The sequence below is a fragment of the Phyllobates terribilis genome, unplaced genomic scaffold (genome assembly GCF_046119375.1).
Source record: "Phyllobates terribilis strain yellow unplaced genomic scaffold, ASM4611937v1 Scaffold_2__4_contigs__length_985480577, whole genome shotgun sequence".
Taxonomy (NCBI): domain Eukaryota; kingdom Metazoa; phylum Chordata; class Amphibia; order Anura; family Dendrobatidae; genus Phyllobates; species Phyllobates terribilis.
This window is the reverse complement of record NW_027362762.1, coordinates 139,920,441-140,208,798: the sequence shown is the minus strand read 5'-3', so window position 1 is coordinate 140,208,798 and position 288,358 is coordinate 139,920,441. Positions and strand designations below refer to the sequence as shown.

General features: G+C 45.1%; 1 protein-coding gene and 1 long non-coding RNA gene across 2 annotated transcripts; both read left to right on the top strand.

The window, feature by feature from the left end:
- The first annotated feature begins 52,926 nt into the window (after nt 1-52,926).
- Nucleotides 52,927-244,034, top strand: LOC141250210 (uncharacterized). The gene is made up of 3 exons (XR_012312552.1): nt 52,927-54,304; nt 150,596-150,781; nt 243,819-244,034. It is a non-coding gene; the product is annotated as an uncharacterized lncRNA (long non-coding RNA).
- Nucleotides 244,035-254,203: 10,169 nt separating this feature from the next.
- On the top strand, nt 254,204-259,132 carry LOC141250194 (aquaporin-2-like). The gene is made up of 4 exons (XM_073669885.1): nt 254,204-254,608; nt 254,989-255,153; nt 256,988-257,068; nt 257,891-259,132. Exons 1-4 carry the CDS (start codon nt 254,240-254,242, stop codon nt 258,110-258,112), a joined length of 837 nt encoding a protein of 278 aa, XP_073525986.1. The 5' UTR covers nt 254,204-254,239; the 3' UTR covers nt 258,113-259,132.
- Nucleotides 259,133-288,358: the final 29,226 nt, after the last annotated feature.

The following is a 288,358-nucleotide window of genomic DNA, read 5'->3' as shown; positions in this document are numbered from 1 at the left end:
GTATAGTCATTTCAGCACTGTATCCTGAACTGGAGGGTGAGGTTTTGGAGGCTCAGGGGGACGCCCCTGCCTCCTGCCCTTCAGGAAGGTTATTTGTACCATCTAATCTGCGCTGCAAAGTAATTAAGGAACATCATAACTTTGTGCTTGCTGGGCATCCAGGTGTTAAGGCTACCGCGGACCTCCTCTCTCGTTGTTTTTGGTGGCTGGGGTTGCATTGGGATGTGATTGAACACGTAGCTGCTTGTAGTATTTGCGCGCATTCTAAGGTTTTGCATACCCGTCCATCTGGTACTTTTCTTCTGCCAACTATCCATGGACACACTTGTCCATGGATTTTATTACTCACCTACCAGTTTCTGCAGGCAAAACGGTGGTTTTGATGGTTGTAGATAGGTTCATTAAAATGGTTCACTTCATTGCATTGCCTGCACTTCCAAATGCCAAGACACTTGCTCAGGTGTTCATAAATAAGATCTTGAAGCTTCACCGGGTTCCCTGCGATGTGGTGGCAGATCGGGGGACCCAGTTCATTTCCAAGTTCTGGAAGGCATGCTGTTCTTGACTGGGGGTACAGCTGTCCTTTTCCTCAGCCTTCCACCCTCAGTCGAATGGACAGACCGAGCGAGTCAATCAGAATTTGGAGACCTACCTCAGGTGTATCGTCTCCGAAAATCAGGAGAATTGAGGATTGGGCATCCTACTTACTGCTGGCAGATTTTGCCATTAATAGTCATCGTCTAGAATCCACTGGCAGGTCACCGTTCTTAGGTGCATACGGTTATCACCCACAGTGTGGTTCCTTTAGTGTGAGAGGAGCTTCAGGCGTTCCTGAGGAGGAACGGTTTGCTTCGTCGCTCTCCTCGGTATGGCAGGGTGTTCTGAGTAATTTAAAGATCATGGGAGACAGGTATAAATGTATGGCTGACAGAAAACGCTTGCCAGGTCCGGACCTGAATGTGAATGACTTTGTGTGGTTGTCTACCAGGAATATAAGATTGAAAGTTCCTTCTTGGAAGCTGGGACCTAGGTTTATTGGTCCCTATAAAATAACCGCCGTCATTAACCCAGCAGGGTTTTGTCTTGAACTTCCTCAGGCCCTTAAGGTTCACAACATGTTCCACAGGTCCTTACTCAAGAAGTATATCGAACCTCTTGAGCCCTCACCTGTACCACCACCCTCAGTAATGGTTGATTGTAATCTGGAGTTCCAGATTTCAAGGATTGCAGATTTTCGTCTCCAACGTCGTTCTCTACAATACTTGGTGCACTGGAAGGGCTATGGTCCAGAGGAGAGGATGTGGGTTTCAGCATCAGAAGTGAACGCTTCCAGGTTGGTTTGTTCATTTCACACCTCTTATCCTGAGAAACCCAGTCCTGAGGCCACTCGTAGAGGGGGGGAGGGTACGGTCACTGGTGTGTCACAAGTGACAGACAGTCACCCTGCAGTTGGTTAAAGGAGATCTCTTTGTTTGGCATTACAGACAACTTGTTAGAAGCTGTATCTCTAGGACGCAGCGGCTACCTTCCTCTGGCTAATTAACACCCTGGCCTGGGTGTATAAATACCTGCTGTGTGCCAGAGGAAGGTGCCGGCGATATTAATTACCCCTTTTGAAGGCTTGAGAAAGAGCAGTACTTCTTCCTCTCTGGTGCTAGAGGACGTGTGCACCTTTGTCTGGAGTCGACTAAAGCTAAGCAATTTTCCCTTGTTTGTCCCCCCTTGTTGTCTTTAGTGTTCATTGGGGATAGATTAGTGCTCATCCCGTCACTTTCTTAGCCTGAGCCTAACACCAGGGAAAGACAGGGCGAGGTACAGAACCAATATAGGGACGTTAGTGGAGACAAGGTGACACTAGATCAGCCTAGGAGGTCTCCACTCCCCTTTCTCTAGAGTCTGGGCTCCCTTTTCCTCTTCCCTTTGTGTTGCACTTAGTCTTTCCTACACCTTGCGTGACACCTACCTAGATAACTCTCCTATTCCTCTCACTGACCACAACATTCTCTTCATGCTCACAAATCCACGCCAACCCCAGCAAACTCCTACCTATCACACATTCAGAAATCTACAAGCTATTAACCCTCATACACTTACAGACTCCCTACACTCATCACTGTACCTAATTTCTTTTTTCTGTCCTGATCTGGCTGTATATCACTACAATGACACTCTCAGAAGCACCCTGGACCAAGTAGCGCCCCTCACCCTCAGAACCTCCAAACACAGAGTTAAACAGCCCTGGCTCACATCACAAATCTGATTTCTCCAGTGATTCTCTAGGAGTGACGAACGCCTATGGAGGAAAACTCACACATCAGAAAACTTCATCCACTATATATTTATGTTAAGAACCTAAATCTCTGCCCTTCACCTCACCAAACAGGCCTAATTCACGACCCTGATCTCCTCACTATCCAACAACAAAAAAAACCTCTTCGACACCTTTCATTCCCTCCTCAGCCCTAAAGAGCAGGGCCCTATCACAGACATTTGTGCTGAAGATCTGGCCTCCTACTTTACAGAGAAAATAGAAAATATCCCTCGGGAAATCAGCTCCCAGCCACCAAGTGCCATCACCCCCATCCCTCCCCACATCTCCTCTGGCTAACTCTCCACATTTGACGTAGTCACAGAAGAAGAAATCTTCAGGCTTCTCTTTTTTTTTTCTCGTCCAACTACATGCGCCACTGACCCCATTCCCTCACACCTATTCCAGTCTCTCTCTCCAGTCGCTAATACTCACCTAACTAAAGTCTTTCCCTCTCTTCTGGTATCTTCCCCTTCTCTTTCAAACACTCTATCAGTACTCCATTATTAAAAAAACCTCTTTTCGCCTATACTTCACAAGTAACTACAGGCCAGTCTCCAATCTCCCCTTCATCTCTAAACTCTTGGAGCGCCTGGTCTACTCTCGCCATACCTGTTACCTCTACACTCACTCTTCTTGATCCATCACAGTCTGGCTTCTGCCCCCTACATTCTACAGAAACTGTATTAATCAAAGTGACCAATGACCTTTTGACAGCAAAACGTAATGGTGACTACTCTTTGCTCATTCTTCTTGACCTCTCTGAAGCTTTCGACACTGTTGACCACCATCTCCTACTCTCCATTCTCCACTCAATCGGCATAAAGGACACTGCTCTCTCCTGGTTCTCTTCCTATCTTTCTGACCCCTCCTTCAGTATATCGTTCACTGGCTCCACTTCTCCTCTTCGTCTCACTATTGGGGTCCCTCAGGGTTCAGTCCTTGGCCCTTTTCTCTCTCTATACTGTCCCAATTGGACAGACCATCAGCAAATTAGGCTTTCAGCTCCATTTTTATGCTGATGACACCCAACTATACATGTCATCCCCTGACCTTACCCCCTCTGTACTACAGAGCACCAGTGGCTGTCTGTCCGCAGTTTCCAACATCATGTCCGCTCGCTATCTGAAACTCAACCTTTCTAAAACCGAACTTCTTCTGCTCCCACCGTCTACTTATCTCCCTAAATCTAACATCTCCCTCTCCGTGTGTGGCACCACAATAACACCTAGGCAGCACCTTTGCTGTCTGGATGTTATGTTTGACACAAATCTTTCCTTCACCTCCAATATACAATCTCTAGCCCGCTCTTGTAGCTTACACCTGAAGAAGATCTCTAGAGTCCTCCCCTTCCTTACCAGGGAAACAACGAAAACCCTCACTGTTGCCCTCATCCACTCCCACCTTAACTACTGTAATTCTCTATTAATTGGCCTCCCCCTCAGTCAACTTTCCTCTCTCCAGTCCATCCTTAATGCAGCAGTCAGGGTCATCTATCTGGCTAATCATTATTCGGGCACTTCTGCTCTGTGCCAGTTATTGCACTTGCTGCCCATAAATTATAGGATCCAATTTAAATAGCTTGTTCTCACCCATAAAGCTCTCAACAGTGCGGCACCCCCCAACATCTCCTCCCTCATTTTTGTTTATTGGCCTACCCGTTCTCTACTCTCTGCAAGTGACTTTCGACTAACATCCACACTAATCCGTACCTCCCACCCCCGGCTCCAAGACTTCTCCCGAGTTTCACCAATTCTCTGGAATGCTCTACCCCAAGAAATTAGGACTAACTACAATTTACACAGTTTTAGGCGCTCCCTAAAAACACATCTGGCCTATCATGTTCCCTAATCGAAGTCCTTTTATATACAGCCCATTCACTATTTCTCTGAACATAATTCTCCATCAAACTCCACCACACCCAAATGCACTACAAATATTGGCTGGTGACTAGCTCATGCAGCCTTTATTTATCCCCCACTTCCTCAAGATGGCTGAACCATCCTTGTAAATAAGCACCTGTACTTTGAGTCACCCCCACTTCATTGTAGATTGTAAGCTCAGGGTCGTCATTATTTTTGCTTTAATTATTGTATTATCTTTAACTATGTTACTTATGACTGTTGTATATGAAAATCTGAATTGTAAAGCCCTTGGGAATATGTTGGTGCTATATAAATAAAGATTATTATTATTATTAGGCAGGATTAAACACAGACAGAAGTGGCCCCCTGTGCAATAACTTTATACTGTACGTGTCCTTTGCCGACCAATAACTTATCATAATGCATAATTTCACCTGCTTTGAAGGAGGTAGTGGCCCCCTTTATGTGACATGCAGAAGTAGTGCTGTTGCTTCAAAAGCATCCAGCAGCTATAAGAGCTAACACAGTCTCAAGAGACAGGGAGTGGTTAGCAGAGCCAGGGGGATTGTGGGGAACTTGTTTACTATTCTGGCTGCAGCCAAAGGGAGAAGTGGGGTGTGTGATCTGTATCTCACAGAAGTGCAGGAAAGAGAACAGGATTCAGGGTGAAGCTCAAGACAGGTCAGATACCTTGCACTGTTAGTTCAGGAAGTCTATCATCGGGCAGGAAGATAAGAACTGGAAGGAATTGTGTCACAGAGATCTTCTCCCTCATCACACCCTTCCCCCTTCCATCTCCATGCAGGATAAAGAATGTTGTGTACAATTGAGTCCTTGTGAAGGAAAAGCCTGTGGTTGTGTGTGCATTAAAACTGTGCTACAGAATAATAGACTGAGTACTGCTGTGCTGCAAAGGAGATTGTACTGTTCCTACTGGAGTCTGTTGCTCAAAGAGACATTTACATTGCACTGGCCGTGCCTCATTAAATGTTACTGTTCTACCGTTTATGAAGACTCTTGTCAAATGTGTCTGGTCAGCAATTGAATCTGTCCTGTGCCTGAGAGAAGCTGCAGCCTATGGTCGCCCGGAATAACAGTTCCCTCAGGATTCCAACGAATTCATGTAACCGGTCTTGCCCCTATCTGAACTTAAGCGACATGTGTGTGACATTTACTGTTTGGTCCGGGGTGTGCAGCTGCACAGGTTGCACCAATGTTATGTCCACCCCTAGATTGAGGTCTCTAGGACTTTATTAAGGCTGTTTTGGGGTGTTCAGTACAGTCCTAGGATACCTTAGAACGTTGTACATATTTTTTCCAGGCATTTAGAGGCTTTGCAATAATGAGCATCACATTTTGGGGGAAAATTCGGTGAAGCTGGAGAATTCAAATGTCAAAATACCCACTCCTCTGTACTGCCAGACTTTAAAGAAAACCTGTCATGTCTGATAACGCTATTAACCTGCAGATATTTGGTCACTCTGCAGGTTAATAGCATTATGATGGTGCCTGGCCACTGTACTGAAAGTGTGGCACCCGGGGTAAAATTAACTTTCAGTCATGCCGGCGTGCCCGGAGCAAGTACAGGCACCGTTTACAGCACTGAGATAGGTGGCTGTAAGCACGGGCCAGCATTGACTGATCAGGGAGTGGTTCCAGCTGCTGCTCTCAGTACTGAGACTGGTGACGGTAATTGCTCCAGGCCCGTCTGCATGACTGAAAACCGGCGGCTTTGGGGAGAAATAAAGTTAATTTTCTCCGCACTTTCAGTACAGTGGCCGGGCAGGTCACAAAATGGTGCCTTGGACTATAACTTCCAGCCACGATTTTGGCTCATAGCATGAAGTAGGCTTCTAGTCTACTGCTATCACTAGAATACAAAAAAGTAATGCAAAACGGCTTAATACACATATAAGCATCATTATCTGAGCATAACATGACCCACTCTCTCATACTGTATGGACCTTACTCAGAAATTGGAAATAAACGGCCTTCACTCATAGATTCTAACTTAAACAAGTTGTCCACTACTTTTTACGATTCCTCCAATGTATTAACCCTGTGATTATAAGACTTTTTGTAATTACCTTTGGTAATCTTTATTGCCTGTGAGCCGTGCTATCCTTGGCCGCTCACAGGCATCACGTGACCCCCCCGCTGCAGCCGGCTCTGACATCCGCAGATGTCACGTCAAGTTCCGGCTGCAGCCATGCATGACATCAGTGCTGCGTTCCCCGGTGGATGCTGGGCTGTGGGCTTGATTACCCCGCGCATCACACCCAGCATCCACCGCCCGCTTTCCCTCCCATTCATTGCGTGCAGCGAATGATGGGTGTGACACGCGGGGACCACATCACTGATGTCACGCCTCACTTGACATGACATCAGCGGGGGGTCACGTGACAAGGATAGCGCCGCTCACAGACCATAAAGACTACCAAAGGTAATTACAAAAAGTCTTATAATCACAGGGTTAATGCATTGGGGCAATCTTAAAAAGTAGTGGACAACTTCTTTCACTTACTCTTATATTAACCCCTTAAAGGGAATCTGTCTGCAGATTTGTATTCCTCTATCTAAGAGAAGCATGATATAGAGGCTGAGACTCTCATTCCAGTGATGTGTCACTTACTGGGCTTCTGTTGCAGTTTTGATTAAATAATGGTTTTATCTGCTGCAGATCTAGCAGTTCTCTGAATGCTGAGCTCTGTATAACCCCGCCCACACCACTGAGTGGCAGCTTTCTGTGTACACTGTGCATAGGCAGAAAAAAGCCCATCAGTGGTGGGGACGAGGTTAAGCAGAGCTCATGAATATGGAAGATTACATGGTGGCAGGTTTACTAGTCCTCTAGTGATAATCTCCTGCTGATAAAACATTGATTTTATCAAAACTACAGGAAGCAGCCCAGTAAGTGACACATCACTAAACAGATTGAATTTGAAAAAAACAATCACATTCTGCCATTAGATTTGGTGTTTTATTGTTACTACATTCAATGTATAGTAAAAATGACAAAGTAACATGATTCTAAAGATCAGTTTGAATAAGATGATGCTAAACTTGTAGATTTTTTTAATTATTTTAGTAGTGAAAAAAAATCCTGGGATTTAAAATGTTGTGTGAGGTTTTTGGTATCTGTGCACTGAGATGAGCTTTTTTTACCATTTTGTCGTAACTATTGTATTTTGATTTTCTTTTATTGCATTTTATAAGGAAGTTTTGCAGCCGAAAAATGGCAATGCTAGCGCTCCAATTATTTTTTCTTTTCGGCATTTAACATACCTTTTAAATATTTTTATATTTTGAGAAATCAGACTTTTTTTGGACAAGAGGATGCCAAATGTTTTTTTTTTATTTTTTAATCTCTTTATTTTTGAAGGAGGAACATGGGGATGAGTTAAACTTTTAAATATTTTAAAAAAAAAAAATTAAATTAAATTTTTAAGTCCTATTAGGAAACTTGAACCTGTGATTGTTAGTGGTAGTATTTGGAGACTGTATAATTATTATTTGTTGGCTAACTATAATCTGTAAGGCCAGATTCACACAAGTGTACTTCACGGTCCGTACATGAACCACAGTGTCCAGACTGACGAGGGTCTCCCTACACGAATTTACAGCCTCATAGACACATATGAATACGTTCGGGTTGGGAGGTCCACGTCAGTCCAGGTATTGCGGGCTGTATACAGATTGTAACATTCACTCTTGCGAACCTGGCCTTAATGTGATAAAGGCCTTAATTAAACATAACCTACAAGTACATGAACATATGTCACATTCAATGCACAGCAAATAGGCTTGTGTGCTTTTAAATGCCAGGGCTGGATTTCACTCTTACTCCAGCAAGGATCATCAGTCAATGGAAACCAAAATTATTAACCAATTGATGTCTGAATTTCAATTCACGCCAAAAATCAATGTGAACATTTTAAATAATAGGCAAACCAAGTTTGTGTGACGCAGTAGTGTTTATGACCCCCATCCCCAAGTGTCTATATGCACTCCCAACAGCTTCTGGGCATGCTCCTGATTTGACCGTGGACGGTATCCTAGGGGCTGTCCTCAGAGGGCAGGAATAGGGCGATTTTGAGTTTTTGGAAAGTCTGATGGACGACTTGGCAACATTGGTTACACTGATACTGTACATAATGTCCTATATGTTCTAAACAGGATTTAGGTCTGGGGAATGTGAGGGACAGTCAAAGACATGGATGGCTTCATTATCCAGTAACTACTTACATACTGTAGATACTTTAGGTCGCGCATTGTCCTGCATTGTCCTGCGCATTGGTCGCGACTAATCAGCGATTTTGGTGCAAAATTTAAACACGCTCTCCAGTCCTCACTAACACGGTTCGCTGATTGGTCGCGACCGCCGCCCGCGACCAATCATCGATATTGCCGCCAAATTTAAACACCGCTTTACTGATTGGTCGCGGTTGCCGAACGCGTCCAATCAGCGATTTTGGCGCCAAATTTAAACACAGCTCTGCTGACTGCACCCGGTCGGCCACATACCTATTCTAGAATACCCGATGCATTAGAATCGGGCCACCATCTAGTATATATATATATATATATAAGTTAAAATTACCCCCCTTTTGCCCCATTCAAAATAAAACAATAAAAAAAAAAACACATACACATATTTGGTATCGCCGGGTTCAGAGTCGCCCGATCTATCAATATAAAATAAAGAATTAATCCGATCGGTAAACGGCGTAACGAGAAAAGAATTCTAAACGCCAGAATTATGTTTTTTTTAGTTGCCGCAACATTGCAATAAAATGCAATAACAGGCAATCAGAACATTGGATCTACCCCAAAATGGTATTAATAAAAACTTCATCTCGGCTCACAAAAAATAAGCCCTCACCTGGCCCCAGATCCCGAAAAATGGAGGCGCTAAGGGTCTCGGAAAATGGCGACTGTTTTTTTTTTTAGCAAACTTTGACTTTTTTTATCACCACTTAAATAAAAAAGAACCTATACATGTTTGGTGTCTACAAACTCAAAATGACCTGGTGAATAATAATAGCAGGTCATTTTTAGCATTCAGTGAACGTGGTAAAATAAAACCCAAAAAACAACTGTGGCATTGCACTGCTTTTTCAATTTCACCGCACTTGGAATTTTTTTCCCGTTTTCCAGTACATGATATGGTAAAACCAGTGATGGCGTTCAAAAGTACAACTCGTCCCGCAAAAAAAAAGCCCCCACATGGCCATATTGACAGAAAAATATAAAAGTTCTGGCTCTGGGAACAAGGGGAGCAAAAAACTAAAACACAAAAACAGACAATGCTCCGGTCATTAAGGGGTTAAAAATGTTAAAGCGTCAAAAACATAAAAATTCAAATCTCCCCAATTTAAAATAAAAAAATGTAAAAAATAAAAGCATATAAACATATTTGGTTTTGCAGCATCTGTAAACGTGCGATCTATCAAAACATAGTACAGAAAGTGAAATAAGTATTGAACACGTCACCAATTTTCTAAGTAAATATGTTTCTAAAGGTGCTATTGACCTGAAATTCTCACCAGATGTCGGTAACAACCCATCTAATCCACACAGGCAAAGAAATCAAACCATAGATGTCCATAAGTTAAGTTATGTATAATAATGAGAAATTAGACAGGGAAAAAGTATTAAACACATGAAGAAAGAGGTGAAAAAAGACATGGAAAGTCATGACACCAGCTGAAATCTATCAGCAATTAGAAAGCAATCCCGCCACTTAGTGAAGAATAATATCAGCTGGCTCAACTGATTGGCAATAAAAAGGTGTCTCATTCGCACGGTGCCACACAAAAAACATCTCATTATAGGTAAAACTAGTGGGCTGTCTCAAGACCTCCACAACCTTATTGTTGCAAAACATACCGAAGTCATTGGTTACAGAAGAATTTCTAAACTACTGAAGCTTCCAGTGATCACTGTTGGGGCCATGATCCGGAAGTGGAAAGAACATCATTTCACAATAAACTGGCCACGACCAGGTGCTCTCCACAAAATTTCAGACAGAGGAGTGAAAATAATTATCAGAAGAGTTGTCTAAGGCTATATGCCCACGATGCAGAAATGCTCCGGATTTTTCCTGAGCGTTTCTGCATCTCCCTGGTAGAAAAAAAACGCATGCGGATTGTACATGCGTTTTTCCTGCCAGGGACAAGCGGATGTGAAGCGATCTTCACATGCATTTCCGCATGCGGGTTGACAAGCGCTTTCCAAGCTATTTTAGCATCACTTGGAAAGTGCTTGTCAACTTGGTCACACTATATAAATCCATGCAAACGGCATGGATTTATATACTGTGACCTTAAAGAATGGTTAAAAATAAAAAAATAAATCTATACTTACCTTCCGATGGCCCCCGGAGTCTTGCTTCGCTCCGTCCTGGCTGCCGGCAGATAGCGGTACACTACCCTGAAGGACCTGCCGTCACATGACTATGACGTCAGCGCAGGTCCTCCAGTCCACCGTGATCTGCCGGCAAGGGAGGACGAGCGCACCAGGGGCCGTCAGAAGGTAAATATAACATTTATTTTTTATTTTATTCTTTTTTTCACAGATTCTATGGTACCTGGGTCCGGAGGAGAGTCTCCTGTCCTCTAGACCCGGGTACCATCCGCACATTGAAATGTGATGCGTAATCCATGCGTTTCAATGCAAGTCAATGGTGGCGAAAAAGAAGCACTTCCGCAAAATAATTGGTAGTGCTGCGTTTTTTTCCGCAATGATAACCCGCAGCGGAAATTTCCGCAGCATGTGCACAGCACATGCGGATTATCATTGGGAAACATGGCAGACCTTCTACCATGCGTTTTTTAAGCGTTTCTGCAGCGTTTTTGCAGCTGCGGAAACGCTTAAAAAACGCATCGTGGGCACACAGCCTAAGAGCCAAGGACCACCGGTGTAGAGCTCTAGAAGGGCTTGAAATCAGCATGTACAATTGTTTCAAAGAAAACAATAATTAAAGGACTCAACCTCCATGGTCTGTATGCACGCTCACCACGCTAGACTCCATTGCTGAACAACAAAAAACATGTTCAAGCAAATGTAAAAGCAGGAGTTGTGCTGGTGTTTTCAAAAGCATCCAGCAACTAGAGGGGTTAGCACAGCTGCAGGGGGATTCTGGGGAAGTTGTTATTGTCTGGGAGCAGCAGGAAGAAACTATTGTGTGCTGCAGTCTCAGGGAAACTAAGGCAAGTGAAGCTAACAAGAGCAGATTGTAGAGAGAAGTTGTGGTGGGAATCAGAGATCCAGTAGGGACAGCTAGGAGTCAGATCTGTGCATGAAGATAAGAAAGTGAGAGAATCCCTGCACAGGACCCATTCCCGTCACCTCCTTCCTCCACCTCACTGCAGGATAAAGGAATAGAGATATACTGTTAGGCTATGTGCCCACGTTGCGGACCTGAAGCATATTTTTTACGCTTCTCCCTGGCGGGAAAATCGCATGCGGATATTACATGCGGTTTTCCCGCCAGGTAGAAGCGTTTGTGAGGCGTCTTTGCATGCATTTCCGCATGCGGGTTATCAAGCACTTCTCCAAGCATCACTTGGAAAAGTGCTTAACAACTTGTTCAGAATGGTAAAAAATAAAAAAATAAACTTTATACTCACCTTCTGATGCATTCTCTGCCCCGTCCGGAGGCTTGAGCGGCTCACGCTGTTGTGTGCAGGACCTGCGGTGACGTCATTGAGTCATGTGATGGGTCACATGACTCAATGACGTGGCAGGTCCTTCAGACAACAGCGCGACGGAGGGAAAACATCAGAAGATAAGTATAAACTTTATTTTTTCTTTTTTTTACAGGTTCTTTGGTAGCCAGGTCTGGAGGAGAGTCTCCTCTCATCCAGACTTGGGTACCATCCGCACATTGATTCCGCTGCGCTTCCGCAAAATTAATGAACATGCTGCGGATTTTTGACCGCAGCATATACGCTGCGGAAAAATCCGCAGCATGGGCATTGACATTGCGGAATGCCATTGGGGACCATGGGGTGCGGATATACATGCGTTTTTCAAGCGTTTACGCTGCGGAAATTCCGCAGCATATACGCTTGAAAAACGCTACGTGGGCACACAGCCTCAAACACTGTGCCTCTGTGAAGAGAACTGATTGATAAAGAGATTATCATAATTGTTGTACTGGAAGCATTGTACTGACAGTACTGACTATGTTTGATGAAAATAAGCCTGAATAAAACCCCTGTGATTAACAAAAAACCTGGAACTCTGTCATCGCTATGTGTGCATTGAGGCCGATATACCTCAAGACTGTGGAAGCACTGATTAATGGTCGCCCTGAGTAACATTTCCCCCAGGATGTCAAAGAATTCATGTTAATTTGTATCGCCCATATATACCTATCAGCATACATGCAACATTTGCTCAACAACATTTAGACAAGCCTGTGAAATACTGGGAGTATATAGTGTGGTCAGATGAGACCAAAATTGAACTCTTTGGATGCCATAATACACTACATGTTTGAAGACCAAATGCACTGCATATCACCCCAAAACACCATACTAACAGTGAAGTTTGGAGGTGGCACTTCACATAATTGAAGGAAGGAGGAATGGACAAATGTACCTAGACATTCTTGATAAAAATCTGCAGCCATCTACCAGGATGATGAAGATGAAATGAGGATGGGCATTTTAGGAAGACATTGATTCCAAACACACAGCTAAATTGGTTTCAGAGAAAGAAAATAAAGCTGCTAGAATGGCCCAGTCAATCACCTGAATCCAATAAAAAATTATGTTAGGAACTAAGCTTCGAGTTCATAGAAGGAGCCCAGGGGACCTTCAGGATTTGATGAGTGTTTCTGTGAAAGAATGGGCCAAAAAAAAACAAGAATCCAAAATTTTTGGGGTCATAACAGACCCCAAAGAAAATGCAATAAAAAGAGATCAAACCATCTTGTTCAACCAATAATAGTATCAATAAAAACGTCATCTCACCATTCAAAATATGAGTCCTTACACAGCTCCATCAATAGAAAAATAAAACTATTAGGGGTCTCAGAATAAAGGGACACAAATCAAAATTTTCTTTTACAAATTTCCCATTTCTTTCATCAATTAAATGGAACCTGACACCAGCATTTAACACGAAAAGGAGGGCTTTATCAGCCTCCTCATCTATAATGATACTATATTATCCCTAAACACTATACGTATGTGTCTAAAAACTATGTTGTCCCTAGTCTGCTCCACCCAGCATAAGTTGGGGTGTCAGTCACACTACTGTAGGCGTGCTCCTGCAACACAATAGCATTGATTGACAGCAGTCCTAGACTAGTTTGCTGACTGCAGGAAGGGACGATTAAACATCATTTTTAAATACATATATTTAGCGTTTGGGGCAAGGGCGGACATATCACATTTGCAGCAGGTTCAGCTGCACATGGGCCAAGTAGTGTAGGGAGGCTGCGGGGGCTATGGTGGTCCATTTGCACTACAGCTTGCTCAGATACTGTGATCGTTCCATTTTTTATCTTTGTAGACTTTCCTTCTCAAACATTCGAAGGACTCCCCTGTGTGTCTCTCTCTGATCAGTATATGATTTAATGCATAGTTAATTATTATTTTTTTAAGTGGTGTCTACATAGTAACATAGTAACATAGTTTTTAAGGTTTAAGGAAGACTAAGTCCATCTAGTTCAACCCATAGCCTAACATGTTGATCCAGAGGAAGGCAAAAAAAAAACCCATGTGGCAAACACTAAGCTCCACATTGGGGAAAAAAATTCCTTCCCGACTCCATACGACAATCAGACTAGTTCCCTGGATCAACGCCCTATCAAGGAATCTAGTATTTATAACCTGTAATATTATACTTTTCAAGAAAGGCATCCATGCCCTTCTTAAATTTTAACAGTGAATCACTCATTACAACATCATGCGGCAGAGAGTTCCATAGTCTCACTGCTCTTACAGTAAAGAATCCCCATCTGTGATTATGATTAAACCTTCTTTCCTCCAGACGTAGAAGATGCCCCCTTGTCCCCGTCTCAGGCCTCAGAGTAAAAAGATCAGTAGCAAGGTCTTTGTACTGTCCCCTCATATACTTGTACATAGTAATAAGATCACCCCTAAGCCTTCTTTTTTCCACAGTAAATAACCCCAAGTGTAATAACCTGTCTTGGTATTGCAGACCCCCCAGTCCTCTAATAACCTTGGTCGCTCTTCTCTGCACCCGCTCTAGTTCAGCTATGTCTTTCTTATACACCGGAGACCAGAACTGTACACAGTATTCTAAGTGTGGTTGCACTAATGACTTGTATAGAGGTAAAATTATGTTCTCCTCATGAGCATCTATGCCTCTTTTAATGCATCCCATTATTTTATTTGCCTTTGTAGCAGCAGCCTGACACTGGCCACTAAACGTGAGCTTGTCGTCCACCAATACACCCAGGTCTTTTTCAGTTACAGTTTTGCCCAGTGTTTTACAATTAAGCATATAATTATGCATTTTATTTCCTCTGCCCAAGTGCATTACCTTACATTTATCCCCATTAAAGCTCATTTGCCATTTATCAGCCCAAGCTTCTAGTTTACATAGATCCTCCTGTAATATAAAATTGTCCTCCTCTGTACTGATTACCCTGCAGAGTTTAGTGTCATCTGCAAATATTGAAATATTACTCTGTATGCCCCCTACAAGGTCATTAATAAATATGTTGAAAAGAAGGGGGCCCAATACTGACCCCTGTGGTACCCCACTGTTAACTGAGACCCAGTCTGAGTATTTTCCATTAATAACCACCCTTTGTTTCCTATCACTGAGCCAATTCTTAACCCACATACATATATTTTCCCCTATCCCCATTGTTCTCATTTTATGTATTAACCTTTTGTGTGGACCCGTATCAAAAGCTTTTGAAAAGTCCATATACACAATATCCACTGCATTTCCTTGGTCCAGTCCAGAACTTGCCTCCTCATAAAAACTGATCAGATTAGTTTGACAGGAATGGTCCCTCGTAAACCCATGTTGATATTGGGTCATGAGGTTATTCTTCTTCAGATACTCTATTATAGCATCTCTTAGGAAACCCTCCAGGATTTTACCCACAGTAGAGGTTAAGCTTACCGGCCTATAATTTCCAAGTTCAGTTTTTGTCCCCTTTTTGAATATTGGCACCACATTTGCTATAAGCCAGTCCTGTGGTACAGACCCTGTTATTATGGAGTCTTTAAAGATTAAAAATAATGGTCTATCTATGACATTACTTAATTCCTGCAGTACTCGCGGGTGTATCCCATCCGGGCCCGGGGATTTGTCAACTTTAGTGATTTTTAGACGCTGTCGTACTTCCTGCTGGGTTAAGCAAGTGACATTTAATGGAGAATTTTTGTTATCACTAATCATGTTTTCTGTCATGCGATTTTCTTGTGTAAATACGGTTGAAAAAAATCATTTAGCATATTGGCTTTTTCCTCATCCTCATCCACCATTTCACCCAGACTATTTTAAGGGGGCCAACACTATCATTTTTTAGTTTTTTACTATTTATGTAGTTAAAGAATATTTTGGGGTTATTTTTACTTTCTCTGGCAATGATTCTCTCTGCCTCAATCTTTGCTGCCTTGATTCGGTTTTTACAGAATTTATTTAATTTTCTATATTTATTTAATGCCTCATCACTACCTACTTGCTTTAGTTCTCTAAATGCTTTCTTTTTGTCACTTATTGCGCCCCTTACAGCTCTATTTAGCCATAGTGGTTTCCTCCTATTTCTAGCATGTTTATTCCCAAAGGGTATATATTGTGCACAGGTCCTATTCAGGATGTTAATAAATGTCTCCCATTTGCTTTGTGTAGCTTTTTGTCTCAGGATATCGTCCCCATTTATTGCACTAAGATCATCTCTTAACCGTTGGAAATTTGCCTTCCTGAAGTTTATTGTCCTTGTAACCCCTCTACTACACATCTTATTAAAGGTTACATGAAAACGTATTATATTGTGATCACTATTACCCAAGTGACCCCCAATTCGTATATTTGATATGCGGTCTGGCCTATTGGTTAATATTAGGTCTAGCAGTGCCCCCCTTCTTGTTGGGTCCTGAACCAGTTGTGAAAGGTAATTGTCTCTCATAGTTGTCAAAAACCTATTACCTTTGCTTGAACTACATGTTTCTGTCCCCCAATGTATTTCAGGGTAGTTGAAGTCTCCCATAATAATGACTTCTCCTTGAGTCGCTGCATCATCTATTTGCTTTACGAGGATATTCTCCGCTACTTCCATTATTTTTGGAGACTTATAACAAACCCCTATCAGTAATTTATTATTTTTTCCCCCTCCCCTTATCTTCACCCACAGGGACTCTACATTTTCATTAGATTCACATATATCCTCCTGCAAGACAGGTTTTAAGGATGATTTTACATATAAACACCCCCCCCCTCTCTTGTTTGTACGGTCATTTCTGAACAGACTATAGCCCTGTAAATTAACTGCCCAGTCATGGGTCTCGTCCAGCCACGTCTCAGATATCCCTACCATGTCATAATTATTTTCCAGCAAAATTAATTCTAATTCCTCCATTTTGTTGGTGAGGCTTCTGGCATTAGTGTGCATGCATTTTATGTATCTCTCTGTACCTCTATTCCTTCTTACTTTATTGACTGTTCTAACCCCACCCCCAATTTCTTTATTTGTGCCCAGGTCACTATCTGCACTATCTTCCCCACCTATAAAAGAATACCCCCCCCACCAATCCCTAGTTTAAACACTCCTCCAACCTTCTAGCTATTTTCTCCCCCAGCACAGCTGCACCCTCCCCATTAAGGTGCAGCCGGTCCCTAGCGTAGAGTCTGTAGCCAACTGAGAAGTCTGCCCAGTTCTCCAGGAACCCAAATCCCTCCTTCCTACACCAGTTCTTGAGCCACTTATTTATCTCCCTAATCTCCCATTGCCTCTCTGGCGTGGCACGTAGTACCGGTAGTATTTCAGAGAATACCACCTTGGAGGTCCTTGCTTTCAGCTTGCAGCCTAATTCCCTGAAATCATCTTTAAGGACCTTCCACCTACCTCTAACTTTGTCATTTGTGCCAATGTACACCATGACCGCTGGGTCCTCACCAGCCCCTCCCAGTAATCTGTCAACCCGATCAGCGATGTGCCGGACTCGAGCGCCAGGTAGGCAGCACACTGTTCGACGATCCCTGTCTTTGTGACAGATTGCCCTATCTGTTCCCCTAATAATTGAGTCCCCCACTACCAGCACCTGCCTGGCCTGCCCTACTCTCCTATTTCCCTCTTTACTGGAGCTGGCACTTCTCCGGCTTTCAGGGGACATGCCTTGCTGCAGTAATGCTACCCCTTTACCGTCACTCCCCTCATCTGCCAACTTTGCAAACTTATTGGGGTGTGCCAGATCAGGATTAGCCTCCCTGGCACTCTTCCCTCTACCACCCCTTCTAATTGTCACCCAACTAGCGACCTCACTGTCCTGCAGCTCCCGACTACCACCCTCCCCCAAATCTACCCCAATGAGCTGCTGCTCAGTGAGCAGCAGACTCCTTTCCATGTTGTCAATGGATCTCAGTGTTGCCAGCTGCTCATTTAGATCCAGTCTGGGCTTCCAAACGCACAATGTGCACACATCTTGCGCAGCAGTAAGCAACCCCGACCGACTGTTCAAGGAATACAGTACAGACCAAAAGTTTGGACACACCTTCTCATTTAAAGATTTTTCTGTATTTTCATGACTATGAAAATTGTACATTCACACTGAAGGCATCAGAACTATGAATTAACACATGTTAACAAAAAAGTGTGAATCAACTGAAAATATGTCTTATATTCTAGGTTCTTCAAAGTAGCCACCTTTTGCTTTGATGACTGCTTTGCACACTCTTGGCATTCTCTTGATGAGCTTCAAGAGGTAGTCACCGGAAATGGTCTTCCAGCAATCTTGAAGGAGTTCCCAGAGATGCTTAGCACTTGTTGGCCCTTTTGCCTTCACTCTGCGGTCCAGCTCACCCCAAACCATCTTGATTGGGTACAGGTCTGGTGACTCTGCAGGCCAGGTCATCTGGTGTTACACCCCATCACTCTCCTGCTTGGTCAAATAGCCCTTACACAGCCTGGAGGAGTGTTTGGGGTCATTGTCCTGTTAAAAAATAAATGATGGTCCAACTAAACGCAATCCGGATGGAATAGCATGCTGCTGCAAGATGCTGTGGTAGCCATGCTGGTTCAGTATGCCTTCAATTTTGCATAAATCCCCAACAGTGTCACCAGCAAAGCACCCCCACACCATCACACCTCCTACTCCATGCTTCACGGTGGGAACCAGGCATGCGTCGCACAAAGACACAGTGGTTGGGACCAAAGATCTCAAATTTGGACTCATCAGACCAAAGCACAGATTTCCACTGGTCTAATGTCCATTCCTTGTGTTCTTTAGCCCAAACAAGTCTCTTCTGCTTGTTGTCTGTGACTCGCCCCCTGGGCCGTGGGGCACTCGGATCCGGGCAATAGGGAGACGATGGGGGTAGTAGTGGCGACCCGGTTCCGTGGCTCAGGGTGGTCAGGCCAATGGTAGTCTGCTACGTTCTGCTGATAATGTCCGACTACGCCACCCGTGGATTGCAGTTATTAGGAACCGCCGCTGCATGCAGACCGCTGGGGCTGATGAGGTGTGCAGCTAGGGTAGTGTGACTCCCCACGGGAAGAGTGCGGCCCCAGGGCAGTATAATGGATGGTGGGAGTGATGGTGGTGAGAGTCCCAGTGCTGATAGTGCTGGAGGAGCAAGGAGCACGCAGACAACAGGTTGCAGTCCAGGGTCTTTACTAGAACAGGTAAATTGACCCACAAACAGTCCCGGCTAGGAGGGGACCTGGATGTCTGAGAGCAACGGGGAAATTGGCCCTGGTCAGGGTGAGGGTGTAGGCCTACCGTGCTTTCTGCGCTCCTTCTGGCTATCTCCTCCTTATAGGATAACAGCCCACGTTTCCGAGCTCTCCGTGTATTCTCGCCTGTATGGCCTGCGACGTGGGTTCCTTTCTGCTCCCAGCCTTGTACGGCTTTGCTGGTCCCTTCTGTTGTGGCAGGGCCTCCAGGCTTCTTAGGCCAAGGAATATACAGTCCCCTGCGAACTGGTTATCTGCTGGAGGATGTAGAATCCTCCCAGCCTCAGACACCAAAGTCTGGTAAAGTAAGTCTTTTATCTGCCAAGACAGACTCTCTTCGCCTCTTGTCTCTGGCTTGTGGCTCTCCTCCTGCCACACTTCCTCTTAGGTGCAATACAACTGTCTGTCCCTGCTCTGCTCTGGGACAAGTCTCAGTCCTGAGACAGGCCTTCAAGTTCTCCCTAACCCTGCCCCCAGTACCAGCTTTTATAGGGGCAGCCTGCTCCCCCTACTGGCCTGAGACAGGAGGCATTGCATGCTAATGTTCCCCTGACTAGAGAACCTCCCCCTTGCTCTCAGACACAGCTTTAATATATTTTGTGGCATCCAGGCCAGGGTGACACATCTGTCCTTAGCAGTGGTTTCCTAGCAGCTCTTTTACCATGAAGGCCTGCTGCACAAAGTCTCCTCTTAACAGTTGTTGTAGAGATGTGTCTGCTGCTAGAACTCTGTGTGGCATTGACCTGGTCTCTAATCTGAGCTGCTGTTAACCGGCGATTTCTGAGGCTGGTGACTCGGATAAATTTATCCTCAGAAGCAGAGGTGACTCTTGGTCTTCCTTTCCTGGGGCGGTCCTCATGTGAGCCAGTTTTTTTGTAGCGCTTGATGGTTTTTGCAACTGCACTTGGGGACACTTTCAAAGTTTGCCTAATTTTTCGGACTGACTGACCTTCATTTCTTAAAGTAATGATGGCCACTCGCTTTTCTTTACTTAGCTGCTTTTTTCTTGCCATAATACAAATTCTAACAGTCTATTCAGTAGGACTATCAGCTGTGTATCCACCAGACTTCTGCACAACACAACTGATGGTCCTAACCCCATTTATAAGGCAAGAAATCCTACTTATTAAACCTGACAGGGCACACCTGTGAAGTGAAAACCATTTCCGGTGACTACCTCTTGAAGCTCATCAAGAGAATGTCAAGAGTGTGCAAAGCAGTCATAAAAGCAAAAGGTGGCTACTTTGAAGAACCTAGAATATAAGACATATTTTCAGTTGTTGCACACATTTTTGTTAAGTATATAATTCCATATGTGTTAATTCATAGTTTTGATGCCTTCAGTGTGAATGTACAATTTTCAAAGTCATGAAAATATAGAAAAATCTTTACATGAGAAGGTGTGTCCAAACTTTTGGTCTGTACTGTACATACATGTGGCAAGATGTACACTGGATAGCATTGTCAATAATGGAGCTCATTTCCTAATGGGGATTGCAATATACAGAATGTTAAGTAAAAAGAAAAGTAAAGAATTAATGAAATACAGACAGCAATTCAGTCCAAAGTCCTCCCTTCCAAACTCCCTGAATCCAAAGTCACTGAAAAACAAGTCACACACTTACTTTCGTTCGCACTTACGCTCCGGACACACTCAGGTCATTCACACTCGCAAACTAAGAGATTTAAAGAGGTTTTTTTTTTTTTTTCCCCCCTTTTCCAGCAATGCACCCTTCACCTTAATGCACTTCCAAAGGGAAACTAAAACTCACAGCTTGATGAAGGGGGTTTGACCATACCATGAAGCACCGAGTGTCTGTACATGGTTTGAATAGTTATTCTGTGCTGACAGAGTCCTTTTAAAGGATTAATTTACTTGATATTAGGTTATGCTCACATTTATATAAAAAATTCCCAAAATCGTGTTAAGCTAGGGCACATCAGCACACATAAGCGAGAGTGTGCCCATGCAACTCCAAAAAGCACGTAAAAGACTAGAGAAACTAGGAGTTTTTATGCAAAAATATACGAAAATCTTTATTAAATACATATACATACATGGACAAAACTGACAGATGTATAAAACCAATGTGCATGAAAGCCAGTGCCAGAAAAAAAACCTATAAACTAACCAGCCAAAGGTATTGGAGTAACCTGTGCGGTATGTGGACTGGAAAATCAGAATACATTCAGCTAGTTAACAGGAAGTTGACCCAAAAGTGTTATATAGACCCTGTGGTCATAATTAGTGATGGGCAAGCACTAAAATGCTCGGGTGCTCGATGCTCGTGTCGACCACATTGGAATACTCGGGTGCTCGAACCGAGCAACGAGCCCAATGTAAGTCTATGGGAAACTCGAGCATTTCTCATGCGGTCCCCCCCGGCGGTCCGCAGAGCGCCTAAAAATTGCCCAAATCGATGGGAACAGTGCTCAAATGAAATGGGAACAGCATGGGGAATACTCCTGGAAGCATTTCTGACTCCCAGGTCACTTTTGTCAACAACGTTGTCACAGGTATTACGCCACTTTTACGGACTCACAATAAACATACAAAACCAAAATGGATTTTCCAGGGAAATATGTTAAGGAACATCCTTTCCAGGGTAATGACTTGTATATAAAGCAAAATAAATAACCAAAAACAAAAATGGTCCTCCGCACCTTGGGCTATGTTCACACGTAGCGCTTTTAATGCGTTTTTGCACTTTTGCATTGCTTTCAACCGTGACAAATGCATTCACCAGGAAATGTCATTTTAACATTTTACAACCTTATCTGGCCATGTGGTGTGTGACATACCATCAGACACATCTTGTTTCATTTATGAAGGAAGTACTCTGAAAGTCACAAAGCCTATTTTTGTAGGGCCAGCAGTCGGCCCTCACTATTCTTAGAGAGCCATCAGCCGGAAAATGTTTTATTGATCCCATTGCTAAAGAGGGGGTCTCCTATACTGTTGTTGCGTATGCAGTGAGTGGCAGGGCTGCAGAAAATTTGGACGCACCCCAATACCCCTTTGAAGAGACTTAGAGAAGGGCCTCCTGAAAACAATGTTCCCATTATTAGGAAGTAGGTCTCCCATTGTGTTTGCCTATGCAGTGAATGCAAGGGTTGCCAAAAATTTGGAGGCACTCCAATGCCCCTTGCAAGAGACGTGGAGGTCAGAGGACCTCCTGAAATTTTTTTTCACATTTAAAGGAAGTGGGTCTCTATTTGTCTTTGCCTATGCAGTGAATGCAAGGGCTGTCAAAAATTGAGAGGCACTCCAATGCCCCTTGGAAGAGACGTGGAGGAGGGCCTCATAAATAATGTTCCCAATAGAAAGAAGCGGACCTCCTATACTTGTAATGCCCATGCACTAAGTGTATGGGCTGACAAACATTTACCGCTGGGGGGAATACATGAACATACTGTATAAAAATTTTTTTTTACGGGCATCATAAACACCCTTTAAAAATATCATGTGGGTGTTGCATCATGGACCACGATCACCCTGGTGATATGGTGATGGAGGATGAGGATGAGGAGAAGGAGGAGGACAAGAGCAAATAGCCAAAATCAGGAAGCATATACTCATTTGTGGGTGTGAAGAGGTACATAGGAATACACCTCCCAAAAAAAGACACTGGATATGAGTTTATGTTACGCTGCTATCATTCGGTGGTGTTGAGAAGTCTGGCCCAATCCAGCCCTTGTTCATTTTTATAAGAATCAGCCTGTCAGCATTTCAGTTGACAGGCGGATGAGCTTATCAGTTATAATTCCACCAGCGGCACTAAAAACCCGCTCTGATAAAACACTGGCGGCAGGGCAGGCCAGGACCTCCAAGGCGTAGAGAGACAGTTTATTTTATGTATCCAGCTTGGATACCCAATAATTATAAGGCACAGAGCAATCACGGAGGACGTTGGCACGGTCGGCAAGGTACTCCCTCAGCATCTTCCCAAACTTTGCACTCCTTGTGAGAGTACCCCGCGCCTCAGGGCTTGTGTGATGGGAGGGGCTGAGAAAATTCTCCCAGAACTTTGACGGTGTTCCCATGCCTCTGCTGGATTGAAGTTGTGTCTCTCTTGCCTGTATTCCTTGGTTGTCCAACGAACTGTGACCTCTGCCGCCAGCGTTTTCAGATGGGAACTTTTTTAATAGTTCCGCAACAAGGGCTTTCTGGTACTGCCCCATTTTTGTAGACCTGTCCGCCTCAGGAATAAGAGATATAAAATTCTCCTTGTAGCGTGGGTCTAGAAGTGTCACCAACCAGTAATGACTGTCACCCAAAATTTTCAGAATGCGAGGGTCATGGGAAAGGCAGCGTAACATAAACTCAGCCATGCGTGCCAGACTGCTAACAGGCAAGACTTCCGTGTCCTCACCAAGAGGATAACTGACCATGCTCTCCTCCTCATCCTCTCTGTCCTAAGGCCATCCACGCTGAACAGATGGTATGACAGTTGTGCAGGTAGTACCGTCTATAGCACATGAAACTAGCTCCTGTTCTTCCTCCTCCTCCTCCTCATTGTCACCCAATCCACGTTGGGATAAGATGAGGCTGGGCTGTGTGTAATCACCCTGTATGGTTCCTTGCTGCATCTCATCGTGCTCTGTCTGAGAGCATTTCAGAAGACAGAGAAGCGGGATGGTGACGCTAATTATGGTGTCATCGCAGCTCACCATCTTGGTGGAGTCCTCAAAGTTTTTGAGGATGGTACATATGTCTGACATCCATGTCCACTCCTGAGGTCTTATGTGTGGAGTCGGAACTAAATACTGACGGCCTTGTTGATGCTGGTACTCAACAACTTCCCTCTTCTGCTCACAAATCCTTCCCAACATCTGCAGTGTAGATTTCCAACGCGTGGGGACATCACACACTAGTCTGTGAGCCGGAAGCTCCAAACGCTGCTGAAACACGGCAAGGGCGGCGGGAGCTGTAGGTGACTTTCTAAAATGGGCACCCAGGCGGCGTACTTTAACAAGCAGATGCCACAGCTCCGGGTAGTATTTGAGAAACCGCTGAACCATGAGGTTAAGCACATGGGCCAGGCAAAGTATGTGTGTGAGCTCGCCTATCCTCAGAGCTGCCACCAGTTTCTGGCCATTGTCACACACGACCATGCCTGGCTGTAGGTGCTGCTGTGTGAGCCACAGATCTGCCTGCTCTTTAGAGCTGTCCACAACTCTTCAGCATTGTGCGGTTTGTCACCTAAGCATATTAGCTTCAGCACAGCCTGTTGCCGCTTGGCCGAGGCAGTGCTTCCAGCTTGTGACTGATGTGGTCATTTCGGAGATGGAGGCTGAAGAGGTGGAGAAGGCTGAGGAGGATGAGGTGCAGGAGCTGTAGACTGTGGGGGCAACCCTTATTGACCTAGGGCCCACAATCCTTGGCGTCGGGAGGACGTGTTCCGTCCCAAGGTCCGACTGGGTCCCAGCTTCCACTATGTTAACTCAGTGTGCCGTCAGCGAGATGTACCGTCCCTGCCCACAAGCACTTGTCCACGCGTCAGTGGTTAGGTGGACTTTTCCGGTTACTGCGTTGTTGAGGGCACAGCTAATGTTTTGGGACACATGCTTGTGTAATGCGGAGACGGCAACACCGGGAGTAATAGTGGCGGCTGGGGACCGAGTACCGAGGGACGGCCGCCACCATCAGGTTGCAGAATGCTTCCATCTCCACGAGCCTAAAAGGCAACATTTCGAACGCAAGCAGTCATGAAATGTGGGAATTTAGTAGTGTAGCCTGTGGGGCGTTTGCTGCGTATTTGCGCTTGCGTTCCAAGGGCTGGGGTATGAACAACTGATCGCTGTGCTGGGACAAGGACATGGACGTGCTTCCTGATGCTGTTTCTTAAGATTGTGCAACGACAGGTGCAGGGCAGGAGGCATCTTCGCATGCACCATGGACAGGGGATTGGCTTGCATGCAAAACAGTGGAAGAAGCAATGGTGCCACCCGCAGACCCTGTTACTGGACCTTGGGGTTCACCCCACAAAGTTGGGTGCTTTGCTGCCATGTGCCTGATCATGCTTGTGTTGGTCAGGCTGCTAGTTTTGCCACCCCTGCTGATGCTGGCCTGGCAGGTGGTGCAAATGGCCTTTTTGGGGTTATTGGCAGAGTCTTTAAAAAACAACCAGACTCGGGAAGACCTAACAGTTGTACTGGCAACTTCCTTTGTGTTGGTGTTACGGGGAATGGTTGCCTGCCTTCTGTCTGTGGCCACCACATTGCTTCTTCCTGCCTGTTGGGGTTCTCTGCCTCCCTCCCCTTGTGTGCTGCTGTTCTCGCTCTGCATGTCCTCCTGCCAGGTTGGGTCAGTTACTATATCATCCACAACCTCATCTTCCACTTCCGCACCCTGGTCCTCCTCCTGACTTACTGCCAATTGTGTCTCATCATCGTCCACCTCTTGTGACACTTTCCCACCGTCGCCTTCGTGTGACGGTGGCTGCTCAAATATTTTTGCATTGCTACATGCGATCTCCTCTTGCCCCGCTTCAAGTGGACCGGGCGAGAGGCCCGAATCTATAAATGGAAAATTGAACAGCTCTTCAGAGTGTCCAAGTGTGGGATCAGTTGTTTCCGGGCACTCGGCATGGTGAGAGGAAGGAGGATCAGGGTGAGGAATATGCAGTCCAGACTCACGGCTAGAGATGAGCGGTGTTCGACTCGAACTGTAAGCCAATCTCAAATTCGAGCTGTTTTGGGCGGTGTTCGAGCCGTTCGGCGAACACGAACAATTTGAAAAAAATTTGGCTGTTCGAGGTTATGTTCGATAACTGTTCGTGCACCTAAATCATAACTGGATTTTTTCTCAGTAAAGCTGAAAATGAATGTTAATACGCAGTTTGAGTGTACAGTGGGGCGGGGGGAGGGGCAGGGGATGGATCTCTGCAGAAATAATGAAGATCTTCATTTTTTTTTCTCTTTCCCGCATTTACAGTGGGGAAGTGCAATCTGTCAGCCTATCAGCAGCGCACACACGGAGCGAACTGCTTTTTTTCACACAAGCAAGGGCATGTGTCATTGGCAGTGTATGTCACATATCCTTGCCCTATAAGACCCAGCCATTTTCCCCGTCGCCACCATTTTCTCACTGCTGCAGCTGCGTGTTAGACGGCACCGCTGTTGCTGTGTGCGCTATACTTTGTTAATTTCAAGCCAATTTTCGCACAAATCTACAGATAGCTTGGGAGTAAGGAATAGTTGTGATTGCAGTCCTTTTCAGGGCTAGGTTACATCAGTTCCTATCACTTTTATCAGGCAGGTCTGTGCTCTTAAATAGATAGGTTGGGAGTAAAGACTAATTGTAATTGCAGTCCTTTTCAGGGCTAGGTTACATCAGTTCCTATCACTTTTTGCCAGCCAGGTCTGTGCCATTGCTGTGCAAGTTTTTTTCACAGCATTTGGCTAAATCTAGCAAAGCAAATCCTTTTTGTCCTCTTGCAGTGTGTGTTAGTCAGTGGAGAAGCCTATCTGTGTTGCAAGCTACATCACCTGTGTATAGAATACAATTTTTTTTACTGCACCTAGTGAAGTAAAACCTTTTGGGCATAGCATCATTCTATTAGTCCATCTATACTAACCTCCACCAGGTTGCAAATTCAATATACTTTTTTTCTGCATCTAGCTCTGAAAAAATATTTCGGCTTGTAGCAGTGTGTGGGACTTGTTCTATTATTTCATCTATACTAACCTCCACCAGGTTGCAAATTCAATATAATTTTTATCTGCATCTAGCTCTGCAAAAATATTTCGGCTTGTAGCAGTGTGTGGGACTTGTTCTATTAGTCCATCTATACTAACCTCCACCAGTTTGCAAATTCAATATAATTTTTATCTGCATCTAGCTCTGAGAAATATTTCGGCTTGTAGCAGTGTGTGGGACTTGTTCTATTAGTCCATCTATACTAACCTCCACCAGGTTGCAAATTCAATATAATTTTTATCTGCATCTAGCTCTGAAAAATATTTGGACTTCGGCTTGTAGCAGTGTGTGGGACTTGTTCTATTAGTCCATCTATACTAACCTCCACCAGGTTGCAAATTCAATATAATTTTTATCTGCATCTAGCTCTGAAAAAATATTTCGGCTTGTAGCAGTGTGTGAGACTTGTTCTATTAGTCCATCTATACTAACCTCCACCAGGTTGCAAATTCAATATAATTTTTAACTGCATCTAGTTTTGAAAAAATAATTGGGCTTCGGCTTGTAGTAGTGTGTGGGACTTGTTCTATTAGTCCATCTATACTAACCTCCACCAGGTTGCAAATTCAATATAACTTTTTTCTGCATCTAGCTCTGAAAAAATATTTCGGCTTGTAGCAGTGTGTGAGACTTGTTCTATTAGTCCATCTATACTAACCTCCACCAGGTTGCAAATTCAATATAATTTTTATCTGCATCTAGCTCTGAAAAAATATTTGGGCTTCGGCTTGTAGCAGTGTGTGAGACTTGTTCTATTCGTCCATCTATACTAACCTCCACCAGGTTGCAAATTCAATATAATTTTTTTCTGCATCTAGCTCTGAAAAAATATTTCAGCTTGTAGCAGTGTGTGAGACTTGTTCTATTCGTCCATCTATACTAACCTCCACCAGGTTGCAAATTCAATATAATTTTTATCTGCATCTAGCTCTGAAAAAATATTTGGGCTTCGGCTTGTAGCAGTGTGTGGGACTTGTTCTATTAGTCCATCTATACTAACCTCCACCAGGTTGCAAATTCAATATAATTTTTATCTGCATCTAGCTCTGAAAAAATATTTGGGCTTCGGCTTGTAGTTGTGTGTGGGACTTGTTCTATTAGTCCATCTATACTAACCTCCACCAGGTTGCAAATTCAATATAATTTTTATCTGCATCTAGCTCTGAAAAAATATTTCGGCTTGCAGCAGTGTGTGGTACTCATTGTATTAGGCCATCTATACCAAGCTCTACCAGTATTGAAATTAGTAATAATTTTTAGCTGCATCTAGCCCTGAAAATAATTTTTCTTCCCAATAGAGGTAGCAATAGAAATATGGGGCGCGCGCCTGGCTAGCAAAAATATACGCTTCATAACAAAAAACACCAGCCTAGCGCACTGCATTAATAAGATGGCATCATCATCTCTCCCAGTGCTAGGCCTAGTACGCTGGCTAGCATTCCTGTGCCTAAAACACAATGTATGGGTCCGCGCTAGCCACGATGCTGAGGGATCTAAAGCTGCTGCTAACGCTTTATCACAATTCAATTGGCAGATTTTCACAGAGCTCCTCCCCAACGCCCACCCATCGGGCAACAGTTGCCCACCCTCCCTATGGGATCTAGTGGCGAAGAGTTGATGCCATTAATCAGAGCGTCAGTTGCCCCGTCGACGTGGGAAGCATACGGTAAGGCATGGGAAGAGTGGACACGACTAGTAGCAGGCAGACGGGTTGACCAATGAGAACAAGCCAGATCACAAATCACCATAGAATTTCTCCACCAGCTAATGATGAGGGGCATATCAGGGGCGTCAGCGCAGCGGTGTCTGACCGGAGTAGCATTTCACTTCCAACTACTGAATTGGGGAGATGTTACAAAGAGATTCATCATCAGACAATCCATAAAAGGGTGGAAAAGGGGTCAGCCAAGTCAGGAGTGTAGACGTCCCGTCCCGTGTCACTAAAACTGATTTCTCACATCATATCCCTAACACCATTAACATGACACTCACAATTTGAAGCAACACTACTGTCTACTGCATTTGCGATCGCCTTCTTCGGGGCGCTATGCATAAGCAAATTAGTCCCTCAATCCAAAATTACCACCAGTGGAGGCTTATTACACAAGGACGTAGTCATAGCCAATAATGCAATACGTCTACGCATACGCAAATCGAAAATCGGTTCCAGCGGGCAGGGGCACTTGGGTACTTCTACAACCGGCAAACGGTACACTGAGTCGGGTAACAATAGTAAAAACATGTATAGCCATCAGATCACAAAGTAATTTCTTCCTATCACACATTGATGGAACGCCATTATGAAGATACCAGTTCCAAGCTATATTTAATAAATGCATAACATCGGCAGGGAACCACCCCAAAGATTACGGGACACACTCATTCCGCATAGGCACGGCCACGGAAGCAGCAAGAGCAGGACTGTCAGAAACGGAAGTTCAGAGGATAGGGAGATGGCGATCCACGTGTTTGGCAAGATACATAAGACCGGACTTGTTATCCTAACGTGGTTTGTTTCTTTTACAGGTGACGCTAAGCCAACAGTGTGGGTGATAGGACACTCGTATATATATTGGGCAGAAAAAAGGGCGAAAGTCCGCCCGGGCGGGAGGAAATTAGAGTTTCATAACACATATTTCAGCTGGAGAGGTATTAGAGGCCTGCTATGGCCACAGGTACTAATGGAGGTAATCAAGGTAGGGAGAGAGGCAAGAGGTCGGTCATCTTAGTTATACAGGCAGGGGGAAACAACCTAGGTCATCACAAGAGCGCATAACTAATGGCAATAATGAAACTAGACACTGAACGCTTCAGAGAATTTTTCACAAAACTAACTATAGTATGGTCAGAGATTGTGCCGATAGCGGTATGGCAAGGTGCGCGAGACATCACGGCCATCGAACGGACAAGGCGGGTAATAAATATTCGGATGGCAAAATTTAGAAGAGACAGAGGCGGTGTAGTGATACGACCCCGACAACTGGAAGGAGATAAAGCAGGCCTCATACGGCCCGACGGTGTTCACTTAATGGATATTGGACTGGACATATTCCTGTCAGGACTCCAGGACGGAGTGGAACAAGCGTTAAGAGTGATGGATGGGGGTTAGAGTCCTGCATACGAGTACGCAGGATCCTCCGTGGCCTGGAAATAGAAAGGACATGTTGGAGAGTTAGACTTGTTGGCCAACTTGCTGGAGTGGAGACCCAGGGCATGCTGCAACAAGCTGAATTATTTTAGAAATAAAATGCCTTTCTAATGGAATGAGTATAAAGAGTTAATAAACCTGTGACCGATCCTCACCCATCCAGTTGTAAGAGTTACATTATTGTATTGTCAAGGAAAGGGGGGCGGTAGGGGGGCTGAGCATCTGGGTTTGGTTGGGGGTCCCCACAGCCTGCCTAGGCTAGATGCATTTAAAAATTCTTATTAGATACACAGGCGGTGCAGCTTGCTTCGCAGCTGGGCTACTACGCCCAAAGTATTGCCTAGGCTAGATGCAGTTGAAAATTCTACGCTGACTAGCAGACACTGAAGCTTTGGAGCTGACCTCTGAGTAAACAGCTCTTCAGACTCAAACAACTGTGTTACCCCAAGCCATAGTGTATGTAGTTTCTTACAGTTAAAAGGGGGGGGGGGGACCCAACCCACCTGAAATTGACGATGCCAACGTCACGTAAGAGACAGCAAGGGGACTCCAAAAAGAGTCTCCATTTTTTCCCAAAATTGTGGCACAGACACCACTTAACCCTAGAACGCATACCTGGGGCCTCGCAGTCCCGCCCTGTTAATTGTTTTCTATTTTCTGCAAGATTACTTTAGTTACAATTTTGAAACTCTAGGTATTCTTCATGTATATAGTTGTTTGTCATTTGAGTTTGAGTTATTCCATGTTATTTGTACACGGGCCTAAAAGGCCCCAGGTATGTGAAAGTGTAGATTTTTATGGTCATGCTTTCTAGGGTTAAGTGGCATCAATTGCCCCACAGTTGCTTAAAACGGTTGGTGAGGTGATTTTACCAAATCCTCAAGCTTTTAGTCTCCCCAGGATGACACAGGGGTAGAAAAGTTCTTGCGAATCCATGATTTGTTCATCTCTATGAACGTGAGTCTGTCTATATTCTCAGTGGACAGCTGCGTGCGCTTATCTGTCAGCACACCACCAGCAGCGCTGAACACACGTTCAGAGAGAACGCTGGCTGCAGGGCATAACAAGATCTCCAAGGCGTGAGTGGCGAGCTCCGGCCATTTTTCCAGATTGGAAGCCCAAAATGAGCAAGGGTCCAGTGATACAGTCATGGCTTCGATGTTCACTTGGAGATACTCCTGTACCATCCTCTCCAGGCGTTGACTGTGTGTCAGACTTCTTGTCTCCTGTGGCCTTGCAAAGAATGGGCTAAAAAAGTGGTGAAACGATTCCACAAAATTGCTGTTACCAGCAGATACTGTGTTACTGTTACGGTTTGAGTGATGAAGACTCGACAGTCCCACGGTTGGCAAGTTAGAACTGTGAGATTCACTACGTGCACCACTTGTGTTTTGTGGAAAAGCACATGTAAGATTCTGCAACAGCGTCTGCAGATACTCCTGCATGCGTGAATCCCTTTCTATGACAGGAATTATTTCGGCAAATTTACTTTTGTACCGGGGATCTAAGAGTGTGGCAACCCAGTAGTCGGGATTACTTCGAATTCTGACAATCCGAGGGTCATGTTGCAGGTAGTGCAGCAAGAAGGCACTCATGTGTCTTGCGCATCCAGGAGGACCAAGTCCTTGTTGTGTTGGTAGCGAGGTAAGAATCATGCTTCCTTCCTCTGCCCTCTCCCCCCAACCTCGCACAACAGAAATGTGATCATGGTCTCCCTCATCTGATGAGTCTTACATGCCCATCGCCAGTTCGTCCTCCACTTCTTCCTCGGCTCCTGCACCTTCCTTGACAGTTTGGCTGCTACCATGCGCCCTGGTTAATCCCTCTCCCCCACCCTCCCATGCCTGCCGCCTTGGTGCTGCCGACCGTCTGGACCTTGGAGATTTTATCCCTTCCGCATACGACTCCTCTACTTCCTCCACCTCCTCTTGTCCCACCACCTGACTCTAAATTCTGTTTAATGTGTGCTCCAGCATGTAAATCACCAGAATAGTCATGCTGATAATGGCATCGTCGTCAGCACTAAACATCTTTGTCGCCATTTCAAAACTGTGTGTGGCGCTCCTGAGGGTTCAGTCGCCACAGAGTTACTGCATCTCACCCAGAGGTGTGGTATCTCACCCTCAGGTAAGGAAGGAGTATGGCTCGGGACCCTAACACCTGCATCCAACACATACCCGCAATTGGGGTAGGGCGAGATTGCTCCTAAAGGAGAGCGCAGTCCCAGGTCCCTAGCTGGCGGGAGGGTCCTATATAGTGGGTGCTTAGGGGAGCAGCTTAGGGGAACACATGACAGGGAGAGTATAAATAGGAAGCCATCTTAGAAAGAGCAAGCCAGTCAGAGGAGGAGAAGTGACAGGAGCAGAGGCTCTGCATGAGCTCTGCTCCGGAGGCGGGCCTAGCCTGGGAGGCCCAGGACTGAAGGAGAGAAGAGAGGAGTGGGAGCAGGAAGGCTCCAGGAACCGAAGGGAACCTAGGGGTACGGGCCGTGCAGAAGGCCACCCGTACGCCCGCTGCTACCAGGAGGTAGAGGGGTCAGGCCAGATAAGGGGAACCGGTCCCTCAACTAGCAGAGAAACAGCAAGGCTCAACTAGAAACCGGAGGCTGCAGCATTTCATGTACTGCAGGCCAAAATCCACACCAGTCTCACTAAGAAGGTAGCCACATAGGACCCAGGGGACGGAACACACGTCGCCCGCCAAGGCCCCAGGATACCGGATAGAAGTGTCACTGGGTGTGAGGTGCAGGGAGAAGGCCAGAGAAAGGACACACAGAAGGGGGTCCTGCTAAGAACTCCGGAGCTAACTGGGGGTGGACTGAGCCCCTCACTGAGTACGCACAGCACGACGGGGGAGATTGCTCTGGTACCTGTAATCTGGACTGCAACAACTGTGAGTAAAGATCTTGGGACTGCATCACACGGACTCTGTGTTCATTACTGACTCCCTGCACTACAACCACCATCATCCACCCACACTGCCCTGGCGCTACACTCTTCCTGTGGGGAGTAATAATACCATTGCTGCAAAACCACCAGCTTCAGAGGACTGTTCCGCAGCGGCGGCCCCTTTGGCCGCACTCCACAGGTGGCGTAGTCGGACATTATAAAACCCATATATACAAATTACCCTTGGATTGACCGCCCTGGGTCACGGACCGGGTCACCGCCACAGTGACTACAACCCCCAGCGTCTACCGGTACCCCACGGCCCAGGGGGCGCGTCAACTTCATAGGTCCCTGATCTGAGACCACTCCTGCATCGTGATTTGCCCCACCTCTGGATCTTGTTGGCCCAGGCTATACGTCAGAACGTATTGCACCAGGGCTTGTCGGTGCTGCCACAGTCGCTGCAACATGTGCAGATTTGAATTCCACCGTGTCGGCACATCGCATTTCAGCCGGTGAAATGGCAGGCCCAACGACTTCTGTAGAGATGTAAGTCGTTGAGCTGCGGGATGCGAACGGCGGAAGTGAGCACACAGCGACCGTGCCCTCTGCAGAAGGCCATCTAGTCCGGGATAGTGGGCTAAAAATTGCTGGACAACCAGGTTCAACACGTGAGCCATACAAGGCACGTGTGTGACTTTGCCCCGGCGAAGGGCCGCACCCAGGTTTGCAGCATTGTCGCACACGGCCTTCCCTGGTTGCAGGTCCAGTGGAGACAACCATTCATGAAACTGGGTCTCCAGAGCTGACCACAACTCCTCAGCTGTTTGACTCACATTTCCCAGACATTTCAAAGTAAACACTGATGCCGTTGAGCCCTGCTGCCAGCATAGTAAGGAGGTGTGCAGGATTCCTTCTGCGCAGTTAGAAAGCAGGTGGCATTACCAGACAGGCTTTGGGTGCAGGTGGAGGACCGAGAGGAGGTTGAGGAGGCAGAAGCAGTGGAGGAACTTCGAGATAAAGAGGATTGACGCACAACTCGTGGGGACGGCAAGACTTGGACAGCAGCCCCTTGTACTGCTGTCACCATAGTTACCCAGTGCCCAGTCAGCATCATGTAACGCCCCTGTCCATGCCTACTCCTCCAAGTGTCTGTGGTGAAATGCACCCTGTCACACGCAGAGTTTCTCAAAGAAGCGGTGATGTTGTGTGCGACATGCTGGTGGAGCGCAGGCACACCTTTCTTTGAGAAGTAGTGCCGACTGGGCATCTGGTACTGGGGCACTGCAACGGACATAAGGTCTCGAAAATCCTCTGTGTCCACCAGGTGGAAAGGCAGCATTTCTGTAGCCAAGAGCTTGCAGATGGTGAAATTCAACCTCTTAGCTTTGTCATGGCTAGGAGGAAATGGTCTTTTACTTGTCCACATCTGAGAGACCGAGGGCTGGCTGTTGTGCTTAGACGGAGTTGAGTAGGGTGTCCCCAGCAAACTGCCGGTCTATGAGGAAGATGCAGGCGAACATGTTAGGTTGCCTTGATCCAAAGGTGGTGCTCTTGATGTCGGAGAGCGCTCAACACCAGCAGGTGTTTCCACTTCCAAATGAACTGATGACCTGCCAATCAAACTGGCTGTTGCGGGTAAAGAGGTGGCAGGTCTGCGTCCAAAAACATGTATGACTGTTGTCCCCCCAGTCACAGAGGATGAAGAGGCCGCGGATGCACAAAATGGGGCAGATGGTGGTTGGCCCGGCCCGCTAGGCCGCATTGTAGCACAGTGAGCTTCCCACTGCAACTTATGCTTCATATCCATGTGACGGTTCATGCATGTAGTACTCAAACTATGGATTTTTTGGCCTCTACTTAGCTTTTGGTGACAAATATTACAGATAACACGAGTTGGGTCATCCTTATTGATCTGAAAAAATTCCCCCAGGCTATGCAAGGCTTAGAGCCCATGCGAGGTGAAGAGCCACTACGACTTGTGGTCAGAGGCAGAGTTGTGTTTGAGGATGCAGTTGTTGACGTGCTTCCAGTACTCCGTCTCTGTCCAGGAAGGCGCAACCTAACCTCGTCGTCAATAGCATCTGTGATGCTCCGGTGCGCTTGGTATCACAGATCCTAGAAGAGTGCATTGATGGAATCCTCCACAAGAGGCCCCCATAAACATTCACACATCTCCACCTTCCACCTCAGACCAGCAGAGGGAGCCCGTTAGGGATATAAATAGGGAAGGTGGAGCTAGGCAGTTCAGTTCATCTGAAGAGTTCCTGCAGTAGAGAAGCCTAAGAGAGGTCAGTCTGCAGTGGAGCTCAGTCTAGTCTAGAGAACTCAGTTAATAGTTCAGCAGTGGAGCACGAGGCTCCTGCTAGCTAGATTCAGGGAGCCCAGTTAGAGCTTAAGGTGTGCCGGCGCCATAAGATCGGTGAAGCACGGCAAGCTGCCGTTAGTGTGTATAGCCTAGTGAGGGCCCGAGTAGGCTGAAGGCGAGTGGCGAGTTAGTACATAAGGGGCAGAGGAGCTTAACCAGCTCATCCCGAAGCATTTACCGGACACTGGATCCGAGCTTACCGGGATCTCTATGACCCAGTAATGCATAACCAGAATCCCTGAGAACTACAAGTCCCAGGATCGCTAAGGTGCTGATACGTAACAGAGCCAGGAGACGCTTAGGCCCCGCATACTGGGAGCGTGAACTCCAAGACAAGGCCCTACCATAAGGTCAGCCAGCGCAGGACAGAGACAAAGTTAGGCCTAGCTCCAGGCAGGTCAGAAACTTACTACGCAGAGGCAAGAAACAGGAGGCCCTACACCCGCTCATTGGGGAGGATCCTGATATGCACCCTTCACCCTACAATGCTCTGGATGTGCCTGAATTTCCACCAGTAAAAGGTACTGAAGTGACCACCGTGTCCGTTCCCGTTCTTGCTCTGACCCAGCTGGGTCTCGCCTGTCCTGCATTCCCCCTGCATACGCTTTTCTGAGGCCTAGCTCCACCTGTGGGGAGCTCTACCATCGAGCTGCCTCATCACCGGCCTCAGTGGACTGCTGCAGCGCTGGTGCTTCTCACCAGTTACCACAGGTGGCGTCACAAACTCTTATAAAATTAACAACTATCCACCTTTTTAAAGAGTGACCCCAGGGTACGGGCCCGGGAGCCGACCACCGCGACATCCCCAAGGCCAGGCAAAGGCCCGGGTACCGAGTCATCCCCATCCCCTGGGCTAGTCACATCCTCCTCCACCTCCTCTGCTGACCTCATCGACTGGCTGACTGTGGGTTGACAGTAAGTGGGATCTCCAACCTCGTCATCATCACCCTGTGTGTTCTCACACCCGTCGTCCTCAGAGCCAACCTCTTCCTGCCCTGACCGAAAAGTCAAGTTGTCGCTCCAATCAGGTATTTGAGTCTCATCATCATCTTCATCATTGTCTCCACCAACACGAGTTACAGTTTGGGAATGAGGGTCTACATTATGCTCAGAACCTTCTTCATCTGGTCCTGGATCCGACTTATAAAGATTCTGGGCATCAGTGCAGATCATTTCCTCGTCTGGATTAACAGAAGTTCTGGAGCAGACCTCCGTTTCCCAGGCTATAGTATGAGTAACAGCTGTGCAGACTCAACCATCTGTGTTACCCCATACTCAGACGGGCAGCTGGAGACTTGGGAGCTGTGAGGAAGCAAGTGCGATTGGGGTGACACCTCTGAGGACTGCAGTATTTGTGATGTTGAAGTTGAGGTGGAGGAGAGCCCACTTGAAGGAGCACTTGATATCCGTTGAAGCACCTGCTGTTTTTGTGCCTCATCTGGAATTTGTAGCGATGGGCGTGTCCGTAAGAAAGGGATCGTATCACATTGCCCACGAAAAGAAGTAGACATCTTAGTTTGGCTGGAAGATGGTCTTTCTTCTGCAGATGTTACCCCCCCACCGCGGGGGGGCTCAACCCACCAGCGGACAGGCCCCAGTATTGGGAGAGGGGGACTGGCCGTCAGGGTCCACCGCGGCTCTGGCACGAACCCGGGGACACGGAGGTGGCACGGGCAGGAACAGACTGGCCATGTCAGCTTCGCACTTTTTTGGTTTTAGAAGGGCAGGACATGGCTATATCTGTGTCTCCCGCTCCTTTTACTCCTCCACCTCTTTTCTTTTCGCATGACTATATGTACTTGTCACTTTTCCATGTGTTAGTTGTGTCTTCTGAGCAGTTTGTCAGCTTTTGGACACCTTTGAAGGTGTTTTCTATGTGTTTCTATGTGTTTTTGTTTGCCTTCCATTGGTTTTAATGGTGTTCGAAGGTGTTCGACGAACAATTCGGCGAACATACGGGTGTTCGACGAACCGAACCGAACTCTAACACTACGGGGGTGGCTCAACACTACTCACGGCTACTGAGACTTGACCGTGTGGAAGACAGGGTGGTGGTGGTTGTGGCAAAGTGACTGGAAGCATTATCCGCTATCCAACCAACAACCTTTTGACACTGCTCTGGGTTCAATAGTGGTGAGCTGCAGTCCCCTAGGAATTGGGACAGAAGGTTGGGCGAGAAGATGTGGGTGTTTGTTGTGGCACAATTTCAGCTTGCCCACGGCCTCAGCCTCTGCATGCACCATCACCATCAGTTCCCCGACCCTTGCCACGCTCCTTGCTCTTTTTAAATGGAGGACACTATCTTCCACGCTCACTACAAATGACTGAATTCGGAGCGAAGTTGTATGTAATCCGTGTGATGGAGAAACCACAGTTTTAAATCCCTGGCCTGTAGTTAACTATTTTGAACAGCAAACCAGTGTCGAAAACTTTGCTGACACTGAAAAAAAATTTGAATGGAGGCCAGAAATGGCAGAATTTTCAGCGCAATTATATGTGATCTCTGTGACAGACAAACCACGGTTTTAAATAGCTGGATTTTTAGCGCTGTAATATGGAAAGGACCTGGCTGTATTCTGCAGTGCCAACAAGCAAATGGCGCAGAAAAACGGTGTTCTCTGGATTGCTTTTTAAGCAAATAATGAGGATTAAGATCCCAAAAAATTATTTCTGGCCCCTGAGACCTGGGCCTTTGTCTAGAAATATCTAACAGCAGCAGAAGGCAGAACTGAAATGGAGCCCCTTGTGCTATATGCACTGCAGTCTGCTATATACACTTACTGCCTATACACCCTGCCTGCCTGATATCTCTGGAGATGTATTAGTCCTCAGAAGGACTGTTTGTTGAGATGGATATGTGTAATGTACTTGTTTTGTCCCTACACTACTTAATATACAACCAAATCTCTCCCTAACTCAGCAGCAGCTCTCCCTCCACTGCCTGATTGCGGAGTAGACTGACGAGCACAGCGGCGCCAGGTCTGATATAGATCTGATGATGCTGTGTGGCCAGCCAATCACTGTAATGCCACAACCAACATGGCTGTTGTGTCTCTAAAGAGCGCCAAACATGCAGGGAGGGGACCCGAGCATCCACCCGAGCATCTCACAAGTACTCGGCGAGCTCTGAGCATCTCGAGTACTGAGATGCTCGGGCAAGTACCGAGTACTTGCGAGTATGCTTGCTCATCACTAGTCGTAATGTGAGCACAAAAAGTGCAACCATAGTGCAAAATAACAGGGCCAGCAACCAGAAACCGATCCATGCCAAACTGAAAGTCCAGAAGCACTTACCCTCAGGTAGATGTCCCGCAAACCCCACCGGTATATAGGGCTGTTTTGTTTCTTCCCATAGCGCGTTTCGCTTTGCCTGTGCGCTGCTTTCTCAAGGGAAGTTCCTGTTACTAGATGAATGTATTCGGATTTTCCAGTCCACATACTGCAGAGGTTTCTCCATTACCTTTGGCTGGTTAGTAGGGTTGAGTGAGTATGTTCTGTCCTAGTGTGCTCGCGCCAACCTCCGAGTATTTATAGCTGCTCGGTGATAAGGTTAAATAGCTCCCGTGTGCATGATTTGCAACTGTTTGACAGCTTTATTACATGTGAGGAATGTGTAAGAAATAGACATTCCTCACATGTAATAAAACTGTCAAACAGTTGCAAATCATGCACACGGGAGAGATTCAAACATATCACCGAGCAGCTGTAAATACTCGGAGCTCGGCCCGAGCATACTCGGCGAAAGGGTTAATAGAACATACTCGCTGAACACTACTGGTTAGTTTATAGAGGTTTTTTCTGGCACTGGCTCTTTTGCACGTTTGTTTTATACATCTGTCTGTTTTGTCCATGTATGTATATGTATTTGATAAAGATTTTGTTACATTTTTGCATAAAAACTCCTAGTTTCTCTAGTCTTGTTTATGTTCACATTTATATAGTGCTTTCCGCTGAATGCATACGACAACGCAAAAAACTGTATTTAAACATGTATGTCAGCGTATCCATAGACTAAAATGGGCAAGACGTAGTAAAAAAAATATATATATTATTTTGACCACATTTTATCAGCTTTATGTCACCTTGGAATTCTTTTCCTGTTTTCCATTATGCCAAAATGAATGGTTTGATTCAAAATTTGTCCTGAAAAAAATAAGCCCTATCATTACTATATTGTCAGAAAAATTGATCCATTAGATCAAGAACAATATTACCAATAGTACCGCTATACAAGAGACAAATAATACCACCATATCATGACCATATATTACCATCACATAGTGATTGACCCTCCTAAGCTGTCTATATGGGCACGCAGGTCATATGAATCTGAATAAATGCTACCTTGATATCTGCGATCCATGTTTTCTAGTTCATACTTGCTTCCTTTTTATTCCTGTTGTTATACTCTCCAGTCACTAGGTGGCAGTGTTTGTTTATTTAGGCTCCACCATGCATTCAGCCATGTAAGTCCTTCACCTCCTTACAGCTTGCAGCAGATGTGTTCGTGATGAGACAAAGTTCATTTCTCCTGTTCTGTGTTAGTTACATGTCTCACACTGGTAACTCCCCCTTTCATTTACAATAATCTCTGGAGACAGATTCTCAGGGAAATCTATGTCCTGCCCATAGATCTTAAGAGCTCATTCACATATAGAAAAAACGTGGATTTCTCTGGAATAAGACATCGGATCGCTGATATTAAGGTATTATTTTATTCAACTTCCTATGACCTACCTGCCCTATTGATGGATTAGGAGGGTTGATCCTACTGACAGATTCCCTTTAACAAAAATCACTGTACCTAGACTAATGTTATCATGAGTACTGCAATATAAGGAAGTCAAATGTTGTGATCTCTGCAGAATAGTCATGGATGGAAGAAGTTGTCATGTTGGTCTGGGCCAGATTGAAAAGACGGGAAAAGTGAACGACTCCATCAGAAAAAATGTCAGCTGTAAGTCACTATGTGTAACTGTACTGTAATCTCTTATATATTCTGCAGCACTGGTATCTACCACTATATGTCATCATATGGCGGTAATATCGATGTTTGTCTTTGGGTAGATTTATTTTCAGTAACAATGCGGTCATCTGCTGTTCCCTTAAACCCCCAATTAGAGTGCACCACCATAGTTGTAATCGGCTGTCGCAGAGACCATGACCACGACCGGGCACATGCAGGTGAGGGGTCACCGGTGTCAGTGCAAACTTCAACTGGATCAGCTGAAGTGTATTGCCACTGGATCTGTGCGCTGCAATACACGCTACCGGCCAATCGGAGACCAGCAGCTGACGTTATTCCCAATATTGCAAATTATCACATATTCACAGGATAAGTGATAACATTTTGATCGGTAGGGTTCTGACCACTCGATCCTCAACTAATCCTGAGAACATGGCTCTTAAATAACCGTCAAAAATGGTGACCATGCTTGCACCTCCTTACTTCCGGAAATACGTGATAATTAGTGTTGAGAGAGCACTAAAATGCTCGGGTGCTCGAAGCTCGGGCCGAGCTCGCCGTGATACTCTGGTGCTCGACCCGAGCAACGAGCCCAATGTTAGTCTATGGGGGACCCGAGCATTTTTGCGGCGGCACCCCCGGCAGTCTTTTAAAAGCCTAACAAGTGCCCAAAACGATAGTGACAGTGCTCAAATGACATGGGGACAGCATGGGGATCGCCCCAGGAAGCATTTCTGACCCCCAGGTCACTGCTGTCAACAACGTGGTCAGAGGTATTAAGCCACATTTAAGGGCTCACAATAAAACGTTCAAAAACTAAACTGAAACTGCTTTCCTGTGAAATATGTTAAGGAACTTCCTTTCCAGGGTAAAGACTTGTGTATAAGGTAAAATAAATAACCACAAACAAAAATACTCCTCCACACCATGTTCACAAGTAGCATTTTTTATGCGTTTTTGCACTTTTGTATTGCTTTCAACCGTGACAAATGCATTCACCGGGAAATGTAATTTTAACATTTTACAACCTTATCTGGCCATGTGCTGTGTGACACAAGCCACAAGCACTTGTCCACGTGTCCGTTGTCAGGTGGACTCTCCCAGTAACTGCGTTGTTGAGGGTACGGCAGATGTTTTGGAACACGTGCTTGTGTAGTGCGGGGATGGCACACTGGGCAAAATAGTGTCGGCTGGGGACCGAGTACCGAGGGACGGCCACCGCCATAAGGTTGCGGAAGGATTCCGTCTCCACCAGCCTAAAAGGCAGCATTTCCAACGCAAGCAGTCGTGAAATGTGCGAATTTAGGACTGTGGCCTGTGGGGCGTTAGCTGCGAATTTCCACTTTCGTTCAAAGGTCTGGGATATGGACAATTGAACGCTGCAGTGGGACGTGGACGAGGACGTTGATGCTGTTTCTTGAGAAACTGCCATAACAAGTGAAGACTGAGAGGAGGGGGCACACACAACAGGGGGTTCTATTGCACGCACAAGAAGCAGTGGTGACACCCGCTGACACTGGTCGTGGACCCTGGGGTTTGCCCCACAAAGTCGGGTGCTTTGTTGCCATGTGCCTGATCATGCTGGTGGTGGTCAGGCTGGTAGTTTTGTCACTCCTGCTGATGCTGGCATGGCAGGTGGTACAAATGACCTTTTTGGGGTTATCAGCAGAGTCTTTAAAAAAATTCCAGACTCTGGAAGACCTACAGGTTGTACTGGCAACGTCCCTCGTGTTGGTGTTACTAGGAACTGTTACCCGCCTTCTGTGTCCGGCCACCACACTGCTTCTTCCTGCCTGTTGGGGTACTCTGCCTCCCTCACCCTGTGTGCTGCTGGCCTCACTCTGCGTGTCCTCCTGCCACGTTGGGTCAGTTACTAGATCATCCACCACCTCCTCCTCTTCCACTTGCGCACCACGATCCTCCGCCTCACTTCCTGGCAATTGTGTCTCGTCATCGTCCACCTCTTGTGACAAATTGCCAGCGTCGACTTCCTGTGGCCATGGCTGTTCAAATATTTGGTCATCGCTACATGGGACCTCCTCTTCCACAACTTCAAGTGGAGCAGACGAGGGGCACAAATCAGGAAATGGACCAGTGAACAGCTCTTCAGAGTGTCCAAGTGTGGGATCAGTTGCTGTCTGACGACACTCGGCATGGTGGGAGAAAGGAGCATCAGGGTGAGGAGGGTGAGACTCACGGCTACTAAGAGTTGACCGTGTGGAAGACAGACCGGAGGTGGTGGTGCCCAGGTAACTGGAAGTATTATCTGCTATCCAATTAATAACCTGTTCACACTGATCAGTTTGCAATACTGGTGTTGTTCTGTGCTTCCCTAGTAATTCGGTTAAGAAGTGGGAGCGAGAAGATGTGGCTGTTGGTTGTGGCACATTTTCACCTTGGCCATGGCCCCGTCCTCTGCACGCACCATCACCAGAACGTCCAGTTCCACGTCCCTTGCCACGCGCCTTGCCCATTGTAAAGGAAGTAAAATAGCTTACACTCACACTATCAATGGAAAAAGGGTAATAAAAAGTAGATTAGAACCGTGGAAGAGGAAAACCACAGTTCTATTTCTCTGGCCTACACCTGACTCTTTTAAACAATCTGAACAATCAGTGAGAAACTATTACTCTTTTTCTTTACGGAAAAAATACCAAAAGCTGAATAATAGAGATTTTTTACCGTGGAATGGCAAAACCACAGTTATTGTTTACTGGGGTATACCAGAAAATTTTAAATACATATATTTGCGGCTGAACAGTGAGCGACACACTCAAACTGTTTTTTTTAGGTAAAAATGGCCCAAAAGTGGATAATACAAAGATTTGACCCGTGGAACTGCAAAACCACACTTGTATTTCTCGGGCCTACACCAGACTATTTTCAACAGATATATTTGTGTCTGAACAATCAGGAGACGCTACTGTTTTTCTTTACAGCAAAAAATGCAAAAAAGCAGGATAATACAGAGATTTGACCCGTGGAACTGCAAAACCACACTTGTATTTCTCGGGCCTACACCAGACTATTTTCAACAGATATATTTGTGTCTGAACAATCAGGAGACACTACTGTTTTTCTTTACAGCAAAAAATGCAAAAAAGCAGGATAATACAGAGATTTGACCCGTGGAACTGCAAAACCACACTTGTATTTCTCGGGCCTACACCAGACTATTTTCAACAGATATATTTGTGTCTGAACAATCAGGAGACACTACTGTTTTTCTTTACAGCAAAAAATGCAAAAAAGCAGGATAATACAGAGATTTGACCCTTGGAACTGCAAAACCACACTTGTATTTCTCAGGCCTACACCAGACTATTTTCAACAGATATATTTGTGTCTGAAAAATCAGGGAGACACTATTATTTTTTTTTTACGGCAAAAAATGCCAAAAGCAGGATAATAGAGATTTTTTACCGTGGAACAGCAAAACCACAGTTATAATTTTCTGGTGTATACCAGACTATTTTCAACAGATATATTTGTGTCTGAACAATCAGGAGACACTATTATTTTTTTTTTACAGCAATAAATGCCAAAAGCAGGATAATAGAGATTTTTTACCGTGGAACAGCAAAACCACAGTTATAATTTACTGGTGTATACCAGACTATCTTCAACAGATATATTTGTGTCTGAAAAATCAGGGAGACACTATTATTTTTTTTTTACAGCAATAAATGCCAAAAGCAGGATAATAGAGATTTTTTACCGTGGAACAGCAAAACCACAGTTATAATTTACTGGTGTATACCAGACTATCTTCAACAGATATATTTGTGTCTGAAAAATCAGGGAGACACTATTATTTTTTTTATACAGCAAAATATGCCAAAAGCAGGATAATAGAGATTTTTTACCGTGGAACAGCAAAACCACAGTTATAATTTACTGGTGTATACCAGACTATTTTCAACAGATATATTTGTGTCTGAAAAATCAGAGACACACTATTTTTTTGGGGGGGTGGTGGGGACACCAAAAGGTTAATAAGACGGTATTTGTACAGTGTGAAGAAGGAAAAAAAAAAGCGCATTTAGATGAAAAAAAAAAGTATTTTTTCTGGCCCCCGAGACCTGGAGCTAAGTCCACCAATTTCAGCAACAGGAGCACACAGGACTGTAATGCAGCGTTTGCTGGTATAACCACTGTGTCTCCTATACAGCCTGCCTGCTTGCCTGCCTGATATCTGGGATGGATATTAGTCATGAGAAGGACTGTTTGTTTGATCTGGCAGCCTTTACAGACCCTACACTAACTATTTTGCAGGATATATCTCTCCCTAAATCAGCAGCGCTGTCCCTACACTGTCTGATCCAGAGTGACTGTGTCCAAGATGGCGGCGCCCGGTTTTAAATACTCGAGGTGACGCTGTGCGGCCAGCCAATCACTGTAATGCCCACAAACAACATGGCTGCGGCATTACAGTGACTGGCTGGCAATCCCTGCATGTTCATTGGCTCTGTAAGGAGCGCCAAACATGCAGGGCGGAGACCCGAGCTCCCGCCCGCGTAACCTGGAAATGCTCGGTGCTCGCCGAACATCCCGAGTAGCGTGATGCTTGGGCGAGTACCGAGCAGTCTCTAGCATGCTCGCTCAACACTAGTGATAATCATTGGCACTTCTGGAAATAGATGACGACCGCTGGGACTACGAACAATTAGCACTTTATCACCTATCTTGTGCAGTATTGGGAATAACTCCTTGAGGAGTAACCATAATTTGAATCTTTTTTTTTTATGAATCAAAACTGCACATGAAAATAAGATACTTTGTAATATACAGTGGTGGCCAAAGGTATTGGCACCCCTGCAATTCTGTCAGATAATACTCAGTTTCTTCCTGAAAATGATTGCAATCACAAATTCTTTGGTATTATTATCTTCATTTAATTTGTCTTCAATGAAAAAACACAAAAAGAATTGTCCTAAAGCCAAATTGGATATAATTCCACACCAAACCTAAAAAAGGGGGTGGACAAAAGTATTGGCACTGTTTGAAAAATCATGTGATGCTTCTCTAAGTCGTGTAATTAACAGCACCTGTAACTTACCTGTGGCACCTAACAGGTGTTGGCAATAACTAAATCACACTTGCAGCCAGTTAACATGGATTAAAGTTGACTCAACCTCTGTCCTGTGTCCTTGTGTGTACCACATTGAGCATGGAGAAAAGAAAGAAGACCAAAGAACTGTCTGAGGACTTGAGAAACCAAATTGTGAGGAAGCATGAGCAATCTCAAGGCTACAAGTCCATCTCCAAAGACCTGAATCTTCCTGTGTCTTCCGTGTGCAGTGTCATCAAGAAGTTTAAAGCCCATGGCACTGTGGCTAACCTCCCTAGATGTGTACGGAAAAGAAAAATTGACGAGAGATTTCAACGCAAGATTGTGCGGATGGTGGATAAAGAACCTCGACTAACATCCAAACAAGTTCAAGCTGCCCTGCAGTCCGAGGGTACAACAGTGTCAACCCGTACTATCCGTCGGCGTCTGAATGAAAAGGGACTGTATGGTAGGATACCCAGGAAGACCCCACTTCTTACCCCGAGACATAAAAAAGCCAGGCTGGAGTTTGCCAAAACTTACCTGAGAAAGCCTAAAACGTTTTGGAAGAATGTTCTCTGGTCAGATGAGACAAAAGTAGAGCTTTTTGGGAAAAAGCATCAACATAGAGTGTACAGGAAAAAAAAAAGAGGCATTCAAAGAAAAGAACACGGTCCCTACAGTCAAACATGGCGGAGGTTCCCTGATGTTTTGGGGTTGCTTTGCTGCATCTGGCATTGGACTGCTTGACCGTGTGTATGGCATTATGAGTCTAAAGACTACCAACAAATTTTGCAGCATAATGTAGGGCCCAGTGTGAGAAAGCTGGGTCTCCCTCACAGGTCATGGGTCTTCCAGCAGGACAATGACCCAAAACACGCTTCCAAAAACACAATAAAATGGTTTGAGAGAAAGCACTGGAGACTTCTAAAGTGGCCAGCAATGAGTCCAGACCTGAATCCCATAGAACACCTGTGGAGAGATCTCAAAATGGCAGTTTGGAGAAGGCACCCTTCAAATATCAGGGACCTGGAGCAGTTTGCCAAAGAAGAATGGTCTACAATTCCAGCAGAGCATTGTAAGAAACTCATTGATGGTTACCGGAAGCGGTTGTTCGCAGTTATTTTGGCTAAAGGTTGTGCAACCAAGTATTAGGCTGAGGGTGCCAATACTTTTGTCTGGCCCATTTTTGGAGTTTTGTGTGAAATGATCAATGATTTGATTTTTGCTTCATTCCCTTTTGTGTTTTTTCCTTGCAAGCAAATTAAATGAAGATAATAATACCAAAGAATTTGTGATTGCAATCATTTTCAGGGAGAAACTGAGTATTATCTGACAGAATTGCAGGGGTGCCAATACTTTTGGCCACCACTGTATCTTACTAGAGAAATCTGCTTCTTTCTATTCCAGGACTGATCTCTCACTCTGTAAACTCTTTATTCAGTGGTAAAATCTGTATTCAGTGAAGAAAGACTTTCCCATTACTGAGATAGGAGATGACAGTTAGTACTGATAAGATTCTATTGAAAGAGAAGAGAGGGGAGGAACTAGAGGCAGACACAGACATTCTGATGCAAGTTCTCCTGAAATGATAGTTGTAGTTTAAACTTTTTTTAAAGCAGCAGCTGGGAAAATCTGTATGTACTGAAGACAGATTACACCACTGAATACAAAGTATATAGAGTGAAAAATCAGTCCAGGACAAGAAAGAAGCAGATCTCTCTGATAAGATATATTACAAAGTTGCTTATTTTTATGTGAACTATTGATTTATGAAATAAAAATTAAAACAATAGTTACTTTAAGAATCTGCTTTTCAGATTGTTACCTTTCAGTTTATTGATCATTGTGCTTGACTCGTTCATTAATGCTGAGTCTGTACTGTGCAGAGATGTGGAAAATGACACCGAACATAATGTGATTATGATCCAGCAGAGGGGAAAGAAATAGTAACCATTTATTTAAAAAAAGATGCAAGTAATCTAGAAAATGTGCCATTAAATTGTCTTAATTTATTGTTAAATACAGAAATCCTTCACACTCCAATCTTCTCGAGAAAATAACACATAATAGCTGACTGCAAGAGAATCTGCCATTGACACCTGACTCCCAGGAAATAATGGTACCCCTGTAGTTTTTTGGGGGGCAATCAAAACATTGCTATTCGCTTCATTTCTTTAAGTAGATTACAATGGTTATTACTATTAGCATTAAATTACTTAATTTGTAGATGACACAATCTATACTACGTGTCAGTCCCTGATCTCAATAAAGAACATAGCTATAGGGGGTGCAGAGGGAAGTGTTGCATGCAGGCTCCTCTGTCTGACGGCACAAAATGTCCCACTGCCACATAAAAAGAAAGTATAAAGTCACGTTCACACGTTCAGTATATGGTCAGTTTTTTACATCAGTATGTGTAAGCCAAAATCAGGAGTGGAACAATCAGAGGAAAAGTATAATAGAAACACATCACCACTTCTGTATTTATCACTCACTCCTGGTTTTGCCTTAAAAATACTGATGTGAATGTGTGAACATGGACTAATAGATAGAAAAGGATGAAGGTGGTGCGGATGCCGACCCTTCATTGGAGGAAACGCTCGTTTTCCAATAATCTTTCAGTGTAAATGAGCTGGCAATCATCCAACAAATAAGCAAAATGCTTGTTCATCAGGTGAAATTATTTCAACAGCACATCATCCTGTGTAAACAGGACATTAGGCCGTATGGTGTGTTTACATGTCATCTCAATGGATATAGCCCCTATAGATTTAAATGCAAACAAATCAAAAATGTGAAAAATCAAAAAGCCTTCACAGAGGAACGTCACAACGGTCCTTCTCCTGGGATAATAGTTTGGGGTGTGACAATATACAATAGCTGGACCCCTCTAGTCTTCATTCCTGGTACACTAACAGCTAAGACAGACAAGTTATGGCACTAGGTAATAATGAGACAGCGTTATACATAACCAGAGAGGACACTATGTAAGAGGGGCCGGTGCCATATATAACTAGAGAGGATGCAACATAAAAAACGATGGTGCTATGCATAATAAGAGAGGAAAATATATAATAATTAATCAGTCATTGTGACTCTCTCCCCAATTTATTCTAAGTCCCTGTTTTGTGTTATCTCTTCCCCAAATTCATAATTAATACCTGTTCCGTTCATAGCATGCTCTCCCACTCCTCAATTCATTAAAAGTCCCTGCATAGCATCATCTCCTACTCTCCAAATCATTATAAGTCCCTGACAGTGTCCTCCTCTACCCCTCAATAGATTATTATTTCCTAATAGCGTTCTCTTCCACCCCTCAAATCATTATAAATCCTTCTATAGCCTCCTCCCTACCGCCCCAATTCATTATATGTCCTTTAATCGCGTACCATCCCAATCCCAATTCATTGCAAAGTGTTCTGTATGTCCTTCTCCCCCATCACGATCTACCCACTAATTTATAATAAAAAGAATCACTCACCACTTCAGATGATCCCCCTTGACATCGCTTCCTTCTTCCGGCTGGGTACTTTCTAAATGCTTTGCATATCTGTGTCATAGAGAAAACGCTGATCATCATCTGAGAATGGTTTCCTGCAGCTCTGCCGCCATCATCTACTGTAGGATCCCTCTCTGACCATGTGCCATTAATAATGAGGGTAAGCTTACTTTGGGTTTCCTGGAGCTTTGGGCTCTAAGCGACAGGTCAGACTGCCCACATTTTAAGCCACCCTGCATAGGCCACCATGAATCTCTGCTCCCCGGTGCAGCTAGACCAAAAGTATGTCTAAAACGATATTGGCAAAATCGTCAGCTTGGCTTGCAAAAAACAAGCACTCACAAAGTCCCATCAATGATAAAATGAAAAGGTTAGTTGTTTAAAAGATATCCCATCTTTTAAACACCAGGGAAGGATTTGTATTGTGGCACGTACGCAGTAATTTTGTTCCAACTTGAAACCCCCTATGTATGGTATCCCCAGAGTTTCACACCACATGTACAGTATGTTGACTCCACAATGCTTCCAGCAAAGTTTGATGTCCTCACAGTGCCACTAACACAGTATAATACCCCCAGAAAATTAAGCCCTTAAAGTGCCCTCCCATAGTATGATATCCCCATTGTCCCCCTACACACACAGCACCATTGCCCCCACAGAGTATCATGACCCTGACACAGTATGATGGCACCCAAGGCCCCCTACTCAGTTTGCGGGCCCCCACAGACTTCCACTTAGTAAGGTCCGCCACAGCCCCTCACACAGTATAATTGCCCCTAAAATTTCCAACTCAGTATGATGGCTCCCACAGCCCACCACTCAGCATAAAGGTACCCACAGTCTGTCACACAGTGTGAGGGCCACCACAGCCCACTAAACAGAATGAAAACTACCACAGCACACTACTGAGTATGGTGGTCCTTATAGTCCCCCAAAAGACCCTTACTCAGTATAATGGCCCTACCAACACCACACTCAATATTATGCCCCCCCTGCAGTGCACAGAGTCTCATAGTCACAACACAAGCTGAATGGTGGATCAAGGAGCATTCGGCTCTGTGATCCGCCATTACCATTCTATTCAATGGTATCCAAGTCCTGGGGATGCAGATACTGCTGAAATTGTGATGACAGGGGGAGAGGAAGAGGTCCAGTGTCAGTGCCGAGACACACTGGGCTCCCCAGACTCACGGGACCCATAGCGGCTATGTGGGCTGCTGCTATGGATGGTACACCCCTGCACAGACCTTAGGCAAAAAATACTAGTACAGTGCCTGAATCCATGTGAGTGACCACTGATCATTGCACTGCGGTTTAGGCTCTGTTCACACGGCATTTTTGTGGATTGTGTATCTCTGTTTTATTCTAGGAATAGAGTAACAGAATTCATTTGGAAAATATTCCTTTTACATAACTAATGCAAATGGAACCAGAAGGTTTCTACTGACTATAATGGGGTCATGTTTTTGTTATGTGTCGTTTTTTTAACAGAACAAAAAGAGTACTATGATGCAGATACCGGGATTCTACATTTTTGTAATTATTTGTACTTTTATGAGGTGCCGTGTGGACATCATTAAACAATCCAGACATTCAGTGCAGTCAACATCATGGATGCTTTCGACTTTTTAACATTACTTCAAACATTTTGAAACGTTTGTGTCATCAGATGTAGACTGTAGTGGTTCACATGTTGTTTTATACACAATCCACACTGCATCCAAACATAGAACAATTGCTGTTTCCAAGACGTCCACTAGATGGGGCAACAGCATAGAAAATGACATGAAATTACAATCTGAACCACAAAAATTTTTCAACACTTTGATGATTTATCTGAAAGATTAAATTTGCACTTGTTGCAAATCCTATCCATTGTGGAAAATGCTTATGCTCAATCTGCAATATTCAGAATGACGTGAAGTGGTTTTTCTTTACCAGGGAAAGAATGCTGTGATCATCCAATTTAGTTGTCAGTCGTGCGCTTCTGTGACACCCCAGGGGTCTGGTTGCCACAGTAATAGAGATATTATGTCTGAGAGCAAGTGGGAGGTTTCTCTGGTCAGGAGCCCTAAACATGCAACACGGCCCACCCAGACCTGGGAGGGGAGGAATCTGCCCTTATAAACTGGGTCTGGGGCAGGATTAGTGAGTGAAGCTGCAGACAGAGTCAGAGTCTGGAGAGGGAAAGTGAGATCAGGAGCTCTGGAGGAGCAGTAGCTGAAGTCCAGGGGCTGGAGCTGAGCAGAGCTCGCCCTGGACGAAGACACTAAAACCGGACACAAGAGTCCGAGGCTGTGAGGACTGATATAAACCCAGCAGCAGAAATCAGCCGGCAGGGGATTCCAGGTCCTCTGGCCATAGAAGCCCGGAGGCTCAGTCACAAAGAAGGGACCAGCGCCGCCATCCAGGAGCGGAGGCTAACAGAAGGCCCCAAGTCAGCAGCCATACGGGTGAGCACCACACGGTATACTAAGGGACATGGGCTACTTGTAACCGCTGACAGCAAGGTAGCCAGGAAGAGTGCAGATAAACGGGGAGGCCTACAACTCCACCTGGCCAGGGGAACTCCTGCTTGCTCGCAGACTGACCAGGCCCCTTATACTAGCCAGTACTCCCGGGAGGGTCTGCCTTGTACCATCAGTAAAGACCCTGAACTGCACCTCACGTCTCTGTGATTCCTTGCTGCACCAGCACCATTAGCACTGGGATGCTCGCGCCATCACTCCCATCATCTCTCACATTAGCTGCCCTGAGGCAATACTCCTCCCGTGGGGAGTTATCCCATACTCGGCTGCGCAAACAACATCAGCCTCAGCGGTCGGCAGCGCAGCGGCGGTCCCCAGTGACCGCAATCCACGGGTGGCGTAGTCGGACACTTATTACAACATTTAGACTGCCACTGGTTTGACCACCCTGGGCACGGACCGGGTCACCGCCACACGGAGACTACAACCCCCAGCATTCTACAACAGGCCCGGTTCCGGGTTCCCCTGCACAACACAGGCCCAGGGGGCGCGTCACTTCCAATTCTTTTTATGTGGCAGAACTCACAAGTGCTTTTCTTCTTTTTAACAAATGTACCAAATTGTTGATTTGGCTGCTCCTAAAATTTCTGTTAACTCTGATAGTTTTCTTATGTTATTTTACAGCCTAATTATGACCTCCTTCACTTACATTGACACCTCCTTGGAGCACATACTGAGAGTTCCTATTATCTGCTGCCAAATAAAGAAAATTCAACACTAGTAATCCATTCTGTCCATTTAGTATCTTAACGGGGGTCTATCAGCCGGATTTCACCCCCCCCCAAACTATTTCCATGTGCATGTAGATCTTTCAATGAGAAGTCCAGCAATACCTTTACATGGCCAGTCCTTTCCCCTGTTACTGAGAAATCAACATTTGAATTGATATGCACATGAGACTGAAGGACAACAGTAAATTGAAGCCTCTGTCACTCCAGCTCTATTCCCGACCCAGTGTCACCTCCTCCTGTTTTACTGACAGCCGCTTTGCTGTGTGAATTTAGGCAAAAGAGCTGTCCCATCTGACAAGAAGGAGGAGGTGGTGCTGGGTGGAGAATAGAGCTGGAGTGACAGAGGCTTCAGATGTACAGCCTGCATATAAATTCAAATGCTGATTATTCAGGAACAGAGGAATTGACTGGCCATGTAGAGGTATTGCTGGACTTACCACATATACAGTAAATAGTGTGGAGGATGACATCCAGCTGAAAGATTCCCTTTAAAGGATTATTCTGAGAATCTTTCTTCTAGATTGCAGGCTCTCCTGATTGATTGACAGTTGAGACATGCAGTATTGTCAAGCTGATGGCCTGAACTGTGTGCTATACAACATTAATTTATGAGGCAGCTTTTCCTCTGCAGTGATCCTGGCTGACCTCAGTGTTGTGCTTACAAGCTCTATAGAGGTTGTAACTAGCGATGAGCGAGTATGTTTTGTTAACCCTTTCGCCGAGTATGCTCGGGCGAGCACCGAGTATTTATAGCATGCTCGGTGATATGTTTGAATCACTCCCGTGTGCATGATTTGTGACTTTTTGACAGCTTTGATACATGTGAGGAATGTCTATTTCTTACACATTCCTCACATGTATTAAAGCTGTCAAACCGTCGCAAATCATGCACACGGGAGCGATTCAACCATATCACCGAGCATGCTATAAATACTCGGTGCTCGGCCCGAGCATACTCGCCGAAAGGGTTAGCAAAACATACTCGCTCATCACTAGTTGTAACCACTGTGTACATTCAGTCACCCCGGCTAGCCAACAAAGTTAGAAGATCTCACAAAATCTCCTTCTCTACTCCCCTCTTATCTCCTCCTCCCACAATCGCATACAAGATTTCTCCCGTGCATCCCCCCTACTCTGGAACTCTCTACCCCAACACATCAGACTCTCGCCTACCATGGAAACCTTCAAAAAGAACCTGAAGACCCACCTCTTCTGACAAGCCTACAATCTGCAGTAACCACCACTCCACCATACCGCGCCACGACCAGCCCTACCCCCACCTACTGTATCCTCACCCATCCCTTGTAGATTGTGAGCCCTCGTGGGCAGGGTCCTCACTCCTCCTGTACCAGTCGCTGACTTGTATTGTTCTTGATTATTGTACTTGTTTTTATTATGTATACCCCTTTTCACATGTAAAGTGCCATAGGATAAATGGTTCTATAATAAATAATAATAATAATATTAATCTCCTTTGCAATTAGCAGTAAACAAATAAGAGAGACGCAGGGATAGGAGGAGACAGGTGGAAATAGTTAACTTCAAACTTGATTAATTCCTCACTGTCTGCCATTCTATACCTATTCTTTACATGAGAATAAACCTTTAATGTGTGTTGAAATGACAAGAGAACGCTGGAATGGTTTCTCCTGCAATTGTCTAATGACTTCATGTGAGACGGTGGTAGCACATAGTACAGCACACGTGTAGCGCATGTCCGAGGCGCGGCTGCTCAGAAGTTACTTCCCATTAGTCGCAGTGGCGTTCTGCTGAAATTATTTTCAAATGGCTGGCTTTTTTTGCAGAAACACCGCGGCCATCGACAAGAAACAGTTAGAGCTGAAAACCTGCACTTCAATCACATCTTGACGGCTTTCTTTTAAATGCATTGTACTGATTTACAGCTGCTGATTAATGCACATTCTGTCACTGTCCAAATACTTCCAGACTTGACTGTATTTCCAGTTTAGATGCTCTAGGGGGCAGTGTGAGATTGCTTTGGAATGTAGAATTTTTGGAGACCTAATCTGCTGCTGATTAGAGTTGCCTCATTGAGCGGAGTTGCGTGATCATAAGTGCACCATGTGATATATTGAATACATTAGTGAAACTTGTGTAACCAGATTGATAACTGTTATACAAGACTTCATCTAAATGCCTGTGATTTCATAACCATGTCACGTATTAAGCCTTGTAAGGAGAGTATCTCCCAAAACGTATTTTATGAAAAGTAATCAAAAAACTTTATTATGGCATATGAATGGTAATCTCTGTTAGATAAGTGTGAAATTTAGCTTTACTGTGTTTGATGAATTTGGACAACACGTGAATGGTCTGAGCTGCAGACGGTGGACGTTAATGGTGAGATTAATGGTTTTATTTATTTTTAGCACACATTTTTTTTGCATCTAAGGTAATAGCCCCTATTGTCGTTTTCTTGTTTTGCAGTAATTTCTGAAAATTGTACTAAGATAGCACCTTGTTTCATGTGGTTGCTCCAAAATCAGAATAAATTTAGAATAAAATTATCTTAGAACATCTTTGTGTAGCCTCACTCTTAGTCAGTGTCGGACTGGGGTGCCAAGGGCCCACCAGTAACCAACTCCAGGGCCCCACTTTTAAGCCAAATTTATATAACAATTAACTGGGTAGATTATAAATGAATAAGATGCTGCCTTTGTCTGTACATAGTGATTCAAGTATATAGTGCCAGGTACTGGTCATATAACAGGGTGGTGGCCCACCAGAGGATTCTCCTGTTCTCCTGTGGGCCAGTCCAAGCCTGCTCTTAGGGTTCGTGCACACAATTGATTGTATCAGACTAGTTCTATACATGCTTTTCATGGATAGAACTCGTACCCATGTCAATCCAAAAATTCATTATCGACCCTTTAACGAGCCTTGTCACATGACTTAGGATAAACGCCAAAACCAAAGTCTCAATTTGCAGACACTGTGTTTCGGGGTACTGCCCTTCATCAGTGCAGAGTGTGAGATATGGTTTGGCTGGGTGAGAGGAGTCTGACCAAAATCAGCAATGCAAGTCTATTGGTTCGTGGAAAACATTGGATCACACTCAGATGGCATCTGAGTGCAGTCCAATGCTCATGGACTGCCATAATGAAGAAGCTTTTTTTTCTCTCCACCTCCTAGAAGAACTCATGCCACTCTGATCAAACTCTGATCAGCATAATCGGAGCATTTTTCTCAAATGGAGAGAAAACGGTCGCGTGCACCTACCCTTAAGATCAAAACTCTTGCCTTATTGTAAAGGCTGCCATATATATTAGAGACAAGTCTGCTTTACAGGCATGCTGATTTCAATTGGACAAGCTTAACATCTAATGTCAGTGGGGGTCTTCCAACCGTTTGCCAACAGATGGTAATGGGGGTGAGGAGTAGGGCGAATCAGGAACGTAGAGTTTCAACTTCAAATAATTGTATTCTTCTGAAGATACAGTAAGGGGTGAGGAGTAGGGCGAATCAGGAACGTAGAGTTTTAACTCCAAATAATTGTATTCTTCTGAAGATACAGTAAGGGGTGAGGAGTAGGGCGAATCAGGAACGTAGAGTTTCAACTCCAAATAATTGTATTCTTCTGAAGATACAGTAAGGGGTGAGGAGTAGGGCGAATCAGGAACGTAGAGTTTCAACTCCAAATAATTGTATTCTTCTGAAGATACAGTAAGGGGTGAGGAGTAGGGCGAATCAGGAACGTAGAGTTTCAACTCCAAATAATTGTATTCTTCTGAAGATACAGTAAGTTGCTGCCTGAGGTATCTGACAGTGGCTTAATCCCCACATGCACTCCTAGCCAAATTGAGTATGCATATGTATGGGGTACTAGGAAGAGATAGCTGCCAACCAATCAAGTGTTGGTAAAAATGTGTCACTGTACTGGCATGACATTGTGCAGACTCGAAGTCTGACCTACTGAGTGCTTCCCCGTGTGATCTCACAGCAGACGTGCTGCGTTCCTTTGTATAGTGCTGGGGCTGCCAGTAGTGGTACATGTACAGTGAACTATAACACAGCAGAGCATCTCATCTGCTGTCAGATCACAGAATGAAGCTCTTAGTGGGTCTGACTGCGAATCAGCACAGTGTCACTCCAGTGTGATGGCACATAGGCAGGAGATCGCTGTGCATGCCTGAAATCATGGCAACCGCCGGGCAGTTCTGTGATTTAGGAAGCAAGGAGAAGATGGAGGGGTACTGCTGAGACTATAACCACATCTCTGTGGGCGTAATATCGGCGGGCTGTGCTGGATTGCTCAGCACTATGTGCTCACCTGTCTGATTAGTCATACTGATTAGTATATGCAGCACCCCAAGAATAAAACACTGATTTTTCAATTATGCTAGCAAATTTCCCATAACACCTGAGTTATTAGAAAACTGCATTTCCCAACGTGCAGAGCTGTAATTAGTTAAAGGGAATCTGGCAGCAGTTTTTTGCTATGCAATCTGATAGCAGCATGAGATAGGGGCTGAGACACTGATTTCAGTGATATCTCATTTATTAGGCTGTGTTCTGTTGGTGATGTTGCTCCATTGCATATTCTTTCCTGGATCATCCACATGCAGCTGGCCACGTAGAGATAGGCGAGGATAGCGAGTAACCTCTTCCATTGATTGTACAGAGCTTTGTGGTCACATCCTTCAGACACATCTCACTTACATACATCGGTGGCAGAATAGCCCAGAAAAATATAGGATCCAGATATATAGCATCGTACAGTGCCCAGATAACTATAGCATCAAGGTAAATAATGTCATACAGTGTCCAGATAACTATATCATCCAGATATATAGTATCATACAGTGTTCAGATAAAGATGATAGGTTGCCTAGATAGTGCCATTCAGTTTTCCAACAAATAGTTCCCTGTAGAACTCAACAAATAATGCCACACTCTCCCTAAATATTAGAAGATTTTGCTTAACTTGTCTAATATACTGCCACAATTAAATGAAATTATGGCATCATATCATGTACTTAAGAAAGAGATATAGCCTTATATAGCCTTAAACCAGGGGAGGAGTCCTGAGGAGATAATTTGCATATTCCCACTGCATTTTGGGGTAAGTGAAGAGTCTCCGCAAGCTCAAAGAACACTGGATTTTGGCTGTTGGAGCTGAAAAGAGGACATCGGTAAACCAGGGGAGGCTTTGAGGCTTTTTTTTTTAAACTTTTTTCACTGTTTTCAGAACATTAACAATAAGAACATGGAAGAGTCCAGGAGCCATTTGGTGAGCTGCATATCCTGCTACATGTTCACAGACTTGCCAGTGGAAAAGCCAAACTTCACATGCCAGAAATGCAAGCTTGTGTCCCTGTTGGAGGAAAAGTTGCGAAATCTAGAAGAGAGGTTAACTACCTTGAAAATCATTAAGGAAGGTGAAGAGTTCTTAGACAGAGCAGAATTATCTCTTCATGATTCAGAAAGAGAAGAAATTCGAACTGCACCTGACGAAACAGAGGAATAGAAGCATGTGACCCACAGAAGCAGGAGGATCGAGAGGCAGTCAGCACCCATACTGCTCAGGAACCAGTACCAGGCTCTCACGCAGGAGAACCATGAAGAAATACAGCAAAATAAGACTTTGCCAGCAATGAATAACCTTGTAAGCCCTCAGAATCCTCCTGGATGGAGAAAGAAGAATGTTGTGAAGAAAAAACGGAGAGTGGTGGTCATGGGGGATTCCCTGTTAAGAGGAACAGAGGCCGCTATCTGCAGACCAGACATAACCTCAAGAGAAATGTGCTGTCTTCCAGGAGCAAAAATTAAAGATGTGTCTGACAGGATATCAAGACTCTTCAGACCTACAGATCACTACCCATTCCTGCTAATACATGTGGGGACAAATGACACCACAAGAAAGGACCTGGAAACCATCTGCAGTGACTTTGAAGACTTAGGCAAGAAAGTGAAAGAATTGGGAGTGCAGGTGGTCTTCTCATCCATCCTCCCAGTGGATGGCCATGGAACAATGAGGTGGAATAAGATTCTACAGGTGAACAACTGGCTACGTCGATGGTGCCGTCAACAAGGATTTGGATTTCTGGATCACGGAATGAATTACCTATACGATGGACTACTTGCTAGAGATGGGGTGCACCTTACGAAGACTGGAAAACATGTATTTGGAAGTCGTCTTGCTACACTCATCAGAAGAGCTTTAAACTAGAACAATGTGGGAAGGGAAGCAAAAGGCCAGAAAAAGCCATACAGCTGACAAATACTATTGAGATCTCTGCTACTGGAAGTGGAAAGGAAGAACAAAGACAAAACAATTTAAATAATAAAAATATGGGAGGAAGAGAAACCAATCACAAACTAAAATGTTTTTATACAAATGCACAAAGCATGGGCAACAAACAAGGAGAATTGGAACTACTAATGCAGGAAAAGGAATATGATGTCATTGGAATCACTGAAACTTGGTGGGACGATACACATGATTGGAATAAAAGGCTAAAAGGATACAACTTATTTGCAAGAAACAGACTTGATAAACGAGGAGGAGGTGTCGCATTGTATGTTAGAAAAGCGTATATCTGCACAGAGATTGAAGCTTCAGAGACTGGGAGTTCTGTGGAAACTGTTTGGGTAAGAATACAAGGAGAGAACAACGGAAAGGACACCATTGTAGGCATTTACTACAGGCCACCTGGGCAAGCTGAAGATATGGATGAACTCTTTATGTATCAAATGACCAAGTTCTCCAAAAAATATGACGTAGTGGTCATGGGAGATTTCAACTATCCAGACATTTGTTGGGAATCTCTCTCAAGTAAAACTAACAGGTCAAGCAAATTCTTATCCTCTCTTGCTGACAACTTTATCTTCCAAAAGGTAGGGGAGAAAACAAGGGGATCTGCTACTTTGGATCTAATCCTTATAAACAGGGAGGAAATGGTTGAGGAGGTAAAGGTGGCTGGGACCCTAGGAGGCAGCGATCATGCTATTATAGAATTTTGGATAACTAGAGGAGGAAGACATGTGAAGATTCAAACTTCAAGGTTAGATTTTAGAAAGGCAGATTTTAAGAGACTCAGAAAGAGAATAGGAGGGATCCAATGGCTGAATGTCCTTAAGGACAAAAATGTCCAGGAAGGATGGGAAATTTTTAAAAATGAGATTCTCAAAGCACAATCGTTAACAATCCCGAAAAGTAGGAAGAATGGGAAGCATTTAAGGAAACCAGGATGGATGAACACAGAACTTAAACACATGCTAAAAAGAAAGAAAGAAATGTTTATTAAATGGAAAGAGGGAGGCATATCTAAAGAAGATTATAATGCAGTCTGCAGATCCTGTAGGGCACTTATCAGGATAGCTAAAGCTGACAATTAATTAAGGCTTGCAAGAGATGTCAAAAGCAATAAAAAAGGATTTTGGGGGTATGTCAAAAGTAAAAGAAAAGTCAAAGATGCTATAGGATTTTTACAGGATGAAAATGGAGAAATGGTAAGAGAGGATGTTGAGAAGGCCGAACTTTTTAATTCCTATTTTGCATCTGTTTTCTCTCAGAAAAAAAATGTAACATCAACTGATCTTCACTGTCCTTTTAAAGGAATAGAGGAATCCAAGTTATCTGTAAACAGAAAGATTGTGAGGGAATATTTAGCTAACATAAATGAGTTCAAGTCTCCAGGTCCAGATGAATTACACCCCAGAGTACTGAAGGAGATCGTAGAAGAAATTTTAGAACCACTCTCCATAATCTTTGAAAATTCTTGGAGAACAGGAGAAGTCCCAGAAGACTGGAGAAGAGCAAATGTTGTTCCTATCTTCAAAAAGGGGAAGAAGGTGGACCCAGGGAACTATAGGCCGGTGAGTCTGACTTCTATACCAGGAAAGATCTTTGAACAAATTATTAAACAACATGTATGTAAGTACATGGATAAGAATGATGTGATTAACCAGAGTCAGCATGGGTTTGTAACTAACAAGTCATGTCAGACTAACTTAATTTCCTTCTATGACAGAATCACTGACTGGGTGGATCAGGGAAATGCTGTAGATATAGTATATCTTGACTTCAGCAAAGCATTTGACAAAGTATCTCACATCATCCTTATTGAAAAAATGACCAAGTATGCAATGGACCAGGCAACTGTTAGGTGGATTCATAACTGGCTTAGTGATCAGACTCAAAGGGTGGTTGTAAATGGTTTCACATCCAGCTGGATGAATGTCTCAAGTGGGGTACCGCAGGGCTCCGTCCTGGGACCTGTATTGTTCAACATCTTTATCAATGATTTAAATGAAGGAATTGAGGGTAAACTGATTAAATTTGCTGATGACACAAAGCTAAGAGGGATAGCTAATACTAGAGAAGAGAGAGAGAGGATTCAAAAAGACCTAAATAAACTGGAGCAGTGGGCAGCAACCAACAGAATGGTTTTTAACAGGGAAAAATGCAAAGTACTACATCTGGGCAAAAAAAATGAAAAAAGCATATACAGAATGGGAGGAATAGAGCTAAGCAACAGTACATGTGAAAAAGACTTAGGTATACTAATAGATCATAGACTGAACATGAGTCAACAGTGTGATGCAGCAGCAAAAAAGGCAAATACAATTCTGCGATGTATTAACAGAAGCATACAGTCTAGATCACGTGAAGTCATTATCGGTCTTTACTCCTCTTTGGTCAGACCTCATCTGGAATACTGTGTACAGTTTTGGGCACCACATTTTAAAAAAGACATAGACAAACTGGAGCAAGTTCAGAGAAGAGCGACCAGAATGGTGACTGGTCTGCAAACCATGTCCTATGAGGAACGGTTGCAGGATTTGGGAATGTTTAGCTTGCAAAAAAGAAGACTGAGAGGAGACTTAATAGCTGTCTACAAATATGTCAAGGGCTGTCACATTGTAGAAGGATCATCTTTATTCTCATTTGCACAAGGAAAGACTAGAAGCAATGGGATGAAACTAAATGGGAGGAGACACAGATTAGATATTAGAAAAAACTTTTTGACAGTTAGGGTGATTAATGAGTGGAACAGGCTGCCACGAGAGGTGGTGAGTTCCCCTTCAATGGACGTCTTCAAACAGAGGCTGGACAGACATCTGTCTGAGATGATTTAGTGAATCCTGCTTTGAGCAGGGGGTTGGACCAGATGACCCAGGAGGTCCCTTCCAACTCTACCATTCTATGATTCTATGGTTAAATCATTTTTGGTTCATTTTATTGCTCTCAATAATATGGCAGGGCTGCCAGATCGAGATCTAATGGTTCCATGTTCTAGTTGTGATTTTACCAGCTTGATCAGGGGATTGGTTTGGACTGACGGGATTTTATCAATGTCATGTACCAGTGTTCATGTCACTAAAAGTAATTAATGAAAGTATTTCTGGAGCAAAGTACATCTGGGTGTGCTGTGTATGGTGACTCCAGAAATCTTCATCTAGTTTAGTTTAGAAGAAATTTCCACAGGAAAGGCTAAAAGGTGGAGCTTTTTAAATAAATTCACATGGATAGGTCATTAGTTGACTGCAATTTCTGAGTGATTTCATTATGCCTCCTAGATAATCTTATTTGTTCTGTGAAGAGAGCCAGTCCTACGATTACTCAATGATGTGAAATACACAGATGTATGAAGGTTATTCAACTGGATAACTAGCATTTTGCTCATGGCATTTTATGTGTAACACTCAAAGTTTTCTATATATATATATATATATATATATATATATATATATATGTATATATATATATATATATATATATATTCAGCTTTGTCTAATACAAAGAGTGATTGCCTGAAAGAACTTATATTTTACTGCGTTTATAGTTATTGCAGAGCTTAGACAGATAAATTGTTGTGGTCTTGCTACACATTCTGCTTTAGGGTCCTAGAGTTTTAGGGTACATCTTTGAACTTGAGAAGCCCATATACCTTAAATAGCTATCAGCTAATCTAACAATCAGCCAACAACTTTCTCTCCTGACTCCTCTATACACATGCTCGCTCAGTTTAAAGAAGCACTCCTCCCATCAAAGTTTTTATCCTCTTAATATATTGTAATCATATTATTATATAGCACTGTGTACTTACAATTGCTCATTTTGCCTTTCTACCAGCTAATTCTTCTCTTTTCCATTAGATATATGATATCACATGATTAAAAACTGACTTGCTGAATCCTTCTAAGCTCTATGTAGAAACAGAAGTCTCTTTTCCCTGTATGAGTCATCACTGGAAAAGACCCTGGCAGGGGGGAGGAGGAAGTAGCTGTGTTAAGAGTTGAATAGGGGGATGATAAATGCAGGGAAGGAAGATTTCCTGTTTCTACATAGAGCAGTGAAAAGAGAATAATTAGCTGGGTAGAAAAGCCAATTGAGCAGTTGTAAGTACACAGTGCCATATACTATGATGATTGCAATATATTAAGAGAATAAAACCTTTAATGGGTGGAGTGCTTCTTTAATTGAGCATGCATGTATTTTCAATAGAGAGAGCACTATACTGTTTCTGCATATGCCTTCGATTTCAGAAGGAAGCATACAGAGTTTTTCTCATGTTGTGAAAAATTCCATTTCATACTGTAGTACCAAAGTATTCTGCTGTAGAAGGATTTATTCTAAAGAAAAATACAAAGCTGTACAAAGGCGCCACCATACAGAATAAAGAAGTTCTCCTATTAGGATTTTTTATACAGTATATATAAATCTGTGTATATGTGCATGTGGTGTAGTGTGTATTTGTTTTTATACTCACCTACTGCCAACATCTCCTGGATCGAGCGCTGCTCTGCTCCTCTTCTTGATGGTCATCACTGTACAAACTCTCTGGGTCATGCTGCGCTCTACATGACCCGACAGTGGCTTTAGCAGTGTAAGTCTATCGAACATCTGGACATGGCTCCATAGACTTACATTGTAAAAGAGACTTCTGGCTCACGCATAAAATCTGCAGAGCACTGACATCACTGAGAAGAAGAGCAGAATGGCATTGGATCTAGGAGAGGATGGAGGTAGGTGACTTTATTAACACACACACACTACATACACATATTTATGAAAAAAATAATCTTCATGGGAGTGCTTCTTTAACACGTGGGCCTACAGCTCTATACTAGGGACGCTCTGTGTTCTTGTGCAGGCTTTGTGCACACTAGCTTTGCTGTTTGATATTCATGAAGTAATAGGAAACTAAAATGTAAAACTTTTTTCAAATATGTATAATTAGGAAACGTTAAAGAGGTTGTACACTACGTTAGCATTGATGACCTATCCTTAGGATAGGTCATCAATGTCTGACTGGTCAGTGTCCGACACCTGGCAACCTTGCCGATTAGCTGTTATCTTTGTCGGCGGCGGTGGCCACCGGCCGGACGTACGTACTTGTGGAGCTGGCCATCTTCTGATAGTGGCCTCAAATTAATAGGAGAGGGATGTGTAGTATCCTGCAGTGGCCACTATCAGAAGATGGCCTGCTCCACAAGTAAGTACTTCCGGCCAGTGGGGAGCCGAGTGGCCGATCAGACATTGATGACCTATCCTAAGGTCATCGATGCTAAAGTAGTGGACAACCTCTTTAAATTCTGTTTATCTAATTTAGTGAGAAAAAGCTCTTTAAGAAAAGGGAGACTGGAATTGCCTTAAGTCAGGCTCTCCACTGTTTTACTAATCTGACAGCTTTGTGAGACTTCCAGCTTCTCAGCTGGGAGACATATTGGGTAGCAGGAGGCTGTGAGTGTGCCACCTGTAAGCACAGGGGAGATCTGTACTGATATATAACATCATGCTGAAAGTTATTATACTAAAGAAATGTAAGATAGATTCCTGTTTGTCATGGAAAATCAGGAGGAAATGGAGGAGGTTAAAATGAGCAATACCGGGCATGAGCTGTCAGTCCTCTCTTCACTGTGGCTGTTGCTGGCTCTGTGTAGATTTAGTGAGTGGCACAGATTAACCTAGGAAGCTGTTTCCTTCCTTTGCAGATTAACCCTTTAGGGCACGGTCAGGCAGACGTATAACACGGATGACGATCGCATCATAGTGCACGGACTGGCTGGCGGCTCTCCTGAACCGAGAGTGACAGTTGCATAAAAATACATGCGGATATGCTCGGGTCAGGAGACCCGCCGACCAGTCCGAGCATTGCGATGCGATAGTCATCTGTGTTATACGGCCATCTGACTGCATCCTTAGCATAGATATTCTCCTTCATCTGGCCTGCATAATACGCAGGGACATCTTATTACATAACTGATAAATAATAATACTCTGTATGAATGCTGGTTTGCTTACTTGCTACCCATTGAAATGCATTAGTATTTGTACTTCAATTTAGGCAAATTTACAAGAAAAAAGTGATGAATTGATTCTCCCATTATATTCTTTGGACCAGTAACTTGACAGAACAGCAAAACAGGCAAATTCATTTGTTCAAGCTGAATCCAGTCAGATCTCTTCACAAGACTCCCTGAAGGTGTCCATACCCTGTAAATTCAATTAAGTTCAAGCCATAATTTGCTGCTTTAAAGAATGTGACAAGAAATTAATATTTATGCGGTGATAAACTATTATATGTGGGGTATATCCATAAAGAATTTTTTTACTTTGTATCTGTGCCAAAATCTCCAAAAAAAACGTTTCCAATCCACTTGCAATAAGCTTCCTATTTATTTCAGTGAAAACTACATCTATAATGTATATGGCACAAGTTTTTCTGCAAAAAAAAAAAGCTTCATGTCAAATCTTGGTGAGTTTTCCATCAGGAAAATTTACCACTAAAGTAAAATTTAGGTGAGAAAAACACAGAATGTGCATAGAATGAATTGAAACAATCTCATAATATTTAGGGACCGAATCTTCAAGTAGTTTGTGCCAGTTTCTGCTTTTGGCATTTTTATGCCAGTGTGTACACCTCTTAATGAATTGGCACATATACTGTAACTCCAGCGCACACTTCATTACAATTGGTGTAGAAAATAAAAAACACCGACAACAAAAAAACAACAAATAAGGAATGTTTTCTGAAATAACATTTCATCAATTTTTCTCTGGTGTCCACGTCTAGGGAGATTAGCTACAGTGCCATTGTTTATAAACTTCTTGATTATGTTGCTTACCATGGACAAAGGATCATCAAGATCTCTGGAGATGGACTTGTTGAAAACTTGAGTGTTGATATTTTTCAACAATTTTGGTTCTCAAGTCCTCAGACAGTTCTCTTCTCCTCTTTCTGTTGTCCGCGCTTAGTGTGGCCCCTTTTTATTTGGTTTCAAGTGTGATTTTCATATTTCCCACACCTGTTACTTGCAACAGGTGAGTGTAAACGAGCATCACATGCTTGAAACAAACTTGTTTACCCACAATTTTGGAAAGGTTCCAACAATTTTGCTCGGCCCTTTTTTGGAGTTTTATGTGAAATTATGTCCAATTTGCCTTTTTATCTTTGTTTTTTGTGTTGTTCCAATACACACAAATGAAATAAACATGTATAACAAACAAAACACGTGTAATTGAAATAATTTTGTGGGAGAAATACTTCATTTTCTGGAACAATTTCAAGGGTGCCAACACTTTCGTCCATGGCTGTATATATGAAGCGACAGATAGATTTGCACAAACCTACATCCACAGATATGTGGTTAGTAGAGATGAGCGTATCAATCCACAGAGGTTCGAGTTGTGCTTTGAATTTCCTGAAATTCACGGTTTCACGTGAATTCGAACATGTTAAGATTAGAGATGAGCGTTGTTCTACTCGAACTGTTCGCCAATCTCAAATTCGAGCTGTTTTGGGCGGTGTTCGAGCCGTTCGGCGAACACGAACAATTTGAGAAAAATTCGGCTGTTCGAGGTTATGTTCGATAACTGTTCGTGCACCAAAATCATAACTGGATTTTTTCTCAGTAATGATGAAAATTAATGTTAATACGCAGTTTGAGTGTACAGCGGGGTGGGGGGAGGGGCAGGGGATGGATCTCTGCAGGAACAATGAAGATCTCCATTTTTTTTTTCTCTTTCCCGCATTTACAGTGGGGAGGTGCAATCTGTCAGCCTATCAGCAGCGCACACACGGAGCGAAGTGCTTTTTTTCACACAAGCAAGGGCATGTGTGATTGGCAGTGTATGTCACATGTCCTTGCCCTATAAGACCAAGCCATTTTCCCCGTCGCCACCATTTTCTCACTGCTGCAGCTGCGTGTTAGACGGCACCGCTGTTGCTGTGTGCGCTATACCTTGTTAATTTCAAGCCAATTTTCGCACAAATCTACAGATAGCTTGGGAGTAGGGAATAGTTGTGATTGCAGTCCTTTTAAGGACTAGGTTACAGCATTTCCTACGACTTTTATCAGGCAGGTCTGTGCTCTTAAATAGATAGATTGTGGGAGTAAAGACTAATTGTAATTGGAGTCCTTTTCAGGACTAGGTTACATCAGTTCCTATCAGTTTTTGCCAGGCAGGTCTGTGCCAGTGCTGTGCAAGTTTTTTTCACAGCATTTGGCTGAATCTAGCAAAGCTAATCCTTTTTGGCCTATTGCAGAGTGTGTTAGTCAGTGGAGTAGCCTATCTGTGTTGCAAGATATACCACCTGTGTATAGAATACCAATTTTTTTACTGCACCTAGTGAAGTAAAATCTTTTGGGCATAGCATCATTCTATTAGTCCATCTATACTGACCTCCATCAGGTTGCAAATTGAATATAATTTTTTTCTGCATCTAGCTCTGAAAATATATTGGGCTTCTAGCTGTGTGTGGGACTTGTTGTATTAGTCCATCTATACTGACCTCCATCAGGTTGCAAACTGCATATATTTTTTTCTTCATCTACCTCTGAAAAAATATTTGGGCTTCTAGCTGTGTGTGGGACTTGTTCTATTAATCCATCTATACAGACCTCCATCAGGTTGCAAACTGAATATATTTTTTTCTGCATCTACCTCTGAAAAAATATTGGGCTTCTAGCTGTGTGTGGGACTTGTTGTATTAGTCCATCTATACTGACCTCCATCAGGTTGCAAACTGAATATATTTTTTTCTGCATCTACCTCAGAAAAAAAAATTGGGCTTCTAGCTGTGTGTGGGACTTGTTGTATTAGTCCATCTATACAGACCTCCATCAGGTTGCAAACTGAATATATTTTTTTCTGCATCTAACTCTGAAAAAATATTGGGCTTCTAGCTGTGTGTGGGACTTGTTGTATTAGTCCATCTATACCGACCTCCATCAGATTGCAAACTGAATATATTTTTTTCTACATCTACCTCTGAAAAAATATTGGGCTTCTAGCTGTGTGTGGGACTTGTTCTATTAATCCATCTATACAGACCTCCATCAGGTTGCAAACTGAATATATTTTTTTCTGCATCTACCTCTGAAAAAATATTGGGCTTCTAGCTGTGTGTGGGACTTGTTGTATTAGTCCATCTATACTGACCTCCATCAGGTTGCAAACTGAATATATTTTTTTCTGCATCTACCTCTGAAAAAATATTGGGCTTCTAGCTGTGTGTAGGACTTGTTCTATTAATCCATCTATACAGACCTCCATCAGGTTGCAAACTGAATATATTTTTTTCTGCATCTACCTCTGAAAAAATATTGGGCTTCTAGCTGTGTGTGGGACTTGTTGTATTAGTCCATCTATACTGACCTCCATCAGGTTGCAAACTGAATATATTTTTTTCTGCATCTACCTCTGAAAAAATATTGGGCTTCTAGCTGTGTGTGGGACTTGTTGTATTAGTCCATCTATACTGACCTCCATCAGATTGCAAACTGAATATATTTTTTTCTGCATCTACCTCTGAAAAAATATTGGGCTTCTAGCTGTGTGTGGGACTTGTTCTATTAATCCATCTATACAGACCTCCATCAGGTTGCAAACTGAATATATTTTTTTCTGCATCTACCTCTGAAAAAATATTTGGCCTTCTAGCAGTGTGTGGGACTTTCTCTATTAGTCCATCTATACTGACCTCCATCAGGTTGCAAATTAAAAATAATTTTTATCTGCATCTAGCTCTGAAAAAATATTTGGCCTTCTAGCAGTGTGTGGGACTGTCTCTATTAGTCCATCTATACTGACCTCCATCAGGTTGCAAATTGAATATAATTTTTTTCTGCATCTAATCCAGCCAATAGTTTTGGCCTAATACCACAGTTTGGCCACTCAGCTCTGCTCGGTTCCCATCCATTGTTTTTTTGTGCAAACAACTCCAGAGTTGTTAATTAGTTAACCACCAAAATGAGTGGAAAAAGGCCTGCTGCTGGTGGAAAGGGGAATAGGCGTGTTGGGAAGGGGAAAAAAGGTTGTGTCCGTGGGGTAGGTGTTAAAGCAACAGTAACATCTGCAGAAGAAAGACCATCTTCCAGCCAAACTAAAATGTCTACTTCTTTTAGCGGACAATGTGATAAGATCCCTTTCTTACGGCCACGCCAATCGCTACAAATTCCAGATGAGGCACAAAAACAGCAGGTGCTTCAACGGATATCAAGTGCTCCTTTAAGTGGGCTCTCCTCCACATCAACTTCAACATCACAAATACTCCAGTCCTCAAAGGTGTCACCCCAATCGCACTTGCTTCCTCACAGCTCCCAAATCTCCAGCTGCCCGTCTGAGTATGAGGTAGAACAGATGGTTGAGTCTGCAGAGCTGTTTACTCATACTATAGCCTGGGAATCAGAGGTCGACTCCAGTGCTTCTGTGAATCCAGACGAGGAAATGATCTGCACTGATGCCCAGAATCTTTATGAGTCGGATCCAGGACCAGACGCAGAAGGTTCTGACCATAATGTAGACCCTCATTCCCAAACTGTAACTCCTGTTGGTGGAGACAATGAGGAAGACGATGATAAGACTCAAATACCTGATTGGAGCGACAACTTTAGTTTTTTGTCAGGGCAGGAACAGGTTGGCTCTGAGGACGACGGGTGTGATAACGCACAGGGTGATGATGATGAGGTTGGAGATCCCACTTACTGTCAACCCACAGTCAGCCAAGAGATGAGGTCAGCAGAGGAGGTGGAGGAAGATGCTAGTGACGACGAGGTCAGGTTGCGCCTTCCTGGACAGAGACGTAGTACTGGAAGCACGTCAACAACTGCATCCTCAAACACAACTCTGCCTCTCACCACAAGTCGTGGTGGCTCTTCAGGTCGCATGGGTGCTAAGCCTTGCATAGCCTGGGCATTTTTTCAGATCGATAAAGATGACCTAACTCGTGTTATCTGTAACATTTGTCAGCAAAAGCTAAGTAGAGGCCAAAAAATACATAGTTTGAGTACTTCATGCATGAACCGGCACATGGACATGAAGCATAAGTTGCAGTGGGAAGCTCAGTGTGCTACAATGTGGCCTAGCCGGCCGGGCCAACCACCGTCTGCCATATCTTGTGCATCCGCAGCCTCTTCATCCTCTGTGACTGGGGGGACAGCAGTCACACCTGTTTTGGGGCACAGACCTGCCACCTCTTTACCCGCAACAGCCAGCGTGATTGGCAGGTCATCATTTTCTTTGGAGGTGGTAACACCAGCTGGTGTTGAGCGCTGTCCGACATCGATAGCACCACCTTTGGATCAAGGCAACCTAACATGTCCGCCTGCATCTTCCTCACAGACCGGCAGTTTGCCGGGGACACCCTTATCAACCCCGTCTAAGCACAATAGCCAGCCCTCGGTCCCTCAGATGTGGACAAGTAAAAGACCATTTCCTCCTAGCCATGAGAAAGCTAAGAGGTTGAATTTCACCATCTGCAAGTTCTTGGCTACAGAAATGCTGCCTTTCCGCCTGGTGGACACAGAGGATTTTCGAGACCTTATGTCCGTCGCAGTGCCCCAGTACCAGATGCCCAGTCGGCACTACTTCTCAAAGAAAGGTGTGCCTGCGCTCCACCAGCATGTCGCACACAACATCACCGCTTCTTTGAGAAACTCTGTGTGTGACAGGGTGCATTTCACCACAGACACTTGGACGAGTAGGCATGGACAGGGGCGTTACATGTCGCTGACTGGGCACTGGGTAACTATGGTGACAGCAGGACAAGGGGCTGCTGTCCAAGTCTTGCCGTCCCCACGAGTTGTGCGTCAATCCTCTTTATGTCAAAGTTCCTCCACTGCTTCTGCCTCCTCAACCTCCTCTCGGTCTTCCACCTGCATCCAAAGCCTGTCTGGTCATGCCACAAGCTTTCTAACTGCGCAGAAGGGATCCTGCACACCTCCTTACTATGCTGGCAGTAGGGCTCAACGTCATCAGGCGGTTTTTACATTGAAATGTCTGGGAAATGTGAGTCACACAGCTGAGGAGTTGTGGTCAGCTCTGGAGAACCAATTTCATGAATGGTTGTCTCCACTGGACCTGAAACCAGGGAAGGCCGTGTGCGACAATGCTGCAAACCTGGGTGCGGCCCTTCGCCGGGGCAATGTCACACACGTGCCTTGTATGGCTCACGTGTTGAACCTGGTTGTCCAGAAATTTTTAGCCCACTATCCCAGTCTAGATGGCCTTCTGCAGAGGGCACGGTCGCTGTGTGCTCACTTACGCCGTTCGCATCCCGCAGCTCAGCGACTTACATCTCTACAGAAGTCGTTGGGCCTGCCACTTCACCGGCTAAAATGCGATGTGCCTACCCGGTGGAATTCAACTCTGCACATGTTGCAGCGACTGTGGCAGCACCGACAAGCCCTGGTGCAATACGATCTGACGTATAGCCTGGGCCAACGAGATCCAGAGGTGGGGCAAATCACGCTGGAGGAGTGGTCTCAGATCAGGGACCTATGCACCCTTCTGCACAGTTTTGAAATGGCGACGAAGATGTTTAGTGCTGACGATGCCATTATCAGCATGACTATTCCGGTGATTTACATGCTGGAGCACATGTTAAACAGAATTCGGAGTCAGGTGGTGGCACAAGAGGAGGTGGAGGAAGTAGAGGAGGAGGAGTTGTATGCGGAAGGGCTAACATCTGCAAGGTCCAGACGGTCGGCAGCACCAAGGCGGCAGGCATGTGAGGGTGGGGGAGATGGTTTTACCAGGGCGCATGGTAGCAGCCAAACTAGTGAGGAAGGTGCAGGAGCCCAGGAAGAAGTGGAGGACGAACTGATGGAAGACTCATCAGATGAGGGAGACCTTGATCACATTTCTGTTGTGCGAGGTTGGGGGGAGAGGACAGAGGAAGGAAGCATGATTGTTACCTCGCCACCAACACAACAGGGACTTGGTGCTCCTGGATGCGCAACACACATGAGTGCCTTCTTGCTGCACTACCTGCAACATGACCCTCGAATTGTGAGAATTAGAAATAATCCTGACTACTGGGTTGCCACACTGTTAGATCCCCGGTACAAAAGTAAATTTGCAGAAATTATTCCTGCCATAGAAAGGGATGCACGCATGCAGGAGTATCAGCAGAGACTGTTGCAGAATCTTACATGTGCTTTTCCACAAAATACCAGTGGTGCACGTAGTGAATCTCACAGTTCCAACTTGCCAACCGTGGGACCGTCAAGTGTTCAGCACTCAAACCGTAACAGAACCACAGTATCTGCTGGTAACATCAATTTTGCGGAATCATTTCACCACTTTTTTAGCCCATCCTTTGCAAGGCCACAGGAGACAAGAAGTCTGACACATAGTCAGCGCCTAGAGACGATGGTACAGGAGTATCTCCAAGTAAACATTGAAGCCACGACTGTGTCACTGGACCCTTGCTCTTTTTGGGCTTCCAATCTGGATAAATGGCCGGAGCTAGCCACTTACGCCTTGGAGATCTTGTCATGCCCCGCAGCCAGCGTTCTGTCTGAACGTGTGTTCAGCGCTGCTGGTGGTGTGCTGACAGATAAGCGCACGCGGCTCTCCACTGATAATGTAGACAGACTCACGTTCATAAAGATGAACAAATCATGGATCCGAAACGACTTTTCTACCCCTGTGTCATCCTGGGGAGAGTAAAAGCTTGTTGATTGGTTAAAATCACCCTACCAACCATTTTAAGCTTTCAAATTACTAATCATGTTTATCTGTATCTTGGCTGGAAAATAATTTGGGCTTTGTAGCAGTGTGCAGCACTGATTCTATTAGGCCATCTATAATAAGCTCCACCAGATTTAAAATTACTAATCATGTTTATCTGTATCTTGACTGGAAAATAATTTGGGCTTTGTAGCAGTGTGCAGCACTGATCCTATTAGGCCATCTATACTAAAGCTTCACCAGATTTAAAATTAATAATAATTTTTAGCTGCATCTAGCCCAGAAAATAATTTTTGGGCTCCAAGATGCGCAAGACACATAAGTGCCTTCTTGCTGCACTACCTGCAGCATGACCCTCATATTGTCAGAATTCGAAGTAATCATGACTACTGGGTTGCCATACTCTTAGATCCCCCAAACTTTTCGATCAACCTTTTCATTTTAATAAAGACCAAAAAAATGGTCATTTTTGAAATTATAAGCATTAGCAGGTTGTTAGAAACTGAAATCAAACAGTTTTCAACTCAAAACTTTATTCTAGGCGATGTTACATTTTCACATAGGACCCCTTGTTCGAAAGGAGCTTCTGAACTCTCTCGTCCATTGAATTTGTCAGGTTTTGGATGGTTTCTGCTTCAATTGTTTTGCATGAGGACAGAATACCCTCCCAGAGCTGTTGCTTAGATGTGAACTGCCTCCCGCCATCATAGACACTCCTTTTAATGATGCTCCAAAGGTTCTGAATGGGGTAGAGGTCAGGGGAGCATGGGGATCACACCATAAGTTTGTCCCCTTTTATGCCCATATCAGCCAGAGATGCAGATGTTTTATGTGCAGCATGAGATGGTGCATTATCATGTAGAAAAATGATCTTGCTGTGAAATACACGGTTCTTCTTCTTGAACCATGGCAGGAAGTGCTGTTTGAGAAAATCCACATACATTATGGAGTTCATCTTTAGCGCCTTCAGGGATCCTAAAGGGGCCGACAATCTCTCTCCCCATGATACCAGCCCAAAACATTACTCCACCTCCTCCTTGTTGGCGCTGTAGCCGTGTTTGCGTGGGGTGTCCATCAACCAGCCATCCTCCACTCCATCCATCTGGACCATCGAGCGCTGCACGGCACTCATCCGTGAACAAAACAGTTTTGAAATCAGTCTTCATGTAATGTTTGGCCCACTGGAGCCGTTTCTGCTTGTGTGAAGTGGATAGAGGAGGTCGACAAGATGGCGTATGCACAGCTGCAAACCTCTGAAGGACCCTGCATCTTGTTGTTCGGGTGACGTTGGAGGCACAAGCAGCTTCAAAAACTTGTCTGCTGCTATGACAAGGCTTTTTTGCCGCTGCTCTTTCAACCTGACGTAATTGCCTGTAGGAAAGAGTCCTCAATTTGCCCTTATCAGCACGCACACGTGTGTACTGTGAATCAGCTACATACTTCTTGATTGCCAAGACACTTCATCCTGATCATCGCACAATGTTGATTGTAGTCATGCCTTGACCTAAACACTCCACAATTTGTTGCTTCTCAGCAGCCGACACATCCTTTTTCTTTCCCATTTTGGCAGAAAATGTAGGCTGCTTAATAATGTGAGACAGCCTTCTTAAGTAGTCTTGCCTTTCATTGGACACACCTGCCAAACTAATTAGCACAGGTGTCTGCAATTGCTTACAGTGATATAAAGAGCCCTGACACACATCACAATCAATGAGTTTAACTGACAAACAAACAAATTCTTCCCTTATCACTCCTAAACACTTTTTGCATAATAATTTGGAACACAGTGTACATGTGCTTTTCCACTAAACACCAGTGGTTCACGTAGTGAATCTTACAGTTCTAACTTGCCAACCGTGGTCTGTATGGAGTTGTTCAATAAAGGGCCCAAAATTAAGATAACATAAATGGGAGAGGTCTCTATGAATAGGAATTCCTAAGTATTTGATACCCTGTGAGGGCCAGGCAAAGGGAAAGTTGGACTGGATGGAATCCTATATGGATTTGGGGAGGGAGACATCGAGGGCCTCAGACTTCGCTGCATTGATTTTAAAATTTGACCATGTAACAAAGTGATCTATTTCAGCCATAACAGCATGGATGGATATATGTGATTGAGCGATATATACTAGGACATCATCAGCAAATAGAGAGCACTTGTACTCGGTGCCTCCCACCTCAATCCACCTAATATTGGGTTATGGCGAATTGATGAGAGCAGGTGCTCCGTCACTAGGATGTATAAGAGAGGGGACAGAGAACATCCCTGCCTTGTCCCATTGGTGATTGTGAAAGGTGATGAAAATGTTCTGACGCGCCCCCTGGGCCTTGGGACACCCGGAGCCGGACCCTTTTTGGTGGATGCTGGTGGTTGTAGTCTCCGTGGCGGCAACCCAGTTCCGTGGCTCAGGGCGGTCAAACCAGTGGCGGAACTATTTATGTGGTTTTGATGTTTAAATGTCCGACTACGCCACCCGTGGATTGCGGTCAGAGTGAACCGCCGCTCCAGTGCAGACCGCTGAGGCTGGTGTTGTGGGTGCAGCAGAGCGTAGCATAACTCCCCACGGGAGGAGTATAGCCTCAGGGCAGTGTATGCGGAGGATGGGGGTGATGGTGCAGGGCAGCAGCAGTAACGACACGGAGTCAGTGATGCAGTCCAGGGCCTTTACTCACAGTTCTTATTATCCAGACCACGTCTGCAGGTAACGGCTGCCCACGTCGTACTGTGCTCACCAGGAGAGGGGCTCAGACAACTCCCAGATAACTTTGGAGTGCTTCACAGGACCCCCTTTGTGTGTCCTTTGTCTGGCCTTTCTTACCAACCCTTCTGTCCGGCTGCCTCGGGCCTCCTCTTGGTAAACTTGGCGCCAGTTTCCCTGACCCTATGTGGTGCCTTCCTAGCGGGTGTAGCGAGGGGCTGCGCCACATAAAATGTCACAGCCTCCTGTTTCTAGCTGAGGGTCGTTTCCTGCCTCCACTAGTTTCGGGGACCGGTCTCCCCCTTTGGCCTGACCCCTCCACGCAGGTGGATTCGGGCGTGCGGTGGCGACTCGCCCGTCCGCACCCCTGAGATCCCTTCGTTCCTCGTTCCTGGAGCCTTCTCCGCTCCTCTTCCTTCCTTCTCCCTCTTCCAGGCCTGGGCCTCTGTTACTAGGCCCGCCTCCGGAGCAGAGCTCATGCAGAGCCCCTGCTCCCTGCCACTTCTGCTCAGACTTCTCTGCACTGAACTAAGATGGTGCCCACCTTTTATACTCCCTTCTCAATGCACCCAGGAACTGCTTCCTCCCTGCTCCTGCACTACAGGGTTCCCCTTCCTCAGTGTTCCCTCCCCCCACTCCAGCCAGGGACAGGGACTGTCGTGCCCATCTCAGGGGCATATTGGTCGCCCTGCCCCACGGCAACGTGGTGTAATGCATGCAGGTGTCGGGTCCTGATCCACACTACATCCTTACCTGAGAGTGAGATATCACACCTCTGGGTGAGGTGCAATACCTCTGTAGCAACCGAGCCCTCAGGGTGCTACAGTTCCATTTATCTTCAGCCTAGGTGATGTATTGCGATACAGGGCCGTGATTTTGGCTATAAAAGGGTCCCCTAGACCCCTACCCCAAGCTTTTTAAGAGAATCACATATGGCGTGCCAGGAGACTCTATGGAATGCTTTCTCAGCATCCAACGAGAGTATCTAATTACAAATTTTTAACTGCATCTAGCCCAGGAAATACTTTGTGCCTAGTAGCAGGGTCTGCTAGTCAACGGATTATCCCGGCTGTTAAGCAAGCTACACCACCTGTAGTTTGGACACTTCATTTTTTCAAAGGAAATGCTTCGGGACCACGGGATACTCAGTGAAGAGCATCAGGAGGCACCCCAAGGCATAGGGGCTCGGACTGGCAGTAGGATGCCTTGCGGTGGACAGCCGAGCTCGATCCTTATAAAAGCTTTTTAACTGCAGCTGCTTTAGTGGACGCTACTGGAGCTGGAATTACGCGGCTGCTGGCATGAGACTTGCCCTCCAATAGATCCATGTAAATGGATTTAAAGTGTATTTATTCAAATTAGAGAGACAATTTAAATTAAAAAGCTTAGAGCTGCCTACACCACAGGGGGGCTCGCTCGACCCACCAGCGGACAGGCACCAGTATTGGGAGAGGGGGGCTGGCCGTCAGGGTTCACCGCGGCTCTGGCACAAACCCGGCGACACGGAGGTGGCACGGGCAGGAGCGGACTGAACGTGTCGGCTTCTCACTTTTTGGATTTTAGAAGGGCATGACATGCCTATATCTGTGTCTCCCCCTCCTTTTACTCCTCCAGCTCTTTTCTTTTCGCATGACTATATGTACTTGTCACTTTTCCATGTGTTAGTTGTGTCTTCTGAGCAGTTTGTCAGCTTTTGGACACCTTTGAAGATGTTTTCTATGTGTTTCTATGTGTTTTTGTTTGCCTGCCATTGGTTTTAACGGTGTTCGAAGGTGTTCGACGAACAGTTCGGCGAACACACGGGTGTTCGACGAACCGAACCGAACTCGAACAGCGCCAACAAGGTGGAGGTGGAGTAATGTTTTGGGCTGGAATCATGGGGAGAGAGATTGTCGGCCCCTTTAGGATCCCTGAAGGCGCTAAAGATGAACTCCATAATGTATGTGGATTTTCTCAAACAGCACTTCCTGCCATCGTTCAAGAAGAAGAACCGTGTATTTCACAGCAAGATCATCTCATGCTGCACATAAAACATCTGCATCTCTGGCTGATATGGGCATAAAAGGGGACAAACTTATGGTGTGACCCTCATGCTCCCCTGACCTCTACCCCATTCAGAACCTCTGGAGCATCATCAAAAGGAGTGTCTATGATGGCGGGAGGCAGTTCACATCTAAGCAACAGCTCTGGGAGGGTATTCTGTCCTCATGCAAAACAATTGAAGCAGAAACCATCCAAAACCTGACAAATTTAATGGACGAGAGAGTTCAGAAGCTCCTTTCGAACAAGGGGTCCTATGTGAAAATGTAACATCACCTAGAATAAAGTTTTGAGTTGAAAACTGTTTGATTTCAGTTTCTAATAACCTGCTAATGCTTATATTTTCAAAAATGACCATTTTTTTGGTCTTTATTAAAATGAAAAGGTTGATCGAAAAGTTTGGGGGATCTAAGAGTGTGGCAACCCAGTAGTCATGATTACTTCGAATTCTGACAATATGAGGGTCATGTTGCAGGTAGTGCAGCAAGAAGGCACTTATGTGTCTTGCGCATCTCGGAGCCCCAAAATTATTTTCCGGGCTAGATGCAGCTAAAAATTATTATTAATTTTAAATCTGGTGGAGCTTAGTATAGATGGCCTAATAGGATCAGTGCTGCACACTGCTACAAAGCCCAAATTATTTTCCAGTCAAGATACAGATGAACATGATTAGTAATTTTAAATCTGGTGGAGCTTATTATAGATGGCCTAATAGAATCAGTGCTGCACACTGCTACAAAGCCCAAATTATTTTCCAGCCAAGATACAGATAAACATGATTAGTAATTTGAAAGCTTAAAACGGTTGGTAGGGTGATTTTAACCAATCATCAAGCTTTTACTCTCCCCAGGATGACACAGGGGTAGAAAAGTTGTTTCGGATCCATGATTTGTTCATCTTTATGAACGTGAGTCTGTCTTCATTATCAGTGGAGAGCCGCGTGCGCTTATCTGTCAGCACACCACCAACAGCGCTGAACACACATTCAGACAGAACGCTGGCTGCGGGGCATGACAAGATCTCCAAGGCGTAAGTGGCTAGCTCCGGCCATTTATCCAGATTGGAAGCCCAAAAAGAGCAAGGGTCCAGTGACACAGTCATGGCTTCAATATTTACCTGGAGATACTCCTGTACCATCGTCTCTAGGCGTTGACTATGTGTCAGACTTCTTGTCTCCTGTGGCCTTGCAAAGGATGGGCTAAAAAAGTGGTGAAATGATTCCGCAAAATTGATGTTACCAGCAGATACTGTGGTTCTGTTACGGTTTGAGTGCTGAACACTCGACGGTCCCACGGTTGACAAGTTGGAACTGTGAGATTCACTATGTGCACCACTGGTGTTTTGTGGAAAAGCACATGTAAGATTCTGCAACAGTCTCTGCTGATACTCCTGCATGCGTGCATCCCTTTCTATGGCAGGAATAATTTCTGCAAATTTACTTTTGTATCGGGGATCTAACAGTGTGGCAACCCAGTAGTCAGGATTATTTCTAATTCTCACAATTCGAGGGTCATGTTGCAGGCAGTGCAGCAAGAAGGCACTCATGTGTGTTGCGCATCCAGGAGCACCAAGTCCCTGTTGTGTTGGTGGCGAGGTAACAATCATGCTTCCTTCCTCTGTCCTCTCCCCCCAACCTCGCACAACAGAAATGTGATCAAGGTCTCCCTCATCTGATGAGTCTTCCATCAGTTCGTCCTCCACTTCTTCCTGGGCTCCTGCACCTTCCTCACTAGTTTGGCTGCTACCATGCGCCCTGGTAAAACCATCTCCCCCACCCTCACATGCCTGCCGACTTGGTGCTGCCGACCGTCTGGACCTTGCAGATGTTAGCCCTTCCGCATACAACTCCTCCTCCTCTACTTCCTCCACCTCCTCTTGTGCCACCACCTGACTCCGAATTCTGTTTAACATGTGCTCCAGCATGTAAATCACCGGAATAGTCATGCTGATAATGGCATCGTCAGCACTAAACATCTTCGTCGCCATTTCAAAACTGTGCAGAAGGGTGCATAGGTCCCTGATCTGAGACCACTCCTCCAGCGTGATTTGCCCCACCTCTGGATCTCGTTGGCCCAGGCTATACATCAGAACGTATTGCACCAGGGCTTGTTGGTGCTGCCACAGTCGCTGCAACATGTGCAGAGTTGAATTCCACCGGTAGGCACATCGCATTTTAGCCGGTGAAGTGGCAGGCCCAACGACTTCTGTAGAGATGTAAGTCGCTGAGCTGCGGGATGCGAACGGCGGAAGTGAGCACACAGCGACCGTGCCCTCTGCAGAAGGCCATCTAGTCTGGGATAGTGGGCTAAAAATTGCTGGACAACCAGGTTCAACACGTGAGCCATACAAGGCACGTGTGTGACATTGCCCCGGCGAAGGGCCGCACCCAGGTTTGCAGCATTGTCGCACACGGCCTTCCCTGGTTTCAGGTCCAGTGGAGACAACCATTCATGAAATTGGTTCTCCAGAGCTGACCACAACTCCTCAGCTGTGTGACTCACATTTCCCAGACATTTCAAAGTAAAATCCGCCTGATGACGTTGAGCCCTACTGCCAGCATAGTAAGGAGGTGTGCAGGATCCCTTCTGCGCAGTTAGAAAGCTTGTGGCATGACCAGACAGGCTTTGGGTGCAGGTGGAAGACCGAGAGGAGGTTGAGGAGGCAGAAGCAGTGGAGGAACTTTGACATAAAGAGGATTGACGCACAACTCGTGGGGACGGCAAGACTTGGACAGCAGCCCCTTGTCCTGCTGTCACCATAGTTACCCAGTGCCCAGTCAGCGACATGTAACGCCCCTGTCCATGCCTACTCGTCCAAGTGTCTGTGGTGAAATGCACCCTGTCACACACAGAGTTTCTCAAAGAAGCGGTGATGTTGTGTGCGACATGCTGGTGGAGCGCAGGCACACCTTTATTTGAGAAGTAGTGCCGACTGGGCATCTGGTACTGGGGCACTGCGACAGACATAAGGTCTCGAAAATCCTCTGTGTCCACCAGGCGGAAAGGCAGCATTTCTGTAGCCAAGAGCTTGCAGATGGTGAAATTCAACCTCTTAGCTTTCTCATGGCTAGGAGGAAATGGTCTTTTACTTGTCCACATCTGAGGGACCGAGGGCTGGCTATTGTGCTTAGACGGGGTTGATAAGGGTGTCCCCGGCAAACTGCCGGTCTGTGAGGAAGATGCAGGCGGACATGTTAGGTTGCCTTGATCCAAAGGTGGTGCTATCGATGTCGGACAGCGCTCAACACCAGCTGGTGTTACCACCTCCAAAGAAAATGATGACCTGCCAATCACGCTGGCTGTTGCGGGTAAAGAGGTGGCAGGTCTGCGCCCCAAAACAGGTGTGACTGCTGTCCCCCCAGTCACAGAGGATGAAGAGGCTGCGGATGCACAAGATATGGCAGACGGTGGTTGTCCCGGCCGGCTAGGCCGCATTGTAGCACACTGAGCTTCCCACTGCAACTTATGCTTCATGTCCATGTGCAGTTCATGCAAGAAGTACTCAAACTATGTATTTTTTGGCCTCTACTTAGCTTTTGCTGACAAATGTTACAGATAACACGAGTTGGGTCATCTTTATCGATCTGAATAAATGCCCAGGCTATGGAAGGCTTAGCACCCATGCGACCTGAAGAGCCACCACGACTTGTGGTGAGAGGCAGAGTTGTGTTTGAGGATGCAGTTGTTGACGTGCTTCCAGTACTACGTCTCTGTCCAGGAAGGCGCAACCTGACCTCGTCGTCACTAGCATCTTCCTCCACCTCCTCTGCTGACCTCATCTCTTGGCTGACTGTGGGTTGACAGTAAGTGGGATCTCCAACCTCATCATCATCACCCTGTGCGTTATCACACCCGTCGTCCTCAGAGCCAACCTGTTCCTGCCCTGACAAAAAACTAAAGTTGTCGCTCCAATCAGGTATTTGAGTCTCATCATCGTCTTCCTCATTGTCTCCACCAACAGGAGTTACAGTTTGGGAATGAGGGTCTACATTATGGTCAGAATCTTCTGCGTCTGGTCCTGGATCCGACTCATAAAGATTCTGGGCATCAGTGCAGATCATTTCCTCGTCTGGATTCACAGAAGCGCTGGAGTCGACCTCTGATTCCCAGGCTATAGTATGAGTAAACAGCTCTGCAGACTCAACCATCTGTTCTACCTCATACTCAGACAGGCAGCTGGAGATTTGGGAGCTGTGAGGAAGCAAGTGCGATTGGGGTGACACCTTTGAGGACTACAGTATTTGTGATGTTGAAGTTGATGTGGAGGAGAGCCCACTTAAAGGAGCACTTGATATCCGTTGAAGCACCTGCTGTTTTTGTGCCTCATCTGGAATTTGTAGCGATTGGCGTGGCCGTAAGAAAGGGATCTCATCACATTGTCCGCTAAAAGAAGTAGACATTTTAGTTTGGCTGGAAGATGGTCTTTCTTCTGCAGATGTTACTGTTGCTTTAACACCTACCCCACGGACACAACCTTTTTTCCCCTTCCCAACACGCCTATTCCCCTTTCCACCAGCAGCAGGCCTTTTTCCACTCATTTTGGTGGTTAACTAATTCACAACTCTGGAGTTGTTTGCACAAAACAACAATGGATGGGAACCGAGCAGAGCTGAGTGGCCAAACTGTGGTATGAGGCCAAAACTATTGGCTGGGTTAGATGCAGTAAAAAATTATATTCAATTTGCAACCTGATGGAGGTCAGTATAGATGGACTAATAGAACAAGTCCCACACACAGCTAGAAGCCCAAATATTTTTTCAGAGGTAGATGCAGAAAAAAATTGTATTCAGTTTGCAACCTGATGGAGGTCAGTATAGATGGACTAATAGAACAAGTCCTACACACAGCTAGAAGCCCAAATATTTTTTCAGAGGTAGATGCAGAAAAAAAATATATTCAGTTTGCAACCTGATGGAGGTCAGTATAGATGGACTAATAGAGAAAGTCCCACACACTGCTAGAAGGCCAAATATTTTTTCAGAGCTAGATGCAGACAAAAAATTATTTTTAATTTGCAACCTGATGGAGGTCAGTATAGATGGACTAATAGAGAAAGTCCCACACACTGCTAGAAGGCCAAATATTTTTTCAGAGCTAGATGCAGAAAAAAATTATATTCAGTTTGCAACCTGATGGAGGTCAGTATAGATGGACTAATAGAACAAGTCCCACACACAGCTAGAAGGCCAAATATTTTTTCAGAGGTAGATGCAGATAAAAATTATTTTTAATTTGCAGCCTGATGGAGGTCAGTATAGATGGACTAATAGAGAAAGTCCCACACACTGCTAGAAGGCCAAATATTTTTTCAGAGATAGATGCAGACAAAAAATTATTTTGAATTTGCAACCTGATGGAGGTCAGTATAGATGGACTAATAGAGAAAGTCCCACACACTGCTAGAAGGCCAAATATTTTTTCAGAGCTAGATGCAGACAAACAATTATTTTTAGTTTGCAACCTGATGGAGGTCAGTATAGATGAACTAATAGAGAAAGTCCCACACACTGCTAGAAGGCCAAATATTTTTCAGAGCTAGATGCAGATAAAAATTATTTTTAATTTGCAACCTGATGGAGGTCAGTATAGATGGACTAATAGAGAAAGTCCCACACACTGCTAGAAGGCCAAATATTTTTTCAGAGCTAGATGCAGAAAAAAATTATATTCAGTTTGCAACCTGATGGAGGTCAGTATAGATGGACTAATAGAACAAGTCCCACACACAGCTAGAAGCCCAAATATTTTTTCAGAGGTAGATGCAGAAAAAAATTATATTCAGTTTGCAACCTGATGGAGGTCTGTATAGATGGATTAATAGAACAAGTCCCACACACAGCTAGAAGCCCAATATTTTTTCAGAGGTAGATGCAGAAAAAAATATATTCAGTTTGCAACCTGATGGAGGTCTGTATAGATGGACTAATAGAGAAAGTCCCACACACTGCTAGAAGGCCAAATATTTTTTCAGAGCTAGATGCAGACAAAAAATTATTTTTAATTTGCAACCTGATGGAGGTCAGTATAGATGGACTAATAGAGAAAGTCCCACACACTGCTAGAAGGCCAAATATTTTTTCAGAGCTAGATGCAGATATAAATTATTTTTAATTTGCAACCTGATGGAGGTCAGTATAGATGGACTAATAGAGAAAGTCCCACACACTGCTAGAAGGCCAAATATTTTTTCAGAGCTAGATGCAGAAAAAAATCATACTCAGTTTGCAACCTGATGGAGGTCAGTATAGATGGACTAATAGAACAAGTCCCACACACAGCTAGAAGGCCAAATATTTTTTCAGAGCTAGATGCAGACAAAAAATTATTTTGAATTTGCAACCTGATGGAAGTCAGTATAGATGGACTAATAGAGAAAGTCCCACACACTGCTAGAAGGCCAAATATTTTTTCAGAGCTAGATGCAGATAAAAATTATTTTTAATTTGCAACCTCATGGAGGTCAGTATAGATGGACTAATAGAGAAAGTCCCACACACTGCTAGAAGGCCAAATATTTTTTCAGAGCTAGATGCAGAAAAAAATTATATTCAGTTTGCAGCCTGATGGAGGTCAGTATAGATGGACTAATAGAATGATGCTATGCCCAAAAGATTTTACTTCACTAGGTGCAGTAAAAAAATTGGTATTCTATACACAGGTGGTATATCTTGCAACACAGATAGGCTACTCCACTGACTAACACACTCTGCAATAGGCCAAAAAGGATTAGCTTTGCTAGATTCAGCCAAATGCTGTGAAAAAAACTTGCACAGCACTGGCACAGACCTGCCTGGCAAAAACTGATAGGAACTGATGTAACCTAGTCCTGAAAAGGACTGCAATTACAATTAGTCTTTACTCCCACAATCTATCTATTTAAGAGCACAGACCTGCCTGATAAAAGTCGTAGGAAATGCTGTAACCTAGTCCTTAAAAGGGCTGCAATCACAACTATTCCCTACTCCCAAGCTATCTGTAGATTTGTGCGAAAATTGGCTTGAAATTAACAAGGTATAGCGCACACAGCAACAACGGTGCCGTCTAACACGCAGCTGCAGCAGTGAGAAAATGGTGGCGACGGGGAAAATGGCTTGGTCTTATAGGGCAAGGACATGTGACATACACTGCCAATGACACATGCCCTTGCTTGTGTGAAAAAAAGCACTTCGCTCCGTGTGTGCGCTGCTGATAGGCTGACAGATTGCACCTCCCCACTGTAAATGCGGGAAAGAGAAAAAAAAATGGAGATCTTCATTATTCCTGCAGAAATCCATCCCCTGCCCCTCCCCCCACCCCTCTGTACACTCAAACTGCGTATTAACATTAATTTTCATCATTACTGAGAAAAAATCCAGTTATGATTTTGGTGCACGAACAGTTATCGAACATAACCTCGAACAGCCAAATTTTTCTCAAATCGTTCGTGTTCACCGAACGGCTCGAACACCGCCCAAAACAGCTCGAATTTGAGATTGGCGAACAGTTCGAGTCGAACAACGCTCATCTCTATTCTCTAGTGGTTAGTTCACCAAGATGTCTTCAAAAATGTGTTTAAATGTAACTAGAAGAATTGATGCTTCGATGCTGTTTTGAAGGCAACGGACTGTCACCAAATTTTGATTTGATTTAGATTTGTATTTTGTTCTTTCACTTTCCATTCTGATTATTGATAAAGATAACCTCCACATTTCTATTTTTGAAAGCATTTTTAGTTGGCAGCATTTTTTCCACATCTGCCTAAAACGTTTGCACAGCACAAAAAATAAATAAATATAGATATAATTATATATAGATATAAATATAAATGTGTGTTTAAATTTGCATGTGTTGATTTACTTCAAAATTAACGATTACTGCTTTACAAGAACATATCTCCCCTCTTCCAGAAATAGACTTAAATTATAATTATAGGCTTCCAACAGAAAAGGACACCATGTTATAATAGGAATAGAGATCTTGTAATAGAAAGGAGGTTGTTTGAAGCCTAGATGTTGTGCTAATAATACCATATGTATACTATATGGTAGTTTCATGCACACAATGTGCCTGTCCAACTAGTCTGCTATATATATTGCTCTTATGTATGGAATGTTGTTTGGGTGGATGACGTTTCATACATTCCTGGTAAATATGCTATTTAAAATTAAAACCATAAAATTGTCTCATGGTGTATTTCTAATTAGAGATGAGCGGTGTTCGACTCAAACTGTTCGCCAATCTCAAATTCGAGCTGTTTTGGGCGGTGTTCGAGACGTTTGGCGAACCCGAACGATTTGAAAAAAATTTGGCTGTTCGAGGTTATGTTCGATAACTGTTCGTGCACCAAAATCATAACTGGAGTTTTTCTCAGTAATGCTGAAAATTAATGTTAATACGCAGTTTGAGTGTACAGCGGTGCGGGGGGAGGGGCAGGGGATGGATCTCTGCAGAAATAATGAAGATCTCCATTTTTTTTTCTCTTTCCCGCATTTACAGTGGGGAGGTGCAATCTGTCAGCCTATCAGCAGCACACACACGGAGCGAACTGCTTTTTTTCACACAAGCAAGGGCATGTGTCATTGGCAGTGTATGTCACATGTCTTTGCCCTATAAGACCCAGCCATTTTCCCCGTCGCCACCATTTTCTCACTGCTGCAGCTGCGTCTTAGACGGCACCGCTGTTGCTGTGTGCGCTATACTTTGTTAATTTGAAGTCAATTTTTGCACAAATCTACAGATAGCTTGGGAGTAGGGAATAGTTGTGATTGCAGTCCTTTTAAGGACTAGGTTACATCATTTCCTACGACTTTTATCAGACAGGTCTGTGCTCTTAAATAGATAGGTTGGGAGTAAAGACAAATTGTAATTGCAGTCCTTTTCAGGGCTAGGTTACATCAGTTCCTATCACTTTTATCAGGCAGGTCTGTGCTCTTAAATAGATAGGTTGGGAGTAAAGACTAATTGTAATTGCAGTCCTTTTCAGGGCTAGGTTACATCAGTTCCTATCACTTTTTGCCAGGCAGGTCTGTGCCAGTGCTGTGCAAGTTTTTTTCACAGCATTTGGCTAAATCTTGCAAAGCAAATCCTTTTTGTCCTCTTGCAGTGTGTGTTAGTCAGTGGAGAAGCCTATCTGTGTTGCAAGCTACACCACCTGTGTATAGAATACAATTTTTTTAACTGCACCTAGTGAAGTAAAACCTTTTGGCCATAGCATCATTCTATTAGTCCATCTATACTAACCTCCACCAGGTTGCAAATTCAAAATAATTTTTATCTGCATCTAGCTCTGAAAAAATATTTGGGCTTCGGATTGTAGCAGTGTGTGGGACTTGTTCTATTAGTCCATCTATACTAACCTCCAGCAGGTTGCAAATTCAGTAACATTTTTTTCTGCATCTAACTCTGAAAAAATATTTCGGCTTGTAGCAGTGTGTGGGACTTGTACTATTAGTCCATCTATACTAACCTCCAGCAGGTTGCAAATTCAAAATAATTTTTACCTGCATCTAGCTCTGAAAAAATATTTGGGCTTCGGCTTGTAGCAGTGTGTGGGACTTGTTCTATTAGTCCATCTATACTAACCGCCACCAGGTTGCAAATTCAATATAATTTTTTTCTGCATCTAGCTCTGAAAAAATATTTCAGCTTGTAGCAGTGTGTGGGACTTGTTCTATTAGTCCATCTATACTAACCTCCAGCAGGTTGCAAATTCAAAATAATTTTTATCTGCATCTAGCTCTGTAAAAATATTTGGGCTTCGGCTTGTAGCAGTGTGTGGGACTTGTTCTGTTAGTCCATCTATACTAACCTCCAGCAGGTTGCAAATTCAATATAATTTTTTTCTGCATCTAGCTCTGAAAAAATATTTCGACTTGTAGCTGTATGTGGGACTTGTACTATTGGTCCATCTATACTAACCTCCAGCAGGTTGCAAATTCAAAATAATTTTTATCTGCATCTAGCTCTGAAAAAATATTTGGGCTTCGGCTTGTAGCAGTGTGTGGGACTTGATCTATTAGTCCATCTATACTAACCGCAACCAGGTTGCAAATTTAATATAATTTTTTTCTGCATCTAGCTCTGAAAAAATATTTCGGCTTGTAGCAGTGTGTGGGACTTGTTCTTTTAGTCCATCTATACTTACCTCCATCAGGTTGCAAATTCAATATAATTTTTTTCTGCATCTAGCTCTGAAAAAATATTTCAGCTTGTAGCAGTGTGTGGGACTTGTTCTATTAGTCCATCTATACTAACCTCCAGCAGGTTGCAAATTCAAAATAATTTTTATCTGCATCTAGCTCTGTAAAAATATTTGGGCTTCGGCTTGTAGCAGTGTGTGGGACTTGTTCTGTTAGTCCATCTATACTAACCTCCATCAGGTTGCAAATTCAATATAATTTTTTTCTGCATCTAGCTCTGAAAAAATATTTCGGCTTGTAGCAGTGTGTGGGACTTGTTCTATTAGTCCATATATACTAACCTCCAGCAGGTTGCAAATTCAAAATAATTTTTATCTGCATCTAGCTCTGAAAAAATATTTGGGCTTGTAGCAGTGTGTGGGACTTGTTCTATTAGTCCATCTATACTAACCTCCATCAGGTTGCAAATTCAATATAATTTTTTTCTGCATCTAGCTCTGAAAAAATATTTCGGTTTGTAGCAGTGTGTGGGACTTGTTCTATTAGTCCATCTATACTAACCTCCACCATGTTGCAAATTCAATATCATTTTTTTCTGCATCTAGCTCTGAAAAAATATTTTGGCTTGTAGCAGTGTGTGCGACTTGTTCTATTAGTCCATCTATACTGACCTCTATCAGGTTGCAAATTCAATATAATTTTTTTCTGCATCTAGCTCTGAAAAAATATTTTTTTTTTTTGGCCACTCAGCTCTGCTCGGTTCCCATCCATTGTTTTTTTGTGCAAACAACTCCAGAGTTGTGAATTAGTTAACCACCAAAATGAGTGGAAAAAGGCCTGCTGCTGGTGGAAAGGGGAATAGGCGTTTTGGGAAGGGGAAAAAAGGTTGTGTCCGTGGGGTAGGTGTTAAAGCAACAGTAACATCTGCAGAAGAAAGACCATCTTCCAGCCAAACTAAAATGTCTACTTCTTTTAGCGGACAATGTGATAAGATCCCTTTCTTACGGCCACGCCAATTGCTACAAATTCCAGATGAGGCACAAAAACAGCAGGTGCTTCAACGGATATCAAGTGCTCCATTAAGTGGGCTCTCCTCCACCTCAACTTCAACATCACAAATACTCCAGTCCTCAGAGGTGTCACCTCAATCGCACTTGCTTCCTCACAGCTCCCAAGTCTCCCGCTGCCCGTCTGAGTATGGGGTAGAACAGATGGTTGAGTCTGCAGAGCTGTTTACTCATACTATAGCCTGGGAATCAGAGATCGGCTCCAGAACTTCTGTGAATCCAGACGAGGAAATGATCTGCACTGATGCCCAGAATCTTTATGAGTCGGATCCAGGACCAGACGCAGAAGGTTCTGACCATAATGTAGACCCTCATTCCCAAACTGTAACTCCTGTTGGTGGAGACAATGAGGAAGACGATGATGAGACTCAAATACCTGATTGGAGCAACAACTTTATTTTTTTGTCAGGGCAGGAACAGGTTGGCTCTGAGGACGACAGGTGTGATAACACACAGGGTGATGATGATGAGGTTGGAGATCCTACTTACTGTCAACCCACAGTCAGCCAGTCGATGAGGTCAGCAGAGGAGGTGGAGGAGGATGCTAGTGACGACGAGGTCAGGTTGCGCCTTCCTGGACAGAGACGTAGTACTGGAAGCACGTCAACAACTGCATCCTCAAACACAACTCTGCCTCTGACCACAAGTCGTGGTGGCTCTTCAGGTCGCATGGGTGCTAAGCCTTGCATAGCCTGGGCATTTTTTCAGATCGATAAAGATGACCCAACTCGTGTTATCTGTAACATTTGTCAGCAAAAGCTAAGTAGAGGCCAAAAAATACATAGTTTGAGTACTTCATGCATGAACCGACACATGGACATGAAGCATAAGTTGCAGTGGGAAGCTCACTGTGCTACAATGCGACCTAGCCGGCCGGGCCAACCGCCGTCTGCCACATCTTGGCATCCGCGGCCTCTTCATCCTCTGTGACTGGGGGGACAGCAGTCACACCTGTTTTGGGACGCAGACCTGCCACCTCTTTACCCGCAACAGCCAGCGTGATTGGCAGGTGATCATTTTCTTTGGAAGTGGTAACACCAGCTGGTGTTGAGCGCTGTCCGACATCGATAGCACCACCTTTGGATCAAGGCAACCTAACATGTCCGCCTGCATCTTCCTCACAGACCGGCAGTTTGCCGGGGACACCCTTCTCAACCCCGTCTAAGCACAACAGCCAGCCCTCGGTCCCTCAGATGTGGACAAGTAAAAGACCATTTCCTCCTAGCCATGAGAAAGCTAAGAGGTTGAATTTCACCATCTGCAAGCTTTTGGCTATAGAAATGCTTCCTTTCCGCCTGGTGGACACAGAGGATTTTCGAGACCTTATGTCCGTCGCAGTGCCCCAGTACCAGATGCCCAGTCGGCACTACTTCTCAAAGAAAGGTGTGCCTGCGCTCCACCAGCATGTCGCACACAACATCACCGCTTCTTTGAGAAACTCTGTGTGTGACGGGGTGCATTTCACCACAGACACTTGGACGAGTAGGCATGGATAGGGGCGTTACATGTCACTGACTGGGCACTGGGTAACTATGGTGACAGCATGACAAGGGGCTGCTGTCCAAGTCTTGCCGTCCCCACGAGTTGTGCGTCAATCCTCTTTATCTCAAAGTTCCTCCACTGCTTCTGCCTCCTCAACCTCCTCTCGGTCCTCCACCTGCACCAAAAGCCTGTCTGGTCATGCCACAAGCTTTCTAACTGCGCAGAAGGGATCCTGCACACCTCCTTACTATGCTGGCAGCAGGGCTCAACGTCATCAGGCAGTGTTTACTTTGAAATGTCTGGGAAATGTGAGTCACACAGCTGAGGAGTTGTGGTCAGCTTTGGAGAACCAGTTTCATGAATGGTTGTCTCCACTGGACCTGAAACCAGGGAAGGCTGTGTGCGACAATGCTGCAAACCTGGGTGCGGCCCTATGCCGGGGCAATGTCACACACGTGCCTTGTATGACTCACGTGTTGAACCTGGTTGTCCAGGAATTTTTAGCCCACTATCCCGGACTAGATGGCCTTCTGCAGAGGGCACGGTCGATGTGTGCTCACTTCCGCCGTTCGCATCCCGCAGCTCAGCGACTTACATCTCTACAGAAGTCGTTGGGCCTGCCACTTCACCGGCTAAAATGCGATGTGCCTACCCAGTGGAATTCAACTCTGCACATGTTGCAGCGACTGTGGCAGCACCGACAAACCCTGGTGCAATACGTTGTGACGTATAGCCTGGGCCAACGAGATCCAGAGGTGGGGCAAATCACGCTGGAGGAGGAGTGGTCTCAGATCAGGGACCTATGCACCCTTCTGCACAGTTTTGAAATGGCGACGAAGATGTTTAGTGCTGACGATGCCATTATCAGCATGACTATTCCGGTGATTTACATGCTGGAGCACATGTTAAACAGAATTCGGAGTCAGGTGGTGGCACAAGAGGAGGTGGAGGAAGTAGAGGAGGAGGAGTTGTATGTGGAAGGGCTAACATCTGCAAGGTCCAGACGGTCGGCAGCACCAAGGCGGCAGGCATGTGAGGGCGGGGGAGATGATTTTACCAGGGCGCATGGTAGCAGCCAAACAAGTGAGGAAGGTGCAGGAGCCCAGGAAGAAGTGGAGGACGAACTGATGGAAGACTCATCAGATGAGGGAGACCTTGATCACATTTCTGTTGTGCGAGGTTGGGGGGAGAGGACAGAGGAAGGATGCATGATTGTTACCTCACCACCAACACAACAGGGACTTGGTGCTCCTGGATGCTCAAGACACATGAGTGCCTTCTTGCTGCACTACCTGCAACATGACCCTCGAATTGTGAGAATTAGAAATAATCCTGACTACTGGGTTGCCACACTGTTAGATCCCCGGTACAAAAGTAAATTTGCAGAAATTATTCCTGCCATAGAAAGGGATGCACGCATGCAGGAGTATCAGCAGAGACTGTTGCAGAATCTTACATGTGCTTTTCCACAAAACACCAGTGGTGCACGTAGTGAATCTCACAGTTCCAACTTGTCAACCGTGGGACCGTCGAGTGTTCAGCACTCAAACCGTAACAGAAACACAGTATCTGCTGGTAACATCAATTTTTGAGGAATCATTTCACCGCTTTTTTAGCCCATCCTTTACAAGGCCACAGGAGACAAGAAGTCTGACACATAGTCAACGCCTAAAGACGAATGTACAGGAGTATCTCCAAGTAAACATTGAAGCCATGACTGTGTCACTGGACCCTTTCTCTTTTTGGGCTTCCAATCTGGATAAATGGCCGGAGCTCGCCACTTACGCCTTGGAGATCTTGTCATGCCTTGCAGCCAGCGTTCTGTCTGAACGTGTGTTCAGCGCTGCTGATGGTGTGCTGACAGATAAGCGAACGTGGCTCTCCATAATGTAGACAGACTCACGTTCATAAAGATGAACAAGTCATGGATCCGAAATGACTTTTCTACCCCTGTGTCATTCTGGGGAGAGTAAAAGCTTGATGATTTGTTAAAGTCACCTCACCAACCGTTTTAAGCTTTAAAATTACTAATCATGTTTATCTGTATCTTGGCTGGAAAATAATTTGGGCTTGTAGCAGTGTGCAGTACTGATTCTATTAGGCCATCTATGCTAAGCTCCACCAGATTTAAAATTACTAATCATGTTTATCTGTATCTTGGCTGGAAAATAATTTGGGCTTTGTAGCAGTGTGCAGTACTGATTCTATTAGGCTATCTATACTAAGCTCCACCAGATTTAAAATTACTAATCATGTTTATCTGTATCTTGGCTGGAAAATATTTTGGGCTTTGTAGCAGTGTGTAGTACTGATTCTATTAGGCCATCTATACTAAGCTCCACCAGATTTAAAATTACTAATCATGTTTATCTGTATCTTGGCTGGAAAATAATTTGGGCTTTGTAGCAGTTTGCAGTACTGATTCTATTAGGTCATCTATACTAATCTCCACCAGCTTTCAAATTAATAATAATTTTTAGCTGCATCTAGCCCGGAAAATAATTTTGGGTCTCCTAGATGCGCAAGACACATGAGTGCCTTCTTGCTGCACTACCTGCAACATGACCCCCAGATTGTCAGAATCCGAAGTAATCCTGACTACTGGGTTGCCACACTCTTAGATCCCCCACACTCTTCGATCAACCTTTTCATTTTAATAAAGACCAAAAAGATGGTCATTTTTGAAATTATAAGCATTGGCAGGTTATTAGAAACTGAAATCAAACAATTCTCAACTTAAAACTTTATTCTAGGTGATGCTACATTTGCACATAGGACCCCTTGTTCGAAAGGAGCTTCTGAACTGTCTCGTCCATTGAATTTGTCAGGTTTTGGATGGTTTCTGCTTCAATTGTTTTGCATGAGGACAGAATACCCTCCCAGAGCTGTTGCTTAGATGTGAACTGCCTCCCGCCATCATAGACACTCCTTTTGATGATGCGCCAGAGGTTCTGAATGGGGTTGAGGTCAGGGGAGCATGGGGGTCACACCATAAGTTTGTCCCCTTTTATGCCCATATCAGCCAGAGATGCAGATGTGTTATGTGCAGCATGAGACGGTGCATTATCATGCATGAAAATGATCTTTCTGCGGAATACACGGTTCTTTTTCTTGAACCATGACAGGAAGTGCTGTTTGAGAAACTCCACATACATTATGGAGTTCATCTTTACCCCTTCAGGGATCCTAAAGGGGCCGACAATCTCTCTCCCCATGATTCCAGCCCAAAACATTACTCCACCTCCTCCTTGTTGGCGCTGTAGCCGTGTTTGCGTGGGGTGTCCATCAACCAGCCATCCTCCACTCCATCCATCTGGACCATCGAGCGTTGCACGGCACTCATCCATGAACAAAACAGTTTTGAAGTCAGTCTTCATGTATTGTTTGGCCCACTGGAGCCGTTTCTGCTTGTGCAGTGGATAGAGGAGGTCGACAGGATGGCTTACGCACAGCTGCAAACCTCTGAAGGACTCTGCATCTTGTTGTTTGGGGGACGTTGGAGGCACCAGCAGCTTCAAAAACTTGTCTGCTGCTATGACAAGGCTTTTTTGCCGCTGCTCTTTTAACCTGACGTAATTGCCTGTAAGAAAGAGTCCTCAATTTTACCTTATCAGCACGCACACGTGTGTATTGTGAATCAGCTACATACTTCTTGATTGTGCATTGATCAGGATGAAGTGTCTTGGCAATGTTGATTTTAGTCATGCCTTGACCTAAACACTCCACAATTTGTTGCTTCTCAGGAGCCGACACATCCTTTTTCTTTCCCATTTTGGCAGAAAATGTAGGCGGCTTAATAATGCGGGATAGCCTTCTTAAGTAGTCTTGCCTTTCATTGGACACACCTGCCAAACTAATTAGCACAGGTGTCTGCAATTGCTTACAGTGATATAAAGAGCCCTGACACACATCACCATCAATGAGTTTAACTGACAAACAAACAAATTCTTCCCTTATCACTCCTAAACACTTTTTGCATAATAATTTGGAACACAGTGTACATGTGCTTTTCCACAAAACACCAGTGGTTCACGTAGTGAATCTTACAGTTCTAACTTGCCAACCGTGGTCTGTATGGAGTTGTTCAATAAAGGGCCCAAAATTAAGATAATATAGACGGGAGAGGTCTCTATGAATAGGAATTCCTAAGTATTTGATACCCTGTGAGGGCCAGGCAAAGGGAAAGTTGGACTGGATGGAATCCTGTATGGATTTGGGGAGGGAGACATCGAGGGCCTCAGACTTCGCTGCATTGATTTTAAAATTTGACCATGTAACAAAGTGATCTATTTCAACCATAACAGCAGGGATGGATATATGTGAGTGAGTGATATGTACTAGGACATCATCAGCAAATGCAGAGCAATTGTACTCGGTGCCTCCCACCTCAATCCACCTAATATTGGGGTTATGGCGAATTGATGAGAGCAGGTGCTCCGTCACTAGGATGTATAAGAGAGGGGACAGAGGACATCCCTGCCTTGTCCCATTGGTGATTATGAAAGGTGATGAAAATGTTCTGACGTCCCCTGGGTCTTGGGACACCCGGAGCCGGACCCTTTTGGTGAATGCTGGTGGTTGTAGTCTCCGTGGCGGCAACCCGGTTCCGTGGCTCAGGGCGGTCAAACCAGTGGCGGAACTATTTATGTGGTTTTGATGTTTAAATGTCCGACTACGCCACCCGTGGATTGCTCTCAGAGTGAACCGCCGCTGCAGGGCAGACCGCTGAGGCTGGTGTTGTGGGTGCAGCAGAGCGTAGTATAACTCCCCACGCGAGGAGTATAGGCTTAGGGCAGTGTATGCGGAGGATGGGGGTGATGGTGCAGGGCAGCAGCAGTAACGACACAGAGTCAGTGATGCAGTCCAGGGCCTTTACTCACAGTTCTTATTATCCAGACCACTTCTGCAGGTAACGGCTGCCCACATCGTACTGTGCTCACCTGGTGAGGGGCTCAGACAACTCCAAGATAACTTTGGAGCACTTCACAGGACCCCCTTTGGGTGTCCTTTGTCTGGCCTTTCTTACCAACGCTTCTGTCCGGCTGCCTCGGGCCTCCTCTTGGTAAACTTGGCGCCAGTTTCCCTGACCCTATGTGGTGCCTTCCTAGCAAGTGTAGCGAGGGGCTGCGCCACATAAAATGTCACAGCCTCCGGTTTCTAGCTGAGGGTCGTTTCCCGCCTCCACTAGTTTCGGGGACCGGTCTCCCCCTTTGGCCTGACCCCTCCACACTGGTGGATTCGGGCGTGCGGTGGCGACTCGCCCGTCCGCACCCCTGGGATCCCTTCGTTCCTCGTTCCTGGAGCATTCTCCGTTCCTCTTCCTTCCTTCTCCCTCTTCCAGGCCAGGGCCTCTGTTACTAGGCCCGCCTCCGGAGCAGAGCTCATGCAGAGCCCCTGCTCCCTGTCACTACTGCTCAAACTTCTCTGCACTGAACTAAGATGGTGCTCACCTTTTATACTCCCTTCTCAATGCACCCAGGAACTGCTTCCTCCCTGCTCCTGCACTACAGGGTTCCCCTTCCTCGGTGTTCCCTCCCCCCACTCCAGCCAGGGACAGGGACTGTCGTGCCCATCTCAGGGGCAAATTGGTCGCCCTGCCCCACTGCAATGTGGTGTAATGCATGCAGGTGTCGGGGTCCTGATCCACACTCCATCCTTACTGAGAGTGAGATATCACACCTCTGTAGCAACCGAGCCCTCGGGGTGCTACAGTTCCATTTATCTTCAGCCTAGGTGACCTATTGCGATACAGGGCCGTGATTTTGGCTATAAAAGGGTCCCCTAGACCCCTACCCCAAACTTTTTAAGAGAATAATATATGGCGTGCCAGGAGACTCTATGGAATGCTTTCTCAGCATCCAACGAGAGTATCTAATTACAAATTTTTAACTGCATCTAGCCCAGGAAATACCTTGTGCCTAGTAGCAGTGTCTGCTAGTCAGCGGATTATCCCAGCTGTTAAGCAAGCTACACCACCTGTAGTTTGGACACTTCATTTTTTCAAAGGAAATGCTTCGAGACCCCGGGATACTCAGTGAAGAGCATCAGGAGGCACCCCAAGGCATAGGGGCTGGGACTGGCGGTAGGACGCCTTGCAGTGGACCGCCGAGCTCGATCCTTATAAAAGCTTTTTAACTGCAGCAGCTTTAGTGGACGCTACTGGAGCTGGAATTACGCGGCTGCTGGCATGAGACTTGCCCTCCAATAGATCCTTGTAAAAAGATTTAAAGTGTATTCATTCAAATTAGAGAGACAATTTAAATTAAAAAGCTTAGACCTGCCTCCACCACAGGGGGGCTCGCTCGGCCCACCAGCGGACAGGCACCAGTATTGGGAGAGGGGGGCTGGCCGTCAGGGTCCACCGCGGCTCTGGCACAAAGCCGGCGACACGGAGGTCGCACGGGCAGGAACGGACTGGCCGTGTCGGCTTCGCACTTTTTTGGTTTTAGAAGGGCATGACAAGCCTATATCTGTCTCTCCCCCTCCTTTTACTCCTCCACCTCTTTTCTTTTCGCATGACTATATGTACTTGTCACTTTTCCATGTGTTAGTTGTGTCTTCTGAGCAGTTTGTCAGCTTTTGGACACCTTGGAAGGTGTTTTCTATGTGTTTCTATGTGTTTTTGTTTGCCTGCCATTGGTTTTAACGGTGTTCAAAGGTGTTCGACGAACAGTTCGACGAACAGTTCGGCGAACATACGGGTGTTCGACGAACCGAACCGAACTCGAACACTACGGGGGTGGCTCAACACTATTTCTAATGCACATTAGATTTTCTTTTACAGTGGAATCTAAAAGTCTGCACACCCTTGTTAAAATGCCAGGTTTTTATCATGTAAAGAATCATACACAGAAGAATAAGTCTAGAATTTTTGCACCTTTAATGTCACCGATAATCTGTATAAATCCAAACTGAAATCATTTTGACGATAAAAAAAAATCAAAACTAAAATAACATGGTTGCATAAGTGTGAATACCCTGTTTTAATTGGGGAAGTGGCTGTGTTCAGAATTAGCCAAACACATTTATATTCATGGTAAATAGTAGTTAGTACACAGCTGACATTTACAGTGATTCTGATTAAACCCCCTATAAAGTTTATATGTTCTAGTAGGATTTTCCTGACATTTATATAGGCCAATATAGATCAAGGAACATGCTTTCCAAATGGTGACTGCGTTGTGTGCCCAAATATTGTGAGATACACTACATTCTCATTGGATGGGAATAAAGAGTACACGATTCGTGACTTTATTTCTTGCAACACCGCATACTATATGTAGTGTATTATGCCACTTGTCCATGTTCCTTGATCTATATTGGTCTCAAATCCTGTGAGCTAAAAACTAGGACTCGTGAACATGTACGAGATATTGTGGCAGCTATAGAAGTCTCAGATTTATTAATTTTGAAAACTTAGACACTTTAGGGTCTTTCACGAGTCTGATCCACGTGGCCTTAAATTACGGATATAAATAGGATTCATGGTGGCATCAGGGGGGTGACATGAAATGAATTCTGGTTCAACACAAGTGTCGTTGGATTGTTACCTTGGACACAATGTCACCTATGGGCTTGAATGAAAAGCTAAGTTTCATTTGGTTCCTATTATCCAATTCTGTTCAGTTCAGGGATACTCTCTCAACAATTCAGTTTTTATCCTATGTCTTGTTTTTAGTTTTTTCCATTTTGGTCAGACTGGTTTCGGTGTAATCCGGATGCATACTTGGATCATCGTAAACCTCTGAAATTCTTCCTGGAACCTCTATAACATAACTACTTGTTGGGAATCATGTGACCAAGATTTGATATGGACTGACATCACGGATGGGAAATACATCTATGCAGGGATGGTTGGGTTATTTCTCTAATTGGATATTTTTCTAATTAGATATTTTGTTGTAGAACTATTTCTATATGTGTCCTCTGGTACCGCCCTATTGCACTTCATCCTCTTTCTTTCTATTTTTGTTTTTTTATCTCCAGTGATGGAACCAATGTATATTATATACATATGGATGGAAAAATAATACCCATTTATATATTTATTTATATAATTCTGATATCATCTATATGGGTATACATACCTACACTTTGGCCCAATTTTTCTTAATATTTCTTTATTTTCTATTTATTGTTATTTCAGATTTTATATTTTATTCATCTTTCTTCCCATTCTTCCTCCCTTTCTCTTCTTTCTCCACTTGGGGTCAAGGGGAGTGTTCATTTATTATGCATTTTTTTCATTTTCATTTTGATTTTTTATTTTATTTTTTATTTTGCTCTTTTCTAACCTTCACCTTATTGGTATTTCTCGCTTTTTCACACATTTTTTCTTTTACCTCTTTATTTGCTTTTTGTTATTGGTACTGTTTACATAGGTCATTTATTTATTACATTATTCCTTCATATTGGCACTGTCACTTTAAAATATGCAGTTTCATTCATCTGTATAATCACAATATGCTCTAGCTGTGACTTTACACATTCGGCACTGTCACTTTACAAGCACTTTTGCAGCTTATTCAATACACATTCAACACCTTTTTCCCTCTTAATTGTGGGAAAAATCCCACAATATAGTTTTGATTCTGGTGACATATAGTACAGACCAAAAGTTTGGACACACCATCTCATTTAAAGATTTTTCTGTATTTTCATGACTATGAAAATTGTACATTCACACTGAAGGCATCAAAACTATGAATTAACACAAGTGGAATTATATACTTCAAAAAAAGTGTGAAACAACTGAAAATATGTCTTATATTCTAGGTTCTTCAAAGTAGCCACCTTTTGCTTTGATGACTGCTTTGCACACTCTTCGCATTCTCTTGATGAGCTTCAAGAGGTAGTCACCAGAAATGGTTTTCACTTCACAGATGTCCCCTGTCAGGTTTAATAAGTGGGATTTCTTGCCTTATAAATGGGGTTGGGACCATAAGTTGTGTTGTGCAGAAGTCTGGTGGATACACAGCTCATAGTCCTACTGAATAGACTGTCAGAATTTGTATTATGGCAAGAAAAAAGCAGCTAAGTAAAGAAAAACAAGTGGCCATCATTACTTTAAGAAATGAAGGTCAGTCAGTCCGAAAAATTGGGAAAACTTTGAAAGTGTCCCCAAGTGCAGTTGCAAAAACCATCAAGAGCTACAAAGAAACTGGCTCACATGAGGACCGCCCCAGGAAAGGAAGACCAAGAGTCACCTCTGCTTCTGAGGATAAGTTTATCCGAGTCACCAGCCTCAGAAATCGCAGGTTAGCAGCAGCTCAGATTAGAGACCAGGTCAATGCCACACAGAGTTCTAGCAGCAGACACATATCTACAACAACTGTTAAAAGGAGACTTTGTGCAGCAGGTCTTCACGGTAAAATAGCTGCTAGGAAACCACTGCTAAGGACAGGCAACAAGCAGAAGAGACTTGTTTGGGCTAAAGAACACAAGGAATGGACATTAGACCAGTGGAAATCTGTGCTTTGGTCTGATGAGTCCAAATTTGAGATCTTTGGTTCCAACCACCGTGTCTTTGTGCGACGCAGAAAAGGTGAACGGATGGACTCTACATGCCTGTTTCCCACTGTGAAGCATGGAGGAGGAGGTGTGATGGTGTGGGGGTGCTTTGCTGGTGACACTGATGGGGATTTATTCAAAATTGAAGGCATACTGAACCAGCATGGCTACCACAGCATCTTGCAGCGGCATGCTATTCCATCCGGTTTGCATTTAGTTGGACCATCATTTTTTTTTCAACAGGACAATGACCCCAAACACACCTCCAGGCTGTGTAAGGGCTATTTGACCAAGGAGGAGAGTGATGGGGTGCTACGCCAGATGACCTGGCCTCCACAGTCACCAGACCTGAACCCAATTGAGATGGTTTGGGGTGAGCCGGACCGCAGAGTGAAGGCAAAAGAGCCAACAAGTGCTAAGCATCTCTGGGAACTCCTTCAAGATTGTTGGAAGACCATTTTCTGTGACAACCTCTTGAAGTTCATCAAGACAATGCCAAGATTGTGCAAAGCAGTCATCAAAGCTAAAGGTGGCTACTTTGAAGAACCTAGAATATAAGACATATTTTCAGTTGTTTCACACTTTTTTGTTAAGTATATAATTCCACATGTGTTAATTCATAGTTTTGATGCCTTCAGTGTGAATGTACAATTTTCATAGTCATGAAAATACAGAAAAATCTTTAAATGAGATCGTGTGTCCAAACTTTTGGTCTGTACTGTACATAATTGTTGGGGCTCCCATTTGTTGCACCCAAATCCCACACCTGACCTTGCCTATTTTTGCATTTTTTCATGTTTCCGCCTTATGAGACCTTGATACCGTTTAGGTCTATATATACACTGCTAAAAAAAATAAAGGGAACACTGAAATAACATATCCTAGATCTGAATGAATAAAACATTCTCATTGAATACTTTGTTCTGTACAAAGTTGAATGTGCTGACAACAACATCATAGAAAAATCATCAATGGAAATCAAATTTATTAACCAATAGAGGCCTGGATTTGGAGTCACCCCCAAAATTAAAGTGGAAAAACACACTACAGGCTGATCCAACTTTGATGTAATGTCCTTAAAACAAGTCAAAATGAGGCTCAGTATTGTGTGTGGCCTCCACATGCCTGTATGACCTCCCTACAACACCTGGGCATGCTCCTGATGAGGTTGCGGATGGTCTACTGTGGGATCTCCTCCCAGACCTGGACTAAAGCATCCGCCAACTCCTGGACAGTCTGTGGTGCAACATGACTTTGGTGGATGGAGCGAGACATGATGTCCCAGATGTGCTCAATTGGATTCAGGTCTGGGGAATGGGCGGGCTAGTCCATAGCTTCAGTGCCTTCATCTCGCAGGAACTGCTGACACACTCCAGCCACAAGAGGTCTGGCATTGTCCTGCATTAGGAGGAACCCAGGGCCAACCGCACCAGCATATGGTCTCACAAGGGGTCTGAGGATCTCATCTCGGTACCTAATGGCAGTCAGGATACTTCTGGAGAGCACATGGAGGGCTGTGCGGCCCTCCAAAGAAATGCCACCCCACACCATTACTGACCCACTGCCAAACCGGTCATGCTGAAGGATGTTGCAGGCAGCAAATCGCTCTCCACGGCATCTCCAGACTCTGTCATGTCTGTCACATGTGCTCAGTATGAACCTGCTTTCATCTGTGAAGAGCACAGGTCACCAGTTGCGACTTTGCCAATCCTGGTATTCTGTGGCAAATGCAAAGCGTCCTGCACGGTGTTGGGCTGTGAGCACAACCACCATCTGTGGACGTCGGGCCCTCATACCACCCTAATGGAGTCGGTTTCTAACCGTTTGTGCAGACACATGCACATTTGTGGCCTGCTGGAGGTCATTTTGTAGGGCTCTGGCTGTGCTCCTCCTGTTCCTCCTTGCACAAAGGAGGAGGTAACGGTCCTGCTGCTGGGTTGTTGCCTTCCTATGGCTCCCTCCACATCTCCTGGTATCTGCTCCATGCTCTGGACACTGTGCTGACAGACACAGGTACCCTTCTTGCCACAGCTCGCACTGATGTGCCATCCTGGATGAACTGCACTACCTGAGCAACTTCTGTGGGTTGTACTGTAGACACCGCCTCATGCTACTGTACCTCTAGGGGTAAGAGCAATGGCAAAATGAAAAAGTGACTAAAACAACAGCCAAAAAGGATGAGAACAGAGAAATGGTCTGTGGTCACCACCTGCAGAACCGCTACTTTATAGGGGGTATCTTGCTAATTTCCTATCATTTCTACCAGTTGTCTGTTCCATTTGCACAACAGCAGGAGAAATTGATTCACAATCAGTGTTGCTTCATAACTGGACAGGTAGATTTTACAGAAGTGTTATTGACTTGGAGTTACATTGTGTTGTTTAAGTGTTCCCTTTATTTTTTTGAGCAGTGTATAAAAGATATATATATATATATACTGTATATATATTTTATCTTTAATTGTTGTTTGGTGGTTTATGGTTACTCCACCCCCTTGGGTTTGTCAGAAATGACACTGGGGGGATCATACAATATTCCACCGCTGCCTCTAATTTGTCAGGTATGTTAGAGATTCACGCATGCACGATCCCGATTACTCACTATACACTGTGTTCCAAATTATTATGCAAATAATATTTTCTCAGATTTTCCCAAATTACCTATATGAATTGCAGTCATTGTAATTTTCCAGTCAAATAACTATTAGAGTACAATTGAAAGGTTTTTGTACAAACTGCCTATGATAACAGTATATTTTAAAAAAAATAAAAAACTCAAACTGCACTCAAAATGCATGTTCCAAATTATTATGCACAGCAGAGTTTTCAAACTTTTCATTTTAATAAAGAACAAAAAAATGGTCATTTTTGAAATTATAAGCATTAGCAGGTTATTACAAACTGAAATCAAACAGTTTCCAACTCAAAACTTTATTCTAGGTGATGTTACATTTGCACATAGGACCGCTTGTTCGAAAGGAGCTTCTGAACTCTCTCGTCCATTGAATTTGTCAGGTTTTGGATGGTTTCTGCTGCAATTGTTTTGCATGAGGACAGAATACCCTCCCAGAGCTGTTGCTTAGATGTGAACTGCCTCCCGCCATCATAGACACTCCTTTTGATGATGCTCCAGAGGTTCTCAATGGGGTTGAGGTCAGGGGAGCATGGGGGTCACACCATAAGTTTGTCCCCTTTTATGCCCATATCAGCCAGAGATGCAGATGTGTTATGTGCAGCATGAGACGGGGCATTATCATGCATGAAATGATCTCGATGGTCCAGATGAATGGAGTGGAGGATGGCTGGTTGATGGACACCCCATGCAAACACGGCTACGGCGCCAACAAGGAGGAGGTGGAGTAATGTTTTGGGCTGGAATCATGGGGAGAGAGATTGTGGGCCCTTTTAGGATCCCTGAAGGGGTAAAGATGAACTCCATAATGTATGTTGAGTTTCTCAAACAGCACTTCCTGCCATGGTTCAAGAAGAAGAACCGTGTATTCCGCAGCAAGATCATTTTCATGCATGATAATGCCCCGTCTCATGCTGTCTATGATGGTGGGAGGCAGTTCACATCTAAGCAACAGCTCTGGGAGGGTATTCTGTCCTCATGCTAAACAATTAAAGCAGAAACCATCCAAAACCTGACAAATTCAATGGACGAGAGAGTTCAGAAGCTCCTTTCGAACAAGCGGTCCTATGTGCAAATGTAACATCACCTAGAATAAAGTTTTGAGTTGGAAACTGTTTGATTTCAGTTTGTAATAACCTGCTAATGCTTATAATTTCAAAAATGACCATTTTTTTGTTCTTTATTAAAATGAAAAGTTTGAAAACTCTGCTGTGCATAATAATTTGGAACATGCATTTTGAGTGCAGTTTGAGTTTTTTATTTTTTTTTAAATATACTGTTATCATAGGCAGTTTGTACAGAAACCTTTCAATTGTACTCTAATAGTTATTTGACTGGAAAATTACAATGACTGCAATTCATATAGGTAATTTGGGAAAATCTGAGAAAATATTATTTACATAATAATTTGGAACACAGTGTATAGCAAGCGAGCAGTGAGCTTATGGCGTACACACCTCCGGATTCCAACGCATGGAATATGTGTATATGCCCCGGTACAATCACTGCCAGCTTTACGATAGCCCAATTAAGATTATTCACTGCCACCACTGATCAGTGTTAAGGTATAATACAGGCCTGATCGGACGCCTGCTTTCTAGTAGTGTACAGCTTTGGGGAAGGAACGATTACAGAGCAAAATAAAGAGGACTATTAAATTTAATATTTAATCCAAAAGGGAGGCAGTGTTTATGAAAAATATACAAAGATTTTACAAAGGGGGACAAAATAGTACAGAATATACAGTTACACAAAATAAATGGGATTAAAGAAGAACTTACTATACAGATCACAAAAATGATTCAGTTTAGCTGGAGGGGAGGCACTCCAATTCTGGCAGGTGACACCATATTTTTTATTGCGAATTTACCTTTCTATAGAGACCAGACGTGACATGGCTGCGTTATTTTGGTACTTTTGCACCACCACTCACGGGAAGGGCTCACAAATCCGGAAAAATATGCGTATTGTTCCTTAGTTGACCCTGCCGCTAAATATATGTGTCCCATTATTATCAGAAGTATAGAACTTCCAATATTCCATATTTCGTGTCGGTGCCTGCAAGACTAATGAGCCAAAGGAGTTTACAAATGACAATGACCCGGCTATTGTACGGAGTGTGATAGAATTTCTTTGAAGCTTAACGAGCCGTTTCCTCTTTCTTTCAATCTCTGGCCCATATGCTGAAATTTCTATTTATCACAGGTCTATGCTACTACTAGCTCCATTCGTATGCTAATTAGCCTGGACAATTGAGATAGTGGCTCCTTTTGTACTGCTTTTTGCATATAAGCCACTTCTCTAGAGCGTAAGCCCTTGCTCAGGTGACAGATAGTATAGGGGAGGGGGAAGAGGGGTTTGGGGAGAGAGAAATTCTTAATATTAACTGACCTTGCCTCTCTTTGCATGTTTTCCATGTTTCCGACTTATGGGACTTTGATACCATTTATGTATATATCTGTAAATAATTTTCAATAAACTTGTTATCTTTTATCTTTAATTGTTGTTCAGTGGTTTATGGCAACACCATTTTTTCAATGATTCTTATTGGTATGATTTTTTTACATGACAAAACCTGCCATTTTAATAAGGGTATTTGCACTTGCAGTTTACCTTGTTTCAGGGGAGTTCTATATGCATTTTTCATTCACGGATTAATTGGCAACAGCACTTTATAATAGGGTTAGTGCAATATTGGATCTATGAATCAAAATTGCCATGGATGGGCTAATTTTCATGTACTAATATAGCTATGTTGGAGGTTTGGTTGTTGTAATATTTGAAGGCACCTGTTTTTTATATAAAAAATATATTTTAAAACTATTGAAATAAACTATATTGATTTTATATGTGTCTATTTATCTTCCTTTAAACTTGGCCTATACAGCTTGAGTTTTTTTGTTTGTTTAAAATTACTCTGGGAGTGATAACCTTGACCTTGTTGAGCTATTTTAATAAGGGTGTGTAGACTTTTTTAAATCCACTGTATATGGGGAGTAATATGGAACCAATTACAGAATAATCTATAACAGGGATGAACAACATCAGTCCTCAAGGGCCACCAACAGTGCATGTGTTCAGGATTTCCATAGCATTGCACAAGGTGTTGGAATCATCATCTGTGCAGGTGATTAAATTATCATGTGTGCAATACTAAGGACATCATGAAAACATAAACTGTTAGTGGCCCTTAGGACTGGAGTTGTGCACCCCGGATCTATAACAGTCTTATATGTCTGCAGGCCTCCTGACCAGCCTTCAATTCCAGATATTGGAAAAGGATTATTTTGTTGTATTCCAGGAGTCATAATATTTTTAATTTTTTGTCGTGGTAACTGTATGTTGGCTTGTTTTTGCGGATGAGTTGTATTTTCCAGTGACACCATGTTGAGGTACATATAACTTATTACCTTAGTTTTATGAACTCTTCATGGAGAAATATTAAAATGGTAATCGGCAATTGTTCATTGACCTTTTAAGAAAGGCTGACCAGAATTCAATACGATCGTTCTGTTTGCATAGAATATTATTGTTCTCGTCAGCATATCAACTGTTTACACAGGCCAATGTGCTGTTGAGTATGATAACTTTTAAGCTGGCTACTAGTGTTGAGCGATACCTTCCGATATCAGGAAATATCGTATCGGATTGGATCGGGCCGATACCCAAAAAGTATCGGATATCGCCGATTCCGATACCGGAAACCAATGCAAGTCAATGGGACACAAATATCGGAATGAAAATAAACCCTTTCTTTCCTTGTAGGTTAATTCTACATGAAGTAAAACAACTAAGAATAATGTAGAATGACATGAAAAGCCGGCAATTCATCAGCGGCATTCACCGGTACCCGACAATTTACAACAGAAAGAATAGAGCTTCACACATAGATTAGGTAGATAGAACCATGTCAGTCACATATATATGAAGTACAGGGACAGTGTTGCTTACTGTACTTGTCATTTAGTGTAAAGGATTTATTTTAAAAAATATTAGTGTTTTCGTGCACCGTCTCTTTAAAAAAGCCGGCCGGCAATTCAGCAGCGGTACCCGACAATTTATAACAGACAGAATAGAGAATCACACATAGATTAGATAGATAGAAACATGTCAGTCACATATATATGAAGTACAGTGACAGTGTTGATTACTGTACTTGTCATTTAGTGTTAAAATAAAGGATTTATTTAAAAAAAAATTGTCGTGGGGTTCCCCTTAATTTTAGGCTCTAGCGGAGGTTAAGCAGACAGCTGGGGCAGATGTTTGAAGCCTGGGAAGGGGGTAATACCCACGGAGCTTCCCAGGCAACTAATATCAGCCCCCAGCTGAATACCTAGCCTTTACTAGCTATTAAAATGGGGGAACCCCCCCAAAAAAATAACGTGGGGTCCCCCCTAATTTAATAGCTAGCAAAGGCTAGGCAGACAGCTGGGGGCTGATTTTAATAGCCCAGGAAGGGTGCCATGAATATTGGCCCCCTCCCAGGCTAGAAACACCAGCCGTCAGCCGCCCCAGAAATGGCGCATCCATAGGATGCGCCAATTCTGGCACTTAGCCTCGCTCTTCCCACTGCCCTGTAGCGGTGGCAGTGGGGTAATAGGGCTGGGGTTGATGTCAGCTTATAATGCCAGATGACATCAAGCCCAGGTTAGTAATGGAGAGGCGTCTATAAGACACCCCCATTACTAACCCCATAGTCAAAGTTAAAGAAAAACACAAACACCCAGAATAAAGTCCTTTAATTGAAATAAACACACAATTCTTTTTTGTTCTAAATTAAACCATACTTACCATCACGCCCATTCCAGCTGAAGCCAACGATCTCCTGCATTAAAAGAAAAATAATAAAGCAACATCATCCTTACCTTTCGATGGTTCCCAGGACAGCTCCAGCTCTGCTACATCGAGATGATAGGCTGGACCGCAGCAGAACGCTGCCATCCAGCCTGTCATCCCGCAGACACTGAGAAGCGCAGGCTTGCTTGCGCTCCTCAGTGTCTCTCTGTGACGTCATCCAGATGAGCCGAGTTCATGTCCAATGAACTCAGCTCACCTCATGCACGTCACTGACAGCGTGGGAAAATTCTCACGCTGAAGTGCTGAGTGCAGGAGAATTTTCCCACGCTGTCAGTGACGTGCATGAGGTGAGCTGAGTTCATTGGACATGACCTCGGCTCATCTTTATGCCGTCACAGCCAGACACTGAGGAGTGGAAGTATGCCTGCGCTTCTCAGTGTCTGCGGGATGACAGGCTGAATGGCAGCGTTCTGCTGCAGTCCAGCCTGTCATCTCGATGTAGCAGAGCTGAAGCTGTCGTGGGAACCATGGAAAGGTAAGGATGATGTTGCTTTATTATTTTACTTTTATTGCAGGAGATCGTTGGCTTCAGCTGGAATGGGCGTGACGGTAAGTATGGTTTAATTTAGAACAATAAAGAATTGTGTCTTTATTTCAATTAAAGGACTTTATTCTGGGTGTTTGTGTTTTTTTAAATACTTTACTAGAAATTCATGGTGGTCATGTCTAATATTGGCGTGACCCCATGAATTTCGGGCTTAGGGCCAGCTGATAATGCCAAGCTGGCCTTAACCCCTTTATTACCCAGTGAGCCTCCGCACCAGGGCCCTGGATGAGTTGGGTACAGCGCCAGAAGATGGCGCTTCTATGAACGCGCCATTTTCTGGGGCGGCTGCGGACTGCAATTTGCAGCGGGGGTGGCCCAGAAAGCTTGGGTCTCCCTGCGCTGCGGATTCCAGCCCCCAGCTGCCTAGTTGTACCTGGCTGGGCACAAAAATAGGGCGAAGCCCCACGCATTTTTTTTTTTAAGTATTTCATGAAATTCATGGAATAATTAAGAAAAAAAGGGCTTCCCTATATTGTTGTGTCCAACCAGGTACAAATAGGCAGCTGGTGGTTGGGGGCAGCCCATTCCTGCCTGCTGTACCTGGCTGGACACAAATATAGTGCGAAGCCCCACGTCAATTTTTTTTTAAGTATTTCATGAAATTCATGGAATAATTAAGAAAAAAAGGGCTTCCCTATATTGTTGTGTCCGGCCAGGTACAAATAGGCAGCTGGTGGTTGGGGGCAGCCTGTTCCTGCCTGCTGTACCTGGCTGGACACAAATATAGGGCGAAGCCCCACATCAATTTTTTTTTAAATAAATCCTTTATTTTAACACTAAATGACATTTGAGGAGTTAATAAAGATGCAGTCCCTAAATTATTATTTATTTTTTAATTAATTTTTCCCAAAACTTTTGACGTGGGCTTCGCCATATTTTTGTATGCCAGCCAGGTACAGCATCCAGCTTCTATGAACGCGTCATTTTCCGGGGTGGCTGTGGACTGCAATTTTCAGCGGGGGGGGGGGGGGGGCAGAAAGCTTGGGCCTCCCTGCGCTGCAGATTCCATCCCCCAGCTGCCTAGTTGTACCTGGCTGGACACAAAAATAGGGAGAAGCTTCACGTATTTTTTTTTTTTAATTATTTCATGAAATTCATGAAATAATTAAGAAAAAAAGGGCTTCCCTATATTGTTGTGTCCAACCAGGTACAAATAGGCAGCTGGTGGTTGGGGGCAGCCCGTTCCTGCCTGCTGTACCTGGCTGGACACAAATATAGTGCGAAGCCCCACGTCAATTTTTTTTAAATCATTTCAGGAAATTCATGAAATAATTAAAAAAAATTGATGTGGGGCTTCGCCCTATATTTGTGTCCAGTCAGGTACAGCAGGCAGGAACGGGCTGCCCCCAACCACCAGCTGCCTATTTGTACCTAGCCGGACACAACAATATAGGGAAGCCCTTTTTTTCTTAATTATTCCATGAATTTCATGAATTTAAAAAAAAAATACGTGGAGCTTCACCCTATTTTTGTGTCCAGCCAGGTACAACTAGGCAGCTGGGGGATGGAATCTGCAGCGCAGGGAGGCCCAAGCTTTCTGCCCCCCCCGCTGAAAATTGCAGTCCGCAGCTGCCCCGGAAAATGGCGCGTTCATAGAAGCTGGATGCTGTACCTGGCTGGCATACAAAAATATGGCGAAGCCCACGTCAAAAGTTTTGGGAAAAATTAATTAAATATAAATAATAATTTAGGGACTGCATCTTTATTAACTCCTCAAATGTCATTTAGTGTTAAAATAAAGGATTTATTTAAAAAAAAAATGGCGTGGGATCCCCCATAATTTTAGTCTCTAGCGGAGATTAAGCAGACGGCTGGGGAAGATGTTTGAAGCCTGGGAAGGGGGTAAAACCCACGGAGCTTCCCAGGCTACTAATATCAGCCCCCAGCTGAATACCTAGCCTTTACTAGCTATTAAAATGGGGGACCCCCCCCCAAAAAATGACGTGGGGTCCCCCCTATTTTAATAGCTAGCAAAGGCTAGGCAGACAGCTGGGGGCTGATATTAATAGCCCAGGAAGGGTGCCATGAATAATGGCCCCCTCCCAGGCTAGAAACACCAGCCGTCAGCCGCCCCAGAAATGGCGCATCCATAGGATGCGCCAATTCTGGCACTTAGCCTCGCTCTTCCACGCTGCCCTGGTGCGGTGGCAGGGGGTAATAGTGGTGGGGTTCATGTCAGCGCCAGCTGCCATGAAGCCCAGGTTAGTAATGATGGGCGTCTATAAGACAACCCCATTACTAACCTACAAAGTGTTAAAAAGAAAAAACACACTACACCCAGAAAAAAATAATTTATTTGAAATAAAACACACCATTTTATTTAATTCTTAGTTTACTAAAAATAATAGTTACCTGTCCACGTTCCTGCGCTGATCTCCCATGCACAGCTGTCACATCTGGAGATGGTGACAGCTGTGCATGGCTGCTGTAAGCTCACGCTGCCGGGAACACGTCCGCTCCCGGCAGCGGGAGCCACTGACTGAGGTCACCGGAGTGCATTCAGGCAGCGCAGCTCCGGAGACCTCCTTTACCGCACTGCTGTACCGTGGGAATTTCTCACGATACAGCAGGGCCGTAAAGCAGCTAACCGGAGCAGCGCTGCCTGAACTCCGGTGAACCCTTACGGCCCCGTCATTCTAGCGGCGGCAGCGGTTCAGAGCGGTCACATTCTATGTGGCTGCTCTAAACTGGAGATCATCGTGGGACACTCGTGGACTACTACGGAGGGGTAAGGATAAGGTTGTGGTTTATTATTTTATATTTTATTACAGGAGATCGATGGCTTCGGGGAATTAGGTGTCTAGGTGAGTATAGGTGTAGTTTTTTATTTTTTACTTTATTTTAGGTGGCGATCGGCGGGGACAGGTAATGTATGAACTAATTTCTTTTAGGTAACCACTGGCCACCAATGACATGTATTTACAATTTATTGGGGACACAGTAGGGCAATTTATATAGCAGGATCAGGCTGATGGGAACTACTGCTCCCATCGAGCTGATCCTGCTGGCACGAGTGGACCGGGGACAGACATAGGCCGATGGGAGTAGTAGTGTCACATCGGCCTATGTCTGCCTGCACGCGCACACCCGCACAAACATCGCACAGACACCCGCACAAACATCGCACACACACCCCGCACAAACATCGCACACACACCCCGCATACACACCCCGCACAAACATCGCACACACACCCCGCACACACACCCCGCACAAACATCGCACACACACCCCGCACACACACACCCCGCACACACACACCCCGCACACACACACACCCCGCACACACACCCCGCACACAAACCTCGCACACAAACATCGCACACAAACATCGCACACACACCCCGCACAAACATCGCACACACACCCCGCACAAACATCGCACACACACCCCGTACACACACCCCGCACACACACCCCGCACACACACCCCACACAAACATCGCACAGACACCCCGCACAGACACCCCGTACACACACCCCGTGCACACACCCCGCACACACACCCCGCACACACACCCCGCACACACACCCCGCACAAACATCGCACACACACCCCGCACAAACATCGCACAGACACCCCGCACACACACACCCCGCACACACACACCCCGCACACACACACCCCGCACACACACACCCCGCACACACACCCCGCACACACACCCCGCACAAACATCGCACACACACCCCGCACACACACACCCCGCACACACACACCCCGCACACACACACCCCGCACACACACCCCGCACACACACCCCGCACAAACATCGCACACACACCCCGCACACAAACATCGCACACACACCCCGCACACACACCCGCACACACACCCCGCACACACACCCCGCACACACACCCCGCACACACACCCCGCACACACACCCCGCACACACACCCGCACACACACTAATCATGACGGGTCTGATGGTCTGGGAGGTGAGGCTGACCTGTGCGGCCGTGGGAAAGTTCATGTGAGTTCATGCAGTCAAGCATGAACTCACATGAACCCTCTGAGGGCACTGCGGCTACTTCAAATGAACAGCTGATTGGCATCACCTGATACCTCAGCTGTTCATTTGAAATAACCGGCGGGAAAGCGCTGCACAGAACGGGAAAGCCGGCAGTGAAGTCTTTTCACTGCCGGCTTCCCCGCCCGGGTCCTTCGCTCCTTGGTGCTGCGCTCCCCGTCCGGTCCTAATTTACGATTGGGATTGGAGGTGGCGAGGGGAGCGGAGGATCGGGGTGGAAGGCTGCGGGGAAGCCGTATGGGGCTATGTGATTGTTTAAAAGCCGGCGGCTTTTTACCGCGCGCCGGCTTTTAAACAATCAGGAGAATTCTCCCCCGCTGGGATGGCATTCTGATGACAGGCTGGATCTCATCCTTCAGAGACACTGCAGAGCGCAGGCATTATGGGAACTTCCGATTCCGGTATTCGATATTGTAAAAGTATCGGAATTAAGTATCGGAATTCCGATACCGCGAATATCGGCCGATACACGATATTTCAGTATCGGAATGCTCAACACTACTGGCTACATAAATTGCCTTACGAATGGACATTATGCTCTTTATATTATTGTTGGCTTGTTTAGATGACTGATAGTCAGGAATGAACCTTACTAGGAATGCTTGAGCCCTAATTATTGGTTTACAGAGGATGATGTGCTGCTGAGAATGATGAATTTTATGAAAACTTAAAAATCATTTCAACCAATGAACGAGCATATTGATTATTTGTCTGTTGATTGGCAGCCTGTTTACACTGCAAGATTATTGGGAAACCAACATTCCTAGGAACTTTCGTTCATGATTATTGGCCATTATAAGTGCACCATTACTCAAATCCTCAGATAGCTTCTATAACTTCAGTTGCACGAGAAATTATCACATTGTTACAAGACCTGAAAACAGATTATATTACTAAACTGTGACGTTATTACCAGGGACAAAGTTATGATGGAACAATAGAATAACTGAAGAGCCAATCACAAGAAATATCTTCTTATCTAATGGCCCGAATCCATATCTCTAATGACGTTAAAAAGTTTTTATTCTATTGACACATAAAAGTAAACACAAAATGCAATTACAAAGTTGTTAAGCGCTTTATGGAGGTGGTATACCATCAAACTCATTCGCTAAAGGAAGCACTCCCATCAAAGTTTGTATCCTCTTAATATATTGCAATCAGGGTCGGACTGGGGTGTCTGAGGCCCACAGAGGGAATTGACCCTCGGGGCCCACGCTACAGCTATATGCAAATACCTGTTAGCCGTTATCTCTGTTAAAGTGGAGCGTCGACTGTAAATCACAGGCGGCTCCTGCACATCTACTGTGCGCCACCATAACTGGGATGTACAATTACGGTAGTTTGCCTTAAAGGGCTTCTTTGACGAAAATAAGTTATCACCGATCCACAGGTTAGGTAGGTGATAATAACTTATTGATTGGTGGATTCCGACCATTGGAAACCGCACTGATCAGAAGAATGGGGAACTTTTATCCCTGACAGGGCACTTTAATCCCTAGATGGGATGTCTGACTACATCTCCATTCATCCTCTTTGGGGGTTTCCAGAAAAAGCCAAGTGCCGCCCCTTAGGGAATGAATGGATCAGTGGTCGAGTCGTACATGACGCTCCATACTAATGAGGATAAAAGTTGCACGTTCTGCAGATTGGTGTAGGCCCCAGCAGTCGGACCCCCACCAATCAATAACTTATCACTTATCCTTTGGTCACGGTCACACGTTCAGTATTTTACATAAGAATTTGTAAACCAAAACCAGGAATAGAACAATCAGGTGAAAAGAATAAATGACACACGTGCAACACTTCTGCATTTATCACCCACTGCTGGTTTTGGCTTACAAATAAACATACAAGTATTTAATCTCTATTGGAAATCAATAATCTTCCCCTTATTATCAGAGAGAACAAGTGACCGTCATACACAACATAAACTATACCAAGACCAATAATACCACATGCAAGGAACAAATACTGCCACACTGTGACCAAACAATACCACAATCAAGGGATAAATGTTGTCACACCATGACCAGATCACATATTACCACCATATAGTGACTGAATAATACCACTTACAGGGAATAAATGCTGCCACACCGTGACCAGACCTCATAGTGACTGAATAATATCACATACAAGAGAGAAATACCACCACACCATGACCAGATTACATATTACCACCACATAGTGACCGAATAATACAATACTGATCATTAATAAAACCCATAATACTAATAACACTAATATTACCACTGGTGACATTATACACAGGAGTTCTGTACAGAATATACAGTGTATAGCGTCAGTGTACAGGTATTGTAGTGATCATCCGTGACATTATACACAGGAGCTCTGTGAATAGTATGCTGCATATGGCGTCAGTGTACAGGTAATGCAGTGATCACCAGTGACATTATACACAGGAGCTCTGTATATAGTGTCAGTGTACAGATAATACAGTGATCACCAGTGACATTATACACAAGAGCCCTGTATATAGTGTCAGTGTACAGGTGATGCAGTGATCACCAGTGACATTATACACAGGAGTTCTGTATATAGTGTCAGTGTACTGATCAGCAGTGACATTATACACAGGAACTCTGTATAGAGTGTCAGTGTACAGATAATACAGTGATCACCAGTGACATTATACACAAGAGCCCTGTATATACAGTAGTGTCGGTGTACAGGTAATGCAGTGATCACCAGTGACATTATACACAGGAGCTCTGTGTATAGTGTCAGTGGTAAGATAATACAGTAATCACCAGTGACATTACAGCATATACAGAGCTCCTATGTATATAGTATGCAGGTAATACAGTGATCACCAGTGCCATTATACACAGGATCTCTGTGTATAGTGTCAGTGTAGAGGTAATACAGTGATCACCAGTGCCATTATACACAGGAGCTCTGTATATAGTATACAGGAAATACAGTTATTACCGGTGACATTATACACAGTGACATAGAGCCGCCCTGCACAGTAACAGGGCCACCTTTTGTTACCCTCAATGGAAGACAGTATCTTGAAAAGTAACTTAAATTACAGCAGTAACAATGCCCCCTGAATGGCCTCTACAGTAATTATGTCCCCGCTTGCCACCATAAACCAATAATGTTTTTTCCTCATCCTGACCCCCATAAAGTAATTATGTCAACCCTTTATTTAATAAGGTCCTAGATCTTGGGCCCCTTTATTTAGTGTCCCCATTCTAGGCCTCCATGTTTCCCCGATCTATGTTCACTTTAATAAGGTCCCCATCCTGGGCCCCTTTATTTAATAATGTCCCCATCCTGGGTCCCTTCCAGTAATAATATCCTCATCCTGGGCTCCTTCCAGTAATAATGTCCCCATCCTAGGCCCCTATGTCAGCCTGTATGTCCACTACCCTGCCCAATCACTGAGGGGGAAAAAAAAAAGATTATTCCCACCTTCCTGTACTCCCCCCAGCATCCTCTTGTGGCTTCATATTTGACGTAGTTGTTAAAATGGCCACCGACTGCAGCTGTGACAGGGCGCTCTGCTCTGTGACAGACCGCGTGCTGACGTCATATAGCAGTAACACTGAAAGGCCGCCGGCCATCAAAGGCTGCAGGCGTCAGCGTGTGGCCTTTGATAGGCCAGCGGCCATTTAACATAACTGCTCTCTGATATCAGCAGCACACAGCCTGTCACAGAGCAGAGTGCCCTGGCCCAGCTGCAGCTAGCTTTCATCTCCAGGTTTTCGTGGGCCCCGGAGAAAGGGTCTCGGTGGGCCCCTTTAACACATACCACGATTCATGATGCACAGATAAGAAATATAGGAATAGTACAATGCCAAAGATTTCACTTACTTCTTCCACACAGTGCTCCATTGTAGTGCTAATAAAAATATGGATATCTTATAGCCTACGTATTGTAACATATTGTTTATATGCTTTGATAAAGTGTGTTCATTAGACCAAGTGTGGAATATATTGCAATATACTGCAGTGTAATATCATTGATATACTCTGATACTGATAAAGTAGTTCTTTCACATGAACTGTTCTTGATGCATGCTATCCACAAAGTGTTTGCTAGGTGTCAATGCAGTAAGACAATGTTAATTGTTCTATGGTCTATGAAGTTGTGTGTTTCAAAGATTCATTATCCTGATTTGTACACAAGTGACCAGTGTTATATTTGCTTTGACAAATAGTGTTATTGTAACCAAAATACTGATTCAAATAATGTGTGTACACTTACCATTATGTTCCATGAGAAATACACAGATCTATTGTCTAAAACAATGTTTATAGGTAAACTTCTTGAGATTACAGAACCTGGCCAATTCTGTATTATCGACGACTCATACTTATAAACATTAACCAGTTTTATGCTTCCATTGTCTAAGCCTTATAAAAGTCACTGGAATCATGATACAGACAGAAGCCATAAGTTATACCTGCACTGATGTGTAGTGTTGTATGTACCTGCCCATGCAGTGTTGTGAAGACTTCCAGGGGTCTCTCTGTCTTGGTGAAATTGCTTCTCTGATGTTCCAGACGGATGATGTTTAAAAGCTCCTTGGTGACGAAGTGAGTATATATATATATATATATATATATATATATATATATATATGTACTTAACCTTTGTATTATAACATATACAAAAGTGTATGCAATATCATCATATTATACTATTCCTTTAATTATGTATTTTACCTTTTAAATCAACTATTATAAATAAAATTGCGTTATATCGCAAAGGGTTGCCTTCTTTAAAGCCGTATCCGAACCTTATTGCTAAAAACTTGGCAAAACATCCATACAGTATTATGGGCCCCACATATTTCTCCATACAGAATAATGGCCACATATATTGCTCCATACATTATAATGGGCCCCATATAATGCCCCATACAGCATAATGGCCCCATATATTGCTCCATACAGAATAATGGCCTCATATATTGCTCCATACAGTATAATGGGCCCATATATTTTTCCATACAGCATAATGGCCCAATATATTACTCCATGCAGTATAATGGGCCCCATATACTCCATACAGTATAATGGGCCCAACACAGTGCTCCATACAGTACGGTGGCCCCATATATTGCTCCATACAGAATAATGGGCCCCATATATTTCTCGATACAGTATAATGGGCCCCATATATTGCTCTATGCAATATAATGACTCCATATAATGCTCCATACAGAATAATGGCCCCGTATATTGCTCTATACAGCATAATGGACCCATATATTGCTCCATGCAGTATAATGGCCCCATATATTGCTCTATACAGTATAATAGCCCCATATATTGCTCTATACAGTATAATAGCCCCATATATTGCTCCATACAGTATATAATGGCCCCATATATGTCTCCATACAGTATATAATGGTCCCATATATTGCTCCATACAGTATAATGGCCTCCCAGTGCTCCATACAGTATAATGAACCCCATATATTGCCCCATACAGTATAATATACCCCATATATTGCTCCATATAGTATACTATACCCCATATATTGCTCCATATAGTATAATGAACCCCACATATTGCCCCATACAGTATAATGGTCCCATATATTGCTTCATACAGTATAATGGCCCCATATATTGCTCCATACAGTATAGTGGCCCCATATATTGCTCCATACAGAATAATGGGCTTCATATATTGCTCCATACAGTATAATGGGCCCCATATATTGCTCCATACAGAATAATGGGCCCCATATATTGCTCCATGCAGTATAATGGGTCCCAAATATTCCTCCATGCAGTATAATGGGTCCCATATATTGCTTTATACAGTATAATAGCCCCATATATTGCTCCATACAGTATATAATGGCCCCCATATATTGCTCCATACAGTATATGATGGGACCAATATATTGCTCCAAACTGTATAATGGGCCCCATATATTGCTCGATACAGTATATAATAGGCCCCATATATTGCTCTATACAGTATATAATGGGCCCCATATATTGCTCTATACAGTATATAATGGGCCCCATATATTGCTCTCTACAGTATATAATGGGCCCCATATATTGCTCAATACAGTATATAATAGGTCCCATATATTGCTCCATACAGTATATAATGGCCCCCATATATTTCTCCATACAGTATATAATGGGACCAATATATTGCTCCAAACTATATAATGGGCCCCATATATTGCTCTATACAGTATATAATGGGCCACATTTATTGCTCCATACAGTATAATGGCCCCATATATTGCTCTATACAGTATAATGGCCCCATATATTTGTCCATACAGTATAACGGCCCCATATATTGCTCAACACAGTATAATGTGCCCATATATTGCTCCATACAGTATAAAAGCCCCATATATTGCCCCATACAATATAATGGTCCCATATATTGCTCTATACAGTATATAGGGCCCCATACTTTGCTCCATACAGTATAATGGGCCTCATATATTGTTCCATACTGTATAGTGGCCCCATATATTGCTCTATACAGTATAATGGCCCCATATATTGCTCCATACAGTATAATGGCCCCATATATTGCTCCATACAGTATAATGGCCCCGTATATTGATCCATACAATATAATGGCCCCATATAGCATACAATGAGACTCATATATTGCTCCAAACTGTATAATGGGCCCATATATTGCTTTATACAGTATAATGGCCCCATATATTGCTCCATACAGTATAGCGGCCCCATATATTGTTCTACACAGTATAATGGCCCAATATATTGCTTCATACAGTATAATGAGCCCATATATGCTCCATACAGTATATAATGGCCCCATATATTGCTCCATACAGTATAATATACCCTATATATTGCTCCAGATAGTTTAATGAACCCCAAATATTGCCCCATACAGTATAATGGTCCCATATATTACCCCATACAGTATAGTGGCCCCATGTATTGATCCATACAGAATAATGGGCTCCATATATTGCTTCATACAGTATAATGGGCCCCATATATTGTTCCATACAGTATAATGGCCCCAGATATTGCTCTATTCAGTATAATGGCCCCATATACTGCTCTATACCGTATAATGGCCCCATATATTGCTCTATACAGTATAATGGCCCCATATATTGCTTCATACAGTATATAATGGCCCCCATATATTGCTCTATACAGTATATAATGGGCCCCATATATTGCTCCATGCAGTATAATGGCCCCATATAGTATATAATGGGCCCCATATATTGCTCTATGCAGTATAATGGCCCCATACAGTATATACTGGGCCCCATAAATTGCTCCATACAGTATAATGGCCTCATATAGTATATAATGGGGCCCATATATTGCTCCATACAGTATAATGGCCCCATATAGTTTATAATGGGACCCATAACTTGCTTCGTGCAATATAATGGCCCGATATAATGCTGCATACATGCTGCTCAAGTTTCAATTTACGCCACTGGCCATCATATTTGTATTTTATATCAACTTTGCTATATATAGGCTTGTTTTTTGTGGGATAAGCAATATTTGTCAGTAGCACCATTTTGTGGTACATATAAATTTTTACCTAACTTTAATTTATTCTTTTTAGAGAGAATAAAAAAAACAGCAGCCTCAAGTCTTGGGAAAAATATATTTTCCAATTCCAAGTATGAAAATAAGATTAATTCCCTGGATCAATGTCACCTAAACTTGTTTCTATAATGCCTTGAAATACTTCTGTATACTCCTGTAACGTATATATATGTGACGCGCCCCTGGGCCTGCTGTGTCGCGCAGCGTCTCGCGCACGGGGGCTTACCCGGAACCGGATCAGATGAGGGTTGTAGTCTCCGAGTGGCGGGGACCCGGTCCGTGCCCAGGGGGTCAGACTCAGTGTGTGGCAGTCTTGATAGATGTTATTTGAGTGTCGACTACGCCACCCGTTGATTTGCAGCTATGGAGCTGCTGCTGCAGACCGCTGAGGCCGGTGTAGAATTGTGCAGCGTGATAGTATAACCCCCAACGGGAGGGGTATGGCCTCAGGGCAGCCGACGTGGAAGATGGGGGTAGCAGGAACCACTCAGAGACGGTACGGTGTAATTCAGGGTCTTTACTGGTAACAACGATAGACCCTCCCGGAGTACTTGCTAGCGAACGGGGCCTGGTCAGTCCTTGAGCAGATGGGATCTCCCCTGGCCAGGCGGAGTTGTAGGCCTCCCAAACTGACTGTACTCTTCTGGCTACCTTGCTAGAGGCGGATATAAGTAGCCCACGTCCCTGAGTGTACCGTGTGGTGCTCACCCGTATGGCCGGTGACTCGGGGCCTTCTATTGGCTTCCGCTCCACGATGGCGGTGCTGGTCCCACACGTGTGACCGTGCCTTCGGGTTTCTGGGCCTGAGGACCTGAAATCCCCTGCCGGTCGGCTTCTGCTGCTGGGTAAGAGTTAGTCCCCACAGCCTCGGACGCCGGGTCCGGTAAGAAAGCTTCTCAGTCAGGGCGAGCTCTGCAGCTGCCAGCCCCTGACTCGTAGTAGTATTGCTCCCACTGAGCTCCAGCTGTTTCTTCCTATGACTGTCTCTTGTCTCTACTCTCCTAGACTCCTAACCCTGCTTCAGCCCCGGGTTTATATAGGGGAAGTTCTTCCCCTCCCAAGACTGGGCAGGAGGTGTCGCATGTACAGGATCCCTGACCAAAGGACCTCCCACCTGCTCTCAGACATAACATCTCTGTCACTGTGGCAACCAGACCCCTGGGGTGTCACATTCCCCCCTAGTGAAATGTAGTACTCCGGGACTAAACATATTTTAGAAAAACATAACAAGATAAAAACAATAATAATACAATAAGAAAAACATATAAAGATGGTTACGGCATGTCCGTAACCGGGTGCAGTCTTTGAAGAAAAGCAAGGTGTCCATTTCACCAAAACAGGGAGACGTAACCAGGTAGGGGTTTGTCCTACCCCGAGTCCTTAACAGTCTTTAGTCCGTCCTGGGTTACGCTCCAACTATGTACAAGGATTCCCGGTAAATCCACCAAGGACTCCTACAAATAACTAGAAACACAAAATTATGCACAAGCAACAATACACAGGTAAACATAAATAAAACAATTTATACACTTCAAATCCTCCACCGTGCGGGTAACTGGCCTCTAGTGGCCCTAGTGGACCTACGGAGCTGACTGCCTAGCCCTGAACTACAGGGTGTAGGAGCTGTCAAGGGTAAACTGGGCAGCTGTCTACCGGCTCTTTGGCTCACTAGGGATATGGCAGGCTCACTGCAAGCAGAGGGTTGATCCTCCTGGTCTGCGGGTGTGGGGTCTTCTGCCTCCTGGACCGGCTGTGCTTCCAGCTCTACCTGTTGCTCCGTAGGTGCTTGGGATGCTGGTTGGAGGAAGGTGAGTACGGGTACCACAACTGCACCATTGACTTGAGTCCAAGACCGAGGGAAGTCCCCGAGCACAGTACTAACCATATCTTCCCTTTCCTCTACGGGTCGATGGTCTTCTTGTTCCTCTTCAGGGTTCCTCAGTTGTTCGGGACACTTCTTCAGGTGGTCCCGGGATACAATAGCTGTGGTTTCCCCTCCGTCTTTACTGATGGTACAAACCTTCGGGTTTTCGTGGCTTGAGGGCAGTACGGTGTACGGGTCCTTTTCCCACTGGTCGTCCAACTTGTGGAGCCGTCTCTTCCTCTTCAAGACCTGCTCTCCGGGTACCAGGGGAACAGCGGGAGCATACTGGTTGTAAGTTTTCTCTTGTCTTTCCCTAGCCTGACAGAGACTTCGCTCCACGCTCTCCTGTACTCTCCTGTACTGCTGCTGCCTCTCCGTGTCCCAGTCTGTTTCTGGTGAAGTGTCCTCGGGTGTCAGGACTCCCATTTCCAGGTCAACAGGTAACTTACCAGGTCTTGCCCTCATTAGGTAAGCCGGGGTACAGTTGGTGGAACCTACCGGGATGTGGTTGTATAGGTCCACCAGATCGGGCAACTTCTCAGGCCACAGACTGCGTTCTTCCAGGGGCAACGTTTTTAAAAGATCCATTACCACCTGGTTCATTTTCTCACAAAGTCCATTAGTTTGCGGATGGTAGGGTGTCGTCCTTATCTTCCGGCAGCCATACAGATTGCAGAATTCCTGGAAGACCTCCGCTTCAAAGGCAGGTCCCTGGTCCGTCAGCACTTGGTCCGGGTACCCGTGTGGACGGCAAAAGTGCTGCTGGAAGGCTCTAGCTGCTGTTTGAGCCGTTAAGTCCTTGACGGGGACGACAACCAAGAACCGGGAATAATGATCCACGATGGTTAACACGTAGACGTAGCCACTTCTGCTTGGGGTCAGTTTTACATGATCCAAGGCTACCAGTTCCAACGGTTGCCGGGTGACGATGGACTGCAGGGGAGTCTTCTGGCTGGCACGGTCCTTCCTTCTCAGGTTGCACGGGCCACAGTCTCTGCACCACTTCTCAATGGTTCCCCTCATGCCTACCCAGTGGAATCGCTCGCGCAGCAGGAACTCCAGCTTCTTCCACCCGAAGTGTCCAGCTCCGTCGTGGTATGCCTCCATCACCATGGCTGCGTCTCTTCGTGGCACCACTACTTGCCAGAGTAGTTCATGCGTCCGGGAATTAACCATTCTGCGGCACAACTTCCCCTTGTAAAGGAACAGTCGACTCTTCTCTGCCCATAGTTGTTTGGCTTCCTCCGGAGCGTCTGGTTCAAGGCAAGCCTCCGGGCGAGTCAGCATCTCCTTCACCAGTCGGACGGCAGGGTCGCTGTCTTGCGTTTCCGCCCAGTTGTAGTGAGGTAAGGGGTTCAACGTAGCAGCCTGCTTACTCCTTACCCGGTGGGAATACTGGATAGTCCCATGACGGTGGAACGCAGGGAGTTCAACTTCTTCCAGTCCCTCCGGATCTTCTCCTTCGTCCGGCAGGTTGGGCATCCTGGACAGGGCATCCGCGTTGGTATTGGAGCGTCCGGCCCGGTATTTGATTGTGAACTCGTAGTTGGACAGACGGGCCATCCACCTCTGCTCCAGGGCACCGAGTCTTGCTGTGTCCAGGTGTGTCAACGGGTTGTTATCCGTGTACACGGTGAACCGGGAAGAAGCGAGGTAATGCTTAAAGCGCTCAGTGACTGCCCATACTACGGCCAGGAACTCTAGCTTAAATGAGCTGTAATTCTCGGGGTTCCTTTCGGTGGGTCGCAGTTTTCGGCTGGCATAGGCGATTACTCGTTCCTTCCCCTGCTGGATCTGGGACAGTACGGCTCCTAGCCCGATGTTACTGGCGTCGGTGTAGAGGATAAAGGGCTGGCTATAATCCGGGTACGCCAGGATTTCGTCCCCCGTGAGGGCCATCTTCAGCTGGCGGAAGGACTCTTCTTCCAACTCCTCCCATTTGAAGGGCGGCTTCTGGTTCTTGGCCTTCCGGGACTGGCCTATCAGGAGGTCCTGCATAGGTGCTGCCTTTTTGGTGAAACCGGGAATAAACCTTTGGTAGTAGCCTACCAACCCGAGGAACTGCCGCACTTCTTTTACTCTGGAGGGGCTTGGCCATTCCTTAATTGCGGTGATCTTATCAGGGTCGGGAGCCACACCGTCAGCGCTCACCACGTGTCCCAGGTACTGCACCTTTGGTTTCAGGAGGTGACACTTGGAGGGTTTCACCTTTAGGCCGTAACTCGCCAGAGCTTCAAACATTTCCGCCAGGTGTTTCAGGTGGTCCTCATACGTCTTGGAATATACGATGACATCGTTCAGGTACAACAAGACCGTCTCGAAGTTTCTGTGGCCCAGACAACACTCCATTAGTCGTTGGAAGGTTCCTGGTGCGTTGCAGAGTCCGAACGGCATGCAGGTGAAGTCGCTAAGTCCCATCGGGGTGGTGAATGCGGTCTTCTCCCGGTCCGCCTCTGCTACAGGAACCTGCCAGTACCCGCTAGTGAGATCCAAGGTAGAGAAGAAGTTAGCAGATCTTAAAGCAGCCAATGACTCATCTATCCTTGGTAAGGGGTACGCATCCTTGTGTGTGATACGGTTGATTTTCCGGTAATCTACACACATCCTCATGGTGTTGTCTTTTTTTCTAACTAAGACTAGTGGAGCTGCCCAGGGGCTACAGCTATCCCTGATCACCCCAGCCTCCTTCATGTCTCTAAGCATCCCCTTGGCGTGTTGGTAGTGGGCAGGGGGTACGGGTCGATACCTCTCTTTTATAGGAGGATGGTCTCCCGTGGGGATGTGGTGTTCTACCCCCTTGACTCGCCCGAAGTCTAACGGGTGTTTACTGAACACTCTCTGAACACTCTCTCGTACTCCTGAACCACCCGATAGACTCCTTGTTTCTGGTGTGAGGGAGTGGAGTCAGTACCCAGATGTAGTTGCTGACACCAGTCCTCCATGTTTTTCTTAGAGCCGTTACCTTCCTCCGGGTGAGATGGAGGCAAGGGTTCCACAGATTGTATAGAATTTTGGTTAATGGTATATAATTTGGCTAGCGTGGCATACCGGGGCAGGTACACTTCCCTCTCCCCGATATTTATTATGCGAACGGGCACCCTCCCATGGCGTACATCAACCACCCCCCGTGCTGTCAAAATGGTGGGCCTACTGTCTGAGTAAACTGGTTCCACCATTGCCTGGTAATCCCTACCTCTCAGACCAATAGCTGCCCGGCACCAAATCATCATTTCACTTTTTGGGGGCATGGCAATAGGAAAAGGGTCACACATTCTTGCTACCAATCTCACCGCCGGAGAGTTCCACCTGTTGCCGTCGCATCAGTGCCCGGATCTCTTTCTGGAGCACCCGCTGCTCACCGGAGCTGGCGTTCTTGGCAACCTGCTGTAAAAGGAAAATCACCTCTGCAAGACAATTTTCAATTACATTAGTTCCTAGAGTTATTTTTGGGTGACTCTCATGTTTGTCAATATCTACAATGATCAGTCCCTGTGCCGCCAGTTCGACTCTACCGATTTTGATGGTCACCTCTTTAAATCCAATCTGTGGCACGGGCTGACCATTGCTGGCGATGATACTCAAGTCGTCGTCAGGGTAGCGGGTGATATCCGAGTCATTCCAGTACTGCTTGAAGAGCACGTACGGGATGGTGGTGACCTGTGACCCGGTGTCCAGTAGGGCACTCATAGAAATGCCATCCAGTACCACGGGTAAGACTGGACGTCCTCCCACATATTTGTTGCGCCAGTTCGATGGGCCTGGTGATCTTTTTCCTGGGGGTTGGCCCTCTACCCCAGGTTGTGCCAGTTTAAAGGACAGTACCTTGCCATATGTCCGGGTTGATTGCAGCGGCGGCAGATGGGTCGTCCGTCCTCGTTGTATCGGTCGCTGGGTCTCCCTCTGGCCGGTGGGGTCCTCCTTGGTCGACGCCACGGGATGTCCTCCGGTCCGGATGCCAGCTGGATCTTCCCTGGAGTGGAAACCTGTAAAGACTGCACAGTTCGGGTTAGCGCAGCAACGCTTTTAGCTAGCTCTTGGACCTGATGGTGCAGGTCTGGAGCCGGGTCATTGTCCAAAGCCTGCGCATCAGCTCCCACAGGCCCTGCCGACAAGGGCGCCGCCTCCTGGTGGTAAGTAATAGCTGGGCGCCTGTGGGTCATAACGCCACCCGGTGCCGGTTCTCGGAGCTCCCGGATGGCTCTGTCCTTGAACTGTGCAAAGCCCAGATGGGGATCCTGTAAGGCCATCGCCCGCAACTGGGTTCGGTGGGCATTACAATACAGTCCCTCTATAAATTGTTCAGTCAACAGCCTGTCCTCGTTTCCCACTCCATCAGGGTCGGTCTGCTTAATGGCCCTCAGGGCCTCTTGTAGGTTTAGTGCATAGTCCCTTATACTCTCATGCGCTCGCTGCTTGCACCCGTAGAATCTAAGCTTAATCTCGGCTGAGGTGCGGGTATCAAAGGTATCCTTCAGCCGCGTTAGTATCCCTGCGACAGTCTTCCTCCCAGGTGGCCAGGATTTTACTTCCCTTTTAGCTGCCCCGGTTAGTTGGGCCACCAGGATGCTCACTTTTTGCTCTTCTGTGAGGGGGTACACCTGGAAGAGGCTATCCAGCTTTTCTCTAAAGTCATGCAGGGTATGTGACTCCCCTGAGTACTGGGGTAGCCAAGCTGCTCCCAGGATATAGGGCATGGTGAAGGGCATAACTGCAGCAGCGGTGGCGCTGGCGGGGGTTGAGGCAGTGAAGCTCTCCTCCGTATCCGACATCTTCCTCCCCCCTAGTGGACCGTGGCCTACCTTGCGATGATCCTGTTCCGTAGGCCGCGGCTCCGCAGTAGATCGTCAGGGTTGAGGACCTTCCGTCGCGCTCCGGTGACGTCGGCGTCTGCTGGGCTCCTTCCAGGACCTTACGCAACGTCCGGACGTGAGGCGGGGCTTCAGTTCTCGCGCGCTTTCGAAGTCCACGCCCCTCTTCTTCCCGCGCGGCGTCCTCAAGATGGCGTCCAACGGCGGGAAAACTCCACGGATGGCGGGAAGAAGGCCGAAGATGGCGCCGGATGTCGGGAAAACCTCGCGGATGGCGGGAAGAAGGCAGAAGATGGCGCCGGATGGCGGGAAACCTCACCACTGGTAAGTTTGAACAGTCTTTGCTTTTCAGGCACGCAGTACCCGGTGGTTGCGGGCACGAAATCCTGCCGACTACGCCAAAGTTGACGCGCCCCTGGGCCTGCTGTGTCGCGCAGTGTCTCGCGCACGGGGGCTTACCCGGAACCGGATCAGATGAGGGTTGTAGTCTCCGAGTGGCGGGGACCCGGTCCGTGCCCAGGGGGTCAGACTCAGTGTGTGGCAGTCTTGATAGATGTTATTTGAGTGTCGACTACGCCACCCGTTGATTTGCAGCTATGGAGCTGCTGCTGCAGACCGCTGAGGCCGGTGTAGAATTGTGCAGCGTGATAGTATAACCCCCAACGGGAGGGGTATGGCCTCAGGGCAGCCGACGTGGAAGATGGGGGTAGCAGGAACCACTCAGAGACGGTGCGGTGTAATTCAGGGTCTTTACTGGTAACAACGATAGACCCTCCCGGAGTACTTGCTAGCGAACGGGGCCTGGTCAGTCCTTGAGCAGATGGGATCTCCCCTGGCCAGGCGGAGTTGTAGGCCTCCCAAACTGACTGTACTCTTCTGGCTACCTTGCTAGAGGCGGATATAAGTAGCCCACGTCCCTGAGTGTACCGTGTGGTGCTCACCCGTATGGCCGGTGACTCGGGGCCTTCTATTGGCTTCCGCTCCACGATGGCGGTGCTGGTCCCACACGTGTGACCGTGCCTTCGGGTTTCTGGGCCTGAGGACCTGAAATCCCCTGCCGGTCGGCTTCTGCTGCTGGGTAAGAGTTAGTCCCCACAGCCTCGGACGCCGGGTCCGGTAAGAATGCTTCTCAGTCAGGGCGAGCTCTGCAGCTGCCAGCCCCTGACTCGTAGTAGTATTGCTCCCACTGAGCTCCAGCTGTTTCTTCCTATGACTGTCTCTTGTCTCTACTCTCCTAGACTCCTAACCCTGCTTCAGCCCCGGGTTTATATAGGGGAAGTTCTTCCCCTCCCAAGACTGGGCAGGAGGTGTCGCATGCACAGGATCCCTGACCAAAGGACCTCCCACCTGCTCTCAGACATAACATCTCTGTCACTGTGGCAACCAGACCCCTGGGGTGTCACATATGCTTTCATAGAGTTCTATATTTTCCAGTAGAATTTCCTTCAGGTTTCTATTGCAGACCTCTATATGGCACTGTATCCTCCCACTGAAACAACAGAACACGGTAATGTTTTTTTCACATTATTTCTTATGTATTCAATATGAATCTATGAGAAATGTATTAGTTTTGTTCATCTTTCCTGCAAAAAAAATGGAAAATTTGCTGTGCCTTTAACTAAAAAAGAAGGCCCTTAAAGGTACAGAATGGACATAAAGGAATCAGGGCACCATGTTGTACAGAGCTGTGATATAACTGTGTGCACAGGTTAAAAGAAACCTTTCATATGAGCCAGGTACTGCTATGTATTCATTGTGATATCCTAATAATACCCATGAAAACATGAAACAGCTTGTTTACACTCCACATTTTGGGCATATTGCACATGGCATCCTGTTAGGATGGGAAATCCACTTGGCTCTTAAAGAGTACAGCAAAAGACTGGCATTAGTTCACGATGTGGAAATCTTATTCTAGATATGATTGATGTAAGGAGCCTTACCTAGTGATTAATCCCTGGGTATTTAGTTATTGTTCAACTAATCTTCTTTTAAAGAAGCAGGGCATACAAACAGTGTTAACGCTATAATATGTGATGGAATTATACAAATCTTGCATATACATCAGAGGACAATAGCTGACAACAATCTAACTTATTGATAGCCTACGTCTATATTCCTATAATGATGCATGCCATTATATTATTATAGCTAAGCTTGCCATTGGTATTCTTTTTTAACGGCCTTCGGCTCAATCTCGAGCCATAGTGACTTGATGGATGAACAATCTGTAGGAAGATCGATCTTGTGTAAGGCTACATACAGTTTGTACGGAAAGTATTCAGACCCCTTTAAATTTTCACTCTTTGTTTCATTGCAGCCATTTGGTAAATTCTAAAAAGTTATTTTTTTTTCTCATTAAAGTACACTCTGCACCCCATCTTGACCAAAAAAACAGAAATGTAGAAATTTTTGCAAATTTATTACGAGGGTCAGTCAATAAGTAATGCCTCCTATTTTTTTTTTCTCCTTTTAATTGGCAAGAAATTCAAATGCAATTACATAGGTTGAAAACCACAACATTAACGATTAATTTGTCACTTTTCAATATAATCTCCATCCATCCCCACAGTCTTGGTCCACCGTTTAACAAGGGCATGTATTCCAGCATGGTAAAAAGCATTCTTGGGACCCACCGTGCACAAACTTTTCTGTATCCCAGCTGTCCAATAATTTTCATCACACTGCCTTTACTGAGGCAGATAATGTCACACAATTCATCTGCAGTCACCCGGCGGTCACCACGAATGATGTCATCGACTCGCTGAATGTTGCTTGCAGTCACTGCGGTTACTGGCCTGCCACTCCGCATTTTGTCAGCTGACTAGCCCAGGGTGATGGGGACGACTCGGTACCCGGGCCTTTTGCCTGACCTTGGGGATGTCGCGGTGGTCTCCTCCCGGGCCCGTACTCTGGGGTCAGCTTTTAAAAAGGGATTGTTTGTTAATTATATGAAAGTTCGTGACGCCACCTGTGGTTTTTGGTGAGAATTGCCAGCGCTGCGGCAGTCCACTGAGGCCGGTGATAAGGCAGCTCGATGGTATAGCTACACCACAGGTGGAGCTAGGCCTCAGGGCAGTGTATGGAGAGGGGGATGCAGGACAGGCGAGACCCAGCCGGGTCAGAGCAAGAACAGGGACAGACTCGATAGTCACTTCAGTACCTTTTACTGGTGGTAATTCAGGCACATCCCGGAGCACTGTAGGGTGAAGGGTTGATATCAGGATCCTCCCCAATGAGCGGGTGTAGGGCCTCCTGTTTCTTGCCTCTGCATAGTAAGTTTCTGACCTGCCTGGAGCTAGGCCTAACTTGGTTTCTGTTCTGCACCTGCTGACGTTGTGGTGGGGCCTTCTCTTGGAGTGCACGCTCCCAGCTTACAGGGCCTATGTGTCTCCTGGCACTGTTACGTATCAGCTTTCTGGTGATCCTGGGACCTGTAGTTCTCCAGGGATTCCGGTTATGCATTACTGGGTCGTAGAGATCCCGGTAAGCTTGGACCCGGTGTCCTGTATATGTTTCGGGGTGAGCTGGGTAAGCTCCTCTACCCCCACTGCTACTCACTTTCCACTACTTGCCTTCTGCCTACTCAGGCCCTCACTAGGCTACTCACACTAACGGCAGCTTGCCGCACTTCACCGATCTTATGGCGCCGGCACACCTTAAGCTCTAACTGAGCTCCCTGAATCTAGCTAGCAGGAGCCTCGTGCTCCACTGCTGAACTATTAACTGAGTTCCCTAGACTAGACTGAGCTCCACTGCAGACTGACCTCTCATAGGCTTCTTTACTGCAGGAACTCTTCAGAGGAACTGCTCTGCCTAGCTCCACCTTCCCTATTTATATCCCTAACGGGCTCCCTCTGCTGGTCTGAGGTGGAAGGTGGAGATGAGTGAATGTTTATGGGGGCCTCTTGTGGAGGATTCCATCAATGCACTCTTCTAGGATCTGTGGTACCAAACGCAGCTGGGCGCCACACCGCCAACGGTGATGGCCCTTCAGCTGTGTTACAGCGACGAACCCATCGTCTAACAGTACTGACATCCACTGTTGCATCACCGTACACATTTTTCAGTCTCTCATGAATTCGAATGGGCGTTTCACCTTCTGCATGCAAGAATTCAATCACAGAACGTTGTCTAATACGAACATCGATGTCAGCCATTTTGCAAACGGATACAGTCCTGCCACCTGTTGGTGCAGGAAGTTGCAATTGCTGTGGATTGTAGAAGAAGGTTTGAGGAATTGTGCCAAATTCGAATATTTAACATAACTACCTTATTTAAGGAGAAAAAAAATAGGAGGCATTACTTATTGACTGACCCTCGTAAAAAAGAAAAACTGAAATATCACATGGTCATAAGTATTCAGACCCTTTGCTCAGACACTCATATTTAAGTCATGCTGTCCATTTCCTTGTGATCCTCCTTGAGATGGTTCTTCTCCTTCATTGGAGTCCAGCTGTGTTTAATTAAACTGATAGGACTTGATTTGGAAAGGCACACACCTGTCTATATAAGACTTCACAGCTCACATTGCATGTCAGACCAAATGAGAATCATGAGCTCAAATGAACTGCCCAAGGAGCTCAGAGACAGAATTGTGGCAAGGCACAGATCTGGCCAAGGTTACAAAAGAATTTCTGCATTACTCAAGGTTCCTAAGAGCACAGTGGCCTCCATAATCCTTAAATGGAAGAAGTTTGGGACCACCAGAAGTCTTCCTAGACCTGGCCGTCCAGCCAAACTGAGCAATTGTGGGAGAAGAGCCTTGGCGAGAGAGGTAAAGAAGAACCCCAAGATCACTGTGGCTGAGCTCCAGAGATGCAGTAGGGAGTAGAGATGAGCGTTGTTCTACTCGAACTGTTCGCCAATCTCAAATTCGAGCTGTTTTGGGCGGTGTTCGAGCCGTTCGGCGAACACGAACAATTTGAGAAAAATTCGGCTGTTCGAGGTTATGTTCGATAACTGTTCGTGCACCAAAATCATAACTGGATTTTTTCTCAGTAATGATGAAAATTAATGTTAATACGCAGGTTGAGTGTACAGCGGGGTGGGGGGAGGGGCAGGGGATGGATCTCTGCAGGAACAATGAAGATCTCCATTTTTTTTTTCTCTTTCCCGCATTTACAGTGGGGAGGTGCAATCTGTCAGCCTATCAGCAGCGCACACACGGAGCGAAGTGCTTTTTTTCACACAAGCAAGGGCATGTGTCATTGGCAGTGTATGTCACATGTCCTTGCCCTATAAGACCAAGCCATTTTCCCCGTCGCCACCACTTTCTCACTGCTGCAGCTGCGTGTTAGACGGCACCGCTGTTGCTGTGTGCGCTATACCTTGTTAATTTCAAGCCAATTTTCGCACAAATCTACAGATAGCTTGGGAGTAGGGAATAGTTGTGATTGCAGTCCTTTTAAGGACTAGGTTACAGCATTTCCTACGACTTTTATCAGGCAGGTCTGTGCTCTTAAATAGATAGATTGTGGGAGTAAAGACTAATTGTAATTGGAGTCCTTTTCAGGACTAGGTTACATCAGTTCCTATCAGTTTTTGCCAGGCAGGTCTGTGCCAGTGCTGTGCAAGTTTTTTTCACAGCATTTGGCTGAATCTAGCAAAGCTAATCCTTTTTGGCCTATTGCAGAGTGTGTTAGTCAGTGGAGTAGCCTATCTGTGTTGCAAGATATACCACCTGTGTATAGAATACCAATTTTTTTACTGCACCTAGTGAAGTAAAATCTTTTGGGCATAGCATCATTCTATTAGTCCATCTATACTGACCTCCATCAGGTTGCAAATTGAATATAATTTTTTTCTGCATCTAGCTCTGAAAAAATATTGGGCTTCTAGCTGTGTGTGGGACTTGTTGTATTAGTCCATCTATACTGACCTCCATCAGGTTGCAAACTGAATATATTTTTTTCTGCATCTACCTCTGAAAAAATATTGGGCTTCTAGCTGTGTGTGGGACTTGTTCTATTAATCCATCTATACAGACCTCCATCAGGTTGCAAACTGAATATATTTTTTTCTGCATCTACCTCTGAAAAAATATTGGGCTTCTAGCTGTGTGTGGGACTTGTTGTATTAGTCCATCTATACTGACCTCCAGGTTGCAAACTGAATATATTTTTTTCTGCATCTACCTCTGAAAAAATATTGGGCTTCTAGCTGTGTGTGGGACATGTTCTATTAATCCATCTATACAGACCTCCATCAGGTTGCAAACTGAATATATTTTTTTCTGCATCTACCTCTGAAAAAATATTGGGCTTCTAGCTGTGTGTGGGACTTGTTGTATTAGTCCATCTATACTGACCTCCATCAGGTTGCAAACTGAATATATTTTTTTCTGCATCTACCTCTGAAAAAATATTGGGCTTCTAGCTGTGTGTGGGACTTGTTCTATTAATCCATCTATACAGACCTCCATCAGGTTGCAAACTGAATATATTTTTTTCTGCATCTACCTCTGAAAAAATATTGGGCTTCTAGCTGTGTGTGGGACTTGTTGTATTAGTCCATCTATACTGACCTCCATCAGGTTGCAAACTGAATATATTTTTTTCTGCATCTACCTCTGAAAAAATATTGGGCTTCTAGCTGTGTGTGGGACTTGTTCTATTAATCCATCTATACAGACCTCCATCAGGTTGCAAACTGAATATATTTTTTTCTGCATCTACCTCTGAAAAAATATGTGGCCTTCTAGCAGTGTGTGGGACTTTCTCTATTAGTCCATCTATACTGACCTCCATCAGGTTGCAAACTGAATATAATTTTTTTCTGCATCTAGCTCTGAAAAAATATTTGGCCTTCTAGCAGTGTGTGGGACTTTCTCTATTAGTCCATCTATACTGACCTCCATCAGGTTGCAAATTAAAAATAATTTTTATCTGCATCTACAGTACCTCTGAAAAAATATTTGGGCTTCTAGCTGTGTGTGGGACTTGTTCTATTAGTACATCTATACTGACCTCCATCAGGTTGCAAATTGAATATAATTTTTATCTGCATCTAGCTCTGAAAAAATACTTGGCCTTCTAGCAGTGTGTGGGACTTTCTCTATTAGTCCATCTATACTGACCTCCATCAGGTTGCAAATTGAATATAATTTTTATCTGCGTCTAGCTCTGAAAAAATATTTGGCCTTCTAGCAGTGTGTGGGACTTTCTCTATTAGTCCATCTATACTGACCTCCATCAGGTTGCAAATTAAAAATAATTTTTATCTGCATCTACCTCTGAAAAAATATTTGGGCTTCTAGCTGTGTGTGGGACTTGTTCTATTGCTCCATCTATACTGACCTCCATCAGGTTGCAAACTGAATATATTTTTTTCTGCATCTACCTCTGAAAAATATTGGGCTTCTAGCTGTGTGTGGGACTTGTTGTATTAGTCCATCTATACTGACCTCCATCAGGTTGCAAATTAAAAATAATTTTTATCTGCATCTACAGTACCTCTGAAAAAATATTTGGGCTTCTAGCTGTGTGTGGGACTTGTTCTATTAGTCCATCTATACTGACCTCAATCAGGTTGCAAATTGAATATAATTTTTATCTGCATCTAGCTCTGAAAAAATATTTGGCCTTCTAGGAGTGTGTGGGACTTTCTCTATTAGTCCATCTATACTGACCTCCATCAGGTTGCAAATTAAAAATAATTTTTATCTGCATCTAGCTCTGAAAAAATATTTGGCCTTCTAGCAGTGTGTGGGACTTTCTCTATTAGTCCATCTATACTGACCTCCATCAGGTTGCAAATTAAAAATAATTTTTATCTGCATCTACAGTACCTCTGAAAAAATATTTGGGCTTCTAGCTGTGTGTGGGACTTGTTCTATTAGTCCATCTATACTGACCTCCATCAGGTTGCAAATTGAATATAATTTTTATCTGCATCTAGCTCTGAAAAAATATTTGGCCTTCTAGCAGTGTGTGGGACTTTCTCTATTAGTCCATCTATACTGACCTCCATCAGGTTGCAAATTGAATATAATTTTTATCTGCATCTAGCTCTGAAAAAATATTTGGCCTTCTAGCAGTGTGTGTGACTTTCTCTATTAGTCCATCTATACTGACCTCCATCAGGTTGCAAATTAAAAATAATTTTTATCTGCATCTACCTCTGAAAAAATATTTGGGCTTCTAGCTGTGTGTGGGACTTGTTCTATTACTCCATCTATACTGACCTCCATCAGGTTGCAAACTGAATATATTTTTTTCTGCATCTACCTCTGAAAAAATATTGGGCTTCTAGCTGTGTGTGGGACTTGTTGTATTAGTCCATCTATACTGACCTCCATCAGGTTGCAAATTAAAAATAATTTTTATCTGCATCTACAGTACCTCTGAAAAAATATTTGGGCTTCTAGCTGTGTGTGGGACTTGTTCTATTAGTCCATCTATACTGACCTCCATCAGGTTGCAAATTGAATATAATTTTTATCTGCATCTAGCTCTGAAAAAATATTTGGCCTTCTAGCAGTGTGTGGGACTTTCTCTATTAGTCCATCTATACTGACCTCCATCAGGTTGCAAATTAAAAATAATTTTTATCTGCATCTAGCTCTGAAAAAATATTTGGCCTTCTAGCAGTGTGTGGGACTTTCTCTATTAGTCCATCTATACTGACCTCCATCAGGTTGCAAACTGAATATATTTTTTTTCTGCATCTACCTCTGAAAAAATATTGGGCTTGTAGCTGTGTGTGGGACTTGTTCTATTAATCCATCTATACAGACCTCCATCAGGTTGCAAACTGAATAAAAAAAATTTCTGCATCTACCTCTGAAAAAATATTTGGGCTTCTAGCTGTGTGTGGGACTTTTTCTATTAGTCCATCTATACTGACCTCCATCAGGTTGCAAATTGAATATAATTTTTTTCTGCATCTAACCCAGCCAATAGTTTTGGCCTAATACCACAGATTGGCCACTCAGCTCTGCTCGGTTCCCATCCATTGTTTTTTTGTGCAAACAACTCCAGAGTTGTGAATTAGTTAACCACCAAAATGAGTGGAAAAAGGCCTGCTGCTGGTGGAAAGGGGAATAGGCGTGTTGGGAAGGGGAAAAAAGGTTGTGTCCGTGGGGTAGGTGTTAATGCAACAGTAATATCTGCAGAAGAAAGACCATCTTCCAGCCAAACTAAAATGTCTACTTCTTTTAGCGGACAATGTGATAAGATCCCTTTCTTACGGCCACGCCAATCGCTACAAATTCCAGATGAGGCACAAAAACAGCAGGTGCTTCAACGGATATCAAGTGCTCCTTTAAGTGGGCTCTCCTCCACATCAACTTCAACATCACAAATACTCCAGTCCTCAAAGGTGTCACCCCAATCGCACTTGCTTCCTCACAGCTCTCAAATCTCCAGCTGCCCGTCTGAGTATGAGGTAGAACAGATGGTTGAGTCTGCAGAGCTGTTTACTCATACTATAGCCTGGGAATCAGAGGTCGACTCCAGTGCTTCTGTGAATCCAGACGAGGAAATGATCTGCACTGATGCCCAGAATCTTTATGAGTCGGATCCAGGACCAGACGCAGAAGGTTCTGACCATAATGTAGACCCTCATTCCCAAACTGTAACTCCTGTTGGTGGAGACAATGAGGAAGACGATGATGAGACTCAAATACCTGATTGGAGCGACAACTTTAGTTTTTTGTCAGGGCAGGAACAGGTTGGCTCTGAGGACGACGGGTGTTATAACGCACAGGGTGATGATGATGAGGTTGGAGATCCCACTTACTGTCAACCCACAGTCAGCCAAGAGATGAGGTCAGCAGAGGAGGTGGAGGAAGATGTTAGTGACGACGAGGTCAGGTTTCGCCTTCCTGGACAGAGACGTAGTACTGGAAGCACGTCAACAACTGCATCCTCAAACACAACTCTGCCTCTCACCACAAGTCGTGGTGGCTCTTCAGGTCGCATGGGTGCTAAGCCTTGCATAGCCTGGGCATTTTTTCAGATCGATAAAGATGACCCAACTCGTGTTATCTGTAACATTTGTCAGCAAAAGCTAAGTAGAGGCCAAAAAATACATAGTTTGAGTACTTCATGCATGAACCGGCACATGGACATGAAGCATAAGTTGCAGTGGGAAGCTCAGTGTGCTACAATGCGGCCTAGCCGGCCGGGCCAACCACCGTCTGCCATATCTTGTGCATCCGCGGCCTCTTCATCCTCTGTGACTGGGGGGACAGCAGTCACACCTGTTTTGGGGCGCAGACCTGCCACCTCTTTACCCGCAACAGCCAGCGTGATTGGCAGGTCATCATTTTCTTTGGAGGTGGTAACACCAGCTGGTGTTGAGCGCAGTCCGACATCGATAGCACCACCTTTGGATCAAGGCAACCTAACATGTCCGCCTGCATCTTCCTCACAGACCGGCAGTTTGCCGGGGACACCCTTATCAACCCCGTCTAAGCACAATAGCCAGCCCTCGGTCCCTCAGATGTGGACAAGTAAAAGACCATTTCCTCCTAGCCATGAGAAAGCTAAGAGGTTGAATTTCACCATCTGCAAGCTCTTGGCTACAGAAATGCTGCCTTTCCGCCTTGTGGACACAGAGGATTTTCGAGACCTTATGTCCGTCGCAGTGCCCCAGTACCAGATGCCCAGTCGGCACTACTTCTCAAAGAAAGGTGTGCTTGCGCTCCACCAGCATGTCGCACACAACATCACCGCTTCTTTGAGAAACTCTGTGTGTGACAGGGTGCATTTCACCACAGACACTTGGACGAGTAGGCATGGACAGGGGCGTTAAATGTCGCTGACTGGGCGCTGGGTAACTATGGTGACAGCAGGACGAGGGGCTGCTGTCCAAGTCTTGCCGTCCCCACGAGTTGTGCGTCAATCCTCTTTATGTCAAAGTTCCTCCACTGCTTCTGCCTCCTCAACCTCCTCTCGGTCTTCCACCTGCACCCAAAGCCTGTCTGGTCATGCCACAAGCTTTCTAACTGCGCAGAAGGGATCCTGCACACCTCCTTACTATGCTGGCAGTAGGGCTCAACGTCATCAGGCAGTTTTTACATTGAAATGTCTGGGAAATGTGAGTCACACAGCTGAGGAGTTGTGGTCAGCTCTGGAGAACCAATTTCATGAATGGTTGTCTCCACTGGACCTGAAACCAGGGAAGGCCGCGTGCGACAATGCTGCAAACCTGGGTGCGGCCCTTCGCCGGGGCAATGTCACACACGTGCCTTGTATGGCTCACGTGTTGAACCTGGTTGTCCAGCAATTTTTAGCCCACTATCCCAGACTAGATGGCCTTCTGCAGAGGGCACGGTCGCTGTGTGCTCACTTCCGCCGTTCGCATCCCGCAGCTCAGCGACTTACATCTCTACAGAAGTCGTTGGGCCTGCCACTTCACCGGCTAAAATGCGATGTGCCTACCCAGTGGAATTCAACTCTGCACATGTTGCAGCGACTGTGGCAGCACCGACAAGCCCTGGTGCAATACGTTCTGACGTATAGCCTGGGCCAACGAGATCCAGAGGTGGGGCAAATCACGCTGGAGGAGTGGTCTCAGATCAGGGACCTATGCACCCTTCTGCACAGTTTTGAAATGGCGACGAAGATGTTTAGTGCTGACGATGCCATTATCAGCATGACTATTCCGGTGATTTACATGCTGGAGCACATGTTAAACAGAATTCGGAGTCAGGTGGTGGCACAAGAGGAGGTGGAGGAAGTAGAGGAGGAGGAGTTGTATGCGGAAGGGCTAACATCTGCAAGGTCCAGACGGTCGGCATCACCAAGGCGGCAGGCATGTGAGGGTGGGGGAGATGGTTTTACCAGGGCACATGGTAGCAGCCAAACTAGTGAGGAAGGTGCAGGAGCCCTGGAAGAAGTGGAGGACGAACTGATGGAAGACTCATCAGATGAGGGAGACCTTGATCACATTTCTGTTGTGCGAGGTTGGGGGGAGAGGACAGAGGAAGGAAGCATGATTGTTACCTCGCCACCAACACAACAGGGACTTGGTGCTCCTGGATGCGCAACACACATGAGTGCCTTCTTGCTGCACTACCTGCAACATGACCCTCGAATTGTGAGAATTAGAAATAATCCTGACTACTGGGTTGCCACACTGTTAGATCCCCGGTACAAAAGTAAATTTGCAGAAATTATTCCTGCCATAGAAAGGGATGCACGCATGCAGGAGTATCAGCAGAGACTGTTGCAGAATCTTACATGTGCTTTTCCACAAAATACCAGTGGTGCACGTAGTGAATCTCACAGTTCCAACTTGCCAACCGTGGGACCGTCAAGTGTTCAGCACTCAAACCGTAACAGAACCACAGTATCTGCTGGTAACATCAATTTTGCGGAATCATTTCACCACTTTTTTAGCCCATCCTTTGCAAGGCCACAGGAGACAAGAAGTCTGACACATAGTCAACGCCTAGAGACGATGGTACAGGAGTATCTCCAAGTAAACATTGAAGCCATGACTGTGTCACTGGACCCTTGCTCTTTTTGGGCTTCCAATCTGGATAAATGGCCGGAGCTAGCCACTTACGCCTTGGAGATCTTGTCATGCCCCGCAGCCAGCGTTCTGTCTGAACGTGTGTTCAGCGCTGCTGGTGGTGTGCTGACAGATAAGCGCACGCGGCTCTCCACTGATAATGTAGACAGACTCACGTTCATAAAGATGAACAAATCATGGATCCGAAACGACTTTTCTACCCCTGTGTCATCCTGGGGAGAGTAAAAGCTTGATGATTGGTTAAAATCACCCTACCAACCGTTTTAAGCTTTCAAATTACTAATCATGTTTATCTGTATCTTGACTGGAAAATAATTTGGGCTTTGTAGCAGTGTGCAGCACTGATCCTATTAGGCCATCTATAATAAGCTCCACCAGATTTAAAATTAAAAATAATTTTTAGCTGCATCTAGCCCGGAAAATAATTTTGGGGCTCCGAGATGCGCAAGACACATAAGTGCCTTCTTGCTGCACTACCTGCAGCATGACCCTCATATTGTCAGAATTAGAAGTAATCATGACTACTGGGTTGCCACACTCTTAGATCCCCCAAACTTTTCGATCAACCTTTTCATTTTAATAAAGACCAAAAAAATGGTCATTTTTGAAATTATAAGCATTAGCAGGTTGTTAGAAACTGAAATCAAACAGTTTTCAACTCAAAACTTTATTCTAGGTGATGTTACATTTTCACATAGGACCCCTTGTTCGAAAGGAGCTTCTGAACTCTCTCGTCCATTGAATTTGTCAGGTTTTGGATGGTTTCTGCTTCAATTGTTTTGCATGAGGACAGAATACCCTCCCAGAGCTGTTGCTTAGATGTGAACTGCCTCCCGCCATCATAGACACTCCTTTTAATGATGCTCCAAAGGTTCTGAATGGGGTAGAGGTCAGGGGAATATGGGGGTCACACCATAAGTTTGTCCCCTTTTATGCCCATATCAGCCAGAGATGCAGATGTTTTATGTGCAGCATGAGATGGTGCATTATCATGCAGAAAAATGATCTTGCTGTGAAATACACGGTTCTTCTTCTTGAACCATGGCAGGAAGTGCTGTTTGAGAAAATCCACATACATTATGGAGTTCATCTTTAGCGCCTTCAGGGATCCTAAAGGGGCCGACAATCTCTCTCCCCATGATTCCAGCCCAAAACATTACTCCACCTCCTCCTTGTTGGCGCTGTAGCCGTGTTTGCGTTGGGTGTCCATCAACCAGCCATCCTCCACTCCATCCATCTGGACCATCGAGCGCTACACGGCACTCATCCGTGAACAAAACAGTTTTGAAATCAGTCTTCATGTAATGTTTGGCCCACTGGAGCCGTTTCTGCTTGTGTGAAGTGGATAGAGGAGGTCGACAGGATGGCGTATGCACAGCTGCAAACCTCTGAAGGACCCTGCATCTTGTTGTTTGGGGGACGTTGGAGGCACAAGCAGCTTCAAAAACTTGTCTGCTGCTATGACAAGGCTTTTTGGCCGCTCCTCTTTCAACCTGACGTAATTGCCTGTAGGATAGAGTCCTCAATTTGCCCTTATCAGCACGCACACGTGTGTACTGTGAATCAGCTACATACTTCTTGATTGCCAAGACACTTCATCCTGATCATCGCACAATGTTGATTGTAGTCATGCCTTGACCTAAACACTCCACAATTTGTTGCTTCTCAGCAGCCGACACATCCTTTTTCTTTCCCATTTTGGCAGAAAATGTAGGCTGCTTAATAATGTGAGAGAGCCTTCTTAAGTAGTCTTGCCTTTCATTGGACACACCTGCCAAACTAATTAGCACAGGTGTCTGCAATTGCTTACAGTGATATAAAGAGCCCTGACACACATCACCATCAATGAGTTTAACTGACAAACAAACAAATTCTTCCCTTATCACTCCTAAACACTTTTTGCATAATAATTTGGAACGCAGTGTACATGTGCTTTTCCACAAAACACCAGTGGTTCACGTTGTGAATCTTACAGTTCTAACTTGCCAACCGTGGTCTGTATGGAATTGTTCAATAAAGGGCCCAAAATTAAGATAACATAGATGGGAGAGGTCTCTTTAAGTAGGAATTCCTAAGTATTTGATACCCTGTGAGGGCCAGGCAAAGGGAAAGTTGGACTGGATGGAATCCTATATGGATTTGGGGAGGGAGACAACGAGGGCCTCAGACTTCGCTGCATTGATTTTAAAATTTGACCATGTAACAAAGTGATCTATTTCAGCCATAACAGCATGGATGGATATATGTGATTGAGTGATATATACTAGGACATCATCAGCAAATAGAGAGCACTTGTACTCGGTGCCTCCCACCTCAATCCACCTAATATTGGGGTTATGGCGAATTGATGAGAGCAGGTGCTCCGTCACTAGGATGTATAAGAGAGGGGACAGAGGACATCCCTGCCTTGTCCCATTGGTGATTGTGAAAGGTGATGAAAATGTTCTGACGCACCCCCTGGGCCTTGGGACACCCGGAGCCGGACCCTTTTTGGTGGATGCTGGTGGTTGTAGTCTTCGTGGCGGCGACCCGGTTCCGTGGCTCAGGGCGGTCAAACCAGTGGCGGAACTATTTATGTGGTTTTGATGTTTAAATGTCCGACTACGCCACCCGTGGATTGCGGTCAGAGTGAACCGCCGCTACAGGGCAGACCGCTGAGGCTGGTGTTGTGGGTGCAGCAGAGCGTAGCATAACTCCCCACGGGAGGAGTATAGCCTCAGGGCAGTGTATGCGGAGGATGGGGGTGATGGTGCAGGGCAGCAGCAGTAACGACACGGAGTCAGTGATGCAGTCCAGGGCCTTTACTCACAGTTCTTATTATCCAGACCACGTCGTACTGGGTACTGCAGGTAACGGCTGCCCACGTCGTACTGTGCTCACCAGGTGAGGGGCTCAGACAACTCCCAGATAACTTTGGAGCACTTCACAGGACCCCCTTTGTGTGTCCTTTGTCTGGCCTTTCTTACCAACACTTCTGTCCGGCTGCCTCGGGCCTCCTCTTGGTAAACTTGGCGCCAGTTTCCCTGACCCTATGTGGTGCCTTCCTAGCGGGTGTAGCGAGGGGCTGCGCCACATAAAATGTCAGAGCCTCCGGTTTCTAGCTGAGGGTCGTTTCCTGCCTCCACTAGTTCGGGGACCGGTCTCCCCCTTTGGCCTGACCCCTCCACGCAGATGAATTCGGGCGTGCGGTGGCGACTCGCCCGTCTGCACCCCTGGGATCCCTTCATTCCTCGTTCCTGGAGCCTTCTCCGCTCCTCTTCCTTCCTTCTCCCTCTTCCAGGCCTGGGCCTCTGTTACTAGGCCCGCCTCCGGAGCAGAGCTCATGCAGAGCCCCTGCTCCCTGCCACTTCTGCTCAGACTTCTCTGCACTGAACTAAGATGGTGCCCACCTTTTATACTCCCTTCTCAATGCACCCAGGAACTGCTTCCTCCCTGCTCCTGCACTACAGGGTTCCCCTTCCTCAGTGTTCCCTCCCCCCACTCCAGCCAGGGACAGGGACTGTCGTGCCCATCTCAGGGGCATATTGGTCGCCCTGCCCCACGGCAATGTGGTGTAATGCATGCAGGTGTCGGGTCCTGATCCACACTCCATCCTTACCTGAGAGTGAGATATCACACCTCTGGGTGAGGTGCAATACGTCTGTAGCAACCGAGCCCTCAGGGTGCTACAGTTCCATTTATCTTCAGCCTAGGTGACGTATTGCGATACAGGGCCGTGATTTTGGCTATAAAAGGGTTCCCTAGACCCCTACCCCAAGCTTTTTAAGAGAATCATATATGGCGTGCCAGGAGACTCTATGGAATGCTTTCTCAGCATCCAACGAGAGTATCTAATTACAAATTTTTACTGCATCTAGCCCAGGAAATACTTTGTGCCTAGTAGCAGTGTCTGCTAGTCAGCGGATTATCCCGGCTGTTAAGCAAGCTACAGCACCTGTAGTTTAGACACTTAATTTTTTCAAAGGAAATGCTTCGGGACCATGGGATACTTAGTGAAGAGCATCAGGAGGCACCCCAAGGCATAGGGGCTGGGACTGGCAGTAGGATGCCTTGCAGTGGACAGCCGAGCTCGATCCTTATAAAAGCTTTTTAACTGCAGCAGCTTTAGTGGACGCTACTGGAGCTGGAATTACCGCGGCTGCTGGCATGAGACTTGCCCTCCAATAGATCCTTGTAAATGGATTTAAAGTGTATTCATTCAAATTAGAGAGACAATTTAAATTAAAAAGCTTAGAGCTGCCTCCACCACAGGGGGGCTCGCTCGACCCACCAGCGGACAGGCACCAGTATTGGGAGAGGGGGGCTGGCCGTCAGGGTTCACCGCGGCTCTGGCACAAACCCGGCGACACGGAGGTGGCACGGGCAGGAGCGGACTGGCCGTGTCGGCTTCTCACTTTTTGGATTTTAGAAGGGCATGACATGCCTATATCTGTGTCTCCCCCTCCTTTTACTCCTCCACCTCTTTTATTTTCGCATGACTATATGTACTTGTCACTTTTCCATGTGTTAGTTATGTCTTCTGAGCAGTTTGTCAGCTTTTGGACACCTTTAAAGGTGTTTTCTATGTGTTTCTATGTGTTTTTGTTTGCCTGCCATTGGTTTTAACGGTGTTCGAAGGTGTTCGACGAACAGTTCGACGAACAGTTCAGCGAACACACGGGTGTTCGACGAACCGAACCGAACTCGAACACTACGGGGGTGGCTCAACACTAGTCAAGAAGTACTGTGGTTAAGACAATTGTTGACAGAATTAGGACAACCACAGTTAGAACCAACAAAACTGAAAGAGGACAATCAAGGATGTCTTGTTCTTGCTCAGATGGAAAGAGTCAATCCAAGAACCAAGCATATTGATGTGAAATATCATTTCTTGAGAGATCATCAGGAACAAGGAGTGTTGAAGTTAGAGTATTGTCCTACTGAAGAAATGACAGCAGACATCTTCACGAAGGCGTTGAATGCTGATAAACACCAGAGACTAATAAAAAAGTTGGGTTTGATTGAATAAGTCCTTACTGATGAGAAAGGGTGTTGGCATATGCAACAGATCAGGACTTATTATAAGTGAAAGGAGGACCTTATACTAACCAGACAGCAGATGGCGATAGTGTGTAAAGTTATATGCTTGCTGTAATGGGGGAGGAAAGCTCTCAATTGTTGGTTGTTTTTACTTCCTGTGTTTTTCTTTCTTTCCTGAATGTGTTATGTAAGAGCACATGGACTGTGTGACACTGAATTGTATCTCATGTTTAACCAGTATGAAGTAAATACTGTTTACTCAAGATATCTTGCTGATTGAAGCTCTCATAAGTACAGTGGTGACTGTAAGAAGATGCACTCTGCGATACATTACAAGTATAGGAGGCCCGCTTTTTTCTAATGGGAACATTCTTTATGAGGCCCTCCTCCACGTCTCTTCCAAGGGGCATTGAAGTGCCTCCAAATTTTTGGCAGCCCTTGCATTCACTGCATAGGCCAACACTATGGGAGACTCTCTCCTTTCTAATGGGAATTTGTCATTACTGTGGCCCTGCTCTGTGTGTCTTTAAATTCTTAGTGGGGTTTTTCCTAAATTTGGTCAGCCGTTGGACTCACTGCATACCATATAACTGTATAGCAGACCCTCTCCTTTCTAATGGGAACATGTCGTACCTTGTTACTGTGGCCCTGCTCCGTGTGTCTTTAAATTCTTAGTGGGGTTTTTCCTAAAATTGGTTAGCCGTTGGACTCACTGCATACCCTATAACTGTATAGCAGACCCTCTCCTTTCTAATGGGAACATGTCGTACTTGTTACTGTGGCCCTGCTTTGTGGGTCTTTAAATTCTTAATGGTGTTTTTCCTAAAATTGGTCAGCCGTTGGACTCCCTGTGACGCGCCCCCTGGGCCATGTTCAGGGGAAACCCGGAGCCGGATCTGGGTAGGGGTAGTAGTCCTTGTGGCGGTGACCCGGTCCGTGCCCAGGGTGTCAAACTAAGTGGCAGTCTATGGCAGTAGATGTTAACTTGATCGACTACGCCACCCGTTGAGTGCGGCTTTGAAGCCGCCGCTGCAGAACAGTCCACTGAGGCCAGGTGTATAAGGATGTGCAGCGTGGTGGTATAACCCCCAACGGGAGGGGTATGGCCTCAGGGCAGCAGGTGAAGATGAGGGGGTTTGTGACGGTGCAGTAAGAAGAGTCAGAGTCAGGAGATGCAGTTTCAGGGGTTTTACTCACAAGTGTTCTCTCAGTCACTCTGGCCTTGAGTGACCACCCGAGCCGTGCTGCGTCCACCAGGTCCTGGACTCGGCTAACCCCCAGGCAGTTCTGGAGCGTGGTCCTGAGCTCCCTTCTCCCTCTCTGTCTCTGGCCATTCCCACCAGGGATCCACCTTTGGCCGGCTCCCTCGGGTCTCTTAGTGGTCAAACCTCCTCTGGGTTCCCTGACCCTATGCTTGGTGTGCCTTTCTGGTGGATTTGGTGAGGGTCGTGGCAAATCTTGACCACGACCTCCGGTTCCTGGCTGAGGATAAGTGGCCTCCACCAGTTCGGGTTCCGGTACCCGTGTCCGCCAACCCTTCACCCTTTTTGGTCTGATTCTGGGTTCTTAGGGTTCCCTCTGGTCTTCCACTCTGGGCCTTTCTTTCTCCTCTCTCCTCTGCAGGCTTGGCTCTGGAGCTGGGCCCAGCCGGAGCCACAGCTCCCTGTCAGCCCTCCTGGCTGAGCTCCTCTGCTCTGCTCCTCCTCAGACTGACCTCGACCCTGTCCTAAGATGGTGCCCACCTTATATACTCCCTCTATGTGTGAGCCCAGGTGACTAGCACCCAATGAGCTCCTAGCTTTACCCAGAGTACTCCCCCTATCTGCCCCTACACTACTGGGATGTTCCACCCCCCTCCCACTCCAGCCAGGGACAGACGCTGTCGTACCTGCACATTTACTTGGTGGGAGTACCGTTGTTCTGTCCCCCGGAAATGGGATGTATGTAGTGCATGCAGCCTACTGAGCTCAGTCCCACACTCCATCCTTACCCGGGAGTGGAATACCACACCTCTGGGTCGAGGTGCAATACCCCTGTAGCAGCCGAGTCCTCAGGGTGCTACATTCCCCCCTGGTAAATCACAGCACGTCCTCGGGCTGTAAAAGAATAAAATATCCAAAAACATACAATTTTTTTCAAAACATACAAGAACATATAAAACATTAAACATTATCAGATTTAAACAAGATAAACTTTTTCTTTCATATAAAACTCTTTCATAATAATGTTCTTTGAGTTACTGGCCACTGTGCGCTTGTGACCAGGTAAAAGTGCAACAGTCAGTTTAAGAAAAAAAACAGTTTTCCTATAAAACCAGTAGGGGGCGCCTTAGAAAGCGCAACTATATACAAGGGGAGGTGGCCGCTCTCAGTCCTCGGCCAGTGGGGAAAAGGAATGGCTGTTCACAGTCCTCAGCCTGTTAAGGGATAGGGACACACGGGTAACAGTTCGCTGGTCCCAACGGGGACTATATTTTAACTAGCAGCAGTACTTATAACAGTTCTCATACCCCGACGGGTAACTATATACAGTTCTTTTTTACCGTACTCTAATAACGGCGTCCTCCTGATGTTTCCTCCCTGTATCCTTCAGACCCGTCCGGGTCCTCTTGCTCCTCCTGACACCTCAGCTCTTCCTCTGTCAACCGGTGTACATGAAGGGCATAGGGTCCTTTGGCACATTGGTGCCGGGTAAAGGTGACCTCGTCACCCAGGTATAGGTCACGACCTCTGTGTCCCTCCGGCAGGTGGGACTCGACATCTCTGCGGGTCACGAAGACGTCGCCTGGCGTGTGGTGATCCCGGATGAAGCCCCAACCGTGCTGCAGTTGGAATTTGATTACAGTCCCGGTGGCACGGGGACCGTGAGCTGCACGGGGGTTCCGTCGGGTCCGGCTCTTCTGCTCTGCACTCTTCACTTGCAGCCGCTCCTCGCGGACCCGCCTCTCTCGCCGTTCCCGGTCGAAAACCTCTAACTGCTGCCGGCAGCACTCTGCACGCTCCGCTGCAGCCGCCCGGGTCTCTTGAGTGAACCCGATGAGGTCTCCTCCAGTGGGGTCCCACGCAAACTGCGCTTCCTCCAGCGAGAGTGGGGTGATCTTGGCAGGCGCCGGAGCCGGGATCAGGGGCTCATCCAGGGGCCTTTCCTTCCGGAGTCGGGGATGGTAGTACTCCGGTGGCCACTCAAAAGGCTGCCCATCCGGGCAAATATGCTGGGTTACCAAGTCTTCACCCAGGTGCGGCACTGTGGAGGTTGAGGGCGCGGTGGTGGCAGCGGCACCTGGGATCACTAGGCCTTGCGACCAGGCTTGGGGTACCCTGAAGGTAAAGGGCACCGTGAAGACGGCGGCGCCCGGGGGTACTTGACTTTGCAACCAGGCCGGTGGCTCAGTAGAGGGCGCTGTTGGTACTGCGGCGCCCGGGGGCACTCGGCCCTGCGACCAGGCCGGTGGCGTCTCCTGCTTGGCCGCGCTCAGGGTTGAGGCGCGTGACGTCACAAGGGGCGTGGTCGCGGCTCCTGCTTTTGGCCTAGTCTGGAGCGGTAGCGGTGCGGCAACGGGCACGATCAGTGGGATTTCGGGCTCTGCGACGGGGAGCGGGGGTAGGCTTACGGTGGCTGGGCTTGGGGTAGTGACGTCCCCTTTACTTGCCTCCGTCTCTTCAGCTCCCTCTGCGGCATCGTCTCCGGCCTCCGTCCCTTCTGCATCCTCTTCAGGGGCAGGCGTGCTCCTCGTTGCGGGTGGTGTGCTCCGCTGGCGGGTTCCAGCCTGCTGGGCCATCTCCCTGCTCCATTCCGTCAGCGTTTCTCGCTGCACCTGGGCCATCCTCCGTGCGAGGCCCTCCAGCGCGGTCTGTGCACGCTCCCGGTCTCGGGGGAGCTGTGCCAGGATCTCCACCAGGTCTTGTGGGGTGGTGGCTTGCATCAGGCTCCTGACCACAGGGTCGGTGCTGCCTGCCTCTCCCTCCATCTCCGGGTACGGCTCCTCCAGACTCCTCCAGGCTGCACCCATCTTCGCTCTTTTGTTCTGTATCCGCCCCCATTGAGGGCGGTCCTGGGGCAACTTGGTGATTGTCAGTTCCAGGGGCAGACCCCCCACGCTGATGGACATCTCAATCATTGCAGTCTCTGCGGGTGGGGGCGGTCTTCGTTTTTGGCGCCATTCTTGGTCCTGGCCCACGATGGGAGGTGGCCTCTTGCCACCCTCTGGCACGCCCATAATGGCGTCCGCTCTGCCAGGGCGGGAAATCTTCCCAGATGGCGGGAAAAAGCTGCAGATGGCGGGCATCCGGCGGGAAACGACCCGTGATGGCGTCCGATGGCGGGGACCCTCCGGAATTGGCGGGAGACTTCTTTTTACGGTACAGATAAACTTTTCTTCAGGCACGCAGTACCCGTTGGTTGCGGGCACGTTATCCTGCCGACTACGCCAAAGTTGACGCGCCCCCTGGGCCATGTTCAGGGGAAACCCGGAGCCGGATCTGGGTAGGGGTAGTAGTCCTTGTGGCGGTGACCCAGTCCGTGCCCAGGGTGTCAAACTAAGTGGCAGTATATGGCAGTAGATGTTAACTTGATCGACTACGCCACCCGTTGAGTGCGGCTTTGAAGCCGCCGCTGCAGAACAGTCCACTGAGGCCAGGTGTATAAGGATGTGCAGCGTGGTGGTATAACCCCCAACGGGAGGGGTATGGCCTCAGGGCAGCAGGTGAAGATGAGGGGGTTTGTGACGGTGCAGTAAGAAGAGTCAGAGTCAGGAGATGCAGTTTCAGGGGTTTTACTCACAAGTGTTCTCTCAGTCACTCTGGCCTTGAGTGACCACCCGAGCCGTTCTGCGTCCACCAGGTCCTGGACTCGGCTAACCCCCAGGCAGTTCTGGAGCGTGGTCCTGAGCTCCCTTCTCCCTCTCTGTCTCTGGCCATTCCCACCAGGGATCCACCTTTGGCCGGCTCCCTCGGGTCTCTTAGTGGTCAAACCTCCTCTGGGTTCCCTGACCCTATGCTTGGTGTGCCTTTCTGGTGGATTTGGTGAGGGTCATGACAAATCTTGACCACGACCTCCGGTTCCTGGCTGAGGATAAGTGGCCTCCACCAGTGCGGGTTCCGGTACCCGTGTGCGCCAATCCTTCACCCTTTTTGGTCTGATTCTGGGTTCTTAGGGTTCCCTCTGGTCTTCCACTCTGGGCCTTTCTTTCTCCTCTCTCCTCTGCAGGCTTGGCTCTGGAGCTGGGCCCAGCCGGAGCCACAGCTCCCTGTCAGCCCTCCTGGCTGAGCTCCTCTGCTCTGCTCCTCCTCAGACTGACCTCGACCCTGTCCTAAGATGGTGCCCACCTTATATACTCCCTCTATGTGTGAGCCCAGGTGACTAGCACCCAATGAGCTCCTAGCTTTACCCAGAGTACTCCCCCTATCTGCCCCTACACTACTGGGATGTTCCACCCCCCTCCCACTCCAGCCAGGGACAGACGCTGTCGTACCTGCACATTTACTTGGTGGGAGTACCGTAGTTCTGTCCCCCGGAAATGGGATGTATGTAGTGCATGCAGCCTACTGAGCTCAGTCCCACACTCCATCCTTACCCGGGAGTGGAATACCACACCTCTGGGTCGAGGTACAATACCCCTGTAGCAGCCGAGTCCTCAGGGTGCTACACCTGCATACCCTATAACTGTATAGCAGACCCTCTCCTTTCTAATGGGAACATGTTGTACCTTGTTACTGTAGCCCTGTTCTTTGTGTCTTTAAATTTTTAGTGGTGTGTTTCCCAAATTTTGGCAGCCTTTGCAGTCACAGCATGGGCATTACCACTATAGGAGACCCGCTCCTTTATAATCGGAAATTTTTTTTTATTGAGACCCTCCTCTATGTCTCTTCAAAGGGATATTGGGTTGCGTCCAAATTTCTGGCAGCCCTTGCAGTCACTGGATACGCAATAACAGTATAGGAGACCCACTTGTTAATAATGAGAACAACAAAGCATAGCCGGCTGATGACAGTTGATGTTGGATGGGCTGCCATTGCTTCTGCAACAAGCTCAATTACAGGACTTCCTGGGAGAAATGACACACAGGGTAGATACAGTTTCCCACTATGCAAGGCCTTTCACCGAGCTAAATACAACTCTCAGCAAAAAATTTGTGGACTGGCTCCGTACTGTCCGTGGCCACATTCACCTGTCCACGTGTTTGTGGTTAGGCGGTCCTTCCCAGTAAGTGCACTGGGGAGGGCACAGGTAATGTTGTGGGACCCATGCTTGTGGAAGGCGGAGGCGAAACCGGGAAATATAGTGGCGGCTGGGGACCGAGTATGGACATGAGGTTGTGAAAAGCTTCCGCCTCCACAAGCTTAAAAGGCCATTTTTCAAGTGCAAAGAGCTGCCCAGAAATCTGGCAGTATAGTATTGCAGCCTGTGGGTGGGTAGGGATAACTGAGCGCTGCAGTGTGACAAGGACGTGGACGGTGATTGTTGCAAGTCTGCAATGACAGGTGCATGGCGGGAGGCATCTTCGCTTGCGCCAAGGATCACTTATGATGGGCACACTTTTAGGCAGTGACCTGGAAGTCAGAGATGCTTCCAGAGGTCTTCCCCATGCTGTTCCCATGTCTTTTCAGCACTGTATGCATGTGTCTGATGATGTGTCACATACCACATGGCCAGATAAGGTTGTAAAATGTTAAAATGTCATTTCCTGGTGAATGCATTTGTCTTGGTTGAAAGCAATTCAAAAGTGCAAAAACGCATAAAAAATGCTACGTGTGAACATAGTCCAAGTTGTGGAGGAGTATTTTTGTTTTTGGTTATTTATTTTGCCTTATATACAAGTCATTACTCTGGAAAGGATGTTCCTTAACATATTTCCCAGGAAAATTCATTTTGGTTTTGTTTTTGTATGTTTTACTGTGAGTCCGTAAAAGTGGCGTAATACTCTGACCACTTTGCTGACAGCAGTGATCTGGGAGTCAGAGATGCTTCCAGGGGTCTTCCCCATGCTGTTTCCATGTAATTTGAGCACTGTTCCCATCGATTTGTGCAATTTTTAGGCCCTCTGCAGACCACTGGGGGGGGGCCGCCTGAAAAATGCTCGAGTTTCTCATAGACTTACATTGGGCTCGTTGCTCGTGACGTGTCGACAGTCCTACTGTACAGTGGAGTGTATAAAGGATGTCAGTCTCACCATGCTTGGTAGCATGGGCAAGCTGCGAGCATGGGCATGATTTTCAGTGGTCCAGGAATGAAGTGACTATAGGATCCAAGTAAGGACAATTTTGGGAGAAGCTATACCCTGGCTCATTTGACATATGGCAAGCTGCAAAATAAAAGTGCCTTTACAAAAGACAAAAAATTAGTCTGGAACTTCAAAGACTTTATTACAATGCTACTCTCGGCATATACAGTATATGTATATATACGAGGGAGTATTGATATACTGTATAGTTGGATGAGCATAGAAAAAGCAACATGTTTTCTAAGTAATACTATTTTATTCATCAAAATCACATTTCCACTCCATACATTTAATCCCTCAATCAAAAAGTCATTTCTAATCTTTTAGAAAAAAAACTTGTTATCCTGTTCTGCAAACCGCGATTGCACAGAATCAATTATCATCTTGTAAATTTTGGTAATTTCAAGGATTCTTTGAGTTTTGGAATGGGATAATAATTAATCAGATGGGGTCAAATCATTAGAATATGGTGAATAAACAATTTCAAATATTCAAGGCCAACAATTTATCTGTACCGCCTCGCATCATGGCAGTTTCAAACAGTGAGGTGACCTGACAGGTTCCCTATAACCTAAATCATCGTAGTATATTTATTAAAGTTGCAACGCTTGTATTCTCCACCATCTACTGAACCAATCCATAATGTAAAGTTTTTGGGTATAACGACTCATAAAAATGACAATAAATGTTGCTATATTCTAGTAGTATGAAATGGCTGTAAAATTGCACCTAATCTTGGTGTCTCCATTTAGGTCTTCTCTTTTAGGCATTGATGCATGCTCATCACTTCGGGCCAGATTTATACTCTCAAGTACTGAATGTCGCTGCCACTATGCAGACAAGTAACAGTGCCAACGTAAATGATGCTTAGAAAGAAGATCATCTGAATCGCTTCTGCTTCTCATTTACTTCTTTACTTTTTGGGGAGTCAAGACCAGGTAAACAGCATTAATCTCCACATACAGAACTCTTTTCTTCTTTTTCTTCTTTTTTCTATTTATATAGTGCAAACATATTCCCCAGCACTTTACAATCCAGACAATTTACAGACATTATCGGCACTTTCCCCATTGGGGCTCACAATCTAAATTCCCTATCAGTATGTTTTTGGAGTGTGGGAGGAAACCAGAGAACCTGGAGGAAACCCACGCAAACTCGGGGAGAACATACAAACTCCTTGCAGATGTTGTCCTTAGTGGGATTTGAATCCAGGACCCCAGTGCTGCAAGGTGGCTAACCAGTGAGCCACCGTGCTGCCCATACAAATGATTGCAGAGCAGTGCATGTAGTAAAAAGGAGATTAATGAGGGTGTGAAACCACTCTTGTCACATGAAAGAATATTTAGCCAGTGTAAAACACTAATGATGGAACAATTCACACAGTATATTTAATTGAATTTATGTTTACATGTCAATCAGCTAAATTACATTCATTTTCGGCATTCAGCATTATAAAACATCGCAATGAGGCCTCAGTGATATATTCGTTGTTCACATACGACTTCTATCTGTATTTCACCCCATTATAGTCTAGGTGCATTTTCTCATGTCTATTTTTAATTTGCAAATTACAAAAAAATTAGGTGTATTTTATCTAATTGTGGAAATTAAAGGGGTTGTCCACTACTTTATATGATCCCCCAATGTATTCCTCCAGGGCCCGTAAGTGTTTCTCTAAATACCTTGTGGTGCCTTTTCTGCCTGTGAGCGGCGCTATAGGTGGCCTCTCACAGGCAGCACGTGACCCCCGGCTGCAGCCGGCTCTGACATCCGCTGACATCATGACAAGTCCAGGCTGCAGCCGAGGGTCCCTATTCCGCATTCTACCAGTGTCTGCTGGGTTGTGGGCGGGGTTACCCCTCGCGTCACACCCGGCATCCACCGCGCGCTCTCTCTCTCCTAATTCACTGGGAAAGCACGCGGTGGATGCTGGGTGTGACGCGGGGAATAACGCCGCCCACAGCCCTGCGTCCACCGCGGGGAGCGTGTCACTGATGTCACGCCTCACTTGACGTGCCATCAGTGACAGGTCACGTGATGCCTCTGAACGGCCAGCGATAGCGCCACTCAGAGGCGGAAAAGGTACTGCAAAGTATTTACAAAAACACTTCTGGGCCCCGTGGGGATACATTGGGGGGTTCATATAAAGTAGTAGACAACTTATTTAAGCATACAAGGGAAGGAATCCATTAGAAAAAAAAATAGGCAGAGAATGGATGCCATCTGTGTGTCATACGAGTGCTGTCCATTTCTTTACAGTTTAATAGGTAGGAAAAGGGTTTTTTAACGAGAGAGAAACAAATATTAAACTGATGGTAAAAATAGACATAGACTAAAACTGGATGAAATCTGGATCTGCCATATGGTCCATTTATTTTTCTCGTAGGCCGAAAAAAAAAAAAGTCTGAATGAGGCCTAATTACTGTAATAGAAACAATGCACATACATAAAATGGAAGGAATGTAATAACTTTGGGGCAATAGGGCAAGAACTTTTGTAATATAATCACCGATAACTAGAGTACATTCAGTATGCTCCATATAGTGCATAGTAGAGCTCTGTATGTTAGGTATATGTAGCACCCCAGGGGTTCGGTTGCCACAGTGACATTGCTTCCCTCACAAGGAGTGATGCCATGCCTGGAAGCAAGGAGGGGTCCCCTAATCAGGTTTACCAGCATACAACACTTTCCTGGATCCAGACCAGAAAGGGGATCTCCTCCCCTTAGAAACTGGAATCTGGAGGCGGGGTTAGTAAGAGTGAGGGAGTTGAAGACAGGACAACGACGAGGAAGGACCTGAGGAATGGAGCTGTGGAAAAGCTCGCCTCAGGAGAGAAGTGCAAAGGAGCTGGACACCAGAGTCCGTGGCTGTGGGGCACTGAAGGCCCAGCAGGTAAATCCGGAGGGCAGGAGACTGCAGGTCTCCTGGCCCCACCAGACGCCCGGCAGCTCAGCAGCATCATAGGGCTCAGCACCGCCACAAGGGAGCGACACTTGAAGAAGGCCCGAGTTGCCAACCATATGGGTGAGGAAAAAGACGTTTTACTAAGGGACCAGGGCCACAGCATAGCTGCAAGCAGCAGGGCTAAAGAGAGTAGCACAGAGGGAAGGCCTACAACTCCACCTGGCGAGGTGGATTCTCAACTTGCTTCCAGGCCGCCCGGACCTTCACTACCAGCTAGTACCCCTGCCCCAGTCTGCTTTGACAAACAGCAAGTAAAGCTAGAGGAAACCGCTATTAATGTGTTGTCTGTTCATTACCTGCGCCCTCAGCCCTGCAAGACACTGTCCCAGCTGACAACATGTACTCTTCAAATCATCTACACTGCCCTGGAGCCTAGCTCTGCCTGTGGAGAGCTGAACCAACTCTGCTGCGTCACTGCCACCGTGACATCCCCCAGCATTGAATGGCCCGGCTACCGAGTATTCCTCGGCCCAGGGGGTGCGTCAGCTTGGTAGTCCTGAAGCGGGATGTGCCAATGGTCTTAGAGGCGTACCACGATGGAGCAGGACACTTTGGGTGGAAGAAGTTGGAAGTCCTGCTACGTGAGCGATTCTACTGGGTTGGCATGAGGAATGCAATCGAGAGATGATGTTGAGAATGTGGCCCATGCAAACTGAGACGGAAAGACTGTTATAGCCAGAGGGCTCCCCTGCAGCCCATAATCATCAAACAACCACTTGAACTTGTAGCCTTGGACCACGTGAAGCTAGCCCCAAGCCGGTCAGGCTGTGTCTACGCTCTCACCATAGTAGACCACTACTCCCGATTCCTGGTAGTAGTGCCAGTGAAAGATCAGATGGCTAAGACAGCAGCCAAAGCGTTTCAACAACACTTTTGTCGCCCGCACGGTTACCTAAAGTGTTTCAAGAATTCTGTAACCTGTACGGCTGCAATAAAATAAGGTCGATGCCGTATCCTCCCCAGACCAATGGGTTATGCTTGAAAATAAACCAGGTAGTAATAGACCTGTTGAAGATGCTGCCCCTTGAAGAGCGTAGCCTGTGGCCAGAGAAGTTACCGGATTTGGTAGACCTATATAACCACATCCGGGTGAACTCCAGCAACTGCACACCCGCCTACCTGATGAGAACAAGACCTGGCAAGTTACCCATTAACCTAGACATGGGAGTTTTAACACCTGAGGTGACATCACCACATGCAGACTGGGATACGGAGCGGCAACAACAATACCGCAAGGTGCAAGAATGTGTAGAGAGAAGATTGTCCCAGGCGAGACAGAGGCAGGAAAGAACTTATAATCAGCATGCACCTGCAGTTCCCTTGTCACCGGGAGAACAGGTACTCAAAAGGTAGAGACGAGTTCACAAATTAGATGATCAGTGGGAGGTTGAGCCATACACCATCTTACCTTCAAATTTTGACAACACCAAGATATGCCTCATCAGTAAAGATGGAGGAGAGACTTCAGCAGCAGTCTCAATAGACCATCTGAAGATATGCCCTGATCAATTGAGACACCAAGGGGAAGATCAAAACAGCCCCCAACCCACAGAAAAGGCGGAAGAGACTGTACAAACCATCCTTGGAGAATTTCCCCGGTCTTGGACGCAGGTGAACCAAGCAATCGTGGTACCTGTCCTGACCTTTCCCCAAGTAGCCTCACCGGAAGCCGGAGAGACTCTAGAACAGCAGAGAGACCAGTGGGCCCCAGCAACAGATGCCACAACAGCAGTGGAACAAGTGAATCTACCCCCTGCTAGCGGTGAATATGTCAGTCCCACGGTGAGTATAGGAGTTCGCAGAAGGCAATCTGGTATACCAGTACTACATAGGTCCACAAGAAGCGTAGTGAATAGTGCACCCACCACACCAGCGGTAGACACTAGAGACCCGGGTAGGTCACTGGCAACAAATGTACTGCGTAGATCAACCCGTAGTACCATAGGTCAACTCCCTGCTCGTTATAAGGACTAAAGTGTAATAAAATAAAAGGGTATAGTATATAGTTGCAACCGTTAAGATATAGTTATTAAATTCATGGACACTTGGACCACAGGACTGACTAGGTGTGGTCAGGACAATGTTGAATAAAGTTAAGTGTTGGCCTTGAAAATAAACCGCAGGCATGGCCGAAAACCAGGCCCACCGACAGAGTGCACTGAAGCCACGCCCAGGGACGATACACGAAGTGGGTTGAGGCGGTTCCCACCAGCCAACCTTCAAGTGCCTGGAAAAAGACAATTCCCGGATAGTGGCTAAAGACTAAGCGCCGCAATGACTGCTACAAATTTTGGTTGGGTTTTTGTGATCTTTGCTTTTTGAGACTTTGTAAATTGTTGGTAATGAGAATTGTTATTGTTGTTAATTGTTAATTCTAAAAGGTATCCTCAGTCCGGGAGTACTGAATTTATCTAGGGGGGAATGTGGCACCCCAGGGGTCCGGTTGCCACAGTGGCATTGCTTCCCTCACAAGGAGTGATGACTTGCCTGGAAGCAAGGAGGGGACCCCTAATCAGGTTTACCAGCATACAACACTTTCCTGGCTCCAGACCAGAAAGGGGAGCTCCTCCTCTTAGAAACTGGAATCTGGAGGTGGGGTTAGTAAGAGTGAGGGAGTTGAAGACAGGACAGCGACGAGGAAGGACCTGAGGAAGGGAGCTGTGGAAAAGCTCGCCTCAGGAGAGAAGTGCTAAGGAACCGGACACCGGAGTTCGTGGCTGTGGGGCACTGAAGGCCCAGCAGGTAAATCTGGAGGGCAGGAGACTGCAGGTCTCCTGGCCCCACCAGACGCCCGGCAGCTCAGCAGCATCATAGGGCCCAGCACCGAAACGTGGGAGCGACACTTGAAGAAGGCCCGAGCTGCCTGCCATACGGGTGAGGAAAAAGATGTTTTACTCAGGGATGAGGGCCGCAGCATAGCTTCAAGCAGCAGGGCCAAAGAGAATAGAGCAGAGGGAAGGCCTACAGCTTCACCTGGCGAGGTGGATCCCCAACTTGCTTCCAGCCCGCCCAGACCTTCACTACCAGCTAGTACCCGTGCCCCGGTCTGCTCTGACAAACCGCAAGTAAAGCTAGAGGAAACCGCTATTAATGTGTTGTCTGTTCATTACCTGCGCCCTCAGCCCTGCACGACACTGTCCCAGCCGACAACATGTACTCTTCAAATCATCTACACTGCCCTGGAGCCTAACTCTGCCTGTGGAGAGCTGAACCAACTCTGCTGCATCACCATCCGCTCCAGTGGATCTGCACCGCAGCGGCGGCCCCATATAGCCGCATACCACAGGTGGTGTCACGAACATTATCTCTAAAAACTTTATTCCCCTTTTACTTTCCCTTTAACTGACCACCCTGGGTCACGGACCGGGTCACTGCCACCGTGACATCCCCCAGCATCGACCGGCCTGGCTACCGAGTACCCCACGGCCCAGGGGGCGCGTCATATACACCTCTCATGGTGACTCTCTACTGTGTTTACTGGAGGTTCTTGAAGTTGAAATAAAGCATAAGCTTCAATCTTCTTTGTAGTCGCATGTGTTGGCATATACAACAGATTAGAACTTATTATAAGTGAAAGGAGGACTTTATATTAACCAGACAGCAGATGGCGATAGTGTGTAAAGTTATATGCTTGCTGTATTGTGGGAGAAAAGCTCTCAATTATTGGTTGTTCTTACTTCCTGTGTTTTTTCTTTCCTTTCCTGAATGTGTTATGTAAGCAGCACATAGACTGTGTGATACTGAATTGTATCTCATGTTTAACCAGTATGAAGTAAATACTGTTTACTCAAGATATCTTGCTGATTGAAGCTCTCGTAAGTACAGTGGTGACTGTAAGAAGATGCACTCTGTGACAGATTATGGGCCCAGGCAACCCAGGCAACCCAGGCCAGAACCCAGACACTAAAGCCCAGACACTACAGGCACGCACTACAAGAGGATCCTGGTTTATAACCCCAGATAACGGAGCACACTGATAAGCTCTGTAAACAGAAGGAAATAAATCCAGATACAGAGTGACAAAGGAATTCATGATCCCAGGAGCTGGATATAATTACAGAGAATTCAACACAGGCAGGACATATAGGAACTATCAGCAAGAAGAAGAAACACAGGAGAATATCTTCAGTACAACTCTCTAAACAAGTAAGACTATATAAAGATGATGAGTAACACAGAACTGAAATTCACAGTAGCTAAACTGAATAGTAAAAATTATCAGCTATGGAAATTCAAAGTAGAGATGTTGTTATCTAAGGATGATTTATGGGAAGTAATTGTTACAGAAAGACCAGATCAAGATAATCAGACATGGGATAAGAAGAATAGACAAGCGAGAGCCACCATTAGCTTATTAGTGTATGATGCTCAATTAATACATATAAGAAATGAAGAAACAGCTAAAGGAATGTGGGAAGAATTAAGAAAACTGTATGAAAGACCTAGCTTGAATCACAAGTTATTTTTATTAAGAAAGCTTTACAGTATGAGATTGAGTGCAAATGACGACATGCAGAAGCACATATTCTCAATGATGGAAGTGATATCACAGCTAAGATCTATTGGTGAAGACATTAAAGATAGTCATGTAACAGCCATATTTTTGTGCAGTTTACCAGATTCGTATACAGCCTTGATAAATGCCCTTGAGACGAGACCAGAAACTGACATTACATTAGATTTTGTGAAAACAAGACTAATAGATGAATATCAGAGAAGAAAAGAACAAAGAAATGATTCTTCTACTGAAAAGGAAAGTGAAAACGCTCTTAAAGCTACAGAATTTAAAAAACCCTATAATAAAGAGACAAGAGAATGCTTCAGATGTAAGAAAAAATGTCATTTAAAGAAAGACTGTACCATATGGAAAGATGAACAACAAAAATTACAACATAAAAAGCATACACAGAAAGTAAAAAACACAATTTCCGATTCATGTGAGAATAATTGGAATGGCCCATTTAAAGTAACAGACAAGAAATCATCACTTGGTTGGTTTATTGATTCAGCAGCAACGAGTCATATGACAAGTAACAAGAATTTCTTTACTGATCTTGATTTAGATAAGAAAGAAGCCATTTATCTTGCAGATGGAAGCAAAATAACCGCAGAAGGTATCGGACAAGGTATGCTAAATTGTTCAAACAAGTTCGGACAAGATTCAAAGATACTTGTACAGGATGTGTTGTATGTTCCAAAATTGGAAGGCGGATTATTATTATCTGTGAAACGTTTAAAGCAAAAGGACTTACAGTAAAATTCAAAGACAATGAGTGTGCAATTATTGCAGGAAACAAGGTGATAACCAAAGTCAAGGCAGATGAACAATTATATCATGTTGACACACAAAAGGAACAGATGAAGGTATGTACACATGATCACAAAAACTGTTTTCACATGTGGAATAGACGTCTAGGCCATAGACACCCTGACAGTATAAGGGAACTACAGAGAAAAGAATTGACAAAAGATTTAAAGATATCAGATTGCTCAATTACCATAAGATGTGAATGTTGTATAAAATCCAAAGCCACAAGGATATCTACTCCAAAAGAAAGTGAGATGAAAAGCGAAAGACCACTTGTTTTGGTGCATACTGACGTATGTGGACCCATGAAAGTGACTACATCAGGAGGCAATAGATACATGTTGACTTTTATAGACGACTACTCAAGATACACAGTCACATACTTAATTAAGAACAAAAGTGAAGTTTTTGATAAACTTGTAGACTATGTAACAAGATCAAGTAACAAATTTCAAAGGAAGCCAATTGTCATCAGAAGTGATAATGGAGGTGAATTTACAGGTCACAGAATAGAAGACTACTTAAGACAAAATGGAATAGAACACCAGAAAACTGTTCCATACGCACCTGAACAAAATGGAGTAGCAGAAAGGAAAAACAAAACTCTAACAGAAATGATAAGATGTATGCTGACGGATTCCAAACTACCAGAGAAATATCGGGGTGAGGCAGCAATGACAGCTACATATCTACAGAACCAACTTTTTTCCAGAAAACTGACGAAAACTCCATATGAACCGTGGCAAGGTATGAAACCAAGTGTTAATCATTTAAAAGTTTTTGGATGTAAAGTTTTTATATTCATTTCAACAGAAAAACTTTCCAAACTTCAAAACAGATCCATGGAAGGAATATTCGTTGGATATAGTGAAAATTGCAAAGGATATAGAATCCTAGATCCTAAAACAGACAGAGTTACGGTGAGTAACTATGTGACATTCATTGAAGATTTAAATGAAGACATTATGATTTCAGTTGAAACAAAAGATGAGAAAAACAATAGTGACATAACTGAAGAAATATCTGATGAGAAAGAAGTAGAAATTAATGAAGAACAAAATACTGAAAGTGAAGAATCACAACTACAAACAGACACAGAACCAAGACGTTCAATGAGAGAGAACAAAGGAAAACCACCAAAACGTCTCTCATACAAGACAAGCATAAGAAAAAACTATGAGCCTAGCTCTTGAGAAGACATATCTAAACTTCATGAAGAAGTAGCTAATAAATGGATAGAAGCAACAGAAACAGAAATTAAATCCATGCATGATTCAAATACATGGACACTAACAGATTTGCCAGAAGGAAGAAGAGCCATAGAATGTAAATGGATTTTTAAAGTAAAATACCAAACAGATGGCACAGCTGAAAGATACCGAGCAAGACTCGTAGCTAAAGGGTATTCTCAAAAATATGGAGAAGACTATGATGAGACATTTGCTCCAGTTGTCAAACACACTACAATAAGAACTTTACTTACAGTTGCAGCAATGAAACAGATGGAACTGAGACATCTGGATGTAAAGACAGCTTTTCTGAATGGAGATTTAACAGAAGACATTTACATGGAACCACCTCCAGGATTCAAAGATGAAAGAAATCCAAACAAAGTTTGCAAACTACAGAAAAGCATATATGGTTTAAAGCAAGCAGCTAAAGCGTGGAATGACAAAATCACGGAAGTACTTACAAATGAAAAATTTCAAAGAAGCAAAGCTGATCCATGCTTGTACACAAAAAGGCTGATTAATAGATGGATTTATGTACTCATATATGTAGACGACATTTTGATTTGTTTTAAACAAGAAAGGGATAAAGAAAACATTCTAAAACTCCTGAAGCAACATTTCGAAATCAAAGACTTGGGAAATGTAAAACAGTACCTAGGAATACAGGTAGAAAGAGAAGAAGACGGAAGTTTCCTATTGACTCAAAATCACATGATTCAAGACATAACAGAAAAATTTGGATTAAAGGATGCAAAACAGTAAAGTCTCCAATGGAAACTAATTATCTCAAAGAGATGAACAGTGAAAAAAATATTCTACCAAATAATGAAGAATACAGAACAGCAATAGGAAAACTACTGTATCTAGCGACCGTTACAAGACCAGACATCGCAGCAGCAGTAGGAATCCTGAGTAGAAAGGTATCAAAACCAAATAAAGCTGATTGGAATGCCGTGAAGAGAGTAATGCGTTATTTGAAAGGAACTAGCAATGTTAAGCTGAAATTACCCACAAGTGATAATTGCATTTTAACAGGATATGTTGATGCAGATTGGGCTGGAGATCCAACTGACAGAAGATCTACCAGTGGACATATTTTTTTTCTCTCAGGTGGACCAATAAGTTGGACAAGTAAGAAACAGTCAATTGTGACGCTGTCTTCAACAGAAGCAGAATATGTTGCCGCAGCACATGCGAGTCAAGAAGTACTGTGGTTAAGACAATTGTTGACAGAATTAGGACAACCACAGTTGGAACCAACAAAACTGAAAGAGGACAATCAAGGATGTCTTGTTCTTGCTCAGATGGAAAGAGTCAATCCAAGAACCAAGCATATTGATGTGAAATATCATTTCTTGAGAGATCATCAGGAACAAGGAGTCTTTAAGTTAGAGTATTGTCCTACTGAAGAAATGACAGCAGACATCTTCACGAAGGCGTTGAATGCTGATAAACACCAGAGACTAATAAAAAAGTTGGGTTTGATTGAATAAGTCCTTACTGTTGAGAAAGGGTGTTGGCATATACAACAGATTAGGACTTATTATAAGTGAAAGGAGGACTTTATACTAACCAGACAGCAGATGGCGATAGTGTGTAAAGTTATATGCTTGCTGTATTGTGGGAGAAAAGCTCTCAATTGTTGGTTGTTCTTACTTCCTGTATTTTTTCTTTCCTTTCCTGAATGTGTTATGTAAGCAGCACACAGACTGTGTGATACTGAATTGTATCTCATGTTTAACCAGTATCAAGTAAATACTGTTTACTTAAGATATCTTGCTGATTGAAGCTCTCGTAAGTACAGTGGTGACTGTAAGAAGATGCACTCTGCGACAGCATGGACAGATACTCCAGTCTCTGCTTGGGAACTCTGCAGCTCCTTAAGCTGCCACCGATCAGAGGCAGTGTTTGCCGCTCTGTCATGCACATGGCAGGGTGGCAAACATCCGATGTTAAGGCCCTTATTCCCACACTGTCAGCTGACAGATGACAGCGTGGGAGCCGCAGTGCTCTAACCGGTGATATTAATCTTACCTCCGATCAGAGCTGCTGGGGTTTCTTGTGCTGTCATGCAGATGACAGCGTGAGGAACACCCGATATTCGGTGTTGGGGTCGGCGAACCCAAACAGAAACACGGACTTCCTGGTGAAGTCCGTGTTTGGGATCCGTGCCTGAACAGTAGGTGTTCGGTATGGACCTCGAACTTCACTGTTCGGGTTCGCCCATCTCTAGTCAGGAGACCTGTGGCCAGTCCATACATTGCAGTCCGAGCTCGCACCATGACACCCGGATGTGTGTAACTGACTTAAGATGTTTTCTATGATTATCCAACGTAAATCATTTTGGGGACAAGTTTTTTTGATTTTTTTTTTTCTATACCCTTAGGCCTCATTCACACGTCAGTATTTTTGCATGAGTGTTAGTATACCAAAACCAGGAGTGGAACTTACAGAGGAAAACTATAATTGAAAGATTGACACCTGTTCTGGTTTTGGTATACAAAATACTGATGCAAAAATACTGATGTGTGAATGAGGCCTTGAATGCAGAAATGCTGCAGAAAATCGTCAATATCAAAAACTCACCAAATACTCATCATGGGAATGTAGTCTTAAGCTACACAATGAGCGTTTGGTGAGTTTTTGATGTTGCAGATTTTATGCACCCATTAAGTAAAATAGGTTTCTTGCATTTTTTTTAAAAAAAGCAGCGTAAAGAAACTCACCAAAAACTCATTATGGGAACATAGCCTTACAGCCGGATTATATATATTAATTATTGTTTTGTTCTGACATATTGGCAGATTTTGTGGAATTTTTATTTACTTAATTTGCAGTTATAACCAAAATGGAAAGAATTACGTAATCCACACATTCATGGTGATTTAGCCACGTGAAGGTGGTGAATGGTGTTTTTCCTTTATCTCAATGACTCAAATAACTGAACAACTACATTGTGGAGGCATACATTTACTGTCACTGGATCTTTGTACAAATAAAATCCTTTAATCCTGGATACAAAGGGACAGAATTCCTCCTAATCTATCATGTAACAGAAATATGTTAATGCTGGGGATTAGTGAGACTTGACTGATTGTCTGGCATTTCCAGTTTCAAAACTATAATGTGAAAGTATAAAGAATCAGTCACATCACAAGCGAAAATAAAGCCCTCCATATGCATTAGACCAGGGTTCCCCAACTCCAGTCCTCAAGGCCCACCAACAGGTCATGTTTTCAGGATTTCCTTAGTATTGCACAGGTGATAATTCCAGCATCAGCACAGGCAATAGTTACATCACCTGTGCAATACTAAGGATATCCTGAAAACATGACCTGTTGGTGGGCCTTGAGGACTGGAGTTGGGGAACCCTGCATTAGACTAATATCGATGGCTGAAAGTCTAATGTGTATAATTGTCGGGGGAGTTAATGATCGATTTTGACTGCCGATCATTTTGTTTTCCAGCAGATAAGCCACCATTGGACACTTCTGGCACCAGCTGTCTCATAAAAAAACACAGTAGTGCTTGGAAGAGCAAGAGCTTGTGTATTGTAGAGACAGCCGAGCTATCTGATGGCCGAACCATCGTTTGGCCAGCAGCCATCTAATGTGAATGACCAGTTTAAGGATTATAACATCCAAACTTAATTCCCATATTCAACAAAAAACTCCAGAAGGAAAAATTGTGCAGCACATTACACTCTTATTTGATGTGTTTCAGATGCTAAAACAGGAAGCCAAAATACCAGAGAACAAGTATCAATTGGCATGATGAAGGCAGGATTTAGAGGCAAGGTCAAAGTTTGGAATTCATCAATACTGGTATTATGTATGACAGTCCTGACCCAGAATACAAAATAAAATTAAAATAATGAATAAAAGACAAAAGAACATAAAAAAAACACTGATCAAGAGTCTGAAGTAGTAAGATGCACCAAAGTTATTACGCGGCATGAACCTTTTAACAAACTTGATGCATCTTCCCTCTGCTTGTTCACTAGTGTCAGAAAATATTCTCCTGTCTTAGGGCTCATTCACATGTCTTACCTTCCACATATGAGGAAAATGGACTAATTATCCTGATCTGACTCTGTGTGGCTCGATTGTCATCCGTTTTTCTCATACATGAAGAAATAAAAAAAAACATTTTCTCCACCTTCTCCATTCTGACAGTCCATCAAAATCCAAGTGTGGTTTGATTTTTTCAAGGACCCATTGACTTGCATTGATTATTTTGATTGGTCCCTTGGATCAAAATCGGACATGTCTCCACGATTTTCCATTGATTTTTTTTGTTTGCAAAAAATCACAGACATGCAATGGCTCCATAGACTATTCCAGGTACGAGTGAAAAACACAGATAGCACTTGTAAGTGGAAATTAGATGTCTGAATGAGCACTTAGACTGGATTACATTTCTGCTTTAATTTACCCCACATTGTGCCATAAATTATAAGAGCTCCGTCAGGCTCTTCAAAGTTTTTCCAACTTCCTGCTAATTTTACCCCTTCCAACTTTCAAAAAGGTGGAACTGGCATAAAAATACAAAAAGTCAGTAAATCAGCTGCAAAAAAAATTGCAAGTTTCTAACACCGGAAATTGCCTCATAAATTGTCCCCAAGATGTTTTATTAAAGGGGTTGTCCACTACTTATTATCCCCTCCCCAATGTATCCCCCCAGGGCCCATAAGTGTTTTTGTAAATACCTTCAGTTGCAGTTACTGCCTGTGAGCGGCGCTATTGGTGACCGCTCACAGGCATCACGTGACCCTCAGCTGCAGCCGACTCTGACATCTGCTGACGTCACGAAAAGTCTAGGCTGCAGCCGAGGGTCCCTCTTCCGCGTTCCACAGTGGCTGCCGGGTTGTGGGTGGGGTTAACCCCCACACGTCACACCCGGCATCCACCACGTGTGACGCGCCCCCTGGGCCATGGGGTACCCAGAGCCGGGCCGGTTGATGCTGGGGGTTGTAGTCACAGTGGCGGTGACCCGGTTCGTGACCCAGGGCGGTCAATCCAAGGGGAATTGTATATGGGTTTTATTAAAGAGTCCGACTACGCCACCTGTGGAGTGCGGCTAAAGGGGGCCGCTGCTGCGGAACAATCCTCTGAAGCTGGTGGTTTTGCAGCAACGACGGTATAACTCCCCACAGGAAGAGTTAGCTTCAGGGCAGTGCGTGGATGATGGTGGTTGTGCAGGTTGTGCTGGGCGTTGTAGTGCAGCGAGGGATGGCGCAGAAAGGAACACAGAGACAAGATAGTGCAGTCCCAGGTTCTTTACTCACAGTTATTGCAGTCCAGATTACAGAGCTCAATGTAATTGCCCACGTTGTTCTGTGCTTACTCAGTGAGGGGCTCAGTCCACCCCCAGATAGCTCCGGAGTACTTATCAGGACCCCCTTCTGTGTCCTTTCTCTGGCCTCTTCCCTGCACCTCACACCTAGTGACTAGTGTTGAGCCACCCCCGTAGTGTTCGAGTTCGGTTCGGTTCGTCGAACACCCGTGTGTTCGCCGAACTGTTCGTTGAACTGTTCGTCGAACACCTTCGAACACCGTTAAAACCAATGGCAGGCAAACAAAAACACATAGAAACACATAGAAAACACCTTCAAAGGTGTCCAAAAGCTGACAAACTGCTCAGAAGACACAACTAACACATGGAAAAGTGACAAGTACATATAGTCATGCGAAAAGAAAAGAGGTGGAGGAGTAAAAGGAGGGAGAGACACAGATATAGGCATGTCATGCCCTTCTAAAATCCAAAAAGTGAGAAGCCGAGACGGCCAGTCCGCACCTGCCCGTGCCACCTCCGTGTCGCCGGGTTTGTGCCAGAGCCGCGGTGAACCCTGACGGCCAGCCCCCCTCTCCCAATACTGGTGCCTGTCCGCTGGTGGGTCGAGAGAGCCCCCCTGTGGTGGAGGCAGCTCTAAGCTTTTTAATTTAAATTGTCCCTCTAATTTGAATGAATACACTTTAAATCCATTTACAAGGATCTATTGGAGGGCAAGTCTCATGCCAGCAGCCGCGTAATTCCAGCTCCAGTAGCGTCCACTAAAGCTGCTGCAGTTAAAAAGCTTTTATAAGGATCGAGCTCGGCTGTCCACCGCAAGGCATCCTAGTGCCAGTCCCAGCCCCTATGCCTTGGGGTGCCTCCTGATGCTCTTCACTGAGTATCCCGTGGTCCCGAAGCATTTCCTTTGAAAAAATTAAGTGTCCAAACTACAGGTGGTGTAGCTTGCTTAACAGCCGTGATAATCCGCTGACTAGCAGACACTGCTACTAGGCACAAAGTATTTCCTGGGCTAGATGCAGTTAAAAATTTGTAAGTAGATACTCTCGTTGGATGCTGAGAAAGCATTCCATAAGGTCTCCTGGCACGCCATATATGATTCTCTTAAAAAGCTTGGGGTAGGGGTCTAGGGGACCCTTTTATAGCCAAAATCACGGCCCTGTATCACAATACGTCACCTAGGCTGAAGATAAATGGAACTGTAGCACCGAGGGCTCGGTTGCTACAGACGTATTGCACCTCACCCAGAGGTGTGATATCTCACTCTCAGATAAGGATGGAGTGTGGATCAGGACCCGACACCTGCATGCATTACACCACATTGCCGTGGGGCAGGGCGACCAATATGCCCCTGAGATGGGCACGACAGTCCCTGTCCCTGGCTGGAGTGGGGGGAGGGAACACTGAGGAAGGGGAACCCTGCAGTGCAGGAGCAGGGAGGAAGCAGTTCCTGGGTGCATTGAGAAGGGAGTATAAAAGGTGGGCACCATCTTAGTTCAGTGCAGAGAAGTCTGAGCAGAAGTGGCAGGGAGCAGGGGCTCTGCATGAGCTCTGCTCCGGAGGCGGGCCTAGTAACAGAGGCCCAGGCCTGCAAGAGGGAGAAGGAAGGAAGAGGAGCGGAGAAGGCTCCAGGAACGAGGAATGAAGGGATCCCAGGGGTGTGGACGGGCGAGTCGCCACCGCACGCCCGAATCCACCTGCGTGGAGGGGTCAGGCCAAAGGGGGAGACCGGTCCCCGAACTAGTGGAGGCAGGAAACGACCCTCAGCTAGAAACCGGAGGCTCTGACATTTTATGTGGCGCAGCCCCTTGCTCCACCCGCTAGGAAGGCACCACATAGGGTCAGGGAAACTGGCGCCAAGTTTACCAAGAGGAGGCCCGAGGCAGCCGGACAGAAGTGTTGGTAAGAAAGGCCAGACAAAGGACACACAAAGGGGGTCCTGTGAAGCGCTCCAAAGTTATCTGGGAGTTGTCTGAGCCCCTCACCTGGTGAGCACAGTACGACGTGGGCAGCCGTTACCTGCAGACGTGGTCTGGATAATAAGAACTGTGAGTAAAGGCCCTGAACTGCATCACTGACTCCGTGTCGTTACTGCTGCTGCCCTGCACCATCACCCCCATCCTCCGCATACACTGCCCTGAGGCTATACTCCTCCCGTGGGGAGTTATGCTACGCTCTGCTGCACCCACAACACCAGCCTTAGCGGTCTGCCCTGTAGCGGCGGTTCACTCTGACCGCAATCCACGGGTGGCGTAGTCGGACATTTAAACATCAAAACCACATAAATAGTTCCGCCACTGGTTTGACCGCCCTGAGCCACGGAACCGGATCGCCGCCACGAAGACTACAACCACCAGCATCCACCAAAAAGGGTCCGGCTCCGGGTGTCCCAAGGCCCAGGGGGTGCGTCAGAACATTTTCATCACCTTTCACAATCACCAATGGGACAAGGCAGGGATGTCCTCTGTCCCCTCTCTTATACATCCTAGTGACGGAGCACCTGCTCTCATCAATTCGCCATAACCCCAATATTAGGTGGATTGAGGTGGGAGGCACCGAGTACAAGTGCTCTCTATTTGCTGATGATGTCCTAGTATATATCACTCAATCACATATATCCATCCCTGCTGTTATGGCTGAAATAGATCACTTTGTTACATGGTAAAATTTTAAAATCAATGCAGCGAAGTCTGAGGCCCTCGATGTCTCCCTCCCTAAATCCATATAGGATTCCATCCAGTCCAACTTTCCCTTTGCCTGGCCCTCACAGGGTATCAAATACTTAGGAATTCCTATTCATAGAGACCTCTCCCATCTATGTTATCTTAATTTTGGGCCCTTTATTGAACAATTCCATACAGACCACGGTTGGCAAGTTAGAACTGTAAGATTCACTACGTGAACCACTCGTGTTTTGTGGAAAAGCACATGTACACCGCGTTCCAAATTATTATGCAAAAAGTGTTTAGGAGTGATAAGGGAAGAATTTGTTTGTTTGTCAGTTAAACTCATTGATGGTGATGTGTGTCAGGGCTCTTTATATCACTGTAAGCAATTGCAGACACCTGTGCTAATTAGTTTGGCAGGTGTGTCCAATGAAAGGCAAGACTACTTAAGAAGGCTCTCTCACATTATTAAGCAGCCTACATTTTCTGCCAAAATGGGAAAGAAAAAGGATGTGTCGGCTGCTGAGAAGCAACAAATTGTGGAGTGTTTAGGTCAAGGCATGACTACAATCAACATTGTGCGATGATCAGGATGAAGTGTCTTGGCAATCAAGAAGTATGTAGCTGATTCACAGTACACACGTGTGCGTGCTGATAAGGGCAAATTGAGGACTCTTTCCTACAGGCAATTACGTCAGGTTGAAAGAGCAGCGGCAAAAAAGCCTTGTCATAGCAGCAGACAAGTTTTTGAAGCTGCTTGTGCCTCCAACGTCCCCCGAACAACAAGATGCAGGGTCCTTCAGAGGTTTGCAGCTGTGCATACGCCATCCTGTCGACCTCCTCTATCCACTTCACACAAGCAGAAACGGCTCCAGTGGGCCAAACATTACATGAAGACTGATTTCAAAACTGTTTTGTTCACGGATGAGTGCCGTGCAGCGCTCGATGGTCCAGATGAATGGAGTGGAGGATGGCTGGTTGATGGACACCCCACGCAAACACGGCTACAGCGCCAACAAGGAGGAGGTGGAGTAATGTTTTGGGCTGGAATCATGGGGAGAGAGATTGTCGGCCCCTTTAGGATCCCTGAAGGCGCTAAAGATGAACTCCATAATGTATGTGGATTTTCTCAAACAGCACTTCCTGCCATGGTTCAAGAAGAAGAACCGTGTATTTCACAGCAAGATCATTTTTCTGCATGATAATGCACCATCTCATGCTGCACATAAAACATCTGCATCTCTGGCTGATATGGGCATAAAAGGGGACAAACTTATGGTGTGACCCCCATGCTCCCCTGACCTCTACCCCATTCAGAACCTTTGGAGCATCATTAAAAGGAGTGTCTATGATGGCGGGAGGCAGTTCACATCTAAGCAACAGCTCTGGGAGGGTATTCTGTCCTCATGCAAAACAATTGAAGCAGAAACCATCCAAAACCTGACAAATTCAATGGACGAGAGAGTTCAGAAGCTCCTTTCGAACAAGGGGTCCTATGTGAAAATGTAACATCACCTAGAATAAAGTTTTGAGTTGAAAACTGTTTGATTTCAGTTTCTAACAACCTGCTAATGCTTATAATTTCAAAAATGACCATTTTTGTGGTCTTTATTAAAATGAAAAGGTTGATCGAAAAGTTTGGGGGATCTAAGAGTGTGGCAACCCAGTAGTCATGATTACTTCGAATTCTGACAATATGAGGGTCATGCTGCAGGTAGTGCAGCAAGAAGGCACTTATGTGTCTTGCGCATCTCGGAGCCCCAAAATTATTTTCCGGGCTAGATGCAGCTAAAAATTATTTTTAATTTTAAATCTGGTGAAGCTTATTATAGATGGCCTAATAGGATCAGTGCTGCACACTGCTACAAAGCCCAAATTATTTTCCAGTCAAGATACAGATAAACATGATTAGTAATTTGAAAGCTTTAAACGGTTGGTAGGGTGATTTTAACCAATCATCAAGCTTTTACTCTCCCCAGGATGACACAGGGGTAGAAAAGTCGTTTCGGATCCATGATTTGTTCATCTTTATGAACGTGAGTCTGTCTACATTATCAGTGGAGAGCCGCGTGCACTTATCTGTCAGCACACCACCAGCAGCGCTGAACACACGTTCAGACAGAACGCTGGCTGCGGGGCATGACAAGATCTCCAAGGCGTAAGTGGCTATCTCCGGCCATTTATCCAGATTGGAAGCCCAAAAAGAGCAAGGGTCCAGTGACACAGTCGTGGCTTCAATGTTTACTTGGAGATACTCCTGTACCATCGTCTCTAGGCGTTGACTATGTGTCAGACTTCTTGTCTCCTGTGGCCTTGCAAAGGATGGGCTAAAAAAGTGGTGAAATGATTCCGCAAAATTGATGTTACCAGCAGATACTGTGGTTCTGTTACGGTTTGAGTGCTGAACACTTGACGGTCCCACGGTTGGCAAGTTGGAACTGTGAGATTCACTACGTGCACCACTGGTATTTTGTGGAAAAGCACATGTAAGATTCTGCAACAGTCTCTGCTGATACTCCTGCATGCGTGCATCCCTTTCTATGGCAGGAATAATTTCTGCAAATTTACTTTTGTACCGGGGATCTAACAGTGTGGCAACCCAGTAGTCAGGATTATTTCTAATTCTCACAATTCGAGGGTCATGTTGCAGGTAGTGCAGCAAGAAGGCACTCATGTGTGTTGCGCATCCAGGAGCACCAAGTCCCTGTTGTGTTGGTGGCGAGGTAACAATCATGCTTCCTTCCTCTGTCCTCTCCCCCCAACCTCGCACAACAGAAATGTGATCAAGGTCTCCCTCATCTGATGAGTCTTCCATCAGTTCGTCCTCCACTTCTTCCTGGGTTCCTGCACCTTCCTCACTAGTTTGGCTGCTACCATGCGCCCTGGTAAAATCATCTCCCCCACCCTCACATGCCTGCCGCCCTGGTGCTGCCGACCGTCTGGACCTTGCAGATGTTAGCCCTTCCGCATACAACTCCTCCTCCTCTACTTCCTCCACCTCCTCTTGTGCCACCACCTGACTCTGAATTCTGTTTAACATGTGCTCCAGCATGTAAATCACCGGAATAGTCATGCTGATAATGGCATCGTCAGCACTAAACATCTTCGTCGCCATTTCAAAACTGTGCAGAAGGGTGCATAGGTCCCTGATCTGAGACCACTCCTCCAGCGTGATTTGCCCCACCTCTGAATCTCGTTGGCCCAGGCTATACGTCAGAACGTATTGCACCAGGGCTTGTCGGTGCTGCCACAGTCGCTGCAACATGTGCAGAGTTGAATTCCACCGGGTAGGCACATCGCATTTTAGCCGGTGAAGTGGCAGGCCCAACGACTTCTGTAGAGATGTAAGTCGCTGAGCTGTGGGATGCGAACGGCGGAAGTGAGCACACAGCGACCGTGCCCTCTGCAGAAGGCCATCTAGTCTGGGATAGTGGGCTAAAAATTGCTGGACAACCAGGTTCAACACGTGAGCCATACAAGGCACGTGTGTGACATTGCCCCGGCGAAGGGCCGCACCCAGGTTTGCAGCATTGTCGCACACGGCCTTCCCTGGTTTCAGGTCCAGTGGAGACAACCATTCATGAAATTGGTTCTCCAGAGCTGACCACAACTCCTCAGCTGTGTGACTCACATTTCCCAGACATTTCAATGTAAAAACCGCCTGATGACGTTGAGCCCTACTGCCAGCATAGTAAGGAGGTGTGCAGGATCCCTTCTGCGCAGTTAGAAAGCTTGTGGCATGACCAGACAGGCTTTGGGTGCAGGTGGAAGACCGAGAGGAGGTTGAGGAGGCAGAAGCAGTGGAGGAAAAATGACATAAAGAGGATTGACGCACAACTCGTGGGGACGGCAAGACTTGGACAGCAGCCCCTTGTCCTGCTGTCACCATAGTTACCCAGTGCCCAGTCAGCGACATGTAACGCCCCTGTCCATGCCTACTCGTCCAAGTGTCTGTGGTGAAATGCACCCTGTCACACACAGAGTTTCTCAAAGAAGCGGTGATGTTGTGTGCGACATGCTGGTGGAGCGCAGGCACACCTTTCTTTGAGAAGTAGTGCCGACTGGGCATCTGGTACTGGGGCACTGCGACGGACATAAGGTCTCGAAAATCCTCTGTGTCCACCAGGCGGAAAGGCAGCATTTCTGTAGCCAAGAGCTTGCAGATGGTGAAATTCAACCTCTTAGCTTTCTCATGGCTAGGAGGAAATGGTCTTTTACTTGTCCACATCTGAGGGACCGAGGGCTGGCTATTGTGCTTAGACGGGGTTGATAAGGGTGTCCCCGGCAAACTGCCGGTCTGTGAGGAAGATGCAGGCGGACATGTTAGGTTGCCTTGATCCAAAGGTGGTGCTATCGATGTCGGACAGCGCTCAAGACCAGCTGGTGTTACCACCTCCAAAGAAAATGATGACCTGCCAATCACGCTGGCTGTTGCGGGTAAAGAGGTGGCAGGTCTGCGCCCCAAAACAGGTGTGACTGCTGTCCCCCCAGTCACAGAGGATGAAGAGGCCGCGGATGCACAAGATATGGCAGACGGTGGTTGGCCCGGCCGGCTAGACCGCATTGTAGCACACTGAGCTTCCCACTGCAACTTATGCTTCATGTCCATGTGCCGGTTCATGCATGAAGTACTCAAACTATGTATTTTTTGGCCTCTACTTAGCTTTTGCTGACAAATGTTACAGATAACACGAGTTGGGTCATCTTTATCGATCTGAAAAAATGCCCAGGCTATGCAAGGCTTAGCACCCATGCGACCTGAAGAGCCACCACGACTTGTGGTGAGAGGCAGAGTTGTGTTTGAGGATGCAGTTGTTGACGTGCTTCCAGTACTACGTCTCTGTCCAGGAAGGCGCAACCTGACCTCGTCGTCACTAGCATCTTCCTCCACCTCCTCTGCTGACCTCATCTCTTGGCTGACTGTGGGTTGACAGTAAGTGGGATCTCCGACCTCATCATCATCACCCTGTGCGTTATCACACCCGTCGTCCTCAGAGCCAACCTGTTCCTGCCCTGACAAAAAACTAAAGTTGTCGCTCCAATCAGGTATTTGAGTCTTATCATCGTCTTCCTCATTGTCTCCACCAACAGGAGTTACAGTTTGGGAATGAGGGTCTACATTATGGTCAGAACCTTCTGCGTCTGGTCCTGGATCCGACTCATAAAGATTCTGGGCATCAGTGCAGATCATTTCCTCGTCTGGATTCACAGAAGCGCTGGAGTCGACCTCTGATTCCCAGGCTATAGTATGAGTAAACAGCTCTGCAGACTCAACCATCTGTTCTACCTCATACTCAGACGGGCAGCTGGAGATTTGGGAGCTGTGAGGAAGCAAGTGCGATTTGGGTGACACCTTTGAGGACTGGAGTATTTGTGATGTTGAAGTTGATGTGGAGGAGAGCCCACTTAAAGGAGCACTTGATATCCGTTGAAGCACCTGCTGTTTTTGTGCCTCATCTGGAATTTGTAGCGATTGGCGTGGCCGTAAGAAAGGGATCTTATCACATTGTCCGCTAAAAGAAGTAGACATTTTAGTTTGGCTGGAAGATGGTCTTTCTTCTGCACCTACCCCACGGACACAACCTTTTTTCCCCTTCCCAACACGCCTATTCCCCTTTCCACCAGCAGCAGGCCTTTTTCCACTCATTTTGGTGGTTAACTAATTCACAACTCTGGAGTTGTTTGCACAAAAAAACAATGGATGGTAACCGAGCAGAGCTGAGTGGCCAAACTGTGGTATTAGGCCAAAACTATTGGCTGGGTTAGATGCAGAAAAAAATTATTTTTAATTTGCAACCTGATGGAGGTCAGTATAGATGGACTAATAGACCAAGTCCCACACACCGCTAGAAGCCCAAATATTTTTTCAGAGCTAGATGCAGAAAATTTTTTTATTCAATTTGCAACCTGATGGAGGTCAGTATAGATGGACTAATAGACCAAGTCCCACACACTGCTAGAAGCCCAAATATTTTTTCAGAGCTAGATGCAGAAAAAAATTATTTTTAATTTGCAACCTGATGGAGGTCAGTATAGATGGACTAATAGACCAAGTCCCACACACCGCTAGAAGCCCAAATATTTTTTCAGAGCTAGATGCAGAAAAAAATTATATTCAATTTGCAACCTGCTGGAGGTCAGTATAGAAGGACTAATAGAACAAGTCCCACACACTGCTAGAAGCCCAAATATTTTTTCAGAGCTAAATGAAGAAAAAAATTATTTTTAATTTGCAACCTGATGGAGGTCAGTATAGATGGACTAATAGACCAAGTCCCACACACTGCTAGAAGACCAAATATTTTTTCAGAGCTAGATGCAGAAAAAAATTATTTTTAATTTGCAACCTGATGGAGGTCAGTATAGATGGACTAATAGACCAAGTCCCACACACCGCTAGAAGCCCAAATATTTTTTCAGAGCTAGATGCAGAAATTTTTTTTATTCAATTTGCAACCTGATGGAGGTCAGTATAGATGGACTAATAGACCAAGTCCCACACACCGCTAGAAGCCCAAATATTTTTTCAGAGCTAGATGCAGAAAAAAATTATTTTTAATTTGCAACCTGATGGAGGTCAGTATAGATGGACTAATAGACCAAGTCCCACACACTGCTAGAAGCCCAAATATTTTTTCAGAGCTAGATGCAGAAAAAAAATATTTTTAATTTGCAACCTGATGGAGGTCAGTATAGATGGACTAATAGAACAAGTCCCACACGCTGCTAGAAGCCCAAATATTTTTTCAGAGATAAATGAAGAAAAAAATTATTTTTAATTTGCAACCTGATGGAGGTCAGTATAGATGGACTAATAGACCAAGTCCCACACACTGCTAGAAGCCCAAATATTTTTTCAGAGCTAGATGCAGAAAAAAATAATTTTTAATTTGCAACCTGATGGAGGTCAGTATAGATGGACTAATAGACCAAGTCCCACACACCGCTAGAAGCCCAAATATTTTTTCAGAGCTAGATGCAGAAAAAAATTATATTCAATTTGCAACCTGCTGGAGGTCAGTATAGAAGGACTAATAGGACAAGTCCCACACACTGCTAGAAGCCCAAATATTTTTTCAGAGCTAAATGAAGAAAAAAATTATTTTTAATTTGCAACCTGATGGAGGTCAGTATAGATGGACTAATAGACCAAGTCCCACACACTGCTAGAAGCCCAAATATTTTTTCAGAGCTAGATGCAGAAAAAAATTATATTCAGTTTGCAACCTGATGGAGGTCAGTATAGATGGACTAATAGAATGATGCTATGCCCAAAAGATTTTACTTCACTAGGTGCAGTAAAAAAATTGGTATTCTATACACAGGTGGTATATCTTGCAACACAGATAGGCTACTCCACTGACTAACACACTCTGCAATAGGCCAAAAAGGATTAGCTTTGCTAGATTCAGCCAAATGCTGTGAAAAAAACTTGCACAGCACTGGCACAGACCTGCCTGGCAAAAACTGATAGGAACTGATGTAACCTAGTCCTGAAAAGGACTCCAATTACAATTAGTCTTTACTCCCACAATCTATCTATTTAAGAGCACAGACCTGCCTGATAAAAGTCGTAGGAAATGCTGTAACCTAGTCCTTAAAAGGACTGCAATCACAACTCTTCCCTACTCCCAAGCTATCTGTAGATTTGTGTGAAATTTGGCTTGAAATTAACAAGGTATAGCACACACAGCAACAGCGGTGCCGTCTAACACGCAGCTGCAGCAGTGAGAAAATGGTGGCGACGGGGAAAATGGCTTGGTCTTATAAGGCAAGGACATGTGACATACACTGCCAATCACACATGCCCTTGCTTGTGTGAAAAAAAGCACTTCGCTCCGTGTGTGCGCTGCTGATAGGCTGACAGATTGCACCTCCCCACTGCAAATGCGGGAAAGAGAAAAAAAATGGAGATCTTCATTGTTCCTGCAGAGATCCATCCCCTGCCCCTCCCCCCGCCCCGCTGTACACTCAAACTGCGTATTAACATTAATTTTCATCATTACTGAGAAAAAATCCAGTTATGATTTTGGTGCACGAACAGTTATCGAACATAACCTCGAACAGCCGAATTTTTCTCAAATTGTTCGTGTTCGCCGACCGGCTCGAACACCGCCCAAAACAGCTCGAATTTGAGATTGGCGAACAGTTCGAGTAGAACAACGCTCATCTCTACTAGTGACTCCAATCCGGTACACGCGGGCCTTGGCGGGCGATGTGTGTTCCGTCCCCTGGGTCCTATATGGCTACCTTCTCGGTGAGACTGGTGTGGACTGTTACGGGTCCGGGGGGTGGAACCTCTGTGCCGAGGTGCAAGGAGGGACCCAGAGGGGCTTAACTAAGTATCAACTCTGACCGACCCTGGTCGTACGGCGGCTAACGACTCCGTGACCAGGGAGGGACCGAGCAGAGGGACCAGGTGCTACTCTGGGGATGGTCGTGTAAGAGAGCAGGTGGCTCCCATGGGTCTGCAGACTGGGACTGACCGGTATAGCAGATGGGCACAACAGCCAGGCAGAAGTCTCCGGGTTAGCTGACAGGTGGTCACGGCACGTGACGGCAGAGCAGGCTGAAGTCTCTAGGTTAGCAGACAGGTGGTCATGGCAAGTGGCAGCAGAGCAGGCTGAAGTCTCTAGGTTAGCAGACAGGTGGTCACGGCACGTGGCAGCAGAGCAGGCTGAAGTCTCTAGGTTAGCAGACAGGTGGTCACGGCAAGTGACGGCCGAGCCTCCAGGTAGGCTAGCAGGTAACAAGCAGGTAACGGGCGAGTGCTCCCAGGTGAGCGTGCTAGCGGGCACGGCAGGTAGCAGGCAGGAAACAGGCAGGTGCTCCCAGGTGAGCGGGCTAGCAGGCACGGCAGGTAGCAGGCAGGTAACTGGCAGGTGCTTCCTGGTAAGCAGGCGGACTTGCCCATAGACAGACTGGCGGGTTGAACGGAAGACAGACTGTCGGACTGTAGAGTAGTCAGGCTGGCGGACTGAAACAGTAGTCAGGCTGGCCACTGGACCTGAGGGCTGAAGCAGAGGTGAGTATACTGTGCAACAACTACTGCTCGGGCACCTCCATTTTGGAGGAGGTGCCTTATATATGGGAGGACCCCCGGCTATTGGCCGGGGACTCCTTAGGACGGCGCGCGCGGCCCCTTTAAGAGAGAGGGAGCGCGCGCGCGCCCTAAGCACAGTGCCCGGGAAGCTGTGCGCGCCGGCCACAGCAGGAAGAGGAGCGCAGGAGGACGCCGCGCGGGGAGCGGGGAGGTTAGAAGGATGGCGTCTCTGCCTGGCAGGGGGCAGAGACGCCGATGCTACATTTACTTGTGGCTACAGGACTTAAAGTTCTGCAGCCTCCGGTTTCTAGCTAAGACTTGCAATCTTCCACTAATTGAGGGATCCGGTTCCCTGTATGTGGCCTGACCCTCCACCTCCCGGTAGATTCGGGCATATGGGTAGCCTCCACCACTGCCCGTACCCCTGGGATCCCTTCTGTTCCCGGAGCCTTCCTGCTCCCTCTCCTCTCTTCTCTCCCTCTCCCAGACTTGGGCCTCACTGTCCAGGCCCGCCTCTGGAGCAGAGTTCATACAGAGCCTCAGCTCCTGTCACTTCTCCTCCTCTGACTGAACATTGATCTAAGATGGTGTCTCTATTTTATACTCCCTCTGTCATGTGCTCCCCTAAGCTGCTTTCTCCACCCACACCCACTACATAGTCCCCTCCCGCCAGCTATGAACTCGGGACTGTGCTCTCCCTTAGGAGCAATCTCGCCCTACCCCCGCTGCAGGTATGTGTTGGATGCAGGTGTTAGGGTCCTGAGCCATACTCTTTCCTTACCTGAGGGTAAGATACCACACCTCTGGGTGAGATGCAGTACCTCTGTGGCAACTGAACCCTCAGGGGCGCCACACGTGCACTCCCTCTCCCCATTCATCGGGAAAGCGCACGGTGGATGCTGGGTGTCATGCGGGGGGTAATCCCACTCACAACCCAGCAGCCACCGCGGGGACCCCAGCGCTGAGTCACGCCTCACTTGTTGTGACGTCAGCACGGGGTCACGTGATGCCTGTGAGCGGCCAAGGATAGCGCCGCTCACATGCAGAACCTGCAAGAGAAAGTATTTACAAATATTCTTATGGGCCCCGGGGGGATACATTGGGGGCATATTAAAATGTTGTGGCCAAGTTCATTAAGTACTCTTCACTTCAATAGTCCCACAAGCTTAAATTTATGCACTGGCTCCCCCCCCAGTTGTTATTGTCGTTGGTGTTAATCTATTTGTTCAGTTGGACATTAGTAAGACCAGCAAATAAACTATAAAGATATGATGATGTGGTAATAAAATTACTGGGATTGGAATGTCGTACACATAAAATAATAAGATCCACTGGATGCTAAATAGCTTGGTCAGCATACGTCAAAGGAAAAACTAATTGGAACCAGCTTGGCCTGTTAGATCCTGTGTTTTGCTAAATAGAAGTAATAATCAAGCAAAGGAATGAACTTTTTGATTCTTAAACATTGGTCTAATTCCAAATCCATAAAACTGTGCAATCACAAGAACATCTAATCTAGTCCATTCACATCTAATCTGATAAATGAGCACAGAGCTGACAATGTGCCAGGAGTTACCCAAATGTAGTGGCGTGATTTTCCCATCGCTCCATTACACTGGGTTTCTCTGATGCTTTGCTCTCCTATTTTACCTGTAAAATAAATAATATAATGATTTTGGCTCAGTAAGCAAAGAAATAATGAGATTAAATTGAGCAAAATATTACCGTATATTATCGCTAGAAATGACAAGTAAGGTATATATACATCAACATAGCAATTACATCAGCATAGCGCCCTACTGCAGCTCAGCATTGAATGAAGAACAGGAAATGCTTTGCTGTACAGTCTATCATATATAGTGTTGAGCCACCCCCGTAGTGTTCGGGTTCGGTTCGGTTCGTCGAACACCTTAGAACACCGTCGAACACCGTTAAAACCAATGGCAGGCAAACAAAAACACATAGAAACACACAGAAAACACCTTCAAAGGTGTCCAAAAGCTGACAAACTGCTCAGAAGACGCTCTCTTTAAAAAAGCCGGCCGGCAATTCAGCAGCGGCATACACCGGTACCCGACAATTTAGACAAGAAGGAATAGAGCCTCACACATAGATTAGATAGATAGAAACATGTCAGTCACACATATAAGAAGCACAGTGACAGTGTTGCTTACTGTACTTGTCATTTAGTGTAAAGGATTTATCAAAAAAAATAATAGTGTTTTCATGCACCGTCTCTTTAAAAAAGCCGGCCGGCATTTCAGCATCTGTACCCGACAATTTAGAATAGAAGGAATAGAGAATCACACATAGATTAGATAGATAGAAACATGTCAGTCACATATATATGAAGTACAGTGACAGTGTTGATTACTGTACTTGTCATTTAGTGTAAAGGATTTATTTAAAAAAATAATAGTGTTTTCATGCTCCGTCTCTTTAAAAAAGCCGGCCGGCAATTCAGCATCTGTACCCGACAATTTAGAATAGAAGGAATAGAGAATCACACATAGATTAGATAGATAGAAACATGTCAGTCACATATATATGAAGTACAGTGACAGTGTTGATTACTGTACTTGTCATTTAATGTTAAAATAAAGGATTTATTAAAAAAAAAATGGGCGTGGGGTTCCCCGTAATTTTAGTCTCTAGCGGAGGTTAAGCAGACGGCTGGGGCAGATGTTTGAAGCCTGGGAAGGGGGTAATACCCACGGAGCTCCCCAGGCTACTAATATGAGCCCCCAGCTGAATACCTAGCCTTTACTAGCTATTAAAATGGGGGACCCCCCCAAAAAATGACGTGGGGTCCCCCCTATTTTAATAGCTAGCAAAGGCTAGGCAGACAGCTGAGGGCTGATATTAATAGCCCAGGAAGGGTACCATGAATATTGGCCCCCTCCCAGGCTAGAAACACCAGCCGTCAGCCGCCCCAGAAATGGCGCATCCATAGGATGCGCCAATTCTGGCACTTAGCCTCGCTCTTCCACGCTGCCCTGGTGCGGTGGCAGGGGGTAATAGGGCTGGGGTTGATGTCAGCTTATAATGCCAGCTGACATCAAGCCCAGGTTAGTAATGGAGAGGCGTCTATAAGACACCCCCATTACTAACCCCATAGTCAAAGTTAAAAAAAAAAACACAAACACCCAGAATAAAGTCCTTTAATTGAAATAAACACACAATTCTTTATTGTTCTAAATTAAACCATACTTACCACCACGCCCATTCCAGCTGAAGCCAACGATCTCCTGCAATAAAAGAAAAATAATAAAGCAACCTCATCCTTACCTTTCCATGGTTCCCAGGACGGCTTCAGCTCTGCTACATTGAGATGACAGCCTGGACCGCAGCAGAACGCTGCCATCCAGCCTGTCATCCCGCAGACACTGAGAAGAGCAGGCATGCTTGCGCTCCTCAGTGTCTCTCTGTGACGGCATAAAGATGAGCCGAGGTCATGTCCAATGAACTCAGCTCACCTCATGCACGTCACTGACAGCGTGGAAGAATTCTCCTGCACTCAGCGCTACAGCGTGAGAATTTTCCCACGCTGTCAGTGACATACATGAGGTGAGGTCATGTCCAATGAACTCAGCTCACCTCATGTACGTCACTGACAGCGTGGGAAAATTCTCACGCTGTAGCGCTGAGTGCAGGAGAATTCTCCCACGCTGTCAGTGACATACATGAGGTGAGGTCATGTCCAATGAACTCAGCTCACCTCATGCACGTCACTGACAGCGTGGGAAAATTCTCACGCTGTAGCACTGAGTGCAGGAGAATTCTCCCACGCTGTCAGTGACGTGCATGAGGTGAGCTGAGTTCATTGGACATGAGCTCACCTCATGCACGTCACTGACAGCGTGGGAAAATTCTCACGCTGAAGCGCTGAGTGCAGGAGAATTTTCCCACGTTGTCAGTGACGTGCATGAGGCTGATATTTAAATTTGGCGCACAAATCGGTGATTGGTTGCGGGCAGCGTCCGCGACCAATCAGCACGGTAGTGTTTAACTTTGGCGGCAAGATCAGTGATTGGTCGCGCGCCAAGACCGCGACCAATCACCGATTTGGGCGCCACATTTAAATATCGGCCGCGACCAATCAGCACAGCGTTGTTTAAATGTGGATCCAAGATCGGTGATTGGTCGCGGCCGATATTTAAATGTGGCGCCCAAATCGGTGATTGGTCGCGGTCTTGGCGCGCGACCAATCACTGATCTTGCCGCCAAAGTTAAACCAATCACCGATTTGTGCGTCAAATTTAAATATCCGACCAATCAGCACAGTAGTGTTTAACTTTGGCGGCAAGATCAGTGATTGGTCGCGGTCAAGACGGCGACCAATCACCGATTTGTGCCGCACATTTAAATAGCGGCCGCGACCAATTGGATGTCAGCGCCGCTCCCCGGTCCTCCCTTCACACCCTAGCCGCATGGATGTCAGCGCCGCTGCCTGTGCGGATACTTCCGCTGCGAGAACCCGGGACATGAGCGGGCGCTCGCAGCAGAAATATCCGGACCCGCAGCGCCGCTCCCCGGTCCTCCCTTCATACGCTAGCCGCTGATGTCCCCACAGTATCCGCATGGTGTTACAAAGGTCCGGACATTTGTGTTAAAAATCGCTGATTGGTCGCTGGCGCTGCCCGCGACCAATCACCGATTTGGGCGCCAAATTTAAATATCAGCCGCGACCAATCACCGATTTGGGCGCCAAATTTAAATATCCTCCGCGACCAATCACCCATCTTGGCTCCACATTTAAACACCGCTGTACTGATTGGTCGCGGACGCTATTTAAATGTGGCGCCAAAATCGGTGATTGGTCGCGCCCAGCGTCGGCGACCAATCAGCACAGCGGTGTTTAAATGTGGAGCCAAGATTGGTGATTGGTTGCGGCCGATATTTAAATTTGGCGCCCAAATCGGTGATTGGTCGCGGGCAGCGCCCGCGACCAATCAGCGATTTTTAACACAAATGTCCGGATCTTTGTAACACCATGCGGATACTGTGGGGACATCAGCGGCTAGGGTGTCAAGGGAGGACCAGGGAGCGGCGCTGCGGGTCGGGATACTTCTGCTGCGAGCAGTCGCTCATCTCCCGGCTTCTCGCAACGGAAGTATCCGACCAGGCAGCGGCGCTCCCCGATCCTCACCAATACGATTAGCTGATTGGTCGCGCTCTCCGCACGCGACCAATCAGTGATCTTGGCGCTAAAGTTAAACACCGCTCTGCTGATTGGTCGCGGACGCTGACCGATTTGGGCGCCACATTTAAATAGCGGCCGCGACCAATCAGCGAGCTTGGCGCCAAATTTAAACAACGCTCTGCTGATTGGTCGCGGACGCCAGACGCGTCCAATCAGTGAGATTGGCGCCAAATTTAAACAACGCTCTGCTGATTGGTCGTGGACTCCAGCCGCGACCAATCAACGAGATTGGCGCCAAATTTAAACCCCACTCTGCTAATTGGTCGCGGATGCCGGCCGCGACTAATCAGCATTATTGGCGCCAAATTTAAACACCGCTCTGCTGATTGATCGCGGTCGCCGTCCGCGACCAATCAGTAGTATTGGCGCCAAATTTAAACCCTGCTCGGCTGATTGGTCACGGTTGCCGGCCGCGACCAATCAGCAGTATTGGCGCCAAATTTAAACCCCGCTCTGCTGATTGGTCACAGTTGCCTTCCGCGACCAATCAGCGATTTTGACGCCAAATTTAAACACCGCTCTGCTGATTGGTCGCAGCCGGCGATTGCGACCAGTCAGCATTATTGGCGCCAAATTTAAACCCCGCTCTGCTGATTGGTCGTGACCGCCGGCCGCGACTAATCAACATTGTTGCCGCCAAATTTAAACACCGCTCTGCTGAATGGTCGAGGTCGTGACCAATCACCATTATTGGCGCCAAATTTAAACACCGCTTTGCTGATTGGTCGCAACCACAACCTATCAGCATTATTGGCGCAAAATTTAAACCCCGCTCTGCTGATTAGTCGCGACCGCCGGCCGTGACCAATCAGTGATATAGTCGCCAAATTTCAACACCGCTTTGCTGATTGGTCGCGGTTGCTGGCCGCGACCAGTCAGCGATTTTGGCGCCAAATTTAAACCCCGCTCTGCTGATTGGTCACAGTTGCCTTCCGCGACCAATCAGCGATTTTGACGCCAAATTTAAACACCGCTCTGCTGATTGGTCGCGGCCGGCGATTGCGACCAATCAGCATTATTGGCGCCAAATTTAAACCCCGCTCTGCTGATTGGTCGTGACCGCCGGCCGCGACTAATCAACATTGTTGCAGCCAAATTTAAACACCGCTCTGCTGAATGGTCGAGGTCGTGACCAATCACCATTATTGGCGCCAAATTTAAACACCGCTTTGCTGATTGGTCGCAACCACAACCTATCAGCATTATTGGCGCAAAATTTAAACCCCGCTCTGCTGATTAGTCGCGACCGCCGGCCGTGACCAATCAGTGATATAGTCGCCAAATTTCAACACCGCTTTGCTGATTGGTCGCGGTTGCTGGCCGCGACCAGTCAGCGATTTTGGCGCCAAATTTAAACACCGCTCTGCTGATTGCGCCGGGTCTGCCGCATACATATTCTAGAATACCCGATGCGTTAGAATCGGGCCACCATCTAGTTTCATGAAATAATTTAAAAAAAAATTGACGTGGGGCTTCGCACTATATTTGTGTCCAGCCAGGTACAGCAGGCAGGAACGGGCTGCCCCCAACCACCAGCTGCCTATTTGTACCTGGCCGGACACAACAATATAGGGAAGCCCTTTTTTTCTTAATTATTTCATGAATTTCATGAAATAATTAAAAAAAAAAATACGTGGGGCTTCGCCCTATTTTTGTGTCCAGACAGGTACAACTAGGCAGCTGGGGGCTGGAATCTGCAGCGCAGGGAGGCCCAAGCTTTCTGGGTTCCCCCAGCTTCAAATTGCAGTCCGCAGCCACCCCGGAAAATGGCGCGTTCATAGAAGCGCCATCTTCTGGCGCTGTACCCAACTCATCCAGGGCCCTGGTGCGGTGGCTCACTGGGTAATAAAGGGGTTAGGGCCAGCTTGGCATTATCAGCTGGCCCTAAGCCCGAAATTCATGGGGTCACGCCAATATTAGACATGACCACTATGAATTTCTAGTAAAGTATTTAAAAAAAACACAACACCCAGAAAAAAGTCCTTTAATTGAAATAAACACACAATTCTTTATTGTTCTAAATTAAACCATACTTACCATCACGCCCATTCCAGCTGAAGCCAACGATCTCCTGCAATAAAAGTAAAATAATAAAACAACCTCATCCTTACCTTTCCATGGTTCCCAGACAGCTTCAGCTCTGCTACATCGAGATGACAGGCTGGACCGTAGCAGAACGCTGCCATCCAGCCTGTCATCCCACAGACACTGAGAAGCGCAGGCATGCTTGCGCTCCTCAGTGTCTCTCTGTGACGGCATCCAGATGAGCCGAGGTCATGTCCAATGAACTCAGCTCACCTCATGTACGTCACTGACAGCGTGGAAGAATTCTCCTGCACTCAGCGCTTCAGCGTGAGAATTCTCCCACGCTGTCAGTGACGTACATGAGGTCAGCTGAGTTCAATGGACATGAATGAGCTCACCTCATGCACGTCACTGACAGCGTGGGAAAATTCTCCTGCACTCAGCGCTTCAGCGTGAGAATTTTCCCACGCTGTCAGTGACGTGCATGAGGTGAGCTCATTCATGTCCAATGAACTCTGCTCACCTCATGCACGTCACTGACAGCGTGGGAAAATTCTCACGCTGAAGCGCTGAGTGCAGGAGAATTCTCCCACGATGTCAGTGACGTGCATGAGGTGAGCCGAGTTCATTGTTGGCTCATCTTTATGCCGTCACAGCGAGACACTGAGGAGCGCAAGCATGCCTGCGCTTCTCAGTGTCTGCGGGATGACAGGCTGGATGGCAGCGTTCTGCTGCGGTCCAGCCTGTCATCTCAATGTAGCAGAGCTGAAGCTGTCCTGGGAACCATGGAAAGGTAAGGATGAGGTTGCTTTATTATTTTACTTTTATTGCAGGAGATCGTTGGCTTCAGCTGGAATGGGCGTGGTGGTAAGTATGGTTTAATTTAGAACAATAAAGGATTGTGTCTTTATTTCAATTAAAGGACTTTATTCTGGGTGTTTGTGTTTTCTTTTAACTTTGACTATGGGGTTAGTAATGGGGGTGTCTTATAGACGCCTCTCCATTACTAACCTGGGCTTGATGTCAGCTGGCATTATAAGCTGACATCAACCCCAGCCCTATTACCCCACTGCCACCTCACCAGGGCAGTGGGAAGAGCGAGGCTAAGTGCCAGAATTGGCGCATCCTATGGATGCGCCATTTCTGGGGCAGCTGACGGCTGGTGTTTCTAGCCTGGGAGGGGGCCAATATTCATGGCACCCTTCCTGGGCTATTAATATCAGCCCCCAGCTGTCTGCCTAGCCTTTGCTAGCTATTAAAATAGGGGGGACCCCACATCATTTTTTTGGGGGGGTCCCCCATTTTAATAGCTAGTAAAGGCTAGGTATTCAGCTGGGGGCTGATATTAGTAGCCTGGGAAGCTCCGTGGGTATTACCCCCTTCCCAGGCTTCAAGCATCTGCCCCAGCCGTCTGCTTAACCTCCGCTAGAGCCTAAAATTACGGGGAACCCCACGCCAATTTTTTTTTAAATAAATCCTTTATTTTAACACTAAATGACAAGTATAGTAATCAACACTGTCACTGTACTTCATATATATGTGACTGACATGTTTCTATCTATCTAATCTATGTGTGATGCTCTATTCCTTCTATTCTAAATTGTCGGGTACAGATGCTGAAATGCCGGCCGGCTTTTTTAAAGAGACAGTGCATGAAAACACTATTATTTTTTTTAATAAATCCTTTACACTAAATGACAAGTACAGTAAGCAACACTGTCACTGTATTTCATATATATGTGACTGACATGTTTCTATCTATCTAATCTATGTGTGATTCTCTATTCTTTCTATTCCAAATTGTCGGGTACCGCTGCTGAATTGCCGGCCGGCTTTTTTAAAGAGACGGTGCATGAAAACACTATTATTTTTTTTGATAAATCCTTTACACTAAATGACAAGTATAGTAATCAACACTGTCACTGTACTTCATATATATGTGACTGACATGTTTCTATCTATCTAATCTATGTGTGATGCTCTATTCCTTCTATTCTAAATTGTCGGGTACAGATGCTGAAATGCCGGCCGGCTTTTTTAAAGAGACAGTGCATGAAAACACTATTATTTTTTTTAATAAATCCTTTACACTAAATGACAAGTACAGTAAGCAACACTGTCACTGTACTTCATATATATGTGACTGACATGTTTCTATCTATCTAATCTATGTGTGATTCTCTATTCTTTCTATTCCAAATTGTCGGGTACCGCTGCTGAATTGCCGGCCGGCTTTTTTAAAGAGACGGTGCATGAAAACACTATTATTTTTTTGATAAATCCTTTACACTAAATGACAAGTACAGTAATCAACACTGTCACTGTGCTTCATATATATGTGGCTGACATGTTTCTATCTATCTAATCTATGTGTGAAGCTCTATTCTTTCGGTTCTAAATTGTCGGGTACCGGTGTATGCCGCTGCTGAATTGCCGGCTTTTCATGTTTCACTGTTGGCACTGTTCCCATCGATTTGGGCAATCACTGTAATGCCACAACCACCATGGCTGTGGCATTACAGTGAGTGGCAGACAATCCCTGCATGATTGGTGCTCTAAATAGCACCAGACATGCAGGACAAGCTTTTGGTGTACGAACAGTTATCGAACATAACCTCGAACAGCCGAATTTTTTGCAAATCGTTCGGGTTCGTCGAACAACTCGAACACCGCCCAAAACAGCTCGAATTTGAGATTGGCGAACAGTTCTAGTCGAACACCGCTCATCTCTAATCATATATCCACTGATTACATTAAGAATATATAAATGATTATTGCATTGAAAGGGGGAGTCTGGTTTTTAAAATACATTTTTTTAGATCACCCCCACAATCAGCTATAAAGGGAAAATGTCATCCAGTTATTGCTACCCCATCTGAGAGCAACATGATGTATAGACAGAGACCTTGATTCCAGTGATGTCACTTACTTGGCTGGTTGTTGCAGTTTTGATAAAATCACGTTTATCTGCTGCAGATCTAGCAGTTCTCTGAATGCTGAGCTCTGTATAACCCCGCTCCCATCACTGTTTGGCAGCTTTCTGTTACACTGTGCATAGGCAGAAAACTGCTAATCTGTGGTGGGAGCAGGGTTATATAGAGCTAATAAATACGAAGTACTACCTGACAGAGGGTTTACTAGTTCACTAGTGATAACCCCTTGCGGATAAAAAACTACAGGAAAGAGGTAGTGACGCGCCCAGGGGGATATGGCGGGAAACTCTGTACCCGGACCTTGACCTTCTGTGGGATGTCACGGCAGTCGGCTCCCGGGCCCATACCCTGGAGTCACTCTTTAAAAGGGGGTTTGTTAATAGTTTTTGTCTCGTGATGCCACCTGTGGTTCCCCGTAATGAGTACCGGCGCTGCTGCAGACCTCCGGGGGTGATGGGATGGCAGCTGAGATGTTTCTGCTCCCCACAGGCGGAGCGGGCCCCCGGGGCAGAGTTGATGGAAGAGATGCAGATGGTAATGCTGGGCGCTGTAGTGCAGGCGCGGTAGCGTGATAGAAATAACTGACAGAGACAGTGGAGTGCAGTCGTCCGAGTTTACTCACAGTTCTTTTAGGTTCCTCGGGTACACTGTCCAGGTGTCATACTCCCGCGTTGCACTGCGTTTGCCAGGCAGGGGTCCAGCACTCCCTCAAGTATATCAGAAGAACTTAACGGGACCCCCTTTCTTTATGTTCCTTCCTTGACCGTCTTCCCGCGCTGGGTCTTCTCCCTCCTGCCCTGCGCTCCCCCACACAAAGTCCCGATAGGGTACTCTGAGATCCCTCTGGGCAACCTGGAGTTCCCCGGATGTTCTTTTGCTAGCTGCAGGACCTCCTGTCTGCAGAACTCCTCCCTCTGCAGAGCTAGCTTGAGCTTGCGTCTCCTGCGGGAACCCCATTAGGTCCCCCCCCGGTTGTCCCACCTAAATTCTTCTCCTCCCTGGTGGGCAGCTGGGGGTGCTGGTGCAGGGAGTAAAGGAAGCTGTTGCTGGTCCTCGTACTTTGCGGACCAGTCAAAAGAGGGCGCTCCGTACACCCACTCGGGTGCCAGGGCTGGCGGTTCCGGGAGGGAGCTGAGCAGCAGGTCAGCGGAGTCAGTGCCCGGGGGTGGAGATTCCAGGCTCAGGAGTTGCTCCAGGGCGTACGCGGCCGGGAACGGAGGGTGCTGCAGGAGGCGCAGGAGCAGGTCGGCGCTTTCAGCGCCGGAACAGGGGAACTTTTCCTACCTGCTCCTGTGCTGCACGCGGCCTCCTGGTGCTCATCAGGCTCTGCCGGGGCTGGGGTGCCGCTGGTGGCACGCAGCGCTGACTGCCGCCGGGCTGTGATCTTTGCCAGCAGCTCCTCCTTCCACCATGCGACCGCTGCTTGCTGGGGCTTCTCCACACGCTGGCTCAGCTCTTGCACCTCAGCCTGGAGGAATTCGGCATCCTCCGGGGACAGCTTGCTAGTCGCTCCCTCCAGGGTGAGGGGGGCACTTGCTGCTGCAGGCCAGAGGTGGAGGCTTGATCCTGGCTTCCGTCCATGCTGGCTGCCGGGTGCGGTCTGTAAAGACTGGTTAAGACCACACCCTGTCTCCACTGCTTTTCTCCTCTTCCTCTCCCCTTTCGGGGGCGGTTCCATGGCAGCCTGTTGTCGGTCACTCCTAGGAGCGGCCCCCCCACTTTGACAGACACATCTACATACATGGTCACTGTTGCTTGGGGCGGGCTTGCTTTTGGTGCCATTCTGGAAGCCGGCCCACGATGGGAGGTGATTCCTTGTTGTCTTTGAGTATGCACATAATGGCGCCCGTTCTTCTGGGGCGGGCGCCAAATTCGATGAAGCAAAAACAATCTCTAGGCGCACAGGACCCGGTGATAATGGGCATGAAATCCTGTTTGTGACACCAGGGAGAGCTGACGCGCCCAGGGGGATATTGGGGGAAACTCGGTACCCGGGCCTTGACCTTCTGTGGGATGTCACGGCAGTCGGTTCCCGGGCCCGTACCCTGGGGTCATTCTTTAAAAGGGGGTTTGTTAACAGTTTTTGTCTCGTGACGCCACCTGTGGTTCCCGGTAATGAGTAGCGGAGCTTCTGCAGACCTCCGGGGGTGATGGGATGGCAGCTGGGATGTTTCTGCTCCCCACAGGCAGAGCAGGCCCCCGGGGCAGAGTTGATGGAAGAGATGCAGATGGTAATGCTGGGCGTTGTAGTGCAGGCATGGTAGCGTGATAGAAATAACTGACAGAGACAGTGGAGTGCAGTCATCCGAGTTTACTCACAGTTCTTTTAGGTTCCTCGGGTACACTGTCCAGGTGTCAGCTTCCCGCGTTGCACTGCTTTTGCCAGGTAGGGGTCCAGCACTCCCTCAAGTATATCAGAAGCACTTAACGGGACCCCCTTTCTTTATGTTCCTTCCTTGACCATCTTCCCACGCTGGGTCTTCTACCTCCTGCCCTGCGCTCCCCCACACAAAGTCCCGATAGGGTACTCTGAGATCCCTCTGGGCAACCTGGAGTTCCCCGGACCTGCTTGGTGCCCTTCACGGCGACTTGGGTGAGGTTGTGGCAACTGCACCATGGAAGTGCAGAAGCCTCCGGTTTTCCAGCTGAGACCTGGAGTAACACGGCTGGTCCAGGGACCAGTTCCCTTCCTGTGGCCTGATCCCTCTGACGCTTGGCAGATTCAGGCATACGGGTGCCGTCCTGCACTCTCCGTACCCCCTGGGATCCCTTCTGTAATGGAGCCTTCCTCCCTGACTCCCCTCTCACTCCTGGGCCTCTCTTACTAGGCCCCACTATGGAGCAGAGCTCCTGAAGAGACTCTGCTCCTCTCCTCCTTTCTCTCACTGCATCACTAACTGAACTCTCTTCCTACTCTAAGATGGCTTTATATATATATATATATATATATATATATATATATATTCTCTAAGTGCTCCCCTGTTCTGGTTCCCCCTCACTTTTGGTTCCTTCCACTCCAGCCAGGGACAGGGCAGTAGAAGAAGTGCATAATGCCCTTCCAGCCGGCCTGGAGTAGTGTAGTGTTGAGTGCAGGTGTTGGGGTCCCGGGCAGTACTCCATCCTTACCTGAGAGAAGGAGATGCCACACCTCTGGGTGAGGTGCAGTACCTCTGTGGCGACTGAACCCTCACGGGCGCCACAGTAGAACCAAGGGCATCATGATTCAGGTTGCACAGTTTGCCACCAGGTCCATGCTAGAGGGGGACCCACCAATGTCAATTTCACCTGGATGCACATTCAGGTGAAATGTATTGCGGCGCAGAGACCCAGAGGTGTATCTAGGTCTTCTAGTACCCGGGGCAAGAATTCAATTTGGTGCCCACCCTCCTTCCCCAGCACATATGCAATTTGCACACTAAGGCCACTGCCCCATTATCAGTATTTGGTCAGTATTTGTTCTCAGGAGTGGGAGCCAAAACCAGGTGAGGAACAATCAGAGAAAAGGTATAATAGAAACAAGTGCACCACTTCTGCATTTATCACCCACTCCGGGTTTTGGCTCCCACTCCTGAGAAAAAATACTGACCGAATACTGACCAAATACTGATAGTGGGGCCGTGGCCTTAGTCACATGCCGACGAGCTGCTGTTCCTAATTCTCTCTGAGAGAAGCAGGAAGAAAAGCTTGTTGTCACATGACCGTAAGTATGAAAACAGCATACGAGTGAAGTAGCCATGTGATGACTGATGGAGCCTGCAAGCAGAGCTGAATCCTGATGTGGCACCCTGCTATTACAGGTACCACAGGACCCAAAATGGTGCATGGACGAACTTCTCCACAAGAGGCCCTCATTACATAACAGACACCTCCACCCTTCCACCTCATACCACCAGAGGGAGCCCTGTTAGGGATCTATATAGACTGGAAGGTGGAGTTAGAGGGAGAGTGTGTGCTGGCACAGAGATCAGTGAAGAAGCAGTATGTGAGCTGCTGTGCTGAGGGCCAGCCAGGGCCTAAAAGATGTGCTGAAGCCTCAGGGCCTAGAGCGTGGCCAGAGGCAAGGAGAAGAGTGAGAGGAGTTATGGGGGCAGAGGAGCATCTTAGGCTCACCCCAGAACACAAGCCGGACACCGGGTCCGCGCCTACAGGGTCCTCTACGCCCAGTAGGAATAACCGGCTTACCAGGAGGATTCTAAACCTGAAGCTACAATCATTTAAAGAACTAGGAACCACAAAGGCCCCAGCGTCCAGAGATAGTGGTAGCCAGAAGAAAGTTCTTACCACCAAGCATGCCGGTGAGGAGAGGGAAAGAGTACAGAAGCTAGGCCTAGTTTCAGGCTGGTCAGAAGCTTCAGAGAGAGGAAGAAACAGATCAGGAGGCTTTATACCCGCTCACTGGGGAGAGTCCAGAAGTGCACCCTTCCTATCAAGTACCCTGGACCGTACCTACCTTCTTCACCAGTAAAGGTACTGAAGCGAACCCCCTGTGTGCGTGTCTGTTATTCTCCCCTGGCCCGACTGGGCCACCTCTCACCTGCATCCCTTCCATCAACCCTGCCCCGGGGGCCCGCTCCTCCTGTGGGGAGCAGAAACATCCCAGCTGCCATCCCATCACCCCCGGAGGTCTGCAGCAGCACTGGTACCCATTACCAGGAGCCACAGGTGGCGTCACGAGACAAAAACTGTTAACAAAACCCCCTTTTAAAGAGCGACCCCAGGGTACGGGCCCGGGAGCCGACCACCGTGACATCCCACAGAAGGTCAAGGCCCAGGTACCGAGTTTCCCCCATATCCCCCCTGGGCGAGTCACTGACAGTGAGGATAGTACATGCTGTTAGGATTGGTTACAGGGCTTTATTTTATAATTAATGGGCTTGTCCAGGTTTGAGATGAAAGCCTGTAGTCATTCTATGTGTCTTCAGGCTTCTGAATTCTCACGGCGCATGCACTGCACACTTTTAAGATTCTCCCTTGCCGTGACAAGAGTGGACAGTCATGTAAGAACAAGTATGTGATTTGTATACTTCTGGCCACATTCCGACTAGATGTGTCCAGCCTCCTTCAATTTATTTTCATTGAGTGAGGCCAAGTATGTCTAGTCAGCATGTGACCGCATGTATACAAATCACCGGCACCAGAGAATCCTGACAGCGTGCAGTGCGCACTGTGAGAATTCAGAAGCCTGTAGTCACATAGAATGACTGCAGACTCATCACAAATGTGGACAACCCCTTTAATGCTCCTAACATAAATAAGTAAAAAAAAATGTCAGCATCACAAAAAACATTTACATCCAGGTACCTGATAGATGACGTTGCCTCTGGAGTCGTTCTCTTTCTTCTTCATCTTATCCAGACTCCATGATGATTTTTTCCATCCACAGCCTGAGTATGCAGACTTCCATCTTCTCCGGTCTTCTGCTGCACATCCCCACACGATGCCCTAAAAGATATCAGTGTCATTATAATGCTCCTGAATAAAAATATCTGCCCTATGCTGAGCCCCTGAATATGTAATTGCCCCTCACTAATTTCCCTGCACAAAATATGACCCCCACACTGTCCCTCACATGTGCTGATCACGCTGCTGACGCCGCCCTGACCAGGAACCATTGGCGCCTTGGTCAGTGACACAGTGAGTGCTTCTTCAATAGTACTGTACCGAACGTATGCTACGGCTACAGTACTACTATTAAATACCTAATCGGTACTGCACCCTCTCTGCGCTGGCTGCCAGCGCAGAGAACAGCCGAATCCCAGGGGGGTGGCAGAAATAATGCAGTTGCAGGGGAGAAACCTCGGACCACCGCATAAGGCAGCCCGATGGCGCCCCCCTGTCGTCTGCGCCCGGGGCAGATGCCCCTCCTGTCCCCCCTGGATACGCCCCTGCAGAGACTTGCCAGCTTCCTGTGCTGCAATACATGCTGGCCAATTTCAGGCTGGTAGCTGACATCAGCTTGACAGTGATGCGCGATGCATGGCAGTGATGTCATGTGCTGCCCGTGCCAGCACACTGAAGTCAGCTGCCAGCTCCAGCATCATCTACAGAAGAGGACATCACGCGGCATGGGAGCGGAAAAAGGTGAGTAAAATGGTTTGCTTTTTAAAATGTGCTGGAGAAGAGTGGGAGGGGGTCAGGATAGGGGATATTATGCCAGGATGGGGACATTATACCAGAATCAGGACATCATCCAAGAATGAGGGATATTATACCACAATGGGAACATTATTCCAGAATAGGGGCATTATACCAGTTGGGGGCATTATACCAGGGTGGTGGACATTTTTCCAGGAAGGATCCTAGGATGGGGGAAAATGTTATAGCATGGGGTCCAGCCATGTTGTTTGTGGGCATTACAGTGATTGGCTGGTCGCATAGTGTCACCTCGAGTATTTAAAACCGGGCGCCGCCATCTTGGACACAGTCGCTCCGGATCAGACAGTGTAGGGACAGCGCTGATGATTTAGGGAGAGATATATCCTGCAAACTAGTTAGTGTAGGGTCTGTAAAGGCTGCCAGATCAAACAAACAGTCCTTCTCAGGACTAATATCCATCCCAGATATCAGGCAGGCATTCAGGCTGTATAGGAGACGCAGTTGTTATAGCAGCAAACGCTGCATTACAGTCCTGTGTGCTCCTGTTGCTGAAATTGCTGGACTTAGCTCCAGGTCTCTGGGGCCAGGAAAAGTCCTTTTTTTTCATCTAAATCCTCTTTTTTTTTCCTCCTTCACACTGTACAAACACCCGTCTTATTAACCTTTTGGTGTCGTCCCCCCCAAAAAAAAAAAAAAAGTGTGTCTCTGATTTTCCAGACACAAATATATCTGTTGAAAATAGTCTGGTGTAGGCTAGAGAAACAGAAGTATGGTTTTGCAGTTCCACGGTTCAAACCTCTGTATTATCCACTTTTGGCCCATTTGTATCTAAAAAAAACAGTTTGAGTGTGTCACTCACTGTTCAGCCGCAAATATATATATTTAAAAAAGTCTGGTATACACCAGAAAATTATAACTGTGGTTTTGCTGTTCCACGGTAAAAAATCTCTATTGTCCTGCTTTTGGCATTTTTTGCCGTAAAAAAAAACTAATAGTGTCTCCCTGCTTTTTCAGACACAAATATATCTGTTGAAAATAGTCTGGTGTAGGCCCGAGAAATACAAGTGTGGTTTTGCAGTTCCACGGGTCAAATCTCTGTATTATCCTGCTTTTTTGCATTTTTTGCCGTAAAGAAAAACAGTAGTGTCTCCTGATTGTTCAGACACAAATATATCTGTTGAAAATAGTCTGGTGTAGGCCAGATTACTAGAACTGTGGTTTTGCAGTTCCACGGGTCAAATCTCTGTATTATCCTGCTTTTTTGCATTTTTTGCCGTAAAGAAAAACAGTAGTGTCTCCTGATTGTTCAGACACAAATATATCTGTTGAAAATAGTCTGGTGTAGGCTCGAGAAATACAAGTGTGGTTTTGCAGTTCCACGGTTCAAACCTCTATATTATCCACTTTTGGGCCATTTTTACCTAAAAAAACAGTTTGAGTGTGTCGCTCACTGTTCAGCCGCAAATATATCTATTTAAAATTGTCTGGTATACCCCAGTAAACAATAACTGTGGTTTTGCCATTCCATGGTAAAAAATCTCTATTATTCAGCTTTTGGTATTTTTTTCCGTAAAGAGAAACAGTAATAGTTTTTCCCTGATTGTTCAGATTGTTTAAAAGAGTCGGGTGTAGGCCCGAGAAATAGAACTGTGGTTTTCCTCGTCCACGGTTCTAATCTACTTTTTATTACCCTTTTTCCATTGATAGTGCGAGTGTAAGCTATTTTACTTCCTTTACAATGGGCAAGGCGCGTGGCAAGGGATGTGGAACTGGACGTTCTGGTGATGGTGCGTGCAGAGGACAGGGCCGTGGCCAAGGTGAAAATGTGCCACAACCAACAGCCACATCTTCTCGCTCACACTTCTTGACCGAATTACTAGGGAAGCACAGAACAACACCAGTATTGCGAACTGATCAGTGTGAACAGGTTATTAATTGGATAGCAGATAATACTTCCAGTTACCTGGGCACCACCACCTCCGGTCTGTCTTCCACACGGTCAACTCTTAGTAGCCGTGAGTCTCGACCGCATATGTGTCACCCCAGGTCTGGATGCCACAAATATTAAAGGCTGTGTCTGAGAGCAGGAGGGAGGTTCCCTGGTTAGGGACCATTAGCATGCAGCACCTCCTGTCCCAGGCCAGTAGGAGGAGCTGGCTGCCCTATAAAAGCTGGAACTGGGGCAGGGTTAGAGAGACCAGAACCCACTTGTGAAGTGACCAGAAGGGTTCCTTAGAGGAAGGGACAGGTCAGCAGCAGCTGAGGAGTCCGTGAGGCAGAGGAGAAACTGCAAGCTAGGGACAGAGGCGACGAGAGCCGGTCCAGGCTGAGAGAATCACACAACCAGACATTGGGGTCTGAGGCTGTCAGGGTTATAAGCCCAGCAGCAGAGAACCAACCTGCGAGGGATTTCAGGTCCCTTGGCCTAAGAAGCCTGGAGGCTCCGCTACACAGAGGGACCAGTACAGCGAGGAGAAAGCAAAAGGTACCCAAGGCCCGAGTCGCAAGCCATACAGGCGAGAAGTACACGGCCAGCTCAGGGACGTGGGATATTACACCACGAAGAGGGGGATAGTCAGAAAGAGCATAGAGAGAACGGTAGGCCTACACACTCACTCTGACCAGTGGGGCTCGCCCGAATGCTCTCAGACACCCAGGCCCATTCCTAACCGGTACTACTGTTGGGTCATTAATAATTCCTACAATAAAGACCCTGGACTGTATTGAAGCGGACTCTGAACTCTTACTATTGCGGCCTGCACTATCACCCCCAGCATCCACCTACACTGCCCTGATGCTACACTCTTCCCGTGGGGAGTTATCCTACCCCTGTGCTGCACACCAACACCAGCCTCAGCGGTCTGCCTCGCAGCGGCGGTTATCCCTGACCGCAATCCACGGGTGGCGTAGTCGGACATTTAAAGCACTGATTGATAGACTGCCACAATTTGGTCTGACCACCCTGAGCCACAGGATCGGGTTGCCACTACTACCCCCAGCATCATACAGAAGCCCGGTTCCGGGTACCCCAAGGCCCAGGGGGCGAGTCACATCCTCCTCCTCACCCTGATGCTCCTTCCTCCCACCATGCCGAGTGTCGTCAGACAGGAACTGATCCCACACTTGGACACTCTGAAGAGCTGTTCACTGGTCCATTTCCAGATTTGTGCCACTCGCCTGCTCCGCTTGAAGTGGTGGAAGAGGAGATCCCATGTAGCGATGCCCAAATATTTAAACAGCCACGGCCACAGGAAGTCGACGCTGGCAATTTGTCACAAGAGGTGGACGATGACGAGACACAATTGCCAGGAAGTGAGGAGGAGGATCGTGGTGCGCAAGTGGAAGAGGAGGAGCTGGTGGATGTTCTAGTAACTGACCCAACGTGGCAGGAGGACATGCAGAGCGAGGCCAGCAGCACACAGGGTAAGGGAGGCAGAGTACCCCAACAGGCAGGAAGAAGCAGTGTGGTGGCCGCACACAGAAGGCGGGCAACAGTTCCCCGTAACACCAACACGAGGGACGTTGGCAGTACAACCTGTAGGTCTTCCAGAGTCTGGAACTTTTTAAAGACTCTGCTGATAACCCCAAAAAGGCCATTTGTACCACCTGCCATGCCAGCATCAGCAGGGGTGACAAAACTACCAGCCTGACCACCACCAGCATGATCAGGCACATGTCAGCAAAGCACCCGACTTTGTGGGGCGAACCCCAGGGTCCACGACCAGTGTCAGCGGGTGTCACCACTGCTTCTTCCGCTGTTGTGCATGCAATAGAACCCCCTGTTGTGTGTGCAAGGCAGTCCCCTGTCCATACTGCATGCAAAGATGCCCCCTCCTCTCAGTCTTCACTTGTTATGGCAGTTTCTCTAGAAACAGCATCAATGTCCACGTCCCACCGCAGCGTTCAATTGTCCATATCCTAGACCTTTGAACGAAAGCGGAAATTCGCAGCTAACGCCCCACAGGCCACAGTCCTAAATTCGCACATTTCACGACTGCTTGCATTGGAAATGCTGCCTTTTAGGCTGGCGGAGACGGAATTCTTCCGCAACCTTATGGTGGGTGGCCGTCCCTCGGTACTCGGTCCCCAGCCGACACTATTTTGCCCGGTGTGCCATCCCCGCACTACACAAGCACGTGTCCCAAAACATCTGCCGTGCCCTCAACAACACAGTTACTGGGAGAGTCCACCTGACAATGGACACGTGGACAAGTGCTTGTGGCCAGGGACGGTACATCTCCCTGACGGCATACTGGGTAAACATAGTGGAAGCCGGGACCCAGTCGGACCTTGGGACAGAACACATCCTCCCCACTCCGAGGATTGCAGGCCCTATGTCAGTCAGAGTTGCCCCCACAGTGTACAGCTCCTGCGCATCTTCCTCCTCCTCCTCCTCATGTTCAACCTCCATCTCAGATATCACCACATCAGTTACAAGCTGGAAGCACTGCAGTACTGCCTCCGCCAAGCGGCAACAGGCTGTGCTGAAACTCATAATCTTAGGTGAGAAACCTCACACTGCTTGTGAGTTGTGGACAGCTGTGAAAGAGCAGGCAGATCTGTGGCTGAGACCGCTGAACCTACATCCAGGCATGGTCGTGTGTGACAATGGCCGTAACCTGGTGGCGGCTCTGAGGCGAGGCGAGATCACACACGTACCATGCCTTGCGCATGTGCTTAACCTCGTGGTTCAGCGGTTTCTTAAATCGTACCCTGAGTTGCCAGATCTGCTCGTCAAAGTACGCCGCCTGTCAGCTCATTTTCACAAGTCGGCTACAGCTTCCGCCCCCTTGCTGTGTTGCAGCAGCGTTTGCAGCTTCCGGCACACCGACTGGTGTGTGATGTCCCCACATGTTGGAACTCTACCCTCCACATGTTGCAAAGGATTTATGAGCAGAAGAGAGCAGTTGTGGAGTACCAGCTGCAACAAGGCCGTCGATATTCAGGTCAGACTCCACACATAAGACCTCAGGAGGGGACCTGGATGTCTGACATATGCACCATCCTGACAAACTCACCAAGATGGTGAGTGGCGATGACGCCATCATTAGCGTCAGCATCCCACTTGTCTGTCTTTTGCAACGCTCTCTGCAGAGAATTAAAGAGGAGGCATTGCAGCCAGAGTATGATGAGATGGATCAAGAAGCCATAGCGGGCGATTACACACAGCCCAGCCTCATCTCATTCCAATGTGCATTGGGGGACAATGAGGGAGAGGAGGAGGAGGAGGAAGAACAGGAGCTGGTATCATACGCTGTAGATGGTAGTACCTGTACAACTGTCATACCGTTGGTTCAGCGTGGGTGGCCTGATGACAGGGTGGAGGAGGAGGAGGAGAGCATGGTCAGTCGTCATCTTGGTGAGGACACGGAAGTCTTGCCCGTTACCAGTCTGGCACGCATGGCTGACTTTGTTACGCTGCCTTAACCGTGACCCTCGCGTTGTCAAAGTGTTGGGTGACAGTCATTACTGGTTGGTGATATTTTTAGAACTTTCACTCTCTTATTCCTGAGGTGGAGAGGTCTACAAAAATGGGGCAGTACCAGAAGGCCCTTGCTGCAGAACTGTTAAAAAAATTACCATCTGAACACGCTAGTGGCAGAGGTCACAGTTCGTTGACCAACCAAGGCGTACAAGCGAGAGAGAGGCAACTCCAATCCAGCAGAGGCAGGGGAACACTGTCAATGTTCTGGGACAGTTTTCTGAGACCCACCCAGCTTACAGGCCCTGAGGTGCGGGGTACTCTCACAAGGAGTGGAAAGTTTCAAAAGATGGTGAGGGAGTACCTTGCCGATCGTACCAGCATCCTCCGTGATTCCTCTGTGCCTTTTAATTATTGGGTATCCAAGCTGGACACTTGGAATGAACTTGCTCTGTACGCCTTGGAGGTCCTGGCCTGCCCTGCCGCTAGCGTGTTATTGGAGCGTGTTTTTAGTGCCGCTGTGAGAATTATAACTGATAAGCGCACTCGCCTGTCAACTGACAATGCTGACAAGCTGACCCTTATCAAAATGAATAAGGGCTGGATTGGGCCAGGCTTCTCATCACCACCAAATGACAGCAGAGTAACATAAAGTCAAATCCACTGTGTTATTTCGGGAGGTGTATTCACATGCACCGCTTCACACCCACACATGGCTATACACTTCCTCATTTCGGCTGTTTTATGCTCTTCTCCTTATGCTCAGCCTCCACCACCACTATACCACCAGGGTGACTGTGGTCCGTGTTGCCATTATTGAAAGTTCCTCCGTCCTTATTTTTGTCAGCTTTTGCTTGGAAGGCGTAAGCAAAGACTGTGGGAGACCCACTCCCCAATAATGGGAATAATATTTTTAAGATGCTGTACTGTTTGGCTCTTGTAAGGGGCATTAAAAGCGTCTTGTTAAGCTACTGCGACCTCCACCACTTTTCCGAGCGGCATTAAAAGCGTCTTGTTAAGCTACTGCGAACTCCACCACTTTTCCAAGGGGCATTAAAACCGTCTTGTTAAGCTACTGGGACCTCTACGTCTCTTTCGAGGGGCATTCAAACAGTCTTGTTAAGCTACTGGGACCTCCACGTCTCTTCCAAAGGGCATTCAAACCATCTTGTTAAGCTACTGCGACCTCCACCACTTTTCCAAGGGGCATTAAAACCATCTTGTTAAGCTACTGGGACCTCCACGTCTCTTCTGAGGGGCATTAAAAGCGTCTTGTTAAACCACTCTGAACTCCACAGCTCTTCCAAGGGGCATTGAAATGTTGTTTTTAATTAACTCTAACCTCCACGACTCTTCGAACGGGCATTGCATTTCCTCCTAATTTTTGGCAGCTTTTGCTTGGAAGGCATAAGCAAAGACTATGGGAGACACACTCCCCAATAATGGGAATAATGTTTTTAAGATGCTGTACTGTACACTCCCTGACAGAAGTTATGTCGCTTATCGATGTTATGTAAATAGAAGCTTTTAACCTGACATTAAATTCATCCATTGGTTTTATAAATTACTCTTTTGAAAGCTGAAACCCTCCCAAATTTGGTTTAGGTTAAGAAAATAAATTGGCATCAATCCTGAAATATTGATCATTTAATGAACACAGAATGGTCAGATTTTGGCAAGACAAAAGTTTTGTCGCCCACAGAAAGTAATGTGATATTTAAACAAATAATTATCTTAAAATACAAATACATGTTGCATAACATTGGTGAATGAAGTTGTGGTGCTATTAGAGTCATATTTAATATTTTGTGTGACTTCCATGAGCTTCAAGGACTGCATCCATGCGGTTCAACAATGATTCATACAATTTATTAATTAAGTCATCAGGAATAGCAAAGAATGCAGTCTTACATGCCTCCCAGAGTTCATCTAGATACTTTGGTTTTGTCTTCCAAGCTTCCTCTTTCATCCTACCCCAAACATGCTCAATGATGTTCATGTCTGGCGATTGGGCTGGCCAGTCCTTGAGCACCTTGATCTTTTTTGCCAGGAGGAACTTTGTTGTAGAGATGGATGTATGAGATGGAGTACCATCCTGCTGCAGAATTTGACCCCTTTTATGATTTGGAATGTAAGAGGTAGCTAATACTTCTTGATATTTTAGGCTATTGATATTGCCTTCCACCTTGCAAATGTTTCGCACACCCCCATACTGAATGTAACCCCAGACCATGATCTTTCCACCACCAAATTTAACTGTTTTCTGGGTGTATTTTGGATCCATACGGGCTCCAGTAGGTCTCCTGTGGTATTTGAGGCAGCTGTGGTGTAATTCTACTGAAGATTCATCAGAGAAATCCACCTTCTGCCACTTTTCCAGCGTCCATCTGTTTAGCAGGCTGTGGGACTTTGCAAATGCCACACAGTTTTTTATTTGCCTTTTGTTTAGTGCTGGCTTCTGTGCACCATGGAGGCCATTTCGAGACAGGATCCTACAAACTGTTCTAGTTGACACAGGAACTTGAGGTGACCAGGCCTGTTGGAGCTCTGCTGCAGTGGAAGAGGGGCTTGCTTTGGATTTTCTAACCAATAAACTTTCCTCCTGAGCAGTTGTCTTGCGGGGTCTGCCAGACCTGGGCTTGTCAAACACATGTCCAGCCTCTTCAAATCTTTTTTTAATTCTTTGTACTTGATGCGGAGACACATTAAATGTGCCAGCCACCTCTGCAGTGGATCTGGTCTTCAGCCTCTTGATAATCAAGGCTTTGGTCGCAGGGTGGATTTTTGGCATGTTGTCAGAGCTCAAGTTGCAGTTCAAGTGAAGGTCTGGGGTGCTGGGTTTCTTTTTATACACACCCACTAATTTACCGATCATTTACTGAGCACTGATGAGGATGGAAACTAGGATTGGGTGCATTGTATGATCAGACGACGAAACTTTTGTCTTGCCAAAATCTGACCATTCTGTGTTCATTAAATGATCAATATTTCAGCATTGATGCCAATTTATTTTCTTAACCTAAATAAAATTTTTGAGGGTTTCAGCTTTCAAAAGAGTAATTTATAAAACCAATGGATGAATTTAACGTCAGGTTATAAGCTTTTATTTACATAACATGGATAAGCGACATAACTCCTGTCAGGGAGTGTATGGCTCTTGTAAGGGGCATTAAAACCGTCTTGTTAAGCTACTGCTAAGAAAAGTATGTGGGGGGAAGTTGACAGGAGAAATAGGGGTGGCTGGGGACCATTTATGGAGACCCGGCTGCCCCCAGGCGGCTGGGGACCGTGTGTGGACACCCGGCCGCGGGGCGGCTGGGGACCGAGTATGGACACCCGGCGCCCCCTGGCGGCTGGGGACCGAGTGTGGACACCCGGCCGCCGGGCGGCTGGGGACTGAGTATGGATACCATGCCGCCAACGCAGCCATGACGTGGTGGCCAGATTCCGCCTCCACATGCCTAAAAGGCCCAATTTCAAGTGCAAGCAAGCAGTATGGTATTGCAGCCTGGGGGTGGGTGGGTGGTTGGCTGCATATTTGCGCTTGCATTGCAAGGAATGGGGGAGGTACAATTGAACCGTGCCCTGGGACAAGAACTTGCACGGGGAAAGTTGCAAGTCTGCATCTTCTGATGCGGCAAGGATGACTTCTGATGGGCACACTTTTAGGCAGTGACCTGGGTGTCAGAGATGCTCACAGGGGTCTTCCCCATGCTGTTCCCATGTCTTTTCAGCACTGTATGCATGTGTCACACAGCACATGGCCTGATAAGGTTGTAAAATGTTAAAATGACATTTCCCGGTGATTGCATTTGTCACGGTTGAAAGCAATACAGAAGTGCAAAAACGCATAAAAAATGCTACTTGTGAACATAGCTCAAGGTGCGGAGGAGGATTTTTTTTTGGGGTTATTTATTTTACCTTATACACAAGTCTTTACCCTGGAAAGGAACTTCCTTAACATATTTCACAGGAAAGCAGTTTCAGTTTCGTTTTTGAACGTTTTATTGTGAGCCCGTAAAAGTGGCTTAATACCTCTGACCACGTTGTTGACAGCAGTGACCTGGGGGTCAGAAATGCTTCCTGGGGCGATCCCCATGCTATCCCCATGTCATTTGAGCACTGTCACTATCGTTTTGGGCACTTGTTAGGCTTTTAAAAGACTGCTGAGGGTGCCGCCGCAAAAATGCTCGGGTCTCCCATAGACTAACATTGGGCTCGTCGCCGTGATACCCTAGTATCACGGCGAGCTCGGCCCGAGCTTCGAGCACCCGAGCATTTTAGTGCTCGCTCAACACTAATGGTAATGTCTGTAAAGCGCTGTGGAATTAATGGTGCTATTTAAGTGAGTAAAATAAATAAATAAATTCTATCTTATCAATTAGTTGTTTTAAAGGGATTGCTTTATGAAGACGATCCCTGTGAATATGCCCCCAGTTGTTATCCAACTATTTTGTCAGGGTCCTCTGGTGCTACAAACTCAAAAACTATACTTATACTTTAGGAGGCTATCAATCTTTCCTCATGCTGTGCGGTTATTACTCTCCACCACTCATAGAAGATGTAGAAATGTACAAACTTCCCTACATAGAGATTATCAATGTAGAACAGATTAAATAACCTGCAGGCTGATAGTACAAATGGTTATAGGATCATTCACAGCCAAATAGATCTTTCACCATCCAATGTATGGATTTCCCCCAACCAAACCTGTATTAACTTCTTTTCTAGCTTTTACTATACGGGCACCATGGATGTTAGGAAAATCATTGTAATTGCAGACAGATTTTTGGCAGAACCAATAATGCACAGTATTTGCCTCATGGTGTAACATTTGTGTCTCCGTAATATAATCTTTTGTAATTTAATATGAAAAAAAAAACACTGAACCATCAATCTGTAGTAAAATATGAGTAAAATCAGTAATGACAGATGAGTCATTTCCAAACACAATGCTAGTATCACTGAGGATGCATGATGTTCTCATTTCATGATTTCACCCAACATATTTTTATAAACATTTAATAAGTCGTCCATTCCGATGCACTGATACATCCTGGGAAAGTTTCTGTATTCTATAAACTCCAACAAATTAAAGAAGCTCAGCACAATAGCAGCTAAAAGGGAATCTATCAGCAGGATTTTGCTATTTAATCTGACAGCAGCACAATGTAGGGACCGAGACCCTGATTCCAGTGATGTATCCCTTAGTTTACTGGGTGCAGCAGTTATGACAGAGTCACAATTTTCTCTGCTGCAGATCTAGCAGAGTTCAGTTGTTGAGCTGAGTATATCCCCATCCATACCACAGCTTTCTGTGTACACTATATAGTGACAGAGAGCTGCTAATCAGTGGTGGGGGAGGGGTTGAACTAGGAGGCATGAGGCCAGTTGTTCTCTTGTGATAATCTCCTGATGATAAAACACTGATTGTATTGAAACAACAAACTATTGCCCAGTAAGTGACCCATCCTAATAATCAGGCTCTCTGCCCCTACATCATGGTGCTTTCAGAATACATGACAAAAACCTGGTGACAGCTTACCTTTTATGCTATTTATGCAATTTGTGTATTATTAAACCATCTGATCAGAAAATGTCGTTGAACTGATATTAGTATGACATATGCATTGGTTGCACTTACTATAATAAAAGTATTATATTTGTGGTGATCAGAACTCTTTTTTTCTGACATGGCACCAAACACCCTTCATAGATTTAGGCTGGAAGATAAAATACTGATACTTACGTAGTAGCTTACAGTAACGTGATTTTATACATTGATTATGCATTGACCTTGATAAAAATAGTAAACTACAAGTTTTTATAGGGATTGTCCATGATCATATAAAAATGCAACCATCACTAGGGGTAGCTTAAAGAGGTTGTCCCCTACTTGAACACCACCTTCTTAAATGCTCTAGTCCACCATGTAAAATAAAAAAAACACTCATCTTCCTTCCCGGCACCATTCCAGTAACATCTATCTCGGGTCTTCTGGTGCTAGTGGGACATTGCTATGCTAGTTGAGCACTTCAGCCAGTCAGTGGTCACTAATGGGCTGCAGGACTCACATGCATAACATAATGGTCATCCAAACATCGCTGGAATGACCTCAGTGAAGGAGGTGAGTATAAGTTTTGATATATTTTTTTACACAATAGACTACAGCATTTAACAAGGGGTTGTCCAAATAGTGGACTGCTCTTTTAAGCTACTGTTAGTGACAGCTGCTTGTTTTATATGTTCATTCATTTGATTTAGAGCTTTTGTATCAGAAATACTAAGGTCAGACTATTATAAAGAGAAATTAAAAACATTTGGTGGACATTCTATTTAAGGTGTACTTTTCATTATTTTTCATTTTTAAAATTACATCCAACATCAGTGAGAGAAAATAAGGAAGCTAAAAATATAATACAGGTGGTTACTAACCCTGTTTATGATGCCCACTTGCTTAAAGTGTTGTTTTAATTTTTATTTCATAAATCAATAGTGCACATGAAATTAGGAAACGTAATATATCTTATCAGAGAAATCTGCTTCCTTCTCCTCCTAGACTGATCAGTCATTATCAAAAATCTCAATTCACAAGTAAAATCTGTATCCAGTGAAGACAGATTGTTACATTACTGAGATACCGTTAGGTCCATATATATTTGGACAGAGACAACATTTTTCTAATTTTGGTTCTAGACATTACCACAATGAATTTTAAACAAAACAATTCAGATGCAGTTGAAGTTCAGACTTTCAGCTTTCATTTGAGGGTATCCACATTAAAATTGGATGAAGGGTTTAAGAGTTTCAGCTCCTTAACATGTGCCACCCTGTTTTTAAAGGGACCAAAAGTAATTGGACAGATTAAATAATTGTAAATAAAATGTTCATTTCTACTACTTTGTTGAAAACCCTTTGTTGGCAATGACTGCCTGAAGTCCTGAACTCATGGACATCACCAGACGCTGTGTTTCCTCCTTTTTGATGCTCTGCCAGGCCTTCACTGTGGTGGTTTTCAGTTGCTGTTTGTTTGTGGGCCTTTCTGTCTGAAGTTTAGTCTTTAACAAGTGAAATGCATGCTCAATTGGGTTGAAATCAAGTAACTGACTTGGCCATTCAAGAATATTCCACTTTTTTGCTTTAATAAACTCCTGGGTTGCTTTGGCTTTATGTTTTGGGTCATTGTCCATCTGTAGCATGAAACGACGACCAATCAGTTTGGCTGCATTTGGCTGGATCTGAGCACACAGTACGGCTCTGAATACATCAGAATTCATTTGGCTGCTTCTGTCCTGTGTCACATCATCAATAAACACCAGTGACCCAGTGCCACTGGCAGCCATGCATGCCCAAGCCATCACACTGACTCCGCCGTGTTTTACAGATGATGTGGTATGCTTTGCATCATGAGCTGTACCACGCCTTCGCCATACTTTTCTCTTTCCATCATTCTGGTAGAGGTTGATCTTGGTTTCATCTGCTTGCACCGTGCAGTGAACCCTCTGTATTTACTTTCATGCAGTCTTCTCTTTATGGTAGATTTGGATATTGATACGCCTACCTCCTGGAGAGTGTTGTTCACTTGGTTGGCTGTTGAGAAGGGGTTTCTCTTCACCATGGAGATTATTCTGCGATCATCCACCACTGTTGTCTTCCGTGGGCGCCCAGGTCTTTTTTGCATTGATGAGTTCACCAGTGCTTTCTTTCTTTCTCAGGATGTACCAAACTGTAGATTTTGCCATTCCTAATATTGTAGCAATTTCTCGGATGGGTTTATTCTGTTTTTGAAGCTTAAGGATGGCTTGTTTCACCTGCATGGAGAGCTCCTTTGACCGCATGTTTTCTTCACAGCAAAACCTTCCAAATGCAAGCACCACTCCTCAAATCAACTCCAGGCCTTTTATCTGCTTAATTGAGAATGACATAACAAAGGGATTGCCCACACATGTCCATGAAATAGCCTTGGAGTCAATTGTCCAATTACTTTTGGTCCCTTTAAAAACAGGGTGGCACATGTTAAGGAGCTGAAACTACTAAACCCTTCATCCAATTTTAATGTGGATACCCTCAAATGAAAGCTGAAAGTCTGAACTTCAACTGTATCTGAATTGTTTTGTTTAAAATTCATTGTGGTAATATCTAGAACCAAAATTAGAAAAATGTTGTCTCTGTCCAAATATATATGGACCTAACTGTAGGAGATGGCAGCAGCTACTGATGTGATTCTATGTAAATGACATGGGGGTGCATGAGGCTCCTGTTTCTAGCTCCTCTTTACTCGTCCACCCTCCCCTTTTCATAAAAGTTTATCAGCACCAATTGCCATCTCCTTCACTGAATACAGATTTTACCTGTTAATTGAAAATTTTGAAAATAAAAGATCAGTCCTGGTGGAGAATGAAGCAGATTTCTTTGATTAGGTATGTGACAGAGTAGCTTATTTTCAAGTGTACTATTGATTTCTGAAAAAAAAAAATAAAATGACAGTTACTCTTTAAATATGACACATGGACAAATGTTGTCCATAAATCCTCTGATCCTCAAAACTGCTCATGTAAATTATGAAATTTGTCAATAAAGAAAGTTCATTGTAACATAGGAGCTCAGGATTTTTTCCTTCTTCCCCTCTGTTATGATTCGTCTAACCAGACTACATTTCACATAATCTGGCTTTGCAGAGGAGGTTGAGTCTTATCACACTGCACTTTTTCTACTGTGGATCCTTTCTAAGGACAATAACAGTGTTAGCAGTGTGAGTCAGGGGGCAGTAGTTCTACATCACTAGCTTAATTGTTAGTGTATCCTATGTGATGCAGTTTCAGTCTTTCCTGCTTGTGATAGGTTTCTCTATGTCAGCTCTTACATGATGGAGGCAATTGAAGAAGTGTTAAGCTGAATTGCATATTGGTACAGCAGATCTGAGTGCTATGAGAAGAGGAGAGCTGTTAGAAGGGTTTTTAATGTGACAAAGGTAAACTCAGCTGTGCTGCCCCTACCCTCACACTGGCTGCTAGAACTTTATCTGAAAGGTGTTAGTCATATGTGCTCTAACCCCAGCACTTTCTAATGATGTAGGATGTTGGACCAGGAGATCAGAGCTGTATCATTACATCTCAAACACTGAGAAACTTGCTCTAAACTGCTGTGGGAGCATATTCTTCTTCCAGTAGGAAAAACCCCTGTAACAATTTAAAGACACATAGAGCTGGGCCGCAGTAATGAGTACGACATGTTCCCATTAGAAAGGAGAGGGTCTGCTATTTAGTTATAGGGTATGCAGTGAGTCCAACGACTGTCAAAATTTTGGAAAAATCCTACTAACAATTTAAAGACACATAGAGCTGGGTCACAGTAATGACATGTTCCCATTAGAAAGGAGAGGGTCTGCTACACAGTTATAGGGTATGCAGTGAGTCCAACGGCTGCCAAAATTTAGGTAAAACCCTACTAACAATTTAAAGACACATAGAGCTGGGCCACAGTAACAACATGTTCCCACTAGAAAGGAGAGGGTTTCCCATACTGTTTGCCTATGCAGTGACTGCAATGGCTGTCAAAAATTTAGAGGCACTATGGTGCCCCTTGCAAGAGATGTAGAGGTCAGAGGGCCTCCTGAAAACAATGTTTCCATTATTAGGAAGTGGGTCTCCCATACTGTTTGCCTATGCAGTGAAGCAACGGCTGCCAAAAATTTGGAGGAACTCCAATGCCCCTAGCAAGAAAAGTAGAGGTTGGAGGGCCTCCTGAAAACAATGTTCCCAATATTAGGAAGTGGGTCTCCCATACTGTTTGCCTATGCAGTGAAGCAACGGCTGCCAGAAATTTGGAGGAACTCCAATGCCCCTAGCAAGAGAAGTAGAGATTGGAGGGCCACCTGAAAACAATGTTCCCATTATTAGGAAGTGGGTCTCTCATACTGTTTGCCTATGCAGTGAAGCAACGGCTTCCAAATATTTGGAGGAACTCCAATGCCCCTTGCAAGAGACGTAGAGGTCAAGTGGCCTCCTGAAAACAATGTTCCCAATATTGGGAAGTGGGTCTCCCATACTGTTTGCCTATGCAGTGAAGCAATGGCTGCCAAAAATTTAGAGGAACTCCAATGTCCCTTGCAAGAGACGTAGATATGTTGATATGGTACATATGGTGGTGATATGGTGATGGAGGATGAGGATGCGGAGAAGGAGGAGGACAAGAGCAAATAGACAAAATCAGGAAGCGTATACCCATGTCTGAGTGTGAAGACAGAGATGCATGGGAATAGAGTTAGACCACCCAAAAAAAAAGACACTATATTTGAGCTTATTTTACGCTGCTATCATTTGGTGGTGTTGAGAAGTTTGGCCCAATCCAGCCCTTGTTCAATTTTATAAGAGTCAGCCTGTCAGCATTTTCAGTTGACAGGCGGATGCGCCTATCGGTTATAATTCCACCAGCGGCACTAAAAACCCGCTCTGATAAAATGCTAGCGGCAGGGCAGGCCAGGACCTCCGAGGTGTAGAGAGCCAGTTCATGCCATGTGTCCAGCTTGGATACCCAATAATTATAAGGCACAGAGGAATCAAGGAGGACATTGGTATGGTCGGCAAGGTACTCCCACAGCATTTTCCAAAACTTTTCCCTCCTTGGGAGAGTACCCCACGCCTCAGGGCCTGTGCGAGGGGAGTCTGAGAAAACTGTCCCAGAAGTTTTACAGTGTTCCCCTGCCTCTGCTGGATTCATTTGTGTCTTGCTCGCCTATATTCCTTGGTTGTCCAACGAACTGTGACCTCTGCCGCCAGCGTTTTCAGATGGGAATTTTTTTAATAATTCCGCAAACAAGGGCGTACTGCCCCATTTTATTAGGCCTGTCCTGCAAGGGAACAAGAGACAGAAAGTTCTCCTTGTAGCATGGGTCTAGAAGTGTCACCAACCAGTAATGACTGTCACCCAAAATTTGGACAGCGCGAAGGTCATGGGAAAGGCAGCGTAACATAACCTCAGCCATATGTGCCAGAATGCAAAGAGGCAAGACTTCTGTGTCCTCACCAAGAGGACAATGGACCATGCTCTCCTCCTCATCCTCCTCCTACTTGTCCTCAGGCCATCCATGCTGAACAGACGGTATGACAGTTGTGCAGGTAGTATCGCCTATAGCGCAGGAAACTAGCTCCTGTTCTTCCTCCTCCTCCTCTTCCTCATTGTCACCCAATCCACGTTGAGGCTGGGCTGTGTGTAATCACCCTGTATGGTTCCTTGCTCCATCTCTTCGTGCTCCGCCTGCAATGCAACCTCGTTAATTGTGAGCAGAGAGCGTTTCAGAAGACAGAGAAGCGGGATTTTGACGCTAATTATGGTGTCATCGCCGCTCACCATCTTGGTGGAGTCCTCAAAGTTTTGGAAGATGGTACATATGTCTGACATCCATGTCCACTCCTGAGGTTTTATGTGTGGAGTCTCACCTGAATACACATGGCCTTTTAGATGCTGGCAGTCAATAACTGCCCTCTTCTGCTCACAAATCCTTCCCAACAGCTGCAATGTAGAGTTCCAACGTGTGGGGACATCGCAGATCAGTCAGTGAGCTGGAAGCTGCAAATGCTACTGAAGCACGTCAAGGGCGGCAGAAGCTATAGCTGACTTTCTAAAATGGGCACACATGCAAAGTACTTTGACAAGCAGATCCGACAGATTCGGGTAGGTTTTGAGAAACCGCTGAACCATGAGGTGAAGCACATGGGCCAGGCATGGTACGTGTGTGAGCTTGCCTCGCCTCAAAGCCACCACCAAGTTTCGGCCATTGTCACACACGACCATGCCTGGCTGTTGGGTTAGCAGTGTCAGCCATAGATCTGCCTGCTCTTTCAGAGCAGCCACAACTCTTCAGCATTGTGCGGTTTGTCACCTAAGCATATTAGCTTCAGCACAGCTTATTGCCGCTTGGCCGAGGCAGTGCTGCAGTGCTTTCAGCTTACGACTGATGTGGTCATTTCAGAGATGGAGGTTGAAGACGATGAGGTGCAGGAGCTGTAGAATGTGGGGGCAACCCTGATTGACCCAGGGCCACAATCCTCTTCGTTGGGAGGACGTGTTCCGTCCCAAGGTCTGACTGGGTCCTGGCTTCCACTATATTAACCCAGTGTGCCATCAGCGAGATGTACCATCCCTGCCCGCAAGCACTTGTCCATGTGTCCGTGGTTAGGTGGACTTTAATAGTACCTGCATTGTTGAGGGCACATCTAATGCTTGTGTAATGCGGGGACTGCACACCGGGAGAAATAGTGGTGGCTGGGGACCAAGTACCGAGGGGACTGCCGCCGTCATCAGATTGCAGAAAGCTTCCATCTCCATGAGCCTAAAAGGCAACATTTCGAGCACAAGCATTCGCGAAATGTGTAAATTTAGTAGTGTGGCCTGTGGGGCGTTGGCTGCGTATTTGCGCTTGCTTTCCAAGGACTGGGGTAAGGACAACTGAACTCTGTACTATTTCTTGCTGATGGTAATAGTTGAGAGTGTTCAATGACAGGTGCAGGGTGGGAGGCATCTTGGCATGCGCCATGGACAGGGGATTGGTGTGAAAGCACAACAGCGGAACAAGCAGTGGTATCACCCGCTGACACTGTTGCTGGACCCTGGGGTTCGACCCACCTAGTCGGGTGCTTTTCTGCCATGTGCCTGATCATGCTGGTGGTGGTATGGCTGCTAGTTTTGTTATCCCTGCTGATGCTGGCCTGGCAGGTGATGCAAATAGCCATTTTGGGGTTATCTGCAGAGTCTTTAAAAAATAACCAGACTCGGGAAGACCTAACAGTTGTACTGGCAACTTCCGTCGTGTTGGCTTTACGAGGAATGCTTTCCCACTTTGTGTCTGCAGCCACCACACTGCTTCTTCCTGCCTGTTGCGATGCTACGCCTCCCTCCCCCTGTGTGCCGCTGTCCTCGCTCTGGATGTCCCCCTGCCAGGTTGGGGCAGTTACTATATCATCCAGCACCTTGTCTTCCACTTCCGCCCCCTGATCCTCCTCCTGACTTTCTGGCAATCGTGTCTCATCATCATCATCATCATCCACCTCTTGCGACAGTAATTGCACTTTACCACCGTCGTCTTCATGTGACTGTGGCTGCTCCAATATTTGGGCATCACTACACGAGTTCTCCTCTTGATTCGCTTGAAGCTGGCCGGGCGAGAGGCCCGAATCTACAAATGGAAAAGTGAACAGCTCTTCTGAGTATCCAAGTGTGGGATCAGTTGTCTCTGGGCACTCGGCATGGTGGGAGGAAGGAGGATCACGGCTACTGAGACTTGACCATGTGGGAGACAGGGTGGTGGTGGTGGTGGTGGTGGCAAAGTGACTGGAAGCAGTATCTGCTATCCAACCAACAACCTTTTGACACTGCTCTGTGTTCAATAGTGGTGTTCTGCGGTCCCCTAGTAATTGGGACAAGAAGGTCGAGCGACAAGATGTGCGTGTTTGTTGTGGCACAATTTTAGCTTATCCATGGCCATGTCCTCGGCCTCTGCATGCACCATCACCATCACGTCCACTCCCTGTCCCTTGCCACGCACCTTGCCCATTTTAAACGGAGGACATTATTTTCCACGTTCACGAGAAATAGCTGATTTTAGAACGCAGTTATATGTGATACATCTGACAGTGAACCATGGTTTTAAATAGCAGGCCTGTAATTTATTAATACTATTCTTCACAGACACCTAGTGTGAATAGCTTGACCGACACACTGCCACGGAATGAAAATGGAAGAAATGTCTGATTTTGGAACAGTCTTATAGGTGTTATGTCTGACAGAGAACCACAATTTTAAATAACACCTGTAATTTACTAATACTATTCTTCACAGACACCTAGAGTGAATAATGTGACCAACACACTGCAACAGAATGGAAATGGAAGAAATGGCTGATTTTGGAACACTCTTATAGGTGTTATGTCTGACAGAGAACCACAATTTTAAATAACACCTGTAATTTACTAATACTATTCTTCACAGACACCTAGAGTGAATAATGTGACCAACACACTGCAACAGAATGGAAATGGAAGAAATGTCTGATTTTGGAACAGTCCTATAGGTGATATGTCCGACAGAGAACCACGATTTTAAATAGCAGGCCTGTAATTTACTAATACTATTCTACACATAGACCTAGTGTGAATAGCTTGACAGGCACACTGCAATGAAATGAAAATGGAAGAAATGGCTGATTTTGTAACAGTCTTATATGTGTTACTGTATGTCTGACAGAGAACCACGGTTTTAAATAGCAGGCCTGTAATTTGCTAATACTATTCTTCACAGACACCTAGTGTGAATAGCTTGACCGACACACTGCAACGAAATAAAAATGGAAGAAATGGCTGATTTTGGAACACTCTTATAGGTGTTATGTCTGACAGAGAACCACAATTTTAAATAACACCTGTAATTTACTAATACTATTCTTCACAGACACCTAGTGTGAATAACGTGACCGACACACTGCCACGGAATGAAAATGGAAGAAATGTCTGATTTTGGAACACTCTTATAGGTGTTATGTCTGACAGAGAACCACAATTTTAAATAGCAGGCCTGTAATTTACTAATACTATTCTTCACAGACACCTAGTGTGAATAGCTTAACCGGCACACTGCAACAAAATGAAAATGGAAGAAATGGCTGATTTTGGAACAGTCTTATATGTGTTACTGTATGTCTGACAGAGAAACCACAGTTTAAATAGCAGGCCTGTAATTTGTTAATACTATTCTTCACAGACACCTAGCGTGAATAGCTTGACCAACACACTGCAACAAAATGAAAATGGAAGAAATGGCTAAATTTTGGAACACTCTTATAGGTGTTATGTCTGGCAGAGAAACACGGTTTTAAATAGCAGGCCTGTAATTTGCTTATACTATTCTTCACAGACACCTAGTGTGAATAGCTTGACCGATACACTGCAACAGAATGGAAATGGAAGAAATGTCTGATTTTGGAACAGTCCTATAGGTGATATGTCTGACAGAGAACCACGGTTTTAAATAGCAGGCCGTAATTTGCTTATACTATTCTTCACAGACACTTAGTGTGAATAGCTTGACCGATACACTGTGTTACGCTTGCGCGTCCTTTAATAAAGTAAAATAAAACTTAACGGACACGTCAGGGTCCACTGGACTGCAGAGGAGCTGCAGCAGCTGAGTCCCAGAGGAATGTTCAGCTAAGCACAGAGAAAGAAAAGAACTAGTGTGTTTAGTGCACACACAAGTAGTAACTAAACAAGGTACAATGCTGGGAGTTAACAACACTCCAGAAATGAAACTAATAAACTTCTGCACTGCAAGACACCGCTGTGCAGAGCAGGAAGGATTTGGCAGCATGAAACGCCTGAGCACTAGATGGCGGCGTATAGAGCTGTAGATAGCTGCAGGCCAGGAAAGGCCTGGAACCTAAGTTCCTAAAGGGGAGGAGGATCTCTGCAGCACCCAAAACATGGGTGTAAAAGCAGCAGTGTGACCACACATACAATGGCGGACCCTGGAATGTTGGATCGGTAGCAAGGACTCCTCCGTAGCGTGGACACCAAACGGTGAACCGACACGGTAGAGCATGCTGCTCACAGCTTTCCCCTAGCCCTAATTGATGGCTAGGATGACTAGGGAACCCTTGACAACGACTCTCACGCACTGCATTTACTGCCAGAGACCTCACCCCAGGTTAGAAAGAGATAGACCAGGCACCGGGGCGGAGCCCATGGAGCCCTTAAATACACTAGAGACAGCCCCAGCCCCCCAGGACAACCAACCACGCTGTACCAGACAGCAGGGGGCGTGGCTTAGCGGCACATGACTGCAAGGGGCGTGGCTTAGCGGCACATGAGAGGAAACGCAGAAACCACACTTAGAATCCCTAGAACAAAACCTAAATGCTGACAATTACTGACCAGCAGGAAAGGGCCTGGCCGGACGCCACGAGAAAGCCCTTCTCCTGCTTACTGGCCAACACATTGCAACAGATTGGAAATAGAAGAAATGGCTGATTTTGGAACACTGTTATACAGTCATATGAAAAAGTTTGGGCACCCCTATTAATCTTAAGCTTAATGTTCTATAAAAATTGGTGTTTTTGCAACAGCTATTTCAGTTTGATATATGTAATAACTGTTGGATACAGTAATGTTTCTGCCTTGAAATGAGGTTCATTGTACTAACAGAAAATGTGCAATCTGCATTCAAACAAAATTTGACAGGTGCATAAGTATGGGCACCTCACCAGAAAAGTGACATTAATAGTTAGTAGATCCTCCTTTTGCAAAAATAACAGCCTCTAGTCGCTTCCTGTAGCTTTTAATAAGTTCCTGGATCCTGGATGAAGGTATTTTTGACCATTCCTCTTTACAAAACAATTCCAGTTCAGTTAAGTTTGATGGTCGTCGAGCATGGACAGCCCTCTTCAAATGATCCCACAGATGTTCAATGATATTCAGGTCTGGGGACTGGGATGGCCATTCCAGAACATTGTAGTTGTTCCTCTGCATGAATGCCTGAGTAGATTTGGAGCGGTGTTTTGGATCATTGTCTTGCTGAAAGATCCATCCACTTTGTAACTTCATATTTATCACTGATTCTTGAACACTATTGTCAAGAATCTGCTGATACTGAGTGGAATCCATGCGTCCCTCAACTTTAACAAGATTCCCAGTGCCAGCATTGACCACACAGCCCCAAAGCATGATGGAACCTCCACCAAATTTTACTGTGGGTAGCAAGTGTTTTTCTTGGAATGCTGTGTTTTTTTGCCACCATGCATAACGCCTTTTTGTATGACCAAATAACTCAATCTTGATTTCATCAGTCCACAGGACCTTCTTCCAAAAAGAAATTGGCTTCTCCAAATGTGCTTTTGCATACCTCAGCCAACTCTGTTTGTGGCGTGCTTGCAGAAACGGCTTCTTTCGCATCACTCTCCCATACAGCTTCTCCTTGTGCAAAGTGCCTTGTATAGTTGACCGATGCACAGTGACACCATCTGCAGCAAGTTGATGCTGCAGCTCTCTGGAGGTGGTCTGAGGATTGTCCTTGACTGATCTCACCATTCTTCTTCTCTGCCTTTCTGATGTTTTTCTTGGCCTGCCACTTCTGGCCTTAACAAGAACTGTCCCTGTGTTCTTCCATTTCCTTACTATGTTCCTCACAGTGGAAACTGACAGGTTAAATCTCTGAGACAGCTTTTTGTATGCTTCCCCTGAACAACTATGTTGAATAATCTTTGTTTTCAGATCATTTGACAGTTGTTTTGAGGAGCACATGATGCCACTCTTCAGAGGAGATTCAAACAGGAGAACAACTTGCAAGTGGCCACTTTAAGTAGCTTTTCTCATGATTGCATACACCTGGCTATAAAGTTCAAAGCTCCATGAGGTTACAAAACCAAAAAAAGTGCTTTAGTAAGTCAGTAAAAAGTAGGTAGGAGTATTTAAAACAAGAAAATGATAAGGGTGCCCATACTTATGCACCTTTCAAATTTTGTTTGAATGCAGATTGCACATTTTCTGTTAGTACAATAAACCTCATTTCAAGGCAGAAACATTACTGTGTCCAACAGTTATTACATATATCAAACTGAAATAGCTGTTGCAAAAACACCAATTTTTATAAAACATTAAGCTTAAGATTAATAGGGGTGCCCAAACTTTTTCATATGACTGTATGTGATATGTCTGACAAAGAACCACGGTTTTTAATAGTAGGCCTGTAATTTACTAATACTATTCTTCACAGACACCTAGTGTGAATAGCTTGACCGACACACTGCAACAGAATGTAAAAGGAGGCCAATATTTTCCACTTTCAGTTTAAATTTCTGGATTTTTATTGCTCAAATATAGAACAGATCTGGCTGCAGAGAGAACAAGCAAATGGAGCAGAAAAATTGTGCACTCTGGATTGCTTTTTAAGCAAATAACCAGGATTAAGATAAAAAAATAGCCCTGGCCCCTGATATCTGGGGGCTATGTCTACAAATATCTGTAATTATTACAGCAGCAGCAGACAGGATGTTCAATGGACCCTCTTGCGCTATATGCACTGCAGTTTGCCATGTACCTGGCCTGCCTGCCTAACTCCTGCTATCACCACTGAATATATGCAGCTGGATTAGTCCTCAGAAGGACTGTTAGTTCAGTTGGATATATATATATATATATATATATGTGTGTTGTGGAATATCTATACTAACTATAAACAACCAATTCTCTCCCTGACTCAGCAGCATCTCTCCCTACACTGCCTGTTTCCTGGGTAGACTGTGACGAGCATAGCGGCGCCAGGTCTGATATAGACCTGATGATGCTGTGCGGCCAGCCAATCACTGTAATGCCCACAACCAACATGGCTACAGCATTACCGTGCATGGCAGGCAATCCCTGCATGTTCATTGGCTCTCTAAAGAGCGCCAAACATTCAGGGAGGGGACCCGAGTTCCCGCCCGAGCAACCCGGAAATACACGCCGAGCTTGTCGAGCACCGTGATGCTCGGGCGAGTACCGAGCAGTGGCGAGCACGTTCGCTCATCACTACTACTTAACTGATGCCTCAAAGTTTTACTTTAAAAGGGTCATGACAGTGGGATATATTATAGTCCTCATTATGAAAAAGAATGGTCCCATAAGACAACTACAACACCAGGATTTATACCCGTTTTGGGATTTAAAGAGGACCTCTCATCAGTTTTCGGTCTCCTTTTATTCTTGCTGCTTTCCTGATTATTCTGTTTTTTTTTTTTGTTTTGCTTTTGTTCATTTTTTTTGTTTGTTTTTTTCATACATTTTCGATATGGTTCCAGAGGTGTGGGCCTTTTAATTTAGTGCTACCTTTTATTGTGTTTACCAAGGGGGCATTGCTCATTGGGTAATAATTCATAGCTTCCTACAGACATGCCTCCAGGAAATCCTGTGAGACACACCCCCTTGGTAAAGATTGTAAAAATTAGCTGTAAATAAAAAGGCCCATGTTTCTGGTACCATATGAAGGATTAAAAAAAATGGAATATATAGGGAGCAGCAGGAATAAAAGAAGAGCAAAAGCTGGCCAATTTTGATCTGGTGACAGGTCTTCTATAAAGGTGTACAGAGAGAAACAATTTAGAGGAAACAAAGTTTTATGTTATGTTTCTTGTTTGTGTAAGATTTTATTATTTGTCATACCAAAGGCGTTATCTAACGGATCGAGTGTATATCTGGTAAACTTTATGTACGATAGGTTACATTAAAAGATTTCTCTATAAAACAGTAAGGGAACATTTTAATAGCATAGCCAAGGGTTGTATTGGTCACTGCAATTTCAATGCATTTTTGTAGGGTGACATAAAGATGCTATAAAAGGATTATAATCACTCAATGATTGAGAAAGAGGAGATTATTAAAAAAATATGGAAGGTGAAGGGTAAATAGATTTTAAACCTTAATAACCTTACTCTAGAAGGACTGAACTGAAGATTGAAGTGTTTGCTATTAGCTGTGCATAAGCATATACTTGTTCTCACTTTTAATTGTTTTCAATTGCATTTATTAATTATGACTCAGGGTAATAAGGATTATACAATTACAAAAATGTCTGTTTTGCAACTGTGGCACCCCAGGGGTCTGGTTTTCCACAGTAATGTAATGTTATGTCTGAGAGCAGGTGGGAGGTCCTTTGGTCAGGGATCCTGTGCATGCCACACCTCCTGCCCAGTCTTGGGAGGGGAAGAACTTCCCCTGTATAAACCCGGGGCTGAGGCAGGGTGAGTCAGACAAGGAGAGTGGAGAAGAGAAGCAGCATAGGAAACAGCAGAGTTACAAGGAGTCAGGGGCTGGCAGCTGCAGAGTTCGCCCTGACTAAGAAGATTCTTTACCGGACCCGGAGTCCGAGGCTGTGGGGACTAACTCCTACCCAGCAGCAGAATCCGTCAGGCAGGGGATTTCAGGTCCTCTGGCCCAGAAGCCCGAAGGCACGGTCACACGCGTGGGACCAGCACCGCCATCGTGGAGCGGAAGCCATTAGAAGGCCCCGAGTCACCGGCCATACGGGTGAGCACCACACGGTACACTCAGGGACGTGGGCTACTTACATCAGCTTCTAGCAAGGTAGCCAGAAGAGTACAGTCAGTTTGGGAGGCCTACAACTACGCCTGGCCAGGGGAGATCCCATCTGCTCAAAGACTGACCAGGCCCCGTTTGCTAGCAAGTACTCCGGGAGGGTCTGTCGTTGTTACCAGTAAAGACCCTGAACTACACCGTACCGTCTCTGAGTGGTTCCTGCTACCCCCATCATCCACGTCGGCTGCCCTGAGGCCATACCCCTCCCGTTGGGGGTTATACTATCACGCTGCACAATCCTACCACCGGCCTCAGCGGTCTGCCCTGCAGCAGCAGCTTCCTGGCTGCACTCAACGGGTGGCGTAGTCATCAACTATTTACTACTAATAGACTGCCGTCTAGTTTGACTCCCTGGGCACGGACCGGGTCACCGCCACGAGATTACAACCCTCCACGGATCCGGCTCCGGGTAAGCTCCCGCGTGCGCACCGCAGCGCGACACAGGCCCAGGGGCGCGTCAACTTTGGCGTAGTCGGCAGGATTTCGTGCCCGCAACCACCGGGTACTGCGTGCCTGAAAAGCAAAGACTGTTCAAACTTACCAGTGGTGAAGATTCCCGCTATCCGTGGAGGTTTCCCGCCATCCGGCGCCATCTTCTACCTTCTTCCCGCCATCCGTAGAGTTTTCCCGCCGTTGGACGCCATCTTGGGGACGCCGCGCGGGAAGAAGAGGGGCGTGGACTCTGAAAGCGCGCGAGAACTGAAGCCCCGCCTCACGTCCTGACGTTGCGTAAGGTCCTGGAAGGAGCCCAGCAGACGCCGACGTCACAGGAGCGCGACGGAAGGTCCTCAACCCTGACGATCCACTGCGGAGCCGCGGCCTACGGAAGAGGATCATCGCAAGGTAGGCCACGGTCCACTAGGGGGGAGGAAGATGTCGGATACGGAGGAGAGCTTCACTGCCCCAACCCCCGCCAGCGCTACCGCTGCTGCAGTTATGCCCTTCACCATGCCCTATATCCCGGGAGCAGCTTGGCTACCCCAGTACTCAGGGGAGTCACATACCCTGCATGACTTTAGAGAAAAGCTGGATAGCCTCTTCCAGGTGTACCCCCTCACAGAAGAGCAAAAAGTGAGCATCCTGGTGGCCCAACTAACCGGGGCAGCCAAAAGGGAAGTAAAATCCTGGCCACCTGGGAGGAAGACTGTCGCAGGGATACTAACCCGGCTGAAGGACACCTTTGATACCCGCACCTCAGCCGAGATTAAGCTTAGATTCTACGGGTGCAAGCAGCGAGCGCATGAGAGTATAAGGGACTATGCACTAAACCTACAAGAGGCCCTGAGGGCCATAAAGCAGACCGACCCTGATGGGGTGGGAAACGAGGACAGGCTGTTGACTGAACAATTTATAGAGGGTTTATATTGCAATGCCCACCGAACCCAGTTGCGGGCAATGGCCTTACAGGATCCCCATCTGGACTTTGCACAGTTCAAGGACAGAGCCATCCGGGTGCTCCGAGAACCGGCACCAGGTGGCGTTGTGACCCACAGACGCCCCACTACCACTTACTACCAGGAGGCGGCGCCCTTGTCAGCAGGGCCTGTGGGAGCTGATGCGCAGGCTTTGGACAATGACCCGGCTCCAGACCTACACCATCAGGTCCAAGAGCTAGCTAAGAGCGTTGCTGCGCTAACCCGAACTGTGCAGTCTTTACAGGTTTCCACCCCAGGGAAGATCCAGCTGGCATCCGGACCGGAGGACATCCCGTGGCGTCGACCAAGGAGGACCCCACCGGCCAGAGGAAGACCCAGTGACCGATACAGCGAGGACGGACGACCCATCTGCCGCCGCTGCAATCAATCCGGACATATGGAAAGGTACTGTTCTTTAAACGGGCACAACCTGGGGTAGAGGGCCAACCCCCAGGAAAAAGATCACCAGGCCCATCGAACTGGCGCGACAGATATGTGGGAGGACGTCCAGTCTTGCCTGTGGTACTGGATGGCATTCCCATGAGTGCCCTACTGGATACCGGGTCACAGGTCACCACCATCCCGTACGTGCTCTTCAAGCAGTACTGGAATGACTCGGATATTACCCACTACCCTGACGACGACTTGAGTATCATCGCCAGCAATGGCCAGCCCGTGCCACAGATCGGATTTAAAGAGGTGGCCCTCAAAATCGGTAGAGTCGAACTGGCCGCACAGGGACTGATCATTGTAGATATTGATAAACATGAGAGTCACCCAAAAATAACTCTAGGAACTAACGTAATTGAAAATTGTCTTGCAGAGGTGATTTTCCTTTTACAGCAGGTTGCCAAGAACGCCAGCTCCGGCGAGCAGCGGGTGCTCCAGAAAGAGATCCGGGCACTGATGCAACGGCAACAAGTGGAACTCTCCGGCGGTGAGATTGGTAGCGTAAGAATGTGTGACCCTTTTCCTATTGCCATGCCCCCAAAAAGTGAAATGATGATTTGGTGCCGGGCAGCTATTGGTCTGAGAGGAAGAGATTACCAGGCAATGGTAGAACCAGTTTACTCAGACAGTAGGCCCACCATTTTGACAGCACGGGGGGTGGTCAATGTACGCCATGGGAGGGTGCCCATTCGCATAATAAATATCGGAGAGAGGGAAGTGTACCTGCCCCGGTATGCCACGCTAGCCAAATTATATACCACTAATCAAAATTCTATACAATCTGTGGAACCCTTGCCTCCATCTCACCCGGAGGAAGGTAACGGCTCTAAGAAAGACATGGAGGACTGGTGTCAGCAACTACATTTGGGTACTGATTCCACTCCCTCACATCAGAAACAAGGAGTCTATCGGGTGGTTCAAGAGTACGAGAGAGTGTTTAGTAAACACCCGTTAGACTTTGGGCGGGTCAAGGGGGTAGAACACCGCATCCCCACGGGAGATCATCCTCCCATAAAAGAGAGGTATCGACCCGTACCCCCTGCACACTACCAACACGCCAAGGGGATGCTTCGAGACATGAAGGAGGCTGGGGTAATCCGGGATAGCTGTAGCCCCTGGGCAGCCCCACTAGTTTTAGTCAAAAAGAAAGACAACACCATGAGGATGTGTATAGATTACCGGAAAATCAATCGTATCACACACAAGGATGCGTACCCCTTACCAAGGATAGAGGAGTCATTGGCTGCTTTAAGATCTGCTAACTTCTTCTCTACCTTGGATCTCACTAGCGGGTACTGGCAGGTTCCTGTAGCAGAGGCGGACCGGGAGAAGACCGCATTCACCACCCCGATGGGACTTAGCGAGTTCACCTGCATGCCGTTCGGACTCTGCAACGCCCCAGGAACCTTCCAACGATTAATGGAGTGCTGTCTGGGCCACAGAAACTTCGAGACGGTCCTGTTGTACCTGGACGATGTCATCGTATACTCCAAAACTTATGAGGACCACCTGAAACACCTGGCGGAGGTGTTCGAAGCTCTGGCGAGTTACGGCCTAAAGGTGAAACCCTCCAAGTGTCACCTCCTGAAACCAAAGGTGCAATACCTGGGACACGTGGTGAGCGCTGACGGAGTGGCTCCCGACCCCGATAAGATCACCGCAATTAAGGGATGGCCAAGCCCCTCCAGCGTAAAAGAAGTGCGGCAGTTCCTAGGGTTGGTAGGCTACTACCGAAGGTTTATTCCCGGTTTCACCAAAAAGGCAGCGCCTATGCAGGACCTCCTGATAGGCCAGTCCCGGAAGGCCAAGAACCAGAAGCCGCCCTTCAAATGGGAAGAGCTAGAAGAAGAGTCCTTCCGCCAGCTGAAGATGGCCCTCACGGGGGATGAAATCTTGGCGTACCCGGACTATAGCCAGCCCTTCATCCTCTACACCGACGCCAGTAACATCGGGCTAGGAGCCGTACTGTCCCAGATTCAGCAGGGGAGAGAACGAGTAATCTCCTATGCCAGCCGAAAACTGCGACCCACCGAAAGGAACCCCGAGAATTACAGCTCATTTAAGCTAGAGTTCCTGGCCGTGGTATGGGCAGTCACCGAGCGCTTTAGGCATTACCTCGCTTCTTCCCGGTTCACCGTATACACGGATAACAACCCGTTGATACACCTGGACACGGCAAGACTCGGTGCCCTGGAGCAGAGGTGGATGGCCCGTCTGTCCAACTACGAGTTCACAATCAAATACCGGGCAGGACGCTCCAATACTAACGCGGATGCCCTGTCCAGGATGCCCAACCTGCCGGACGAAGGAGAAGATCCGGAGGGACTGGAAGAAGTTGAACTCCCTGCGTTCCACCGTCATGGGACTATCCAGTATTCCCACCGGGTAAGGGGTAAGCAGGCTGCTACGTTGAACCCCTTACCCCACTACAACTGGGCGGAAACGCAAGACAGCGACCCTGCCGTCCGACTAGTGAAGGAAATGCTGACTCGGCCGGAGGCTCGCCTTGAACCAGACGCTCCGGAGGAAGCCAAACAACTATGGGCGGAGAAGAGTCGACTATTCCTTTACAAGGGGAAGTTGTGCCGCAGAATGGTCAACTCCCGGACGCATGAACTACTCTGGCAAGTAGTGGTGCCACGAAGAGACGCAGCCATGGTGATGGAGGCATACCACGACGGAGCTGGACACTTCGGGTGGAAAAAGCTGGAGTTCCTGCTGCGCGAGCGGTTCCACTGGGTAGGCATGAGGGGAACCATCGAGAAGTGGTGCAGAGACTGTGGCCCGTGCAATCTGAGAAGGAAGGACCGGGCCAGCCAGAAGACTCCCCTGCAGTCCATCGTCACCCGGCAACCGTTGGAACTGGTAGCCTTGGATCATGTAAAACTGACCCCCAGCAGAAGTGGCTACGTCTACGCGTTAACCATCGTGGATCATTACTCCCGGTTTCTGGTTGTCGTCCCCGTCAAGGACTTAACGGCTCGAACAGCAGCTAGAGCCTTCCAGCAGCACTTTTGCCGTCCACACGGGTACCCGGACCAAGTGCTGACGGACCAGGGACCTGCCTTTGAAGCGGAGGTCTTCCAGGAATTCTGCAATCTGTATGGCTGCCGGAAGATAAGGACGACACCCTACCATCCGCAGACTAATGGACTTTGTGAAAAAATGAACCAGGTGGTAATGGATCTTCTAAAAACGTTGCCCCTGGAAGAACGCAGTCTGTGGCCTGAAAAGTTGCCCGACCTGGTGGACCTATACAACCACATCCCGGTAGGTTCCACCAACTGTACCCCGGCTTACCTAATGAGGGCAAGACCTGGTAAGTTACCTGTTGACCTGGAAATGGGAGTCCTGACCCCCGAGGACACTTCACCAGAAACAGACTGGGACACAAAGAGGCAGCAGCAGTATCGGAGAGTACAGGAGAGCGTGGAGCGAAGTCTCTGTCAGGCTAGGGAAAGACAAGAGAAAACTTACAACCAGTATGCTCCCGCTGTTCCCCTGGTACCCGGAGAGCAGGTCTTGAAGAGGAAGAGACGGCTCCACAAGTTGGACGACCAGTGGGAGAAGGACCCGTACACCGTACTGCCCTCAAGCCACGAGAACCCGAAGGTCTGTACCATCAGTAAAGACGGAGGGGAAACCACAGCCATTGTATCCCGGGACCACCTGAAGAAGTGTCCCGAACAACTGAGGAACCCTGAAGAGGAACAAGAAGACCATCGACCCGTGGAAGAAAGGGAAGATATGGTTAGTACCGTGCTCGGGGACTTCCCTCAGTCTTGGACTCAAGTCAATGGTGCAGTTGTGGTACCCGTACTCACCTTCCTCCAACCATCATCCCAAGAACCTACGGAGCAACGGGTAGAGCTGGAAGAACAGCCGGTCCAGGAGGCAGAAGACTCCACACAAGCAGAACAGGAGAATCAACCCTCTGCTTATAGTGAGCCTGCCGTACCCCTAGTGAGACAAAGAGCCGGTAGACAGCTGCCCAGTTTACCCTTGACAGTTCCTACACCCTGTAGTTCAGGGCCAGACAGTCAGCTCCGTAGGTCCACTCGGGCCACTAGAGGCCAGTTACCCGCACGCTGGAGAATTTGAAGTGTGTAAATTGTTTTATTTATGTTTTTCTGTGTCTTGTTGCTTGTATATAATTTTGTGTTTCTAGTTATTTTTAGGGATCCTTGGTGGATTTACCGGGAATCCTTGTACATAGTTGGAGCGTAACCCAGGATGGACTAGAGACTGTTAAGGACTCGGGGTAGGACAGACCCCTACCTGGTTACGTCTCCCTGTGTTGGTGAAATGGACACCTTGCTTTCTTCAGAGACTGCACTCGGTTGCGGACACGCCGTAACCATCTTTATATGTTTTCTTATTGTATTATTAATGTTTTTGCCTTGTTATGATTTTCTAAATGTGTTTAGTCCCGGAGTACTAAATTTCACTAGGGGGGAATGTGGCACCCCAGGGGTCTGGTTTTCCACAGTAATGTAATGTTATGTCTGAGAGCAGGTGGGAGGTCCTTTGGTCAGGGATCCTGTGCATGCCACACCTCCTGCCCAGTCTTGGGAGGGGAAGAACTTCCCCTGTATAAACCCGGGGCTGAGGCAGGGTGAGTCAGACAAGGAGAGTGGAGAAGAGAAGCAGCATAGGAAACAGCAGAGTTACAAGGAGTCAGGGGCTGGCAGCTGCAGAGTTCGCCCTGACTAAGAAGATTCTTTACCGGACCCGGAGTCCGAGGCTGTGGGGACTAACTCCTACCCAGCAGCAGAATCCGTCAGGCAGGGGATTTCAGGTCCTCTGGCCCAGAAGCCCGAAGGCACGGTCACACGCGTGGGACCAGCACCGCCATCGTGGAGCGGAAGCCATTAGAAGGCCCCGAGTCACCGGCCATACGGGTGAGCACCACACGGTACACTCAGGGACGTGGGCTACTTACATCAGCTTCTAGCAAGGTAGCCAGAAGAGTACAGTCAGTTTGGGAGGCCTACAACTACGCCTGGCCAGGGGAGATCCCATCTGCTCAAAGACTGACCAGGCCCCGTTTGCTAGCAAGTACTCCGGGAGGGTCTGTCGTTGTTACCAGTAAAGACCCTGAACTACACCGTACCGTCTCTGAGTGGTTCCTGCTACCCCCATCATCCACGTCGGCTGCCCTGAGGCCATACCCCTCCCGTTGGGGGTTATACTATCACGCTGCACAATCCTACCACCGGCCTCAGCGGTCTGCCCTGCAGCAGCAGCTTCCTGGCTGCACTCAACGGGTGGCGTAGTCATCAACTATTTACTACTAATAGACTGCCGTCTAGTTTGACTCCCTGGGCACGGACCGGGTCACCGCCACGAGATTACAACCCTCCACGGATCCGGCTCCGGGTAAGCTCCCGCGTGCGCACCGCAGCGCGACACAGGCCCAGGGGCGCGTCACAACCAGCAGTTCTGATTGCAAAATACATCTCTGTGTTATATACCAACTAATGACCTATGCACCAGCGTAGATCCACTCCCACGCATGACTATAGATTTAGGTTAAGTCTGTTGTGCTCAAGTTGGGGAACAATGTCAAGCGAGTTGTCTTAGAGTTACCTGATGGAGAAGTAGGGAAGACGGGCAGTGTGTGTCCTGTGACAGTGCTTTTCTCTGTAGCATATGGATATGAGGTATAACTGCAGGTCTCATGGAATGGCTTTCATAGGCAGTAACACTACATGATCTTTTTAAGTGAGGGAAACATAGCCAGTTAACATTTTTTTCTATAACATTTTGTTAAGGATAGTTATTTTCATTTTCTAATATTTACTTGTCTAATATTTACATATGTCAATTCTCTGAAGCAGATGATGGGTTTGTTACTCAGCCATCATCTGCCTCTAAGATCCGAGCTCTGCCCAAGCTGTTTACATGTTAAATGCCACAATCAGTGGGACCCGCCGTTCGAAGCGCCCATTGGACCTCCCGCGACATGATCGCAGGGTGACAATGAGTCACCATTACAGCTGGAGGTATGGTGAAGACTGCCATGCATGTCATTATGGTGCTATTATGAAAACAAGCATGTGCCTGGCATTCATAGGGGATCAAGAATTTTATTATATATGGCAATACTATGCTATTACATTCTGCAGTATACAGTGTAGCTTATTTCATCCAGGTTCATCAGCTGTAGGAGAGTGTGGCAGTGCTTCAGTGCACATATGAAAGGACTGAGTGGAAGCGAAACAATAATCTACTTTGTGTGTTGGGGATGTGAAAATGTCCATTGAGGATCATGTGGGGGATGTGTGTAAGTGCCACCTAATGTTGGAACCAGACGTCGCGAGCCATTACAACATCACGATACCTGGCCTCATTGCTGTGGTACATACTCACCACTGCCACACAAAACATTGAGCCAGTGGGCCAATGTTCTGCGAGACATGGTAGCGGAGTGCACTTTGTGCCACAATGACAATTCCAAGGAGTGGCTCATGTTTTCTGCCATGTGAGAGTACAAGGCAGGGACAGCTTTGTTGGAAAAATAATAGCACTATGTATCCTCCATCAAGGAATCCAAGTGGTATGGCAGCAACTGCACTGCCAGCAATTTGGCTAGGTTAGAGTTCAGTTGGGAGACAAGTGGATTTGACTGGGTGCGTTGTGTTGTTTCGTGGCCACACAATCTGGTATGAATAACTAGTGATGGAACCGAAGAGGAAGAGGAGTCAGAGTACAATAAAAGTAGATAATGATGTCGACGGGGATGATGATGACTAGGACCTAGTACTATTTGTGGATGGGACCTGGCTCCACAAATGATTATAGCAAGGAGGGCTATCTTGCTCACATTATTTGTCAGTTCGATTTTACCACTTGAGCAGTTGATGCCACTTCATGTGACTAAGTTTGTGCCTAGACAACCATGACTTATTGTCTTACTGCAGAGCCTGCACACTGTGATGGTATTGTCCTGTGGCAATGTAGAGAACAATTCCCATATAGTCACCACCAGCAATGCTTGCAATATTTCTACCACCATCACCACCACCAAAGCTTTCACTAGATCTGACAGATTTTTAGCCTATTCCAAAAGCAACTGCAGCATCACCTGCTCATAAACCGACCACAGAAGAAGCAGAGTTGCCCTTGGAAGGTTTAGATCTTTGGCCATATGTTGACTTTTTTTAGGCACTGCCACCACCCTTTTCTGATGAAATCATTATCTTCTTGTCATCCTGATCTGTTACCTAGGTTCTGTTCAACCCCCCCATCATGAATGTCCAAATCATCATCATCCCTGTCACTTTTTTCAGTCTGTGAAAATGATGGGGTGCTTGCCTACTGTTAGTGAAGAGGTAGATGTTGAAATAGAATGGCTGCTACTGAAAAGAGCTGTTACAGTGATGGTGGAGGAGTGAGCTGAACACTGGCTCAAAGGCACGGTGTCAAGTGTCAAAGGTAACAACATCCTGCTGAAACTGAGATGAGTGAGCCATCCAGTCCACAATGTCTTCCGCTTTCTCTACAATAACAATACGACCACTGGAGACAAAGGACAGCTGTGGCCTTTGTCCGCTACAACTAGCCAAATGACTGGTGCCAACAGTGCTGCTACTTGCACTAAAGTCTCTTAACAGCCTTATTGGCTGATGATGTGCCAAGAGTGTTTCCTTTTACATTATCCCGTCAACCCGCACTCTTGCTTTTATGAGACATTTTTAATTCAGCTATATTGGATGAAGCAAAAATAGAGACTGCACAAGTGCAAAAAATGAGTGCTCTGACACTCGCACTAATTTGTTACAGACAGCTTGAATTACTGGTAGTATTGTGTTTAAATGTTAGGACATTAGTGCAGAAAATACTGCAATACCAGATGAAGCATTTGCAGACTCTGCACAGGTGCAAAAATATTACTGCCATGTAATGTGACATTGTCACTTCACTTGCACATGGAGCAGACTGATTAAGTGATAGACACAGTTGACCAGATTCATCTACACCAGCGATGTTCACACCGGTCTTGATGAGGGGGCATGCTTGAGTCAGATGCTCATGATTTATGATGAGGGATATACTGTAAATCAGGAAGGCCAGAAGAGTGGTATGCTCTTCAGTGTGCACCTCGCTAAAAATTTTACTCCAGCTCCTCACCATAAATTTGAAGAGCAGTGGTTCGCCGATGCCCCGTCCCACCCAAGCTCCACCCGTTTTGGTGGTGCTGTGAGAGACTGGTGTGAAGATGCCAGAAGTTTCAAAAGTTAGGCGCAGCTTCAAGTTGCGCCTAAATTTTGCGACTTTACAAAGCTTTTTCCTCAGAATACTGGCATGGAAGCTTTGATGAACTGGGCTCAGAATGATTGTGAATAGCAGCACTGATAGCAGCAGGCGTCTGCCTAACACACTGTAACTGACTCATATTTTTCTCCCTGTTTTCATTTCTTGCAACTGAATCCATTTATTTCCTTTTCCTCAAATACTAAATGTATTTTGTGTACTATGTCTCTCTGACTGAGCTCTGAAGTCCTCTCTGCTATGCACATTCCACGCAAAATGACAGCAGCATCAGTTTCATCTTTAACAACACTCTGCATGAAAGGAATTCTCAGGTTATCTTGCAGTCATCTTGCATAAAGACCCCCTATGCCTCTCACTTCTCCTCACTTCCCCTCCCCCTCCCCTCTCCTTTTCAGAGAGTTTAATAGACTCTGTAACCTAACATCTTACTGTACTTGCAGTCTGTATTGATGCAACAGGAGCCCTTCCCCTTCTGCTCTGTTACTGAAGAATTAAAAAAAAATGGTCAAACTCAATTCTCCACTCTAAGCTTTCTTCATCACTGTAAGCTAACAGAGTGAGCGCCACATTATCTCCTGCATTCTTTTATCATTCATTTTTAGATTTAATGTCCCCATTTTGAACAACCAGTGAATAGAGTTGTTGCAAATTTATTCGCACATACCCTTCCATCGGTCGCATAAGTGGCCTGTGGCCATTGCACTTGAGTAAGAGTACCACTAATGATGAGCGAGTATGTTCGGTTAACCCTTTCGGCGAGTATGCTCGGGCGAGTACCAAGTATCTTCAGCGTACTCGGTGATATGGTTGAATCACTCCCGTGTGCATGATTTGCGACTGTTTGACAGCTTTAATACATGTTAAGCAGGCAAACCATGCACACGGGGGTGATTCAAACATATCACCGAGTACGCTGAAGATACTCGGTACTCGCCCGAGCATACTCACCGAAAGGGTTAACCGAACATACTCGCTCATCACTAAGTGAATATGGAACATTTTTTGTACTTATAGAGGCAGGATAATTACACTATATGCTAAGCACACACAGATAAGATCTTGATGTATTTCCTTTGGCATTCTCAGTTTCTGCTAAGGGATTGTACTTTCTAGAGTCAATGATATTTCTCTTTTTACTGACTATACAGAATATACAGGAATGAAGTGTGTATGAACATTACAGCCCACCAGGACAGTTAAAAAAATACATTATTTCTTCTACAGACCTAAAGTTACCTGTTATCTGTGTGGGCATCATTGTGTAAATTGTGTAATCCTTGCAGCTCATTATGGTATAACAAATTGTTTTCAATAGATGCCTTAGGTCCTCCAGAGCTATATTGAATGTTACATTTGGGAGTACCACAGGAGGATCCAAATTAGGGAACTCATTTCTATTAAACTAACTTGCCTGAGCAAGAAGCTAAGTTGATGAATAAATTAGCTCACTTATATTCCAAATTTTTTTTTACTTTAATTGGATTTCCTTCATAATGTGTTCACATTTTGAGGAAGATCCAATAAAAGCAGTTTAAGCTTTGTGCAATATTCTGGAATTCTTTGTATGCTCTGAAAGAATATGTAATATCTATATATTACACAATTACACCTTACAGCGTGAATTACACATGATGGCAGCACACCAAACAAGCTGTGGCTTGGCTTATTTTACCTATACACGGATAATAAATACGTTTTATATAGAAGCTGGCCTACTTAGACTATTACGAATACTACACCCCGAACTAGTGACATTCAAAATCCTGCAGACACACCCCTGCAAAAATGTACAGGCTTAATTACTGGTAAACCCTCGACAAGTGCTGCACCTACCAACCCACCATAACAGTCTTCTTCAGGAAATTCCACAAATAGTATGCTATATGTAATATAAAGTATTTCTCAGAAATATACATTCAAAACTTTACTAGGACCAGAAAGGGGGCAGGCTTGTTACTTGCTAATTGCTGTTATTATTACCAATCTTAATGCTTCGACTGAAGGGAGGGCCTTAAAGGGAATCCATCAGCAGGTTTCTGCTATGTAATCTGAGGACAGCATAATGTAGCAGGTGAGACACAGATTTCAGAGATGTGTCCCTTGATAGGCTGTGTGCTGTTGTTTCCATAGAATAAAGGTTTTATCACCAGGAGATTATCACTGCCCGGACCACAGTGCAGGCTAGCACTAGCCCGACCATGCCCCCTGGTGTGGTGTAGGCGGGGCAGCTTTGTGAGCTCTGCTACATGCTACATCTAAAAGCTCTGATTGTGTCACAACCTCTGCATCCAGTAAACTAAGTGACACATCACTGGAATCAGGGTCTATTTTCTTACATTATGTTGCTCTCAGATGAGATAACAAACAACTGCTGACAGATTCCTTTTAATGAGTTGTTGGGGTTATGACAATCCTTGTGACCCTACAAACATGATAAACTATAAAATATCAAGGCGGCCATAAAATAGCCCCAAGTTGTAATCAGTGGACAGCCTCAAAGTTTGCTGTGGGTGACTTCATTTCTCTACTATTATAAAGTTGGATGCAATCATTAATTCGACTTTTAGAAGAGATGATTCAAATGAGAGGACTTCTAATGTTTGTAAAAATGCAAGACATTTTTTTTTTAAAGTTGAAGCCAGGCAGTCTTTACTGTGTAAAGATACTCAGTAGTACCCATGATGTACATTGTTACTATACAGACCTATCTTGGTTTCCAATCCAACAGTACAATATGGCTGTCATCAATTCTCCAGATCTCTGCCGATTTTGTCTCAGGCTACACAGCAAAGCTAACAAGTAAACTGTAGAGAACAGGAATGTCATCATTGTGTACTGAAGCAACAAGTGTGAAGCCTCATATTTCATGATTTAATGATATACATACTATTCTATATTATGAAGATTCAGGTTGGTCCTCAATCAATAACCCATTTGGCCACCAAAGTTCTCTCTTTTTCAAAAGAATTGACTCATTGTTCTTGTTTTTAAAGTGGATCTCAATTAGAACATTGGTGTCTACAGCAGTGCCTCTCAACATGATTGCAATAGAGGAAACTTTGAAAACTTTTTCCCATATACAGCCATCCCTACTCTTATTCTTGGTTCAAAAAGAGGAGTATATTCTTCCTGACTTTTGATAATAGCTGTTCTTGCCCTACACCAAGAACATGTAAGCAGAATTAGATCAGCATAGTCCCTATACTATCAAGTGGGGATGAATCTTAATGGTTTTTATTTTGAGGAACACACAACTGATTCCAATGGACACCAGTTTTAAAGCCAAAGACCCAAGCAAACACTGGATTATTGCTGTACTCCTAATAAACAGCCATACTCTTTTTTTTTTATATGAAATATCCACATGATCCGGTCTAACCCTGTTATCTCCAGTACATTTCCAGTGAGGAGCAGCCATGGGTGTGGTGGTCATTTCATAATTGGTTGCTATGATAGGCTAATAATAAACTATATATCAAGTCAGTGATATGTGAAAAGTTATTTCCTAAGCACTGCACATGTTATATTTAAAAACTTGGGCTCGCACTACAATTCTGAAATTGTTCAGAGAACAACTGGTTAATTTTTTGTCTGATCTTTGATGCATTCTGTGGGCTGAGTGTGATACCACAAAACATAGGATCGCTCTTGGACCAATGCTATTCTTCAATCAATGTTATTTTTTTCTCAGAGTGAGTCTGTCCAAGGAGCAAAATCACAACATGCACGATTTGCATCCGATGTTCGGATCGTACTCGGTCATGCAAGTCAAGTGGAAAAAAAATCGGACTGCACTCGGATGACATCTGAGTGTGGTCCATTTTCACGGACTGACAGATTAGAAAAGATGGAGACATATTTTTCCATCTTTTTCTCATCCAAGAAAATTGTATCACACTATGATCAAACTCTGATCAGAGTGTGATTAGCATAATCGGACCGATAACATAATATACTGTAGTGTGACCCAAACCCTAATCTTATTCTTAATCTTTTTACCATAAAATCCTGAAAATCTGATTATAACTAGGAAAGTTATCAGAGGTGAAAGTGTTGGAATTGGTATTTACATGCCATTAATAATAAACTAACTGAGCAGATGGGGTGTAGTTGAATTTTTTCCAGTTCTTCTATATGTTCCTTTAAGATGTAGTTCCATTGTAAGAATATCTATTTCATTGCATATTCATATACATGCCCTTGACTTGAATATACCTTTGGGATAAACCCACAATAAATAGGGTGTTTTCTTTCAGTGGGATCATGCATGTGCTCTTTTAGTACATGCTGCAGCATCATATATTCCAGGTAATTGTATGCAAAAAGGACACCATTTGGCATAAGTAAGTCCATTAAAGTCTATGCAAAAAATACACCATTTGGCATAAGTAAGTCCCTTAAAGTCTATGCAAAAAGGACACCATTTGGCATAAGTAAGTCCATTAAAGTCTATGCAAAAAGGACACCATTTGGCATAAGTAAGTCCATTAAAGTCTAGGCAAAAAAGACACCATTTGGCATAAGTAAGTCCATTAAAGTCTAGGCAAAAAGGACACCATTTGGCATAAGTAAGTCCATTAAAGTCTATGCAAAAAAGACACCATTTGGCATAAGTAAGTCCATTAAAGTCAATGCAAAAAGGACACCATTTGGCATAAGTAAGTCTATGGCCGTGCAAGGAGGAATAGAAGGTATTCAGCTTACCAGTACCTAGCTGGTCGCATGACTAGATACAAGGAAAGGGAAACCAAAGTCAGTGTAAAAAAAAAATTAAAATCTTGAGCTTTGCTTTCTATATATGTTGTCTGATGAATACATGTTTTTAATCTGCCGAAATAAACTCAAGATTTTACCAATTTTTGGACGCTGGTTTTGGTTTCCCTTTCCTCGTATGATCATATCTATGGCCATGCAAAGGTTGGAAGACATGGTAAAAATCAAGACTAAATCAGATATTGCTTGCTTTTTTTATGTAATTTTGGTTGTTTCTTATGATATTCCTTTGCATCTATATATATATATACTCCCCCCCCCCCCACACTTTTTTTTTTTTTTTTTTTTTTTTTATATTTTCCCTGTACCTAAATCTTAGTTTGAGACTTTGGTGAGGAAAGTCTTTTTAAGACTCCCTCCTTGTCCTATAGTAAACTGATTTGTGGCCATTTGTATTCTAATAATGGTAACATGCCTGGGTTCCAGGCATGTCAGCCTATATTAGAAAAAGAATGAGAAACAAAGATTAATCCCCAGGTGTGTGGGGAATATATTTATACTTCCTCACTTATCTGGGATACATCCTTTCTGATTCTCTATCTTTTGTGATACATCAATCATGAAAAATGACTATATGAAATTAAAGAAGTATTAATTGATCAATATACATCAGCTACAATTAATTTGAGTAAATAAACTGTGGGGTTCATAAATAATCCTTATGTAGATGCAGTCGATGGATATTGTATATATTAATTCTTGGATCTGATAGGTCTATATACACTATAAAATCGTGTTTTATTCAAACATTAATATATATGCCTTCTCAGGTATATTAACAGCCAAAGAATTAGAGGAGTGGGACGAATTTTGGAATTCATCTACTAACATTACAATTCCTGCTATCTTCAATATTCATTTTATAACAATATCCTGTGAATACAGGTATATTGACACTCTGATTGGCTATCATACCTGTCAGTCTTGACAGGATGTATAATTATCCTGAAGAGGCTGCCGATCCCGCCCTTAGAAATAGCCGGTAACCCCGGCGAAACGCGCGTCAGGGGCGATCATCCTGATATTTACAATATGCTAGCACATAAAAGCGTCTCATGCTATCACCTGGCCTAGCCATGTACCATCATTATCTCGTTGCAAACTACACTTTGCCAACTAAACTCTATTAGCGGCACTGACCGCGTGCATATCACCTGCATGCGATCAGAGTGAGAACGCTGTGGGAGAGACAGGGTAATTTGACTGCCACGAGATTGTTTCCGTTGGTTTAGTTAGCGGCATTGACCGCGTGTGTATTACCTGGATGATATCAGTGTGCGTGCTCCATCTGAGAGGGAATATTAGTTGCTCAAGCTGATTCTATCGCTGCTTGCATGACAACTCCCTGTTACAGGCACGCACAATTATAACAACACACGTCTCTTCATAACATTGCCATTGACTTATCAGCTATATACATACAATAGAGAGGTCAATAGGAGGCTGCATAGGGTGATTATCATGACCATTTCTTATATCGAGGTGTTATCTTAATACATGGCATTAATATATTGACAGGTATAGTGGAGGTAGCTGAGACAATTAATTTATAATACCCAACCAAATAATTGTAGGGACATTGGTTGTGGATTGTCTATATCAGTGCTATCCTATTGTAATCAGGATCTTGTGGGCCGATAGTGCTTAGAATTTACAATAGCAGCGGCCCAATATACATCTTTTGATGTATGTTAATTAATCTATTAAAATTTAAATAATTTTTAATTATATTAATAAAAGTTAAATCTTATTTACACATTTTCTTTTCTCTCTTGATACCCCCCCTAGTTTCTAATAGTCTTACAAATCGGTGGTGACCACTAGTGTGAATATTGTCCATTGTTTTAATCAGAAAACTCATATTTTCTTTTTTATGTAAAGAAGCATTAAAGAAGGTATGTGTCTGAGTATTTAGTCTAAGACGCATATGCCCTGAACATCTTTGAAATGGTTGAGCGCCAGAGAAGGACTTATTTTTGAAATGCACTGAAATGTAAATTCTGCTCTTTTAAATGGAATCTATCTACAGATTTTTGCTATCCAATCTAAGAGCAGCATAATGTAGAGACAGAGACCATAATTCCAGTGATGTGGTCACTTAGACTGCTTGCGGTTTTAGCGGCATGAGCGTATCACTAGAGGACTACTAAACCTGCTGCCATGTAGTCTTCCATATCCATAAGCTCCGTACACCCCCACCCTCATTAGCATCTTTCTGCCTATGCACAGTGTACACAGAAATCTGCCAATCACTGGTGTGGGCAAGGTTATACAGAGCTCAGCATTCAGAGATCTGGTAGATATACAACAGATGAAACAGTAATTTTTATAAAAATTACAGCAAGTAGCTCAATAAGTGATACATTGCTGGAATCAGGGTCTCTGCTACTACATAATGCTGTTCTCAGATTAGGTAGCATAAACCTGGTGGCAGATTCTCTTAAAGATCTCCTCAGGATATGGAGTGGATAAGAAAAAAATTGATTTCGGAATAAAGTCCACTGAATTTATTAAAGGTAAAGCACCACGGAACTCCATTTTTTTCGTATTCATTCCATTCATCTCGGACGTAATTAGTATTCCGCAAGGAGCGACATCAGTCCTACAATGTTATGCTTGATTGTATAGCTCACAATGCGAGCACCTTTTATTTAGTTAATAAACCTCCACATCTCAAACAATATTACCTAGGGGAGCGCCATGGCCTCTCTGATTTGTTCAAATTATTTTTCTTCTCAAAATCTCCTCAGGATATGGACACTAGAGCAGAGAGGAAAGTATTTGGCCACGGCCCCACTATCAGTATTTGGTCAGTATTCGGTCAGTATTTTTCTCAGGAGTGGGAGCCAAAACCAGGTGAGGAACAATCAGAGAAAAGGTATAATAGAAACAAGTCACCAATTCTGCATTTATCACCCACTCCTGGTTTTGACTCCCACTCCGGAGAAAAAATACTGACCGAATACTGACCAAATACTGATAGTGAGGCCGAAGCCTTTGAAAGATTATGTGAAAAGGGCTTAGGGCGATGCAGAGGAAAAACTACCTTGAAGATCTGTTTTGCTGATTCTTACATCAAGGCATATGGACTTTTTACTTGAAGATCTACTTTAAAACAAGACATTGGTCAATTGCTCCTTTGCGTCAAAAGTGTAGTATCAAGGGGGAATGACAGAGCATGAGACTTATGAACTGATCACTGATATTTAACCATTTAGTTGCCACCACTATCTATCTCTTAAAATGGCATTTAAATGGTTGTCATCCATGTGGTGAGGTGATCATGGAACACCAATAGAGATGGCCATTTTTACTATATACTGTAATACTGATGTATTGCATTGTATAGTAAAAGTGATCAAATTATTGCAAGCTCAGATCCCTAAGGAGCAAAAAAAATGTTAAATTAAAAAAAATAAACAATATAAAAGTTTGAATCACTCAATTTTCCCAATATAGGAATAAATTAAAAATAAACATATTTGCTTTTACTTTTCCTGTAAAAAGTCCAATGTATGAAATTATTAAATTAATGAGGGACTAGAGAAGATCAAATATTTTGAAACTCAAATTCACTGGATTCAACAGATTTTTCAAAAAAGTGAATAGATTCAGGGCAAATTGCAATACTTCAAATCCTCCAATTGCCCTGAATAGATACGTGTAACACTTTGAGATCTCCTAGGACACAGCGGTATCCAACTCTTTTCAAGCACGTTAACGCAAACACAGCCTTAGTTATGTTGTGTTAACTTCGTCATCAAAATGGCAGGTAACTGGTGGTGCACTGACAGACTTTTCAGATATTTTGAAAGGTTGTTTTTTGCAGACAACTTATTCAAACTGATGGTGTCGTTGTCAGAGGTAACATCATCCTGCTGTGACTGAGAGAGGTGTAATGTACTATAATTTTCATAAAACCATTTGCTTGGGAAAAGGAGGCCTGGATGACTGGTGCCAATAAGAAGTCACAAGAAGTTATAGGTAGGTAGATACACATTCAGGCAGTAGTTAAATGTCTCCTTTTTAAAAAAAAAAAAAAAAAAAATGTTATGTTTTTTTACACAAAATGCAACCCCTTATTGAAAAAATACATGATAAGATATGCTAGGTAGATATACTACGAAAAACGCAGAATCTGCAACAGGGCACTGTATTAGTGTGGGATGCACAAATGTAAAATTTGACTAGTAAATCAGCTGTGCAAAAAAGTAGTTTGCAACATGCACATTTTGTGAGGTAAAAATTTCACTTAAATTGCTATATTTTGGGGAATTTTCTCTTGTATTTTTAGAAAACAAGTATTCCCCCATTCACCAAAAGGAATACACAAAAAATGCAAAACCCAGTTTAGTCGCTTGTGGCGGGCAAGTTCACCATCTCTGAATGACACTGATTTCTAATTTTTTTTTCTGTGAAAACTATTGTGTTGGCTTGCTGCTGTCTAGTACATTAGGAATGTAGAACAAATTTGTAATTGTAATTCAAATGCAGCAGGACACATGCCAGATACACCATATCACTACTCAATCACACTGAATCAGGCACTGCTGCTGGTACCTCTCCTTTCTCTCCTTTCCCCAATCAATGTAATCACTTTATTATTTGTAGACTATTACACCCATCTTCTTCACTGCTGCAGTTGTATAACACATTGCTGTCTGGAGTAATTGTCCAATGTTTTAGGACTTTCTCTTGGTATCTCTATTATTGAGCTGAAAGCTTTAATGTCCTCTCAGTATCTTAAATTGGCCATAACCAGCCGCTGCATTCTCTGCCTAGGCTTTTATTTAGACTACTATTGAACCTCCTAATTGGCTATGCCATGTGATCTGATCGCTGCAAGACAATTTGAGTATAATGTTTATTTTTTATTTTCAATTCTTTTTTTTAACAGGTACTATGGTAACCAGGTCTGGAGGAGAGTCTCCTCTTCTCCAGACCCGGGTACCATCCGCACATTGAATCGCTTAATATCTGCATGTGCACATGTAGTCATGCGGATGTTATCCGATTAAATGCAAGTCAATGACGGCAATTACGCCATGTTTCTGCAAAAATAACGGACATGCTGCAGATTTTTCCGCAATGATAATCCGCAGCGGAGATTTCCGCAGCACGTGCACATCACATGCGGATTATAATTGGGGACCATGGGGCACGTATTACCAAGCGTTTTTTTAAGCGTTTTCGCTGCGGAAATTCCATGGCAAAATGCATAGTGGGCACGCAGCCTTAGAGATCTATTTGCAGCTGGTCAGGAACCTTCTGTGAAGCCTACAAAATGTTTGCTCTATATCCTGTCCTATAGATGGAGAATACATTAGTCTATGAGCCTTAGGATTTTGATTTTAGAAACAAAGCACTAATGAGAAGGGATATTATTGCCCATTGAGAACAAACTACCATAAAAATGTTATACACAAAACATGTTATAAAAGCATCTAATAGATAAATTGTTCTCATGATGAATTATTCAGCATATTATTTCACCATGATTATATAATGAGGGAGAGGAGGTGGCATGGCGAGAGTTGTCACCAACAGGCTTTCTCATTATATTGATCGCATTATCAGTCTCATATTCATTTGTGTAAATGACATGTGTATATTTTAGGGTGGCAGATATATCATATTTCAGAGCAGTACATAAACATATTGCTTAATTATATTCAGCATGCTAATTATCTACTTACACTCTGATTAGAGAAACCATCATCGTTGGCAGCTCAGTGGCCCCGGAGGATTGCCTTGGACAGCAATCTACTGAATGTTATGAGCGGGAGGAAATCTAGTGTAACCATATCAGCTTTGTATTCACTTGTAAAACAAACTATCATATCAGTATTGCTATTATTCTTTAGCAATTTTTGGACAGCACTGTGGCACATTACTAATTCATTCTGATGATATCTTCTTTCTTTTTTAATGAAGCTACAGCATTGTGTTATGTAATGTCTTCACTGTTTCATTGACAGATAACTGCCCAATCTGCGCCTTTCTTTACAAGTTTTATGCTTTTCTTTTGTCAAGCAAGAAATAAATATTCTTCTACTACTGGAAAAATGATTAATTGTAAGCTGCCCCCATATCTATACTGTATATATACAGTGGGTGAAATAAGTATTGAACACGTCACTAATTTTCTAAGTAAATATCTTTCTAAAGGTGCTATTGACATGAAATTCTCACCAGATGTTGGTAACAATCCATCCAATTCACACAGTCAAATAAACTGACGAGCAAAAGGGTAACAATGTTTTGAACTTTTGACTTTCGGGCTCCATATTTTACCATCCACTACTGCTTAGAATCTGAGATTAACATCATTTTATAGACAATCATCTTGCCTATCTCATACGGAAATTTGACTTGCAACTATTTAGCATACGATTAGTTATGAAGATTCTTGTCATGTCACTGCATTGTTACTGTTTTGCTCCTAAAAATCAAAATTTTGGTTTTCAACACTGCCTGAATTGTTCTGAGCATGCTCTTGATCAGATTTAAAGGGAATGTGTCACCCCCCTGGGCGATATCAGACCTCTACTATGGGTACACAGGTGATACAAAAGTATATCTATACTTACCTGTATGGCCCATTGCAGAGGTCTGATTGCAGAGAAATCTGGTTTTATAAAGTATGTTTTCCAGAGGCTTGGCGTCCGGAGGACCCCAAGCAAACCCCTCCTATCTGCTTACTATTTGCCTAAATCGCCAGCTCTGTGCTAAATTACCATATCTCCCCCCTCCCCTGCACGTCACAGGGCCCTGCTCTGCCTCCCCTCCCACGCATGTGCAAAGCGCCGCTCCCATGGAGCGTGCTTTGTTTCCCTCCAGCCCCGTTTGGCTTAGTACTGCGCCGCAGCCATGTATTGCACAAGCGATGGTGAGTCACTGACACTTCAGCTCTGCTGGCAGTACACAGCCAAACCAGCAGAGGGAAAGCCGACTGCTGGGGGCTGATATTAGTAGCCACGGAACGGGCCATTAGCCAACAATGTTCCCTGGCTATTAATATCAGCCCACAGCTGTTTGTTTAGCCTTTACTGGCTAGATTACAGGGGGACCCAGAAAAAAATTTATATGGGGTCCCCCTATAAAATCTAGCCAGCAAAGGCTAAACTGGACAGGGATGATATTAATAGCCAGGAAAGGGACCATGGATACTAGCCCCCTCCGCGGCTATTAATATTACCCCTCAGCAGTCCCAGAAATGGCGCATCCATAAGATACGCCAAATCTGGCGCTTAGCCTCGCTCTTCCACACTGCCCTGTAGCGGTGGCAGGGGGTAATGGGGTTGAGGTTCACATCAGCCTTGTACTGACATGAAGCCCAGGTTAGTAATAGAGGATTACTAACCGCGTGGTTAAATGGTCGCCACTTTTTCAATAAAAGACACGGCCAGAATAAAGTATTTTAATGAAATAAAAAACACAAACGGCTCTACAAATTTTTTTATTACCCGCCTCCGCGAAGCCCGATCTCTTGAAAAACAACGTAAAAAAACAAACAACAATATTGCTCACCTGTCCGCCGTCAACGACACAGTCCACGATCACGACTGTCCCACGACGATCCGGATTATTTCTACAGCTGTGACATCAGAAATCACTGATGTCACAGCTGTAGAATACAGCACTGTATACTGTGTATAACCCCCTGTCAGTGTACATGCTGCAAGGGGTCTCTGGTGTTCATCAGCTGAAGATGAGCTGATGAGCCCTGGTGAACTAGAGAACATGGGAACATTCTTGTGAATGTTCCCACGCTAAGCATCAGTCACGTGACCATCAGCTGATCACTGCCGGCACTGATCACCTGATGGTCACGCGACCATCAGCTGATCGGTGATGTCACCGATCACCTGATGGTCGTGTGACCATGAGCTGATTACTGCCGGCACTGATCACCTGATGGTCACGCGACCATCAGCTGATCGGTGACGTCACCGATTACCTGAAGGTCGCGTGACTATCAGGTCATCAGTGACGTCACCGCGAGCCCGCGCCCTGCAGTGTACCGTGAGCCGCCGAAGAGGAAGCATTGCCGAGGAGGACACCGGGGGCCGCCGGACAGGTGAGTATGAAGGATTTTTTTAATTTTCACTTTTTTATTCTTTTTTTTACAGGCGTTGGCATGCGGGCTGGGAGGAGCAGGCTGCTGCTTCTCCCATCCACGTTGCTCTCGCCGTTATCAGCCAGAGCAGCGGTCGAATGAGAGGAGTAGCAGCATGATTTTGCGCCTATTGTTTTACATTGAAACGCAGAAAATCCACATGTATAGATATTATACATGCGGGTTTGCTGCGATTCAATGCAAGTCAATGGGCGCGTTTTCACCGTAAAATCACTCCTGAATTGGTTGTGCTGCAGTTTGTGCCGCAATGATAATCCGCAGCGGAAATTTCCGCATCATGTGCACAGCACATGTGGATTATCATTGCTCTACATGGCAGACCTATTACCAAGCAGTTTTAATGCGTTTCTGCGACACAAAAACCGCTGCAGAAACGCATTAATACCGCATCGTGTGAACTCAGCCTTAAAGAAATACTTCATTTTATGGAACAATCTCAAGGGTGCCAACACTTTGGGCAATGAATATATGTATATAGATAGATATATGAAAAAAAGATTAATATCAGATAAAATTGTCCATTATAACCATTCTATTTAGGCTGACCACATTATACGCTGCTAGGATGACTGATGGCATATTGCTTTCATTTGGGCGTTATCGGTTGAACCCCACATGTATAGCATGATTGGACAGTGATGTTCATTTACCATTTTACCGATGCCCACTTTTCTGTTTGACTTATTTTTAAAACTATCTCAAAAATTTGCCAATTTTTGGGAAAATGTTAATGGTGGTTTCACACATCAAAGGAATGAGAATTATAAAGGAATGACTATACTTTGCCTTCCAGTTGGAACAATTTCTGTCTTTGGCTCAAAACGTGTATCAAGAACGGCAGTTTAAAACTGTACAACTACTCGAATAAGTTCAGCCTTACACGAACATTATATTGGGCATTTTTATGCCAAGCATTGGTGTAATGAGCTGAACTAACTACATCATAGGAATTTATGATGTGGTTAGTTAATTTACTAATTAAACTTATGGTTGGACTGAGATTTTCAACTGTAATATTCCCACAAAAAAATCCATCCTAACATTTTTTCAAGTAGCTTCAGGAGAACAGTATCTAAAATAGTTTTCTTCGTAAATCATTTCTTTAGGTTTTGTGTACTCAGCATCGTATGTAGAGTGTACTGCTGCCAATAGATAGTACCTCCAGACAGAATAAAAATTCTACATTTTATACATTTTCTGCCTTGGAAGAGATGCTTCAAACTTGATATTACTCCTTTTATGCAATCAAGTGGAAAATGGGACAATTTGGTATCACCACTTGTATATGGCCACAATATAGGATTGGACATTCAGTGGTATTAATTATTGTTCATATACCGTAATTCATAATATTGTAATATTGGACTATTACAATTGTTTAAACTAAAAAAATGTAAACACGCTTTGTGAGGTAGACAGTTGCATTTACATTTCTGAAATGAAGATATTTTTATTTTGTCTTAAAAAAATGCTTTTTCAAACAAAATATCTAAAATAAATTCAAAAAATATATTGCTTATGGCTTGTCTATCTCACAAGCCAAGAAACATGTTTTCTCTGGCAGATGAACCTCAATTTGAATATTTTTCTTTATTAGAAAAATGAACACTGAGGGGATGTAAACTGCCCTCTTTTTGTGCAGTGCATTTAGAAACAAAAAATGGTGTTTTTTACTGCTGCACTGCAGTATATAACATCACTTCACAGTCACGCAGATTCTGCAGCTCCTGCACCTCCTTATGTCATTTGTATTATTTTTCACAGACTGAAACTACCACTCCCATTTTCAATGTTTTTCAGTGCTGCAATAGTACACCACACTCTTAAGTCTTTCTATCCCTATGTGTAATGATGAGCTGTGCGCTCTGACCTCCTATCAATAGGCTGTAAAATTCAAAAATGGCCAGTTCTTTCCCTTCTCCACATCTTTTATGGTGTCTGTCTTAATCCCCCCATTGGCTAGACCATTTAATGTCATAGCTACAAAGCATTATTCATCACTGAAATGGCGCAGGGCATTTTATTTTTAGATCTATGTGAAATGAGATCAAATTGTTGGAATTTGCCGGGTCATGCAAATTTCAGGAAATTCAGCTCAAAATCTATTTGCAGAAGATGGATTCAATCATCCATAATGACCACCACTACAAATTTGACATCCTAAAAGGTAAGGTATAACAAAAAATATAAAAATCTACAAAAAATACCCATAAAGTCTAGAAAAGCACAACAGAAGTATTACCTAGTTAAGTTGGTAGTTAACCTTAGACCATTATTTGCCACAAAGGGCCATGTACAGGCATTTCTACCTTGCTGGTTTGTTGTTTAAAGGGGGCATATAAATAAATTATTAAATGGTACAATAAAAATATAAATATGTACTTTATGCACTACATAATCAATACATGTTTACATATATAATATACAGCATAAATTAGAGTAACAAAACATGGCACGGGCCACCAATTACTTTACTGGTGGTTGCAGTACAAGGATTTATTTGAAGGGAAAGCGTACTTTAGTGCTGACAAAGTTCTCATTGGAGCACTGACCTAAGCTCACTAGAGAGTATCATAAAGTTTTATTACTCAGCTTTCATGTTTTCCTCTATTTTCAGGAATAATACCCAGATATCTTAGAAACAAAGACTGCATTAAATAATTGCAAAGACATCGTGGAACAGGACAGAACTGGTTAGCAGCACATCAATGGGTTGTTTTCTTCTGCATTACTTGATGTCACCTGTAGAGGTCCTCTTCAGACTACTGTTAATTGTCACAGTCCTGCATTATACTGCCGCTATGAGAACACACTCATCATAAAATCCTAATCTAAATTGGTAAATTGTTTTGTATTTCTTTTTCTAATTTTTATAAATAATAGAATGGAGATTTAATTTTTTTTGTCAAATTCAGGTAATTCCCACTGTCCTGAGATACAAAATTTGTCTGTGAGATTTATGATTTCATTGAGTGGTCAATTTCTAAGTGTTGTCCCACAAAAAAACAGACCCAGTGTGGTTTTAAAAACCAGAGATCTATTAAATGTCCTCACATCATTTGTAGTTCTTTAAATCAGTTGTTCTTGTCCACCATCTTTATTGTTCCAAAGGCTCCGCTCCAGTTGATTGACAGGTATCTCCCACGTGTGTACATACGGAGACACCTGTCAATCAACTGCAGTGGTGCTAAAACAAACTGCATGGGGGACTACTCAGGTCTCCCCCAGGTCTCTGAGGGGCTTTTCAAACTATGTTTTTTTTATGAAATGATGCATCGTCTCAGAGAAAGACATAACTGTCTGCAATTATGCGGCCAGGCTCTGATTCTTGCTGCCATGGTTCGGTCAGCATGAATCTACTGACAGGTTCCTAAAACACTATGAAAATTAGAAAATGAGCCCAGACGTTTAGATGAAAGGTGAGATTATTAGGAGGAGCCAGCATGACTGTTTTCCACAGCATGGAGTCTGAAACAATGAAGATTTATATATTTGATTATTTAGGGCACTGGATGCAAATAGTCATTGATTTTTCATTCCGAATTAAGTAAAATACAATTCAAAACTCATTTACTAGTGAACAAAGCTCTCCTCAATGCTACACCATTACATAGCTATACTATCAACTCTGCTTATTAACTCGTTCATGCTTTTAACTACCTCCCTCATTGCAACCTATTACTTCCATCTCTCATACCTCACTCATGCTAAATCTATGCTCCGTAATCCTTGGACTGAAAATCCACAGGATACTATGTGCATTACATGGGACCATCTAATGTGAATTGGGTGTGCAGGCTATTTTATTCACAAAAGAAGGCAGAGAAAAAAAGCGCTGGGTATTCTGGATTTTATCATCAAATTCTTTTGTTCTCACTGGCAATAAGCCACCACCAAAGCAGCCGGGTAGTTCCTTCCTGTTGAAGTCTTCTGATGGGTTGGCTATGCCTGACTGGTTCAGGAAGTATTATCTATATTACCTCATATAATGAGTAGCTGCAGATGGTAAGGAAGGATAGTTTTGTGTTTTAAGGGGGTCAATCTTTCGGACTATTGACCTGGAACACCCCTTTAATGTTTCTAATGTTGCCCTTTGGTTCAGTGACAGCACCTAAGGGTAAAAATGTTTCAACACTCGACGAAAAGAACATGCTGATAGCTGTACAAAGATGATGGATTTTGACTCCAGAGATCTACTATATACTATTTAATAGTTTTTAAGGTTAAAGCTAGATGTAAGTCCATTGAGTTCAGCCTATAACCTAACATTAAGGTAGTTACAGGAAAAGCACATATTAAAACTGCATTTTGTATTTCTATATTTGTATATTATATTTGACAATGTTTATTATTATTATTATTATATAAATAGTCAAAAAACATGGCTGCAATGGCATCTCACCAGCCATTATCTCAAAGATTGTGAGTTCGTGTGAGGAATAGATGAATGGTTTATATTAAGCTAGAGTCATGTTGGCATCTGAACCTCTGTTAGGAGGCCGAATATGGGACTATTTATGGCGATATTTCCTTCATGGTCCCTAGGCACTCAGTTAACAAACCCATGAGTGTGTGTAGATGTTGGGGGGTTAGGGGTTCTATCTCCTCCTATTCAGGTCACAAGTGTTTAGATTGAATGGGGACCTTGACAATATGCAATGAATCATGGAAACCAGAATCCAGTGTGAAAAGATAAAAAACATATTCTAGTGTTACACGCACCCTGCTAGGTTCAGATAGGGGCGAGACAGGTTACATGAATTCTTTGGAATCCTGGGGGAACCGTTACTCAGGGCAACCATAGACCATGTGCTGCAGCTTCTCTCAGGCACACAGGTGTATTGACCCTCGGGCACAGACACGGAGGTTGTTTCACTTGCTGACCTGACACACTTGACAAGAGTCCTCATAAATGGTAGAACAGTAGCATTTAATAAGAAGCCGCAGAGCCAGTGCAAGTTAAGTCTTATGAGCAACAGGCTCCAGTGACAAACAGTACAGTTTCCTTAGCAGCACAGCAGTTCACAGTCTTCTCAGTAGTTCATGACAGCACAGTTCTAATGCAAAGGCACATTAATGAACACAGCATTCTTTACAGCACAGTGAGATGGAGGAGGGGGGAGGGTTTGCTGAGGGAGATGATCCTTGTGACACCATTTCTTCCAGTCCTTATCTTTCTGCCTGACAATACTCTGCACTGCTAGTTCAGGAACTCTACCTGACCTGTGCTTAGCTTCACTCCTGACTTGTATCCTTTTCACTTGCAGGGGCACTTTTGTGAGATACAGAACACACACACCACCTTTCTCTTCGGTAACAGCCAGACAGTAAACAACTTCCCCACAATCCCCCGGGGCTCTGCTAAAACACTCCCCCTCTCCTGTGACTTTGCTAACTCCTCTAGTTGCTGGATGATTCTGGAGCACAACACTTCCTGTCTCATGTGCTTGTGTTACTTCTAATAGTTGCTGAATGCTTTTAAAGCAAAAGCACTACTTCTGCATGTCACACTAGTACAACTGCAACAAATGATAGCAATCCCAATGCTCTTTGTGTAAATCTTCTGTATCATACAGAGGCTCTCTCTTTATGTGTATCAGGTACGGTATGTCAACGGTATTGATATTCTGCATGAAAGTCAGAGTACTTCTCAAGCTTTCCTGATCTGGTCTTTACTTCCTTTATCCTCCACTACAGGAGTACCTGTGTGTCACTTCCTTTTCAGAATAGAAACTGTTATCTTGCAGGTCAGGATAACACGGTGCCCTTGCAGCCCCTTCTTACTAGCTGTCTTGAGGTATTCTGCCTCCCACAGTTCTGATATGTTATGGCCGTCCTCACTGCTGGTGGAAGATACCTTAATTCAGTCTCTGCACTCTTGCTGTATAAAAGTCAGATGCTGGTAGAAACTTGTTCTTAAACTTGCTATCTTTAATTCTTCTGGACTAAACACACTCTCCATTTCTGGCTATTTCCTTAACAGAAAAACTTTCTTCTCTTTCAGTAACTTCTCTCCAACTACTCTAACAAACAGGAAACCAGTTCCTAATGCCCACTTATGTCCTCTTACTGTGGGGTGACCCTTTAGTTAACCCTGTCCACAGGCTAACTAACTGTTGCAGGCCCCAAAGTAGATTAAACCACATATACAAACAAGTTAATGCATTAAATTAATACAAAGGTTTTTGGAAGTGGTGCTGATAGCTCTTTTACTTTCTACTCCTTTACAGATCTGTCACAGGTTCTGACATTTTTTCTATTACAATGAGTAAAACCTCACAAAAGCCAACCCGACAGAAGTGACCTGATAATAGTCAATGGAATCGTTTTCGGGCTGTTTGCATTCATCATTGAGTACATCACTTTACTCCAAGAGTTGACGGAACAGAAAAACACAACTCCAATCACTAGCTTTACTCCTTGATGGCTTATTTTGTTTGTAAATATCAACTCTAAACTGTATAGTGTTGTGAAACATGTTGATACATAATAAAAGATACTATGAATAAATAAAATTGCAATCCACAGTATATAGAGTTTGTCTTTATCCAGGAATTAAGATGTTACCATTCGAATATAAGCAGAATCGGTATGACTTGTGATTGGTTGCTGTGGTCAGGTGACTTCCACAGTGCGCCATCAATGACATTTCGATCATGCGCTGCTGAAGTCACTTGACCAAGGCAGCCAATCACAGGCTGCTGCTTGAAAGTTGATGTCTCTTTTCCAGTGTTCACGCAGACTACAAAGTGAACTGCACTGGATTCAGGTAGGTGCCAGTAGATGAGTTCAGCCTTATTTGTAATTTTTTAACATACCAAGCCATTGGTAACATTTTAATTTTGTTCAGGCAACCTCTTTAAGTGTTTGTGTAGTTATTAGTTATTATTACTCTGAAAAAGAATTTTCGATCCATGAAAGAAAGAAGATAAAATAACTCTGAACATCCTACTCTGAACATCCTGTATGTTCAGAGTATGTTCAATTCTAAGATACATACAGAAGTTTCTGGATTCTTATGTAGTAATTGTGAATAATTAAATGTTAATGACTATGGCTGTCCCAAACAGAATTATAATTACCTTCCTGTGTGTAAACAGAGCAGTTATTGCTAATTTAACTTTTGGTTTAGCAATCAAGCTCCATTTCACTAATTTAGATATGATAGGAGGTAAGACACTCAACTACCATTTCAGATAATTATGATATATACTACCTAATATAAACACTGAATACATATATAGCTGGACGTATATGGGCGAGTGAGGATTGGGGGAATATTCTGAGTATAATCTATATGTCACCGTACTAGTTCCAGAGCTGAATGTTGATTTTAATTTGAATTGTGCCTTCAAGCACATAGAAAACTCCGCACATCATTACCTCTAAAAATGTAACATAGGAGCTATTCCACAGACTGCTACCGTCTGTCACAACTTGCTCTTCTATACAGTCGGCAATCATCCTAATGTAACGCTGCTCTGACATTTTCCCACTAGGTCACTTTGTAAATGAATATGTTTCTTTTAGGTCTTTGCTACTAACAAGGTCATTTTTAAGAAGATGTTTCCTGTCATCCATAGAAATGTTAGCTCACAGTCGCATACAAGGTAGATGCCATGTAAGTTTTTTGTTTCTGCCCTTGGATGATTTACATTTGTCTTTCTCAAAATACTACTTAAACAATTTGAATTATTGTACAGACCTTGCTATTATATATAAGATTACTATGCCTCATTGATTATTTCAGGATGGAGATTAAGTGCTTATTATAAGCATAAAATGCCATTATTTGTTAAAGGCGTACTGTAATCAGAAGCGATCACTATCTAAATGCTGGGATGATCAGCTGAGACTTCCTGGATCCCATTACCATCACTTCAGACAAACCGCTGTCTATATAACACCCGATAACTCGGTGCGGCCGGCCAATCACAGAAATGCCAGTAGCCAACTTGGCTACAGAATTACTGTGTATGGCAGGCAATCCCAGCATGTTTATTGGCTGTTTACATGCTGCAAAACATACGGGGCGGGGACTAGAGCATGGCGCTTGAGCACCCGCGATACACGATTGAGTAATGAGCGTACCCAAGCACCCTATCGAGTATCGAGCAGTGGCAAGCAAGCTCAATCATCACTACCCCTGTTCTATTATGGCCTGCTCATGACCCTCCTTTTATGAGTCAGCAGAGAGCAAACCTGTTTGGATGGACTCAAACCATCACTGTATTCATCTAAATAACCACTCACCATACAATACTACATGGTTGAGATTGCCATGTTGGCTACTGGCATTATTGTGATTGGCTGGTCATATCGCGTCATCGGGTTTTGTATATCGGGTATATCGGTTTTGTTTTGACGCGATGCTTGGCACACTCTCCTCTGGAAGCAGTTCAGGGAGAGTTATTATGGGTGGGAGAGCTTATTTTACAGCAGGCATATAGGTAGTATTTAATATTGCTATTGCAGTACTTGTATACCGCTGCTGCACCATTAAAACAAAAGTGCTTTTCAGGCTACATACTGTCCTTTCTCTAGTAAAACCACCATTACCGGCATTCAGTGTAGGGATAGCTGGTGCAGGAGGGATAGTTTTGGAATATAGGCATATAGTCAGGGATTATTGCCTTACAGTTTCTATAGGTATACTGCTGTTGAAACCTAAAATCAAAAGTCCTTTTCAGGGCTACATATTTTCTTTTCCCTATTAATACTGGAAAGTTTGCAGGCTTATATTACAGTGGTGTGAAAAAGTGCTCCCCCCTTCCTGATATCTTATTATTTTGCCTGTTTGTCACACTTAAATATTTCAGATCACAAAACAAATTTAAATATTATACAAAGACAATACAAATAAACTCAAAATGCAGTTTTTAAATTAAGGTCTTTATCATTAGAGAGATGGGAGCGTAGGGGACAATATGGAGAAATGGGGTACAGAATGGAGAACTGGAAGTTGTGTGGGTCCATATGTAGAAGTGGGAGTGTGAGGGGATTGTATAGAGAGGTAGTGGAACAGTAAGTAGAGATGGGAGCGTGGGGGGACAGTATGGAGAGCTGAGAGCATGGGGAACAATATGGAGAAGTGGGGGCACAGTATGGAGAAGTTTGATTCATGTACTGACAGTGAATCTGGTAATGGATTCATGTACTGACCATGGTTCTGATCTAGTACAAATGTACCAATCCATAACTTATCAGGGGTCGTCACCCTGCTGAGGCGGTCACCTTTCTGCCATTGCCACCCTACTGTGGGCGTCACCCTGCTGCCACTATCACCCTGTTGCCAAAGTGGGAAAGGTAAGCACCTTATACAGCCAAAACTTATGGGGACTTTTATTGTATACTAGATGGTGACCCGATTCTAACGCATCGGGTATTCTAGAATATGTATGCGGCCGACCGGGCGCGTGTTTCAAATCCGGCGGCAATTCGTGGCTGGGCTGCGCCAGTCGCTGATTGGTCACGGCCAACTGGCCGCAACCAATCAGAGAAGCGGTGTTTTAAATTTCACGCCAATATCGCTGATCAGCAGAGCGGTGTTTAAATTTGGCGCCAATATCTCTGATTGGTCGCGGCCGCGACCAATCAGCGAACCGTGTTAGTGAGGACCGGGGAGCAGCGCTGCCTGTGCGGGTACTTCCGCTGCTAGCGCCGGTCATCTCCCGGCTGCATCGCCGCTGACCTCCATGCAGCTACCATCGGGAGATCAGCGGCTAGGGCCACTGATCTCCCGACGGCAAGTGTGAAGGGAGAACCGGGGAGTGGCGCCGCCAAGGCCGCCGGTCGAGGTACTTCTGCTGCGAGCAGCCGGGAGATGACCGGCTAGCACCGGTCATCTCCCGGCTGCATCGCCCCTGACCTCCGTGCGGCAGATGAGCCGCTAATGGCCACCATCTTGTTCTGAAATCCCGCGTCGCTGATTGGCCGTGGCCGGACCAATCAGCGATGCGGGATTTCCTGGACGGACAGACAGACGGGATAAGCCGATTATATAGTAGATGACGGATGTTAATGTGAAGTCATGGTATCTTGTGGGCAGTATGCAGCAGAGGAAAAGTGTTGTTCTAGCGCTGTATTCATCTACTCGTTCTGGTGCTGCATTCATTTACTGATGGTGGTTCTGTGTATATTGTAGCTGTGGGCTCACCATACTTTGTATAGGGAAGCTGTAGGGCATTATATTTTGTATAAGGGAGCTATGGGCCCATCATACTGTATATAGGGGAGCTGTGGGGACATCATACTCTGTATAAGGGAGCTATGGGTCCACTAGACTGTATATAGAGGAGCTGTATATTGGGGGACCCAGTGAACATTATTAAATGTCAAGTGGACACTATTGAAGCATTATTGTTATAGGGGCACACAGAGTATTGTAATTATCAAAGGGGCAAAATGTGGACACTTTTCTAGGGTGCTTGCACAGAGCATTATTCTTTTAAAGGCAGCAATTTTACCATCTAGAGGGCACAAAGAGGCATTATTACTTTCCAAGGGGCACAGTGGTGGTATTACTATGTGGGGCAGTTAGAGGAGCTGTTTTTATACCACACAGCAGGTGCAGTTATAGGGACACATTCGACAGCAGAGGCTCAGCATCGGGTATCAGCAGGATGAGGAGTTTGTTTAGATTGGGAATAGATGGGGACGAGTCTGGAAATGTGAGAAGTCAGATGTGTTTTAGTTGTAATCCTTGCAGACGAGTCCTTGCTGGAGAAGTTGTTATGTCGGTCTGGGCCAGATGGAAAAGACGGGAAAATGAATGACTCCACCAGAAAGAACATCAGCTGTAAGTTACTATATATAACTGTACTGTGATTACTTGTATGCTCTGCAGCACTGGTATCTACTACTATATGGTCACCATATGGTGATAATATCAGTGCTGGTCTTTGTGTAGACATTAATTTTTAGAGCATTCATCTCCTGAGGATCCTCTACACTCACGATCAGGGTTCACCGCAATAGTTGTACCCACGGTTACCTGGTTAGGGGCTCACTCAGATGTTTCACCCCCCCCCCGAGATGAACCCCTAGCTACGCCTCTGGGTCAAACCCTTAGAATAGACCATCACTGTTCAATATGTGGTGGTTCCACCTCAGCACAGTAGAGGGTTTGTTTACTTATGGGACAAGCTGCAGTACGAGGCACAGATATCCCCCACTTTTCTAAAATGCATATGATCTATTTTAAGGATAAGCCATCTATATTGAAGTGCTGGAGAACACCTTTAGGTTCCGTTAGGATAGAAAAAAAACACATTAATTAAAAAAAGGGATGGGCGGACCCGTGGATGTTTGGGTCCATCGGGTTCGGCCAAATTTTATAAAAAAAAGTTTGGTTCGGGTACCAGAATGATACCCAAACTTGATCCCGAACCCGGACCCCATGCAAGTGAGGGGGCCCAAACAACCAGCGGTTCCCACACGGTCATCTGTGTGGCAGCGCGGAAAACACCCACTCTGATACGCGATAACCTTGCTGAAGTTACCGCTGGTCAAAGCGCTGAGGTCCCCACGCTGTCACACAGAGGACAGCGTGTGAACAAGCAGCTGTGACCGGCAGTGAAAAGGTTACCGCTGGTCAGGTGTCAGCTGATGACTACTACTCTGTTTTGAAATTTCTCATGCTGCGAGTGGTGATGTCAGTAAGGTTGTCGCAGTTCATCAGCTATGAACTGTGATAACCTTAATGACGTCTGCGCTCTTTGCAGCAGCAGGATTCACACGCTACTGTCAGTGTGTTCCAGCTTTCTTGCTGAGCGGTCACACTACTGATGTCACCGGAGTTGGGGATCATTGTGGGACCTCATTATGAATTAACGGCAGATAGGTGACGATTACTTTGATTTTTAATTTTATCTTAATAAATGGGTAAAAGAGGGTGTTTGTCAGGGAGTGTTTGGTTCAATTAAAGGCCTTTTCTCTGTGTATGTCTTTCTTACTTTTGACTATGGGGTTAGTAATGGGGGTGTCTGATAGACACCTCTCCATTACTAACCCCTGGGCTTGATGTCAGCTGACATTACAAAGCTGACATCAACTCCAAAATATTACCCCGCTTGCCAGTGCACCAGGGCAAACGGGAAGAGCTGGGCAAAGTGCCAGAATTGGTGCATCTAATGGATGCGCCTTTTCTGGGGCAGCAGCGGGCTGCTATTTTTAGGCTGGGGAGAGCCAAATATCCATGGGCCATCCCAGCCTGAGAATACCAGCCCTCAGCTGTCTGCTTTCAGCTTGCTATTTTTTATCCTCAGCCAAGATAAACCAGACAGCTGAGGGCTGAAGCCCGCAGCCGTCTGTTTTACCTGCGCTTGTTATCAAAAATAGAGAGGACTTCACGTCTTTTTTTTTTACAAGGTTTGATGGCCAATTACAGCCATGCCAATACTTGACATGGCTGTGATGGGGCCGGAAGTGCCCACAAAGGAAAAGCTTGTTGATTGGCTGTGCTTCAGCCTTTTAACAAACTTTGTTCAGGCTGCCGAACCTGAACAGTAACACGGACATCTAGGAGATGTCCGCATTTGGGGTCCGTACATGGACACTAGGTGTCCTGTATGGACCCCGAACTTTACGGTTCAGGTTTGCCCATCTCTAATTAAAAATTATTGAAAACTTTGCTGAAAATGGAGTTCACATTAAATTTTAGGCCATTAAAGAAATAACTAAATGCAAATTGCAAGGATGATAGAAATCTTCATGTTGCATAGATTAAATGATTACCGTAGTTTTATGCTTGAAGAAGCAGATAGCTGTAATGAGCTTTACTAATGATTGGGAAACTGCTTTCGTATTGCAAATTTTAGCGTTTCTGATGTTTGATAAGTATCTACTTTCAAAAGGACTCAAGGCAAATAGCAGAGGAAGTTATGGAGGTCTATTTTTTTTCTTGAATCTATCTTTATGAAACAAAAAGCTCCACCTTCCTGTTTTTTTACATTTTGATTGAACTATATAAGCAAAATTATAACTGCCAGACTTCCTTTTCAGAAGTGAAGGAAACAATTACAAAACATTTTTTAAGAAATGCTTAGACTATGGGAGCTTCGTTCTGTGGCCTTTACAAGGGCAGTTTTTGTGGAATTTTTTGCAACCCTTTTATTTGTTATGTTTGGTTTAGGCACATCTTTAAACTGGCCCGGGGCACCTCCGAGTGTTCTTCAAGTGGCCTTAGCTTTTGGTCTTGGTATAGGCACTCTAGTCCAGGCTTTTGGCCATGTAAGCGGTGCCCACATTAACCCAGCCGTCACTCTAGCATTCATGGTGGGCTCTCAGATTTCTTGCCTGCGAGCAGTGTTTTATGTGGGAGCTCAGTTACTGGGTGCTGTGTCTGGGGCAGCCATAATTCAAGGACTCACTCCCATTGAAGTCAGAGGGAACCTATCAGTAAATGGGGTAAGAAATTGAATTTGATGTCTTTGATTTGTGGTGGGGTCATGAGAAAAGCTTGGATGAAAATGCCACAAACTTGGGGCAACCATACTGCCTACCACTGACCGTTATGTTAATTGTGTGTTAGATTGCTTGTTACACTTATGAATTACAATTAGAATGTAGAAAATGTATTATCATGTGCAAAAATTGTAGATGGCAAATTATACTTGATCACAATGGTACCGTTTTGTTGTGAATGATTGTGGTTTCCCTCTTTAGTTTTGACTTGTTGGAAAGTAAAAATCATAGACATAGTCAAAAAAACTAAATGAGTTTACTCATGTTTCCTTTGCTATAATGGTGATATTTTATACATATATAAACCTTCTGTTCTTTTGCAGTTATTCAACAATACTGATGCTGGGAAAGCTTTTGTTGTTGAGCTTTTTCTAACACTTCAACTAATCTTATGTATATTTGCATCTACTGACGATCGGAGGACAGATAATGTGGGTTCACCAGCTTTATCTATTGGACTGTCAGTGACACTTGGACACCTCCTTGGTGTAGGTATCAGAGATTGCATAAAAGTTGTCTTGCAGGAATGTAAAGTGGCCACACGGGTTTTCCCATAATGACTAAGAGCTATCACATAGTCTAGTGCAGTCAATCAGGGAGGACTATCACAGCCACTATAAAAGGTAAGGGCCAGCCAAGCAGAGCCATTTTAGGACTTCACAGCATAGGGATAGGAGGACAAAGTGCACAGCTCATTCCACATATGGATACAAAAAGGAATAAATTTGATTGTGGTATATTACAACAGTACATTGAAAATGGGAGTAATAGTCTCAGTCATAATAATAAAAAGATTCATGTGATAGGGAGGTGATGCACCTGCATAGTCAGTGTGGCTGTGATCTGTGATATGCTGAAGTAACAATACCTTAATAACAGCACTTCTTTTTATTCTTCACACACAACAAACAAGAAGGGCAGTTTAATAACCCTCTGTCTTAATTTTACTTCTGAATCAGAACTCTGAAACCAAGGTCTGTGAGACATGCAAGCCATAATTCATTTATTTATATTTTTTAAAGACAAAAGAAAAATCTCCACATTTCAGAAATTTAAATGCAACTTTCTACCTTACAATGTGTATGTTGTAAAAAAAATATATTTTTTGCACTCATATTTTCCTTGTTGTAATAGTCCAATATTAGACCAGTGCACACCAAAATCAAGGCAGGCAACTGGCCTGCAAAATGATAACTTTTGGACCTTTTTTATATTATAAGTAGCTTAAAAAGTATGTTAGTGAAGTGAATTGTTAAATAAGCTGTTGGTTACCTCCCATAACCATCTGTTTTCCCATAGCTATATAGGTTGAGGTCACTTGGACAATAATAAGGCTATGTTTGTATTAAAGTGCTCAAAATGGCTTAAATACAGTCCTAGAGACTCCAATATGCTGTAAATATATTTTTGGACAATTAGAGGCTTTACAGCATTGAGATTCATGGCAAATTTATTCACCACAAATTGAGTATTTAGGGAAAATTCAGAGAAGTTGACAAAATTGAATTTCAAAAGATCCACTCCTAACAGGGAGTTTATGGGGATAGAAAGAAAAAATAAAGTAATGAGCACAGGAGTAACACAAGAAAAACAAGATGGAAAACTATATAGCCCATGAGGTCCTACGTCTCCATATGGATGCCTTTGGAGTAACTTTTTTTATTTAAATGCATGCATTTTTGCAATTGGTTTTTGCACTTTTTGACCTTTACATGTTTTTTGTCTTCCTGAAATTGCTAGCAGCAAAATGAGATAACATCCATCAGTGAGCTTGTTTTGTTGTGAAGTTTGTAACTTTTATGTTGTCTTTGGCCATACATCAGCACACAGAAATTCCATCAAGTTTATCTATTACATCTTTGAAAATTAGTTAAAAACAAATAGCACATCATTCTCGAGAGGGTTTCAGTGGCTGAAACATGGGACAAAAAATGTGGATGATATGTGTTTTTGTGTAGTCGGGTATAGATGTTGTTTGAAGTATAGAGGGAATCAAGTCAACATTAAAGGATCAGCTATTCTGTTCCTTTCACTTTGAAGATCAATCACTTTATCCAACAAAATCTTGATTAAAGAGAGGAATCAATTCAGGATGATGAGATGTCATGGTCAGTGCATAATGGTGTCATTTGGGTGAAGTTAACCATTAAAAAAATTCCAATTTACTCAAAAAGTAACTATTGCAAAGATGAAACCAAAGATAAAGAAATTGTGATATTATACATTTTTGTACGAGGTTACTAGATACTATTCTTGGTACATGATTTTTATTTGAGCTGCATTTTATTTGAATATTCTTATTACATAATATTATTGTCTTAGATCTATTATACAGGCTGCTCCATGAACCCGGCAAGATCTTTTGCACCAGCAGTAGTGACAGGGATTTTCACTGCCCATTGGGTGAGTTTGCCTTTTTGACTTTTCCATTATGTGACTGAAAGTCTTTTCTGAGTTCCATGCCATGACAATGTGCACATGAGATGGGCTGGGTTGTGGGTTTATCCAAATTGATAATTGTTAGGTTATTCATTTTGTAATTATTATGTAACTGAGTAATTACATGTATTATATTTTTGCATGATTGTGTAAAGACACTATTGGCCAAAAGCATTTTCTTCTGGATTAATGCTTGTTTTACCTGTGACGTTTTTCCAGGCCTGTTTCAAGAACAGTGCATTATTAAGGCAATCAAATCACATTTTCACGGCAGGTCCCATATTTATGTTTATCATGGCTTTTTACCTTGAAAAGAGTAAAATAAAGACCCTATCTTCTTGCTTACTTTTTAGTGCAGTTCTTGCAAACAAGATTTTCCAGGTGGGATGCTGCGATACTCAAACAAAGCGACATTAAAGCAGGGGGCAGAGGCTGCGGTCACTGTCACAGCCTCTACCCCCTCCTCGAAATGAAGCATCATAATCAGTAAGGAAAAGATAAACATGTAAGAGACATGCAACTCAAGGGAGATTAGACAAGAAGTGAGTTAGAATTGTCCAGGATTAGAAATAAATGATCTTCGTGCAGAAGGACAGATATGTGGCATTACTTTACATCCCATAGTTATTGCTGTTTCAATACTACAGATACGTTTACTGTCAACAAAATGCTGGGTCATTCCATAATAGGCAATGGACAACTGGGAAAGCAAAATATGTATATTAGAGCATAGAGTGAGACAATGAATAATCATAGTTTTGATCATCTACATTATTCTCTTATCAGGTCTTCTGGCTAGGACCAATGTTTGGAGCCACCTTAGGATCCTTGATGTATCACTTTGTACTTATTCCAAACACTAAGACCTTCTCGGAAAGAATAGCGATCCTGCGAGGGGAGCTTGAGCCTGCAGAAGATTGGGAAGAAAGAGATATGCGTAGAAGACAATCAGTAGAGTTACACTCACCCCAGACAATAACAAGAAGTGGGATGACCGAAAAAGTCTGATTTAAAGTAAACTGGAAAGAAGAAACGTTAAAGTGGCTAGTTATATTGTTTGAATGGAAGACATTTAAATCTGTGTCCCTTCTGGCCACAAGTGTGTTTGACCAGAGTTTGTCATAATGAAACTTGTACGAGGGACGGCCACAGGACAAGGGGTACAGTAGCAATCAGCAGACACGCCCAAAGATTAGATAATGTAATATAAATATTTACTAACCAGTTTATAAAAACAAAGGAAAGGGTGGTAGGCAAACAGTGTATAAGAAACAAATACAATGACAACAGTTCCTCTCAATAACACCGACTAAGAGTATATGCAGGTACACTTAAACAGAATTAACAGTTATATGCGAGCAAAATACAATACGATTTACCCTTTCTATGCATAAATCAATCAAAGGACAGTGTTGTGCCAGTACTTTAGTAATTGCCTATTCTGGGCAGTTTTCGGAATGTCTCTTATAAAAGAGGCATTTTCTCCTAACTAACTAGACCTCTATAAAGCTATTGATAAATGTGCATATATATTCAGATGTAAGATGGTACCGGTACGTCCTGAGACTGAAGTAGAAGGGTCGTTGCTGGGCTGAGTCCCCAAATAAGCAGAAACGCCATCTTAAAGCTCTTAGAGAATGCTGATCTCTTCAACACAGGGCCTCCCTAAGTCCTTAGAGATGAGGCCTCATGTGGCCTAGCGCAAGATGCTGTGTACTCGGTTGTCCTCAACGAGTTGGCTCATGTCAAGCCCAACAGCGCATCTCACAGTCACCAACAACATATCCAGAGTCGCACTGCTATATCCTGAATCCTGAATTTCACCAAGGATTCACACCTTCACTTCTCTCCAGTCTCTTCTTCACCTCACTCCAACCGTTCACCAACTGCCAAAACCCCTGTGCTCTAACTCAGGCCTTCCGCCGCAGCCCTCTACTGGTCAGATCATATATTACATCACAAATCAATAACAATACATTAAACTGTGATCAACCCTTACAATAACATATTAAACAGAATATGTCAGCAGAATTTCCTCAAACTATATTTGCACATGTAGCTCTTTCAAAAGCAAGACCAGCAATACCTTTACATGGCTAGTCTGTTCCTCAGTTACTGAGAAATCAGTATTTGAATGGATATACAAATAAGGCTGATGGGCTTTCTGCAAGTGAAATCTGTTTTCAAGCCTTTGTCATTCCAGCTCTATTCTCCGTGCAGCGCTGCCTTCTCCAATTTGACTGATAGCTTCTTTACAGTATGACATCAAGGAAAGGTACAATCAGAAAAGGAATGAGGAGGAAGCACTTCATGGGCAATAGAGCAACAGACCCTTGGAAAGAGCTTCTACACACCAGAAGCACTTCAGCCTTTTTGGCATATTGATTCAAATGCTGATTTCTCAGTATTGGAGAAACGGACTGGTCATGTAAAGACATTGCTGGACTTGTCTTTCAGAGAGCTACATTCACATATAAATAGTTTGGAGAGTGAAATACTGCTGACAGATTTCCTCTAAGCTGTGGAAAAATTAACCAGTAGTGCTGGAAAATCAATTCTGCCTTATCTAATGTTGAGATTTCTTGAGCAGGAGGATTTGATCCTATTTGATCTCGGAAGCATATACCTATTGAATATAAGAATCTTTATATCAGAGCAAACCAAAAAAGTGAGAAATTCCTTCACCATACACAGTAGTTTTATGTGCAGGATAATTGGACAATCAAACCAACAATAAGTACCAGGTTGAAATCCTGAAATTGCTGTAAGGGAATCAATTAAGGGAGTTTCCTTTAGGCCGGTTTCACATTTCCCACATGAATACATGACTATGGCTGTGGAGTTTGGGTCAGGAGACCCATGGCCTGTCAGAACATTGCGGTCCATATTCAGACCATGAATGTCGGATGTTTGATACTCGCATTAATATAAGCATAGGGCTGATTCAGCTGGAATATGCAAACAATGGCCCCAATCCATCCAGACCAGCGTTTTTCACACCAGTCTTGATGAGGGGGTGTGCTGCAGTCAGACGCTCCTAATTCATTAAGAGGCGCATTAAGAGGCTCTGTGTACACCTCATCACAAATCTTATTCCAGTTGGGAACATCATGAATTTGACGAGTGAGGGCCGCTACGCCCCTGTCATGCCCCAGCTGAACCCAGTTTATCGGAGCAGGGTGAAGATGACATCAGAACGTCAAAAATTCCAACACTTTAGCACAGCCTTGCTTTGTGTTCAAATTTTGAGACTTTTCAAAGATTCTTATTCTGGCGTAAAACCTTTGATGAATCCGGGACTATGTGTTTCAGGACTGGAGTGATCCCTTTGACAGAAATGTATACGCCAATTGTAAATACCTGACAAATGAGCCCCACACGTATTGAGAAATCCTGTCCCTTTTTTTATGTAGCACGATTATATTCAATCAGATTTTTTACTTTCCTCTATTCTTTCTTTTTAATCATCTTTTATATTCCCTAAAACAACTAATGAATGCAATAGAACTCAATGAACTTCTCCACAGGGTGGAAGGTCAATTAAGGTATGTAAACTTACTGATTCCTCTAGACTGATGAACTAAGAGGGATGATCTGCGCGGCTCCTCACCTTTCTTTTAAAGGCTTGATCCTCCAGATGATGATCCTCCAGATGATCCTTTTAGTCTAGAAGAGCAGGTGATTTACATACATCATGTGTTTGCTTACAGCCTGAGCCATCATTGCTCTGTAAACACTGTTGCACCCACTATCTTAGTTCTAATTGATAGAAGTCCTATTTTAAAGGGGGTTATCTAAGATATAAATACTGTAGGCCTATACTTAAAATACATCATCAATATTTGATTGATTGGTTGTTCAGACTTCTAAACCCCATCCAGTCAGTAGAATAAAAAGGTATGTAGTTCTGGAGCCCTTGCAATGTATAAATAGCCATATCCGATACATACGAGTCATACATACATACATGGCTGTGCCTTGTACTACAGGTCACGTAAAAGGGAATAAGCTACAGTACTAGATACAGCCTCCTATACTAATGGGGGCTGTGCCAGTGTTACCAATCAAAGTGTCATGGCCACTTTTTCTGCTGATTAACAGATTCCCAGGGATCTGACTCCCACAGATTGAATACTGAAGGCTTATCCTAAAGCTCCCATTCACATTAGACTAATGTCAGCAGAACCCACCGATATCGACAGATTCGTCCAGCAGTTTAATAGATATGGGAGGCCTTGGGAATGGATTGTCGGGTGTTAGGGATCTGGCATGTCTGATTTTGGACTGCTGATCCTTGTGTCTTCTCGGAGATAAGCCACCGCAGACATGTCTGGCGACGGCTTTCATAGAGACCCCAGAATTGCTCGGCTGAACGAGTACTCCTGTGTATGGGAGAGCCGGCCAAGATGGCTGCTTCCTGAGAAATTGGCCAAACCATCTTTCGGCCATAAGCAATCTGATGTGAATGGCTTTAGGATGGGCCAACAGGGTTTATTTGGCGACAAACCACATTTAACATCTAGCTCAGTCACACGTTCTTTAGCATAATTATATTGCAGAAGGAAATACTAACATTTATGAATTTCATGATGCTACTCAGAAAGAATTAAAACGTGGCCAGTGTTTTATTATTATCTATTTGAAAAGGTTCAGAAAATACTAAAATAAATAGGGCTGAATGTATTTCATCAGGTGTGACACGAGGGAATGATGAGAAGGAGACGGATTCACTAAAGCCTTGATCAAAGTAGTGAGGCAGATTTCTCACAAATGCCATATTTTATGTTTAGATCATGAACAGATTAAATAGGGGCAATAATATTCCTGTTCAGCTAAAACATTATATTCCTAAATCTTTTCACTGTATTATAAACTGCTAATAAAAATTATCTGAAGAGAAACGATCTCTCCATGGAATGTTCTTGGAGTCATTCCAAAATTCACGGCGGTGATGAAATATAGAAAGAAATGTCTTATCATGATTATGTTTTTATAGCTTACATTTTATGAGGCTGTGTAAACTGAAAATCATCTTATCTTTATTTTATTTATTAATATTATAGGAATGACAAAGTTGTCTTGTTAAGGGGAAACTCACCCCGGTATAGATTGATATAAACATGAGTCAAAACTTTGATATTGACTATCCCTATCCCACAACCCCTGACTGCTCCAATCAACCAACCCAATTTAACGGTCCACTTTCCATTACAGTAAGACACATTTGAATTGTTCTGACATCGGGAACAGCTGATTTATGGCCTATCCTCAGCCACTCAGCTGTTCCCGATGTCGGCTGCGTCCGGAACTGCTCAGTTACAGAGCTGCCCAGCACAGCTCCATCAACTGTATAGTGGTTACAGTAGGGTACTACATATCTGACCACTATTCACATCAATAGGCAGCGGATGTGCACTAACCGGCCACGGCCAATATTTTGTCGATGGACACTTTGAAAAAATTAAGTGTCCAAAGCACAGATGGTGTAGCTTGCTTAACAGCTGGGCTACTCCGCTGACTAGCAGACACTGCTATAAGGCCCAAAGTATTGCCTGGGCTAGATGCAGTTAAAAATTTGTAATTAGATCTACAGGCGGTGAAGCTTGCTTAACAGCTGGGCTACTCCGCTGACTACCAGACACTGCTACTAGGCCCAAAAAGATTTCCTGGGTTAGATGCAGTAAAAAAATATAATTAGATACACATGCGGTGTAGCTTCCTTCACAGGTGAGCTACTCCGCTGACTACCAGACACTGCTACTAGGCCCAAAAAGATTTCCTGGGTTAGATGCAGTAAAAAATTAGAATTAGATACACAGGCGGTGTAGCTTCCTTCACAGATGGGCTACTCCGCTGACTACGAGGCACTGCTACTATGCCCAAAAGGATTTACTGGGTTAGATGCAGTAAAAAAATGTTATTAGATACACAGGTGGTGTAGCTTGCTTCAGATGGGCTACTCCACTGACTACTAGACACTGCTACAGGCCCAAAAGGATTGGTTGGCTTAGATGCAGTAAAAAATTGGTATTAGATACACAGCTAGCTTGCAACACAGATAGGCTACTCCAATGACTAACAAACACTGCTACAGGCCCAAAAGGATTGGCTGAGCTACATTTTGCCAAATGCTGTGAAAAACACTTGCACAGCACTGGCACAGACCTGCCTGGCAAAAAGTGCTATGAACTGCTGTAACCTAGTCCTCGAAAGGGCTACAATTAGAACTAGTCCCTATTCCCTAAACATATCTCTCTATGTAACTGGAAATTCGCTCGCAATTCACACAGTTATACTGTATAGCGCCCACAGCAGCAGTGGTGCCATCTGACACTCAGCTGCAGCAGTGAGAAAATGGTGGCGACGGGGAAAATGGCTGGGTCTTATAGGGCAAGGACATGTGACATACACTGCCAATGACACATGCCCTTGCTTGTGTGAAAAAAAAGCACTTCGCTGCGTGTGTGCGCTGCTGATAGGCTTACAGAATCCACCTCCCCACTGTAAATGCGGGAAAGAAAAAAACAATGGAGATCGGCATTATTTCCCCTGCCCCTCCCTCCACCCACTCTACACTGAAACTGTCTATTAACATTGATTAACAGTATTACTGTGAAAAAGTCCAGTTACGCTTTTGGTGCACGAACAGTTATCGAACATAACCTCGAACAGCCGAATTTTTTGCAAATCGTTCGAGTTCGTCGAACGGCTCGAACACCGCCCAAAACAGCTCGAATTTGAGATTGGCGAACAGTTCGAGTCGAACACTGCTCATCTCTACTGATGTGTCTCCTTACATTAGTGCTCCATCTAGGAACCTCATTCACTACTATTTTGTGGAATTATTCCTATATACATTGGTCAATTTGTTTTCATAGCATTTTTATTGTGTCTTTTGTGCTTTTTCTAATAAAAACAGATTTTTATTGATGTGCTGGAGGTTGTAACTTTATAGTCTTTATAGGTCATATATTGTTTTGAATTCTCTCCTTTCTAAATGATTACTTTCGCAAAGAGGAAGACCCAGAGGAAGACCCAGAGGAAGACCCAGAGGCAGACCCAGAGAAAGACCCAGAGGCAGACCCAGAAGAAGAAACCGAGGAAGACACAGAGGCAGACACAGAAGCAGACACAGGCAGACACAAAGGAAGACACAAAGGAAGATACAAAGTAAGATACAGAGGAAGAAACAGAGGAAGACACCGAGGAAGACACAGGCAGACACATAGGCAGACACAAAGGAAGATACAAAGTAAGACACAGAGGAAGACACAGAAGAAGACACAGAGGAACATACAGAGGCAGACACAGAGGCAGATACAGAGGAAGACACAGAAGCAGAGAGAGCGACACAGAAGCAGGCACAGAAGAAGACACAGCCATACATAGAGGCAGGCACAGAGGCAGACACAGAGGCAGATACAGAGGCAGACACAGAGGCAGATACAGAGATAGACACAGGCAGACAAACAGGCAGACAGACACAGAAGCAGACACAGAAGCGGGCACAGAAGCAGGCACAGAGGCAGACAAAGGAGCAGACACAAAGGCAGACCCATAGGTAGACACCGGGGCAGACACATAGGCAGACAAAGACCTGCTGCTACAAGTTCGCCTAAGATGACAGTTTTGCTTTAAATTACCAGAATCTAAGTTTTCAACTAACTTTGCTTTTACTACAGGAGAGTGGAAATTATTCACAGCCACACTCCTCTTGGTGATTGTGTGAGCACAGATGCTGTGCCCTGTGATCACAATGACATAAATGAATGTCATTCTGCAAAGAGAGGTTAAACTGGTCCACATGGAGCTTTAACAGCTTATAACAACGCAATGTGTAATGCAGAAATATAACAGTAAAAGGATATGTTTTGCATATTATCTTCAATCATTCCACCAATTATACACTTTAAAATTAGAAATTAAAATGAAGATTTTTTTCGCTTAATTATTTAAATGCACTACACAAACCTGAAATGTTCTGTCCCTACAGAACATTGCTCTTAAAGGGAATCTGTCAAAAGGTTTTTGTTACATAATTTGGTGCTTTACCTTTAATAAATTTAGTGGATTTTATTCTGAATTCAATATTTTTCTTATCCATTCCATATCCTGAGGAGATCTTAAAGTGAATCTGTCACCAGGTTTATGCTACCTCAGCTTGGAGCAGCATAATGTAGAGAAAGAGACCCTGATTCCAGCACTGTGCCCCTTATGGGCTGCTTCATGTTGTTTTGATAAAACTTTGATATCAACAGGAGACTATCAATAAATGACTAGTAACATGCTGCTAGGTAGTTCTCCATCTTCATGAGCTCTGAATGACCCGGCCACCATCACTGATTGGCTGCTTTCTTTGTACACAGAAACCTGTCATCAATCAGTGGTGTGGATGGGGTAATACAGAGCTCAGTATTCAGAGAGGTGGTAGCAGATAAAACTGTAATTTTATCTGAACTGCAGCAAGTTGCCCAGTAAGTGATACTTTGCTATAATGAGGGTCACTGTTGCTTCATTTTGATGCTCTCATATAAGGTAGCTAAAGCCTGGTGATAGATTTCCTTTAAAGGCGTTGTCCAGTCCTAAACTACAAGTCTGCAGTCCCACTATGTGACTGAAGCCTTGTGAATCCTCACATTGTGCACCACGAATACCAAGAAATTGTGACAGCAGTCTAATAAAGCTTGTTGAAAGGCTGCAGCACAGCCAATCAACATGCTTTTACACCGTGGGCACTTCCGGAGCCATCACAGCCATGCCAAGTATTGACATGGTTGTGATTGGCCAGCGCACCATGTGACCTGGCCTGTGTAAAGGCTGAATCACAAGTCCCGTCGCCATTCTGGTCTTATTAGTGTAGGGATAGGATGCAGCTGGAGTGAGGGACAGATTCTGACTGCGCTCTCTGCAAAAAAAACACTGTGTGTACTCTGCAACCATATCTGTGGTAGTACTGTGCTAAAAGCCGCTGTGCGTACTCTGCACTACCTGCTCATGGGAGTGATGTTCCTTTAAGCTGCTGTTAGTTCTCTGCACCCCCCACCTGTGGGAGTACTGTTCCTTTAAGCTGCTATGTGTTTTCTAGTAGTCTGAAAAATAAATAATTGACATCAGCCATCTCTTTCCCATTAGTAGCCCAAAGAAATAATTTTCCAGGACTGCTGTGTGTTTTTTAGTAGCCTGGGAAATAAATAATTGGAATCAGCCATCTAGTTGCCATTTCTAGGCCCAACAAATATTTTTTCTGAGCTGGTGTGTGTTTGTGTGTGTTTTTTAGTAGTCTGGAAAATAAATAATTGGCATCAGCCGTCTAGTTGCCATTTATCGACAAAATAAATAGTTTTTCAGCACCAGTGTGTTTTCTAGTAGTTGTGCAAATAAATAAATTGCATCAGCTGTCTTGTTGCCATTACTAGACCAAAGAAATCATTTTTCAGGACCGTTGTGCGTTTTCTAGTAGCGTTGCAAATAAATAATTGGCATCAGCCATCTCGTTTTCATTTATCAGCCAAAGAAATTATTTTTCTGGACAGCTGTGTGTTTTCTATTAGTGTTGCAAACAAATAATTGTCATCAGTCATCTCTTTGCTATTTGTAGGCCAAATAAATAATTTTTCAGGACCACTGTGTCTATACGAGTAGTGTTTCTAAGGGAATTGTATACTCTGCAGCTGTTTTTTTGGGAGTAGTGTGTCTAAAATAAAATTCTACTCTACAGCCATCTGTTTCCCATTTGTGGGCCGAAAAAATTATTTTATTATACCACTGTGTCTATACGAGCAGTGTTTCTAAAAAAAAAAATTTCTACTCTGCAGCCATCTTTTTGTGAGTGTTGTGTCTAAAAAAAAAATTCTAGCAGTCGTCTCTTTCAAATTACTGTGCCAAAAGGCCTCTGTGTGTACTGTGCCAAAATGTCTTTGTTTCTACTTTACCAAAAAGCCTCTGGGAGAACTTTGCCAAAAAGCCTCTGTACTGTACCAAAAAATATCTGTTTGTACTGTAGCAAAATAGAGACCGTATCAGATGGTGGTGCTGGATTTTGCGAAGTGCTGAGTAAGGTTTTCCCCATTTCTGCAATTCTAACCATCCCTTTTGAGGTGGTAGCAGTGCCCCAGCTGCATTGGCGACTTCATCCTCCTCTGCCTTGTGCTTTCACTGATCCCCCGCTGTCAGACGAGCACGCCGTTAGTAGTGCCTCAACCAGCATGCGCTTGTATTCCCACATTTTCAGATCTTGCTTTAGTGACGGAAGTAAGGATGATACGTTGTCCTTGTGGCGGGGATCCAGCAGGGTGGCCATCCAGGAATCAGCACTTGTAACAATCCGGGCAACTTGGCATTTGTTGCGCAGGCACAAGAGCGTGTATTGCCCCAGGAGTACCAGGGTGCCCAGAACCATTCGATCAAGCTGTTCTCGGTTGAAGGTGTTTCATCTGCGTCCTCTGTATCCTCTATATCTCTCCAGCCATGCACCAGTGATGCCAGTGAGCTGCTTTGAGTTCCACCCTGCTGTGAACACGGTTGCTCCTCATCCTCCAGAACTGTCCCCTGACTGGACATTTGTGTACCTGGCCGCTGTTGATATGGGAATCCATCCTCCAAGACATGTGTGGATGCCTAGCCTGATAAAAGTGTGAATGTTCCCTGTTCCTCCTCTTTTTCGTCCTGTGCCACCACCTCATCCATCATTGAATGAAGCTTTTTTTCTAGGAGGCGTAGAAGTGTGATAGTAACGCTGATGATGGCTTCATCAGTGCTGCTGGCCATGTTCGTGGAGTACTCAAAACAGCACAACACAGGACACATGTCCAGCATGGAGGCCCACTCGTTGGTCTTGAAGTGATGTTGTTCCACAGAGTGACTCACCTGTGCGTGCTGCAGCTCAAACTCCAGTATCACCTGCTGAACCCCAAAAGCGTGCACACACTGCCCGCAGTTTCTGACCGGATGAGGAGATGGTGGAGGAAGCGGAGTAGGAAGAGGAGGCAACATGGACAGAGAAAAGGCTAGGGGTCAGCTGCGGTACGCAATAGCTGCCAACTTAATGGCTAGCAGCTGGCCTCGGTGCTCTTGCACCCTGCTCCCTCGTTTGCTCTGCAGCTGGGGCAGCGTGACCACCACCTTCTCCTGCAAACAGCCCACGTCACTCGGATGGCCTTGACTCCATGTGATGTCTGGGACCTCATCATCTCTCATCGCATCATCGCACCTCTCCAGTCTGTCCTTAACTCTGTTGTCCCACTAATCCACCTCTGTTCTCACTACTCCTCCGCTTCTCCCCTCTGCAAATCTGCAAATCCCTTCATTGTCTCCCAATTCCACAACGTATCCACTTCAAGCTACTAACACTGACCTACAAAGCCGTTCATAATCTGTCTCCCCCATATATACCTGGACTAATCTTCCTCATCCTTCTCTTCCTCCTGTGCAATTACCTGATCCATAATTGCCTGAAGCGTTTTTTCAAGGGAGCATAGAAGTGGCATAGTAATGCTGATGATGGCGTCATCAGCGCTGGCCATGTTTGTGGAGTACTCGAAGCAATGCAACACAGCACACAAGTCTCGCATGGAGGCCGATTGTCACGGGTATGTCAGGTGTGACAGATAGAGGTTCTGGAGCCGGCTGTAGAAGGTCACTGTGCTTGGCATTGCAGATGCCTTCTTGATCTCCTCATCTCTTTAGGGTTGTTATATCCTTCTTCCTTTAGGACCCAGCAGCTACCTCCACCTTCTGCTGCTGATTGACACACCATTGCTTGGTAGTTAAAAACTCTCAGTTTCTCCAGAGAGGCTCCGGTAAGAGTTCTATGTACCTCTGTGTTGGCTTGGAGCACAAGAAGTTGGCAAGTTTCTTCACTGGTACCCTTGGAGGACAGTTGAAGTTATCTCTCTGGTGTCTGCTCAAGCTAAGTGTATCCCCTTTGTTTGTCTACCTTGTTGTATTTAGTTTGTAGTGGGCCTGACTAGTGTTCACCCTGTCCCCTCCCTATCTAGGGCCAAGCTCTCTGGACATTCCGAGCTTAGATTTCTGCTTGCTGATAGGTGTGGAACCTATATAGGGATGGTAGGGTTGGCAGGGTGATATTAGATCTGCCTAGGGGTCTCCACTTCCCCTTTCCCTAGTGTTTTGACTTCCTTCCCCTCTTCCCTTCATGTTGCACTTAGTATTTACCTCACCTTGCGTGACACCCACTCATTGATCTTGAAGTGGTGTTATTCCGCAGATTGACTCACCCGTGCATGCTGCAGCTCAAACTCCACTATCATGTCAGTATCTCCATCATATGCAAGGTGGAGTTCCTCCTTGTGGATACATCACATATGAGCTGGGGAGCAGGAGAGCAGAAATGACATTGCACCCCAGACAGGCGAGCAGCAGGAGGGTGAGAACGCCAAAAGCGCGCACAGATGGCCCGCACTTTCTGACTGGATGAGGAGATGAGGAGGAAACAGAGTGTGAGGAGGAAGCAATATGGACAGAGAGAAGGCTCAAGGCCAGCTGCGGTGTGCAGTAGCAGTCAATTTAATGGCTAGGGGCTGGCCTCGGTGCTTTTGCACCCTGCTCCCTCTTTTGCTATGCAGCTGGGGCAGCGTAACCACCACCTCTTCCTCCAAACAGACCTATAAAGCCGTCTATAATCTGTCTCCCTCATATATGTTTAAATATCACAACCAAAGAGGAAAAAGATAGCCTTGGAGGAATGTTTATACAAATAATGAACCAAATGGGAAAACCCATATAATTATCACTCTCTAAACAGGCTATAAAATGTAACTTTGAAACTTTACATAAAATGTGAATGTAGAGGGTATTAAAATAGAGGGTATTAAAATATTATCCTGTATCAGCCAAAATAATAAATAGACTAAAATCTATGATGTTCTGATGTCACATCATGTTAGTGTCCCATGTTAGTATTTTAATACCCACTATATGTCTGAACTAATATCTCGATATCTCCCACCATGTAATCTATGGTCCTTCCAAGACTAGTGATGAGCAAATTTGTTCGAAATCCAATCTTACAACTTAAATTTGACACGAATATGGCACATTCGGATTCGTGATCGGAAATGCGAGCAAAATTTCTTAAAATCTGAAAAAATCGGCAACATTCGACGAATAAATGCGGGAACATGATTGCGGGGCAACTACAGCATTTTTAACTGTTTTGCTAGCATAGTGCTTGTGTATAAAGAGCGGGGGACGTGGTAGATGAGTGGGGGGGCTGGTGATAGCTTAGAACAGGTCAGATCAGCGCTTGTAATTTTTTTTCTCTTCCTGTAGGTGGTAACTTTAAGTCAGGAAAGCGTGGCTAGCCTATCAGCGCACAGAAAGCATCCACACTGTCCAGACACAAGGGCTTCTGCAATTGGCTGCTGAAATTACATGTCCTCTCTATATAAAAACCGGCCATGTTCCCTCAGTGGCATTTCATGCATGTCACTGCTGGAGACAGACGCTGCTCTGTGTGCGCCTGTGTACTGACAGATATTAGCTAGATAGATGGGCGCTTGTTTGGAAGTCAGTTAGTGTAGATAAGTCCTGTGCTGTGTACCTGTTCAATTGACCTTGCAGCACATTTTTTTTTCTTGTGCAATTACTGAGATTCTGACAGAAAGAGCAGGGCCCATGCCATAAAACACTGTTGTGCACCGGTTGTACTGTGCTCCATGCAGGAGTATATCAGCAATCTATTTTTGCACTTGCTAATGTGATAAAGCAAGCATGAAAGCCCTTGCAGGTCACTTTTTGATTTTGTGCAGTTGAAATTCAGCTATCTGCAGAGCTTGTCAGTGTAGAGCTTCTCAATGCAGAGCACGAAAAACTTTTTTTTTCATTTGCTAATGTGATAGTGCAAGCTGTGTTAGCCCAGTTTGTCATTTTTTTGGTGGGGGAACTTCAGCTGTATGCACAGTAAAACAAATATTTTTTTTCTGTTGGCAGGCAAAATCCACAAAAGTTTTTATTGTGTGCCAAACGTCATACACTCTGCTATACGTCAGCTACTACGTTAGTGGCAGCGAACTTCAGCTGTTTTCAGAGTAAAAAATATATTTTTACTGTTGCTAGTGTGGCACCCCAGGGGTCTGGTTGCCAAAGTGGTAGAAATACCATGTCTGTGAGCGAGCATGGGGTTTCCTGGTCAGGAGCAATATTGCATGCCACACCTCCTGCCCCAGTCCAGGGAAGGGAGGAACCTGCCCTTTATAAACTGGATCTGGGGCGGGGTTAGCGAGTTAGTCCAGAGAGAAGGGACAGAGCAGCAGCAATGAGCTCTGTAGGAGCCAGGAGCTGAAGACCAGGGACTGGAGCGGAGCTCGTCCTGGCAGAAAGATGCAGAGAACCGGACACTGGAGTCCGAGGCTGTGAGGATTTCTACATCCAGCAGCAGAAACCAACTGGCAGGGGATTTCAGGTCAGGGGGACTCTTGTTCGCTCACAGACTGACCAGGCCTCTAATGTTAGCCAGTACTCCCGGCAGGGCCTTCTTCATTACCAACAGTAAAGACCCTGAACTGCACTGCACGGACTCGGAGTCATTTCTACTGCGCCTGTGCACCACAACGATCACCATCTATAGACACTGCCCTGAGGCTATACTCCTTCCGTGGGGAGTTAAACTACCCTCTGCTGCGCACACAACATCGGCCTCAGCGGTCTGCCCTGCAGCGGCGGTTCTCAATGACCGCAATCCACGGGTGGCGTAGTCGGACACTTAAATCTTACAAAACCAGAAAAACAGATCCGCCACTGGTTTGACCACCCTGAGCCACGGGACCGGGTCGCCGCCACAGAGACTACAACCCCCAGTATTGCAAAGAGACCCGGCTCTGGGTATTCCCCTACACACACGGCCCAGGGGGCGCGTCACTAGCCACAGTCCACCAAAGATTTTTTTGTGTGACAAACATCATACACTCTGCTATACGTCAGCTACTACGTTAATGTCGGTGAACTTCAGCTGTTTTCAGAGTAAAAAAAAATTTTTTTCTGTGGCTAGCCACAGTCCACCAGAGATGTTTTTCTATGGTAAACGTCATACACTCTGCTATACGTCAGCTACTACGTTAGTGGCGGCTGAATTCATCTGCTGGAGTCTAAAAAATGTTTTTTTCTGTCGCAAACGTGTTACACTCTGCTATAAGACACCTAGTCCTTTTAGTGGTGGTGAAATTCGGCTCTATTCAGAGCTTATGCAGAGTGAAAAAATCTATTTTTTGCTGTTCCTAACGTGATACAGCAGGCTAGATCTGAGTCTGAATTAATTTGGAGAATATCTCCTATGTTATACAGGCCTCATCCACAGTAAAAAAAAATACTTTGTTCGGTTCCTAACATTATACAGCAGGGACATCTCAGTTTGAAATAGTTTGGAGAATATCTCCTATGTTATACAGGCCTCATCCACAGTAAAAAAATACTTTGTTCTGTTAGTAACATTATACAGCAAGCCATATCTTATGTTGTCATTCAATGCCGCTGAAATTCAGGTGTGTGTAGAGCTGTTGCAAAGGAAAAAATCTAATTTTGTTTTGCTAATAGCATGCTCCTACTACAGTATCTGAGCAACATGAGTGGGAAATAGGGAGGTCGTGGTGGAAGGGGGAATAGGCTTGGTGTTCAAGGTATACGTGGGGTAGGTGATAATGTTAGTGAAAACACTAGTGAACACCGTCATGTCCTATGCAAAGTCAACTGACAATTTCTGTTAGTAGATGGGCTACTACACTCCATTTCTTTGGCAGCCGCACAACCATATGCCTTGATGATAAGGGTCAGAAAGAGCAGGTGCTTCAGTGGATGGCAAGCACTGCTTCAAGTGGTCTCTCCTCTTCTTCCTCCACCTCAGCATCACACACAGTACAGTCCACAGAGGTGGCACCCCAATTACCCTTGCTTTCCCCCACGTCACAACTGTCCAAATGCCCAGCTGACTGTTGCGAACCACAGATGGTCGAGTCTGTAGAACTGTTCACCCATTCTATACCATGGGCATCAGAAGTTTGCTTCAAATATTCACATAGTCAAGAAAAGGAGGAAAGCATCTGCACCGATGCCCAAATTTTTTTTAGGTTGGATTCAGGGCAGGGTGAAGTAGGGTCCTAGCAGATTCCTGACCTTCGTCACCAGACGTTAACCATTGGGGAGGGAGGTGATCCAGATGAGACTCAAATACCTGAGGCTCATGCGGACTGTACTGTGCTGTCAGGGCAACAAGAGGAGAATGGTCACTCTGAGGGTGAGGAATGGGATAACACATTGGATGATGACGAGGTTGAAGATCCTACTTGGTGTGAACCCAGAGTCAGGCAGCAAAGTCGCTCATCTAAGGAGGTGGAGGAGGAAGACAAGGAGGTTACCTTTCGCCCTACAGCGCAGACACGGAGTGATGCAAGCATGATCAGCACTGCATCCTTAGCCACAACTGTGGCTGTGGCCAGCAGCGGTCGCGGGTCTGCAGCTCACAGGGGCAGCAAGGGTTGCCTAGCCTGTGAATTGTTTGTCACCGCAAAGGATAAGACAACTCACGTTATCTGCAAACTTTGCGATAAAAAACTCAGTAGAGGGAAAAACTGCAATAATTTGACTACTACATGCATGAACTTTCACAAGCGCAAACAACATGCGTTATGCTGGGAATCTCACTGCACTGAAATGCAGACGAGCGGACCTCAACAACCATTAGCCTCCCCATCAACCATATCCCCTGCTTCTTCCTCCTCCTCTGTTACCATGTCAAGTATCGTCACGCAGGTCTCCCACCGCAGAACCTCTGGTTCTCTACCCGCTCCAGTCAGGCTGAGTGAAAGCCCATCAACTGTAACTGAAGCGGACATGCCTGCTGTGTTTGTTTCACCAAGCACACCACATGTTTCTCAATCCACCGTAACATCTCCGCCTGCACCTGACTTACAGTCCAACAGTTTGTCCGTTCTACTGTACTCCGCCCTCTCTCAGCACTGAAGCCAGCTCTCGGTCCCACAGTTGTGGTCACATGAAAGATTGTTTACTCCCACACAAGACAATGCTAAGAGGTGGAACTCCACCATTTCCAATCTGTTCGCCACGGAAATGGTGGTGTCAGGGCCTAATTTTTTGAACTGCGAACACTCCTGTATGGCTGCTTTTTTACTGAGGAGGTAACCAGAGAACCTGGGGGAAACCCCCGCAAGCATGGGGAGAACATACAAACTCCTTTCAGATGTTGTCCTCTATCATCATAAAGGAGTTAGCTCGTTGTCTAGGAGACCGACCACCGCTGCTGTCTACTTTATGAACATTGTGTTGAAGCTTGCAAGGTGTCACGGGTTTACCGTGACAGAGAGGAGCCAGAAGACCGCAGCGTCTGATTCCTCCCACTCCTGCAGTCATTAGAACCTTTTTGACTTCATATTAATCAGTGCACAGGTTAATCTGCTCAGTTGTGAGATCCTGAAAGCTTACCGTGATTTAGGCTCTCAGTAGATTTGTCCCGTGCATCTCCCCTACTGTGATAACGCTGTACCCCAACACATCAGACTGTTGCCTACCGTGGAAACCTTGAAAAGGAAGCTGAAGACCCACTTCTTGTGACAAGCGTACAATCTGCGGTAAGCCTCGCTCCAGCATACCGCTGCACGACTAGCTGTACCCTGACCCACTATACCCACACCCATCTCTTGTAGATTGTTTGTGCGCCCTCGCGGTCAGGGTCCTCTCTCCTCTTGTACCAGTCGGTGACCCCTTTTCATATGTAATGCACAACGGAATTAATGTCGCTGTAATAGTAATAATAATGATAGTCTACCCCTTATTTGATGTGTTTTGGCAGCTTTTGGGCCTGTTTGAAGGTGTTGTATATGCTTTTTTTTGTCCCCCAATTGAATCCTATGGCGTGCAGTAATGTTCGACGAATTAATCGACGAATAAATTTGGCAAATGTCTAAATATTCGGCGACCATTTCCGAACCGAACATTGAAATGTTCGCTCATCTCTACCCAAGAACTCCTCCTCTCCTCCACAATCATAAGTTCATCATCCAATCGCCTGCAAGACTTTTCCTGAGTAACCCTCGTCCTGTAGAATTCTGTGGCCCAACACATCCGATTATCCCTTACATTCAGAACTTTCAAGCGGAACTTGAAAACTCATATCTTCATATCTTCAGAACAGCTTACAGCCTGCAATGACCCTGCTGCCACCTCACCAACACCAGAGCTGCTGCAACCCCCGAACCTACTGTCTCCTTTCCCATTATCCTGTAGAGGTCCTCTCCCCTCTGAACCTGTCTGTCAATATTAGTTTGTTCAATGTAATTTCTATTTGTGTTTTGTATATAACCCCTTCTCATGTACAGCACCATGGAATCAATGGTGCTCTAAAAAATAAATTATAATAATAATCCTCCACATGATGTTCCACCCAGTCTTCACCCCTGCCCTCCTTGCCAGTCAACACATGGGAGAAAGCTGCAGCAGTTGGCACCTGTTTTTAATCATCATCAAAGATGTGCTGTGGTGGTCCGCTGACCATTTGTACTACTCCTCCCACGTACTCATCATCCAACAGAACAATTGGTTGGGCAGCAGTGCACTCAATCTCTTCGAATTATGGGGCAGGGCTAGGTGGATGGCCCATGGAACCACAGCCAGCAAAGTCATCAAAAAGCAGAAATGATTGTTGCATGACTTGGGGCTCAGACTGCTTGCCTGATTTGCAAAAGCGTGAGGTGAAGACAAATGCCCAAGGGCCACAGGTGCAAAATCTGCACTTTCAGCAGGGAGTCGGGTGGAAGACAAAGCAAAGAGACTGATGGAACTCTCAGCCAACCAATGTAAAACCACCTCTACTTGTTCTGGCCTCACCATTTATCCAATGGTAATTGGGCCTACGAAATTACACAGAACGTCCTGTCGCCTGCTTGCCCAAGAGGAAGGTGTTTTTTTGGGTGCGTAGCAAACACAGATTGACCATGGCCTCTCTCTCCCTGCAGCAGTTACATCACCACAACCAGCAGCACGGCCATATCTCCTATTTGATGGTCTCCTCATTGTTTTTAACCAAAAAAATTGCAGAGTATAACACAGCATGTATACAGAGAGAGAGTGGCCAGTAGATTATTACACTGCCTGTTTTCAGAGTACCCCCAACAAAATCAATAAAAAGCCTAAAACACAAAAACAGTGTTGGCTACCTCCTCCTCCTATACCTCTTTCACCTAAACCGGCACATCCACCTCAACCTCCTCCTCCAATTGGACCCCCGCCTCCTGGTTCACGATTATAATTTGTTCTTTTTTTTATTCTCTGTTATGTAATTTCAATATTCACATTTGTTTGAAGAGCAATTGTCCAGCTTGTATCCCTATTTAGCTTTCTTTTATAGCCCACTAGCCTTACTTTGACCATTTTACAGCCATTTTAAAGTACCAAAGTTTGGGCCCCTATTAACTTGTATTGGGTTCAGGTTTGGGATTAAGTTTTGGTTTAAGTTCGGACCCAAACCAAACGTTGAACTGTAGTTTGGCCGAACCCAAACATCCACGGGTTTGCTTATCACTAGTAGATACAACAAATCGGACAAACACAAGTAAAGGCAATAGTGTTGTGGATGAAAATATCAATAGAAAAGTTGTTCCAAATTAATATAATTTCATTATTTCTAAAAAAAATGAATTATGTGTCACTTTTATGCAGAATTAATGGTGTACATCTTGCTCATCAGATACACAAGTAGTTTTTATAGACAATTAGGCTCTATTCACAAATCTGTTTTTCCATGTGATGTTTGTTCTTTAGATGGACAGCACACTGGCCAAAAGAGTTAAACAGGCAATTAGACTCCATTCACACATCTGTTTTTTCCGTGTGATGTTTGTTCTTTATATGGACAGCACACTGGCCAAAAGAGTTTAACGGAACCATTCATAGGATCCATTTTTCCATTCCGTCAAACTAATTACATGTCCTATTCTCATCTGAAACTTAAGTCAAAGAGGATCCATCAAACATGGTTAAAAAGATCACAGTTTGCCTCTTATAGTTTTTAAAAATAGATGAGAAAGATACATGTAAAATGGAGGCATAAGGCGCTGGCAACGGCACCGGCACGGACGATGAGATAAGCTTTTTTATTTTATCAGGGCCAAACGTGGGGTATGAGAAGTGATTGTCCAAGTAGTGGACAACTTCTTTAATTTGCTTGAGGATTTTAGATTTTATTATTTGCAAGAATTATGCAAAATTGATTGACGTTTCAACATTATGGTAAAATGACAGAAAAACAGGAAAAGTGTAGGTGTATAATGTGGCCCGGGGCGGTAGCCGTGGGCGAGGTGAGGGTCCTGGCTGGCTGTGTGTACTTCGTCTGATGCTGGTGACTTCGGTTGGCCAGCACCAGATGTTAAACCGTTCAATGAGGAAGACCACCACTCAAAAATAAACAGTCTATTACTAAACTTGGTGGGAATTATGTACAATAGATAGCAGGTGCATATTTTCACAAACCTTTCTTTTACAACACGGAGCATCTTCACACACAGTCTCTCTACCTCTTCAAGCTGACTTTTTCCTGCCTCAAGTTTCTCTGTCTTCACCACCACCCAGCACACTACTACAGTCCAGTTAGTGGGAGTCCTATTCTCAACCCGCAGTTTCGCATCCTCTTCCCTCTTAAGTGATCTAGTTTGCCAATATGGCCATACTTAGATTCTCAGCTTGCTGACTCCTTGGAACTCCCGCCTGGGGCACTCTCTTCATCTCACATTCCCTGTTCTGTCCTGGACCGTTACCTCTTTGAGTTATAAACTCAAGGCCATACTGCTAGGTGTTCTGTCCCGGGACTCGTCTCCAGAGCATCACTCTGTCCTTCACTCACTTCTGTCTTTACCTCTCTTTCTTTACTCATGATCACCATCATTGCTCTCCCCAGCCCCATCATTGCTCTCCCAAGCCCCATAAGCCCCATCATTGCTCTCCCCAGCCCCATCCTTGCTCTCCTTAACCCCATCATTGCTCTCCCCAGCCCCATGAGCCCCATTATTGCTCTTCCCAGACCCATCATTCCTCTCCACAGCCCCATCAGTCCATCAGCTCCATCATTCCTCTCCCCAGCCCCATAAGCCCCATTATTGCTCTCCCCAGCCCCACCATCCCATAATTTCTCTCCCCAGACCCATTATTGCTCTTCTCAGCCCCACCATCCCATCATTGCTCTCCCCACCTCCCCAGCGGTAAAAAAAAAACAAAAAAAACAACAACTTACCTCAGCTTGTTCCCCTGCAGCATTCTCCTGGTTGCCGGCAGCTTCCTAGCTGACCCAGGCGCACGCAGCATGATGACATCATCAAGCTGCGCACGCCTGGGTCAGGGAGGAAGCAGAGGAGGAATCCCTTCAGCTCCGCTGCCATCCTCCTCCTGTCAGCAGCGGAGCTGCAGGGATCGCTCCCTGCCCGCCGCTGGCAGGGAGCAGCTGCACTGGCGGGCCCCCCGGCGCAGCTGCACCGGCAGCGGTATGTCTGCCCCTGGACTGCTATGGGGCCCCCACGGCTCACGGGCCCCATAGCAGTTGCGTGGCCTGCCGCCATTGGCGGTACGCCACTGTATGGGTGGCAAATTTGTTGGAGAAATGTTTGTTGCTATTAATTTCATCTTAATGGGACCTGCAGCAATCTGCATGCTTGTTGCAAAAACAACCCTATTTAGGTGAATGTAATTGATTTTAATATAATAATTGGTTTTTAGCTGCAGAATTTATTTTAGCAAATCTACTGCATGTGAATATTCCTACAATAACCTAAAACTAGACATTAGCTTGACAGTCGTGATTCATAATGATCAGTGAGTACAAGATCAAGCTATTATCTAAATTGCATGATGGAAATACTTGATGTCACCCATCAGATTCTAGAATTGCTTCTTATTGTTTTATCATTGCATTTCTCTGTAACATTCAAATCTGTTTAACTTTGTGTCATGAACATCTGCATTATACATTCATTACCAAAAGTGAGAAAACAGTTGAGCTATTTATGTACAGTGGCATGTAAAAATTTGGGCACCCCAGCTCAAAATTGCTGTTATTGTGAACAGATAAGCAAGTTGAAGATAAAATGATCTTTAAAAGGCCTAAAGTTAAAGATGACCCATTTCCTTTGTATTTTAGGCAAAAAATATATATATTTTCATATTTTACATTTTAAAAATAAAAAAAAAAGGAAAATGGGCAGATGCAAAAGTTTGGACACCCTGCATGATTAGTTCCTAGTAGCGCCCCCTTTTGCACGTATCACAGATTGTAAATGCTTATTGTAGCCAGACAAGAGACTTTCAATTCTTGTTTGAGGGATTTTCATCCATTCTTCCTTGGAACATTCTTCCAGTTCTGTGAGATTCCTGGGTCATCTTGCATGCACTGCTATTTTGAGGTTTAGCCACAGATTTTCAATGATGTTCAGATCAGAAGACTGTGAGGGCCATTGTAGAACCTTCAGCTTGCGCCTTTTGAGGCAGTCTATTGTGGATTTTGACGTGTGTTTAGGATCATTATCCATTTGTAGACGCCATCCTCTTTTCAACTTCAGTTTTTTTTTTACAGATGGTGTTATGTTTGCATCAAGAATTTGTTGAAATGTCATTAAATCCTCCAATCCTCCACAAATCTCCAAGGATGCCCAAACTTTTGCATTGGTCCATTTTCCTTTTGTAATTTTTAAAATGAAATGCAAAATGATTAGAAAATATAGTCCAGACATTGACAAGGTTAGAAATAATGATTTTTATTTGAAAGAATAATTTTCTCCTTCAAACTTTGCTTTCGTCAAAGAATGCTCCCTTTGCAGCAATTACAGCATTGCAGATCTTTGGCATTCTAGCTGTTAATTTGCTGAGGTAATCTTGAGAAATTTCACCCCATGCCTCCTGAAGCCCCTCCCACAAGTTGGATTGGCTTGATGGGCACTTTTTGTGTACCATACGGTCAAGCTGCTCCCACAACAGCTCAATGGGGTTGAGATCTGGTGACTGCGCTGGCCACTCCATTACAGATAGAATACCAGCTGCCTGCTTCTTCCCTAAATAGCTCATGCATAATTTGGAGGTGTGCTTTGGGTCATTGTCCCATTGTAGGATGAAATTGGCTCCAATCAAGCGCTGTCCACAGGGTATGGCATGGCGTTGCAAAATAGAGTGATAGCCTTTCTTATTCAAAATCCCATTTACCTTGTACAAATCTCCCACTTTACCAGCACTAAAGCAACCCAGACCATCACATTACCTCCACCATGCTTGACAGATGGCATCAGGCACTCTTCTAGCATATTTTCAGTTGTTTTGCTTCTCACAAATGTTCTTCTGTGTGATCCAAACACCTCAAACTTTGATTCATCTGTCCATAAAACTTTTTTCCAATCTTCCTCTGTCCAATGTCTGTGTTCTTTTGCCCATATTAATCTTTACCGTTTATTAGCCAGCCTCAGATATGGCTTTTTCTTTGTCACTTTGCCCTGAAGGCCAGCATCCCGGAGTCGCCTTTTCACTGTAGATGTTGACACTGGCGTTTTGCATGTACTATTTAATGAAGCTGCCAGTAAAGGAGCTGTGATGCGTCGATTTCTCAATCTAGAGACTCTAATGTACTTGTCTTGTTGCTCAGTTGTGCAGCGGGGCCTTCCACTTCTTTTTCTACTCTGGTTAGAGCCTGTTTGTGCTCTCCTCTGAAGGGAGTAGTACACACCGTTGTAGGAAATCTTCAGTTTCTTGGCAATTTCTCGCATGGAATAGTCTTCATTTCAAAGAACAAGAATAGACTGTCGAGTTTCACATGAAAGTTCTCTTTTTCTGGCCATTTTGAGAGTTTCATAGAACAAACAAATGTAATGCTCCAGATTCTCAACTAGCTCAAAGGAAGGTCAATTTTATAGCTTCTCAAATCAGCCAAACCATTTTCAGCTGGGCTAACATACTTGTGCAAGGGTTTTCTAGGGTTTTCTAAACATCCATTAGCCTTCTTAGGCTATGTGCCCACGATGCAGAAATGAAGCAGAAAATTTCTGCAGCATTTCTGCATCTCCCTGGCAGAAAAAACGCATGCAGATTGTGCATGCGTTTTTCCTGCAGAATACATGCGTATTCACATGCGTTAACGCATGTGTTTCCGCATGCGGACTGACAAGCACTTTCCATGCAATAGCATCACTTGGAAAGTGCTTGACAACTAGGTCACACTGTATAAATCCATGCACACGGCATGGATTTATACAGTGTGACCGTAAAAATAAAAAAATAAAGCTATACTTACCTCCGATGCCGCCGTGTGTGCTGTCACGCTCCTTCCTGGTTCCTTCCTGGCTTGCCGGCATCTCGCGAGACAGGCTGCGGTCACATGACCGCGACGTCATCTCAGGTTCTGGAAGGAGAAGCGCTGCAGGGGCCGCCGGACAGGTGAATATAAACTTTATTTTTTATTTTATTCTTTTTTTCACAGGTACAATGGTACCCTGGTCTGGATGAGAGTCTTCTCTCCTCTAGAACTGGGTACCATCTACGCATTGAATCGCATATAATCCGCGTGTACAAATGTAAAGACGCGCATTATATGCGTCTCAATGCAAGTCAATGGCGGCGCTTCGGCTGCGCTTCCGCAAAATTAATGAACATGCTGCGGATTTATGAGCGCTGCAGAAACGCTGCGGAAAAATCCGCAGCATGTGCATTGACATTGCGGAATGCCATTGGGGACCATGGGGTGTGGATTACCATGCGTTTTTGATGCGTTTCCACTGCGGAATTTCAAGGAGTGTCTATGATGGCAGGAGGCAGTTCACATCTAAGCAACAGCTCTGGGAGGGTATTCTGTCCTCATGCAATACAATTAAAGCAGAAACCATCCAAAATCTGACAAATTCAATGGACAAGAGAGTTCAGAAGCTCCTTTCGAACAAGGGGTCCTATGTGCAAATGTAACATCACCTAGAATAAAGTTTTGAGTTGAAAACTGTTTGATTTCAGTTTGTAATAACCTGCTATTGCTTATAATTTCAAAAATGACCATTTTTTTGTTCTTTATTAAAATGAAAAGGTTGAAAACTCTGCTGTGCATAATAATTTGGAACATGCATTTTGAGTGCAGTTTGAGTTTTTAATTTTTTAAAAAATATACTGTTATCATAGGCAGTTTGTACAAAAACCTTTCAATTGTACTCTAATAGATATTTGACTGGAAAATTACAATGACTGCAATTCAAATAGGTAATTTGGGAAAATCTGAGAAAATATTATTTGCATAATAATTTGGAACACAGTGTATATATATATATATATATATATATATATATATATACATATATATATATATATATACAGTACAGACCAAAAGTTGGGACACACCTTCTCATTTAAAGATTTTTCTGTATTTTCATGACTATGAAAATTGTACATTCACATTGAAGGCATCAAAACTATGAATTAACACATGTGGAATTATATACTTAACAAAAAAGTGTGAAACAACTGAAAATATGTCTTATATTCTAGGTTCTTCAAAGTAGCCACCTTTTGCTTTGATGACTGCTTTGCACACTCTTGGCATTCTCTTGATGAGCTTCAAGAGGTAGTCATCGGAAATGGTTTTCACTTCACAGGTGTGCCCTGTCAGGTTTAATAAGTGGGATTTCTTGCCTTATAAATGGGGTCGAAACCATCAGTTGTGTTGTGCAGAGGTCAGGTGGATACACAGCTGATAGTCCTACTGAATAGACTGTTAGAATTTGAATTATGGCAAGAAAAAAGAGCTAAGTAAAGAAAAACGAGTGGCCATCATTACTTTAAGAAATGAAGGTCAGTCAGTCCGAAAAACTGGGAAAACTTTGAAAGTGTCCCCAAGTGCAATTTCAAAAACCATTAAGCGCTACAAAGAAACTGGCTCACATGAGGACCGCCCCAGGAAAGGAAGACCAAGAGTCACCTCTGCTTCTGAGGATAAGTTTATCCGAGTCACCAGCCTCAAAAATCGCAGGTTAACAGCAGCTCAGATTAGAGACCTGGTCAATGCCACACAGAGTTCTAGCAGCAGACACATCTCTACAACAACTGTTAAGAGTAGACTTTGTGGAATTATATACTTAACAAAAAAGTGTGAAACAATTGAAAATATGTCTTATATTCTAGGTTCTTCAAAAGTAGCCACCTTTTGCTTTGATGACTGCTTTGCAAACTCTTGGCATTCTCTTGATGAGCCTCAAGAGGTAGTCACTGGAAATGGTCTTCCAACAATCTTGAAGGAGTTCCCAGAGATTCTTAGCACTTGTTGGCCCTTTTGCCTTCACTCTGCGGTCCAGCTCACCCCAAACCATCTCGATTGGGTTCAGGTCTGGTGACTGTGGAGGCCAGGTCATCTGGCATAGCACCCCATCACTCTCCTTCTTGATCAAATAGCCCTTACACAGCCTGGAGGTGTGTTTGGGGGTCATTGTCCTGTTGAAAAATAAATGATGGTCCAACTAAACGCAAACCGGATGGAATAGCATGCCGCTGCAAGATGCTGTGGTAGCCATGCTGGTTCAGTATGCCTTCAATTTTGAATAAATCCCCAACACTGTCACCAGCAAAGCACCCCCACACCATCACACCTCCTCCTCCATGCTTCACGGTGGGAACCAGGCATGTAGAGTCCATCCGTTCACCTTTTCTGTGTGGTTGGAACCAAAGATCTCAAATTTGGACTCATCAGACCAAAGCACATATTTCCACTGGTCTAATGTCCATTCCTTGTGTTGTTTAGCCCAAACAAGTCTCTTCTGCTTGTTGTCTGTTCTTAGCAGTAGGTTCCTAGCAGCTATTTTACCATGAAGGCCTGCTGCACAAAGTCTCCTCTTAACAGTTGTTGTAGAGATGTGTCTGCTGCTAGAACTCTGTGTGGCATTGACCAGGTCTCTAATCTGAGCTGCTGTTAACCTGCGATTTTTGAGGCTGGTGACTCGGATAAACTTATCCTCAGAAGCAGAGGTGACTCTTGGTCTTCCTTTCCTGGGGCGGTCCTCATGTGAGCCAGTTTCTTTGTAGCGCTTGATGGTTTTTGAAATTGCACTTGGGGACACTTTCAAAGTTTTCCCAGTTTTTCGGACTGACTGACCTTCATTTCTTAAAGTAATGATGGCCACTCGTTTTTCTTTACTTAGCTCTTTTTTCTTGCCATAATTCAAATTCTAACAGTCTATTCAGTAGGACTATCAGCTGTGTATCCACCTGACCTCTGCACAACACAACTGATGGTTTCGACCCCATTTATAAGGCAAGAAATCCCACTTATTAAACCTGACAGGGCACACCTGTGAAGTGAAAACCATTTCCTGTGACTACCTCTTGAAGCTCATCAAGAGAATGCCAAGAGTGTGCAAAGCAGTCATCAAAGCAAAAGGTGGCTACTTTGAAGAACCTAGAATATAAGACATATTTTCAGTTGTTTCACACTTTTTTGTTAAGTATATAATGCCACATGTGTTAATTCATAGTTTTGATGCCTTCAGTGTGAATGTACAATTTTCATAGTCATGAAAAGACAGAAAAATCTTTAAATGAGAAGGTGTGTCCAAACTTTTGGTCTGTACTGCATATAATTTTTTTTGCCTGAAATACAAAGGAAATGTGTAATCTTTAAATTTAGGCCTTTTAGAGATCATTTAATCTTCATAGTTACATAGTTACACAGGTTGAAGAAAAGACCTAGGTCCATCAAGTTCAACCTTTCTCAACCTATTGTACATTTTGTCAATAAATTAACTATAACCCACAATGTTATTTTTATTGAGGAAATCATCCAGCCCTTTTTTAAAAGCTGTTATAGTGTCTGCCATTACTAGTGTTGAGCCACCCCCATAGTGTTCGAGTTCGGTTCGGTTCGTCGAACACCCGTGTGTTCGCCGAACTGTTCGTCGAACTGTTCGTCGAACACCTTCGAACACGGTTAAAACCAATGGCAGGCAAACAAAAACACATAGAAACACATAGAAAACACCTTCAAAGGTGTCCAAAAGCTGACAAACTGCTCAGAAGACACAACTAACACATGGAAAAGTGACAAGTACATATAGTCATGCGAAAAGAAAAGAGGTGGAGGAGTAAAAGGAGGGGGAGACACAAATATAGGCATGTCATGCCCTTCTAAAATCCAAAAAGTGAGAAGTCGACACGTTCAGTCCGCTCCTGCCCGTGCCACCTCCGTGTCGCCGGGTTTGTGCCAGAGCCGCGGTGAACCCTGACGGCCAGCCCCCCTCTCCCAATACTGGTGCCTGTCCGCTGGTGGGTCGAGCGAGCCCCCCTGTGGTGGTGGCAGCTCTAAGCTTTTTAATTTAAATTGTCTCTCTAATTTGAATGAATACACTTTAAATCCATTTACAAGGATCTATTGGAGGGCAAGTCTCATGCCAGCAGCCGCGTAATTCCAGCTCCAGTAGCGTCCACTAAAGCTGCTGCAGTTAAAAAGCTTTTATAAGGATCGAGCTCGGCTGTCCACCGCAAGGCATCCTACTGCCAGTCCCAGCCCTTATGCCTTGGGGTGCCTCCTGATGCTCTTCACTGAGTATCCCGTGGTCCCGAAGCATTTCCTTTGAAAAAATTAAGTGTCCAAACTACAGGTGGTGTAGCTTGCTTAACAGCCGGGATAATCCGCTGACTAGCAGACACTGCTACTAGGCACAAAGTATTTCCTGGGCTAGATGCAGTTAAAAATTTGTAATTAGATACTCTCGTTGGATGCTGAGAAAGCATTCTATAGAGTCTCCTGGCACGCCATATATGATTCTCTTAAAAGGCTTGGGGTAGGGGTCTAGGGGACCCTTTTATAGCCAAAATCACGGCCCTGTATCACAATACGTCACCTAGGCTGAAGATAAATGGAACTGTAGCACCCTGAGGGCTCGGTTGCTACAGAGGTATTGCACCTCACCCAGAGGTGTGATATCTCACTCTCAGGTAAGGATGGAGTGTGGATCAGGACCCGACACCTGCATGCATTACACCACATTGCCGTGGGGCAGGGCGACCAATATGCCTCTGAGATGAGCACGACAGTCCCTGTCCCTGGCTGGAGTGGGGGGAGGGAACACTGAGGAAGGGGAACCCTGTAGTGCAGGAGCAGGGAGGAAGCAGTTCCTGGGTGCATTGAGAAGGGAGTATAAAAGGTGGGCACCATCTTAGTTCAGTGCAGAGAAGTCTGAGCAGAAGTGGCAGGGAGCAGGGGCTCTGCATGAGCTCTGCTCCGGAGGCGGGCCTAGTAACAGAGGCCCAGGCCTGGAAGAGGGAGAAGGAAGGAAGAGGAGCGGAGAAGGCTCCAGGAACGAGGAATGAAGGGATCCCAGGGGTGCGGACGGGCGAGTCGCCACCGCACGCCCGAATCCACCTGCGTGGAGGTGTCAGGCCAAAGGGGGAGACCGGTCCCCGAAACTAGTGGAGGCATGAAACGACCCTCAGCTAGAAACCGGAGGCTCTGACATTTTATGTGGCGCAGCCCCTCGCTACACCCGCTAGGAAGGCACCACATAGGGTCAGGGAAACTGGCGCCAAGTTTACCAAGAGGAGGCCCGAGGCAGCCGGACAGAAGGGTTGGTAAGAAAGGCCAGACAAAGGACACACAAAGGGGGTCCTGTGAAGCGCTCCAAAGTTATCTGGGAGTTGTCTGAGCCCCTCACCTGGTGAGCACAGTACGACGCGGGCAGCCGTTACCTGCAGACGTGGTCTGGATAATAAGAACTGTGAGTAAAGGCCCTGGACTGCATCACTGACTCCGTGTCGTTACTGCTGCTGCCCTGCACCATCACCCCCCATCCTCCGCATACACTGCCCTGAGGCTATACTCCTCCCGTGGGGAGTTATGCTACGCTCTGCTGCACCCACAACACCAGCCTCAGCGGTCTGCCCTGCAGCGGCGGTTCACTCTGACCGCAATCCACGGGTGGCATAGTCGGACATTTAAACATCAAAACCACATAAATAGTTCCGCCACTGGTTTGACCACCCTGAGCCACGGAACCGGGTCGCCGCCACGAAGACTACAACCACCAGCATCCACCAAAAAGGGTCCGGCTCCGGGTGTCCCAAGGCCCAGGGGGTGCATCAGAACATTTTCATCACCTTTCACAATCACCAATGGGACAAGGCAGGGATGTCCTCTGTCCCCTCTCTTATACATCCTAGTGACGGAGCACCTGCTCTCATCAATTCGCCATAACCCCAATATTAGGTGGATTGAGGTGGGAGGCACCGAGTACAAGTGCTCTCTATTTGCTGATGATGTCCTAGTATATATCACTCAATCACATATATCCATCCATGCTGTTATGGCTGAAATAGATCACTTTGTTACATGGTCAAATTTTAAAATCAATGCAGCGAAGTCTGAGGCCCTCGATGTCTCCCTCCCCAAATCCATATAGTATTCCATCCAGTCCAACTTTCCCTTTGCCTGGCCCTCACAGGGTATCAAATACTTAGGAATTCCTATTCATAGAGACCTCTCCCATCTATGTTATCTTAATTTTGGGCCCTTTATTGAACAACTCCGTACAGACCACGGTTGGCAAGTTAGAACTGTAAGATTCACTACGTGAACCACTGGTGTTTTGTGGAAAAGCACATGTACATTGTGTTCCAAATTATTATGCAAAAAGTGTTTAGGAGTGATAAGGGAAGAATTTGTTTGTTTGTTAGTTAAACTCATTGATGGTGATGTGTGTCAGGGCTCTTTATATCACTGTAAGCAATTGCAGACACCTGTGCTAATTAGTTTGGCAGGTGTGTCCAATGAAAGGCAAGACTACTTAAGAAGGCTGTCTCACATTATTAAGCAGCCTACATTTTCTGCCAAAATGGGAAAGAAAAAGGATGTGTCGGCTGCTGAGAAGCAACAAATTGTGGAGTGTTTAGGTCAAGTTATGACTACAATCAACATTGTGCAATGATCAGGATGAAGTGTCTTGGCAATCAAGAAGTATGTAGCTGATTCACAGTACACACGTGTGCGTGCTGATAAGGGCAAATTGAGGACTCTTTCCTACAGGCAATTACGTCAGGTTAAAAGAGCAGCGGCAAAAAAGCCTTGTCAAAGCAGCAGACAAGTTTTTGAAGCTGCTGGTGCCTCCAACGTCCCCCGAACAACAAGATGTAGGGTCCTTCAGAGGTTTGCAGCTGTGGATACGCCATCCTGTCGACCTCCTCTATCCACTTCACACAAGCAGAAACGGCTCCAGTGGGCTAAACATTACATGAAGACTGATT

What these genes read in the sequence shown, in the direction of transcription:
- LOC141250194 (XM_073669885.1), top strand. Translation starts at nt 254,240, where the DNA reads ATGCTTAGACTATGGGAGCTTCGTTCTGTGGCCTTTACAAGGGCAGTT. An exon ending in GGAACCTATCAGTAAATGGG is followed by an intron (nt 254,609 to 254,988) that starts GTAAGAAATTGA and finishes GTTCTTTTGCAG; the next exon opens with TTATTCAACAATACTGATGC. An exon ending in GGATTTTCACTGCCCATTGG is followed by an intron (nt 257,069 to 257,890) that starts GTGAGTTTGCCT and finishes TTCTCTTATCAG; the next exon opens with GTCTTCTGGCTAGGACCAAT.